This window comes from Grampus griseus, assembly GCF_964374135.1.
Source record: "Grampus griseus genome assembly, chromosome: 14".
Lineage (NCBI taxonomy): Eukaryota > Metazoa > Chordata > Mammalia > Artiodactyla > Delphinidae > Grampus > Grampus griseus.
This window is the reverse complement of record NC_139008.1, coordinates 37,485,166-37,759,817: the sequence shown is the minus strand read 5'-3', so window position 1 is coordinate 37,759,817 and position 274,652 is coordinate 37,485,166. Positions and strand designations below refer to the sequence as shown.

The window sequence follows — 274,652 nt, the reverse complement described above, 5'->3', positions numbered from 1 at the left end:
TACACAGCTTTTTAAATTGTGTTTTAGAGATATCAAATAAAATCATTAAGAATGATTTAAGGCCACACATGTGGCCTTAAATCAAGTACTTTACCATGCAATAGGGAACATGGCTGTTGCTCTTAGGGAGTTAAACAGGCATGAGAAATTTAATCACTTAAATATATTTTGCTGTAGTCATAAGCCACAGTTGATGAAAAATGAAGCAAAGAGTTAAACAGAACTCAGCTTTTTCTGTCTGGAAAGCCTTTGACATCTGTTTTTCCAATAACTATGCCGATTATTTTCTGAAAAACAAAAAGGTTATAGAAGACAAATATTAAACACAGATGGAGATGGTAAATTTAATTTCATGGACTTGTTATATTTTACTGGCTCTAACAAACATTTTTAACTAGGAACCATTTAAATGTATTTATTCCAGACAAACATCTAAAACAACTTCATAAATGTTCAGCTCCACAAGGAGTAGTACAAAGTAATAAGACAGTTAACTGATATTACAAATATAATCATTTAATACTTAGTATGTTTCTACTTTATTTTCAATCATTAGGTGGAGCACAGTAACTGGCCTATGCTATCAGTCCTTACTGAATTCATTCAAAGCACATGTATAATGCAATTTAATTTGCCATGGTCTTCAAAGCTTTCTTTTATATAGGGTTTTCTAACAATCCACATAAAATTGCTTAGCTTCTTAATGCAAACATGATGAGAGTAACATAAATTAGATTGTAACAAAACTTGCATATTGCTGCTAATAAATCTAAGCTCTGAAGTCCTAGATCTTAAACCTTAAAGATATTAACATCTTTAAAAATTTTAAAGTTCTCTTCAGTGACTAACAAAGAAAAATTAAGTATTTTTTAAATGTTTTAAGAAATAAAAATAACTACCTTTTTCTGAAAGGATGAATTTATATCACTAATTCTAGCAACTGATTTTAACCTTGCAATAATCTGTTACATTTAAAATACATTCAAGGACTTCCCTGGTGGTGCAGTGGTTAAGAATCCGCCTGCCAATGCAGGGGACACAGGTTTGAGCCCTGGTCTGGAAAGTTCCCACACGCCAGGGAGCAACTAAGCCATGCACCACAACAAAGTGAGCCTGTGCTCTAGAGCCCGCGTGCCACAACTCCTGAAGCCTGCATGCCTAGAGCCCGTGCTCCGCAACAAAGAGAAGCCACCACGGTGAGAAGCCCACGCACTGCAATGAAGAGTAACCCCCACTTGCTGCAGCTAGAGAAAGCCCGCGCACAGAAACAAAGACCCAACGCAGCCAAAATAAATCTGAAAAAAATATAAATAAAATACATTCAAGCTTTTAAGACTACCACATCCTAGCTGAGCTATTAGCTAGTCTTATTACATTTAGACATATTACTATTATTTCTTTAAATTCCATATGCATGCAGATCTCACTGAATTTTGTTGGGAAAACAACTAATGGAAATATTGAGTAAAATTTTCTAACTAAAGAGGCAATTAGCAAATAGTTTACCTTTCAAGAAAAACTGTAACATCAATAATTATTTTTAACATTAATAAAGTTTAAATTGCAAATTATTGAAGTTATATGTAAATTTATCCCATTTTAAGAAATCTGATTTGCAAATTCTAAATGTAAACAGCAGACTGCTGGGGGTAGGAAAAGTAAGGCAGTATGATAATTGCTTTACAATGAATTCTTCACCTTATAAGATGATTCCACCTAGATTTCTTTTAAATAAATAACAATCTAGGCATACTTGACATGACTGATTCCCCCACAATCCCTTCCCCCAAAATGAATTTTCACATAATGATTTCAGAAATATATCTTTTGTGTGCCTTTATGTCATAAAAGCAGCATAATAGCAAGTATTTCAGTATATAACTTGGGCAATTTGACTAGAGAATAGATACTGCTGAACGACAATGTTTTAATTTTATAATGCTAAATTTGAGTACTCATTAAATATTTAATTAAAATATAGTACAAGGACTTCCCTGGTGGCGCAGTGGTTAAGAATCTGCCTGCCAGTGCAGTGGACACAGGTTTGATCCCTGGTCTGGGAAGATCCCACATGCCGCAGAGCAACTAAGCCCATGCACCGCAACTACTGAGCCTGCGCTCTAGAGCCTGCGAGCTACAACTTCTGAAGCCCATGTACCTAGAGCCCGTGCTCTGCAACAACAGAAGTCACCACAATGAGAAGCCCACGCACCACAACAAAGAGTAGCCCCAGCTCACAGCAAGTAGAGAAAGCCCGTGCAGCAAAGAAGACCCAATGCAGCCCAAAATAAATAAATAAAATAAAATATAATACAAGTAAACTTTTGATAATTTTTAACAATCGCTAGTCATATCTACAATCTCCTAATCCGTAGACAAAAGAAAGACTAATTTTCATTTAGCTGGCATAAATACAAAGAAGTTTAGGAGTGTTTAATATCTAACAATCACTAATGCAGTATCTGTATACTTGTCAATTATACAAGCACGTGTTGAAACGAATCAATAATGTTGACATAATGTAATATTACCACCTAAAGTTTCAACAGAGATCAAATGAACCACTACCACCGCTGAAACCTACCAGATTAGCCATATTTGGATGCAGGTCTGAAAGTGCAGTAAAGTTCTTTGATGCAATGGAGTTAGCCATTCTTTTATCTGCATATTAGAAAATATAACTTAGATGCATAAATTAAACAACTGAAATAAACCTTGAAAAATTCCAAGACTGAACAAAGAATTTATTAGGAAAGTACTGGATATTCTACTCATTCTTTGGGAAAACTTTATGTTACAACAATGAAATGCAAGTTAGATTCAACCTGTAAAAAGCATGTTTCAAAATGTCCACTTAAAGTTTTGAATGATAGAGTTAGGTTTAAATTTTTAACTTTCACTTTTCAAAAAAATAATTTAGCAATATTTGAGCCCCCTGCAAATTTAGTTTCAGATGAGAAATGATTCAATGGGACATTTGCAGATTTAAATATTTATTACCATAAAGCCTACTTTAAAAAAACATAGCAAAACTCTATTGTAACCACCTTGAATCATGCATTTAGTTACACTGTGTAAGGGTAGTACTTTATCCTCACCTCTGGATGGTAAGTAAGCTCCATCAGGGCAGAGGTAGGATCTTACAAATTTTTTGTATGTGCATTTCAATGCTACCTTGCACGTAAAAAGCACTCAATAAATAAATGAAATGGTGGCTTGTCCCTCAATATCATCACTAGAAAAGGTTTTAGTGTAGTAACAACTGTCAGCTACACCAAACTAGCAGATTTACTCCATTTCACTTCATATTACGTGGGCTCTTTAACAGTGAATGCCCTCAGCTACAGGCTGCACTTTCAGGACATGTTGCATAATACGTTTCAGGAAGACTGTGGAGTTAGTCAAATATGATTATGAATTCCAGCGCCACTAGTTTGTAGTCAAATGTTTTGAATTACTGAGCTTTAATTTCTTCATCCACAAAATATGGATAACATCTACCCTACAGGGTTGTTGTGAGAATTCAAAATAATGTACGTAAGGTGCCTAGATGTTCACAGGCTCTTGACAGATGAGAACACTGCTTTTCATTCTTATCCAATGTAGCAGCTTCTGCATTCAAGCCAGAATAAACAATGGGGAATTAAGCAGCTTTAAGGTCCTACTTATTCTTCGGCCTAGTCTGATCTGGCTTACTATGCAATTTCAGTCTCTGAAATTCTTGACAAACCCTGATGGATTCATTCATTCATCCATCCACTCAACAAACATTTATTGAGAGCCTGTCAAGTGCTACACACTTGAGGTTAGAGAGGAAGAACTATTCAGTAGCCAGATTTTGTGTAAAAACACTATCCATCTACATATTGAGTTCTCCAAATTTTTACCCCTTAATATCTCTTGGTGGTTATTGACTTACAAGTAATATCACATGAACTCTTTGAAGTTCCTTCACTTTCTACTATTATTCAAAATATATGGTGATATACCTTAGTGTCTGTCTACCAAAAAAATGACAACTTGCTTCTCTACACGGACATTTTGAGAAATACAAAATTACCATGAAATAAAGAGCTCAATATGGTGATACAGAGATTATACGATTCAACAGCAACTACTGTCCCTTCTACTTTCCAAATATATTTTAAATGTCTCCTTTTCTCCATCTCCGATGCCATCTCCTCAGCCCAAGGCTCAGTCATTCCTCATCTAGAGTACTGCAATTACCTGGTTTTTATACATAGTTTATTCATTCAACATGCGTCGGTTGAGTGTCTGATATGTATCAGGCCCTGAATCAGGATGGGGGATGGCTCAGAGAGCAGCAACGAAAACAGAGGGCCAGATGTGGGACTAGTGGCCTCAAGGCCACTGACTCAGATACTTGATAAGGGTAAAAGGAAAGAAGAGGTGGTGGTGAACCTAGTCTGGTTAAGGTAACATGATGGCAATGTAACAGGTAATAGTTGTGGCGTGTCTACTATGAGGCTGACCCTATACCACAGACTAGATACACCATGACCATCTCTGACAGCCCCCCAGCCCAGGTCTCCCAAATTCCCTTCCCTGTGTTCTGTGCCCTCCTCCTACTTTTGAAGGGCAACCTCCCGCCTGGACCGGAGCCCAGCCTGACCTGGCCAATTCCTCCCAGGGCCTTCCTGGTCCCTTGCTTTAGGTTTCATGAGGGCATGGTAGGGCCCAAGCCCCTCATGCTCCTACTTGCTACAGCTTTCCTCCAGAGGACAAAGCTGCACTGCTTGGTCCTTACTCTCGTTGTGGCTCTGGAAAAAGAGAAGGGGACTCTGGACCCAGACAAGGAAGAGGCATTGCTAGCTGCTGGCTCTGAGAAGGTGTCTGACCCACAGGTCAGCTGAGGCTGTCAGTCAGACCCTCAGGGCAAACCCCACCAACTTTCTGATTTTGATGCCATTGTCTCAAATTCTGAGCAGGCCAGAGTGAGCAGACCTGGGGCCTTGGTATACACAGTTTCCTCTTCCTTGAGCCTCCTCTCCAATCCCACCCTCACATCTTCCCAAGACAGGATCTTCAGCATTCTTTGGATCTCAAGGAGAAGACTTTCCTACTACCCTCCTTCAAGTATCCCCCAGCCTCTATTCCCTCTCTTAGCATTCCTAATTCATAATTGTTGCTTGTGTGCTGTCTTTCTCCCTCATCACAGAGTGGGGTCTATGATGATAGGCTGTAATGTGAAATTATTGCTATAATTAACTTTTTGGATAAATAGAATTTTAGTTAACAGCTAATTTTACATTTATATCCAGCATTTAAATTATAGAAACAAGTACAGTTTATATCCTGCTATTCTAGATAAATAGAGCTTTCAAACAGCTCAGCAATGATGGTCCTATAATTTGCTATTTTACTCTGTGCTGGGGCTACTACAGAGAAGTCCTCTTTATGTGGTTATTTCTATACATGGAAATCCCCCCAAACTTTCATCACAAACCAAAGATTTTCTAACAAACTTTGACAAAATTGGTCACCTCTCACAGAGGGGAACAGTCGCTCAATTATCTTTATAAATCCATTTCAAAAAAGTAGATTTTACTCCTCTTACTGCTTCAATGGGAACTCAGCAAGTTTTGCACTTTTTTTAAGTTTTTTTTTTTTTTTTCCCGGCCTCATCGTGTGGCTTGTGGGATTTTAGTTCCCCAACCAGGGAATGAACCAGGCCACGGCAGTGAAAGGGCCAAGTCCTAACCACTAGACCACCCACCAGGGCACTCCCTGTATTTTGAAATTCTAGAAGAACGCTTGTTAATAACCTTTCAAGGTAGTTTCAAATTTTCTAACTAAAAGCTGTTTTGAAAAAAAGAAGAAGAGAAAGAGAGAGAAAGAAAGAGGGAGGGAGGAAGGAAGGAAGGAGAGAAAAAGAAAGGAAGGAATGAATGAAGGAAGGAAGGGAGGGAGGAAGGAAGGGAGGAAGGAAGGGAGGGAGGAAAGAAAGAGGAAACATGCATGACTTGCATTCAAATACCATTTCCCAAAGTTTATCATTTCACGCCCTCCTCACACTTTTGCACCTTACAGATGATAAGTCCAGCGCTTGGCAAACAGGGATTGAAAGCGGTCCCTTTGAAACCCTGAGGTGAAATGCGACTCTTCTCCCTATTCACTCTGTTTTAAAATGTATTCTGAAGATTCCAACTCTATGACATTCCGGAAAAGGCAAAACTGTAGAGACAGCACACCACCTAAAGTTGCGGGAGGGAGGGGTGAGTCGTGGGTAGGGAGTTTCCGAGGCAGTGAAACTGCTCTGAAGGATCCTGTAACCCTGTGTGTCCTTAGGCATCTGTCAAACCCACAGAATGTCCAACACCAAGCGCGAACCCTAACGTAAGCCAGTCTCTGGGGGGAACTCATTTTTGAGTCACTGCAGGACGTGGGTATATATCTCGCATAATTACACCCCCGCGTCTGCACTCGCCGCGCTCTACGCGGACGTCCACACTCTAAGGTGTTCTGCGTGTTTCTACGTGACTGTGTCCCCGCGTGTTTGGACTAGAAGCCGAGGTCACCTGCCCGCTTCGCATCCGGGCGTGTTCTACGAACCCTAACCCGCCGGCTTCCACCGCGCGGGGAGACGGGGGTGGCCCGAGGGCCGGCCAGGACTCGGGGCCGGGGGCTCGGCGCAGGCCTCGCCTTCGTCACCACCCGCCAAGTGCGCGGGCAGCTGGGAGGGGAGGCCGCTCCCACCGCGGACGCCGCAGCCCTGAGATCCGCCCTCAGGAGCGGACGAGAGCCAGCCATCCGCCGCCCACAGCCGCGCGGGACCCGCCGCCCGCCGCCACCGGGCTTCACCTCAGGCGTCCGCGCCGGCTTCTCCCGGGAGCGCTCGCTTAGCCGCTCCTCGCACCTGGACAGCGGTCCGCCACACACAGGCCCCACCCGGCCGCTTCTCCACAGCGCGTTCGGCCCACAACCCAACAGCTCGACTACGGTCGCGCGAGGAATGCCGCGCGACCGTTAGCGCAGGCCCCGCCCCGCCTCGCGCTGGCCCCGCCCGTCCCGAGAGCCGACTCCACCCACGCCGACTCTGCCCCGACTCCGCCGACCTCAGACTTCGCCCCCGAATCCGCCCCGAATCCGCCCTCCCCGCCCCACGAGCTCCGACTCCACCCACGCCCGGGCTCTGCTCCGACCCCCCAGCTCCGACCCCACCCCCGCCCCGCCCCCGAACTCCGATTCCACACACGCCCTGACACCCCCAGAGTTCTAACTCCTATCCCGCCCCGCCCCTGCGTCCTGACTCCGCCCTCGACCCTGCCCTGTTCCCTCGGGCTGCATTGAGGGCCTCCGTCCTTCTGGAGTGCGGGTCATGAGGAGCGAGACTCCGGGAGGCTGGGCGCGAGTGGTTCCCGTTTCTTTCCTTTCCCGGGGCCCCAAGCCTGTCCTCCAGACTCGAGGACCCTCCGGGGCGGGAGTCCGGGGTGCTAAGAACCAGGCGCCCAGGAAGATGCTGGGGATCTTTTCTGCTGAAACACGGCAGAAATGCAGGAGGCGTTGCTATAGAAAGTGCAGCAGCTGAATGCACACCTACAAACAAGTGCTAGTGAAACCGGGGAAATCTGGAAAAGACTGGGTGTGTCTACTTCAGTAACCTAGTTGTGAGCTTGCAGGATGTTCTGATTGGGGAGAAGTGGATCAAGTGTAGCAGGGATCTCTATTTTTTCTTATACTGCGTGTGACTCTATCTCAAAAGAAGAGTGCATGGAAGAAAAGGGTGCATGATTGCTCATAAGGCTTTTAGAAGGGGAGTGGGTGCTGGATGCAGACCCTGTCACCTGATGGGGGAGTGTGAAGGAAGACCAGGCTGCTAGAACAATAACGATAAATACTGATGACGCTATTTATATCATTTCAGATATATACATATAGATATACACTATAAGTATAATTTGATGTGCTAAATATTGAGCTTAGGTGAACCTGATAAAACATCGCTAGATTTTTAGTTAGTACCATTTGGAAATCTTTTTAGTCTGACTTATAAACTAATTTTTGTTAATAGAGTACTAATCAGGGGCAAATAAGTTAAGATCCAATAACAAAATCCTTTAAATTTGTCACCAACGACTGTCCACATGTAGCATTACTTAAATTATTGAGCTTCTTTCTTTAAAAGGAAAAACAACTTTGATACTTATTAAACAACCATATACGACAAAAGAAAAATACAACATCAGGGGCAAGTCTTATGTAGTTATCAAAACATAGTGGTTTTTTGTTCGTGTGTGTGTGTGTGTGTGTGTGTGTGTGTGGTTTTTTGTGGGGGTTTTTTGGCAGTGCTGTACGGTTTCCAGGATCTTAGTTTCCTGACCAGGGATTGAACTCAAGCCCCAGCAGTGAGAGCACCGAGTCCTAACCACTGGACAGCCAGGGAATTCCTTCCTTTGTTAGTTTTTAATTTCCTAAATAATAGTGGAAAGGAAAATGAAGTACCTGCATTCCCACCACTTAAGATTTAATAGAGGGCTTCCCTGGTGGCGCAGTGGTTGAGAGTCCGCCTGCCGATGCAGGGGACACGGGTTCGTGCCCCGGTCTGGGAAGATCCCACATGCCGCGGAGCGGCTGGGCCCGTGAGCCATGGCCGCTGAGCCTGCGCGTCCGGAGCCTGTGCTCCGCAGCGGGAGAGGCCACAACGGTGAGAGGCCCAAGTACCGCAAAAAAAAAAAAAAAAAATTTAATAGAGAAAGCTTTAAAATTTTTTCCATATTCCTTTCTAGTCTTTGTCTTCACAAGAACTTGCGTTGATCTTCCCTAAAGATTTTAAGTCAATTCTAAAGAAAAAAAAAAAGGTATAGAAATAGTTTGCATGCACTTTTCATTTGAGCCTCAGTGGGGGAATAATATTTTAAATTTTTGTTTTTATTTTTTCATATTTTAGCAAATTAATTTTTGCTGAAAGCTATCTAAGATTAAGCAAGCATAGTCAGCCTCACCAGGATACAACAGGTTTTTCATAAGACATGCTGCTTCGAAACACAAGCCTGAAAGAGTGGGATTGTTTGATGTTAATAATAAAATTGGGACCCCCCCCCTCGTTGAGTAAAGCATTCATTTCTTCCATTTTTTATAGCAATTCTGTGAACTTGCTTTTTTCTTCACAATAGAATTAACTTAATACATTTTGGATGGATGTGAACAGAAGCAAGGACAGGGAATGCCTAGCCTTGCCACTTGATGTAGAAGTCGAGGGTGAGTGAACAAAGGTCAGCACTGAAAAATACTTGTGTGTCTGGCTAAAGAAATGGCGTGAGGCTACACTCGTCACCTCCCGGGAGCATGCCAGCCGTCAGACCATCAAGGAGCATGTCACAAAGGCGTGACAGGGAAAACATGTAGTAATCAACTTCACACGTACTAATTGGTGGGGAAAAAATGGACAATTCTTTTAATGAATTACAAGACCACCTTTTATTTATTCAACAACAAAATAACTTTTCTAAAGTTGGTCCAGTGATTACAATATCCCTCCCAGGAGCTGAAATGCAGGCAACTTAATTATTAGTCTCACTCTCCACTCTTCCGTCTGTAATGGGACCAGCCAACATTTAAACAGATTGTACAACAAGGACCTACTGTATAGCATGGGGAAATGTACTCAGTATTTTGTAATAACCTATAAGGGAAAAGAACCTGAAAAATATATATATGTATATATATAACTGAATCACTTTGCTGTACACCTGAAACTAACACAACATTGTAAATTAACTATACTTCAACTAAAAAAAAAAAGAAAATCAATTAACCATAAAAAAAAACAGATGTAGATGCACTAGCATTTACAGATACTTGTGTAAATTTTTGCAAAATTTTTCTGAAGAGAAGCAAAGTAACCCGTGAATGAGGTTGGAAAAACTAAATGTGGAAATCGGGTTTAGAGGCAAAATGGAGCAATTGAAGAGCTACTGGAGCACATGAGAGGCATTTGGGTGGAGCCAGATTCAGGAAAATTTGAAGTTGCATCGGAAAAGAGAGCATTCATAAAAACACAAAGCAGTAGCAGCTCCGGAGTAACCTGAGGACCACGAGCCCAGGAATGTTCCCTGCAAACTGCTGAGTCAGGATTCAGGAGCTGTGGGAAGAACAGATTACTTCTCAAGTCCGAGGGACTCAAACAACAACAACAAAAACTTGATTTGTTCCCCGAGCACAGTAACTGAGAGGGGAAACTGTAAACGTTGGCGAATGAATGGAATTAGTAAGGATCAGGGTTTAACTACAAAGTGAAACGGAAAAACCTACTAAGAGCCTGAAATACGAGCTGATCTACAGTAAATAAACTAAACTGAGTCAGGAGCAGGGTCTGGAACACAGTCACACCTCGTTTTATTATGATTTTCTCTCTCTTTTTTTTTAATACATTTATTTTATTTATTTTGGCTGGGTTGGGTCTTCGTTTGCTGCGCAAGGGCTTTCACTAGTTGTGGCGAGGGGGGGCTACTCTTCATTGCAGTGCACGGGCTTTTCATTGCGGTTGCTTGTCTTGTTGTGGAGCACAGGCTCTAGGCGCAGGGGCTTCAGTAGATGCGGCACGTGGACTCAGTAGCTGTGGCTCACGGGCTTAGTTGCTCCGTGGAATGTGAGATCTTCCCGGATCAGGGCTTGAACCCATGTAGCTTGCATTGGCAGGCAGATTCTTAACCACTGCACCACTAGGGAAGTCCCCCAATAAAGTACTCTTAAATTATGTACATTGTTTTTTTTAGACATAATGCTATTGCACACTTAATAGACTAAGCATAGTATAAATAGAACTTTTATATGCACTAGGAAACCAAAACACTTGTGCGACTCAGTTTTATTGCGGTGGTCTGGAATCGAGCCATGGTGCCTGTCATTTGGTGTCTGTGGTCCATGCTATGTATTGCAGTGTGTCCTTTCTGTGCCCTACATGCCTGCTGTGCACTGTACCAAAGAGAACGTGTTGAGGGAAGGAGAGCTGGAGGAGAAGGAGGTCATGAGCACACAAAACACAGGCTTCCATTTGGGGAAAAGAACCCGGCTGCCCCCAGCCCACCCCACTGGAGGGTTACTCCTGTGACAACATTAGGAAGGCCCACCTCTCTGGAGGGCTGTCCTGGGCCAGTTTCACCACAGTTTATGTTAGACATATACAATTTTTTAAACCTTCTGAAATTATTGCAAACAACTTTACCAGCTACATTGCAATGAACCACATCACTGACCTCTCAGCTTCCAGCTCCATAGTGCCACCTGGCTGCAGGCATCTCTGCCCACTAGACAGACCAGGTGGAGCTAAGCTCAGGGCACCTAAAACTAAACTCAGAAGCTCAGGCCGGCCCTTCTTCTTCCCGTTCTGTCATAAACGTGTACTAGTAACCCAAGCTCAGAGCCTGAAATGTAGCCTTGCATCTTCCACTCTACCTTCACCTAATCAGCTGTTGGGTTCTATTTTTCTTTGGAAAATCTTTCTTTCTTTCTTTCTTTCTTTCTTTCCTTCAACTTTTTAATTAAATTTTTATTGGAGTGTAGTTGATTTACAATGTTGTGTTAGTTTCAGTTGTACAGCAAAGTGAATCAGTTATAACATACATATACATATATCCACTCTTTTTTATTTTAGATTCTTTTCCCATATAGGCCATTACAGAGTATTGAGTAGAGTTCCCTGTTCTATATAGCAGGTTCTTATTAGTTATCTATTTTATATATAGTAATGTGTATACGTCAGTCCCAATCTCCCAATTCATCCCACCTCGCCCCCCATCACCTGGTAACCATAATTTTGTTTTCTACATCCTTGACTCTACTTCTGTTTTGTAAATAAGTTCATTTGTACCCTTGTTTCTTTAGATTCCAGATATAAGCAATTAATTTTTTAAATTAATTTTTATTGGAGTATAGTTGGTTTACAATGTTGTGCTAGTTTCTGCTGAACAGCAAAATGAATCAGTTACACATATACATATACCCACTCTTTTCTAGATCCTATTCCCACATATTTAGAAAACCTCTTGAACCTGCCCTGGTCTTCCCATTTCTGTTGCTTCATTTTGCCCAATGGCGTCACCTTGGAAGCTTACCTCTGCCTGGTCCAGCCCCCCTACACCCTACTGCTGCATTAAGCTCCCAGCTCCCATCCCAGCATTCCCCTGCTGTGAAATCTTCAATCCTGCCTATCTTACGGGGCCCAGCTTTTTCTGTAAGGGGTCATCATATAAAGGGCACTGTGGGCCAGATGGTCTTGTCAAAATGACTCAACTCTACCTGCATAGTGTAAAAGGTACCCATAGGCAATACCTGAACAAACGAGCATGTCTGTGTCCAATAAAATTTTATTTACAAAACAGGCAGTGGGCCAGATTTGGCCTGTGAGCCACTGTTTACAGATCCCAGGATTAAAATAACAATTCCTTAGTTTGGAATTCATCACTTTCTAGAATTTGGACTCAAATTATAACTCTAGCCCTCTTTCCCACCATTTCTCTAAAATATGCCTTTTCTCCCCAAGACTTTTAGAGAGGTAATGAATTTCCCGCACTGCAAATATACAAATACTTTTACAGATACAGAACAGCTACTGGTCCTGAGACAACAGTCTTTATTCCCATGTTTTTCATTGTCAGTGAAGCTGACACTCAGCACTTCATTGTTACTTCTAGAAGACATTTTTAAGAGCTACCCCGCATGAAGCCACCACACCATCGTGAATGACGACTGCCCAGTTAGGTGACTTTATAGTCCAAATTACTCCAAGCTAAGAGTATGGGTGCTTGGGAAAAGCCGATTTCCACATGCAGCCCTACGCTTTCCTTCCTCTGGGTCCAAATCCCAGATTTTGTTCTATGTTCGGTTTATTTTGCATGTTTAGGAATCTGCTCAGAGCTCGAGAGCCTGTCTGTGTTGTCCACACATTGGGCAAATGTTAAAGGAAGCAAGAGGAAACCTCAATTACGAAAGACATTTTTGTTTTTAATGATCACTCTGGGATAAGTACCATGGATATTTCTCAACATGCTTAATTTCAGTGCACATTAGTCAGAGTTCTCTCATCTTAGCTGTTTTATTGCACAGTTGTCTAAAATGAGAAAATAAATGAATCCTAGAAACTAAAAGTCAGGCTGTGCGGTCAAAATTTCAGTTTTGCCACTAATTAGCTGTGTCGGTCAAGACTCTCTGAGCTTCATTTTCCTTATGTGTCAAATAAAAGGTTTGGACAGATCCAGTGGGACAGAGATGAATACAAAAGTCCAAACCCTGTGGGAAAATGCTGTCTATTTATTTGTATATATGTTTGTCTCTCCTAGACTGAAGCTTTTGAAAGCTTGTTCATGTCAGAATCCTCTCATTGCTAATGTGGCAACTTGCACAGAATCATTCGATAATCATGAATAATATCAACCTCTAAAATGTGGCAATGCTGAAAAGGGGGAGGGGCATCTTGCTCACTTGGGGTGTATAGAGGTTGCTGCATGTGATGAGGGGAGATCAATTAGATTTGTATTTTAGGGCTTCTTCAAGTTCTTTCTAGTTCTAACTTAGTCTGCTGTAACAATCTTAGAAGAGTTATTCTACTCGATGTAAAATGTAAATAAACATGACTCCTCCCCCACCCCCTTTTATTTTAAACTCATAAGAGTCATGGTTAGTGTACTTATTCCTATGAAATAATGGATGGGAAATCATAGAAGGTTACATTCCATTGATAACCATCACTAAAATGGGTTGCAAAATACCATAACAGGTATTCCTGGCTGATAGTATTTTGCGGCCAGGCAGCCTATGAAAACAAGTTGAAATGGCTCTACCATTCTCCTTTTCAACTCAACTTTCCCTAAATTAACCAGATTCTAGTACACAAAAGAAGCAGAGAACCCTCACAAGTTTCCTGGGAATGTCAATGTGTCTGTCCTTCCTTGGTAGAGCTCAGATGGAAACGGCCACGCAGGGTCCTGCAGCCTCAGCATCATTCTACTGGTGTCACCAAGTTCCACTCAGGGGACACCCACAGGTCATCAACTGAGAAATTCTTTCCCTCGAATTGGTTTTCTACACTTTTAAGATCACTTTTTTTGTGGGGGGAGTGGGTCTCAATTGAATTGTTAAATGTGGTAGGAGGCATGGAAATGCCACCAAGTAATGAATGTTCCAACCTGGTGCCACAATCAGAGTGAAAGTTGTGAAGGAATTGTGACGGCCTTCGAAGTGGCTTAGGAAACAGGGTGTGATGAGGGAAATAGGGCTTTATGAGGTATTAAAATAGGCATAATCCTAAAATTAACAATGGGAGTTATGGGAAGGGCTGGGCAGTAGGATGGGGAATGGAGGAGAAACATCTAGTCCACAGGCAATGGAATCATGCAAACTGAAAAATGAGCCTCAACAATGAGATGCAACTTCACATCCACAAGGATGGCTATTATTAAAAAGACAGACAATAACAAGTGTTGGCAGAGATGCAGAGAAAACAGAACCTTCCTATGTGGCTTTTGGGAATGAAAAAGGCACAGCTGCTGGGAAAAAGAGTCTGGCAGTTCCTCGAACGATTTATCATAGAGTTACTGTCTGGGACTTCCCTGATGGTGCAGTGGTTAAGAATCCGCCTGCCAATGCAGGGGACACAGGTTTGATCCCTTGTCTGGGAAGATCCCACAACCTGCAGAGCAATTAAGCCCTCATGCCACAACTACTGAAGCCTGCACGTCTAAAGCCTGTGCTCCACAACAAGAGAAGCCACTGCAATGAGAAGGCTGAGCACCGTAACAAAGAGTAGCCCCCCATCGTCACAACTAGAGAAAGCCCGCACACAGCAACGAAGACCCAATACAACCAAAATAAATTAATTAATTAATTTTTAAAAAAAGAACTGGAAACATATGTCCACACAAAAAGTTGTACATGAGTGTTCATAATTCATAATAACCCCAAATGGAAACAATCCAAATGTCCCTAAACTGACAGATGGATGGATGTACTTAGAAATAGTGAAAATGGTCTATCCATACAATGGAATATTATTTGGTCATAAAAAGGAATGAAGTACTGATACCTGTTACAGCAAGGAGGGGCTTGAAACCATTATACTAAGTGAAAGAAGCCAGTCACAAACTGACACACATTATATGATTGCGCTTATGTGAAATGACCATAATAGGCAAATCCGTAGAGACGGAAAGTATATTAATGTTTGCTTAGGGTTAGGGGGAGGGAGAGAAAGGGGCAAATTACTGTTTCGTGGGTATCAGATTTCTTTAAGGGGTGAGGAAAATGTTCTGGAACCAGATAGTTGCACAACTCTAACTATACGAAAAACGGTTCAATTGTATACTTTAAGAGGGTGAACTGTGTGATATGTGAATTATATCTCATAAAGCCATTATTTTTTTTAATTGAACTTCAAATTTCCTCATTGTTCTTGTCGAAACTATGATCCAGGCAACTGTGAACTTCTCGGCATTGGAAAACCCAACACTTCAAGTCTGCAGAGAACTTCCAGAAATTTCTATACCATCCTAAAAGTTCTGGTTTATGGAAGAGGAGGAGAAAAAAGGTACCCCTTATAACACATATTATTATCTGTTGTTTAAATTTGAGTTTTCCCAGCATAAATCACCTTTAAAGACACACCAAAGTTTTCTTTGCCATCTGTCATTTAATTCTTACCACAGCTAAGACGGAGAGGCAATGAATAGAAGGCACAAAGTTCTGTTCCAATTCATTGATCGAAAGCAGTCAGCATTTTTTTTAAAAAAAAGATCCTTGGTTACACCTGAAACTAATACAACATTGTAAATCAACTGTAGTCCAATATAAAGTAAAAATTTTTTTTAAATCCTTGGAATTTGCACAACTTTTTATGTTTTGCCCTTAAATTAAATGTTCTTTTGATATTTACATTTTGAGTTGTATGAGAAAAAGTTATCTGTATGTGGCCTCATGTACTGTTTCAAAGAAAATCACCGATGTGTTTTCTTCATGTCTTAGTGTTTGTGCACACTGATGTCAGCTTAAAAGGGCTACCTAGTATAGTAGAATTCCAGGACTCTTGGCTTTTTTTCAGCATTCTTGAAATAGAGGTTGACCATATTTTATTATTTAATAATAGCTTATGACGTCAGACAATATTTGTATAGGTTTTCCTACTCAGCTTTAGAACAGATGGTGGTGGAAAGCAGTTCATTCTCTCCACCAGCCTCACGGCTAAGAATAAAATAAGTCACTATAGTCACTTCTATATCATAAAAATTTTTTCCTCTTGATCAGTCATTTTCTGACCCCAAGGTCACAGCTATTGCAAAATTTTATTGTGGCTTGACAAATTCTCCATGTCAACTCCATATTACAAGATCTTTCATTTCTTCAATTAAACAGATGGAAATGGATACCACCTGTGCTCTCACATTTATTATGTCAATAAAGCCCGCCATAATTACTCGGTGCTGTTGAAAAATGGCATGCCAGCGAACTGAAAGGCATTTGGGGGTCACCATTTCACACAATACCAACCACTGATCAAATTATTTCAAAGGCTTCAAGCCACGGATTAATAGGAAAAAAGACTGTCATATCCTTTTATTTATGTTTTGCCAACCCCTCCACTAAGCAAAACATTTATTGTATCAGTCTCTTTACAATTGTAAGGGGAAAAACTTGAAAACATGTTGAAACATGATGTTCTTTGAACTATAACTAGAGAGAAAAGATGTTAAAGTTTACAACAGTGATTCTATACAGATTCCCCTTTAAATAATTATTTTATGAGGGGAGATGTTAATACAGGGTACGTCTTGGATTTATAAGTCTTAATACAATTTTTAATTTATTAACCCACTGGGCAAGACAGTAAAATGTTATAAGGAGTAAGAAATTAGGAATGACAGAGACTTCCCTGGTGGTGCAGAGGTTAAGAATCTGCCTGCCAATGCAGGGGACACGGGTTTGAGCCCTGATCCGGGAAGATCCCACATGCCGCAGAGCAACTAAGCCCCTGCGCCACAACTACTGAGCCTGTGCTCTAGAGCCCATAAACCACACTACTGAGCCCGCTCGCCTAGAGCCTGTGATCCGCAACAAGAGAAGCCACCGCAATGAGATACCCACGCACTGCGACGAAGAGTAGCCCCTGCTCGCCACAACTAGAGAAAGCCTGCGTGCAGCAACAAAGACCCAACACAGCCAAAAATAAATAATAAATTAATTAATTTAAAAAAGAAAAGAAATTAGGAATGACAGATTCAAATTCTAGCTCTAAGACGCATCTTCAATTATTAACATCTGAAAACCCTTTACCTACTTTATGTGAATGCTCCCAGAGTTCTGGCATGAATATAGGTTTGCTATTACAGTGTTTAGGAAGGAGTCAACCTATTAAAATAGAAAAGTTTCCCAGTTGGATCAAGTTTGTCTTGTATCAGTGTTCTTTGTTGTAATTTTAAAATATTAGAGTATAAAGACTGAGTTCTGTTTAGGATAATGATAAAGTTCTGGAAATAGATAATGGTGATGGTTATAGATGCTGTGACAGTATTTAGTGTCACTGAATTGTACACTTAAAAATGGTTAAAATGGTAAATTTTATGTTATGTATACTTTATCACAGACACAAAAAAGAGTGAATTTTACTGGCTCTATGAATTATATCAACTTGAGACTAAACATTTTAGAGAAGTCAAAATTGTGATATTTTCCAGTTTTCTATCCTCTTGAGGATGGCAGAAATGGTTGTTTAATAAAATTGATAGACAATTTTTATGCTGTTCATTGTACTTATCTTTTACCTGGTGTACCTCTGAGTATCCTTCTTAAAGATCTAAAAGTACACTCTAGGTAAACAGACTCTTTATTCCACTGTGATATGGAGGCAGGAGAGTCTAGACAGACTCTTAACTGCCCGGGTCCTAAAAGGCATCTTGATCACTTTCCCAAACATGATTTGCTGTGTTAAAGTGGCTGAGAAACAAAACAAAACATCAAAACCCTGCAAAACTTATAGTCCTGTTAATATTTTCATTAAGACATTAGCGTGAAAGTTTCCCTCTGTGAAAATTTTCTGAGTTAATTGGGACTTTTGCCATTGCAAGTGACAGAAAATACAATTTAAATGGCTTTAAAGAAAAAGATAGTGGTGGTAGTGGTGGATGTGGAGTTTATTCGTTCTAGTAACTGGGAAGTCAGGGTCGGGGACCAGGTGGAGAGAAAACTTCATCCAGGGGCTTAAACGGTGTCCTCAGGTTTCAGCTTCTCTGCATCCCTGTTGGAGATCCTTTTCTCTACAGATGAAACGAAAGGTCTGGGTCTACCCATGTGCCCCAATGTTCATAGCAGCATTATTTATAACAGCCAAGACATGGAAGCAACCTAAGTGTCCATCAGCAGATGAATGGATAAAGAAGAGGTGGTATGTATATACAATGCAATACTACTCAGCCATAAAAAAGAATGAAATTTTGCCATTTGCAGCAACATCGATGGACTTGGAGGGCATTATGCTAAGTGAAATGAGTCAGAAAGAGAAAGACAAATACTTTCGATACAAGACAAATAGAATATCATTTACATGAGGAATCTAAAAAATACAACAAACTAGTGAATATAACAAAAAAGAAGCAGACAGATATAGAGAACAAACTAGTGGTTATCAGTGGGGAGAAGGACAGGGAAGGGGTGATATAAGTGTAGGGGATTAAGAGATACAAATTATTAGGAATAAAATAAGCTACAAGGGTATATTGTATGACACAGGGAATATAACCAATATTTTATAATAATTATAAATGGGGTATAACATTTAAAAATTGTGAATCACTATATTGTACAGCTATAAATTATATAACATTGTACAGCAACTATACTTCAATTAAAAAAAAGTTCTAGGTCTGCCTGTCATTGGCTGCAAGTGGGTCACTGTCCCCATCCTGAATCAACCTTATGACCAGGGGATGGAAAACATTGATTGTCTTGGGCCTACTTCAGATTCCCAGCCCTGGAGTTGGGGTGAGGTCATCCCTCCCAAACCCACAAATACAAAGGAAATTGGGGTTCCTTCTAATGGAAAGGCCAATGGACACTAAGAGGCAAAAAAACCCATGTTCTCTACACTTCAGACACAGAAGGTTGATTTTAGACCTGGGTAACCCAGAGGACAGTTGTCCAGGTAGCAGCAAGAGTATGAGCTTCAGAGTCAGACTGTATCGTTTAGGATTCGGTTCAGCTGCAAACAGAACCGGCTACAGAATGTTCAGGGCCCTGTTCAAAATGAAAACACAGAACCCCTTGTTCAAATATCATTAAGAATTTCAAGATGGCAACAGCAGAGCAGTCAACCAAGGGGAGGGGCCCCTTCTAAGTGGGGGAGCCTGGGCCACTGCAAAGTGGTGCACCCATGAAGCCCACCCTGACTGCAAAGGAGAGTTAAAAATATATATAACAGAGGCTAAAACAAGATGGACGTTTCTTTCTTTCTCACATTGACGTTCAAAGCAGACACTCTAGGGCTACTTGGCAAAGCTGTTGGGGACCCAAGCTTTTTCCAGCTCTTGCTCTACCACCTCTAGAGTGTGGTCCCATCCTCATGGTCCAGGCTATCCAGGCTGTGTTCCAAGTGGCAAGATGAAAGAAGAGGCATGGGGAGAGGGCAGGCCCCCATCCTTTGCAGGAGATTTCCTGGAAGAACTACACACACTTTGATTTGTGTCTCATATACCCAGGGCTTAGGGAGCTACACAGCCACACAAGGTTTCCAGGGAAGCAGGTGGCAGTGTGCCCAGATAAAGCTCAAACTTCTGTTATCAAAGAAGAGGGGAATGATATTGGGGTGGGTCAGGGGGTGTTGTTAACCAACCTTTTCCGCCCCACAGATGGCCTGAGTTTCAATCCCTCTTCAGTATCCCTCAGGTGAGTTATTTGAGGTGCATTATGTAACCCCTCTGGGTTTCAATTAATCTATAAAATTAAAACAATGTTTTCTCTTACCTCCATCACTTGGCATATGTTCAAGGAACTGAGGAAAGGCAAGGGGCTAGGAACGAGGGGTGCATGGAACACCGCTGGGGCCGAAGGCAGGGGCAGCTAAGAGATTTAATCCAGAGTGTGAGCTGGGAGTGACTGGTTTACTTTCTATTCTTTTTTTTTTTTTTTTTTTTTTTGCGGTACGCGGGCCTCTCGCTGTTGTGACCTCTCCCGTTGCAGAGCACAGGCTCCGGACGCGCAGGCTCAGCGGCCATGGCTCACGGGCCCAGCCGCTCCGCGGCATGTGGGATCTTCCCGGACTGGGGCACGAACCCGTGTCCCCTGCATCGGCAGGCGGACTCTCAACCACTGCGCCACCAGGGAAGCCCTACTTTCTATTCTTGAAACGTGTTCCTGGCTCCCTCACCAGGCTGTGGGCAACCTGAAGGCTGGCATATCTTGTATTTTTACCTCGTATATATCCAGTGACTGGCACAGGACCTGGTACAGAGAAAATGCCCAACAACAATAAAATATATATATGATGGGTGGGTGGGATTATTTAGACCAAGATGTAGCATTAGCACAGCAGTGGCTCCCTCCCCTGATCAACCCTGGAAGAGCTGGAGAGGCAAAAGGGACAACCTGTGAGCACACCTGGGTGACAGGAGCTCCTGGGTGACAGGGTTGTTTGAATCTTCTGGCACAGAAGCAGCCCGTGGGCTTGGAGGTAAGAACAGGGGAGCGGTGAGCTCCTCTTTGGCCTCTGCCCACCACCACCTTTGGACCAGCAGTGCCTGCCTGCTCCCTGCGCCTGAGGGGCCCCACACTTCTGGTCCAGGTGTCCCCAGGTAGAATCAGGAGGGCCCCAAAGCCCAGCGCTTGTGAAACATGAGCAGAGCAGCTGCTCTCCCGCCACTCGCCGCCAGGACCCTGCTGGAGGAGGACAGTCTGAGAAAGGTCTCCTGTCCTGTGGCTGCATAACCAAAAAACTGAGTTGCTAAACCAACAGAAATGTACTGTCTCACAGTTCCGGAAGCCAGAAATCAAGATCAAGGTACCACAGGGCCGTGCTTCCTCTGAGGGCTCCAGGGCTCCTTGCCTCTTCCAGCTTCTTGGGTTTGCTGCAATCTTTGGTGTTTCTCGGCTCGTAGATTCCAGTCACAAGGCCATCTTCACCCTGCATCTTAACATCGTCTTCCCTCTGTGTGTGACTAACTGTACCCAAATCCCCCCTTTTTATAAGGACACCAGTCATATTGGATTAGGGCCCAATCTGCAACGACCCTATTTCCAAATAAGGTCACATTCCGAGGTGCTGGGGCTTAGGACTGAGACACAGTACAACCCCTAAGAGGAAAAGATGATAAAGACTTGATCTGAGAGGTCGTTTAATGGGGTGGAGAATGAGCATGGTTTTCTGGATATGGAATGTCCAGATAGGCAAAAACATAGTCTTTCTTTTTTAAGATTTTAAAATTATTTTATTTACTTATTAATTTATTTTTAGCTGCGCCGGGTCTTAGTTGTGGCACGCGGGATCATCGTTGAGGTATGCGGGAACTTTTTTTTTTTTTTTTTGCCGTACTCAGGCCTCTCACTGCCGCGGCCTCTCCCGCCACGGAGCACAGGCTCCAGTTGCACAGGCCCAGCGGCCACGGCTCGCGGCATGAATCCGCGTCCCCAGCATCAGCAGGCGGACTCCCAACCACTGCGCCACCAGGGAAGCCCATGCGGGAACTTTTTATTGCGGCACGCGGGCTTCTCTCTAGTTGTGGCCTGTGGCGTGCGGGTTCCGCAGCACGTGGGCTCTGTAGTTTGCAGCATGCAGGCTCTCTAGTTTAAGGCATGTGAGCTCAGTACTTGTGACGCTCGGGCTTAGTTGCCCCGTGGCGTGTGGGATCTTAGTTCCCTGACCAGGGATGGAACCCATGTCCCCTGCGTTGTAAGGCGGATTCTTTACCACTGGACCACCAGGGAAGTCCCAACATAGTCGCTTTGAAATTAGATTAGTGGTTGCTGGAGGCTGGGGGTAGGAGGAAGCAGGGATTGGCTGCTAATAAGTACAAGGTTTCTTTTTTGCATGATAAAAATGTTCTGGAATTAGAGAGTGGTGATAGTTGCATAATTTTGTGAACATGTTAGAAATCACTGAATTGTGGTTTGAAAGGGTGAATTTTATGGTATATGAATCATATCTCAATATTAATAATTTTAAAAGATCACTACCAAGACCTTGTACTAAATGTTGCAACAGTGAAACTGCAAGCCTAAAAAAGGAAAGGACAATGGAATAGTATTTTCAAAATATTAAAGGAAAATAACTTAGAACTTTGTATCCAGTCAAACTGCTTTCAAAAAATGAGGATGTGATAAAAATATTCTAAAGACATACAGGCCTCAGAAGCTTTCAGACACAAGACCCAAGCAAAATTGTTTGGGATGAAGTAGTTAAAAAAGAGGAAAGAAACCACAAGAGAAACTACAAAGATATAGGAAGTACAGATGCTAAAATTCCTTGAAAAATATTATTGTTGTTCTTTAGACATCTCTAAGTTTAGATAAAAAGAGAAAATATATCCACAGTAAGACAGAATTAAAAGTCACCAACATTATGGGATGGGAGAAGACCAAGGAATGAGGGTGTGCTAAGTCATATTATTGTGGGGGAAATATAGACATCCATTTTTTAAGTAAGGAAGGAGTAAAGGAAATGGAGAAGATAAACTGAAATGATAGTAGGAACAAGTCCAAGTATGTCAGTAATGACAATTAATGTAAATGGACTAAATTCACCAGTAAAAAAACAAAGGACAGGTGGGATTTCCTTTTTTAAGTCCAGGTTAATGAATGGGAAAAAATAATCTTTTACATGTTTGCACCTTCTGCAAATATGTAACTGTGCAATCCAACTCTAAAAGACATTGAAAATATCCAGACCCAGAAGAAAGAGTTTTAGGAGCTGGGAGAACAAAATATGCCATCTAGTTCAGGGGTTGACAAACTCTATCCCATGGACTAAATCTGGCCACCATGTTTTGGTTTTTTTTTGACTAGCGAGCCATACGATAGTTTTTACATTTTTTAATGGTTGAAAAAAATCAAAAGAAGAATAATATTTCATGACATGTGGGAATTATATGAAATTCAAATTTAAGTGTCCGTAAAGTTTTTTTGCAGAGCACAGGCTCCGGACGCGCAGGCTCAGCGGCCACGGCCCATGGGCCCAGCCGCTCCGCGGCATGTGGGATCTTCCTAGATCGGTGCATGAACCCGTGTCCCCTGCATCGGCAGGCAGACTCTCAACCACTGTGCCACCAGGGAAGCCCTAAGTTTTTTTTTAATAGATCTTTATTGGAGTATCATTGCTTCACAATACTGTGTTAGTTTCTGTTGTACAACAAAGTGAATCAACCATATGCATACATATATCCCCATATCCCCTTCCTCTTGAGCCTCCCTCCCACCCTACCTATCCCACCTCTCTAGATCGTCGCAAAGCACTGAGCTGATCTCCCTGTGTTATGCTGCTGCTTCCCACTAGCTAACTATTTTACATTCGGTAGTGTATATATGTCGATGCTACTCTCACTTTGCCTCAACTTCCCCCTCCCCCTCCCCATGTACTCAAGTCCATTCTCTATGTCCACATCTTTATTCCTGCCCTGCCACTAGGGTCATCAGTACCATTTTTTTTTTTTTTAGATTCCATATATATGTGTTAGTGTATGGTATTTGTTTTTCTCTTTCTGACTTACTTCACTCTGTATGACAGACTCTAGGTCCATCCACCTCACTACACATAACTCAGTTTAGTTTCTTTTTATGGCTGAGTAATATTCCATTGTATATATGTGCCACATAACAAAAATAAACAAATGGACCTAATTAAACTTGAAGCCTTTGCAGAGCAAAGGAAACCATAAACAAGACAAAAAGACAACCCTCAGAATAGGAGAAAATATGTGCAAATGAAACAACAGACAAAGGATTAATCTCCAAAATATATAAACAGCTCATGGAGCTCAATAACAAAAAAACCCCAAACAATTCAATTAAAAAATGGGCAGAAGACCTAAATAGACATTTCACCAAAGAAGACATACAGATGGCCAAGAGACACATGAGAAGATGTTCAACATCACTAATTATTAGAGAAATGCAAATCAAAACTACAATGAGGTATCACCTCACACCGGTCAGAATGGCCATTATTAAAAAGTATAGAAACAATAAATGCTGGAAAGGGTGTGATGAAAAGGGAACCCTCCTGCACTGTTGGTGGGAATGTAAATTGATACAACCAATATGGAGGTTCCTTAAAAAATTAAAAATAGAACTACCATATGAGCCAGCAATCCCACTACTGGACATATACCCTGAGAAAACCGTAATTCATAAAAAAAATTCATAAAAACCAATGGTTTCTGTAAAGGAATTGCTTTACGGTCAACATGGCTGAAATGCATCGATTATACAAAGTGGAGAGTAATTGCATTTGAAGCGCTTGAGTGGCAACCAGTGTGTTTTAGAAACACATTGCTGGTTTGTAAGACAGAAACAAATTGAGCTATGTTTTTTTTTAATAAATTTATTTATTTATTTATTTTTGGCTGCATGGGGTCTTCATTGCTGCGTGCAGGCTTTCTCCAGATGTGTCGAGCGGGGGCTACTCTTCATTGCAGTGCGCAGGCTTCTCATTGCAGTGGCTTCTCTTGTTGTGGAGCACAGGCTCTAGGCACGTGAGCGTCAGTAGTTGTGGCATGTGGGCTCAGTAGTCGTGGCTCGTGGGCTCTAGAGCTCAGGCTCAGCAGTTGTGGCTCACGGGCTTAGTTGCTCCGCGGCATGTGGGATCCTCCCAGAGCTATGATGTTTTGAAGGGCTTGGTTTCTCTCCATAAATTAAAACTCTGTGTTACTAGCAAAAGCAGGGTTAGGATAGGCTGAAACTCAGGTTTAAAGGCTCGGCTCTTGCTGTTCTGACATTTTGCCAGGAAACTGTGACAGTGGGCACTTTGAGAACCCCTGTAAAAGTGCTCTTTAAAAATCTTGAGATCAGGCTTCCCTGGTGGCACAGTGGTTGAGAGTCCGCCTGCCGATGCAGGGAACACGGGTTCGTGCCCCGGTCCGGGAAGATCCCACATGCCGCTGAGCGGCTGGGCCCGTGAGCCATGGCCGCGTCCAGAGCCTGTGCTCCGCAACTGGAGAGGCCACAACAGTGAGAGGCCCATGTACCGCCAAAAAAAAAAATCTTGAGATCATTATATCAAAAAACCTGTAGTAAAAATGTCAATAAAACAGAGGAAGTTATTCCATATTTAAAGTTATTGACACCTAGATATTTGTGATGTTTCATTTTACTCAGACACGTGACCCCAAGTGTTAGCTGCTGCAATAATGGTTCCATAGAAGTACTAAGTAACCCACAACAAGCGAAGCTCACAGAAATCTTTATCATTCCCAGGTTTCTGACTCAGTGCTGAAAGGTCTTGCTTTGGGCCCTTCTCTGGTTTTAATTGCCTTTTTGCACTTATTCCTAAATGTTAGGTTGTAACTTGATACTCACTTCATATCTCCCCACACCTTCAGGGCAACAAGTTATTGTTTCATAAAAAAGTGCAGTTAAACAAGGGCACTGCTGTGTACCCCATCCATCCCTGATACCACAGCTGGACTGTGATACTTAGTGATCAAGAAACCATCAACTTTGACTCCTTACTCCTTGTTCTGGTGCTTCTCCTTTTAGACCAGCTCTTGTTCCTTATTTCTCAGAGCAGTCAAAACAGCTTGGAGGGTCAGATCCCATTTGTGTAAAAGGAAGGTTACCTAGCAACCAGTTACTTATTGCTACGTGACTAACTACCACAAAACTTAGCAGCTTAAGACAACCTGCATTTATCATCACAGTTTCTGTGGGTCAGGAATCTGGGCATTCCTTAGCAGGGTTCTCCACTTGGGGTCTTGCAGAAGATTGCAATCAAGGTGTCATCCAGGACTTCCCTGGTGGCACAGTGGTTAAGAATCTGCCTGCCAATGCAGGGGACACAGGTTCGATCCTTGGTCTGGGAAGACCCCACATGCCGCGGAGCAACTAAGCCCATGCGCCACAACTACTGAGCCTGCTCTCTAGAGCCCATGAGTCACAACTACTGAAGCTTGTGTGCTTAGAGCCCACGCTGTGCAACAAGAGAAGCCACTGCAATGAGAAGCATGTGCACCGCAACGAAGAGTAGCCCCCACTCGCCGCAATTAGAGACTAGAGAAAGCCCTCGCAGCAGCAAAGACCCAACGCAGCCAAAAATAAATACATAAAATTAAAAGAAAAAAAAAGTGTCATCCAGGGCTAAGGTCTCATCTGAAGTCTCAACTGGGAAAGAATCCACTTCCAGACTCACATGGTGGTTGGCAGAATTCGGTCCCTCCAGGGCTGTTGGATTGAGGGACTGAGCTCCGTGCCAGGGAAACCTCCCCAACAGGGCAGCTTGCTTCATCAAATATTAAACACTGAGAGGAATGGAGTCTGCTAATTAGACGCAAGTCACAGTCTTTTGTAGTCTAATCATGGAAGCATATCCCTCAACTTGGCTGCATTCTATAGAGCAGAATCTTGCCCACACTCAAGGGACGAGGATGACCCTGGCACGAATACCAGGACTCGGGGTCATTGGGAACCATCTGAAAGGCTGCCCACCACAGAAGGGCAGGTGTGTTTATTTGCTTGATTATGTATAGAAAATTTCTGGTAGAACACAATAATTTATCAGAAATTGTTGATAGTGGTTACCTCCAGAAATAGGACTAGGGCATCAGAGATAGTGGGAGAGGGGACTTTCACTTTTCACTTTATACATTTCTATATTGTTTTATTTTTTTTAAAACCATAAACAGTTTGCTATGTTTTATTTTTATTTTAAAAAGAAAAAAGTCACCCAGGCTATTTTCCAATAACTGTATCTTTTTTTTTTTTTTTTTTTTCGGTACGCGGGCCTCTCACTCTTGTGACCTCTCCCGTTGCAGAGCACAGGCTCCGAACACGCAGGCTCAGCGACCATGGCTCACGGGCCCAGCCGCTCTGCGGCATGTGAGATCTTCCCGGACCGGGGCACGAATCCGTGTCCCCTGCATCGGCAGGCGGACTCTCAACCACTGCGCCACCAGGAAAGCCCCAATAACTGTATCTTTTTAAAAGTAGTCTGGACTCAAAGAATAAAAATCAGTGAACCCAATTCACTTGTGTGCACAAAAAAGTAAAACGTGTAGACATGTAAGTAAATATTTAGCAGTAGTGGTTTTATAAAATCATAAAATTGTATTATCTTTTCAAACTACCTAAAAAGGGAACACATCTTAACGACACTTTCAGTTCCATCATAAACATTTTATTGCATTCTGTCCTAACACAGGAGCTAAGAGATGGAAATTAGCTTCTGGAAATTACCTTGGATTTAATCTAATCTTTGGATTGTTTCAGAATCGATGACTACTTTGGCTCCGTAACGGGGCTCATTTCAGTGTCCTATTTCTCCCCCAGTCCACCTAGCATTGTCAGATAAAATACAGGATGCCTAGGCTGGCCCATGTAATATTTGGGACATACACTAAAAAATTATTCAATGTTTATCTGAAACTCAATTTTAACCAGGTGACCTGTAGTTTTATTTGCTCATATGTCACATGCCCACAAAGTTGGCCTGATTGAGTTAGCACAGTGGCTTTCAAGGAAAGGATGGCAATTCTGTCCCCCAGGGGACATTTGGAGACGTCTGGAGACTTTTGGTTGTCACAGTTGGGGGGTTCCGGTGCTACTGGCATCTAGTGGGTAGAGGACAGGGATGCTTCTAAACATCCTACAGGGCCCAGGACAGCCTCCATGATAAAGAATCCAACCTCAAATGTCAATAATGCCGAGATTGAGACACCCTCCATCCTCCCTCCCACAAACTCCTGCTCGACTCACCACTGGCTTCAGTGAGGAGCTGTGGACGCTCAGGTAGCTTTGGAAAACAATCACCAGGTGGGAGTAGGGTGGGGGGTGAGGGGCATGGTCTGGGGGTGTTTCAGCCGATTCTCTCCATAAAGTAACAGCTCTTCAACCCTCCAGCAGGTACACTCTGAATTGTTTACTGCTGGCTCACACTTGTTTGTCTGCAACTAGTTCTCCCAAAGATCTGAGCAGATCTCAAGCAGCTGCAAGAATCTGCAGGTAGCAAGTGATTTAAGAGACCTGGCAGAGAATACAATTACCTTTTTTCCTTTTTTAATTAATAAAGAGATTTTACTAATACCCTTTGTCCAGACCATTTTTACTGTGGTTAATGTTCCCAAAGAGAGACAATTCAAAATTTGCTGATAACACAAATGGGGTGTGTGTGTGGGGGGGGTCCCTGTACCATCTAATAACTCACAAAGTAATTTGTTCAAGATTAACACCATTTTCCTATGAGAGCTCATATTGTTTTCATCCATTCTAGATGCATTGTAGGCATGAATTTTATTCAATTATTTATTTTGCCTCTTAAAAATCTATTACAATTGGGCTTCCCTGGTGGCGCAGTGGTTGAGAGTCCGCCTGCGGATGCAGGGGACACAGGTTCGTGCCCCGGTCCGGGAAGATCCCACATGCCCCGGAGCGGCTGGGCCCGTGAGCCATGGCCGTTGAGCCTGCGCGTCCGGAGCCTGTGATCCGCAACGGGAGAGGCCACAGCAGTGAGAGGCCCGCGTACCGCAAAAAAAAAAAAAAATGCCACGTGTGTTTGTACCCCTCGATCAAGTAACTTCCACCATCAGCATGAGTCTGACCTGCTTAGTGATACCTGGGGGACAGGTACCCTGGGAAGTTCTGATGTCTGTCCTTTAAGACTATATTTGTCTCATAGGTGCTGCTACTTGGGAATCTTTTGCACTGGTTGCCTTTATCACAGCTGGTAAAAACATCTGCAGTAAATGCTTTTTAATTACCCTGATTTTCCAGGTCTTTGCTAGAAAGAAATCTTGCTGAGTCTTCCTGAAAAATAAATTCAGTTTTTTGTGACAGGTAGATGGAACTGAATTCTGGAGGAAAAGCTCAACCCAACCATTGATGTTCCTCATAATCATCGATTCCTGCGTGGGAAGCTGCACCCTCTCTTACGGTCCCAGTGGGTTGCCATTCTCGGCTCTCCCAGCTGCAGGGGAGAGGCGTAATGTGCGGAGTTCCCACCTGTGTCCCTTGGATTTGACAAGTGCCTGAAGGAGTGCCTGCATTTATTCCTGGTCTTGTTGCTGATGCCTTTGAGAGGAGCAACAGAATGACTGAGACTGGGAGTGATTATAAATATACATCCGAAGGACAGAAAATCTTCGGCTGTCTTACCCCATCACTCTTCAAAAACATTACTGTCTCCTTAAGATAACAAAATAATTCCGGCGTATCTTGGGAACATCTGGCTTGTGTCTCCTTCCAAGGCTGTGCACATAACTGAACTGTTTTGAATATTAGATTCTTTATCAGATTTTAGGATAACCGACCTTCCGCTCCCTCAGACACTGGGTTTCAGAGAAAGGGCTGGTGAGACTCAGTGTGTTCCTTTCTACTCGAGGGATGCAGTCAAGGAGGCAAGGTTCTGTAAGAGGTTTCTTCTTTCTTCCTTTTGTCCTAGTCTTTTAAAAAATTCTTTTGTTGGGTTTTTTTCCAATAGTAGGAAAACCGACACCCGTGTGGACAGGTTATCTGCACTCATTCATAAGTACATTCACGTGTCACATGCTTTTTGGAGCCTTCCCACTGCCCGGCATTGTCCTGATCTCTGAGCGTCTCTCGATGTGGTGGGCAGTGTCGGGGGGGAGGTCCATCCAGTGGGGGTGGCGGACTGAGCTGCCCCTGGTTAGGGAGCAGCAGTGGCAATAGAGCAAAAACGGGGCTTGTGCTGGCACTGTTCCCCATTGGCTGGCATTTATTTTCCCAAATCAGCCATTTAAAAAAAAGGAATCAGCCTTCCAAAATTATTCAGACTTCAACTTCCAGACTTCTCAGCTGGAATTCATGATGGTAAAAACAGTTTTTCCTCCAAGTATGGGCGGTCAGTTCTCATTATTGGCAGATTCCATATTTGCGAACTCACCTACTTGCTAAAATTTATTTATAACCACAAAAGCAATATTGGATGCTTTTTTTTTTTGGCCTCACCACGTGACTTGTGGAAGCTCAGTTCCCCAACCAGAAGATTGAACCCGGGTTGAACCTAGACTGAAACCATGCACCTCAGATTGGGACTTGAACCCATGTGCCTGTGCGGGACTCGAACCCCTCCTAGACCAAGGTTGGGACTTGAACCCACGCAGCCGGGACTCATACCCAGCCAAAACCCTGATTGGGACTTGAACCCACGCCTCCAGGACTTGAACCCAGCCAAAACCTACAGTCTTCCAACTGAGATCACACATCTGGTTTCAGGACTTAATGAAACTCAGGTTCTTGATGTCTCATCGCAGAAAGAATTCAGTGAGAGACAAAGTGATAGGTAAGAAGTGGATTTATTTAGAGAAAAACACACTCCACAGAGTATGGGCCATCTCAGTTGGTGAGAAAGGGACCAGGGTATGGGGTTGTCAGTTTTTATAGGGGTGGGTAATTTCGTAAGCTAATGAGTAGGAGGAGTATTCCAGCTATTTTGCAAAGGGGTGGGGATTTCCAGGAATTGGGCCACTGCTCACTTTTTGATCCTTATGGTCACCTTAGAACAGTCATAGAGGCTGTGGGTGTGTCATTTAGCTTGCTGATGTGTTACAGTGAGCGTATACTGAGGCTCAAGGTCTAGTGGAAGTTGACTTGTCCGCCATCTTGGACCCATTTGGTTTTAATCAGTTTATGTCATGTCTTCAGGCTATATCATTCTTTCAAAGGTTGTACCCTGACCGCTTCCCTCCTATTTCAAGGCCACGGCAGTGAAAGTGCCAAATCCTAACCACTAGACCACCAGGGAACTCCCTAATATTGGACATTTTTGAGGTCATTCACAGACAAGCAGAGCAGCAAAAAATGTGTCTCCTGATCACAGTGAGTTTTCAGCTCTCATACTGCGAGTAGGTGTGCCTTCCAGGTCTCTTTCATGCCACCCTTTTGCTAATTTTTGAGTATTTGTTGATAGTTGCACCATTTAAAATGGCACGAAAATGCAGAAGTGATGGCTTAGTGTCCTAAGCATGTGAAGGCTGTGATGGGCCCCACAGAGAAAATACCCGTGTTACGTAAGCTTCATTCAGGTGGGAGTTATAGTGCTGTGGGCCTTGAGTTCAATGATAATGACCCAACAATATATGGAAAATAAGGTGCCTTTAAACAGAGACTCTCACAAAACAAGGTTATGTATTGATCAGTTGACAAAATTTTGTGACCAGAGGCTCGCAGGAACCTGACCCTGTATTTCCCCAGGACTGATTCCCTAACTCAGTGTTCACAGTGAGTTTAGAGACTTAACTACTGTGAACAACAAGAATCGGCTGACTCTTTTAACACACGTGGAATGGATAATTCATTACTTCTTATCCTGTAGGATATGAGCACAGAGGCCAATGATCAGAGCCAGGTATGGAAATAAACAATTCCAAATGATCAATTAAAAATTGATTTTCTTCTTATACTGATTAGCTCAGCTTCTCCCAGGAGCCAAACACTCATGCAGCACAATATGCTGAGATCCGAGACAACTAAGTCTTGTTCCTATAGGAGGATGAACCTAAGAAAATCCAGGTGTCAGCCCAGGTCCCCTCGGATTCCCAGGGGCCCACATGTGACGATGCGCCATGTGCCTGCTCCTTGCTTGGAGCCAAATAAGTAACATTCCTGGGATTTGTATGCAAAGGCTTGAAAATCTGCAGACAAGATCTGCAGGTACAATTACTGTGTCAGCTTGTAGAAAAACCCCTGGTTAGCCAGAATATTTTGTTCTAAGTTTCAGTTTTCCATCTTCTAAAGCCATGCTTCTCAAACCTTGAGGTGCAGAGACACCACGACCTGGGTGATGATGTTAACATGAAGATTCTGATCTAGGGAGACCTGGGTGGGGCTGAGGTCCTGTGTTTCCAACAGCTTCCAGCTGAGGCCTATGCCGACACCAGTAAACTCCCTTTGCACGCATGACTGTTTGGACTGCATTTTTCTCTTGTTTGCACCCAAAAGATACCAACTGGCATCCAGGGGTGTCAGGCCTGTTCCTCCCTCCATGGGTGTCAGGGGTGTCAGCCCTCCATGTGGCTCTTTATCCCATGCCTTCCCTGAGGCTTCCTCTCTGCTTGGATACTGCCTCCTCCAGGGAGCCTTCCCTGACTCCTGCTCCCTTGCCCTCAGAGACTCTCAGGAGCAGGCCCCAGGGCTGCAGTTCTCAACCTTGACTGCAAAATAGAATCACCTGGGAGCTTGGAACCCACGACTCTCCAGGCCACACCCCAGACCAATCAGCCCCAAAAGTCTATGGGTGGGGCCAATCCATGTCTTAAGAACTAGGCCCCAGGTGTGTGTTATGTCCAACATATAGGTTTTTTTTAATATTTATTTTTATTTACTTATTTATTTTGGCAGCACAGGGTCTTAGTTGCAGCACGTGGGATCTTTGCTGTGGCATGCAGAATCTTTTACTTTCAGCATGTGGACTTCTTAGTTGCGGCATGCAACCTCTTAGTTGCGGCATGCGTGTGGGATCAAGTTCCCCAACCAGGGAGTGAACCCAGGCCCCCTTCATCGGGAGCACAGACTCTTACTCACTGGACCACCAGGGAAGTCCCAACTTATAAAGTTTTGACAGCATCTGACTGGCTGTCCAAACTGTGGGGAAAGTTCCATATGAAAGTTCACCACACTGAAGATTATTCAGCCTTACAAAGGAATGAAGCTCTGACACATGCTTCAACATGGGTGAGCCTGAAGACTAGTCTTCAAGAGTTGGTTTCCCGCAGGGAATTCCCTGGTGGTCCAGTGGTTAGGACTCGGGGCTTTCACTGTGGTGGCCGGGGTCCAAAGATTCTGAAAGCCTCACAGCCAAAAAAAATAATATTTTCTACTTCAAAAAATTTCTGGTCAAAGGACTTCCCTGGTGGTGCAGTGGTTAAGACTCTGTGCTCCCAATGCAGGGGGCCTGAGTTCAATCCCTGGTAAGGGAACTAGATCCCACATGCATGCTGCAACTAAGAGTTCACATGCCACAACTAAGGAGCCTGCCTGCCACAACTAAGAGCCAGGGCAACCAAATAAATAAATATATATTTTTAAATTTCTGGTCAGAATGTGCCTCACCATTATTTAACAAATGTTTGTATTTTTCAATATACCGAGAGCCAATGTACCAGCTCTCTGATATTTAGCAGTTTTCCAAAATAAACTTTCTATTTTGGAATAATTTTTGAATTAAAGAGAAGTTGCAAAGATAGTACAGCATGTGCCCCCATACCCTCTCTCAGTTTCCCCTACTGATAGCATCTTACATAACTGTGGTGTATTTGTCACTAAGAAACTCACAGTGAGACATTACTACTAACTGAACTCCAGGTTTGGTTTGGATTTCATCAGTGTTCCCATTAATGTCCTCTCTCTGTCCCTGGATTCCATCTCCTTGTTTTTCACGACCTTGACAGTCTTAAGAAGTACAGTGTTAAGAAGTACAGATCAGGAATCATGTAGAATGTCCCCCAGGCTGGGTTTCTCTGATGTTTTTTGTGTGTCTGTGATTAGAGTGGGGCTATAGGTTTGGGGAATAACCCCACAGAAGTGAGGTGCTCTTCTTACCACATCATTTCGAGGTGCCTGACCTCCTCATGACTCATCATGGATAACATTCACCTTGATCACCCAGTCAAGGTGTGTCTGCCAGTTTTCTCCACTGTAAAGCTACTATTTTTCTCCTTCCAGACTCTTTACTTTGGAAGTAAGTCACTAAGCCTAGCCCACCCTCAAGAGGGAAGAAGGTGGGAATTGCTCCCCATCTCCCGGGATGGGAGCATACATTATCAATTCTTTTGTCAGTAGTTTTTTAGGTGAAAGGATAACACACTATGAGTTTTCTGCACATAGTTAAGATAGTAACTCCCCAGCTAGACACAGCAGACTATACAGCTCAGTACAATTGCTCACTTTTTGCATTTCTTACTGTTCAACCCAATTCAAATAGGTGAAGAGTTCATTTTTAAGAGGAACAGAAGATGGAACGTTATTCAGCCTTAAAAAGGAAGGAAATTCTGACACATGCTACAACATGGATGGAACTTGAGGGCATTATGCTGAGTGAAATAAACCAGACACAAAAGGACCCATATTGTTTGATTCCATTTGCACAAGGTACCTAGAGTTGTCAAATTCATAGAGACAAAAAGTAGAGTGGTGGCTGCCTGGGGTTGGGGATGGGAGAATGGGGAGTTATGGTTTCATGGGGACAGAGTTTTAGTTTTGTAAGATTAAAAGAGTTCTGGAGATGATGGTGATGGTGGTTGCACAACAATGTGAATGTACTTCATGCCACTGAATTCTACACTTAAAAATGGTTAATGATAATTTTTATGTTATGTGTATTTTATCACAATTTTTTAAAAAGACACAGATGGGGCAAATGAAATTGTCACTGATTACCAATCAATCATAGGAGATTGGTTGAATTAACTATTGTTTATCTCCACAACGGAGTACACTACAGATGCCAAAAAGAATGAGGAAGCTCTCTGTGAACAGCTATGGAGTCATTTCCAAGCTATATTATTAAGTGATAAAAGCAAAGTTCAAAAGAGCATATATAGTATGCTACCTTTTGCCTAAGGAAAAAAAGATAAGAAAACGTGTGTGTGTGTGTGTGTGTGTGTGTGTGTGTGTGTGTGTGTGTACGCCCACATGCTTATCCTTACAAAGAGAAACTCAAAGAGATAAACCAGAAAACAATGAAGATGTTTGTCTACAAGAGGTGGGAGGAAACAGGGTAAGAGGGAGACTGGGATGCGTGACAGTCCTCTGAATATACCTGTTTATATAGTTTCAAGTTTTGAAGCACCTTCTACATACTCAAAAAATAAAAGCAAATTAACGATGATGGAAAGATAAAAACCCTAAAACTGAAGAAAACAGACAAATGAACCCAACTGTACTGCTGATGGATATCATGACCCCACAGAAGAGACTGAGAAGTACCCCCAGCATTTGTGAATCCAGGATTTCACTATATACTCTCAGTCTTTGTGGGGGGAGCGGGGAGGTCAGCAGAACAGGGAAAACTCTGGAACTCTTTACCAGATTTGTTGTTTGTAGTGGACATTGTGCAGCAATTCTAATGCTATTTTAGGATATATTATAGGATTGAGCAAATGCATAAAGGTGTTGCTGGTATTGGGAGAAGGAAAATACAAATATGGACAGGAGGATGGGTTGGAAGTGGGGGTATTGGTGTGGACACATGGTCTCTAAAACAAGCACACGCGTGAATACAAGCATTTGTGTATGTGTATATACCTGTAGGTACATGAATGTGCGCGGGCGTATACGTGTATTTGTTTTCTAGCTCTGTCCTTTGAAAAAGTCTCAAAGCAAAGACACGACAGCAAAAATGAGCACACCTACTGCCCAGATCTTGGTGCTTAACACCATTCCTCACTAACAGGAACCAGGGCTCCTTGGAAAAATGGCTGATTCCAGGACGGGGGCAGGAAAGGCCAAGATGAGCCTGAAATACCTTGTTATACCAGAAAGTAAGGAAGTATTCAAAAAAAAAAATAATGATGGTGCATGGCTAAAGGACCCAGGAGCCAGCTTGACAGGGCTCCCACTGATCACACCTGGGACAATTTGAGCACCGAGATAATTAAGAAGTTGTAATAAATTTAGTTTGAAAAAATCATGAAGGCATACCAAAAATAAATACATAAATAAATAAGTGGGGGAGAAAGGAGGGCTCTTGCTTATAGTAGAAAGTCAACTGCAGACTGGTATGTGTGAAGGGATGCTGAATTGGAAAATTTCCATTTTGCCACCATCATTGTAAAGGTTGGTAAAGACAAGAATCGTTAATGGGTGTCAAATCCAGGAGGCACACTTCATGAGGACCATGACATTCGTACGGTGTCTGCCCACAGATTGCTTATTTGAGAGCACAGGGAAAACAGTAAACTACAGAGCTTCTCACACAGACATCTTGACATGAGCAACCAAAAATCACATCCCCGGACCTCCCTGGTGGCACAGTGGTTAAGAATCCGCCTACCAATGCAGGGTACACGGGTTCAATCCCTGGTCCAGGAAGATCCCACATGCTGTGGAGCAAATAAGCCCAGGTGCCACAACTACTGAGCCTGTGCTCTAGAGCCAGTGAGCCACAACTACTGAAGCCCACAAGCCTAGAGCCCGTGCTCCACAACAAGAGAAGCCACTCAATGAGAAGCCCGTGTACTGCAACGAAGAGTAGCCCCCACTTGCCGCAACTAGAGAAAGCCCGCGCACAGCAACGAAGACCCAACACAGCCATAAATTAATTAATTAATTAATTTTAAAAAAAACAAAAAAACGAAAAACTCTGTAGGGGAACTGAGATCCCGCAAGCCACGGGTCATGGCCAAAAAAAAAAAACCCCAAAACACAACTCTGTAAGTTGTAGAAACTGATAACGATGCAAATTAGCGATGCTGATAGGATGCAATTACTGCCCAGTGGACAGACACAGCTGTCCATCTGTTTGTTAATTCCTTTCAGCCTTCCTCACTTGCCCAGGGCTCCGGATATTTGGGCCCTTCTGCCGGGAGGTCCTCCCTCTGTGGAGAGCCGGAGATATCTTGGAGTCCTGGGGACACAGGCTCTGTCGACTCCCCATACAGTGGAAACTTCCAGAATTTTCCTGGGTTCCCTAAACACCAAGCCTTGATTTTCCACATACTCACACAGGCTTACAGAACTCGACCCAAATCCAGAAGAGTTTCTGATTCACTGCCACTTACCTCACAGAGAACCGCAAGTGTGCATCTGATCGTTACACTGCCCCACAATTTTATTTTCCAAAATGTGTCCCCTCCCATCCCTTAAGGAGCAAGTAGGTGATGCAGAGCAGTGAAGAAAAGCCACAAAGAGCAGGGACTCTCCCACCTCTGATGAACTTGAGAAGAGCACACAGCCCTTCCAGGACTGGTTAATCACCATGCATCACAAGGCCCCTTTGCCGTCCAGCAGAAAAACATAAAAGCAGCAGAGTCCAGAATTCCTGGGGCTGGTACAGGACTCTTCCAAGGTGCCTGTCACTGTCCTGCAGTGGGTGTCAAATCGTCAGAACAAGGGCTGGGACCTCGTGACTGAGTGCCAGGATGCCTCTGTTTATCCTTGCAACCTACCGACCCACTCAGGAGGTCTTTTCCCTGCCCCACTTGCTCCTGGAGATGAAACCAGGCCCTTGAGACACACAGCAACCCAACCACAGAGGAATTACAGGCACACCTTGTTTTACTGATCTCCACTATGCTGCGTTTTTTACAAATTGAAGGTTTGTGCACCCTGCATCAAGCATCTATTGGCACCATTTTTCCAACAGCAGCTACTCCATGTCTCTGTGTCACATTTTGGTAATTCTCACAATATTTCAAACTTTGTCATTATTATTATATTTGTCATGGTGATCCGTGATCTTTGAATATACTACCGACTCACTGAAGGCTCAGATGATGGTTAGCATTTTTTAGCAATAAAGAATTTTTAAATTAAAGTATGTACATTGTTCTTTTGGACATAAGGCAATTGCACAGTTAATAGACTACAGCATAGTGTAAACATAACTTTTATATGCACTGGGAGACAAAAAAAATCCACGTGACTCGCTTTATTGTGATATTTGCTTTATTTTGGTGGTTTGGAACTGAACTTGCCGTATCTCCAAGGGGTGCCCGTAAAGTAATTCACTCCAGTGGGACAGCTGAGGAGAACTGGCTGCGCTGATGCAGGACAGGTGCCTGAGCACAAGATTTTGTCCTGCTATCAGGCTCAGAGTCCCAGAGGCCCTGTGTAGGGTTCTCATCTCCTTCGTGTCCCTGGGTTATATTTCTGACTTTAGGGAATTCTCTGGCAGTCCAGTGGTTACGACTCCGCGCTTTCGCTGCCAAGGGCCCAGGTTTGATCTCTGGTCGGGGAACTAAGATCCCGTAAGCCACATGTTGCTGTCAAATATATATATATATATATATATATATATATATATATATATATATATATATATATATTTCTGACTTTAGCCCACTGAAGCTTTACCATTGGCCTTACAGTATTTTCTAGTTATAATACAGTCTTTTCCCCTTCTGCCTCTCCAGCTAGAGGGGAGCTCCTGGCAACTGCCCTCAGTGCGGGGCCACTGAGGGTCTGAGCCTGATGGTGCAGAGGACAGGAGTGTCCACAGAGGCCAGGGCCAGGAACGTGCTGTTTGGTCCTTTTGACTATCAGCGAGTAAGGATTACCATCTCCATTTTACAGATGAATAAACGGAAGCTTCAAAGGGTGAGTGACTCAGGCAAGGTCCCCCGTCAGTAAGGAGAAGAGCTGAAATTAAACTCACAGCCCAGTCGCCAGAAGGCTGATGGAGGAAAGAAGAAGTAGAGGGAGGGAGAGGGAATAAGAATTACAGTGACTGGGGCTTCCCTGGTGGCGCAGTGGTTGAGAGTCCGCCTGCCGATGCAGGGGACAGGGGTTCGTGCCCCGGTCTGGGAAGATCCCACATGTCGCGGAGCGGCTGCCCCGTGAGCCATGGCCATTGAGCCTGCGCGTCCGGAGCCTGCGCTCCGCAACGGGAGAGGCCACAACAGTGAGAGGCCCGCATACCGCAAAAAAAAAAAAAAAAAAAAGAATTACAGTGACTGTAACTTACTAAGTGGGTCTGTCCTGGCCTGGAGTACGTAGTGTTACTTCTAAATTACCAAACCTTCTCTGTGAATGCCTAGTGATTTAGATGTTCACTGCCCAATGCAGTGGCCACCAGCCACATGTGGTTCTTAAAGCCCTTGAACTGTGGCCAGTCTGATCTGAGATGTGCTTTAAGTGCAAAATGCATATCAGATTTCAAAGGCTTCGAATGAAAAACAAGAATGTAAAATATCTCATTAGTAATATATATTAATCACTTAATGGTAATATTTTGCATATATTGGGTTAAATAAAATCTATTTTTAACCTTTCTCTCCCGTTTCTTTTTTTTTTTTTTTCGTGTGCCTATAGGTCATTCTAAGAGGCATGAGTGGGCAGGGCTGCTCCAGAGACCAGAGCGAGGCCTGTTTTTTTTTGTTTGTTTGTTTTTTTAAACATCTTTATTGGAGTATAATTGCTTTACAATGGTGTGTTAGTTTCTGCTTTATAAAAAAGTGAATCAGTTATACATATACATATATTCCCATATCTCTTCCCTCTTTCATCTCCCTCCCACCCTCCCTATCCCACCCCTCTAAGTGGTCACAAAACACTAGATGATCTCCCTGTGCTATGCACCTGCTTCCCACTAGCTATCTATTTTACGTTTGGTAGTGTATATATGTCCATGCCACTCTCTCACTTTGTGACAACTTACCCTTCCCCCTCCCCATATCCTCAAGTCCATGCTCTAGTAGGTCTGTGTCTCAAGGTCTTGCTAATGCCCGGAGGAGGGGACGTCCCAGGTACTGGGTGCAGCTCTGTCCTCCCACACCTGTCAACCACTGTCCACCCAGCCGGTAACAAATACACCGAGAGCCTCCTCTGAGTACCAGCCTCTGGGACACAGAGAGGAGCCAGATGGCCCCCCAAAATATCTACATCCTAACCCCCAAACCTGTGAATATGTTGGGTTTTCTGGCAAGGGGGAAAAAAGGTTGCTAATCAGTGACCTTAAAATAAGATGATCCTAAATTATGCAGGTAGGCCCAGTGTCACCGCAGGGGTCTGTATAAGTAGAAGTGTTTGGGTCTGAGAAGATGTCACAGTGGAAGCAGCCCCCTTACTTGCAAGACCCCAGACTTGGCCCGTGAGCTTCCACAAGCACCAAGGTTTGGGGTGAGCCTCTGGATGCTTGAGGAGACTCTTCTTGGAGCCCACTTGGCCGCCCGTTTCCCGCTCACCCAACTTGCCTGGGTAGATTAGGAAGCCTGCTCTTCCTTGGACCCTGTCAGTCATGGGGGCCAGGGACACAACTGTGGCCCATCCCCACCCCAGAAAACACAACTAATTAAAAAAAAAAAAACCGTTCTGGCCCCTCACCTGAAAGCCCCAGGAAGAGGGTTTGGGATTTGCTCTAATGAGACGCAAGCACCCTCATCCCCGAAATAAAGACTTGCTGTTGAAGTCTGCAGAGGAGAATCCACACACACTCAGCCCGTCCTCCTGCCCACAGTTTCCATCCCCAGGGCTTGCGCCCAGGCTTCCCTGAGCCCCGTGGGATCACCGCCCTCCTGTCCCTCCCAGGGGCAGCACTGAACCAAACACTTAATTGACACAGAACGTGATTAAGCACCATTGCCGACTCCCCCCACCCATCAGCCGCCGAGCAAGCAGGACGATCTGCTGGAGAATATCCCAGAGGTTCCAGAGGCTTCGGGCTGGGGTGAGTTTCTCTGCCAAATCTCTCCAGTGACTCAGCTCCACAAAGGTTTCCTGAGCACAGACTCTGGGTCAGGCTCTGGGCTGGGCTCTAGGATGAAAGATGGGCACGTGGTCTCTGCCCTCAAGTCACTGCCATTGTCCTGTGAGGACTCAGGGGACAGAACCCAGCTGTGGGGAGGGAAGAATTTCAGGAACCAGGCTCAGTCCGTCCAGCAGCAGAATGGGCCACCTTGGAAAGGTCTGGAGTGAGGAGCCCATCTCTTTTGGTGGGCTAGCAGCCAGCAGACCTTCGCCCACCAGGCCCAAGAGGCAAGAAGAGCATTTCCACCCAGGAGATAGGTGAAGGCCATCACTTCAACAGGCTCTGCCTTTTGGGTTTTCTTTCTTTATAAGCTTTTTTTTTTTAAGCCTTACATGACATACCAGGGAAGAGTCAGAACAAAGCAGACGTTAGCAGCAAGAAATATACTCTTGGTTCCCTGCATACATAACCCAGGTTTTGGCAAAAGCACACACTGTGTGAGTACGCTTGGAAACGCATGGAAACTGACATTTTACAATGGTCCCCAAAGGTGTAAAAAACGGGCTGAAAGGCCAGGTGCCGAGGGTGATTGGCATCAATCAATGGGATCTGTGGTTGTGTCTCCCTATCGACACCTGATGTGTTTGTTGTAATTGGTTTCCCAGCCAGCCCCGCCGCCTTTATTAATTGCACACATTCCTTGACAAAAATGACACGCTGGTGGCAGCGACGTGGGCTTGAAGACGCGGGTGCCTTTTGATCTAAACCTAAAGTCACATGTGTGACCAGAACCGAAGATGGGGAGAGCCCACAGGTCATTTCTCTCATGGCAACACCTGGACAGAGTGGCCTGTTGGAACCATTCATGTAATTGTGTCACCTTGACCTGCACACTTGGTGACAGTTTTCCTGTGTCCTCTAACTCACAACGGACTTCAGAAAGACTTTGCCTGCAGACCTTTGGCAGCTTGAGTTTAATTCTGCAATGGAGGGAAAAAGGGCTGCTCAGAGAATTTCTGGAATTCAAACCAAATGCTCAATGCATCGAGGATGCTAAAATGAGTGGGAGAAAGTTTAGGGAGAAACAGAATATGTGCATGATTCCAAAGTACCTCTAAATGTTTATTAATTACCAAGGGAAAAATAGTCACTTTAGGTGGCAGACACCACCTTAACCAGGGGACGAAGGTTCATAGCGCCAGGACTGAGACTCATGGACAGCATGAGCCCCTGATGGGATACACTGAAGGGCACCTCACTTCTGAGGGATTCATCCCCAAAATCCATCGCCTCGATCCAATCATGAGAATGCATTGGACAAAACCAATTTGAGGGACTTGCTACAAAAACACATGAACACTGTTCTTCAAAAGGATCAAGGTCACAAAGGGATAGGAGAGATTGAAAAACTGTCACAGATGAGAGACGAAGAAGACATGACAATTAAATGCAATGTGGAGCCCTGGGACAGAGAAAGGACATTAGATTCAGAGCTGATGACATTCGAACGCAGTCTGTGGTCAGTTAACAGTGTGGTGCCAGTGATGATTTCTTGGTTTTGGTCATCGTACTTGGTTATGTACGACGTTGACATTAGGAGGAAAAAGCTGTGTGACAGGTGACATGGGAACTCCCTGAATGATCTCTGCAACTCTTCTATAAGTCTAAAATTATTTCATGATAAAAAGTTTTTCAAATGTGAAAAAAAGAAAGAGCTCATCTCTCCCCATACCTAAGCTGTCACACTCTAGGGGGACCGTTTCTGGGGAAAAGACTGCTACCCCCAGCTGTCACTCGTTTTCCTGCATTTCATTCATATAACTGTTAAATCAATAGCTACATCTTCAGAGTAAATAATTGTGTCAGTGGTATTTTAATGGTCTCCTGCATTTGAGTTGCCAGGAGCCTTTTTGTCAGCAGAGCAAAACCATGGATTTTCTGCCCATCCATCCGAGGCACACATAGATGAGCTGCCTGCAGCCTGGGATCAGAGCTAGAGGGGCAAATCCCAGAACCTGGAACTCTCCTCCCAGCACTGGCACCTACAAGCAGCAGATAAAATATTTCATCTCCGCTGAATCACATTCCATTGCAGTTAACTTCCAGGGCAGAAAGTGTTAAACGCCTTCAGTCCAGGAGAACTTGGGAAATCCCAGTATGGTGTACTCTGCCATTTTTCTTTTTCTGAGGTCTGAGCCTTGGAAGCAAGAGAGCAACGTCACAGAGAGAACACGGGGTCAACCAGCAGGTGACTGAGGTGCCGGGAGCTCTTGGCTGACAAACGCAAGCGTTCTCATGACTGACCGTGAATTGCTGTGGTAGTTCCATAATTGCACAGTGGTATTGTTCTTAATGCTTTTAAAATAGGACCTGTGTGTGCATGCTATGTAGGTGAAAATAAATGGTGCGTGTCCCCGGGAAAGGAAAAAAACTGAACAGGCAGTGTTTGTGAGACATGTTGTTCTCTGAGGTGCAGCTCAATACCAGCAGAACCCCATGCAGCAAGAGAGGACTGGGCAGCGGGCTGGGCCAACCACAGATATTTGCACAGGTGAATACAGTTTAGTAAAGGAAGTCAATCGAAGCATTCAGATGAGAAGGGAGGAGAGAAGTGGTCCCACTGAGCTCCACACCCCAGGCATCTGAAGGGAAGCTGCTGTAGCCCACGTTCATGCATTAGTCCAGCAGGTGACTCCAGGCCTGCCCCCAGGAACTGACCGTAGACAGGCTTTGACCGCCCCCCCATGCAGGTCCCCAGTGGTCTTAGGTGTAAGGCCCCAAATTAAGACCCAACATTATATACCACTTTGACATCTGAAACCAGGAGGCCTTTGAATGTCCTAGCTGCAAGTTCTCCACCCCACTCAGCTTCCACAGATAGGGTCCCCTAGCCAAACAGCCCCCCTTATCAAATGGAACACAGACCCTGATGGGCCATGAGCAGTGGGCTTCAGCTCCCCGCCAGCCCACGGATTACTCAAGCAAGCACATCACATTCTCCTGTGGGAACCAGGAGGCACCTGCCTTCTTATTACTACAAAGCCTCCTCCCACAGCCCCTGCTGGTTCACTCTGTTCCTGAGTGCAACCCCATGTGGCCCTGAGTGGTGTACAGCACCACTCCTTCCCTGGGCTGTGAGTGTAAGTGGCTCATACACTGCTGTTTCTGATAAAACACTCACCAGCTAGAAAGGAATGTTCTCAACATAGTAAAGAGCATCTATGAAAAACCCACAGCCAATATCATACTCAAGGGTGAAAAAACTGAATTCTTTCCCCCTAATATCAGGAACAAGACAAAAATGTCCACTCTTGCCATTCAGCATACTATTCAGTGTTGCAGTGGAGTTTCTAGCCAGTGTACATAGGCAAGAAAGTGAAATAAAAGGTATCCAACTTGGAAAGGAAGAAGTAAGAACTACCCCTATTTGCAGATGGCATGATCTTGTATGTAGAAAATCCTAAGGAATATACTAAAAAAACTGTTAGAACTAATAAATGAATTCATCAAGATTGCAGGATATAAAATCAATAGACAAAAATCTGTCATGTTTCTATACATTTTCAATGAATAACCCAAAAATGAAATTAAGAAAGCAATTCCATTTACATTAACATCAAAAAGAACAAATTACTTAAAAAAAAAGTTAACAAAAGTACAAAACTCGTACTCTAAAAGCTATAGAAAAAAATAAAAGCTATAGAACATTGTTGAAATAAATCAAAGAAATAGAAAGACATGTTCATGGACTGAAAGATTAAATATTGCTAAGATGGCAATACTCCCCAAATTGATCTACAGAGTGAAATGCAATCCCTTTTAAAAATCCCAACTGGCTTCTTTGCAGAAATTGACAAGCTGGTTCTAAAATTCACATGGGGGACTTCCCTGGTGGCACAGTGGTTAAGAATCCACCTGTCATTGCAGGGAACACTGGTTTGAGCCCTGGTCTGGGGAGATCCCACATGCCGTGGAGCAACTAAGCCATGAGCCACAACTACTGAGCCCTCGAGCCACAACTATGAAGCCTGCATGCCTAGGGCCTGTGCTCTGCAACAAGAGAAGCCACTGCAATGAAAAGCCCTCACACTGCAACGAAGAGTAGCCCCCGCTCGCTGCAACCAGAGAAAGCCTGCACGCAGCAACGAAGACCCAACACAGCCAAAAATAAATAAATAAATAAATTATTTATTTATTTTAAAATAATAATTTAAAAAAATTTTTTTAAAGCTATAGAACATTGTTGAAAGAAATCAATGAAATAGAAAGACATGTTAATGCATTGAAAGATTAAATATTGCTAAGATGGCAACACTCCCCAAACTGATCTACAGAGTCAATGCAATCCCTTTTAAAATCCCAACTGGCTTCTTTGCAGAACTTGACAAGCTGGTTCTAAAATTCACATGGGGGACTTCCCTGGTGGTGCAGTGGTTAAGAATCCACCTGCCATTGCAGGGGACACAGGTTTGAGCCCTGGTCTGGGAAGGTCCCATATGCTGCGGAGCAACTAAGCCCGTGCACCACAACTACTGAGCCCACACACCACAACTACTGAAGCCTGCGCACCTAGAGCCCATGCTCCGCAACAGGAGAAGCCACCGCAATGAGAAGCCCACGCACCGCAACGAAGAATAGCCCCCGCTCACCACAACCAGAGAAAAAGCCCGCGCGCAGCAACAAAGACCCAATGCAACCAGATAAATAAATAAATTTTAAAAAATAAAATTCACATGGAATTGTAAGGACCCAGAATAGCCAAAACACTCTTGTAAAAGAACAAAGTTGAAGGAGTCACACTTTCTGACTTCAAAACTTACTTCAAAACTACAGTAATCAAAATAGTGTGGTACTGGTGTAGGCTAGACACAGAGATCAATGGAATAGAATGGAGAGTCCAGAATAAATTCATCCATATACAGTCGATTGATTTTTTGACAGAAGTATGGGGAAAGAATAGTCCTTTTAAGAAATGGTGCTGGGAAAATCAGATGTGCAGATGCAAAAGAATGAAATTGGGCCCCTACCTCACACCATATGCAAAAATTAACTCAAAATGGAACCTAAATGTAAATGTAAGAGCTAAATATAAGAATTAAAACTATAAAACTCTTGGAAGAAAACTTAGGCATAAGTCTAATCCAACCAACACCTGCTACAACATGGATGAACCTTGAAAACATGATGATAGGTAGGTAAAAGAAGCTAGACAAAAAAGGTCACATATTGTATGAATCCATTTATATAAAATATTCAGAATAGGCAAATCCATAGAGATAGAAAGTAGATTGGTGGCCACCAGGGCCTGGGAAGCAGAAAATGGCGAGTGATTGCTAATGGGGATAAGGACTTTTTTTGTGGGGGGGAGATGATGAAATGTTCTAAAACTGATCCTGATGATGGATGCACAGCTCTCTGAATACACTAAAATCACTGAAACACACACTTTGAAGGGGTGAACACAAAAGCAGATATGAGAACCTGGCTGTCTTCTAGAGACTTCTATGAGGCCAAATAGTAAAAAGATTTGCCAAAATGTAAAACAAAACCACTCTTCTTGCTAACTTTTCTTGTTTATTTTGGAAACTACATTTATTTTTCATAAAACATGTTATTTATGTAAACATCTAATGGATTTATTACTGTTATTTTTAGCCGAGTTAATAAATTTTTAATTTTTTCTCAAGTTTAATTTCTAGTATAATAAGTGTCAACGGATATACCCAGGATTGGCTGATGAGTGTGTAACCTGCATTATCACACAGGGCCCCAGGCTCAGAAGGACCCCATACTTGGCTTCGTGCTCTGCTGTCTTAAACTTCTTATAATTTTATCTTTGAACTTGTGTTTTATAAATGAAGTCGATGGGGCAATAGAGCATGTGCTGGAACGTGGGTATCAGCACACAGTGTTCCCCCCGCCGCAAATCACCGCCTACCTCAGACACCCATTCCTCAGCCTTCTGGTGCCTTGGGTCTGCCCACAGGGTTGCCAGATAAATACAAGACACACAAATTCAAATTTCAGATAAACAAAGAATACATCTTAAACTTAAATACAGTTGGTCCTCAGTATCTGCAGCTTCCACATCTGCAGATTCAACCAACCGTGAACTGAAAATATTTTTTTAAAAATCCAGAAAGTTCCAAAAAGCAAAACTTGAATTTACTGTACTGGCAGCTGTTTACATAGCATTTACGTTGTATTAGGTATTATAAGTAATCTAGAGATGATTCAAAGTATACGGAAGATGTGCAGAGGTTATATGCAAATACTACTCCACTTTATAAAAGGGACTTGAGCATCTGCAGATTTTGGTATGCTGGGGGTCCTGGAACCAACCCCCCCCCACAGATAGGAGAGGCACTATATGTCCCCAAAATTGCATGGGACATACTTATGTTAAAGAATTATTCATTGTTTATTCAAAATTCAAATTTAACTGGGCATCCTGTATTTTCATTTGCTAAATAAAAATCCTCCCCACCCAGCACCTTCCTTCTCAACCTGCAACTTCAGTGCCCAGAGACAGTGGGGTGGGGTGGGGAAGGGGAAGCTGTGTTCTGCATCGCTCCACCCCAGAGTGGGAGCCTGGATGCAAATGAGGGAAGAGTCAGGGTCAGGCTAAGTTTCTCACATTGGGGCAAAGCAGCCCCACCCAAGACACCCTCCTCCTGGCAGGTGTGAGCCTCTTGCCTACCCCCATCCAGGTACCTGTGTGGCCAGGCATGGCAGTTTATCCTTAGAGGTTGCCCATCCACCATCCGCCATGGCTTGGAACAGGCCCACGAGAAAGAGCTGCCTGGCTTCAAGCACCCAGCCAGGCCATGGTGCATCACTCCTGGGACTGGCAGGAGGGGGCTGTCAGGCTGGGGTGTGTGAGTCACCCGGCCCTGGGAGCCTGTGAGGGTCCTTGGCCCAGGAAGCATGCCTGGGGCCAGCCCTGCACCTCTTCCTGCTTCCTCACTTCCTGACTCTGCCTCCCGTTTGTGCCTGCCCTGCTCCAGGGACCCTCCGGGGACAAGCTAAACAATACAAATAGAGTAATTTCAGTGATTCTCTATACCAGTTAAATTCTCTCAGGCTGCATTGAAACAGGCATTGCAGGATATAAAGATAGATGGTAAAAGTCATCCTAATATTTAAATTTTTTGTTTTCTTAGAATGACGTTAAATAGCTAATAAAATCACCATGACACTTTGAGTGCATGCACGCGAGCCAGAGAGAGAGGGAGGAGAGATTGTGGGAAAAAAAGGAAAGCTGCTATTTTAGTACCTTTCACAGCACTTGCTTCCTGCTTTTTAAAAATGGGATCTCACATTTTCATTTTGCACCAGGCCCTAAGAAGTATGTAGCTGGCCCGGGATTTACTCCACACATAAACAAAAGCCCTTTGGGGTCTTCAATAATTCTTAAGAGTGTAAAAGGAGTCCTGAAACCAAAAAGTTTGAGAACTGCTGTCCTAAGAGACTAAGAGCCTCCTAGCTCAGGACCTTTGCACACACTGTTCCCTCTGCCAAAAAAACACTGTCTGCTTTCTACCTGTTCCTCCTCCTATTTCTTAGGTTTCAACCCAAAAATCACTTCTCAGGGGAATGTCGATGAGTCCTTGTATTTGTTTCCTGTCGCTGCTGTAACAAATGTAATCTCTTATGATTCTGGAAGTGTAACATCAAGAAGTCTAAAATCAAGGTGTCCACAGGGCTGGTTCCTTCTGGAGACCCTAGAGGAGAAGCCATTTCCTTGACCTTTCTGGCTTCTCGAGGCACCCACATTACTTGGCTTGTGGCCCCTTCCTTGCATCATTCAGATCTTGGCTTCCATCCTCACATCTCCTCTGACTCTGGCTGAAGACTCTGGCTCCTTCTCATAAAGACCTTGTGATGACACTGGGCCACCAGGATAATCCAGGGTCATCTCCCGCCTCCTTAACTAAATCTCATCTGCAAAGCCCCTTTTACCTTGTAAGGCAGCAGTCCCCAACCTTTTTGGCGCCAGGGACCTGTTTTGTGGAAGACAATTTTTCCACGGACAGGTGTGCAGAGGGATGGTTCAGGAGGTAATGCAAGTGATGGGGAGCGATGGGGAGCGATGGGGAGTGATGGGGAGTGGCAGATGAAGCTTCTCTCACTCGCCCGCCGCTCAGCTCCTGCTGTGCGGCCGGTTCCTAACAGGCTGCAGACCGCTACCAGTCCACAGCCTGGGGGTTGGGGACCCCTGCTGTAAGGAACATATTCACAGGTTCTAAGGATTAGGACATGGACATCTTTGGGGACCATTATTCAGTCAACCACAGTCCCCCTCCTGATGTCCTCCCCCTTCCTGGCACTTATCAGATTGTGGATACCAGGGGTGACTATTTGTTTATTGTCTGTCTCCCTCCTAGACAGACCCTGTGCTCTTCCAGGCAGGGACCACTTGTGCTCTGTTCAAAAGGCACCTCCAGAGCCTGACACATTGCCTGGTGTATGTGGTGCATGCCTGGCACATATTTGGGGAATGATAGAAATTAAGATTCTCTGTGAAACAGCAGCCAACAAGTCCTCCTCAGGCACATCCGAGTGGCAGATGAAGAAGCTAGGCCAGGGTAGGGATGGTTCCAGGGTCACACGTCCTGTCTGATGGGCCAGCACACCTCCCAGGACAACCACCTTCCCTTTGTTTCCCAGTCCCCACCTCTGTCCTTCCTCTCTACGCACCGGTGACCAAGGGGAGTGATGCTCTGCTGTGTAGGAGCCACGGTCCATCTGCCCTAGGAGATGACAGAAACCCACTCTGCACCGAGACGCAGAGATGCAAACCAGAGGGTGGGCAGGGGTTCTGGGGCATAGGCACAAGTGGGAGAGCTGGCCTTGGCCCTGGTCTACCCTGTAGCTATTGCCACTGTCAAATCAATCGGCTCTCTCCAAGAGCTCTCCCCTGGCAGGGTTAGAGCAGAAGTCCGTCGTGCAAGGAGAGAGAAACCAGGGTCCAGAGGCCCTGAGAGCAGAAACGCATCTGAAACAAGGAGTCAGGAGGCAGGTACAATGTCTCTGCAAGATTAGTGCACAGGGGGGAAGACAGGCATGAATTCCTTCCCTGCAGACAACTCCATCCCTCCTGCATTTGCACCATGACAGAGTATGAGAGGGAGGGGTGCTCGAGCCACCCTCGTTCTCCTGGCTTCCCTCAGCTGGGACAGGGGACACACCAACAAATCATACCAGGATGTGAATGCAGGAGGGGGCAGAGGCGAATTCCAATCCAGGGCCTGTCAGCTGTGCCACCACCCCTACTCCCCACCAGCCACCGCCCCGTCTTACTCCTGCAAAGTCCAGCTCCCAACTCCCCCTGGAGGCCTCTGCCACCCTGATCCGGCAGCACCCCTTTGGGCCCCCACACCCCGTCAGCATCCTGAGAGGTTAAGGGTTTGGGCTCTGGGGCAGACCGATCTGGGCTGAAGTTTTGGTTGGGGCTTTTCTCAGCTGTGTGAGCTTCAGTGAGTCACTTGGCCCCTCAGAGTCTCAGTAAAATGGGAACAATGGTTACACCCACCTCACGAAGCCATTTAAGGCTGCAGAGAGACAATCCACGCATGCCAAGGGAGTGATGGGCATGCAGTAAAAATCCAGTAACTGGAATTCCCTGGTGGCACAGTGATTAAGAATCCGCCTGCCAGTGCAGGGAACACTGGTTCAAGCCCTGGTCTGGGAAGATCCCGCATGCCGCAGAGCAACTGAGCCCATGTGCCACAACTACTGAGCCTGCGTTCTAGAGCCCACGAGCCACAACTACTGAGCCCATGTGCCACAACTACTGAAGCCCGCGCGCCTAGAGCCTGGGCTCTGCAACAAAGAGAAGCCACCGCAATGAAGAGTAGCCCCCACTTGCCACAACTAGAGAAAGCCCACACCAAGCAATGAAGACCCAACACAGCCAAAAATAAATAAATTTATAAAAAAAAAATCCAGTAACCAGCAGCTACAGTTACACCTGTGTCACCAGTACCACAGTGCCAGTCATCACACTGTCAGCCTCACCAGGTGTCTTCCCTGAGTTTCAGGCTGGCAGGAGGCAAACCAGCCCGGCCAGGGAAGCTGGAGTCAACCTTTCCCTGGAGGAGAGAGGAGGGGGCCAGAGGGCAGGCACAGGGAAGGTGGTCGTCAAGGCGTGGACAGACACCAAGACAGAGAGCTGGGCTTCCAACAGCCCCACGAGAGTCTCCCTTTCCTTAGGGCTCCCTTGCAACAGCAGCACTTGGGAGGAAGTTCAGCCCAGGGGGCTGCTCTGAGGGTCCCTGCCCACAGAGCCACAGAGAGGGGGCTTCTGACAGTGACTGCGTTGCCGACCTGCAGCTGTGCCCCTGAGGCCTTATTCTCCAGGGCTTCCTGCCCCACAGCCTTTTCTTCCCTCATTTCAGGAAGGAAACACAGGCTAGAGGTCCACAGGGCATCTACTGAGCCAGCGTCCACGGAGCACTGTCCAGGGGGCCGGGCCCACACGGAGACGGGATGAGACACAGCTCTGCCCTCGAGGACTTACCTTCTGTCAGAACGAGGCACCCAGGTCTCAAAGGCTGTAGGTGAGGGGCCATGACTGAGGCACGTGACCAGGCCTTAACAAGGAGGGGGCGGGGGCAGGGGGTTGGGAGATTCTGGGGGCAGTGAGGCAGCAGCCCCAGCCCAGCATTAGAATCACCTGACAGCTTGTTACACAGAAACCCATGGCCCCGTGGACCTGCTGAATCCCAGAGTGTGGAGGGGCCTGAGATCCCCAGGTGTGTGTGAGGTAGCCAGACTTGGAGAGACTGGGAGATCTAGCCTGACAGCAGCAGGGGACTTGGCCCCCCCAAGGGAGAATGCCCGGTAGGTGGATTCAGGGCCAGCCGAGGGCAGTGAGGTCACTGCTCCCCCCAGACACCAGCCTCTGACAGCTTATCTTGTGCCTCAGAGTCCCCGAGCAAAGGTCAATCCTGGGGTCATTGCTTTGGGGGTCTGTGGTCATCAGAGTGATGGTCCCCCAATGTGTCCACGTCCTAATCCCTAGAACCTGTAAATATGTACCTTACATAGCAAAACAAACTCTGCAGATGAGACTAAGTTAAGGATTTGGGAGAGATCATCCTGGATTAGCCTGGTGGGCAAATGTCATCACAAGAGTCTTTAAAGTGGGGAATCTAGGGCTTCCCTGGTGGCGCAGTGATTGAGAGTCCGCCTGCCAATGCAGGGGACACAGGTTCGTGCCCTGGTCTGGGAAGATCCCACATGCCGCGGAGCGGCTGGGCCCATGAGCCATGGCCGCTGAGCCTGCGCGTCCGGAGCCTGTGCTCCACAACAGGAGAGGACACAACAGTAAGAGGCCCGCATACTGCAAAAAAAAAAAAAAAAGTGGGGACTTTGGGAATTCCTTGGCTGTCCAGTGGTTAAGACTCCAAGCTTCTACTGTAGGGGGCGTGGGTTTGATCCCTGGTCAGGAAACTAAGATCCCACATGCCGTGTGGCACAGCCTAAAAAAAGAAAAAAAAAATTTTTTTTAAGTGAGGACCTTTTCCTGGCTGCAGTTGGAGAGATGTAACCATGCAAGAAAGCTCAGAAAGATCTGAGGCATGAAAAGGACTCGGCCCACTGTTTCTGCCTTTGAAGATGGAGGAAGGGCCAGGAGGCGAGGAATGCAGGTGCCTCCAGAAGCTGGGAATGGCCCTCAGCTGACAGCCAGCGTGGAAATGGGAACCTCAGTCCTACAACCACAAGGAACTGAACTCTGCCAATAGTCTGAGCAGGAAACAGACTCTCCCCTGGATCCTCCAGAAGGAATGCTGCCCTGCCCACCCCATGATTTTACTGGTGAGACCCATGTTGGACTTCTGACTTCCAGAATCATAAGATAACACATTTCTGGGACTTCTCTGGTGGCACAGTGGTTGAGAATCCGCCTGCCAATGCAGTGGACACAGGTTTGATCCCTGGTCCGGGAAGATCCCACATCCCGCAGAGCAATTAAGCCTTCGTGCTACAACTACTGAAGCCCACGCACCTAGAGCCCGTGCTCCGCAACAAGTGAAGCCTCTACAGTGAGAAGCCTGCGTACCGCAACAAAGAATAGCCCCCACTCGCCACAACTAAAAAAAGCCCACGCACAGCAGCTAAGACCCAATGCAGCCAAAAATAAATAAATTAATTAATTTTTTAAAAACCACATTTCTGTTGCTTTAAGACACAAGTGTTACACAACTTTGTAAATCAATTATACGTCGATATAATTTTTTTTAAAAAGCACAAGTGTGTGGTGATTCGCTAAGGCAGCAATCGGAAGTGAATACTAGGTCCTTCTTGCAATGTCACCAAGCTGCTTCAAGTTGGGAGGCCAAACACCATGTCTCTCTCCCCCATTCAGGACACGTGTTTACTGAGGCCCCACTGTGTCCCCCCAACCCAGGCAGACAGCCCCCACCAAGGCCATCCCACTTCCAGGACCCACGCAAGAGAAGGGAAGTGCCAACTGTTTTTCTCCACCCCTGTGCTACTTTCCTGGGGCTGCAGTAACAAAGGACCTCAGACTGGGTGTCTTCAAAGGAGAGATTTGTTCTCTCACAGGTGATGAGCCCAGAAGTCTGAAATCAAGTTGTCGGCAGGGCTGGGCTCCCTCTGGAGGCTGTGGTCAGGGGTGGGGGGATCCTTCCTAACTCTTCCAGCTTCTGGTGTTGCTGGGCATGCTTGGTGTTTCTTGGCCTCACTCTTATCTCTGCCCTGTCATCACATGGCCATCCTTTCTGTGTGTCTCTCTGTGCCCTCACCACTTAAAAGGACACCAGTCAAACGAATGGACACCCAGCGGGGAAAGCTGGGGAGGGAGGGAATGAATTGGGAGATTGAGATTGACATATATATATACACTAATATGTATAAAATAGATAACTAATAAGAACCTGCAGTATAGCACAGGGAACTCCACTTCGTTGTACAGTAGAAACTAACACAACATTGTAAAACAACTATATCCCAATAAAAAATAAATAAATAATTTATATTGATTATTTTTATCACTAACTAATAAAAGTACACACACACACGCACACACACACACAGAAAGGACACCACTCATTGGGTTTAGGGCCCACCCTGACCCAGGATGCTCTCATATCAAGATCCTTAACTAATTGCATCTGCAAAAATCCTATTTCCAAATAAGCTCAAGTCACAGGTTCTGGCTGGACATGAATTTTGGGGGGGATGCTATTCAACCCACCAGAGACCCCTTGGGCAGGTAAACTCCTGTGGCCTCACTTCCTGTCTGCTGAGGCAGGAGCCTCCTGAGAAAAGTCTCAGTTTCCCACTCCTCTCATGTTCAGGGCTCTGAGGGGTCCCTCGGAGAACCTTGGGCCCTGAAGAGTGAGTTCTGCCCGAATCACGCCAAGCGTGTCACAGGACTAGAAATGTCCCCAGAAAAGTTCCTGGTGGCAGCACATACCCTTAACACAACCCCTCCTAACTGCTGCCTGGAGAGGACACAGACTGTTCCCATCACTGTCCACCAGCTCCAGCTTGATGCTGCCGTAGGAAGGAGCCCAGGACGTTGTCATCAGGTTTGGGATTTTTTAGCCCTGGCGTTCCTCCCTTTCCTTGACCTATCCTCCAGACCAGAGGCTCTGCGGGGTGGATGGGGACTTTGGAAGGACTACGCACATCTTCCCCATGACCCAAGGACCTGTGTCTCAAAGCATCTGTGTTTACAGCAGGACAGGGACTAAATGTTTGTTTCTGGCAGGACTTAATATTGAGCTTATGATACTTAATAAAAACCAGACTGTACCCCACAGGGTCTCATCCAGAGTGGCGCCAGGCTTCCCAGTACTTCGGGGGAGGCGTGGTGGGGTAAGTGACCTGGTGCGGGGGGCTGCCCACCCATGAGCACCCACAGGCAGAAACCACTGGTAGAAAACAAACCACTGTCCCGAAGCTTCCAGACTCTCCTCCACACACACCTCATCATCCAGAAAGTGAGTGCGGCATGAACCCTATCTGAGCCCTGCTCCTCTCTTCCAGGACATTCTTCCTGGCTGGCCCACCTTGTTGTGTTTGTTTTCTATGCAGACCAACAAATGACCACAAATTTAGCAACTTAGTTTCTGTGAGTGGGGAATCAGGCACAGCTTAGCTCAGGGTCAGCCAGGATGGGAGGGGGGTCTCTTCTGAGGTCCGGGGACCCCTCCCAAGCTCCATGGTTGTTGGCAGGATTCATTTCCTTGCATTTGTAAGACAGAGGTCCCTGTTTTCTCACTGGCTGTTGGCCAGGACCCTCAAAATTCATGTTGAAATCCTAACCTCCCCAGGTGATGGTATTAGGAGGTGGAGCTTTTGGGGTGATTAGGTCATGAGCGTGTAGCCTCATGAATGGGATTAGTGCCCTTATAAGAAGATACACTAGTGCTTGCTTTCTCCCTCTGCTCTCCACCACATGAGGACACCTAAGAAAACAACCAACTGCAAGCCAGGAAGCAGGCCCCACTAGACAGCAGATCTGTCAACACCTTGATCTTGGACTTCCAGCATCCAGAAAGTTGAGAAATAAATGTTCATTGTTTAAGTCACCCAGCCTGGGGTATTTATTGTAGCAGCCCATGCTAAGACACTCCCTTTTTTAAAATTTCTCATTGAGGTGAAATTCACATAACATAAAAGTAACCATTTTAAAGTGAACAATTCAGTGGCGTTTCGTGTATTCACAATATTGTGCAGCCATGACCTCATCTGGTTCCACAACGTGTTTATCACCCAGATAAACCCCTGTAAGAGCCCACCTGATTAGGTCAGGCCCACCCAGAATGCTCTTCTTTACGATGAACTCAAAGTCAACCGATTAGCAAGTAATGACATCCATCAGGTTCACTCTTAGGGGGAGGGGATTTTACAGGGTGTGTACACCAAGGACTGGAGATGTTCAGGGCCATCTCAGAATTCTGCCTACCATGCCTGTCCACCAAGGACCAGCCCTGAGGGGCTGCTTCCTCTCCCCGCTCTGAGCTAGCATCCACTTGAACCACTCACACCACAACACCAGCGATGACGGCCTGAGCCTCGGGCAGACGAATCTGGGTGTGTGTGCTCTGCCACCTCCTGATAACTCATATCCCTTCTCAGCATCGGTTTACTCATCTGTAAAATGGGGGTAATGACACAGCTACCTGGTAAATAAAACAGCATTGATTGAGCATCTGCCTGATGCCAGCCCTGCACTAAGTACTTTCAATACATTCTTCTGTGCAAACCTCACAACCGCCAATTCCTGGTACAGAGTGAGTGCCCAGGAAATGCTAGCGGTCATTATTACACTGGCGTCTGCCTCCTTTCCTTCTTTCCCATTCTTTCTAATCCCCCAACTTCTGGGCTCTTTCTGAGCCCCCATGAGGCTGGGAGCTCCCTAGGGATAAAGGGAATCCCGGATTTGTTTCTCCTCCTTCCTCCAGGCCTTTCCTGGGATTCTGTGCCCCAGAGATGCTCTCTCTTAGCCTGCGGGCGTCTCCCCACTTCACACCTGACAGGACCAGCCAGTGATGAAGGCATTAAACACCCCTGTGCCCCCCACTCCCCACCAGAGTCCAGACAGTGAGACCAGGGGTCAGACAGTTTCTGGATGCTTCTCCCCCCAAAATCGGTGTGGTTGGCGGAGGGGTCCACCTGCTCCACAGCCGCTCCCTCTTCCTTCTCCTCACGTGGGAGACAAGCTTCCCTGCGGCGGTCAGAGCATTCTTCATCTCCAGATTTGCTCTCCATCAGGTATTCCATCCTCCCTCATGGCAGGTGGAAGGGAGTGATAGGATCTGACCTGCGGGTGGCTGCGGGTCGGTCAGCTCTTCCCCCCGCGCTCGGGGCAGCTCAGAAGGCCTGAGAGTGAGACTCAGGAGAACGAGATCTCTGATTGTTCTCCACTGCCTGACTGCGGGCCCCGCTCTCCCCTCAGTCAGAACCCTCGTGTATGAAATCCTCCTGGCAACAGTTTTGCATTAACTATCTTGGTTGATTGGCTGTTTTGGTACAGCTCTTCCAGAAAAAAGCACAGACAATGTGGCTCAGATTAAGCAGTATAAAGGGAATTCCTCAGCCTCAAAGCCCGGAGCTTGGCTCTGAGCAGGAGGAGGGTCCCCAGCCTCTTGTCTGATGTCCCTGGCAACTTGGGCAGTTCCCATGCTGGTGGTCAAGTTAGAGAAGTCTCATCGTTTCTGAAAGGTGGGGCCGAACGTCTCAGGGCAGCAGGCTCTCGGGCAGCGACATCGCCCAAGGTCGGTGGTCTGCAGTACTTACTTGCCTGGAGGGTATCCTTGGCTTTCATGGGCCACCGTCCATCACGTCTGCCTGGGAACCACCATGGACATTGGCCTCAGTGAGCCAGGCCTTCAGGGCATTCCCGGCCAGGCCCTACCCTCAGCTGTCAGGATATACAGCCCTGGCGCCCTTGTCCAGAGGGTGGGTCCCTGCCTCCAGACCCCAGCACACTGGCCGGCCTCCAGGGAGAGGCCTAGGCCAGCATGCCCACCTTCAACCCCACCCAGGGTTTTGAGCAAATCTCTTCTCCCCAGGCCAGCTTGCCTGGCACAGACTGTGTTCCCAGACACACCACCCTTGCCCTGGCAGCAGACCAAAAGCCTCCAAGGGGAGCAGGGTGGGGTGGGGTGGGATGGGCCGTGAGAGGCTGCTGTACCTGGCCAGTGGACACTGTGTCTCAGACACATGCCCAGCCCAAGGCCCCAGCAGCCCAGGACCCAGAATGTCCCAGAGCACAGTTTATGTCAAAGACAAAACCCCAGTATGATGTGACTTCCCTGGCGGTCCAGTGGATAAGACGCCGCTCTTCCAGCTTCCACTGCAGGGGGCGTGGGTTTGATCCCTGGCTGGGGAACTAAGACCCCACATGCCGCACAGCCAAAAAAAAAAAACAAAACAGTATGAGGGCTGTGGTCCAGGGTTTAGCAAGGGGCCAGGGCTGCAAAGGAACAGCTCTGGCACAAAGGACACAGGGCTGGTGTTCTGACTGTGTTTTCTTAGATTCTGTGCTTATCTATTTCACATCATTAATCTCAGGGCCAACCTACCAGCCACAGCTGTTTACATCTGCCTTGGCTCCAGAGCCCAAACCCCCCACCTCATCCAGCCCCCCACCACCACACCAATATTGCCCCACCTAAGTCACCCAAGCCAGGGACCAGACAAAGACAGACAGCCCCTATGCTGGAACTATTCAAACTAACCCATCTTAGGCTGTCCACCCTGCCCTGCCTTTCCCTCGAAAGCCCTTGGAAGCCCCAGCAAAGGCTCTGGTCTCAGCTTCTCTGGCTTCTTTCTGCCTCCTGGCCAAAACTGGTGCTTCCCCATGTGGCCCTACATGGCGTGGCATGCCCCTTCTCTTCAGAAATGTAAGTAATAAAAATATTCTTTTATGGGACTTCCCTGGAGGTCCAGTGGTTAAGACTCTGCATTTCCACTGCAGTGGTCACAAGTTTGATCCCTGGTCAGGAAACTAAAGATACTCTATGCCAGTGTGGCGCAGCCAAAAAAAATAAAAATAAAAGTTCTTTTAATGGCATTGGCCTCTCTGTGTCGTCACTCAGTCACCTCCATAAATTAAAATCCCAAGGGCATATTTTGAGACAGTTCGCTCACAGTCTGGATCTCTGGACATAATTGCAGGTCCTGGATGTTCACAACCAGGCAAAAGTCATAAGAAAGAATAATCTGTAGGCAGTTTCTGGAGCAGCCAAAGTTGGGGAGAAACCTCTTACCTTCAGAAACACCAAGGACCCCGGAGTTCCAGTGGTTCCTGAGACTCTAGGGAACCGCGCGTGCCCATGAGGCCCAGACGCACCACCTCCAGTGTGTTAGGCCAGGGGTGGTGGGGGCTGCTTCTCCACCCAACACCAGCCCTCTCATCCCCAGTTCTCGCACAAGAAGCCCCAAGACCCTCTTCCCAGAACCTGGAAACCCTCCACCTGACAGCCTTGCTCAGAGCCCACTCTTCCAGGTGGCCCTGGACCCACAAGTCCTTCGGTGGTCCCCTGAGCCCACAGAGCAATTAAACAACCTGGTGTGTGGTTTTCAATCCACCTCCTGTGATACTGGGTTGGTGTGAGTCCATCCCCTGAACTGGATTCTCCACCAGTGAGGCCTGCACATGGTGGCCCCTCAGTGGCACTGTTCCCCAGGTTCAGGCCCAAGGAGCCTAAGTCCCACTTCTCCCTCTCCCCACAGGGGCTGTGTGACCCAAGTGGTCTCGTTCACCTCTGAGATGTCAGGACCCTCCCTACATCTTGGATGGGGGCAGAGCAGACAGGAGGGACGGGAGGGTGACAGTGGGCAATCTGGCCAGCACTCCCCTCTGGCCAGTCCCAGCCTGGGCCAGAGTGGTCAGATTTGCCCAAGGAAGTCCTTTAGGACCCAACCCTGTCAATCTTGGGGGATCCTTGGTGGGTACGTGTCCCATTCCTTGTTGCTAGCAAGGCCAGAGCCCGGCCAGGGCACAAAGCGTTGCCCTGTTCTATGTCTTTCTTTAAGATAACATAGTCATTTCTTTCTCTCTGATGTAAAAGTCTCCACTTCTGGCCGAGATAGAGTAACAGGGGCTGGATTTACCCTTCTGCCTAAAACAAGTGAAAAACAGGACAAAACCTACAAAACTGTGGTTTTCAGACATTGGACAGCGGGCAGCACAGGACAGTGTTGCTGAGAGACAGGAAACAAGGAGGTGAGTCTCACAGTCACCCCCTGGGGCAGGGAGGGTAACCGAGGCAGCCAGGCAACTCCCCAGGAAGAAGAGCCAGACTGAGCCTGCAGGAGACCAGGAGGCTAGAATCTGCAGGAGAAGAGAAAGCCACAAACAGAGCGAGCCCAGAGACCTGTGGAGGGCCCCCCCCAACGTCGGCTGAGGGCTGAGGGGCACAGGTATGGGACACGTGGCTGGGAACAGGGCATGCTCCCAACAGCAGAGCCAGCTCTGTGCGAAAGTTTCCCTTCAGCCCTCTTGTGGAAGAAGGCTCACTTTCCACCCCTGAACCGTGTCTCACTTAACTTCCACCCTGTTCCGTCTGTGGTCTGCATTCCCTAATGATTCCTTTATTTCCTTGGAAAACTAAGAAATATCTCCCACAACCTTCTCTCTCTGGCCCATCCCTGTACTGCTGAGTTTTCTATCAAGTCCTTTTTTAAAAAAATGGAGGTGAAATTCACATAACAAAATAAACGGTTTTACAGTGGACGGTTCAGCGGCTTTTCGTACATTCACAGGGTTGTGCAGCCACCACCTCTACCTGGTTCCACAACATTTCCATCCCCCAAAAGAGAACCCTGTGCTCATTAAGTGCTCACCCCCAGCACCCCTGACCCCGAGCCCTTGGAAACCACTGATCTGTCTCTATGGATTTGCTATTCTGGAAAGTTTGCATACATGGAATCATACAACATGTGACCTTTTGTGTCTGTCTTCTTTCAATCAGCGTTTTTTTCAAGGTGCTAATGTTATAATGTATCACTACTTCGTCCCTTTTTATGGCTGAATAGTATTCCATTGTATGGATGGACCAGAGTCTGCTTTTTCCTTCACTCATTGACGAACACAAGTTGATTCCACCCTTTGCCTCTTGAGAATACTGCTGCCATTAGCAGTGATGTACAAATTTTTACTTGCACACTTGTTTTTAATACTTCTGGGTGTATACACGGAGGGCTTGTTTTATAGTCACAGTTTTCTTAACCAGCCCTCCATCACCTGACCTCTGCCTGTCTGCCTCCCAACTCGAGGCACCTGCTGCACCCTCCCCCTGTGCTTTTCCTGTTACTTTGGAAGGTGATCCTTCTCCTCAGGGAGCATAAGGTGGACATGCAGGAAAGAGAGAAAAAGCGAGTTCAGAACTGGAGAGCCCCAGGGAGGAGCACAAAGAGCTCCAGGCCACCGGAGTGGGGGCTTCCTGCAGGAGAGGGAGGCCCTGGCTATGGCCATGCCTGGGACCAATGGTTCCCAGTGGCCCAAAGGGTGTCCCCAGGGGAAAAGTGGATGAAAAGGATTCTTTGGGTCCCAAGGCCACCCCTGACTCACTCCCCATCCCCCCTCCCTCCCCATCTTTCCACCTCATTCCCCACCTCCTACCCCCAACCCTCCCACCTTCAACCTACTCCCCACTCCCTACCCCTATGGACCCCCCCATCCCCCACCTGGCCTTTGATTCCAAGGAGGGAGTCCTCAGGAGTCAGCACTTGCCAATTTAAGAGGAAACTTCTAGAAAGAGAGAGTCCCACAAAAATGAGCCACAGGGCTCATGGTGTGAGCAAATCCCCAGGGCCCCACTGCACAGCTCCCGGGGCACAGATGGAATCCAGAGTCCCAATGGCTGCCGTGGCCACCAGAGGAAAGCATGGAGGTCTGCACGCTGTCCCTGGCTGTCCTGGAGGCGGTGCAGAGGAACCTGTTCAGTCACCACAGTCCAGCAGCTGCTTGATGGGAACAAGGGACCCCGGTGTGCTGGTGAGTTGGGGGGGGTGTGGCTCAGGCCTAGGAAGCCAGGAAAGAGGTGGGGAGCTCCCAAGAGATTCAGCTCATTGGAAGGCGAAGCTGGCTTTCCCTCCACGCATCACTCAAGCCCTCTCACTGTGGCCTGGCACCCTCCTGGGAACAGGACAGTCTAAATCTGTGAAGGGTCTCTGGATCTGGCTGGAGGGACAGGTCCCAGATGTGTCCACCCTGGGCCTCACAGGGACCAGCCATGGGGACCAGGAGGATCAGGTCTTTCCCCAAAGCACCCCTTATCCTGGGACAAAGCGGGTTCACTGGTGCTGCCCGAGGGTTCCCCCAAGATCCAGACTTCACTCCAGAGCCCATCTCCCTTCCCACACCTGGCCCTGCCCTGCAGCCACTCTTGGGAGCCTGAAAGGGGAGCAAGCAGGGTCAGTCTGCCAGGCCCTTCCAGCCCTGCCTGCTCTGACCACAGGAAGGCTGGCCCAGCCCTGGGAAGAGGGGCCGCCACTGAGGACAGGATTCAGCAGGTCGGTGGCCACAGCTGTGTTCTGAGAATCCCCAGGCTGGTGGGGCCTCCCCCGGGGGAGGGAAGGAGCCAGGCTCCGCGGATGGCAGGAGGAGGACGATCAAGCTACCGGGACTTTCTGGGGCTCCTCCCCAATCTAGAATGAAGATGCACAATAGCAAAGTATCTTGGAGCCAGTGGGAAGGGTGGATCCGGGTCCGATGCCTCCCCTGTCTCCAGCCTGATACAGGGGCCACTCGGGCCCTCAGGGTCTGCTCAAGGTCTCCAGTGCCTGTGTGTGCAACGCTCAGAGTAGAGGACACTGTCCTCACCCTGCTGGACCCCAACCCATACCAACCATGGCTAGAAGGTCTGGAGCTGGGAAAGGACCCCCAAGTTAGAAGCAGCCACCTCCCCAGATGTCTGCAAGCCCCCTCCCAGACACCCAGGGCTGTGAAGAGTTCCCAGCCCCACCCACCCCATCCCAGTCTGTCTGCCCCTTCTCCACTGGGAGGAATAGGAAGAGGGTAATTGGATCAGCATTGCTCACTCCATCTGGAACATTCCACAATGGAAAACCGACTGAACAGCTGGAGAAGCAATTTAGGGATTTTAATTAAAGGCAGTGACTCTCCCATGGAGCCCCACCTCCAGGCACAGCCAGGAGGACCCCCACATCTGCCCTCAGTGTGTTCTGAGACCCAGCTGGGCACCTGGCGCTGGGCATTGGCTCTTAGGCCCAGTTTCCCCTGGGAGGGGGGGTGAACAGAACAAGCCAGTTCACTCTTTCTCCTTGCTGGTTCCAGAGTCTGCCTTCTGAGTTGAGCATGGCCCTCAAACCAGACAAACTAGTGCCCCCCGACCCCACAGCTCTACATCCAAGAAACTTCAGGAAGGGAGAAGTGGGTCATGGTGGCAGGCTCGGGAAAGGAACTCTAAGTCCCTCTAGGGAGGAAATGAGCCAGAGGGAGAGTATAGCTTCCGGTTCTAAGGCTGCCTCCCTCTCAATCTTCACCATCTGCAGGGAAAGGCATTCCCGGCAGAGGGAACTGCATATGCAAAGGCTATGAAGTAAGAAAGACCATGGCAGGTGGAAGGAGCTGATGGGGCAGAAGCTTAGAAGCGAGAGGAGCACACAGGCTAGGGGGCGGGGGGGGGGGCATGCCTCAGAGGGCCTGAACAGCTGCAGTCAGACATCTGGTCTTCATTCTAGAAGCAAAGGGGGTGGGGGAGAAGGTTGGAGTGTTTTGTTTTGTTTTGTTTTCAAAGAATGAATAAATTGCCTTCTTCATTTTTAAAAAAATAAATTTATTTATTTATTTTTGGCTGCATTGGGTCTTCGTTGCTGCGTGTGGGCTTTCTCTAGTTGCGGTGAGCAGGGGCTACTCTTAGCTGCGGTGCGAGAGCTTCTCATTGCAGTGGCTTCTCTTTGTTGCAGAGCACGGGCTCTAGGCGTGCGGGCTTCAGTAGTTGTGGTTCGCGGGCTCTACAGCGCAGGCTCAGTAGTTGTGGCGCATGGACTTAGTTGCTCCGCGGCATGTGGGATCTTCCCAGCCCAGGGCTCTAACCCGTGTCCCCTGCACTGGCAGGCAGATTCCTAACCACTGTGCCACCAGGGAAGCCCCATTGGAGTGTTTTAAAATAATGGGGACTGGTTTACTCTGCAGACACCCCTGTGGCTGCCGTGTGTGCAGCGAGCTCATCGCCAGAGAACAAAAGAGGTGACCTGAAGCCATCCGCTCATGAGATGGTGAAAGTTTGGACACGGTTATGTCCGGGAAGAAGAAGAAACACGTAGGGACCAGGCTGAGAACAAGGCCAGAGATCAGGGGCTGTCCTGCCTCCCCTCCTGTCCCTGCCATCCAGGACAGGCTGCCATTCCATCCCTAAGTGTGTCCCCGGTCCAGGGAGTGGGGACAGAGCTGCCAAGGCCAGTGCTCGCCACCCAGCGGGATTCCGAAGCGGAGCATGACCCCTCCTCACCATCGTTACTGCAGATTGTGCCAGCCTTCCCCCACACCCACATCAGAGGTCCGCAGCAGGGAGGAGGCTGTGGGTACGTCTCCTCGACATCTGCCCACATCTGCCACCACATTCCCACCAGCCCTGCCCCTGGCCTGGCCCATCTGATACAGACCTAAGGCCTGGGGAGCAGGGGTCACGGCCAGGTCCTGCAAGGGCCCAGGGCATGCCAGGCCTGGGCCTAAGGGGCCCTGGAGGTCATTGTCAGGGCATCTGGTGGGCATCTGGCAGACAGCACTGTGGCCAGGAGCCGGTGACAGTCATTACTGAGAGGCCCTGCATTTCTGGGGGGAGATGGATGGACAGGGCACCCCAGCCTGCCTGAGTCTGGCCTAACTTGGTTAAGAGCTGAGCTGGCAGCTGGGCTGCAGCTGGGTGTTCATTCTTGCCCATCCCCAGGGGAGGAAGCTGAATAAACACCACAAAAGTGGGGCATGGAGGGCCTGGGGGAGTGGGCGTGCCCTGCAGTCTGGTGGGTGGGGCCTGTGGTGGGCAGTGCCTGGGTAGGTGACGCATGGTTGTGCAGGGAGCTCCTTGGAGGCTGTTAGAAGAAACACGCTGGGACTTCCCTAGTGGTGCAGTGGATAAGAATCCACCTGCCAATGCAGGGGACACGGGTTCGATCCCTGGGCCAGGAAGATCCCACATGCTGCGGAGCAACTAAGCCCATGCGCCACAACTACTGAGCCTGTGCTGTAGAGCCCATGAGCCACAACTACTGACCATTCGTGCCTAGAGCCTGTGCTCCACAACAAGAGAAGCCACCACAATGAGAAGGCCATGCACCGCAACGAAGAGTAGCCCCCGCTTGATGCAACTTGAGAAAGCCCGCACGCGACAACGAAGACCCAACTCAGTCAAATAATTAACTAATTAATTAATTAAAAAAAAAAAAAAGAAACATCCTGCACACGGGAGTCACCTCATATCCACTGTCCAGAGATTCCACCAGGTTTCCAGGAGGGAGTGTTCAGTGGGCACACGTACACAGAATTAGCTGAGGTCACGGGTGCAGCCTGAAGAACCGGACAGACACAGCTTTAATCCTGCCCCACCACTCAAGCAACCTGGGCCCTCAGTTTCCCCATTTGGAATATGGGACAACCCAGCTTGGCATCCCAGGGCTGAGAAGAGAGCCTGAGGGTGGTCTCCAGAGTCACCAGGGCTGAGCTGTATGTCACTGAGCAGGCCCCAAACCTCTCTGAGCCTAAGTTGCTCACTTGTGACAGGTGGCCAAGTTCACTGCCCACCTCGAGGGATAGACAAGGATTGGGTTTTTAACCACTCCCAGCATGAACAGTGCCCAGTAATGTTAGCTGGTAGGATTATCATCCCCGCAGGAGGTGGCACCTCCAACCCCACCCTCCAACCCTCAAGGGCACGTAGAAGAACACAGATCCAAACTTTATTTTGTAAATATTTCTCTCTGCCCAGCCCTGTGTACAGGGCCTGCTCCGGCTGGGTGACAGGCATAAATTAAGGTCACTGAGCGTCCCCAGGCAGGGCGTGGGTTCCCCAGCCCCATTAGTCCCAGCCGAAGTCCTGGCCGGTCATTTGGTAGAACTTGCGATTAAAGGGTCGGTAGAAGGCCCGCAGGCGCTGGACCATGGCCTCAGGCACACGCGGGTGGGGCCGGCCCTTGGACTTGCCCAGGCAGCGGGGACGGCCGCTGCCCTGGGCCTTCTTGAGGCAGGGGAAGCCCTTGGTGGCGTTGAAGTAGAAGTGCTTGTCTGTGACGACCCGCTTGAGACCCAAGAAGTCCTGCACGTGGCCCAGCTCCCCAGCTGGGTCGCTGACCAGGCGCTCGCCACTAACAAAGAGGAAGCGGGACAGCGGGAAGTAACGCAGCCAGTTGTCCAGGTGCTGGGCGTACAGGCCGATGCGCACGGCACTCCAGGCCGTGTCCACGGGGCCCAGGCCTCGGCGGAAGGCCAGGGTGCCGAAGCTGGGCAGGCCCGGTGTCTTGGAGAGCATCTGCGCATAGTCAGAGATGGCCCGGGTCACGGGGTTCCGCACAACCACGATTAGCTTCGTGGCCGGGGACATGCCGTGGATGCGGCGTGGGGCCTCCCGGGTCACAAAATAGCTGGGGGTCTTCTCCATGGTGATCTGCCCATCCAGGGTGCGGGGCATCAGGCTCCTGTGGGAAGGTGGGTGGAGAGGGGGGCATGAGCAGGTGCTGGTCCTCCTCCAGTCCTCCCATGCTAGACCAGCCCCCAGGGGCCTGAGACTAACCTCCCCTTCCTCCAGGGAAGCCCCATACCTACAAGACAGGCGAGCCTCCCCATTTCCCCTTCCCCACCAGGCCCACCCATCCTAAGTGTCTGGGTGGGCAGCCTGGGGTGTGGGCCATGAGGGCGCCCAGCCTCAGCACAGGCTCACAGTAGGGGCCCATCCTCCAAGGCTATCCACACCCCTCCCAGAGCTTGACTGCACCCCAACCTTGACACTGCTGTGCCTCTCACCCCAGACCCAGCACTCCCCAGACTTGCCACCCACAAGGCTCCACCCACCATCCCCACCCCCACAGGCCCCTGCACTGTAATTACCCCAGTCACACTTTCATTAAGTGGCTGATGGTGTCCCCTGAATTAGGCCATTAGTTACTGACAAGTGTCCCCCAAAATGGGCAGCTGCCCCTCCTATCCCTCCCCTGCATGGCGTCTCCTGCCTTTGGTGGCAGCCCTGCTAATTCTCCCCGACCTGGGCCCCCCAGAATGCTGAAAGCCACAGCGCAGCCCAGGACACTGGAGAGGTCATTGAGGCAGCCTGAGGATCTGTCTCAAGACCCCAGCTGCCTGGGTTGCCCAGACCCGGCTTGGAACCCATGGTGCAAGGCTGCAGCTGCAGCATTTCCGAGCAATCCTCTCATTCTGACCAGGGGTGGGGGTTGGGGGGTGGAGGAACCTTGGAACCATCCCAAGGTTCCGGGGGAGTCGGCTGGTGACAGACCCCTGACAACCCCAAATCTGGGGAAGCCCATCCTAGCACTCCACCCAGGCAGTCCAGGGACCCTGGGTAGCATCCTGAGGCCACCCTGCCAGCCAGGTAGAACAGGGTGGGGAGGGGCAGGGTGCAGCAGCAGGGCCAGCTGAGCAAACAGCTCCAAGGGAGGGCTGGGAACTAGGTCAACAGAGGCAGAGGCTATCAGGCTCTGTGCTAGGGACGGGGTGGGGGGTGTCTCTGTCCCCCATCTCTGAAGGAGCTGCCCCCAATCCCACTGACAGCCCTCAGGACTGGCCCCAGCCAGGAGGGTGACACACAGGACAAAATTCAGGTTTCATCCAGCCTAGTGACCCCCAGACACGAGCTTCTGAGAGACGGTCTCCTCTTCCTGCTCAGGCCAGGTGGACACCCAGGTGTACAGGCACACGAGTTGGCATGCTCAGCTTGGAGGGTGCTGATGTCGGGACTGGAGAACGTGCACACATGAGTCCCAGGCATGCCGCCGGCTCCCCTGACACCACCCTCTTGGCTCGGGGGAGTGGGGTGGGCTGCAGGGTCTGCCGGCTGTGGGAGCTGCCCCTCCCCTCAAACTAAGGCCCTGGGCAGAGCTGGTCTACAGAAGTCATGGGAGACAATTCTGCTCCCGCCATGTCCCAGGAGTGATCTGGGACTCCTTCCACCCCACTCACTGCCCCACTTGAGGCTCAGAGATGGAGTAGGAAGTGTTGGGATGGATGCTGGCTGCAGCTGCTGGGAGGCGGTGTTGGCTTGGCTTCTGCTCCCAGGAATCCAGGTGGGAATTGCACCCAGCCCTCCCTGTGAATAAGTTCAAAGAGAACTTGGGTGGGAACAAGGCCAAGGGCTGAGGTTCAGGACTGCAGCCTGGGGTAGCCAGCTCAGGGAACCCCCCTTCCCACAAGAGGGAGGACAAAAGAAGGTGGATCTCCCCGCACTGGACCTCGATGCTGAGACCCACAGACATAAGCCAGTGCCGACAGACGTCATCAGAAGTCACCGCCCTCCCTTCATCACCCTCCTGAGGGAGGGAACCAGCCCTGACTGCTCTGGGACCCTCCTCACCGACCTCTGACACCCCCTTCCCATCCCTTTCCTCCCCCAGGTGCCCAGTGACCCCAGGAGCACCCTCTTTCCTTCTCCAGGCTGGGCTCACCTGGTTCTGAGTATCCCCACCCCTTCCCGCCTGCCTGGGGGGAGGGGCTGCAAGGAAGCGGACAAAAATTAGAGGGACCTTAGCACCCACTGCTATTTTCTCTCCAAGGAAGTCAGAAGAGAGGAAGTCAGGGAGGTGCCCACAGCCCCACCGTGGAAGGGGGATGGGAACGGGGATGGGGGAGGCTGACTTTCCAGGCCCACTCTTGCCACAAACCAGCTTTGAGATCTGAGATCTTTGGGATCAATTACTCAACCTCCCCAGGCCTCAGAAGCCTGTCCCCAGCCAGCCAGGCACAGAGGAGCGGGGCATGGGGGCTTCTTGGGGGTGGGAGAGACTGGGGAGAGGATGAGAGGACCAGGACTCTGACCCCCACACGGCAAACATCTGACAAGTTGCTCTGTGGACACTCCCTCCCTGCTCATCTGGTCTGCATTTCCCTGCGGCTTCCATCCAGCCCCAGGCAACTCTCCCTCCTCTGTCTCAGCCCCACCCCCACCCCCCTATCCTGCACCTCGCCTGGGCCTCATCCAGCGGGGCCTGGGACTCAGCAGAAACCAGCTATGGTTCCTGTCTGGAACAACACGGTACCAGGAGCCAAGGGGGTGGCCCTACCTGTATCCCTCCTGGTCTCTGTGCTTTTCCAAAATACTAAGGTCAAAGTACAGCCCCCACCTGCCCCCAGACAGGGCGCCCCCTTCTGAACTGAGACCTGGGGGTGTTTGTCTGTGTGACCCCAGCACCTGCCAAACAGAAGGTGCTCAATGAGTCAGTGACTAGATGAACAAATGCTGTGTGAGCTTGGGGACACTTGGGGGTCACGGTCCCCAAGAAGGAGGATCCTCAAGAGCCTGAGGGATGAGCTGAGGCCCAGGGAGGGGGACTGGTTTGGCCAAGGTCAACTTTGAGCAGCCCAGCACCCCTGCCAAGGCCAAGGAAAGGGCCAGAGTCACTGCCTGGTCACAGCCCAGTGGGAACAGGTGTCCCAGAAAGTCAACTGGGGGCACTGGCCACTGCTCCTCTTCTCACCGTCCCACACCCCCACCAAGAACAGGCTCTGGAGGCTGGGCCCAGGGTCCTGAGAGCAGACAAGGCCACCAGACCCTCCCTGCCCGGGGGCTGGGCATCCTCTTTGCAGCTGGGGAAACAGGCAGGGGTGGGCATTTTCAGAGGTTCACTGCACACTCACGGCTGGTTGGAAGGACAGTCAGGTTCAGAGGCACAGGTGCCTGTGAGCAACACCATGCCCACGTGCACACACATCAGCGCACAGCCTCGTCCCTTGGAAGGCACGTGGACACACGCACTCCAGAAGCTCAGCCCTGCACCAGCCAGTGAAGGGTCAGCACTAGCCAGCCCCGAGGGACAGCTCCAGATTAAAGGGGCGGAAGCCACGGACCTGACCCTCTGCCTCCTCTGCAGCACCCCTCCCCCCAGTGTGGTGGCTGGGCCGAGGAAGGAGAAAGTCTCCTCTACCAGACTTAAACAGGCTGCTGAATCATCCCACTCCCATCTCCGGCCTCAGGGACACCAATGTCCCAAGAGCCCCTCCCCTGTGCTGAGGATCTGACCCCGAACCTGGGTCCAGCTGGCTTCCTCTGAGGCCCCTCAGGCTCCCCAGACCAGTCCCCCAGAGCTGAAGCATGTGCCCAGGGAGGGCCTGGATAGGCTCTCAGGATCCCTGGCTGTTTGGGAGCCTTTTTAGGTCTAAACCCAATTCTAGACTCTCCTGCAGCCCCTCATTAGCCCAGCTTATGGGGTCAGTAGTGAGCTCTGAAATTTGTACTATGGTTAACAGTGTGTCCTTCCCCTTCTCCATCCTCCTCCTTTCCCCCTCCTCTTCTTCCTCTGCACAGAAGTGAGGAATTAGGGATGCTTTCAGATGCTGAAGCACTGTCAGAGTGGGGTAGTGGTTTCTCCCTGAGTGTTGAGAATGCAGGGATTCAGACAGTCAGGTCCAGGGATGGACTCACCTCCCCCGTCACCACACAACTTCCCTAGACCTCTGACAGCAGCAACCCTTCAGAGTTCATGAGCCAGAACCCCCTGTTCTCATTGGGAACCCTCCAAACCCATAAGTAATTCTGATGCAAAAAAGCAAAGATAACAAGGGTGGGGGCAGGGTGGAATCTGGGTACAGAAAAACTGGTAAACCTGGAGGTAAAAAGTCTCAGTTCTGCCACTCCCAACTCACCACTAATTCACCAGGTGACCTTGGGCAGGGTCTTCTCTGGCCCTTAGGGGCTTGGCCCAAGCTTGGGGATGAGGCTGGTGCTGTGGGGAGTGGGGTGACTCACCCTCCATCTGTAAGCTCTCATTTCCCCGAAGGAAGGGATAGAGCGCTGAGGCAGGCTTGTGCCCGACTGACAGAGGCAGAGGGCTGGGCCTCACACTCAACCTTCGGTGCTAACCTCGGCAGGGAGGGGCTGGTGTTTGACCAGCCACCAGGACAGGTTACTTCAGCTGCAGCTGGGTGCTCCCCCACATTCCACCACACCCCCCAAGGCCATACTGGGTGGGAGTCAGGGCAGCTACAGAGCCCCATGACATGAGGCTGGGGTCCCAATTCCCATCCCTGGGCATTGACTCAAAGGCATCCTCCTCCTTTCTAAAGATCAGACTTTCTCCAGACACCCAGGACTATGGAGAAGGATTCCTCTCTCCAGGATCAGGGGTCTTAGGTGTGGGGAATGGGTTGACAGATACTTTCTAGGAGGCTGCAGGGAACCCGGAGACTCTTTCTTAAGGTAACTGACCAGAGTTCAGACACGTTCCCCTCAGTGATGCAGGGGAGAGGGCCAACTGAGCATGAAGCATTTCTAAAGCACCTCAGACCCCACAGGCTCCAAACTACTTCTCGCTGGAATCGCACTCTAGCCCCGAACCAGGGCTTTCCCTGGAGTTTTCAAAGTTTCTGGGAGTCCGTGGCCAGTGACCGACCCTCTTTTCCATAAAACCTGCTGCAGGAGGGCCGCGTCCTCCCGGCCAAGCCTCAGCCCCCACGCAGGCTGGTCTCAGCCCCTGAAGATGCCTGGAGTCCTCGCCCCGCGGGGTCCCCAGTGAGACCCCTGGGGCACACCACGCGGTTTCCCGGAAGGCACCCGCCAGGAAGCCGATGGGGCGGACGGGACGAGCGCTCACCGGTACCAGGCGAGGCCGCGCTCGTAGCACCTGTCGAAGAAGTGGGGCTCCGAGCCGAGCGCGCGGACGTCGGGGTGCAGCCGCAGAAACTCCAGCAGGGCGCGCGTGCCGCCCTTCTTCACGCCCACGATAAGCGCCTGCGGGAAGCGCCGGCGGCCCGAGCCACTGGCCACCGGCAGGCCGGACGTTCCGGGGCTGCGGGCTGCGCGGGGCGGCTCGACGGGCGCGGGGGCTGGCACGGGGATGCGGCCGGCCGGCAGGCAGCGTCCGGGGAGAGCGCAAAGGCAGTAGGCTCCGAGCACCAGAGCGGCGAACAGCAGAGGCGCACGGGGCGCCCGAAGCGTGGCCCCAGGCCCGCACCCGGCTCCCTGGCTGTCTCCTGCCCCGCCGCCCAGGCCGCCGCTACCTGCCATGGGGCCACACCGCTCCCAGGCCTGGGAGCGGGGGCTGCAGGAGGGCGCACATCCCCGCCCGCGCCGCGCTCAGTCCGCTTGCGCCCGGCTTCTGCTCTGCGCCCCACTGCCCAGTCTTCTGGGAGCCGGGAGGGACCAGTGCTAGGGCGGGCTGCCCCGCCCAGCCCAGAGGCCCCGCCCCGCTTGAACCACTGCTCCACCCGGGACTCGCCGGCACCTACGGGCGCCGCGGCGCGACTCCGAGCCTCAGTGACTAGCCGGACGCGCCCGCTCGGAGACCCCAGGCCCCAGCCCGCTCAGGATGCGGCGGCGGCAGATTGGGACGCAGGACGGTGACAGGACTGAGCTGCTGGCCAAAAGAACCGCTCTTAGAGGGCCGATCGCTGCCCCTCCCTGACGAGGGCAACGCGGCAGGTGCGCGGGAGGAACAAGCGGGCCAAGAAGTCGCGTGCACCTGGCCCTAGTGAGCAGAGGGGTTCCGGGAAGGTGGAGGGAAGTCTGCGGCGGGAATGGGGCGCATCTTGCTGATAGTTGGCTTGCCATTGCCATGCGTCAGGGTCACGGGCAGGGCGGTTGAAGAGGACTAGCCAAGTTGATTCCCATTTTAAAGTCTGGGAGACAGGCTCAGGGAGGACAGGCGTCTTTCCCAAGGGCCCAGTGAAATTCAGACCTCAGTCTTCTGACCCTTTTTACCATGTCACACGGTCTGTCTGTGCAGCCTAGTCCACCTGGTGTTGCCCTGGGATGTCAGTGACCCATCTCTGGCACTGGCAAAGCGGCTCCTATTGGAGATGTGAAGGATTCAGGAGACCTGTGCTGGGGAAACTAGAAGGAGGAGCCGGGGTCCTGTCCTAGGAGCTTCCTCTGAGGGGCAGGGAGACTCAGGGGCCACTCCCAGTAATGAGACCTGCTGGGCGCTGGACACTCTGCGGGAGTTTTACACACCCCCAGGCTCACTGAACCCCCAGCCCAGCACAAAGAAGGCAGAGGAGAGCTGGCTGGGAGAAGGTGAGCACAGCCCCAGGTAGAGACAGAATGGAACCCATGTCCTGCCTTTGCCTCTACCCCAGGCTTCCTGGCCTCAGGGTTGGTGCAGGTGGGCATGGGCTCCCCGAAGAGGCCAGCCTTCCTCCAGCCAATGCCCAGAGACTACTGCCCTGGCTTCTGCTGGTTAATGGGCTGTTCCTGAGCCTAATGGTATCTGGATCTAAGGGCAACCTGGAGCACTTCCCCAGGGCAGGGGCCTCCATGACCCACCCAGAGGTAGCCTTGGCCGGAAGAGGGCTCTGCAGAGCCAGTGGGGTGAAGACCACTGACCAGGCCCTCAGCCCAGTTCCCAGACGCCATGCCTGCATCTGCTTGTCAGGGCATGACTCAGCCAGGAGCCCTGTCTGTGGGGTGTTGGCACAGCGCTGTCTGGGGTACATGCCGGCACATGCAGGGTCACAGGAAGTTCTTCTTCTGGTCTAGCTTAAAACGGGATTTGTTCCAGACAGTCTGGTTCTCCTTAGAGCCACCCACTCCACCTGCAGCACCCACCCAGAGCCTCAGCAGCCACCACTCAGGGCTCCAAATTCCAGCTTTAAAACCTGATGGCCCCTCTATCTCCCTGCCCAGCACAGGCACTGGCTAGGCACCCCCTAGCCTTTGCTCATGATGTTCTCCCTGCTGGGAATGCCTTTTCCTTAGTCCCGCCCCCCACCACACACACACACACACACACACACACACACACACACACACACACACTCACACACACACAGATACACCTTGAGGACTTTCCAGGAAGAACTTACCAAGAACAGCAGGACACCAAACATGCTGGGGGTGGGGGAGTGAGGTCCAGGGACAAGAGTCAGCTTGGTGTTTGGCATCTGATCCCCTCTCTCCACCCACCATCTTGTTCTCAGGTGAGGGGTGGGTGCAAATCTAAGGACATCCAGGATGGCAGCCTTGGGAAGTTTGTTCACCAGCGTACCTCACAGAGCCTGGTACCTGATAGGCACTCAATAGAGACAAGCCAGTGGAAGGATGGGAGTGGAGAGAGAGGCTGAAGAAGGCTTTCTAGAGTAGGTGATTGTCAGGCAAGGAGCAGGACAGCATCCCAGTCGGCTGGGGAAAGGCCCAGCAGCAGAGAGCATAGTGATGGGATGGGGGTGGTGAGGAGGAGGAATGGGGTAGAGCCGAGGCTCATCCCTGGGGAGTGGGTCCCAGCCTCATCTTTCTCTAGCACATGGCCTCAGGCTCCTACCAGCCTAAACCTCTGGTCCCTAAAATAGAAACCTGACTCTGAAGGAAGAGCTTCATTGAAATGCAATTCCCATAACATGCAATTCGGCCATTTAGTTTCTCAAATTCAATGGTTTTCAGTATATCCACAGTGTTGTACAACCATCACAATAAATTTCAGAACACATTCATCACCCCAAAGAGAAATCCCATACCCGTTAGAAGTCACTCCCTGTTCTCCCCCACCCAGCCCCTGGCAACCACTAAGCTACTTTCTGTCTCTGTGAATTTGTCTCTTCTCCACATTTCATATAAGTGGAATCATACATTATGTGGCCTTTAGCAACTGGCTTCTTTCACTCAGCATAGTGTGTTCAAGGATCATGTATGTTGTAGTGTGTGTGTGTCAATGCTCCATTCCTTTTTAGGGCTGAATAGTATTCCACTGTATGGATGGATCACATTCTGTTTATCTATTCATCAGTCAATGGACACTTCAGTTTTATCCACCTTTTGGTTATTGAGAATCATGCTGCTGTGAATGTTGATTTACAAGTTCTTTTGTGGACATATGTTTCATTTCTCTTGGGTATATACCTAGGAGTGGAATTGCTGGGTAGACAGTAACTACATTTAGCCTTTTATGAAGAGTCCTTTTGAAGGTTAAATCTGGGAATTTCAGAATCTACATCTCCATGATCCTCACCCCCAGAGCTGCTGCCTTCCCTCCTCCCCAGGATGTCTGAGTTGCTCCTCCACTCTGCCTCTGCCCTGCTTTGCCATCAGAGTCCAACCCCAGCTCCCCGCTGTGTGATCTAGGGACAGTGAATCCCCCTCTCTGAGCCACAAGGTGAAAAGTCACTTTGGGGCCCCAAAAGAGACCAGGCCATGGGGGCACAGGGTGGGTGGCTGTCCCTGTGCCCTGAGAGGGTGGCTCAACTCCTGCCCTGTCTGGTCGCACCTCCTATCAAGAGAAAACAGGTGTCAGCCAGGCACTTCTGCCCAGCCTGATCTCCCCTGGGGCCCCTCGGCTTTGAGGGCTCCACATGGCCCAATTTCAATTCCCCTTTCACCTTGTCTGGACCCCCATGCAGGATGGCCAGGCAGAGGTTCCTCCTTAGGCCAGCCATCAGACAAGCAAATAAGTCAGGTTTGATGTGGCGGCCAGGCAGGAACAGGGAGAATGTGGGAGAGGAGATGGGCTGAGCTGCACAGGCTGCTGGGTCACATACACATCATCTCTGGGGGAGATGACAAGGGGGGCCAGAGCAGAGGGGATCAGAGAGGGCAGGTCTAGAAAGGGAGTCCTGAGGAGCAAGGTCATGGTGGGAGGAAGGCCCAGCCTGGCCTCACAAATGCATGACCCAGCTACCCAGCTATGTCTGTGTCTCCTTCACAGACTCTAATTATTTCCCTGTGGGTGATTTTGATCCCCATCTATCTCCTCCACCTACCCATGAGCTCTGCAAGGGCAGGGATGGGGTCAGTCTTGAGCCCTGCTGTGGCTCCATGCCTAAGCATGGTGAGTGCTTATGAATGTTTGTTGAGTGACTGAGTAACTGACTCTGTGTGTATGTCTGAGAGAGTCTAGGTGTGGACCCCTCTCCCACGCCCCTCTCCGTCTCCTTCCCAGCCTGTCCCCTCCGCAGAGTGGGCACTCCCAGCCTAGGCCCCCACAGCATCGCAGGGTGTGCAAGCAGCTGCCCCACTCTGGAAAATGATTAATAACACCGTGCAGTCCCTCCCTTTGTGGGGGACAGCTGGGGGAGATTTCACACATTCGGGCCTTCCAGAAACTTCCTCCCCTAGAACCACACCCTTACCCCCCAGACCCACTCCCACAGCCTGCTGGGATTCCTCAGCCTGCAAGGGGAGCCGAGGGGAGGGGGCTGCGACCGAGGGCGGGCCCAGCTGTCCTTGATTTGTGTGGGATTTTTCCACTTGAGATACCGGATTTGCCCGAGCACATTGAGGATGCAATTTCCTCCTGGGGAGGGACCCCTAAGAGACGTCTACCCACCTACCCCCAGAGCCCAGTTCAGCCTGGTAGGGAACAAGGGGGCCAAGAGGCCATGGGGAGTGGGGTGGGGGGGGTCGTGCAGCACAGTACAGAGCTGACAGCAAGAACTTTTTAGGCGATGAAGGCTGATTCAATCCCAGCTCTACCCCTCCTAACAGGTGACCTCGGCAGGTATCCAGCCTCTCTGAGCTTCATTTTCCTACTTTATAAAACAAAGATGACACCAGCCCCCACCTCTTTGGGTGCCTGGCTTCTAAGCTCTTTATGATTAGGAGGTAGTGGACATGTGACAGTGACCCTGGCACAAGAAGGGGTGCCCTGAAGCTGCTCCCACCCTGAAAGACCTAAGTACTTCATAATTCATCCTCCTGGGGGTCCAGGCTGGAGAGCAAAGGCCTCCCTAGTCTCAAGGTGTCCAGCCAGCCTGGCTTGCTGGAACCCAGGGTCTTGTTCCTGGTGACCAGCTAGATGTGGGGACACTATGGGACACAAGGGTTTGCCAGGGCAGACAATATTTCCAGCATCAGGAAGGACATATGAAGGGCCCCTTGGCAAGGAGTGGGGAGGAGCGAGGGCTTCCCCAGCCACCCTGAGTGGTCACACACATGCATGGAGCCTGCCTAGGGCTCCAGGGTTTGCCAGAAGGAGCCAGACACCTCTCCTGCACAGGGATGGCCCCCAGCTTGCTTCCAGCCACCCTCACTCCTTTCCCTTGGGTCTTCCTGGAGGGCTCAGCACAGACAGAGGGCCGTTTGCCACAGGCCCCTGCTTCTCCAGGAGAGGGCAGGGCTCCGGGTTCTCAGGATGCACAACTGGGCCTGCAAATTGCTTCCCACCCGCCAGCCTGGCCCAGCTCAATTTACAACAATCCTTCTTGGCTGGCAGTCCCAGCCCTGCAAAGAGGAGGGCTGGTAACAGCCTTTATACCCAAGGTGAGTCTAAAGGGGGAAGAAAGGAGGGTCAGACAGAAACAGGACTCCCTCTGTCCCCACCCCATCCCCACCTCCTCCAGCTTCACAGCCCCACGCCAGGCCTCTGGGCGTAGGAGCCTCTTGGCATCATGGGGAAGGCTGGGAATCATCTAAGAGGCCCCACATTAAGACACTGGGGCTCTGTGGCCAGGTCTGTCCGCCTGTGCCCTGGTGAGGGTCCCCATGGACTGGAAGCTGACTGTGAGCACGTTCTGTCAGAAGCAAGGGACCCGGCGCAGGCTCAGGAACCCCACGCTCCGCAGAGGGCACACGACCATGGGTGTACACACACACACACACACACACACACACACACACACACACACACACACACACACACACACACACACACACACACACACACACACACACACACAGAGGCAGGAGTGGGGTTCAGAGACCTGCTGCCCGGCCCCAGCCACTGTCCCCCACCCAGTGTGGAGAGCCCCAAGTTTGAACCTCCCTGACACGAGTGACCTACTCACAGGTGCACAGCCAGCACAGCCAGTGAACAGTACCCCCACGGAGGGCCACACTCCATCCCCCCGCAATTCCAGGAGAAACACCCCATGCCCACAGTTGGCAAGACAGACATACAGACAGGTATGCAGCCAGTCTTGTTCAGCTGGGGCTCAGGAAGACCCAGAACCCAGAGCCCAGGGCCGAGCATCTTGGGGCAGGTGCCTGGCACTCTGCCCTGCTCCCCGCCAGACCCCTCCCTAAGCGGCAGGCTTCCTGCTCTGACAACAGGACCTTCAAAATTGACTCCCACCCCCTTCTCAGAGAACAATGACTCCTATACCAGTCAGCGCTGTCCTTCCTCTGACTCTAGCTTCCCTGTCCTCCCCCAACTTCCAGACACACCCCAGGGGCTCCGGTCTCAGAGATGGGGTACAAAAAACCTCACACTCTTGAGACTACGGGACCAAAAAGCCACTGCAGTCGGAGATGGGAGGGGGAGCCCAGGGCCACAGGCAGACTGCATCTCGGGGTGAGGTGGGGCAGAGCCCACAGGGCCCGCCTCGTCTCTGCTCCAGCCTCCGGCAGTGCAGCCACCACGCCTTTTGCAGCCAAGAAGAGCTTGTAAATGTCCTAGTTGGAGATGAAACATGATAAGACATGAAACCAGGGGCTGAACCATGGATAATCTCCACGGTTTTACAAGGAACAAATCACACCTAGAGACAGGTGCTGGGGGTGCTGAGGGCCTGGGGTGGAAGGAGCTTATAGACAGGTAACCCTCAGTCCCCTCCCCAGCAGCCTCCCCTCCTGTCTGCTTGGGAGGCCCACCAACTGTCTTCCCTGGGCTTCTTGCCCCTAAGCTCCTTAAGCAGAGCCCTAGTGCCCAGGGCCAGGGGAGAGTGACAGGTGGTCCCGGGGTTCCTGCATCCACCAGGGCACAGATTCACTCATGCAGATGTGTGGTTTGCTCATCCTGAGACTGTGCAGCCCCTGCAGAGGGAGCAAGCAGAAGGCAGTGCAGTTTGATTCACATTCACCTGATTCTACCTCGGGCAGCACCCCTTCAGGGCTTCGTGTTTGGGGTAGGGAACAAGATTACCCCATTCTAGAATGGACTCTGGCTGGCCTAGAGGCCCAGGTGCAGGGGTTTGGGTGCGGGGGCTGTGGGTAATAAAAACAACATAGTTATGATTAAAACAAAACAAAACAAAACACTGCTATCATTTGTGGAGTGGGAAATCAAGACAGTGGAGGGGTTCTGTGGAGCCTCAGCAAGCAGAGCCAGTGGGAACCCCTGAGGGAAGTTACCTGGTCTGATGATTATTTTGCAAAGACCACACCGGTTGGGACAGCTGAGAGCTGTCACTATTGTGGGGGAGAGAAATGGGCAAAGATGCATGGGAAGTGGAACTCCAGGACGTGGTGCTCCCGGGGTGGGCCAGGGTGGCAGCAGGTACAATGAAGGCGTGGAAGGGCCACAGCCAGAGGAGGTTGGGGGCATCAGAGCAGGCGGGTCCCACCCAGCTGCCCTGGAGAAGGGGCTGAGGCTTGGCTGGGGCTGGGAGCGTCCTGTCTCCACCCCCCAGCCCTCAGCTCTGTCCCGCTCCTGCTGACTCCGGAGGGGGCACCCTGGGCCTCGACTGCTCGCCCCGCACTAGTCACCGTCTTGAAGCCCACCGTATGCGGCCCCACCATCACCGGTCGCCGCACCCTCGTACGCCAAGAGGCCTCGGCCTGTGTGCCGGGCACTGGCATGTTGGGCGGGCGCGACCTGGGGGCCAGGTGATGCCGGCGCCGACCACTGGGTGCCGCGGGGAAGCGCTGCCGGGGCGCGGGGCTGGGCTGGGACAGTGCGGGTCGCGGGCGTCACGAGGGGCACCGGGTCGGGCTGGGGCCGGGGCGCAGGACGGCGGAGTAGGGGACGCGGAGCCGGGCTGGGGTGCGAGGCCACTGGGGCACGAGGTGCGGTTAGGGCGCGAGGACCCGGCCCGAGTGGGGGTCACAGGAAGGGGCGCGGCGTGCGGGGAGCTGGGCGCTGGGACCCGCCCAGACCGTCAGAGCTGTCGCCGCAGCGACCCCGGCGGCACCACGGGGAACTGCAGCACCGCTCAGGCCCCAGCGCTCCTGGGGCCTGAGCGGCCCCTGCTGGTCCGTCCTGCACACGGTCCCTAGGCCCACTCCCAGAGGAGGGGGCCTTGAGGAACGGTTGACTCAGAAGGGGGTCATAGCGCTAGGCCCCCTACCAGGGCCTTGTACGGGGGTGGGGGCACGGTGGATGACTTGGCGGTGACCGCAGACTTCTCCGGGCTGCCACTTCCACTTGCCGGCCCTGCCCACGTGCCCGCATGAGGTCAGGGGGTCCTGAGACCTACCCACAGGACCTGCCCTGAGCAGCACTCCCCCCAGGGTCACGGCTTTCCCTGGCAATTGTCACTCAGAAGAAAGGAAAGCCTTGGATGAGCGGAAGTCCCAGTCATTGTCAATTCACTTGTCTGTCCCACGTTTATTGAGCTCCCCTCTGAGCCGGTCCCTGCCTCCAGGCTGGGGATCAGCAGAGTCCCAGACAGATTTCTTCTTTCTCCCACTGGTCCGCTGCCCAAGGTGCCCTGCCCTGCCGTGCTGTGCCTGGGCCTGCTGGCTGCTGTTGGCTGGTGTCGGCAGAGCACTAGGAGCTGTCTGCTCCCAAATGCAACACTTGGCTCCGAAGGTCGTGTCCTAGGGGCTCCACCTGGCAAGGAAGGGGGCACGGGTAGGGAGCAGAGGGGGATGGGCTCTCAAAGAGCCTTTTGTTTCTCAAGAAGCAACTGGGGCTGCAAGCCAGAGGTTATGATGTAACCCAGCAGCGGGGGGAGGGGTGGGTGACATGATTCTACCTAGCCCTTGGCAGAGACACTGCCCGGGGCCATCCATTTCCAGGCTCACGATGTGAGGGGACCTCGGGGTCCTGGGGCTCACCCTCCTCATTCCCCTTCTCCAAGGACACTGCTTGCCAGCTCCCACCCCCCCAGTTAACCACCATGTACAAATGAGCGTGGGGCCCCTGGGGTGCAGGCAGCCAGGCACTGCTGCTCACAGCTCCCCTACCAGTCTCACCAGCCCCAGCCCCAGTCCACCTGGGCACCAGCAGATCTTCCATCCAACCCCGCTACAGGTCTGAGCCCAGAGAGGCACCCCCCGGGGCATGGCCTGGACACATTGGCCCAGTTTGCAGGAGTAGGCCAGCCTACTCTTGGGCCGAGTTCACGCTCAGGGAGCCCCCTGGGCCAGTATGCAGAGCCAGGAGTGCTGGGAGAGGTGAGCAAAGTCCAAGGTCCATCCTGGCCCTGGGGCCGAGATTCCTGCTGACCATTCAGCTGGCTTCCTCCCCACCCCTAGCCACCTTCAACATGCTTGCTGACATCAGACTACAGTCAACAGGTGGTCGCGACCTTCCCAGAGCCACCGTTTGTCATTGGGGGTGAAGAAGAGAGGAAACGGACAGGTGTGGACAGAGAGGACCTGAGGCTGAGCGGTCTCAGGCAAGTCCCGCCCCCTCTCTGAGCCTCCTGTTCCTCCCCTGGAGAATGAGTACCTGCCCCACCAGGGTTAGGGTAGAGCTTCAGCACCGTGATGCCCATGAAAACACACTAAGCACTCAATAACTGCTCACCTACAGTGGGCTTGCCCTGGGCCAAAGCTGGCTGCTAGACTTGGCGTGAGCAGGCCACAGGCTGGGCTGGGACAGTGCCCCAGGGCCGGTAATGACCCCAAGTGACTAGGCTCCACTTCAGCCGGTGACCAGTTTGGGACACAGAGGGGAGTTTGGTCAGAGATACGAGCTGGAAACACAGGGTTCTCTGCAAACCCAGCTGGATTTTCTAGCAGCTGCAATCAGTGCTGGCCCCCAGCAGGGCACAGATGGAGAGGCTTTCTACACAAGGAGGCTGCCGCACTGTGGGGAGGGGATGAGCTGCAGGAAGCCCCTCCTGAATGGGGGTCCTCCGCATTGGCCTCCTTGGTGCTTTGTCAGTGCTGACCCCTCCCACCCGCCACATACCTTCCCCTGCTCAGCGGCTCAGGTCTAACTCACAGAGCAACATGCACTCAGAATCCATGCATCAACGCCACCTTCCTGCCCCACCCCCATGGCTTTCCCGTGCCCTCACCCAACAGGGAGACAGGCTGGGTTCCCCAGACAGGGGAAGGTTATGTGCACCGCCCAAGATCGAGAAGTAAGCCGGAGGCCCACCAAGGCCCAGCAGGTGAGCCAGCAGCCCCTGCACAGTGACCCTGTGCCAGAGCAGAGACCCCTGACCTGTGGCTGGGGGTCAGGGAAAGGGCAGCACTGGCCTCTCCCTCCTCCCTCCCCAGCCACACCAACCTCATCTGACCACCTCTGCCTTCACACCTGCAGGCTCCACTCTGCCCCATGTGGGATGCTCCCAGCTGCTGAGTACGTCTGTTCCAATCATGCACTCAGAACTGGAGGAATAACCGCAAAATGGGTTTGGAGACCCACTAGACCCACTGTGAGATGGACCTGAGCTAAAACTCCATTGACCGCCGGGCCTCCATAAGCCCCTACTTGACACAGTTTGTGTATCCTGGAATTGGTATCAGTCCAGAGCCAGTATCCAGCAGTCCCCAAAATGTCTGATTATTTCCGTTTCCCCAATGCAGAGTGACCCTGGTATAGGTCACTTTGGAGAAGGCTGGGAGAAAGATTAACAATCTAAATTTTTGGTGATATAGCAGGGTCCTTCCTTGAGGGGTCCCACCTCTGGTTCATTCAAGGTGTTCTGGGCATGTAAACTGGCTCAAGCCTGGGAATTGAATGAGGGGTCATGACTGTCTTTATGACTCAAGTTAGACTCTTGCTCACTTGACCTAGAACTCTTCTGCTCATTAAGATCAAGTGAGAATTCAGCAGGCTTCCGATCTATTTCACTTCCAGGAGCACCCCGTCCCACTGGCCGACGCTGTAATTCTGTGGGAATCAGACTATTCTGACAGCCGCTTTGCCTCTGCTGGCCATCACAGTGAGCACCACTCCCTTGCCTTTCATCACTGAGCGCCACCACGTGGTCCTGTCACCCCGGGATCCAGTGATCCCCGTGAATTTCAGTCTTCTGATTCAGTGGCAGCAGGTCTTCTGTAATTCCTGGCCTACAGAGAAGAGTGATCAAAGAGCGCTTCTATGATGCTGGGGCTGCGCGCACAAACTTTCCTCACAATCGTGGTGAGAGGTGTGCTGTCTGGATCCTCCAAGGTGGGAGAGCAGGTCCTAAATGACAGACCCACTCTAACTTTCCTGTCTCCCTAAGCCTTTGGATCCCTCCCTCCATTGAACCAAGGCAGGTCTGGCATTACAGCTCATTCAGTGTTGGCCACTTTTTAGTCCATGTTTCAGCCAACCAACCAACCAAACCATTAGAGCCCTTTCTGATCCCCCAAGCTATATCATTAAACCCAGAATCTCTGCTTAGTGAGCCCCTATCAATAAATTTGACCTGACCCAACGTTATGTTCCTTCCAACCTTATCCCACCCTTAGTATTCATTCCAACACATTCCCTGGATTTCTGTCAAGATAAATTGGGGGGAAGCCACCACAATGAGAAGCCTGCACACTGCAACGAAGAGTAGCCCCCTCTCGCCACAACTAGAGAAAGCCCACACGCAGCAATGAAGACTCAATGCAGCCAAAAATAAATTAATTAAATAATTTTTTTAAAAAAGATAAATTGGGAAAATAGTGTAGTTCTCCTGGAGTACACCACACCTCCTCACGGGGCCCATTGTGCACATCCTCCTGCAGGGCCTGGGGCAGGCCAAGTCCGTGGCCTTCTCAGGGCCTCTGCATATACTGTGGGAAGCTCTTCTCCTTGCTTCTGTCACCTTCGCTGCTGACCTGGCATGACTCCTCTTGGCATACCCCTCCCTGACCACTGGGCCCAAAGCACCAGCCCCCTAATTGCTCCCCCGCCCCCATATTCTAGCGTCTCTCTCTGCTGTAATTATACACAGCCCTTCTCTTCATCTGGCGTGAACTTACTGTCTCAACTATGCCTTAAGACCTTGAGGGCAGGCCCTGAACCAAGATGGCGGAGTAGAAGGACGTGCTCTCACTCCCTCTTGTGAGAATCACAACTAGTTGCTGAACAATCATCAGCAGGAAGACACTGGAACTCACCAAAAAAGATACCCCACATCCAAAGACAAAGGAGAAGCCACAGTGAGACGGTAGGAGGGGCACAATCACAGTAAAATCAAATCCCATAACTGCTCGGTGGGTGACTCACAGACTGGAGAACACTTATACCACAGAAATCCACCCAATGGAGTGAAGGTTCTGAGCCCCACATCAGGCTTCCCAACCTGGGGGTCCGGCAACAGGAGGAGGAATTCCTAGAGAATCAGACTTTGAAGGCTAGTGGGATTTGATTGCAGGACTTTGACAGGACTGGGGGAAACAGACTCCACTCTTGGAGGACACACAGAGTAATGTGCACATCGGGACCCGGGGAAAGGAGCAGTGACCCCAGGGGAGACTGAAGCAGACCTACCTGCTAGTGTTGGAGGGTCTCCTACAGAGGTGGGGGGTGGCTGTGGCTCACCGTGGGGACAAGGACACTGGGAGCAGGAAGTACTCCTTGGCGTGAGCCCTCCCAGAGTCTGCCATTAGCCCCACCAAAGAGCCCAGGTAGTCTCCAGTGTTGGGTTGCCTCAGGCCAAACAACCAACAGGGAGGGAACCTAGCCCCACCCATCAACAGTCAAGCGGATTAAAGTTTTACTAAGCTCTGCCCACCAGAGTAACAGTCAGCTCTACCCACCACCAGTCCCTCCCATCAGGAAACTTGCACAAGACTCTTAGATAGCCTCATCCACCAGAGGGCAGACAGCAGAAGCAAGAACTACAACCCTGCAGCCTGTGGAACAAAAACCACATTCACAGAAAGACAGACAAGATGAAAAGGCAGAGGGCTATGTACCAGATGAAGGAACAAGATAAAACCCCAGAACAACAACTAAATGAAGTGGAGATAGGCAACCTTCCAGAAAAAGAATTCAGAATAATGATAGTGAAGATGATCCAGGACCTCGGAAGAAGAATGGAGGCAGGGGCTTCCCTGGTGGCGCAGTGGTTGAGAGTCCGCCTGCCGATGCAGGGGACACAGGTTTGTGCCCTGGTCCGGGAAGATCCCACATGCCGCGGGGCGGCTGGGCCCGTGAGCCATGGCCGCTGAGCCTGCGCGTCTGGAGCCTGTGCTCCACAACGGGAGAGGCCACAACAGTGAGAGGCCCGCGTACCGCAAAAAAAAAAAAAAAAAAAAAAACCAAAACAATTAAGAAAGTGGTCATAGGAACATACATATCGATAATTACCTTAAACATGAATGGATTAAATGCTCCAACCACAAGACACAGGGTTGCTAAATGAATACAAAAACAAGACCCAGGGCTTCCCTGGTGGCGCAGTGGTTGAGAGTCCGCCTGCCGATGCAGGGGACATGGGTTCGTGCGGGTCCGGGAAGATCCCACATGCCGCGGAGCGGCTGGGCCCGTGAGCCATGGCCGCTGAGCCTGCGCGTCCGGAGCCTGTGCTCCGCAATGGGAGAGGCCACAACAGTGAGAGGCCCACATACCGCAAAAAAAAACAAGACCCATCTACATGCTGTCTACAAGAGACCCACTTCAGACCTAGGGACACATACAGACTGAAAGTGAGGGGATGGAAAAAGATATTCCATGCAAATGGAAATCAAAAGAAAGCTGGAGTAGCAATACTCATACCAGATAAAATAGACTTTAAAATAAAGAATGTTACAAGAGACAAGGAAGGACACTACATAATGATCAAGGGATCAATCCAATAAGAAGATATAACAATTATAAATATATATGCACCCAACACAGGAGCACCTCAATACATAAGGCAACTGCTAACCGCTATAAAAGAGGAAACGACAGTAACACAATAATAGTGGGGGACTTTAACACCTCACTTACGCCAATGGAAAGATCATCCAAAATGAAAATAAATAAGGAAACAGAAGCTTTAAATGACACAATAGACCAGATAGATTTAATTGATATTTATAGGACATTCCATCCAAAAACAGCAGATTACACTTTCTTCTCAAGTGCGCATGGAACATTCTCCAGGATAGATCACATCTTGGGTCACAAATCAAGCCTCAGTATATTTAAGAAAATTGAAATCATATCAAGCATCTTTTCTGACCACAACACTATGAGATTAGAAATGAATTACAGGGAAAAAAACATAAAAAACACAAACACATGGAGGCTAAACAATACATTACTAAATAACCAAGAGATCACTGAAGAAATCAAAGAGGAAATCAGAAAATACCTAGAGACAAATGACAATGAAAACACGACGATCCAAAACCTATGGGCTGCAGCAAAAGCAGTTCTAAGAGGGAAGTTTATAGCTATACAAGCCTACCTCAAGAAACAAGAAAAATCTCAAATAAACAATCTAACCTTACTCCTAAAGGAACTAGAGAAAGAAGAACAAACAAAACCCAAAGTTAGCAGAAGGAAAAAAATCATAAAGATCAGAGCAAAAATAAATGAAATAGAAACAAAAAAAATAATAGCAAAGATCAATAAAACTAAAAGCTGGTTCTTTGAGAAGATAAACAAAATTGATAAACCATTAGCCAGACTCATCAAGAAAAAGGGAGGACTCAAATCAATAAAATTAGAAATGAAAAAGGAGAAGTTACAACAGACACCGCAGAAATATAAAGCATCCTAAGAGACTACTACAAGCAGCTCTATGCCAATAAAATGGACAACCTGGAAGAAATGGACAAATTCTTAGAAAAGTATAACTTTCCAAGACTGAACCAGGAAGAAATAGAAAATATGAACAGACCAATCACAAGTAATGAAATTGAAACTGTGATTAAAAATCTTCCAACAAACAAAAGTCCAGGACCAGATGGCTTCACAGGTGAATTCTATCAAACATTTAGAGACGAGCTAACACCCATCCTTCTCAAACTCTTTCAAAAAATTGCAGAGTAAGGAACACTCCCAAACTCATTCTATGAGGCCACCATCACCCTGATACCAAAACCAGACAAAGATACTACAAAAAAAGAAAATTACAGACCAATATCATTGATGAATATAGATGCAAAAATCCTCAACAGGGGCTTCCCTGGTGGCGCAGTGGTTGAGAGTCCGCCTGCCGATGCAGGGGACACAGGTTCGTGCCCCGGTCCGGGAAGATCCCACATGCCGCGGAGCGGCTGGGCCCGTGACCCATGGCCACTGAGCCTGCGTGTCTGGAGCCTGTGCTCCACAGCGGGAGAGGCCACAACAGTGAGAGGCCTGCGTACCGGAAAAAAAAAAAAAGAGAAATCCTCAACAAAATACTAGCAAACAGAATCCAACAACACATTAAAAGGATCATACACCATGATCAAGTGGGATTTATCCCAGGGATGCAAGGATTCTTCAATATACGCAAATCAATCAATGTGATACACCATATTAACAAATTGAAGAATGAAAACCATATGATCATCTCAATAGATGCAGAAAAAGCTTTTGGCAAAATTCAACACCCATTTATGATAAAAACTCTCCAGAAAGTGGGCATAGAGGGAAACTACCTCAACAAAATAAAGGCCATATATGACAAACCCACAGCCAACATCATTCTCAATGGTGAAAAACTGAAAGCATTTCCTCTAAGATCAGGAACAAGACAAGGATGTCCACTCTCACCACTATTATTCAACATAGTTTTGGAAGTCCTAGCCACAGCAATCGGAGAAGAAAAAGAAATAAAAGGAATACAAATTGGAAAAGAAAAAGTAAAACTGTCATTGTTTGCAGATGACATGATACTACACATACAGAATCCTAAAGATGCCGCCAGAAAACTACTAGAGCTAATCAATGAATTTGGTAAAGTTGCAGGATACAAAATTAATGCACAGAAATCTCTTGCATTCCTATACACTAATGATGAAAAATCTGAAAGAGAAATTAAGGAAACACTCCCATTTACCAAGGCAACAAAAAGAATAAAATACCTAGGAATAAACCTACCTAGGGGAGACAGAAGATCTGTATGCAGAAAACTATAAGACACTGATGAAAGAAATTAAAGATGATACAAACAGATGGAGAGATATACCATGTTCTTGGATTGGAAGAATCAATATTGTTAAAATGACTATACTACCCAAAGCAATCTACAGATTCAATGCAATCCCTATCAAATTACCAATGGCATTTTTTACAGAACTAGAACAAAAAATCTTAAAATTTGTATGGAGACGCAAAAGACCCCGAATAGCCAAAGCAGTCTTGAGGGAAAAAAACAGACCTGGAGGAATCAGACTCCCTGACTTCAGACTATACTACAAAGGCTACAGTAATCAAGACAATATGGTACTGGCACAAAAACAGAAATATAGATCAATGGTACAGGATAGAAAGCCAAGAGATAAACCCACGTACCTATGGCCAACTAATCTATGACAAAGGAGGCAAGGATATACAATGGAGAAAAGACAGTCTCTTCAATAAGTGGTGCTGGGAAAACCGGACAGCTACATGTAAAAGAATGAAATTAGAACACTCTCTAACACCATACACAAAAATAAACTCAAAATGGATTCAAGACCTAAATGTAAGACTGGACACTATAAAACTCTTAGAGGAAAACATAGGAAGAACACTCTTTGACATAAATCACACTTTTGATCCACCTCCTAGAGTAATGGAAATAAAAACAAAAATAAACAAATGGGACCTAATGAAACGTCAAAGCTTTTGCACAGCAAAGGAAACCATAAAGATGACGAAAAGACAACCCTCAGAATGGGAGAAAATATTTGCAAATGAATCAACGGACAAAGGATTAATCTCCAAAATATATAAACAGCTCATGAAGCTCAATATTAAAAAAACAAACAACCCAATCCAAAAATGGGCAGAAGACCTAAATAGACATTTCTCCTAAGAAGACATACAGATGGCCAAGAAGCACATGAAAAGCTGCTCAACATCACTAATTATCAGAGAAATGCAAATCAAAACTACAATGAGGTATCACCTCACAGCAGTTAGAATGGGCATCATCAGAAAATCTACAAACAACAAATGCTGGTGAGGGTGTGGAGAAAAGGGAACCCTCTTGCACTGTTGGTGGGAATGTAAATTGATACAGCCACTATGGAGAACAGTACAGAGGTTCCTTAAAAAACTAAAAATAGAATTACCATATGATCCAGCAATCCCACTATTGGGCATATACCCAGATAAAACCGTAATTCAAAAAGACACATGCACCCCAATGTTCATTGTAGCACTATTTATAATAGCCAGGTCATGGAAGCAACCTAAATGCCCATCGACAGATGAATGGATAAAGAAGATGTGGTACATATATACAATGGAATATTACTCAGCCATAAAAAGGAACGAAATTGGGTCATTTGTTGAGATGTAGATGGATCTAGAGACTGTCATACAGAGTGAAGTAAGTCAGAAAGAGAAAAACAAATATCGTATATTAACGCATATATGTGGAACCTAGAAAAATGGTACAGATGAACCAGTTTGCAGAACAGAAACAGACACAGATACAGGGAACAAACGTATGGACACCAAGGGGGGAAGCGGCAGGGGGTGGTGGTGGTGGCGTGATGAATTGGGTGATTGGGATTGACATGAATACACTGATGTGTATAAAATTGATGACTAATAAGAACCTGCTGTATAAAAAAATAAATTTAATTTAATTTAAAAATTAAAAAAAAAAAAAAAGACCTTAAGGGCAGGCCCCGTCTGCCTTTCTCATGGCTGCATCCCCAGCACTGAAGCTAGAGCCTGACACTGAGCTCAATAACTATTTGTGGAACAAGTGAAACAGCTATGCAAAGCCTGACCCTGGGTCCTGGAGTCCCTGATGTTGTTAATAAAGACAGCAAGCCTGGGTTCTGTTTGTTTATTGATCTCTTTCTGATTACTCCAAAGAGGATTCAAGATGGAAGGGACTTCGCCCACCCTCCCTGATGGCAGGACCCTCAGAGCATGTGCAGTGAGGCACAGTCACTGTGTCCCCGGAAACGGTGAACTGTAGGCTGTGAGCTCCGGTGTCCCCAGCCTTGCACAGTCAAGGTGATGGAGCAATAGCTGCTTTCCTAAGCCTGAGTGGGGCAAGCAGCATCCACACAGATGGTGCAACAGGGTTCGGGATTTCTCCTTTCATAACCGAGAGGCCAGAGATCTGACCCCTCTGCCTGCTCCCCCAGCAGGTCACAGATCATCACCACTCTGGCTGCCTGGAAGGGTTTAGTCAGAGAGAATCATAGAGTGACCAGGGCTGGAGCAGCCAACTGGAGCCGCCCCTGTTTGCGTTCTCTCTCCTAGCACAGCCTGCTGGAGACAGGCAAGAGCTTCGGCGAGGGCCAGAGCCCATCTCAGAACTGGGCCTCACCGGGGTGAGTCCAAACAGGCAGGGAGGGGGCAGCGGGCTGAGGAGAGAAGGTAGAGGCTGCACCATCACTCTAAGATGAGCCAGGCCTAGAGCCCCCTCCCTGAGACTCCTGTGAGAGCCGACAGTGGGGCCTCCAGGCACCCCCTGGCAGCCTAGTGTAGACTTCTCCTTTTCCCAGCCTCTTCCCTTCTCCTAGCCTGTTCGGAGGCAAGGCCTCGGGAACCTTCCTGATGTTTCAGCTACCCCTCTCCACCCCCCCCCCCCCGCTCCCCTGTCCAAATGTCTGAGGTTCCACTTCTAAGGTGGGATGTCCAGAGTGTGGCCACAAAGCAGTGTCCATCTGGGTTGGGTGTGGGCTGCCCACCTACTGTCCCTGGGAGGCAGAAGTTTCTTTGCCTGGAAGAAATGAGGGAGGGGAGAGAAAAACAAGTCGCTGCTAACTTAGGTTTCAGACACCGTTCCCTGGCCCAGCCCACTCCCACTGCAGCCTGCAGACCAAGAGAGCTGGGAGGACCCAGACCCGCAGCCTGGGGGTGTCTCTGTGCCCAGTTCTTTCCCTGAGATCTGCAGGAGAACCCAGAGTCTGTCTTTCCTCCACACGTACCGGAGGACAAATAGCTACAAAAGGACAAAAGTATTATCAAAACTTTATCACGCACCGGCCCTCACAGACAGCCTCACTTAACCCCACAGTGAGGGCAGCGAGCAGGTGCTGTTAGCAACCCCATTTTACAGAGGATAAAACTGAGACTAGGGACTGGCCGCAGTCTTGCGGGCAGCAAATGAGGAGAGGGATTTGAGGTACAAAGAGTGCGAAGGAGTCCAGAGGGCGGCTGGGGATGCAGACAGAGAGAAATGGGTCAGAGAGGAGGCTGAGCTCAGATAAAACACACACAAATGAAAAACGGCTCCCAAACAATCTACCAGTGATAAGAATATTGCCAACAGGAGCACATATTTACTGAGCCCCTACTACACTCCAGACCCCAGTGCACTTTCATGCAGCCAGTCTTAACGGGCCTGTAAAGGAGGGTCTGCCATCACGCCCACTACACAGAAGATGAGGAGGCTCAGAGAGGTTGACGAGCAAGCCTGCAGCTGCACAGCCCCAGAACTCAACCTCCGCACCACCCTGCACACAATCAACCAGATGCAGGAGGCAGGACATCTGCCCTTTGTCCCTGTCCCGCAGCCACCTTCCAGTGGCCCTGGGCAGCGCGCTTTGGTGCTCCCATGCTCTGTCACTGTAAGTGCATGAGAACAGTGTGCCCCTGGGCCTCTAAAGGCCTGTACATAGGCCTGTGCCCAGCTGCCGGCAGGCAAGCTCACCTTTAGGGATGAACTTCAGTGAGCTGCTGAATATTCAGAAGCGGGACTGTCCACGCTTGGGGCCATCGTTCAGGAACTCATGGCCCAGCCCATTGCCACACCTGCCACAGGACACCTGGGAAGACCACAAAACAGCCATGAAAACAGCTGCAGCCATGGCCCCTGCTGCCACCAGCACATGGGGTCCTCCCCATGCCTATTTCCCAAGGTAACTTCTGGCATGAGAGGTTGGCCTTGGCCCAGAACCTGCCCCGGAAAACCATCTTGTTTCCCTGTTCCCACCAGGACCCCAGGCTCTCCCAATAGTTTGGGGTGTCACTCCCCTGGCTGAAGCCAGAGGTCTGGAATAGACAGACCCTAGGCCCCTACAGCTGTAGGGGGAACAGCAGGAAGGGGTGGGGGGCTCTCAGGACCCCCCTGGCTGACACCTCCTCACCGCCCCCCAGTTGCTACCACCCACCTTTAAGGCTCCAGGCTGATTGTGCTCTGGACGCTTGGCCACACTGTCAGCATGGATGGTCTCGGTGAAGGCCGGCCATGGGGATGAGTGTGCGTACTTTGAGCGGCTGGAAAACAGCTCATAGCCACATTGGGCACACACGTAGATGCCTGGGGCGGAAGGGGAGGTAAAAGCAGAGATGCTGGCTCCAGCGCCTCGGGGGTGAGCACCTAAATCCTTGAACCCAGGAGAGGACAGCAGCACTCCGGTTACAGGGTGGGCTGCACACCCTCCCCACTCACCCACCCACCACCCATAAGCCTGGGTATCGGCTCTGTGGGGGAGACACAGCATGGAGCTCACATTTAGCAGTTCTGAGCCTGTGCCAGAGGCCAGGAGAGCCACTTTTCACAATTATTTCTTTCACTCTTCTTAACAGCCCTGTAATGCAGATGTTCCCATTTTACAGATGAGGAAGCTGAGGCTCAGGGATGCAAAATGCTCAGCTACAGGGTGTGCAGCCAGGAAGGAACCCAGGCAGTCTGATGAGGACACAGCTCTGCCCCTCACACACAAGCAGGCCCCACACGGTGGGGGCTGTGGCATGGCCAGCACCACCACTAGCCCCCCGCCCTTCCCACGTGGACCTCCCTCTGCCCAAAGAAGCCGTAAGGTGGATGCCCAGACACCAGCCTGCTCTCCAAGCAGGAAAAGACTGATCCCAGCAAAAGACCTCCAGTCAGACAGAGGGCCAGGAAGACAGAGCACCGGGGAGAAGGATGAGTTTTAACCTACCGCCAAAAGATCACCCTGAGAGGGGAAAAAGAAAGGTTGCAAAACTGACTCGCAGAACAGGAAACTGCTTGGGGGTCACTCGAGGGGTACTGAGTCACCCTTCGCCCCCTGCCTGGCCTGGAGACAGCCTGCCCTGGAGTCTGTGACCTACTCAGCCTTTACCAGTAACTTGAGGAAGAAAAGAGGAAACGGGAGCTGCTGTGGGAGTGGAGTTTCCAGCTTGGCAGAGTAGCCTGAGGACAACCCGGAGTCCCACAGCCAGAGAGTCTGAAGGGAGGACTTTGCCCAGAGGGTCCTATGTCACAGCTGGCTCACAGAGACCAGGGTGTCACATCCCAGCTCCCTCGAGGGCTGACACCCAACAAATCCCACCCAGGGGTAGGTCGCTGCCCTAGTCTTGCCTGTGGACATATTTTTACCAAATTAGTCCATGACCAGGCAGCACAGCCCAGAAGGGGATTCATCTGGGCCTCTCAAAGCCTGGGCCCAGGGCTGACTGCCGGCCATGCCCCCAAACCAACCACTCACCCCCTACCTTCCACCCCTCCTACCTGACCCAGGCTGTCCAGTCAAACTTCACTGGCCATTGGCAGCCTGGCAGCACTCCTGGTTACCCAAATCTGGGGCCCTGGGCAGGTGGGGTAGGCACCCAGGCGGTCACATTTGGATCCCAACAAGACGTGCTTTCCAGCTTACCCCGCAGGTCTGGGGCACCGCGGAGAAGAAAGGGCTGGAGTAATATCAGGAGGATGCCCCAAGGAGAGGCAGGCCAGTCACAGGAGCTGCCCCTGGACAAGACCTTCCACCGCCTCCCCCTAAAGTTCCGATCCTGACCCGGATACCCGCAACGGCGTCACCACCCCCATACCTTGACCCCGCAGATTTCCTCGGAAAAGGCCACGCTCACACTCAAGTTCTGTTGTCCTGGAGGACAGCGACACCCTCTCTCCAATGTCCCTCTCCCCTCAAGTACCCCTACTCTCCGGAACCCCCAACTCCTCCCTTCTCTGTATCCCCTTTATCCACATGCGTTCCTCCCCGCGCGGTCACACTCGGCCCCCGTTCCCGGGACTCCGGGGCTCCATCGCCACCCGGAGGGCTGCGACGCCCCCTCTAATACGCGTCCCCGCCCCCGCTGTCCTCCAGGAGGTCACAGGTCGTACCCGGCTCAAAGTGGTTCTGGAAAACCTCGCCCCCGAAGAAGCTACAGAACGACATGGCGCCGGCGGGACCGCTGCACGATCGCCGCCTCCAACAGATCCGAGGCCACAGACCTACGACCTGGTGCTTGTGCCCGCCTCCTGCCCCGCCTCCCGAGAACCAATCCCACTCGGATTCCGGACCTGCCCCGGCGCCCTAGGCCCCGCCCCCCAAGGGGACCAATCACGTCCAGAGGTGCGAGACACCCTCGCAGGGCCCGCCTCCCGTTGACCCGCCCTTTCCACGGACCAATCCCACCCCGGGACTAGGGTTCCGGCTTCCGCCTCCAGGAGGCCCCGCCCCCTCCCGAGGACCTGCCCCCTCCGTCTTCCAGCAGGCCCCGCCCACCACTAAGGACCACTCCTGAGCGGTCCCCGCGGCCCCGCCCCTGCCCCCTGCCCCTCCCCCCCAGCCCCTAGCAGCAGGGCGGGGCGCTGAGCTGCGCTGGGTTTGGGGTGGCTGTCGCGGTGCACTACACTGAGCCGCGTACGCTCTCGTCGTTTCCCGGCGCTTAAGCCCCGGGCTGCCGGCCGTTGACCAGCCTTTCCGCGCCCCCCAACTCTGAGACACCGCGGGAAGAGTTGTCTCTGGCTTTTATTAGACAAGGGGACAGGCGGGGGTTGCGCCGCGCTTTTTTCAGGCTCCCTCCATCCCATCCTGCCTACAAGTCTCCCGAGGTTTCCGGCTTTTCCTTCTCAAGATGCTTCTTCTGGGGACCCTGGTGGGAGAGGGACAGGAGGAGCGTTAGTCACAGGGGTCTAACCAGCCGCCTGGGTTACGCGGAGTCGGCCCTGTGCCCTCTCCCACTTGCTCCTCCCCTACTTCCTTTCTGGCAAGAATCAGTGCCCAGGACTGGACCCCTAAAAGCCCCCTCCTGTGGATGAGTGCAGGGACATGCGTGCCACCCCCATCTGCTCAGCTTCCCCGCTCTGGGGCAGGTAGGATGTGGTGTCAGAGCCCCAGAGAGCAAGGCTGGTGGGCTCACCATGAAGACCCTCTTCTCTTGGGCTGTCTGGAAGCGGCCATGGCCAAACTTGGAGGTGGTGTCAATGAACTTGAGCTCGATGTTCTCCAGGGCCCTGCGGCTGTGGTGCACCAGGAGGGACTGTGGCCGGTGGGAGAGGGGAGCCGTCACCGTGGGAGGTCCCCACTCAGCCCCTCCCATTACCCCCAGTCAGGAAGGTCTTGCTCACCCAGATTCTGTTAGAACCTCTCCCTCTTTGCTTTCGCCATCCCCACCCCTCCTGAAGCAGGCTGGAGGACAGGGCAGGCCAGCCGCCCAACTCCCCCAAGGCCCATGGGGCTCCCACTCCCCAGCTCACCACCTGGCACTGACCTTCCTCAGCGTGATGACCCTCTTCTTGGTGCCCGCGATGCAACCTTTCAGCATGATGAAGTCATTGTTGACTTCCCCGTAGTGGGGGAAGCCACCCTGTGGGAAGGTGAGTCCAGGAAAGGGGCTGCTGGGTTAGGAGGCAGCTGGAGGCCCTAGGAGAATTCCCCTGGCCTAGGGTGACATTCTCAATCACTAATCAGGGCAGCATCTGAGCCACACCCTAAGTCCTTCCCGTGATTATCTTATTTAAAAATCTGCATTTTACAGAGGAGGAAACTGAGGCTCAGAGGGGTGAAGTCACTTGCTCCAGGCCCCGCAGCTGCTACCCACTGCAGCTGGAGTTTGAGCCCAGGCAGCCTGACTCCAAGGCCACAGTCAGAGCTGTTGCACTCCGCACCCTGTGACAGCAGCTGGAGGATGAGCTGTCTGCAGTGGTGGCTCTGAGGATGCAGAAACAGCAGGGGTTTGGTCCACCAGGTGGTCCACCCTGTAGCCTGAGCTCTTGGGAGAGGGCAGCACCCCACAGGCCTGCCCCACAGCCAAACTGGCGGCCCACCCTCACCAGTGGTGTGATGGATTTGTCGGTCACATCGTAGCTGGTGGATGCGTTGTTCTTAACCACCTTCCCGTCCTCCGTGTGCAGCCCCCGACCAATGCGGTAGATCTGCTAGGAGCACAGGGCACATTGGGGACAGCAGGTAGCCTCTGGGGCTGGCAAGATGCCCACACCCATCAGAATGTGGGCTTAGACCCAGGCGCTGGTGGGGGCATTTCAGAGCCTTAGGGGGCCAGGCAGCATCTGGGTCATGCACCCCACTCACTGGGGTGTGGTCACGGGCATCCCCCCTCAAACCAGGCCTGCGGACACACCTTCTTGTTGAGCTCTGTGCGGTGATGGTAGCCCTTCTGCCCAGCCCGGGCGATGGAGCAGCCCACGCGGGCAGGGTGCCAGGCACCAATGCAGGCCACCTTGCGCAGCCCCTTATGGGTCTTCCTCGGCAGCTTCTTGGTATGCCAGCGGCTCGTGACCCCTGCAGGTGGGAGGGGCAGGGTGGGTGGCTTAGAGGCCAGTTTGGCCCCCACCTCCTCCAGGTAGCCTTCCTGGAGCCGCCATCCCCACCCGGCCCTACCTTTGACGCCCCTGCCCTTGGTGACGGCAATGACATCAATGACCTCACTCTGGCTGAACACACTGTGCACTGGCACCTGCTTCTCCAGCCGGGCCTGGGCCCAGGCCACCTTCTCAGCCACCGTGCCGCCATTCAGCTGGATCTCCATGATATGGGCCTTCTTCTGCCGGAAGGGCAGCAGCTTCATCTGTAAGACATGGCACGGCCAGTCGGTTCCCAGAAAGTCACACACACACCCATTTGCCGATACGACATGGCCAGCTGGTGATCCCTGGCAGACTTTCACGCATGCATTCATTCAACAGATGATCCCATGCTCTGGTGTGCCTATATGCCACGTTCTGTGCGAGGCACTGGGGATGCAGCATGGAATGAGGCAGACAGCGTCCTGGCCCCCATGGAGCCACCATCTAGTTGGGCGGCAGAAACCAAGTAAACTCTTGGATAGGCCTAAGTGTTGTGATGAAATATTGAGGGTGGAGGGGACAGTTATTGCACATGACAGTGGTGAAGGAGGGCCTCTCTGAGGAGGTGACATCAATGGCAAGAAGGAACCACTAGGTGAAGATCTGAGAGCTTTTGGGGCAGAGGGAACCGCATATGCAAAGGCCTTGTGGCAGGGAAGATGGGGGGGCAGTGGTTGGTGGGACAGAAACGAGACCAGTGTGTCTGGACTGTGGTGAACAGGGAGGAGGGTTCAGGATGGTGATAGGTGAGCAGGGGCCTGGCCAGGCAGGTCTCATAGGGAGTAGCTTGGGCTTTATTCCAAGTGCAGGGTGTGACATGATCTGTTGCACATTTTTAAACATCTCTGGCTGCTGCTGTGTGAGGTGGAAGCAGGGACACGGTTAGGTCACAGCATAGGGCTCAACCTGTACTGATGGAGGACCTGTTGCATATAAGCCTCCTGGGGGGTGTGGTACAGCAGTGAGCAGGAAGCTGTGACCCCTGCCCCCATGGAGCTCAAGTCTATGGAGGGAGATGGATGTTAACCAATGACACACATAACCAGGAACTACAAGTGGGAGAGTAACTCAGGCAGGTGGGGAGGGTCATTGCTCCGGGCCTGGGAAGGCTTCCCTGAACGTTCCAGAAAAAGCCAGAGGGTATAGGTAACCTGTCAACCCACACGAAGCCAGACCCCACTCACGAATGTTGATTCACACCCACATGTGCCAGACCCCAAACAGAGGCTGCCGGACCCCCACACCCAACACTGGGCAGGTGATCCTGGACCTTTGGGGCATTTCAGGGCCTTGGTTGACTGCTGGGTGTGGCCAGTACCCCGTAGCCCTCAGAGTGCACTGATGCCCAACACCCCATCCCCGGGGCTGCAGGCGGCTGGCTGGTCAGCCGACACTTTGGGCCCATGCCCGAGGCTCACAGTATTTTTAGGCTGACATTTGCCAGGGCTCAGGGAAGCCAGGCTGAGGGAGGTTGGGCCCAGGTGGTGGACTGGCTGACCAGTGTGGACCAGGGGGTAGGGGCTGACCTGGGTGTGGACGATGACCCGGATGACCTTGCAGTACTTTTTCATGGCAGCAAAGTCCCTCTGCAGCTGCTTCTTGCCGTCGGCATCGCGCCACCTCTTGCAGGCCTTGGTGAAGGCTTTTTTCTTGCTCTTGTGCCTGAGCCGTGCACAGAGGGTGCTCAGCACAACCAGAATGGCAGCCTCTACTGCATCCTACCAAGCATGGGCTTAGATGTCCCCCTCCTCCCTCCTCCCCTTCCCAGGGGAGGCATTGCTGGGCCCCTGGGGTCCCTGGGCTGGTTCCGGGCGCCCTCCTTAAGCACAGACTGTCTTTCCCTCTCTAGGCCTCAGTTTCCTCCTCCGTAAAGTGGGTACCCTCCCTGCCTCCTGGGGCTGAGAGTGAGCAGATGTGCAGGAGCCCAGGGAAGGGGCGTGCCAGCCAGCCATGGCCACGTGCCCACTTTGCCATGGCCGCTGAACCCACTTCTAAAGTGAACAGTCAGGACTGGCCAGGCCCCACACCCCATCGTTCCTAACCCTTGCCAGGATGCTGGAAGGTGGACATCATTATCCCCATCCTACAGATGAAGAAACCGAGGTTCACAGAGGTCAGATGAGGGGCAAGTTGATCACAATTGCAGCAGCAAAAACAAGACCAGCTGGCGTTCGCTGAGCTCTTTCCCTGTGCTGAGCACTTGACACACTCTGCTCAGCTCATCCTCAGGGCTGCCCCAAGATGCGGAGACCTCTCCTGTTCCCATTTGATGGTGTTTGTGGGGAGTGTGTGTGTGGGGGGTGAGGTGAGGTTCTAAAAGGTCAGTCAGCTTGCCTGTGGTCACACAACCTGCTCTGACACTGGGGCCCAAGGTCCTCGCCTCCCATGGAGGCTACACGTGCCTCTGCCTCCATATGGAAGGGGATGTCTGTGAGGTTCCTCAGGCAGGGGTGCCTTCCCTTTCTGGACTTAATGCCAGGGAAGATTTGAGGCCTAAGGATGCCCTTCTTTCTGATGAAAAGAGCTTGTCAGTTGGCTATTTCCCTTTTCACCCTGGCTACTAGGAAGCTTGGAACCAACTCTGACATTCCATCAAATCAGTTCTTAGTTCACCCTGAGGATGAGAATGTTTGCTTTCCTTTTTCCTCTAACTAATTTCCTCTCCAGCCCTCTAGTCCTTGTCTTTTATTGGAGGGAAGGCATCACACACTCACACGCATACACACACACACACACACACACACACACACACACACACACACTTTTCTGCCTTCCACACGCTGCTGACACTCCTCCTCCTGCCCAACCACCCAGCATCCCTCACCAGTCCTTGTAGAAGCGGCGGCGGCACTCGTCGCTGAGATGTTCCGCAAAGATGGTCTTGAAGCTCCGCAGGCCTCGTGGGGTGGCCACGTAGCCCACCACGCCCACCACCACCACAGGCGGCGTCTCCACAATTGTCACCGCCTCCACCTCCTCCCGCTTGGAAATTTCTGAACGAAACCCAGAGACAGAGGCGTGGAGGGGGGCCTCCGAGTCCCATGGGGAGTTCCATGGAGAGGGGACAGGGGTGGAAGTGCTGACCACAGCCCCACCTGCCCGCGGGAGGACCCAGCACCAGAGCCCCAGGGCTGTTGCGGACAGAGGCCCCTGTGAGCAGGCCCCTGACCTCCAGCCCTGAGCCTCCCCACTCCCAGCCCTTCTCTCCCTGCTCTGCCCTGCGTGTGGAGCCACTGCTGGGCAAGACCCCACAGGTGTCCATAGTAGCTCTGACTCAGCTCAGGTAAGGCCTGACCTGCTACTGCCTTGGTTTCCCCACCAGACCGCCCAGGAGAGCCACAGCCAGAGCAGCGTCCCCCAAAGGGTAGGGTTGGTCATCCTCTAGGGGAGTACAAATGGGCACTATGAATGTATATGGATGAGTTCTAGAACAAAACCTAAGACTTGTCCTAAACCCATGATTTTATAGATGTTATTAATGAGGCTGATCTGAAGTCAAAGAAGTATATGCTTAAAATATATATTAGGGGAATTCCCTGGCGGTCCAGAGGTTAGGACTTGGCACTTTCACTGCCGAGGGCCCGGGTTCGATCCCTGGCCAGGGAACTAAGATCCTGCAAGCCTCGTGGCGCAGCCAAAAAATATATACTTTAGGAGAGATGGAGAACAGATGAGTGGTTGCCAGAAGGTTGGGGGGTGGCGGCTGTGGCTATAATAGGGCAACAGGACGGACTGTTGTGGGAATGGAACGTTCCAAGGTGGTGGGTACACGCATTTACACATGACAGAAACTGTCATTTACACGTGACAGAACCAGAGAACTAAATAAACACACATCTTATTCAGGAGAATCCAGCATAAGATGAGTAGGGTGTATCCATGTCATTATCCAGCTGTGACATATTACAATGGTTTTAAGAGATGTTTCCATTGGGGAAACTGGGTAAAGGGTGCGTGGAATCCCTCTGTATTATTTCTTATAACCACACTACGATGATCTCAAAACCGGAAGTGTGTAGGGGCACCTGCCCTTGAATCTTAGCTCTTACAAGTTTCATAACTGCTCTATTTCCTCATCTGTAAACTGGGGCAATGACAGATCGGTTCTTGAGGCACGGCCAGCAGTCAACGTTCTGACTGAGGTGCCCATGGGCGGGGCCTGGCCCCTTCTGGGGCTGTTTCCCCTCTGGAAGCCCAGTTGTGGCTCCTAGCCTCTGGAAGAACCTCCAGATCTTCTGGCGGTCGGGGGTGCTCGGCCCGCCCCCCAGGGGCCCCTAGAGGCCACTCACTGAGCCCTGGCCGGTGCACCTCCCGCAGAGTGTGTGTCATGCCAGCCTTGTAGCCCAGGAAGGCCGTGAGGTGCACGGGCCGGCTGGGGTCGTCCCGAGGCCACGTCTTCACCTTGCCCCGGTGCCGGCGGCTCCTCTTGTGTGGCAGGAAGCCCAGTTGTCCATGCCGAGGGGCAGAGAACTTCCGGTGGGACTGGGGACAGAAGGGAAGGGAGATCAGAGCTGGGGTCTCCCTGCTGGGTGCAGCTGGGCAGTCCCAGAGACCAGACCAGAAGTGAGCTAGAGACCCCAGGCTGAGACCTGGTGGCCCTCAGGGCCTGCATCTGTCCACAAGAAAGGAGGGAAACTTCTCCAAGGGCAGTGTCTTAGGGACAGAGCCAGCGGCAGCCCCCCTTACCCGTGGGCTTCCTGTCTCAGTGGCCTGGTCCTGCCTGTCTGGGCCCAGAAGAGGCAGATCCACACTGCAGCCAAGGCCACAGAGGCAGGGGGCCACTGCCATCTGTCCCTCTGTTTGCCTGTCCTAGGCCTGGAAGCCAGTGCTTGGGCCCCCTGCTGTCCCCTGTAATCACCTACTCTGTCACAGGCCCAAGGACCTTCTCTGCTGGGATAGATCCCAGAAGCCCACCTGCCCCTCGCCAGGAAGCTGGCGTGCTTCCCCCCAACCCCCCTCCCGCCAGCCCACTGACCATGGAGGCCTGTCCCTGCAGGTTAGGAAGGGAAGGGGCCACCTCACCAGGCGTCGGAGGTCAAGTGGCAGGGCCAGGACGCACAGCAGCCAGATCCCAGATTTAGCCCCTGGCAGGGGAGCTCTGTCATCTCCTGTGGCGGATGTGGGCTCTGGTGTCAGAAGCGGGCCTGGCCCAGGGCAGGGCGAAGGGGGGCAGCCTGGGCAGCCTGGGGGGGTGCACCTGGAGCTAGGGCTGGCACTCGTTTCCTCAAATGTCCTGGGACTGGGTCACACACTTTGTTTTCTGCTTTGTGTGACCCTCCAAAACGGGAACAACTTGGCCTGGTAGGGGGTTTAGGAACTCGGGTTTGGGAGTTTCCCTTGGGCAGCTGCCATTAGGAGTGTCTGAGTCCAGTTTGCTGGCCTTGAAGCAGAGCAGATTCCTGTGCTGTCCTGAGGCTGTGAACCTGAACTGGAAAAACGGTGGGAAGATGGGGAAGTTTGGCTGTGTGCCCAGAGGATCACTAGAGCTGTGATTCAATCAAGGTCCCTTGACTCTAGTAGCTGTGAGCCAAGAACACTTAGGATACTTTTTTTTTTTAATATTTATTTATTTGGTTGCACCAAGTCTTAGTTGCAGCAGGCGGGCTCCTTAGTTTCGGCATGCATGTGGGATCTAGTTCCCTGACCAGGTATTGAACCCAGGCCCCCTGCATTGGGAGCACAGAGTCTTAACCACTGCACCACCAGGGAAGTCCCTTAAGATAATTTTTATGAACTTAAATTTTTTTTTATACTTTTTAAAAATAAATTTATTTATTTATATTTTATTTTTGGCTGCGTTAGGTCTTCGTTGATGCCTGCAGGCTTCCTCTAGTTGTGGCCAGCAGGAGCTACTCTTTTTTTTTTTTTTTAATTTATTAATTTGTTTATTTTTGGCTGTGTTGGGTCTTCATTTCTGTGCGAGGGCTTTCTCTAGTTGTGGCGAGCAGGGGCCACTCTTCATCACGGTGCGCAGGCCTCTCACTATCGCGGCCTCTCTTGTTGTGGAGCACAAGCTCCAGACGCGCAGGCTCAGTAGTTGTGGCTCACGGGCCTAGTTGCTCCGCAGCATGTGGGATCTTCCCAGACCAGGGCTCAAACCTGTGTCCCCTGCATTGGCAGGCAGATTCTCAACCACTGTGCCACCAGGGAAGCCCAGGAGCTACTCTTCATTGCAGTGTGCAGGCTTCTCATTACAGTAGCTTCTCTTGTTGCGGAGCACGGGCTCTAGGTGCACGGCCTTCAGTAGTTGTGGCTTGTGGGCTCTAGAGTGCAGGATCAGTAGTTGTGGCACACGGGCTTAGTTGCTCCACGGCATGTGGGATCTTCCCAGACCAGGGCTCAAACCCGTGTCCCCTGCATTGGCAGGCAGATTCTTAACCACTACGCCACAAGGGAAGTCCCTGAAATCTCTTATTTTTTAATTCAAAGATTTTATGGTTATAAAGTTCTGTAATTGTAGAATCAGAGTTTTACAGGCCTAAGATATCTCTGCAGGTCTGTGGATTTTGCATCCCTGGTTGCTAAAATTCTATGCTACCAAAATCTACAATTCTTTGTTTTTGTCGTTGTTTTTGAATGACAAAGCTACTTTTAATACTTTGGGCTGAGTCTGGCAGGAAAAAAATCACTGGGAAGGGGTAAACCCCTCAGCCCAGAAATGGCCCTGGGGGAGAGGGGCTCCCTGAAGGAAGGAAGCACAGGAGTGACATGTTGCAGACTCAGGGCCAAAGGGAACACCCTCGGTGCTGGGCCTGGGAGCACACAGTGGGGGCTCCAGCCACACAGGCCAAGGGCCAGAGGGTCGGCCATGGAGCCACAAAGCTGCTTGGGTCCCTCCCTCTCATTTGCCTTTTTCTGCTTCTGCTGCGTGATCTCTGAGTCCGTCTGCTGCTGGGTGGCAGCAGAAAGCCATCATCTGGGTGCTTTCCCTTAACTGAGTACTACTCTGCTTTCTCATATTCCTCTGGTGGGCGAGCTCGTGCTGGTTACTGCGGGTCATGCGATGACTCCGGCCCACCTCCATTGGGTCCCCTCGTTCAGCCCGACATTGCAGGCCAATGTTATGATTAGTTGAGTGTGACAGTTTCTAAGAGTTCATGATTTGAAGATTTAAGGTTACTATGATTCTGGATTCTGTGCGTCCATAGAGTTAATGACTGACCCCAGCCTCTGGGCAGGAAGTGACCAGCACCCATCCTCCCTGGTGCTAGCCAGAGGGTATGCCAGGTATGGAGATCACAGAGGGTGGCCAGTAGGGCCCTGGTCAGTGGAGCTGCCTCAAGGGCACAACAGTGCTCAGGGCCAGGATGGAACCCTCAGAACCAAAACAGAGTGCCCTGTGCCCAGGGTAGGAGCCACTTCTCCCTAGTCGTGGGGTGGGGAGGGGTGAGGGTGGAGAGGGGAAACCCTACCTCCTGTGCTGTCCCAGGCAGCCCCCTCTCCAAGCTCAGTGGCATCAGCCAGTCCATGAGGGGCCCTGGCAGACACAGTGGAGCTCAGAGAGGGATGTAGGGAATGGACAATCCAAGAAGGCTTCCTGGAAGGGTACAGCTTTTGGCAGTTTGTGTTATCTGTTGACTTTGTTATTTGCTCTACCGGCCTGAGTTCTCCAGAAGAGCCCAGCTGTGTTCATCATTCTGCTCCCTGCTGCACTTGGCACGTGCCTACACGCCCTCCGAACTGAATGGTTTCCTTACTCCTGTGTCTGTCTCCCCTTAGAATGTAAATAGGGATCTGTTTCCTTCACCGCTGATACCAGCGCCCAGCACACAGTAGGCGCTCGTCGCGAGTGCAATGGCGCGGCGGTCCCATGCGAGGGCGCTCGCACTGCGAAGCATCTCCCGAGGCCACACTTGGGCAGGCGGGGTGAACTACAAGTCCCATGGTGCCTCGCGGGCGCCGTCGTTGTCCTGCGCAGGCGCGGCCGCTCTCCAGTTGTCCTCTGTGCGGGCGAACTAGGCCGCGGGACCGAGGCGGAGGCAGCGGGAGCGCGTCCGAGAGTCGAGCCCGCCGCGCGTCGCTGCCATGCCGGACAGCTGGGACAACAACGTGTACCCCGAGCCCCCGCGCCGCACGCCGGCGCCCTCGCCGCAGACCACTCTGACCAACCCTATCACCTATTTTACGAAGGCTTTCGACCTCCTCGTGGATCGGCCAGTGACCCTCGCGAGAGGTACGAGCCCCAGCCGGGCCTTGCGCCCCGGGGCCCCCCACCGCTCCCGGGCCCCCCGCACCCGTCACTCAGCCTGGATCCCCACTGCACCCCAGGCCTCACCTCTTGGGACGACCCCGCCACACACACACCAAGAGCCCTCACTGCTGTATGGCCCCTGCCGCCGTCCACGGACCCCTGGTCTCCGTCCTCGCTCAAATGTTAGGGGCTGTTTGCTGATCGAAGTCATCTGCGTCCTGAGGCTTGTTAGATCCCACTCTCCCTAAACGCTTTGCATCCTGCGTTTTGCACAGAAGGCGGTCACAGAGGGCTGTTGAGGTACAGGGGTTCTCCCAACCCTTTGCATGCCTGCAAAATGGCCCGGGTGGTCATTGATGGCCGAGGCCCCTTCCACCTACGTGTGCTGTAACTTGCCCTCCGTGTGTGCCCACGCTTGAGAGCTGCCCAAATTCCGCCATCTCTGGTCCAAACTAGGTGAACGTTTTAAACCATCGTTGCCCAGTTTGTGGTTCAGCCATCTTGGTGGTGCAGCAGGCAGAGCATAATGCCCTTAGTCACTAGTGCCAGGCGATTCATCAATCGCCTAATTAATCAATCCATTCATTCAACAACAGAACGTTTGGGGTGCATAGTATGCTCTGGTGGCTCTTTGTGGGGGGAGGAACCACCCTCACCCCACCCCACCCCGCCCCAAGGTCTGGAAAAAACAAGTAGTGGATCTGCTCCCTCTTTTGTATAGCAGTTTTTTAGAAAGTGTTTTATACGTCTGGATGGATGAGATCTCACTAGGTCCAACTTGTTCATTTACCCATGGGGAAGTTGAGGCCAGAAGGTCAGCAGTAGCAGAACTGGGACTGGAATCCCTGCTGGTGGCTCCCTGTTGGGGCCTGTTTGCCTCCACAGTGGAATCCCCGTGCTCTGGGGGAGCTGGGCCGGCAGGAGGGACTGTAGCAGGGTGTGGGCTTGCAGAGAACAGGCTCTGAATCCTGCCATCTCTCAGAGCCTGGGTCTCCTCTCTGTAAATGAAAAGGACCTGCCCCGCATAGGGTTATCGTGGGGACAAAGTGAGTTAATGTATTATGCAACACAGGGTGGTTCCTGGCTTACAAGAAACTCTCCATAAACCGTAGACATTGCCATTTGTAGCCCAGTCCTTTCCAGGACTGTGTGCCAGCCCACACCTCTTCTTTGGGAGTCCAGTTGCCAGTCTTTGTAAAAGCTGGGAACATTTGGGAAACCTGCCTCTTCCACGGCTTATGAGAAATACAAAGCTAAGAGCCCTTTCAAACTGTAGCTTCTCCAAACCAATAAGGCCTTTGGACCTGGGGTTTTCTCTTTGCAGAGTTTATAGAGCGGCAGCATGCCAAGAACAGGTATTACTACTACCACCGTGAGTTCCGCCGCGTGCCGGACATCACTGAGTGCGAGGAAAAGGACATATTGTGCATGTTTGAAGCAGAAATGCAATGGAGAAGAGACTAGTAAGTCCTCCCCCTTGGGCTTCTGCTCTTAGTCAGTGAATACTACTGAGCCCTGTGCAATGAGCATATTCCCTCCGGATGCCATGAGATGGTGGCCAACCCAGATCTAGGGGTGGAGGGGCCAGACCACAGGGCTCCCAGGCCCTGCCTTCATTTTACTTTCCCTGAGTACAGGGAATCCTTATAGACCTTAAGACCAGCGGTCCCCAACCTTTTTGGCACCAGGGACCAGTTTCATGGAAGAGTTTTTCCACGGGGTGGCGGTGGGGGGACGGTTCAGGCAGTAATGCGAGCCATGGGGAGTGGCAGATGAAGCTTCGGTAGCGGTCCACGGCCCTGGGGGTTGGGGACCCCTGTTGTTCATCACCTTTCTCATTTTCCTTTCAGCAAAGTTGATCAGGAAATCGTCAACATTATCCAGGAAAGGCTAAAGGCCTGTCAGCAGAGGGAAGGTGAGAGCTACAGGCAGAACTGTACCAAGGAGCTGGAGCAGTTCACCCAGGTGGCCAAGGCCTACCAGGACCGCTGTGAGTCAGCTCCACCCCAGCCTGCCTCCAGCTACTCCTGCTTCTGCCACCCCACTTCCCAGTCCTCCTTCCAGTCTCTACAGAGCTGGGTACTAGACGTTTTGCTAATTAGCCCAATCTCTGGTGGTTGTAAAAGAAAACCACCTCACCTCATCCCTTATCTGCTCAATAACTTGTCTTAGCTGCCCAAGCCCTCCCTGCATGGAGAAAAGACCACAAATTCCCATCATGGCCTATGACTCCCCTCCCCATCTCTTTCCCAGATCATGACCTGGGGGCCCATTATTCTGCCAGGAAGTGCCTGGCAAAACAGAAGCAGAGGATGCTGGCAGAGAGAAAAGCCACCAAAGAGACTGCTGCTGCCTGAGGCAGCTCGAGCCACCTCATGTGTCTGTCGCTGTTGCTAAAATAAAGAGTAATGGAATCCCTGTGGTGTCATCTTTAGCTCCCAACCTTGACACATTGATAAACCTTATTCAGATTTCTCATCTTATTGGCCCCATTTCCCTTCCAAATTCAGCCACCACTAAACTTGAGAATAGGGAGTTCCCTGATGGTCCAGTGGTTAGGAACTCTGCACTTTCACTGCTGGGGGCCCAGGTTCAACCCCTGGTCGGGAAACTAAGATCCCACAAGCTTCATGGTACGGCCCCCCCCCCAAAAAAAAACAAGAGACAACTATAAACTAGCTTCATTCACTTTATTTTTCTTATAGAAAACTATGTGGTGGCTACAGCTGGAGCCTGGGTCCTCTGCACAGAAACTCTGGTGTGGGTCTTTACAAGATGGTCAGTGAATTCCTAGAAAAACAAAAGAGGCTTCAGTTGTAACCAAACAGACTGCTACCCTTTGTTTTGCGCGGCCTATGCCTAACAGGGTGGCGGGGCAGGAAGTACCTGATATGGAGACTTGGTGAACACCGTCTCTTTCCAGAGATCAGGAGTGAGATAACTGTAGGTCTTGGAAATGGCATCAAAAGTGGCCTTGGCTGAAAAAGGGAAAATAGCAGAGGATTAGTGAACTGACCTGAGATGAACCCCCAGTTACAGCAAGAAGCTGTCGCACTCCTAGGAACAGAGAGGCCACTGTGGGCCAATCTGTCGTGCATTAGGAGAGCCTTCCTCTCTCTCTCAAAATACACCAACCACACAAAGAATGTGACTGAGCAGAGCTGAGAGAAGCCAGAGTCTACATGTGGGCCACCTACCGAAGTTGCCCAGCGTGGCAGTGCAGCCCCTGGCAGAGGTGTAGCAGTCGTCAATTCCAGCCATCATCAGTAGCTTCTTGGGCACAGGGGCTGAGACGATGCCAGTGCCCCTGGGGGCAGGGATGAGGCGCACCAGCACAGAGCCACAGCGGCCAGTCACCTGGGAAGGAGTAGAGTCAGGAGATGGGCTGGAGAGTCTGCACCACTGCAGGCCCTGCCACGCACCACCATCCAGCCTACCTTGCAAGGGACGGTATGGGGCTTGCCGATCTTGTTCCCCCAGTAGCCTCGTCGCACGGGGACGATGGAGAGCTTGGCCAGAATGATGGCCCCACGGATGGCAGTGGCTACCTCCTTAGAGCACTTCACGCCCAAACCAACATGTCCGTTGTAATCCCCGATGGCGACAAACGCCTGCAAAGAGACTGACGTGGCTGGTGGTCCACTGCCCTTCATAACGTCAGTAGCCACCCACCGCACAGGGTCTGTTGTGCCCCTCAAGGAAAGACTGGCCACCAGGAGACCTATCTGAGATCCTGAGGAGATCCTTTCTCTCTCTCCCCATTACGAAAGTCACACGCATGAACACAAGTGCAACCATGCAGAGCTGAGAGAGTCTCACAAAAGCCTTTGATAGAAACAGCCTAGGAAAATAAGATTGCTGGGGTACCTTGAACCTGGTCCGCTGGCCAGCACGGGTCTGCTTTTGCACAGGCATGATCTTCAAAACCTCGTCCTTGAGAGATGCCCCCAAGAAAAAGTCAATGATCTCAGATTCCTACAAGAAAAAAATTTGTGACAAAACTTTAATAAAACCAAAGGTGGAGCCTAGGACCCCTCAATGTCCAACCAGTGACAAAGCTCCCTCGACCCCAGCCAGGCCAAGGCCCCACCCAAGAAAAAGAGAACCTATGTTTACCTTGATAGGCAAAGAAAAGAGATAGATCTCCTCCAAGGACTTGATCTTCATGTCCTTAACCAAGCGGCCCAGCTTGGTGACGGGGAGCCACTGGAAGAAGAAAAGGCGCAGCAGGTGCCCAGGACCGCCTTCCCGGTGCCGTCCAAGTGCCCGCCTCACGCGCATAGCGCAGACCTACCTCCTTGTCCTCGGCCTTGCCTCCGCGAGCTCCGCGGCCTCGGCCCCGGCCCCGACCGCGACCCCGGCCCCGGCCCCGGACGCCGCTGCCGAAGCCTCCGCGGAAGCCACCACGGCTTCCCATGCCAGGGCCCCCGGGGCCTCCGGGGCCTCCGGGGCCTCCCGCAGCACCGGCGTCATCCGCCATTTGCTAAAAAGAGTAACAAGAACCAGCCGGTCAGTGAGGCCCTGGCATCTACGGACACCTCGGACGCCCAGGCCGGGCTTCAGCCCCACAGCGTGGGCGCACCAGCCCGGACCCCGCCCGATGGCGGCGGATTCCCACCGCCCAGGCCCACCGGCCGCAGCTACTAACGTGAATACTCACGTGTTTTTACGGAAAAAAAGAAGGAAGCTTTCCCCAAGGGAGTCTTTATATAGCGCCAAGCGCCGCGAGATCTCGGCTGCCCCACCCCAATCGCTCTTGCGCCAAGGGCCTATAAAACGGCCTGTGATTGGCTCCGAGGGGCCCCGCCCCCGCCGAGCTCGGCGAGTGCCTGCGTGTCCGCGGCCCCGGAATCTGCGCGACTGGGACGCTGCTATAAGGGACAGCTCGGTCTCTACCTCGTCTTCTTCGGCTGCAGGTAGGTCTGTTCATTAAGTACTTCTGCCTGGCACTTTGCGGCGCTGTGGGGTGGTTGGGAGATCGGCGTTGGCTGAAAATCACCCGCGGCTTTGGCCGTGGCCGCAGGTGAGACTCGGCGCCCAGAGCCACCGGGGGCCTCAGCTCACCGCCCGCTCTTCCGTGTGGGGAGGTGAAACCCAGGCCCCGACACGCGCCGCCGCTCCGGGCCCGGTTGCGGCTGCTCTCATGTTCCGGACTCTGGTACCTGATCCCTGATCTCGTCTTCTACCCTTAGGATGCCTGGATGCTCAGAGCCTGAGGCCGACGCCGCCGTGACCGGGGGGGGAAGGGGGGGCTCTGCTTTCGTTTTTCAATAAAGCTGTTGATCTGATTCATCCGTGTGTGGGTGTTCTTGAACCCCCGACTACCATCCTGGAAAACGCATCTGCTGACGTGGGAACCGAGGTGTGCTGTGGAGGGAGACCTTTGTGGGACACCTTCCTGGCCAGCTCAACTCTGCTTTGGATGCCACGCAGGGGTAGAACCCGGTCTTGAAGGTTGGCAAGTGATTTCTAAGATCCCACCCTCTAAAAGCGGCAGAGCCAGGTTTGAAACCATATTATTTCTACCCATACCCCGTATCTTCTACATCAGCCTGTAAAGTACCTTGAGCTTGAGGTGAGTCAGGCTGGATCAGCAAAACACTAACAAGGGTGGAAGTGTAAGACTTGCAGCTCAGAGGCTTGCAGTGGCTCCCTATTGCTCTCAGGAAAGGGTTAGGGTCGTTAGGATTTGATGAGCTCAACACTCAGTGGTATTGAAACTGCAGTTCTCTGTTCTGTGCCTCACACATGGAAATTGGTTTCCCCACACCTTTCCTCATAGGCCTACCCAGGTGGTCAGCCTACCTGCTCTGGGAGGCTCTCCCACATGCTAGGCTCCTGCTGCAGTACCACGGAAATCTGGTCCTCACTCCTGGTTTGTACCCTGGAGCTAGCTCCATAGGTCTCTGATCCTAAGAGACCTGATGATGAGTCAATGTCTGAAGCCCCCTGAACTCTTGGGGATCTGGCCACCTGGGCAGCCTATTTGAGGAAGGAGAGGGGAACAGTCCCTGCGCTCCTGCTGGAGCCTCAGCTTTGAGGAAATAGCCCCTGGAAGCTTGGTTCCAGCCTTAGTGCTATTTGAAGATGGCTGTCAGCCACCCCCAAGGCAGAGGCGAGGCAGGGGCTCCAGAGACCTATCCCGGCTCTGGGGTGCCCTGTGACTCTTGAGAGGGGAGCAAGAGCCAGGTGGTGCCCTGGGCCAGGGCTGTGATTGGCCTGAGCTGGACAATGCCACTGTGATGTCGGCCTGCTCCTGCTATGAAATGGAGGCTCCTGAGCCCCAGCGGTCAGTGGAGCTGCCATCCAGAGATCATGGTGAGCATTTAGACCTGTCCAGAGCTGGACCCCATTCCTCACTAAGATGATGTGCACAGTGGGGTACAAGCTCCCAAATAGGACACGGAAACCTTTCAGAGGGCTCTGGCCAAGTCTTTTTTTTAAAAAAATAGTATTTATTTATTTGGTTGCACTGGGTCTTAGTTGCAGCTCACGGGCTTCTTAGTTGAGGCTTGAGAACTCTTAGTTGCAGTATGCATGTGAGATCTAGTTCCCTGACCAGGGATCGAACCCGGGCCCCCTACATTGGGAGCACAGATTCTTATTCACTGCGCCATCAGGGAAGTCCCTCTGGGCAGGTGTTAACTCCAGGCCAAGGCCAGCTTCTACAGCTGGAGGTTGGTAGTCATGGGGGGTCTTGACCCTCCCCACTGTCGCCTCATAGTGGGTGCTAACCCAGCCCTCCACTTGGGGCTCTCATGTGGCCCACCTCCCACCCAAAGCTTCCTGGGGTCCTTCTCTGGGCATGTGGAGTGGGGAGCCAGATCCTGGTCCCAGCCAGGCCCTAATGCTGTCCTGGCCTTTGCAGAGTGGCGGGTATGATCTCAACCTCTTCACCAGCCCTCCCGACTGCAACTTCCTGTGCTCTGTCTGCCATGGAGTTCTCAAGAGGCCGATGAGGTTGCCATGCAGCCACATCTTCTGCAAGAGGTGCATCCTCCCGTGGCTAGCCAGGTGCTACTGGGCACCCAAAAGGCTGGGAGGGCAGGGGTGGGGCTGGGAGCCATTCCTGGGGCCCAGAACAGAGAGGAAGGTCAGCCAAGCACTGGGTCATGACGGCCATAAAGTTCAGCTGCCAAATCTCCTGGGACACTAATTTATGTGAGTCTGGTCACCCTGTGGTATCTGCAACCCTTAGCCCCAGCCTCAGAGCTGAGAGCTCCCTATAATGCCCTCTTATGTCTCTTCCAGCTAAAGAGAAGGAGGGACCACCAGGGGAGGCATGTTGCTGCCACTTGCTCTCCTCCCACTCCCAATAATCACCCCCACTCATGTCTCCTAGGCAGAAGACCTGTCCATGCTGCAGGAAAGAGGTGAAACAGAAAAAGATGGTCCATGTGAATAAACTCCGGAAGCTCATTGGCCGCCTGGAAGTCAAGGTAGCTCAAAACACCCACTCCCACCACCCTACCCTCCTCACCCCTGTAGGGGTGGGGAGCAGAGCCAGGAGAGAGGTTGAAAAGAATCCCATCCTCAGAACTGAGGGTTTCTACACCAACAGACTGCCCTCCTTGAGGTCATCAGACTTGGCTGAATTTGAGTCACTTCTCTACCACTTACTTGCTGTGTGACTTTGGGCATGTTACCTAACCTTTCTGAGCCCCAGGAGCCCCAGCTGTAAAATGGGGATTATAGAGAATGGAGTGTCTGTTGTGCTGCCCATTACTCTCCAGCCCCATAGTTTTATAGATGGGGAAATTTAGATTTTTTTTTTAAAAACCTGACTGGGCAGTTCCCTCATGGTCTAGTGGTTAGGATTCAGTGCTTTCACTGCCATGGCTCAGGTTCAATCCCTGGTCAGGGAACTAAGATCCCACAAGCCACACAGTGGAACCAAAAAAAAAAAAAAAAAAACCTGGCATACAAACAATCCACCCGACCAACCCAACCATGTAACTCCCTGTTCTCTAAACCTCAGGTCCTGTCCCCCTCCTCTCAGAGATTTAGATTTTTCCCACCTCCAAGCATTTGCTCCACCGTTTCCCTCTCTCCACCAAGCCAGTGGTACATAAGAGCTTGGGAGGCTCCCAGTTCAGTGGTTCCTGCTCAGTGGAATGCCATGGATGGGGGATTCTATGGGGGGCAGCCGGCTCATGGCTGGCAGTGCCTCACCTGGTTTGGCTCACACGATGCTCTCCTCCACCCCCAGTGCAAGAACGCCGAAGCTGGCTGCCTGGTGACGTGCCCCCTGGCCCATCGGAAGGGGCACCAGGACTCATGCCCTTTCGAGCTGATGGCCTGTCCCAATGAGGGGTGCACGTCGCGGGTGCCTCGTGGGAACCTGGCTGAGCACCGGCAGAATTGCCAGCATGGTGCCCATCAGCGCTGCCCCCTGGGCTGCGGGGCCACCCTGGGCCCGGCCGAACGCGCAAGCCACAACTGCTACCGTGAGCTGCGCAAGGCCTGGTGCCAGCGCCAGGAGCGCAGCCGGACCCTGGTGCTGTGCCTGCTACGGCGCATGCGCAAGGTGTACCGGTCTGCCAACCACATCCGCCGGCAGCTGGCCCAGCTCGGAGAGTTACTGGAGGAAGATGACGCCCTGCTCTTGGGCGCCCCGCAAGAGGAGGCTGAGGCCCCCCCCCAGAAGGCAGCATTGGGGCTGAGACGTGGGGGGCCCAGGGCCAAGCTACCTTGTAAATAGGAGAGTAAATAAACGCAGAGCCCCGGCCTGGCCGCCTCACCACCGCTGTGCTTGCTGGCCTCACGCCTTCCCCTCCAGGCATTACTCACCTCATCTGAAAGGGACATCTTGGCCTGTTTACCTGAACCTTTCCAAGGTCTTTCCCACTAGTTCTTCACACTGGCTCACCGGCTTCTGTGGTGTCTCCCAAGTGCCTAGAACACTGCTTTGCACGTGGAATGTGCTCAATCAATATTTGAACGACTCTGAAATCACCCGACTTATTAATTTACCTGCGTTATTTCTCATACTATACCGGAAGCCCTAAGGCAGCGCCCGGTTCACAGGCTGTATCTGCTAACTCACCACACCTGACCACTCTTGCCCCAAATCCCAGAATGCCAAGGGGGCAGGAGTCTTGGGATTACTTTAGTAAACATTTCCTACGAATACCTTTTTTGCTTTTTTTTTAATACATTTATTTATTTATAAATAAAGATGCGCACGGCCTTTTGCTGCGGCGAGCCGGGTCTACTCTTCTTGCGGTAAGTGGGCGCCTCATTGCAGTGTCTTCTCTTGTTGGAGAGCACGGGCTCTAGACGCACGGGCTCTAGACGCACAGGTTTCCGTAGTTGTGGCTTGCGGGCTCTAGAGCGCAGGCTCAGTAGTTGAGGCGCAGGGGTTTAACTTTAGTTGGTCTGCAGCATGTGGGATCTTCCTGGACCCTGGTTCGAACTCATATCCCCTGCAGTAGTAGGCGGATTCTTAACCACTGAGCCACCAGGTACGTTCCCGAATACCTTTTTAAATGTCCAGTAAGGGCTTCCCTGGTGGCGCAGTGGTTGAGAGTCCGCCTGCCGATGCAGGGGACACGGTTCGTGTCCCGGAGGAAGATCCCACGTGCCGCGGAACGGCTGGGCCCGTGAGCCATGGCCGCTGAGCCTGCGCGTCCGGAGCCTGTGCCCCGCAACGTGAGAAGCCCGCGTACCGCAAAAAAAAAAAAAAAAAAAAAAAGTCCAGGAAAACGACAGGCAGCTAGAGACCCCAGCACACTGCCAGTCGACCCCAGCCGCTTCCACGTTGTTCTACAGCCCGCCCTCAAGGCCGGAAACACCTCTGCCATCTTCCGCTTCCTGACGCCGCTCCGCTGCCCTCAGCAAAGATGTCGCCGAGGCCGCAGCGCTGGTGACGTCACATTAGTTGCCGGCGGTGACGCCATCCCCCGGCGCCGACAGTGTGGTGTCGCGCCCAGGTCTCCCTCACGCGGCGGCGGCGGCAGCGGCGACATGGCGGAGGCGGCAGCCGGAGTGGGCCGCTTCAAGTCCAAGTGAGCCGGGGCTCCGCCGGGGAGGGAGCCGGCTTCGCTGCCGGAGTAGCGAAGGCGCCTGGCGTGGGTCCTGCACCCATTTGGGGAGGGGGTGAGGGCTGGATACGGACAGGCCCGCGGAGTCCTCGCGGGAGAGCCGGCACTGACTGCTCTCGGAGGGCGGGCACTGGAGTCCCACCGGGTGCAGCTGGCTTCCGCTACTTAAACTTGGAGCCGGTTTGGGGAGGGGGAGGGGGACAAGAAATCCGAGAGAGGGAGGAAGGGGCGAACTGAGCACAGGTCGAGGCTGGTCCTGGACGGGAGCGGGACTCCCCAGCGCTCAGGTAGCAGGAGAAGAACCACCTCTGGGGCAGGCGGCCTGGGGGGTTTCATCTGCTGTTCCTCTTCTCCGGGGAGCAGCAGGAAGAGAGGTCAGGAGATGGGCTGGTCCTCCGTGGCCAGGAAGCTCTCAATCCCGTGCTTTTTCAACCCCCAAACTTATGCTGAACATCTAAGTGCTCAGTGCCCGGGACCAGACACACTCAGCCTCGCCCTGTGCAGCAGTCTGGTGGGATAAACATATTAAGCAAATCGTTTCTATCAGGACCTGTGACACGCATTAGCAAGGGGTAGCCCTGATGCCGAGACCATCTGTTGGATGGTCGAGTGGGTTCAGGGGGGCTCCGTTTCATCTTGGCTGTCAGGCTTCCTCCAGCGGAGTCATCCAGGCACCTTTGAAATTCGGGAAGAGAGACCCGGGCCACATACAGGGAACAGCCCATGTGAACACAAAGAGTCAGGAGACACCCCTCGAGGCAGGGTCTCGTAAACGTGTAAGGAGAGCAGAGGACTTTAAGGCAGGGTGATGACATGAACAGAGTTATGTTCTAGAAGGCCTCTCTGGGAGCAGGGTTTGAGAGAGTGATAGGGACCAAATGAAGAGGCTGGAGCAGCTCCCCGGAGAGGAGAGTGCAGTGGCTTGGACCAGCATGGAAGTAGCCAAGAGGGAGGGGAGAGGACAGCCTGACACTTTTGCTGAAATAAGAATCTGCTCAGAGAGTGAGATGGAGGAAGGAGCCGGGCTTGGGGAAGGGGCAGGCTGGACCTCAGGAATGAAAGTGTTGAGGATGTTGAAGAGGATGTTGCTCTGGGCTGGTACCCAAGCCTTGTTTCTCATGGCCAGCAGGGGGCCCCCAAGGCCTGTCTTCCTCCATACCGGGGAGTCTGGGAAGACTTGGACTGCCCTGGGACCCGTGTGGATCACGGACCAGCCCAGGGTCCCAAATCTTCTGTAACATGGGGGTACCCATCTCACAGTACAGCTGAGAGTTAAAGAAAGGAACAGTAGAAGAGCTCATCACTCTTCCTCTCTCATGCCTCCTGCATCCCTGCTGCTACCCAGGAACTCCTCAAGGGCAGGGCCCTATTGGGTTGATCTCTAGGGGAACATCTAGCGCAGGGCTGGGCACTGAGGATCAAGGGGTGGGTGGTTCACTCTCTCCCCGTCTCTCCTCCAGCTATGCTGTCGAGCGCAAGATCGAGCCTTTCTACAAGGGCGGGAAGGTGCAGGTACTGGCCTAGGGGAGCAGAGTGGTGGGGCAGGCAGGGGCTGAAAAGTGTTACCTTGACTAAGACTCCTTTGTCACTAGCTGGATCAGACTGGGCAGCACCTCTTCTGTGTCTGTGGCACCAGAGTCAACATCCTGGATGTGGCCTCGGGGACTATGCTGCAGAGCCTGGAGCAGGTGAGGGCGGGGGAGGGTCAGGGTAAGGGGCTGGTGTGGGGGGCAGCCTATTCTCATGGCACCCTGTGCATTCACTCTCGCCCCAGGAGGACCAGGAGGACATCACTGCCTTTGATCTCAGCCCCGATGACAAGGTATATGGGACCGGGACAAGAGGTGGGCTCCGGTACCTCCCAACCAGAGTTGATGAGGATGGCGTCCATGCCTCTGCCCCCAGCTGAACTGCGTGCTCCCCCAGGTGCTGGTGACAGCCAGCCGGGCACTGCTGCTGGCTCAGTGGGCCTGGCAAGAGGGCAGCATCACCCGCCTGTGGAAGGCAATACACACAGCCCCTGTGGCCACCATGGCCTTTGACCCCACCTCCACGCTGTTAGCCACAGGTAGGACCCCGGCTGGGTAGAGGGAGCAGCTAGAGCCAGGCAGGGGGCTTTGGGCATACAGCCCCTGCACCTCGAATACATTCCCACAGGCGGCTGTGATGGGGCTGTGCGTGTCTGGGATGTCGTGCAGCACTATGGGACACACCACTTTCGGGGCTCACCGGGTGTCATACAGTGAGTAGGGGTGGCGGAGGGCGGGTGGGTGGGGCGTCACAGTCAGGGTGGCATAGCTCACCAGCCCCACTCCACCTGCCTGCAGTTTGGTGGCCTTCCACCCGGACCCCGCACGCCTGCTCCTATTCTCCTCAGCCGCAGACACCAGCATCCGCGTGTGGTCGCTGCAGGACCGGTCGTGCCTGGCCATGCTGACTGCCCACTACAGCGCTGTCACTTCTCTGACTTTCAGTGCCGATGGTCACACCATGCTCAGGTCAGTAGCCAGCTACCCAGGCCTTGGCAGGAAAGGGACGGCCACAGCTGAGACTTGGGAACTGAGGTGGCTGTTTCCCCCCAGCTCAGGCCGTGACAAGATCTGCATTGTTTGGGACCTGCAGAGCCTCCAGGCCACAAGGACCGTGCCGGTGTTTGAGGTGGGGCGCCAGGGCCATTGAGTGGGGCGGGGTGGGGTGCGGGGCTGCCACCTCTGACCTGCTCGTCCTCAGAGTGTGGAGGCTGCAGTTCTGTTGCCAGAGGAGCCGGCGCCGGAGCTGGGTGTGAAGTCTGCGGGCCTGCACTTCCTGACAGCTGGCGACCAAGGTGGGTGGGGCCAGGCCAGGGCGGGCAGCAGGGGTAATGGAGGCCTGTGGACCCGTGAGTCCCAGCGGCCCTTGTCCCCACACAGGCACACTGCGCGTGTGGGAGGCGGCTTCTGGGCAGTGTGTCCATGCACAACGGCAGCTGCCAGGTCCCGGGCGGGAGCTGACCCACTGCACCCTGGCCCGAGCCGCTGGCCTGCTCCTCAGCGTCACTGCTGACCATAACCTGCTTCTCTATGAGGCCCGCTCCCTGCAGCTGCAGAAACAGGTGAGCAAGCACTGCCCCTGCTCGGCCCACAGCCCAGGATGCCAGCTCTCCACTCACACAGGCCCTGGCCTGTGTCCCTCCTGCCCCTACAGTTTGCCGGCTACAGTGAGGAGGTGTTGGACGTCCGGTTCCTTGGGCCCAAGGACTCCCACGTTGTGGTGGCCTCTAACAGCCCCTGCCTGAAAGTGTTTGAGCTGCAGACGTCCGCCTGCCAGATTCTCCACGGCCACACAGGTGAGGGCGCCAGGCCAGCGCCCCCGAACTTCACCCAGGATTGGATTGCCCCGCCTTGCCATAGCTGTTCTCTAGCCATTTCTTCTCCACCTTTTTCTAGATATTGTCTTGGCCCTAGATGTGTTCCAGAAGGGGTGGCTCTTCGTTAGCTGTGCCAAGGTGAAGCACCACGAGAGGTGCGGGGGACAGGGTCCTGGGTCAGGAAGCCCAGCCCAGCCTCTCCTCACCCATCCCATCCCCAGGATCAGAGCATCTGCGTCTGGAGGATGAACAAGGCAGGCGAGGTGGCCTGTGTGGCTCAGGGCTCTGGACACACACACAGCGTGGGCACCATTTGTTGCTCAAGGTAGTGGTTCAGGGCTGGGGTCCGGGGTGTCACGGAGGCAGAGGCGGGTTTTGCCTTGCTCTCTGAGTCTCCAGCCTAGGAATGTGGACTAGAGAACAGGGGCTGGGGCATCCTCAGATGCTACTGTAGGAGGTTCCTAAGAAGTGATCTTAAGGTTGTGTGGATAAAAGAGGAGGGGTGGTAGACCAGGGACAATGACACTAAGCAGCTTCTAGGGGGAGAGGGTGCTCTTTAGGCCTGGGGCTCCCATTGTTGGGACCAAGTCCCTGAGTTTGACAGCACTGAGGGCACACAGTGCAGACTCGAGTGGAAGCAGGTGGTCCCAGAGGTGTTAAGGCGGTGGCACATTAGTTCACATTCCGGGACAGTCTTTCTGGTTTGGACCAAGGTCTGACAGGCCTGAGCTGTGGTGCGCTGCAGACAGGGCTGGCCAGGGCTCAGCAGGTGTCTCCCCCTCCCCCAAATCGGGCCTCAGGCTGAAGGAGACCTTCCTGGTGACGGGCAGCCAGGACTGCACTGTGAAGCTGTGGCCCCTCCCTGAAGCCCTGCCATCCAAGAGCACAGGCCCCGATGGTGGACCTGTCCTCCTACAGGCCCAGGCCACGCAGCACTGCCACGACAAGGTGACCGCACGCAGCACACAGGTGGGGTCGTAGCAGGGCCCTTGCTGGGATGGGGATCTGAGCTGCTGTCTGCTCCCACCACCAGGACATCAACAGTGTGGCCATCGCCCCCAACGACAAGCTGCTGGCCACGGGGTCACAGGACCGCACGGCCAAACTCTGGGCCCTGCCACAGTGCCAGTTGCTGGGCGTCTTCTCGGGCCACCGGCGTGGCCTCTGGTGTGTCCAATTCTCGCCCATGGACCAGGTGTTGGCTACGGCCTCGGCCGATGGCACTGTCAAGCTCTGGGCACTGCAGGATTTCAGCTGCCTCAAGGTAAGCCTCCCTCAGCCCAGGCCTGGCCCCCTACCTGGTGACACCTCACACCTCCCCTCTCCCCACCCTGCAGACGTTCGAGGGACATGATGCTTCTGTGCTGAAGGTGGCATTTGTGAGCCGCGGCACACAGCTGCTGTCCAGGTGAGTGGGTGAGGGCGGGGCAGGGTTAGGGGTGAGCTAGGGGCAGGCCCCAGGGCTGAGCCCCCTCCCAATCCTGAACACAGCGGCTCTGATGGGCTTGTGAAGCTTTGGACCATCAAGAACAATGAGTGTGTGAGGACGCTGGACGCCCACGAGGACAAGGTCTGGGGTCTGCACTGCAGCCGGCTGGATGACCATGCCCTCACCGGCGCCAGCGACTCTTGCGTCATTCTCTGGAAGGTGTGTGGCCTGGGGTGGGGTGGGGGGACAGTGGGCAGGACAGCGTGGGTGTGCCAGTCTGACCCCAGTCTGACCTCAGGATGTGACCGAGGCGGAGCAGGCAGAGGAGCAGGCCAAGAGAGAGGAGCAGATGGTCAAGTGAGTTGGGGGTCTCCACCCAACCCCTCACGGCAAGTCCCATGTGTTAGCACCACCCCTGCCCCTTGGAATAGGGCACATTGGCGTCCCTTCTCTCTATAGCTTGGGGAAACCAAGGCTCGGAGCAGCAACACAGCTCACCCCCAGCAGGTGCTCAGGCCCGGGCTGCAGACTCCTCAGCCAGCCCCGATGGCTCTGCCTTCAGCCCTAGCCAGGTCCCCTAGTGGTCCTGTTCCCTCCTTCCCCCACCAGGCAACAAGAACTGGACAACCTGCTCCACGAGAAGCGGTACCTGCGGGCGCTGGGCCTGGCCATCTCTCTAGACCGGCCCCACACTGTGCTGACTGTCATCCAGGGTCAGTGCTGCCTCGGGCCAGACAGGCGGCAGGGGTAGTCTCTCGGGTCCTTCCCCAGGGCTCAGTCTCCTCTCTCCTCCCATAGCTATCCAAAGGGACCCCGAGGCTTGCGAGAAGCTGGAAGCCACGGTGCTCCAACTGCGGCGAGACCAGAAAGGTCTGGGGCAGGCAGGTCAGGGCTGGATGGTGCCTAGTAAGGCTGGGGTGGCCCAGCAGGCAGGTCTGACGGTCCCCATCACCCACAGAGGCCTTGCTGCGCTTCTGTGTCACGTGGAACACCAACTCACGGCACTGCCACGAAGCCCAGGCCGTGCTGGCCGTGCTCCTGCAGCATGAAGCCCCGGAAGAGCTGCTGGCCTACGACGGTGTGCGGGCCTCACTTGAGGCCCTGCTGCCCTACACTGGTATGTAGACCCAGCCCCAGGTGGGCGCAGGGGGCCGTCCAGCCAGACTCCTCCTACCCTGATCGCCTGCTGTCCTCCCCCAGAGCGGCACTTTCAACGGCTCAGCCGGATGCTGCAGGCAGCCACCTTCCTGGACTTCCTATGGCACAACATGAAGCTGCCCACCCTCCCCGCGGCCCCCGCGGCCCTCTGAAACACACCAAAACATGTACTTTGCTATCTCAGCTGCCTGTGTCTGTCTGGGCTTTGTCTCACCCCAGGTCCTGGACCACTGCCTGGGCCAGCCCGAGGCTGGGCCCACCAGCCAGCCCCGCCCCCACACTTTGGCCCAAGATCCCCCAGTCCCTGCCCCTCAGCACAGACACTGGGTGGGGGTCAGTCAGGAGAACTTTACTCAGAAGACAAGGGAGAGTGTAGTCTCCTTGCCCCACCAGCCAGGGAGTCCCACCCTCAACTGCGCATCCCACAGCCCTGAGGCTGATGTGGCTGGCAGCCACCATCCTTGGGGTCTGGAGCCTCTGGCCTGCCGCTCCAGCTGTGGGGTGCACAGCGCAGCCCTCCACAACATGCCACACACTCTCAAGGGGGTCCGTGACACCCTGGGTCCTGCTCCAGTGCCTCACAGGTGATGGTGCAGCAGCAGCTCTGAATGGCACTCCGAGATGGTCGGGCAGGCACGGTAGGCGGCAGGGTCGTGGCCTGGGGGGACTTGGGGGAGCTTTGGGCCTCGCCCTCCCTGTCCTCACCACCATCTACCCTGAGGTGGAGCCATGGTCCACTGAGGAGTGTGCCCAGCCCGTCAGGCTGCAGTATTGCAGCTGGGAGAAGACCAGTACGGCCTTGGAACCTGTGGGGGAGGGCGGGGTTTGGTTAGCACTGGGCCCTGCCTCTGTTAGACTGGGCCCACCAGAGCCCCACCCCACGTACCTGCACAGCCACCAACCACAGTCTGATGTTTCCAGCACACGCACGCGTGCCCCTGTGGTCACAGACAGCTCATCGGCTTGGCTGCTCTCGTAGGAATGGGAAGCACAGAACTGGTACCCTGGGAACGGATCCTTGGTGGTCACCACAGAGGCCAGGGCCCCACCTCTTAGTCCCTGCATCATCTCCTGCTGAATCACCACCTCCGGGCTCCCCTCTGGATCTCTGCTGACACCAGGGACCGCTTTAAAACCCAGTGCGGGGCTTCCCTGGTATCGCAGTGGTTAAGAATCTGCCTGCCAATGCAGGGGACATTGGTCCAGGAAGATCCCACATGCCGTGGAACTAAACCCACGTGCCACAGCTCCTGAGCCTGCACTCTAGAGCCCATGAGCCACAACTACTGAGGCCCGCGCACCTAGAGCCCGTACTCCACGACAAGAGAAGCCACTGCAATGAGAAACCTCTGCACCGCAAGGAAGAGTAGCCCCTGCTCGCTGCAACTAGAGAGCCTGTGCACAGCAACGAAGACCCAATGCAGCCAAAAATAATAAATAAGTAAATTAAATTAAAAAAAAAACCCAGTGGGGCTCCGCCTCACTGTGGGGACCAAGCACACACTACAGGGCCACTGGTACCCCCTGGTTGTCCCAAGGCCTCATTCCTCTGGCTTGCGTGCTGCTTGTGACTCAGCTTTGCCGAACACAGCCCCGTGGTGGTGGGTGTGGGGAGGAGGGTTAGTCTCACCACTGCTCCCTAGGGACCATTCCCCATCTCGTCCCTGGCCCAGGGCCACCTCTTCCAAGTAGGGAGCAGGAAACCATGCCATCTGCTGGTTCTCATTCGCCACCAGCCACCAGCCTGTGCCCAAGATAAGGGCAGGGGGTGTTTTGGTTCCTGAGGCCCACTGGCATCCCAGGGGGCAGAAGGATGTGTCCCCAGATTCCCACCCAGGCCCACCTGAGGGGTGTTGCAGCAGCACATCTAGGGCCTCCTGGGCCCGAGCATGGAAGGGCTGGCCCCATGTGTCCTGGGTGCTGAAGGGCTGCAGACAGTGCAGGCTCTGAGCCTCCTGGCTGCGGATGGCAGGGCTGCCCGTGGGGCCTGGCAGGGGCTCTTGTGGGGCAGGCAGGATCACCAGGCTGGTGAGGGTGCAGGTGAGAGGTGGGATGTCCACCTGTCCATTCAGCCTCTAAGCCTCCCCTCATTGGCCCTTCCTCCACCCCGCCTCCCCCATATTCCAGATGTTTCTGCTGGCAGAGAGTTGGGGGTGGGTCAGGCACCTGCCAGCTGGCAGCACAGGCTCCAAGTCCATGGGTTGTGGTGCAAAGAAGCCAGTGAGTACCGGGCTGTGGGTCACACGCTCCCCTGTCGCCAGCAGCGCCCTTGAGTAGGTCTCCAGCAGCTGCAGGCGTGCCAGGCCTCTGCCAGTGCGGCCCCAGTGCACCAACAACGATGCATCTGTGGCCAGGATAGGGACTGACCGTGAGACACACACCCCAGGGCTCCCCACATCAGACTGCTGCCTCCCCCGCCCCTCCTGGGATCCTTGCTGGCCTGACCTGTAAGCTTGGGGAGAATGCGGTCAGATCTCCGCAGCAGACCCGCCTCCACTGGAAAAGTCTCCTTGAGGGTTTTCTGAAGGCGAGAAGGGGCGTGTCAGTCTCCGAGGGCCCACTGTTCCCCTGGGAGGGCGGGGGTCCCTTTCCAGGATCTTAGGGGCTGGAAGCCCGAGTGGGCACAAGGGCAGGCAATGCGGGGTGGTCACGGGTGGGTCATGCAGTTGGGGGAAGTCAGGGTGGCTCCAAACTCACTCACATGGAGTCTCCTGAACTCCTCCCAGCTTCTTCGTGCAAAGGTGTCGCTGTCATCCGACCAGCACACGGAAAAGGCGAACGTCTGTTAGATGAAATAGGTTGGGGGCCTCTTGGAGGCGCTAGGCCAGGAACTCCCTCCCTCCCCCTTGGGGCTGGCAGGGGTCCCATCAGTCCCGACCTGGAGCCTGTCTGTCTGTACCAGAGCTGCCCCGCTCACAGACACCGGGTGCCGGGGGCCTGCCATCGCTGTGGCTTCCCCAGATCTCCGTCACAGGTTTCTGGAGTCTGTCGGGTGTGGTCAAGCGTCCCACTGCCTCCCTGCCTACTTGGGGAGGAGGGGAGGCCTCGGGTACCCAGAAGACGGTTTGGAATTCCCCGGCGATGCCCCAGACCTGCCACGTCCTTGCTGCACTTCCCTGCCTGTGACTGGGTCCTTCACAGCTTCCTCACCGCACCCCTAGCCTGTAGAGGGGCAGGAGCACAGGGCTCCGTGGATGGGAGGAGAAGCAAAGAAAGAGTAGAAGGGCTGGGGCTGGGACTGCGGCCTGAGGCCCTCCTGCTGGAGTCTGGCGGTGGGTGGAGGAGGAGGAGAAGGAAGAGCCATCAAAGTGCCGCCAGGCCTGGCCACACCTCCCGGCTCTCCCACACCCTGTGTAGTGCTGAGATCGGTCAGAGCCACCTGCCGGGTGTGCCCTTTGGCTCTTTGAACTCCCTGGGGAGCTAACAGCAGTCGTCATCAGGAACCAGTGACCCAGTGTTAAAGGCTTTAAGTGCTTTGTTTGGCTTAATCCTCACATTGGAGGAAAGGTCTCTATAATGTCCCCAAATCACAGAGGAGGAAATTTGTGTTAAATGGATATTAACTGTCAGGGTTTCTTTCTTTATGTGTTGGGGAGAGGCGGACGTCACAGTTTTACCCCATAGGTTCCCCTGTGGTGGAGAGACTTGGGGCAGGATGAAGAGGGTCACCAGCGCTTGGGGGATGGGGGAAGTGGCGACTAGGACTGTTTTGAGAGCCATCTCTGAATTCATGATTTATCATAGTTTGCTGTAAACACAGCCTCTGAGATCAAGAGTGACCATCCCCCCACTAACTGGGGTGGTGAAGGGAAGGCCCTAGAATCCCCAGACAGGTGGTGTGCCCAGGTGCCCCACATCTCTGGACTGCTTCCTTATAGGGGAGATTTTTGGAGCCCCATCCAACCCTGGCACACAGTGGTTCTTCCCCCTGTTGGAGCCACCGGCTCTGTGTTGAGACTCCCTCTACCCCAAGCCCTCGAGGGAGGCGTCAGCCTCTATGGCATCCCTCCAGGAAACCACTCTGGCCTTGACAAAAGGCCTTTGTGTATCTGTCCAACCAGTGGCTCTCTCTGAAACCTTCAAACCTTCCCTAGTCTTGGCCCAGGCAATGAACACCTGTGGACATAGGCCTAATTTTTGCAAAGTGCCTTCAGCCCAGCTGTCACCTTGCCAATCTCAGTGGGGGCCACTGGCCTGGTAGGGTACAGGGTGGAACAGATCCTGCTCCCTTGGAAGACAGAGGAGAGAAGTGGGAGAAGGGCCAGCTTACTCACAGCCAGGGACCTAGAAAGATGCTGAGGCCTCTCCCTATGCCAGCTGAGAGCCCCTGCTCTACACCCCCAACAACCTAGATCCTTTCCACTCTTTCTTTCTTGACACCCCCTACCTTCATCTCTCACCTGGACAACTACCAACAGCCCCATCCTCCCCCAAAGCCTGTGCTCCTCACACGCTCCCATGAAATCCACTCTTCAGAGGAATCTTTGCAAAACAGAAATGGGATCAGGCCAGGGTACCCTGCCCAAAATTTCCCAGCACCTTCCCAGGGTCCTCAGAATAAATTCCCAGCTGCCACGGCAGTTGATGATGTCCTTGGTGGGTCCCTGGCCACCTCTGGATCTCTCCTCCCACCACCCTTCCCAGGTCCTGTCCCACTGGCCTTTCTGCCCATGCAAGTAGCCAAGATCCTCCTCCCTCCTGCGTTGGCCTTGACTGCCCTCCTCAGTTGATTCCTCATCCTTCAGGCCACTGCCTAAGTGTCACCTCCTCAAGGAGGCCTCCCAGATTTACCATGCCCTGTTCATGGCCCCCATCACAGTTTGTACCTGAACATTTATTAGTGTGACTCTTTTTTGTTTGTTTGGTTTTGTTTTTTCCGTCTTGACCACTGGACTATGAGCTGAGGAGGTCACGGACGGACAAATCTTGCTCCTTGCACAGACCAGTGCCTAGAACAGTGCTTAGAACAGATTAGGCACTACACAAATATTTGCAGAATGAATTAATGTACATATGGAAGCAGAGGTATCCCTGAGGCCACTCCCGACGTGGGTTTAACCTCTTCAAGTAGGCTGTAGGATTCGGGGCGGGGTGCGGGGGAGAGAGGCTGCTCGGTACTCTCGGGAGCCCAGAGACGCACCTCCTCCTTTGCAGGCACGGCCCTGCCCCGCGTTGCCAGGCGCCCGTTGCCATGGCGCCGGTCGCCAAAGTGGAACCCGTGGACCCCCAGCACCAACAGCACGCCCTCTGTGCGCTCACGGCCCAGCTGGGCGCTCCCCCAACTGAGGGCACAGAGCCGCGGGCACGCGGGACGGTCAGAGCGGAGCAATGGGGGCATCGAAGACCGTAACACGGACGTGGCCGAGGCCGCAGCCCGAGGCCGCGGCACGGCCAGGGCGCGTCTTCCACAGCACGCTGCTCTTCTACTGGAGGAGGCTGGAGCGCAGACACGGACGACGCAGGTCGGGCACAGGCCGTGGAACGAGGCCCAGGGGCGCGGCCAGGACTCGGGCCTCCGGTTCCGCGCACACCCCGACCCGGGTCTCCGACGCGTCCTTAGCCCGGACCCCTGTCTCTGCCGCTTCCCGGGCGCAGACCAATGCCCCCAGCCCCGCCTCCATGCCGGATACCGCCCCGGGCCCCGCCCCCACCCCCAGCCCCGGCTCAGCCCCAGCGCCCGCGCCCGCGGCGCGCGCGCCCGGCTCCTGTGGCCGCGCCCTGGCGGCGGCGCGCGCGCTGGCCTGGAGGCCGACTTGGAAGCCCAGCTGGAGGCCGACCTGGCCCGGCAGGCATTGCGCGGGCAACATGGCGGCGCCCGGCGAGCGGGGGAGTTTCGGCGGTGGGAACCTATTCTCCTTCCTACCCGGCGGCGCGCGCTCCGAGGTGATGGACGACCTGGTGACGGACGCGCGCGGCCGGGGCGCGGGGCGGAGAGATTCCGCCTCTTTGGCCCGGACGCCATCCCAGGCGCCGGCCTCCGATTCTCAGGTCGCCGAGGACGCCTCCCGGAGGCTGCCCTGCCGGGCCTGCGTGGACTTCAAGTCGTGGATGCGGACACAGCAGAAGGTGCAGATGCGGGGGGGCGCCACCTCCCCTCAGAGGCCCGCGAGCCCTGCTGACTCCTAGCCCCGGCCCCCACACCTTGTTCTCAAGCACCCCGGGCCGACTTCCCAAGGCCCAGGCCGAGCGTTCCCACAGGCCCTAAGCCTGAGAGACTTTGCCTCCCGGGTTTGGCTGTTCCTAAACCTTGCCCCCAAGGTAGCCCAGGCCTTTCGGCTCTTAGCCACATGTGGGCTGGATCGGCCTCAGGACTTGTGTCTCCAGTCAGCGGGCCTGCGGCTGGTGGGGGAAAAAGGGGAGCTTTGTAGGTTTCTGGTTGGGGAAAACCGAACTGACCCTTATCGGCCTCCTTCCGCAGCGGGACAGCAAGTTTAGGGAAGATTGTCCTCCGGATCGCGAGGAACTGGGCCGCCACAGCTGGTCTGTCCTCCATACCCTGGCGGCCTACTATCCCGACCTGCCCACCCCAGAACAGCAGCAAGATATGGCTCAGTTCATACATTTATTTTCCAAGTTTTACCCGTGTGAGGAGTGTGCTGAAGACATAAGGAAAAGGTAAGTTGTGTCTGCACAGTCTGCAGGCAGCAGAGCATCCCGCCTGGGCCTGGGGCCCCTGGCTGATGTCATAAAGGGGAGCCTAGAGAAATAAGATGCAGAGGTGGCAGAGGGTTGCTGAGAGCAGGGACCACCAACAGAGAAGGGATTGGATCATCTGAGCCATCTTCTTCCTCCTCAAAGGCCAAGCTGTTTGGGGCTGCTGCTGGGTACTGCTTCTTTCTGCAGCCACAAGGCTCCCAGGGAGGGCTTCCCTCATGAGATCCCTTGCTTAGCACTGATGGAGGCTCTGGCAGGTTTCGGAGGACTCCACTTTGCCTAACTTCTGGAGCAGAACTGCCAATTTCAAGACCTTGGGAACTCATTGCTGTTGCTTCCAGGAGCCACCTTTTCTTCACTGGGGAGCCCAAGAACTGTTGTTTGGCACCCATGGCATTTCTGGGCTGGATGTGGGGGGCAGGGCAGCCCTTGCTGTTTGAAGCCTGGGCATTTAGAACAAGGTCTCTTGCTGAGCTGATGTAGCAGGGCCACAGGTGCTAAGAAACAGATCTGTTTTTCAGTTTTGCCTTTATGCCAACCCCACCCCTTCCACACACTGCCTGGGGCCAGGGACGCTGGGGTGAGGATTCCTGATTGTTACCAGGTTGTAAAGTTGAGGCCTCTGCCTCAATGTCTTGCCCAGGGCTTTTGCCAGGGTTTGCAAAGCTCCCGAGGTGAGGGTTTGAACAGGCCTAGGAGTCCACCAGGCCTTGCTGCTGCAGGGTCTGCCCCCTTCTGGGAATTCAGAGCATGAGGGCACTTCCGGGTGTAGCTCACAGCAGTGCCCCAGCTCTCCTCCCTGAATTGAGCAGGCAAGGATCTGGTGGGGCGGGGACAGTGGGAGCACTGCCTGCCATCCTTCTCCTTGTGCTCCCCCACACGCAGGATATGCAGGAACCAGCCAGACACTCGCACTCGGGCCTGCTTCACCCAGTGGCTATGCCGCCTGCACAACGAGGTGAACCGCAAGCTAGGCAAGCCGGACTTCAACTGCTCGCTGGTGGACGAGCGTTGGCGCGACGGCTGGAAGGACGGCTCCTGTGACTAGAGGGCAGCCAGAGCCTGTAGGCGGCCTGGCCAGAGAGAGTTGGGCTTATTAAAGTGCGTGTCAGAGCCAAAGCCTGCCTTGTCTCAGTTGGGTGGTCCCCAGACGCTACCCGTGGAGCCCTTTCCCTCTCAGGTTCTGAGTGTAAGTGGGGGTACCCGTTGCAGGCACCCCGATGGCCTCCTGCTCAACCCGCGCCCCGTGGTGCTGCAGGTGAAGGAGGCAGGAGCAGCCTAGGCTGTCCCTTCCTTAGGATTTGGCCTCCCGCCCACTTGACACCCTGCTGCCTACTTCCCTGCACAGGAAGGTGACAGGCCTGGCTGGGCTCCCCTGTCTCGCCCCTCCGGACCAGGCAACTGTCTCCCCATCTTGTAGCTAGGGACAGCTAGGGGTACAACAGGGACGGTAGCTGCAGAGGCTGTGTGCCATTTGCACTTCAGGAAAGAGGCCTGGGGGCTGAGCTCTGCTGTGCGCCTTCTGTCTGGCTCATGGTCTCACAGAGCCGTCCCAGGCCTGTCAGAGGAGGCTCCGTGGAGCTTGAGACCAAAAATAAAATGCTGGAGAAGTGACTGAAGACCTGGCCTCAGTGTGTTTTGTGCTGGGATTTGCAACGATGGACAGGGCCTGCCCTCGTCCCTCTGTGGTCTCCTGCTTCCTCCTATCTGGGTTCTGGCTCCTTAGGAAGAGGGAGCAGTTCCAAGGCAAGGGTGGGCCAGGATGTTCCAGGAACACCAAGGAGGCTGAGTTGCTGGAGCCAAGGGAGGATCAGAGAGGTGAGGGGAGGTCACATGGCAGGAGGTCCTCAAGGCCCCAGCAAGGATGTGGTTTTAACACCCAGCTCCCATGGAACATAGTGGAGGATTTGAAGCAGAGGAACGGCAAAATGTGACTTTTGAAAGGTCCCTCTGGCTGTTGAGCTGGAATGAGGCAGGTGTGGGCGAGAGGAGGGGGGGCAGATAACCCTGTGGCAGCCGAGAAGGAAGCTCGCCCCAGGATGAGTGGGAGGCCTCACTGGCTACACTCTGAAGGTGGAGCCCAAGGTGGCTGTGGGGTTCTGGCCGCTGGAAGGAGGGAGTTGCCCAGTGTATCAGTGAGATGCAGAAGGCTGTGAGTGGAGCAGGTTTGGGGGTGACCTGGACCCAGGTTTTGGGCCTTCACACACCCTCTCAGCCACACCTGCTCCCAGGCACTGGCTCCCAGCTGGAATGGCCCAGCAACAGTGCACCGTACCCCTGTGGTTGTACAGCTCTCACCTCTCCCCATAGTGTCTCAGCTCCTCCCTGGGCAGGGGCCAACCTTTGGCACAGCCTCCTTGGCATCTTTACCCCACTGGCCCCACGGGGGTGCTGGCTTCCTCAGGGGCTGCCCAAGGGGCCAGGTTACATAAAGAAATAGGAGGCAGGGAGCAACCAGCAGAGAAGTCACTGCTCTTTCCTCCTACAGATGGACGTCCCCAGCACAGGGCTTGTCTCTGGCCTTTCCCGAGTCACCTGTGCGCTGGGAGCCAGCAAAGCTGTGGTCAGCTCAGGAGCACGCCGTCCATGTTTGCTCTCCCTCCTTCCCTGCCTCACTTAACTTTTTCCCTAACTCTGGCTTCCCCAAAGTTTCACCTCCCAATAAAACTCTTTAACTTTGCCACAGATTCTGTTTTCCAGGGTATCCAGGCTAAGATGAGTGGGACTGTAGTTCAAGGGAAAATTCTGGCTCAAGTTGTTAGCATGGAGACCAAGACAGTGAGCATAGAGCAGGGAGAAGAGCCCCAGGACCATGCCCTGGGACCCCTAAGGCTCAAAGGTCACAGATGGAACAAGAGATAACAAGAAAGAGATAACAAGAAAGGGCCCATGAAGTAGGTGGAACACGAGGAGAGGGTGACATCACAAGTATTCCTAGGAGGATGGGGACAGGATGGCAGTGGCTGCATTGCCCCTGGGACTAAAGGGAGCAGTGATAGCTGGAGGGGAAGTGGGCTCAGGAATGGAGCAGGTTTAGGCACTGATGTAAATGATCAAGTAAAAGGGGGAAATGAATGATGCATGAGACAGAGAGGAAACTGTCACTGACAGGGGAGAGGTGATAGGATTGGATGCAGTGTCATGGAGTCAACTAGTGGGTGGCACTTCTGACCACACCTGCCCTGGCTCAGTAGGGATCTGGATTTGAATCCCAGCTCTTCACTTTCTAAGTGTGATGAAGGAACTCAACCAGTCTGCCTTTTGTTTGTTCGTTTAAATTTATTTATTTATTTATTTATTTATTTATTATTTATCTACGGCTGCGTTGGGTCCTCGCTGTGCACAGGCTTTCTTTTAGTTGTGGTGAGCGGGGGCTATTCTTCATTGCAGTGCGTGGGCTTCTCATTGCAGTGGCTTCTCTTGTGGAGCACGGGCTCCAGGCACACGGGCTTCAGTAGTTGTGGCTCGCGGGCTTAGTTGCTCCGTGGCATGTGGGATCTTCCCAGACCAGGGCTCGAACCCGTGACCCCTGCATTGGCAGGCGGATTCTTAACCATTGCGCCACCGGGGAGCCCTTTTTTTTTTTTTTTTTTAATTTGGCCAACTGTGCAGCTTGCAAGATCCTAGTTACCCGACCATGGATCAAACCCGGGCCCTCCGCAGTGAAAGCGTGAGTCCTAACCACTGGACCACCAGGGAATTCCCACTTGCCTATTTACCATCTGAAGAATGGCAGTAAAACAGTCCCTGCCTCCACAGGTCGTGGTGAAACACCTGGCACTGTAAATGCTCAACAAATGCAGACTTTCCTCAATGTCCTAGACAGAAACAGGAGTCATCTGGGCCCCTGCCAGGCTGGCCTGGAAGGAACATGCAGGAAGGGACCTTGTCTAACCTGGAGCTGGGCCATCTGTGGCGAAGACCCAGCGGGGGTGCTGGGAAGCTAGGTACCCACTCTTCCAACTCCCCATCTCTGATGCTTCTCCCCACTCCTCGGCCCAAAACTAAATATGTCAGCAGAAAGTCAGTTGGGGAGACCCAGGAGTGTGCAGGGCTCAGTGAGCACCCTCGGAATGACAACATCCAACCACAGGAAAAGAACAGAGATGCCCCAACTCCCACCCATGTGTGCCTCTGGGCTCTGCCTGCCTGGACAAGTGCCCCTGAGGGCAGAGGCCATCCTCCCTCCCTGTTAGGGAGGATAGAATGTGAAGGAGAAGCTAGGGTGCAGTGGGAAGTCATGGGAAAGGCCCCAGTAACCTCCCTCTGGTCTATGGGGACCAGAGGCAGGAAGCTGGGTTCCCTTTCCCTGAGGGCTGGGGGAGACGCTGGAGCCCTTGGACCTGTTACCTCCTTAGGCACTCAGGAAAGGGCCCTGTACAGAGGAGTGGGGTCATGTCGGTCTGTCCACCCACGTGGCTACGGCAAAGGCTGAGCCCAGTGTCCACCTGCCCTGCTGACTCCTGACTACTTGTGAGTGGCCGTGGGGGACTCAGCCCCTTGACCCCGCCTCCTGATGGGGACCTGGCGGATGGTCTCCATCTCGGACCCTGGTCTTGCGGTGAGAGTGGGTGGGGTGGGGTGGAAGGTGGGCAAGGTGGAGCGAGGTGAGTGCTCCAGCCCTGCGCGCGTGGACCAGAGGGAGGGGTGTAGGCTCGGTCCCGCCCCGCGCGCCCCCGCCGCGGCCGGCGCGCACTCCCGGAAGGCGGCGACGGCAGCGGCAGCACTGGCAGCATCGGCAGCAGCCCCGGGCGGCCTCGGGTGGGGTCGGCCCGACGGACAGAAGGACAGAGGGCGCCGGGGACACGCGGCCCGCCCGGGCTGGCCATGGAGGGAGCCTCGTTCGGCGCGGGACGCGCAGGGGCCACCCTGGACCCTGTGAGCTTCGCGCGGCGGCCCCAGACCCTGCTGCGGATCGCGTCCTGGGTGAGTGGCCCCGGCCCAAGCCCCGCCCCGATACCCCGTCCCACTTCGCCTCGCCTCCCTCATCCCTATCACCTGCCTCTAGCCCCCTTCCTCATCCTTGCCGGCCCCTCCCCCGCCGGCCGCAGGTTGGGGTGACGTCACCGGGCAGGGCGCGCCCACCTGCGGGCGGGGGAGGGGCCGGCGGCGACAGCCGGGTACCTTGAGAGGTCACTGCCCGCCGCACCCACCTCTCAATTCTTCCTTAGGTCTAACTCAATCCCCTTCCTCAGCCCTCGCTCGGTTTTTCATGTGCTTACACCCTGGAAGCGGGCACAGGGGTGGGGGCGGGATTCGCGGAGGGGCTTGAGCGCTCAGCCTCAGCACGAGTAAGGGCTACCGGAGCCAAGAGAATCAGGCAGAGCCTACCCCCTACTTCTGCACGCACATCCTCCTGGCTCCTTCGAAGGGAGCTGGCCATTCCCAGGCCCCCCAGTTGCAGTTGTGAGTTGGGGGGTGTGCTCTGGGAATCCTCTGAGTGGGGCAGCTGGAAGGGGCTCTACACTGAGAAGGCTTCCTGGAGGTGGTGTGGGAGGGGCAGATTTAGAGGCAGCCTAGCCTACTGGGGCAACCTTAGGCCCAGTGGCCTGCTCCTCCTTCCCATCCCTCCAGGCAGGAGAGATGGAAGGTGGAATGCTGAGTTCTGGGTTTTGTCCACCTGGTGGTGGCTGGTGGTGGCACATACTCACCTGTGTTCCAGGAGGGCGGTGCCCAGAGTGGGGCAGGGGCCCTTGGGTGGAGTGACTGGCCAGACCAGGAAGTAGGGACCCTACGTTCTGGTCCCAGCTTTGACCTGATTTGTGGACCAACCTGTGGGTACGTGTCCATATCTTGCACCTTGGTTTCACTCTTGACTAAGTCTCTAGGAGCTGGGGCTGGAAAGGAGAGAAATGAAGTTGAAATTAGAGGTCTTTTTTTTAGAAATATAGGGCTGCCCAGAGCTCAAAGAGCAGCTTCTGGTTTAAAAGGACTGTGGTCCACACTCCTTTGCCTTCCAGCCCTCGTGGGCACAGGGCACTGAGGTTTGACTGAACCCCAGAGGTCAACAGTGTCGCCTTTTAAGCCCAACCATGTATGGATGGTGTTAATTAGCCACAGTCATGTGGGGCCATCATCCCTGGAGTGCCCACAAAGTGCAGGATGGTGGGTGGGTATTATTCCTGTCCCCAGCACCCCATGAGTTGTGCCTGCTACATTTGGCATGCTAAGAAATGAGGCTGTACAGCTCCCAAATGCTGAGGGTAGGTTCCACTCAGGTCCTGGCTGACAGCTCTGTGCAGCTGACCTTCTGCTGCCTGCCCCCCCCCCATACTCCCACCCTTCTTGCCTGACTCCACATCTACTTCCCCTAGCCCTGCTGACTCAGGCCTGGGGATCACTGGTCCAGGTGAAAGCTCCTGTTCCCACACTCTGGAGTGGGCCATGGGGGACACTACGGGCTCCACAAGATACAGAGGACCCAGCTTGAATGTCAGCCCTGGCTTTTATCAACCATGCAACCCTCCACAAGGCACTTCACTTGTTGGAGCCCCGATTTCCCCATCTACAAAGAGGATAAGAGCAGTGGCACTCTTGTGGTTGTTTGGGAGGATTCCATGAGCAAACACATGTAGCCATTTTACACACAGTGCCTGGGCACAGTTGATGCTCACTAAATGGTATGTTTTGTCCATACTTACTAAACTTGAGGTAGATATTAAGGGAGGGGGTCCCCGAAGACCCCCACCCAGAGATAGATCCTGTGCTGCAGGGGAACGCAGGGACACTCCCGAGGGCATGGGCACTCACGGTGGGCTAGGAGACCTCGGGCCTCGACCAGGAAGGGGCCATCGCAGGGCCTTGAGCTCTCCCACCGCCCACAGGTGTTCTCCATCGCCGTCTTCGGGCCCATAGTCAACGAGGGCTACGTGAACGCCGACAGCGGCCCGGAGCTGCGCTGCGTCTTCAACGGCAACGCGGGTGCCTGCCGCTTCGGCGTCGCGCTCGGCCTTGGGGCCTTCTTCGCCTGCGCCGCGTTCCTGCTGCTCGACGTGCGCTTCCAGCAGATCAGCAGCGTCCGCGACCGTCGCCGCGCGGTGCTGCTGGACCTGGGCTTCTCAGGTAGGCGGGGCCGTGAGGGGCAGGGCCTGGGGGAGCGCGCGGGGCTTCTCGGGTGGGCGGAGTCGGAAGGGCGGGCTTCGGGGCGGGGCCAGAGGGAGCGCGTAGATTCTCAGCCGATTGGGGCGGGGACAGGTCCGGGCGGGGCGGGAGTGGGCGGGACGGGTCGGGTTCTCGGTCTGCGGATTCTCCTTCCCGGCAGAGCTGGGCCGGGCGTCTCGGTGCAGCATCCCTTGACCCGCCCGCCCACCTGCCCGCAGGGCTCTGGTCCTTCCTGTGGTTCGTGGGCTTTTGTTTCCTCACCAACCAGTGGCAGCGCACGGCGCCCGGGCCGGGCACGACGCAGGCGGCAGACGCGGCGCGGGCCGCCATTGCCTTCAGCTTCTTCTCCATCCTCAGCTGGGTGAGTGCGGCCGGCGGCCTGCGGCCGGCAGGGACTGGGGCCAGGTAAGGGTCGGGGCAGGGTCGGCCCTGGCTGACCCCGGACTCCCCCTCAGGCGGCGCTTACCGTGAAGGCCCTGCAGCGGTTCCGTCTGGGCACCGACATGTCGCTCTTTGCCACCGAACAGCTGGGTGCTGGGGCGGGCCAGACCTACCCAGGCTACCCAGTGGGCAGCGGTGTGGAGGGCACCGAGACCTACCAGAGCCCGCCCTTCACCGAGACTCTGGACACCAGCCCCAGAGGGTACCAGGTTCCTGCCTACTAGTGGCCAGCAGGCCCAGACCAAGGCACAAAGGCTGCCCCACCAATGCAGGATCCAAGGCTTCCTGGGACCTCCCTCAGGTCCTCCTGGCCCAGCAGCAACGTGTGGATGCTGTGGTCCATCTGGGGCCAAGAGAGGGTAGCCTCCAGGGTGCCTGGGCCGTTCCCCCCAAGTTCCTCCAGTCCCTTTAGTCCCCAGCCCAGGGCCAGAGGTCCTGAGGAGAGAACAGCACAGCCCTGGGCACGTGTCCTTCAGCCTCCAGTGGACCAGCCTAGGCAGCGGGCCATTCCCCTCATGAGCCAGCCAGGCAGGGCTCACCTGTACACTCTGGTGTCAGGGGTCCAGCTGCCCTCCATAGCCAGATGCAGGGGCTGCCCTGGACTGGGGGTGACTGGGGGAAGGGACACCACTCTCACCCCGTGGCCACTGTTCCCCATCCCCTGTCCCTGTGGGTAGTGGTGGTCCTTGCTCTGTCCTGGTGGTTCACCCTGTAGGGCCATGTGCTCTGTCTGGAGCCTCCCTCCATTTCCTCTTACAGGCTCACTAGAGTAGCCCAGCCCTGTCGATGTTGTGATTGTGGTCAAGTCTTCAGGTTTCACCTCGTAGTTCCCCACAAGCAGCCCCTCTTTTCTGTGGCCCCAGCTCCGGCCCTTACCTGCCTTGGCCCAGGCCCTTGCTGGGGTGCGGGCAGCTCTGGCCAGGAAAGCACAACATGGCTGTAGGCCTGGGCATCAGCCCTCTCCCAGCCCTTCAGTAAGACCTTGCCCAAGGGAGGCTCCAGACATCTGGGTGCCCAGCAGGACACACCCCTCACGAGGAGAGAGGCCTAGAGGCTTCACCTTCCCACCATGCCCTGGAGACAGCCATTCCCCGCAAACCCCTTTACCTCGGCTCCCTGGACTAGTCCCTCAGCTCCCCACACTGCACCCCATTTTAAGGCCCAGCCCAAGGTTGGGGGTCCCTTTGCATAGCTGAGTACTCATGCATTGCTCAAAGCTGGCTTTTCACATTAAGTCAATACCAAATGTGGTTGCCACATTACATTTTTACAGACAGTCGCCTCCCTCTGGAGTTGCAGTTGAGTGACAACCCTGTACATTGTAGCATAGACCAATTATTTGTGGATATTTAAGTGAACATGTTTACAATTTTTGTATATATGAGTCTCTCCCTCCCTCTTCTGAAAGAACAATCTGTGATTGTGTATTTTCAGTGTCCCATGTTCCAACTGCAGCTTCTTTACAATAAAGACTGTAAATGAGTTTACTGTGGTCCAGACACTCTTGGAATCCTTTCTACTCCTGCCCCTCCAGTGCCAGAGGTTGGGACCTGAGGGGCACCAGGGCCAAGAATCCAGAAAGGGGCACAGGGAGGTGGAGACCAGGCTGATGCCCATGTTCTGGAGAGTGCTGGGGAAAGCAGTTGTGATTTCTCCAGATGTCTGCTTCTTACCGCCTTCTGCTCCTGGGAGACCACCATGTGTACCATGCAGCATCCAGAGCCACATTCCCTGGCCAACTCCCCTTTGGAGATTTCCCCAGCTTGGTCTTGTTTACTTTTGAATTTGTCTATTGGGATTCTTATCTCAGTTACTTTTTCATTTCTGACTGATTGGTTAATAACATTCTGGTTGAATGAAGCAGGTAAGAGCTGGAGCTGGAATGCTGGCTTGGCCGTGTTCAGGCTTGGTCTTTCTGGGCAAGTCTCTCAGCTTGTCTGTGCCTCAGGCTCCCCTTCCGGAAAAGGAAAATAGTAGTTGCCATCATCAAAGGAGGAAAATAGTAGTTGCCATCATCAAAGGTGCGGGAGGGGTTAACGTAAACGTGTGTGTGTGTGTGTGTGTGTGTGTGTGTGTGTGTGTGTCTTTAAGAATCGGTATTTTCAGTATTGTTAATGAGATAGCTCATCTTCCAGGTTACTCTTTGGGGGTGCTGCTTGTGCTCAGGTCTGCAAAGAGGGCATCAGCTATGAGGGGCTTCTCCGGTGTGGTGGGGAATGCAGGTGGCCTCTAGGCAGTCCCATGGAGAGTGAAGAGCGTGAAGTCTCTGTCTCCTAGTGGGCTCCGAGCATGGCCATCACCCAGGAACTTGCTCCAGTCTCAGCCACAGGCAGGCAGGCAGGCCCTCGGCTTCAGATAGGCAGTACACATGCAGCCGTGTGGCTCTGGCCTGGCCCCACTGCAGGCCACGTCCCCTTCATCACCTGGGGTACCCCCTTCTGCTTCTTTTAGAAAGACATCTCTTTCTTTTCATCTAAGGATGTTGCCTTATTTGGATGTAGCTATGTGTTTAGACCTTTTTTCCTACTATTTATATGTGTTTGTGGCAGAAAGGAGAGAGTTCACTGGGTGTCTGGTTCCTTTTCAAAATACTGGATCCAAATAATTAAGTACAAATTATTTTCTTTCAGTATTTCAGATATGCCCTGCACTGTTTCTAAATTGTTCTTGTTGATCTTTAGTAGCTCCTTCTCTGGTCTATGGATTGAAACCTCAAGTCTGTGTTACTCCCAGGTTCTGGAAGAATAGTTTTACTGGGTACACAGTGTAGGTCAAGCATGGCTGTCTCTACTCCTGGAAGGCTTGGGCGGTGCTCGACCTCCAGGACTGGAGCCCAGGGTTGGCTGCTTCTTCCTGTGAGCAAGCCCAGCTCTCCCCACAGGTCTTCCCCGCCCCAGCACTCACTGGTGACCACCTGAGCTGTAGTGTCTGACAACTATGAGTGGGGTGACCCCGGAAGGCAGAGAAGCTCAGCTATGTGCATTATTGCAAAATAAATTTATTTGAAGATAAACTGTCTTATAAAAGGTCAGAGGCAATTTGAGATCCCAGTTTCAGCTAGTCTCGTAAAAAGATTCAACTTCAAGTAGCACGATTTCGTGTCTGCTTTTAATCCTGAACGTTTTTGAATAATGAAACAGCCAACTGTTTACACAACACACTCAACATCTGACTCCAGCATCCCTGGCCCCACAGCTCAGGGACCACGGTGCCGCAGCCCTCAGGCTCAGGCGGTCCCAGATTGGGCCACCGTGGCCACCAGCTCTGACAGCACACACAGGTCCTGGCATCCCAGCCCTTCCCTCCCCAGCACCTTCCAGAAGCATGAGAATGTAAACCCAGACCAGCCTGCTGCTGAGGCAGGGGTCTTTCTCCAGTTCCCAGGAGAAATCCAGATGGACTCCTGCATGACGGTGTGCTGACAGGGTGGTGCGGGCCTTCCTGGTGATCCCTGGCAGGCCGGCCAGCTGAGGGGCCTGAGCGGGTGGCCTCACCAGGGCCTCACCTGGCTGCCTGGCAGCCCAGAGGGAGGAGGAGGGAGAAAGGAGGCTCATGGGTGTGGCGGCTCCTGCCTGCGCTGGCAGGAGCTACGTCCGGAGCTACGTGAGGATCCTGGCGATGGCCTGCAGGGAGGGGAAGTCGTCGTCCCGGGCAGCGTGCAGCGCCTGGTGGCTGTTGACATCACCGTGCGCGAGCACCTGCTGGCAGGTGGGGCACACGCAGCAGTCCAGGCCCGCCTGCTGGGTGCTGGCCTGCCATGCACTCTTCTTGCTCTTCTTGGCCTTGGTGCCGGGAGGCCTCTCACGGCCTCGAAAGCCTGTGTGTGCAGACAGCAGCTCCTGCTGCTTGGCCGTGTCAGGCAGGAGCACCAGCAGCTCGTTGAAGATCTTCTGGAAGTTTTCCCCCAGCAGGTCCCGGCAGCTTTTGTAATACTGGGCTGCGGAGATCACGCCCTGCCACCCAGAGCCAGACCCAGTCACACCTGGCCCAGGCCTGGGCCCCAGGTGGCCGGGCTGGCCCCCACACCCCCGCCTGCCTGACCTGTCTGAACTGCCCCGAGTGGCTCTTGAACTTGCTGAAGCAGGCCTCGTCGCTCTGCAGAAAGTCCTTGATGGACTGGATGAGCTGCAGGTTCCTTTCCCGGAAGTTCTCGGGGATCAGGTAGGCCCGTGGCACGGGTGTTGGCCTGGGTTTGGAATCGGGACATGGGGAGGAGGTGGAGGCTTCAGCCTTTGGAGTGGCCCAAGGTGAGGGCACTCCCCCCACAGGGGCATGAGGCCAGGTGGCCCACCCACACTTACGCTTTCGTGGTGGTCGTAGTGCTGGGGACACAGGCCAGGTGGGGGCTAGGCAGAAGGCCAGAGAAGCCAGGGGGTGGCTTGCTGACAGGGGGCACCAGACCCGGTGGAGGTGGAGGCGGAGCGCCCTTCAGGAGCACCACGGTGTTGAAGCCTGTGGAGGATGGGGGGGCACACAGGAAGATCTCAGGACGTGACCCTCGCTGGCCAGGCAGACAAGCCTTGGTCCCCCACTTCCCATAAGCTGCCCATCTCACCAGGGTCAGGGTCAGGCTTTGTCCACAACCGCACCTCCCCCACAAAGCAGGCCCAGGGCCTGATGATGCCAAGAGCCAACATGCATGCTGTGCTCCCTCATGGCAAATGCTGGCCTAAGTTAACTCATTTTTGCCTTCATCTCAAGAGAGTGCTAGGGGCTTCCCTGGTGGTGCAGTGGCTGAGAATCTGCCTGCCAGTGCAGGGGTCACGGGTTCGAGCCCTGGTCTGGGAAGATCCCACATGCCGCGGAGCAACTAGGCCCGTGAGCCACAACTACTGAGCCTGCGCGTCTGGAGCCTGTGCTCCACAACAAGAGAGGCCGCGACAGTGAGAGGCCCGCACACCGCGATGAGGAGAGGCCCCCGCTCGCCGCAACCAGAGAAAGCCAGCGCACAGAAACGAAGACCCAACACAGCCAAAAATAAATAAATAAAAGGATGCAGAGAAGTTATGTGGCAGACCAAAGTCACGCCGCTCACAGACATGGAGCCTGCATCCAGACTTGGCCGTCAGGTTTCCAAGGAAGCTGGAAACCACCACACAGGCTCATCTCTCCCCACCTGCACCTGCACAACCTCAGGCTATGCTCCTCTTGGGCCCAGGGGCTCCAGCCTGACTCAAAAACCTGGCCCCTTCCCAGATGCCCAAAAGCAGGCCTGAGCCAGGCACACATACCTGGGGGCGGGGGCATCCTGGGTGGGCAGGGGCCGCAGAGCGCTGGGAAGTCTTCCTGGGGCGTGGGGCAGGGAAGGGGCCCCAGGGGCCTCGGGAGCCCAGGGGGTTCCTTGGGGATGCTCCGAGCTGGGACCAGCCCCTCTGTGTGTCCGTTGACGATGACAGCAGCTGACCCCTCAGCTCTGCCAGTGGGGGCCGCGGGGGCCTGCTCAGCCCCGGGGGGCCCATCTTTGTCAGGGGGCAGTGGCGGGGGAGATGAGGCACCCGACTTCTCGGAGCCCACCTTCTTCTTCTTGCCGACCTTGGTGAAGGTCTGGGTGGAGGCCACAGCCAGCAGGGAAGAAACGGCGACTGTCGTGGGCACGCCCCGCACCTCCTGAGTGGTGAGGCTGGAGCGGCCATCCTCCTCCTCCTCCTCCTCTGCGCGGGGCAGTCCGCTCTTTTTACCACCCTTACCCCCCTTCCCAGCCTTCCTGGGGGGCTGGCTTCCCCCGCTGGCAGACTGGGCCCCTGGGGCGGGATGCGCCACCTTCTTGCTACCACTGCTGTTCCAGGCAGAGATGAGACTGGTGGGGGCAGTGCTGGGCTTGGAGGCAGAGGACACCAGGGCAGGAAAGTCCTCCTCCTGGAAGGTGCTCCTGCCCCTGGCGGGGACAGAGTAGGCCAGCGCCAGCCCCACGGGGCCCAGGGCAGCTGCTGCGGAGCAGGGGGAAGAAGTGGAGGAACAGAGACTGGGGAAGTCTTCGTCCTTGAGCTTCGAAGTGGGGGGCGGGAGAGCACTGTGCCGAGAAGAGGAGAGGGGTCAGTGGCCTGCCAGGCCCTGGCCTGCCCGGCGGCCACCCTCCACCCACCTTACATAGGAGCCCCGGTTCGTGCACACATGTACCTTGGAAATGTGGCTCCTGCAGCCGAGCCAGTTGCTGGCAAGGCCTCTTGGCTCACAGGACCATTTATTGAGGCTTCCTTGGAGCCTACAAGACACAAAAGAACCCTAGGTCAGGGCTGACCAATGCTGAAGGGCAGGATCAGACCCTGTGGGGTGACTGGCAAGCACACGGGTTCTCACTGGCCTTGTGGGTGGAGGCCCTGCGAGTCCGGGCACCGCCACGCTGGTCAGGAGCCCACCTCCCACCTCCTGCACCAGAGTAGAGTTGCCTACAGGGAAGGCCCACTCACCTGGGCCTTCGCCCTGAGTCCGGGGCGGGCGCCAGGGGCCCCGGGGCTCCTCAGGACCCCGCGCACCTGCCTCCTCCTTCCTGGGCCTGCTGCCCTCCTCCTGGTCCTCACTCCTGCGTGTGTCCTGCTGCTGCTGCTGCTGCTGCTGTTGCTGCTGCGCGGCCACCGAGGCCCGGATGGCAGCTGCCACTTCTCGGTCTTCTTCTTCCCTGGGATGGGGATGACTTCAGGCTGGGCAAGGCCCAGGACTACAGTGACATGCAGGATGAGGGGCTGGGGAGGGGCCTTGCCCCTGGGAAGCCTGGACACCAGGAGGCTGCCTGCCAGGAGCCAGCGGGACCGGTGCCAGCCCAGCCTCCCTGTCCAGGAGAGGGCGCTGTGGAGGGAGCTGGACCATCCACCTGCCAGCCTCAAGCTTCGGCTCCCTGGGCAACACCCGGCCCTGTTCTCTGGGGTAGCATTTGGGGTCCACAGATGCCTCGATCCAGCCCGGCCATCGGGGGCAGCCCAGCCTGAGTGCGTGCCTGCCACGCTGGGGCTTCATGGCACAACTGCACTGAACCCCCAATGACCCAGGACCCCCCTTACCACCCCAATCTGCAGGGTCCCAGTGTCTCTGGCTAAAACTAGGGGAAAGTGAAGGAATCCTGACTGAGGACACCTAGCAGACCTGTTGCCATGCCCAGGACACCAGAGGCCAGAAAGCCAAAGTCCCCTGACAGCGGTGCCTATCCCCAGCCCAGCTGTTGGCTGCTGCCACCGCCTCAGGGGTGGTGCCAGGAGAACGTTAAGTCCTGGCGGCACGCAAATCCTCCCACCTCTTGTACCTCCAGCTTCCTCGGCGGCTCTGCTGGGCTCCACGACCACTGGCCCGGCCCGTGCGGCCCTGGCGGTTGTACCTGTCCAACTCCTCGTAGTCCTCGCCACCAACAACCCCTGCGGCCAGCACACAGCCCGTCACGGGCCCAGGCCAGACCGAGGCCAGTGCTCTGGCTTAGACAGCAGAGGCCTCCCCACCCACCATAGCACCTGAACCTGGGGTATGGGCGCAGACACCTCTCAGGGTTCACAGTGGTCCTGGGCCTCTAGCCTAGGCACCAGGTCAGAGCAAGAACTGGGCTGGGGGAGGGGCCTGGGCCTGCTGGCCCCACAGTCCCAGGAGGGACCTACACACAGTGGGCACTCAGTCATCCTCCTGACCGGGGGAAGAGTCCCAGGGACCCCAGAACAGCAGATCTGAGAACCTTCAGGAGCCAGTGAAGAGCTCCCTGTCCCAACATGCTCAGGTGCTTGGGGCTCCTCAATGGGCTGGGGGGACACAGGCTCAACAGGCTTGTCCCTTGTCCCCGCTCACACGTGAGGGGTCAGATCAGGACCTGGGTCTGAGGCCTCCAGAGCAGGGCTCCGCAACGTGAGCCCTGCCTTGGGGCCCCCGCTCGGCGGGCCCCACTCACCCTCGTTCCGGCGCGAGTGCCGCGGCGTGTAGCTGAACTGCAGGTCGATCTGGCGGTTCTGGCGGGCCTCGGCACGGCTCCGGCTGTGGCAGGCCATCTTGTGGGCCTTGAGGTCGATCTCCGTACGGAATGCGTGGGTGAACTGCTCGGTGCTGCAGCGACCCTCCTCGCACAGAAAGTGCTTTTCTCGGAAGTGCTCACGCAGATACGCGTAGTCGCTGCCGGAAACCGGGTGTCAGCAGGGGCCCTCGCCCAGCCCGCTTGGGTGTCCCAAGGTTGCCGTGCGCCCACTCCCACCTGTAGTAGTCCTGGGCCCCGTCTGAGTCGCAGAAGTGGCAGAAGTAGTGGTCGCGACGCAGGTGCTTGAGCAGCTCGTCGTTGTCCAGGTAGCGCTCGTCACAGAACTTGCAGAGCGGGTGCCCACGGTGCGACGTGTCGTCAGGGTCCCCCTGCATGCGGTGCCGAGCCAGGTCCTTGCGCGAGTACCACTTGCGCTCATATGTGAAGATCTGCAGGGAATGGGGGGCTGGGAATGGGGTGGGGGCTCCCAGGCCTCCTGCCCCTTCCCACGGCCCGACAATGCAGGGGACCCTGTGGCATCAGTTCTGCCCCAGAGCCCCAGACACCAGCAGCCTGGCAGGCTCTGTGAGGCAGGAGAGCTGGGGATGCTGGGAAACCCTGGGGATCTGGCCTGTCCAGGGCCAGAGGCAGCAACAAGCCGCTCACAGCTGTCTGGCTGAGCACCCTGTGCCAGCCTCTACTGGGCCTGGCCTCCACCCACCTCCACCAGGTGCTCCCTGAATGCCCGATCCCCAGGCAGGTGCCATGGGGTAGGGTTCACCTTGAGGTGTTTGAGGCACAGCTTGCAGCAGAATAGCTCATGTTGCTTCCGCATATGCTGCTCCAGGTCCCCAAAGAGGCCAAAAGGTGGCAGCTCAGGACACCGTGGGCACTCGTGCTGCAGCAGCTGCCTAGGGAGACATCGAGAGCCACCAGTGCCCCCGAAGGCACTCAGCATCACTGTCCAGAGGGGCACTAGAACCACCCCACGGCCCCTCACCCAACGCCCCTGCAGATGCCCTGGAAGCAGGAGCCAGGAGGATGGGCACTCCTGCCCCACCGTGCATTTCAGCACTCTGACCACTGAGCCAGATGGTGCTGGGCCCAGAGCCTGAGCTGAACAAGGCCACGGGGTGGGGCTGGGTCCACGATCCAGGAGACTGACCCCTGCATCAGATGGACATGAGGACTGAGCCCACACAGGTGCCTGCCCCCTCACCTGGAAGATGAGGACCACCCCCAGAACAACTGTATCCCTTTATGAGGTTTTTCCGCCATAGGCTAAGAGCTTGATTTGCAGGAGCTCCTGACCACCTCAAAGAGCCCCAGAAAGCAGGGCTGTGTGCCTTCCCTGAATTCACCCCTTGTCGCCCACTGCCCCCTCTTTACCACCACCCCAGGAGGGGGACTGTGAGCATCCCCCGTTACAGTAGAGAAAACCAATGATAGAAACCAGCCACCTAGCCTTGACATCTGCACCACACCAGTGCCCCCTCCCCGCTGAGGGATGTGAGGAGCAGAGGAGGTGACAGTCCGTCCCCACCACAAAGCATCCCACAGACCCTCAGAAACCCAGGCCGAGAATTCCCCTCTCACCTGTACAAGGCAAACACTTTTCCATCGGCAAAGTAGATGTCATACTTCTTCTCATGCTGAAGCTGATGGATAGGGATTGTGGCAAAGGTAGGAAGCTTCTTCCCAAAGACCACCTGAAACCAAAAGCAAAAGGGACTGGTGAGCCGGACCATGGACGCGTCAGGCTGAGGAGAAAGGGAGGCACTCAGGGCCCCTCCTGGGAGGCTTGAGGCAGGTCCCAGCAGGAAGCACCCTCTGCCAGCCTGGGCCAGCCTTGTCTCCTCTCCCCACCCGCAGCCCACCCACCTAGCGTTGCCAGGACAGAGACGCAGCGGCTGGCCTTGCCACCAGGGGGCAGCCGGCTCCACACTCATCCACAGACAAACTGGCACCTGCCAGAGAGACAGAGGCCGCCCCAGGGGCAGAGACAGGGATCAGACAGCCAGGCAAACCGGGGCTTAATCACATGGGTATTGGGCACAGGATGACTTTCACCAGGAGAAAGGAGAGACACAGTCCAAGGAGCAGCTAAGGAAACAGTGAATGCTACCAGGCCAGATTGCATGCGTCAAGGCCTGGCTACCCTCCACGCACCCATGATGCTTCCATGATGGCAAAGGGGGAGAAGGGCTCCCCCACAGGACTCGGTCATGGCCCCCGCCTGTTCTTGGCCAGCTTCCTGCCTGTTAACTGGGCTGTCTGGGGGTGCCAAACAGAGGAGCTAGTGTGCTGGTTGTGGACACCTCTGCAGCCTGGCCACTTCTCAGGGGTCTCCAGCACTCTCAGGTAAAGCCTGCTGAGCCTGGCCCAGCAGCCTGCTCTGCCTCTCCACAGACCCTGGCACTGGACGATGACCAGACCCCTGTCCCAATGCCCCCAGCCTGGCTCCCAGGGCCCCCGCACAGGCTCAGGCCTACCCTCTGAGTCAACAAGGGCACTGCTCCCTCCAGGGCTCCCTCATCCTCCAGTTCCCCTTTCTCTCTGTCCCCTCCCCCTTGCATCAAGACCACACTGGCCCATCTCCTCCTCTCCGTGCCCCTTTCCGATCCACCACTGTCCCCCAGCCTGGAGCTGGCCACTCGCCTCAGCTCAGAGTCCTTACCAGCACACCCAGGGGGACAGCCTTTCCTTGGTAAAGGCCACATCAAGATCACCCCTGTTAGGTTTAGGCCCAGTCAGGGAGGATGTCTGGGGCCAGGGTGGCCATAAACTTGGGAAAGCGTAGGACTGGCTGGGGAGAGTGGGTGGTTACACCATCCCCAACAGCAGGGTGGTTAAAACTGATTCCCTGGAGAAGGAGATGGGGAGCTCAGCCTCTACTTGTGAGGACATGCTTGGGGGTGTGGAGAGCAGGCTGACAACCAAGCCTGCCCCCCACCCGCCCCCACAGGAGCCCAATGGAAGCATCATGGTCCAGCCACAGCCATTCTGGAGGGTCAGAGCAGGGTGGGGGGGATGGGCAGCGCCCCAACAGGCTTTTCTTCCCCTTGTCACCATGTCTGGCAAAGCTGGGCAGGATGAATGTGGCTGCCCACCCCTGCCCCCGCCACACGCTGAGCGCACCTCATCCCAGCTGCACCCTGTGACCCATCTTCACAGGGAGGTCTTGGCTCTGCCTCCAAAGGGTCACCCTCCGCACCCTCTGCCCCAGTTTTCTCCGTAGTCCCGAAGGGACATGGGAAAGGTCCCCGAGCCTTCCACTGGCCTCTTCTCATGGGATCTGCCCTCCTAGAGCAAGCCCACATCCAGCCCTGCCTTCCAACCACTCCCAAGGGTACCTTTCCAGCACAGACCCCAGTTCCTGCCTGGGGATCGGCGCCTGCAGGTGCAGGGCCATGAACCACTCAGGATGCCGCTGGAGGAGCACAGAGCACAAGGAATTAACCACCGGGACTCGGTGCCCATAACCCCAGCCTCGAGGGGAGCCCCAAAACTGCCAACAAGCATCCAAGCTCGACAGACTCAGCAGAGGAACAACTTCCCTCCCAGAGAAACCTGTGCCGGGAGGGCCCGCGCCCCACCCTCACCCCGTCACCCTGGCACCCTCCTTTCAGAGGTCTGCTCTGATCCACCACAGGTGGTATCTCTCCTTGGGCTGTGAGCACCCTTGCCGTGGACTGAGTGACAGTCAGCTTGGGTGGGGTGTCTGTCCCTCCCGAGCAGTCTGGTAGGGCAGCCCAGGTTGGGCACACCTGAGCCAGGCCAGAAGGGGGACACTGGGTTGGCTCAGGAAGAGATTGGAACCACAGAAGAGGCTTGGGAAAGGAAAGTGTTCATTTGAGAATGAGGGTGAGCAGGTTTGGAGCTGGGGGGTGGGATGGGGAAATGCTAACTGCCCCTCACAGACAGGCTGGGACCAGGACTGGGCCCCCCGGGCCTGCACCAGACGATGGGATGGCAGTGCAGCCTGGAATGGCCAGTGTCCCTGCCCTCAGCAGAGGGTGAGGTGAGACACAAAACTGCATGGATGGAGAAGGATGAGGGTATGGTGGCCTGGCCAGGGATGGGCAGGAACCCATTAGGGATCCAACCAGTGTGGCCCAAGACCCACCCACCCTGGTGATCACCCTGATGGGAGGGGATCATGGGTCCAAGGACAGAGGTACAGGCCAGGCCTAGATACTTGAGGAGGGACCGCCCTGGGCAGCCCCTGGGTGGGCCAGGTAGTAAATGACTAACGGGGCAAGGGTGCCTCTGGGTGGGCCCCAAGATCAGGTCCTGAGGAGAGGCAGATGGGGGCGAAAGTCCCCTCAGACTCCCCCACCACAGGGGTTTCTGCCTGGGGCCTTGCTGCTCCCCACTCCCAGCGTGCAGCGAGCACTCACGGAGAATGAGTGCGTGAGAGGACAGGGATGGGTGTCAGCAACGACCAGTGTGAGAGCGGCTGGACGGGGAGAGTACAGGGACCCAAGGAGCCAGACGTGGACAAGCAGGTCCTCTCAGAGGAGGCGGGCCAGGACCAGGTTGGTGGAGAGGGGGCAGGGACAACAGAAGTACATGGCCTGAGTCAGCAGGTCCTGCCTCCTGACCTGCCTTCAGCTTCCCCTCCCAATTCCTACCTATGAAATGGGGCAGTGGGGCTGTACCAGGTGGCCTGCAGGGCCCCTCCTAGCTCAGACACATCCCACTTTGTACAGCAGCCCCATCAAGCCTCTTCAACATCACCGGGGATCAGAGCAAGGTGGAAAGTAAGACAAGAATTGTCTTTTAGAAGAAAGTGGCCTGGGGGAAAGATACAACCAGGGAAGACAGGAACCCAGGACTTGACAACAGTCTCAGCCAGTGTGCCCTCAAGACCAGCGCTGCTGCTACCCATCAGCTGGGAGCCTGCCTCGGCCTCCACCCTGAGCAAGTGCCGGGCAATCTAACTGATCTGGCTCCTCACCCAGGCCGGCACAGGGAGGCACCAGGTCAAGATGTAGGAATTAACCAGCAAACGGAGCTGGCCTGTCCCAAAAAGCATTTTGGCACACTTTCCTCCCAATTTTTTACAAAGACTTAGTCCCATAAAAGAGACAGAGGAGAGGCAGGGTTCAGGGGTTTGGGGCTGCTGTGGGATTTCCGAGCAGGCATGGGACACAGGACGTATTCAGAGGACAGTGCAGGACTCAGCAAGGGAACAGAAGGGATACAGGGGCGTTCAGAGTTCAAGAGTGAGATGCAAACAGGATGAATGGAGAGGAGCATCATCTTCCCAAACTTCCCAGAACACCCTCCTGCTACCTAGCAACTAGGAGCAGGCCTGAGAGGAAGGCCAGACTTGGCCAGGGCACCTGATGCCAAACCACACCCCAGCTGGAGCCAGCTGAAAGCTCATGTCCACACCCCCTTGCCACAGAGTCCTTGAAGGGTATGGGACCCACAAGGTATGAGAAAGACCAGATGCTAGCTACAACACCCATATATAGGTGTCTGCTTACTTCCTGAGACCTGCAGTGCCCAGGGCCGGGGCCTCCGCTGCACGTGCCTGCCTGCCTGCCTGCCTGCCTGGAAGGAAGCTACAGGTGTGCTGGGAAACCTGGCCATTCAAGAGTTACATCACGTTATGCAAGACTGGAAGGCAAGGCAGGCTCTGGTGAAGTTGGGAGGTGCCTTCTGACTAAGTCACAGACCCAAGGTTTCCCCAACTGCTCCTGCACCCCAGATCCCTCCCAGGTCCGGGTGCATCTCTGTCCACCCCATTACAGACTGACAGCATCTCCAAGTGTCTTTTTCAGATAAGGCACAGAGTAGGTGCCCACAGAGTGCTCATGGAATTACAGCATTTTCTTGGCTCCTTTAACATAAAAGTCTACTTTTAAAAAAGAAAGTGAAGAAAGGATGTCGTTTCCTTTCGTTTCACAACTCTGGAAGCAAACATATCTCAAAGCACAGCAAACCAAGGGAGCTCCAGCTAGGTGCTCCCAGCCAGCAGCGGGCATTGCGGGGAGAGTGGGAGAAAGCTCCGTGGAGCCCTCTGACCTCACTAGGGCTTCCAAGTCTGGACAATCAGAAACTCCCTCTCCTCCACTCTGGAGCTGAGCCCCACCCCGCCCCCCCGCCACGCCACCGCCACCAGGTGGAACCGGCAAGAAGGAGGAAAACTTCGCAACACTTTTATCCCCATCCACCAAGCACCCTGAGGAGACCTCAGTGGTTCTGCCTTCCCCTCTGGTGGTGATGGTGAGTACAACCATCACTTAATAGATAGAAATACCATTCTCAGAAGGAGTTTGCTCAGCGTCACCCAGAAAGGCCCAGAAACACAGCTAGGCTGGAAATGCCCAGATTGACCCTCTGCTTCCAGGACAGATTGCCACTGAAGGTGCCCACTTTCCCTGTTGCCTCCACCGGAATGGAGACCTCTGATGAATAATCTCCCAAGACGAGCAGGTCTAGGAGCTCCTGCTCTGATCATGCCCCTCCTGTGGCCCGGCAGGAATTCCCGGGGCTCAGGAGGAAAGCCCCCAGACTCTGTCCCCACAAGGACCACTGCCTCTTCAAATAAGCTCGGCCACCTCCTGCCTCCCGCCCCCACACGCCCCACAGTCGGCCCCACGATGGGGACCCCGCCCCGGGTGGCCCCGCCAGGCCTCTCTTTTGGAAGTCGGCGCCACTAGGCCTGCAGCCGGACACCAGGAAAGCAAAGTCCCCTTCCGGCCTCCGGGTGACCAGCCGCCCCGCCCGGCCGCGCCCCCGCTCCCGCCCAGTTGCCCCGACATGCGGCCCTGCCAGCGCAGCTCACCTGGCGCAGCTCCTCGCGGCACACGGCGCAGTAGCGCTGCTCGCACAGCACCCGCATCTTGGTGGAGCAGCGGTAGCACACCGGGTGGTCGCAGCGGCCCAGCGCCGTGGCCTCCAGGTCCCCGCAGCACAGCACGCAGCTCCCGCCGCCCCGCTCAGGTGCCGCCACCGCCGCCTCCAGGGCCGCGCGCCTTCCCTCCAGGGCCGCCGCCGCCGCCATGGTCCGGGATCCGGCCCCCTCCCGGCCGGCGCGGCGCGGCGCGGGACAGATTGGCTCCCAGCGGGCCCGCCCCTTCCGGGGCTACGTCACCGCCCCGCCCAGCAACGGCCCCACCTGGCGGAAGTGCGCTCACGACTTCCGCCTCAGCGAGGCGCCGGCTAGAGCGGCGCCACCGGCACCGGGCGCTCTAGGCGGAGTGGGCAGGTTGTAGGTCAGCTGCAGGTCCGGCGCCGGGCTGCGGGCATCAGGCCCTCCTCTCCTCTGACCTTAGTCTTGGGCCAGCTCTGTCCTCCCAGAGCAAAATGTTTAATGCTCCAAATATTGATGGGTCATACTTATACTAAAGTGTTACTCGTTGTTCATCTGAAATTCAAATTTAACTAGAAGTCCTGTATTTTTATTTGCTAAATATTTTGCAACCTTATTAGGAGCCCAAAATCTCTTTCCAACCCAAATCTTTCTTTTGAATTTGGGACACACACGGGCGTGGTCATAGGGCACACACACGCGCTTGCGCACTCACAAACACAATCCCTATCAGAAAAGACAACACGTGGTGACATCAGTCTCTGAACTAGGAGCGGTCTCCCCCAGTCCCGATAGAAGGGCGGGTAGAGAACCTGTCCTCTTCACGGCTGGGCCCACCCAGCTGAGCCCGGAGGCTTGACGCAGAGAAACATCAGGGCAGGTTTGCTGATTGGACGGTTGTGAATCCTGGGGCTTTGGGTCTCTGCAGCTGTTGGGGGGCCTCCTCATTACCCGTGGGGGCCAGGCACACTCAGGACCTCCCTTCTGCTATCACAGGAGGCTACTCCGGATCTGAACCCTTCTAGAAAAGAGGCGGTGTGTTGTGAGCGGATGAGCTTGGACTTTAGAATCAGAAATGGGCTGGAGGACTTCCCTGGCTGACCAGTGGTTAAGACTATGCCCTTGGGCTTCCCTGGTGGCTCAGTGGTTGAGAATTTGCCTGCCAATGCAGGGGACACAGGTTCGAGCCCTGTTCCGGGAAGATCCCACATGCCACGGAGCAACAAAGCCCATGCACCACAACTACTGAGCCTGCGCTCTAGAGCCCGTGAGCCACAACTACTGAGCCCGCGTGCCACAACTACTGAAGCCCGTGCACCTAGAGCCCGTGCTCTGCAACAAGAGAAGCCACCACAATGAGAAGCCCGCACACCGCAACAAAGAGTAGCCCCCGCTCACCACAGCTAGAGAAAGCCTGCGCGCAGCAACGAAGACCCAACACAGACAAAAATAAATAAATTAAATTAATTAATTTAAGAAAAAGACTATGCCCTTCCACTGCAGGGGACAGAGATGTGATGCTGGAGAACTATAGAAACTTGGCTTCACTGAGACATCAACTCAGCAAACCTCCTCTCATCACCCAGATGGAGCAGGAAGATGAAATGGAGACAGTAGAGAGAAGAATTCATCAAGATACCTGTTCAAATGAGCTGATTCTCCTTAAAGCCAAACAACCACAGCAAAAACAAGGTATTTTGGAGAAATATACACTCAATGGCAAGAAGGAACAAACTCTTGGAGGCAATCCCATTCAATGCAGTGAAATTGTTGAAGCCTTGAGTGTGAAATCTAGCATTACTCACAGTAAAATTTACCCTAGCAAGAAACTCCATCGATACCTTGACTCTGCAAAAGTCCTTAGAGATTCTTCACATCTTAAGCCACCTGAGGGAATTCTTCCTCGGGAAAAATCTTATGAATGTAAAAAAGATGAAAATGCCTTCCTCAGGAGTTCTAACTTAGCTGGGCTTAAGAGACAACATACAGAAGAGACATCCTATGAATGCAGTGACTGGGGGAAAGTCTTAAATTCAATCTCACACCTTAAGAAGGATGAAAAAACTCACATTAGAGAGAAACCTTTTGAGTGTAATCAGTGTGGTAAAGTATTACAGAGCCATTCATCCATTAAGTTGCACATGAGAACCTACACTGGAGAAAAACCATTTAAGTGTGATCAGTGTGGGAAAGCCTATAGCTCAAGCTCTTACCTTACACATCACAAGAGAATTCATACTGGAGAGAAGCCCTATGAATGCCATAACTGTGGAAAAACCTTCCGAGATAGCTCACTTCTCAGACAACATTCAGGGACTCATTCAAGAGAAAAAGCCTACAAATGTAATCAATGCAGCAAAACCTTCAGTAGAAGCTGTAGGCTTACCATAACCAGATAACACATACTGGAGAGAAACCGTATACGTGCAGTGATTGTGGGAAAACCTTCAGTATCCTCCCATATTTTAAAAGACATAAGGCAATCCACACTGGAGAGAAATCCATTGAATGTAGCCATTGTGGTAAAGCCCTAAGTAGTAAGTCATCTCTTAAGATACACCTGCGGATACATACTGGAGAGAAACCTTACAAGTGTGATCAATGTGGGAAAGCTTTTAGGCTGAGCTCCAACTTTATCAGGCACAAGAAAATTCATACTGGAGAGAAACCCTGTAAGTACAATGACTGTGGGAAAACCTTCAGGGATAGTTCATGCCTTAAAGAACATGTGAGAATTCACACTGGAGAAAAACCCTTTACATGTAATCGATGTGGAAAAGCCTTCAGAGTGAAATCTTTCCTCGTTTTACACAAGAAAATTCACATGAAAATGAAACATGAATGTAAGGAATGTGGGAAAACATTCCGTGGTCTCTTATCTCATAGGAGGCATATGAAAATCCATACCAGGGACAAGAAACCTTTTAAGTGCAGTGAGCATGGAAAAGCTTTTAGCAGGCATGTGTCCCTTACAATACACATGAGAACTCACATGGAAGAGAAACTCTATGAGTGTAATCAATGTGGAAAATCCGTTAGTGTAAAGTGTAATCTCATTGCACACAAAAGAATACATACTGGAGAAAACCCCTATAAATGCAATGTCTGCAGGCAATGTTTCAGTAAATCCTTACCCCTTTGGTGTCATGAGAGAACTCATGCTCAGTAAACCCCCTTTTAATGATATCCATGTAAAGTAGCTTTCAGTGAACTCTCAATCTTTAAGACATACAACCAAATGCTAAGTGAAAAGAACTGGTTGTGAAGAATGTGAGAAAGCCTCTAAGTAATGCATATATGGAAGAAACCTAAGTTATACAATGATTGTGAGAAATCGTTTATTCATTCATTATCCCTTAGAAGATATGTGATAACGCTGAGGGAAAATGTTTTAATATCTTCAAGACTTGTTACTTGAGAAAAATAAACACCTAATGTTTTAAGTCAAAAAAAAAAAAAAAAAAAGAAAGAAAGAAAGAAAAGCTGTCCTGCTGTCCAGCTGCCCTACAGTGAAGCCCACACTCAGCAAGCCATGCCCCCCCAAAAAGGAGCAGCCAACCAGTGTTGCAGGGTCTCACTCACAACTGTGCACAGGCAACAAATGATCTCCAGACTCATGAGGAAAGCCTGCAGTGTGTGATACAGGGATGAAAACAAGCAGACCCAGAGATCAGAAGGAAATTTTAGACAGATCATAAACATATATATATATATATATTTATATTTATATATATATAAGCCACAGAAGCAATCCCAGAAAAGGAGGGGAAAATCTGAACTTGGATAGTGGCAGTGGAGATTAAAAGGAGGAGAAAGAGGGCTTCCCTGGTGGTGCAGTGGTTGAGAGTCCGCCTGCCGATGCAGGTGACACGGGTTCGTGCCCCGGTCTGGGAAGATCCCACATGCCGCGGAGCGGCTGGGCGCGTGAGCCATGGCCGCTGAGCCTGCGCGTCCGGAGCCTGTGTTCTGCAAGGGGAGAGGCCACAACAGTGAGAGGCCCGCCTACGGCAAAAAAAAAGGAGGAGAAAGATTCAAGAGATGTTCCTCCCTCCAAGGATATATATATATATATATATATATATATATATATATATATATATATATATATATATATATATATATATATAAAATTTATATATATATTATTTATGTATATATTATTTATATACATGTATATTATATATATATATATATATGGTATTCACAAGAAAGATATTCCTTCCATGAAATGAGACTAGGATGCCTTGAACAACCATAACAACCACAAAGCAGAGAACAAGAAAGAGCCCTTAGAAATTAAAAATTAAAAACATAACAACAGGGACTTCCCTGGTGGTCCAGGGGTTAAGACCCTGCACTCCCAATGCAGGGGGCATGGGTTTGATCCCTCATTGGGGAACTAAGACCTCACATGCCACATGGCGCGTCCAACAAAACAAAACTAACAACAACTAAAAGTTCAAGAGCAAAGTGGGAAGATAAAGTTGAGGAAGTCTCTCAGCAAGCAGAACAAGACAACTAGATAGAAAACAGAGAAAATAAGAAGATAGAAGTCTGAATCCAGACAGTGTAGTATCTAACTAATAGGAATTTTAGAGAGAACAGAGAAAATGGAGAGGCGCAAATTATCAAAGAGCCAATAAGGCAAGATATGCCAGAGCTGAAGGACATGAGTCTCCACGTTTAAAGGACCCAATCAAGTAAAAAAGACCCTCAGTGAGGGACATCATCATGGAATACCAGAGTACTACAGATAAAGCAAAGGGCCTGAGAGCTTCAGGAGGGAGGGGGTAAGGAGGGAGAAAAACTTGTATGATGCATTGAGAATCAGACTTACAATCCTGGGACACTGGAAGCTAGAAATTCTCTCCAATTTCTGAAGGAATATGATTTCCATCCACAAATTATACACCTAGAATAACTTTCCATCAACGCATAAAGCCATCAACATAAAAAGGACAAAGTATTTAGCTCCCATGTCCCCATTCAAATGATGCCTGTGCAGAGGCTTAGAGAGTGGATGTCCAGATTGGAGCAGGAGGCCAAGGGCTCCCAGAGGGAGATTTCCAGAGTAAATAAGGAACTGATGGTGGGTGATCTCCTTGTGTGCTTGAGAATCAGGAAAATTTATTGCAAGGAGCTTGGAGCTCCTTGGAGCATTTGGGGGGAAATAACAAACTAAGAATATACAAAAACAAGGAAAGAAAAATAATAAGACAGCTATCAACAAGAAAAAAATGTAATTATAGTAACACTACTTGGCTCAGCAGAGAGTAATATTTACATGGTCAGAATAATATAAATGCTCACTAGTGTCAACCAAAAATTATGATAAAATCATATTGGGAGGATGGAGAGATGAGAAGTGAGGTGACTGGGGTGGGAGAGAGCCAAAGCTTCATCTAAATTAGGAGGAAGCCATGGGACTTCCCTGGTTGCGCATTGGTTAAGAATCCGCCTGCCAGTGCAGGGGACACAGGTTCAAGCCCTGGTCCAGGAAAATACCACATGCTGCGGAGCCCCTGTGCCACAACTACTGAGGCTGTGCTCTACAGCCCGTGAGCCACAACTACTGAGCCCACACGCCTAGAGCCCGTGCTCCACAACAAAGAGAAGCCACCGCAATGAGAAGCCTGCACACCACAATGAAGAGTAGCCCCTGCTCTCTGCAACTAGAGAAAAGCCCGTGCGCAGCAATGAAGACACAACGTAGCCAAAAATAAATAAATAAATTTAATAAATTAGGAGGAAGCCATTTGATGCCTAAAAAAAAGGTAAATTTAAAAGCAGCAGTTTATAATCTCAGTTAGTGTTTCTCAGTTGGAAGTGATTTTGGCCTCAAGGAGACGTGGAAATGTCTGGAGACATTTTTGGTTGTCACAGTGGGGTGGGATTGTTACTGACATCTACTGATGCATTAGTTTCCTATTGTTGCTGTAAAAAAATTACAACAAACACTGGCTTAAAACAACCCAAATTCATTATATTACAGTTCTGGAATTCAGGAATTCAAAATGGGTCTCACTGGGATAAAATCAAGGTGAAGGTGGGCTGCATTCCTCCTGGAGGCTCTAGAGGAGAATCCATTTCCTTGGCTTTTCCAGCTTCTAGGGGGAGCCTGCATCCCATGGCTCGTGGCCCTTCCTCCTTCTGCAAAGCACATCACTTCACCCTCTGTTTCCATTGTCACCATTCCTTCTCTGACTCTTCCTCCCTCCTCCACGCTAAAGAACCCTTGAGATTACATTGGGCTCACCTGGATAATTCAGGGTGCTTTGCTTATATTAAATTCAGTGGATTAGCATCCTCAATTTTATCTGCAACTTTAATTCCCCTATACCATGTAAAGTAAATATTCACAGGTTCCAGGGATTAGGGCATAGATGTCTTTGGGGAGGGGCTATTTTGCTGCCTACACAAATGAGTAAAGGCCAGGGATGCTGCTCAACATCCTACCATGCCAGAACAGCCTCACAAATGCCAACGATGCTGAGGTTGAGAAAATTCCGATCTAAGGTGATAGATGAGTTATTCTGGGGCTTCTGGCTAGGAAGTGGCGTAAAGGAGCCCCCTAGGGAGCTGAAATCTTTTCTACCTTGATCTGGGCTGTGGGCACACAAGTGTAGGCATATGTAACAAATGCAATTGTTAAGATGTGCACACTTTACTCAAAGTATCTTATACCTCCTTAAAAAGACCACCCATTTTTAGAGTAGCAGTTAAGTTTATGATTTCAAAATATGGAGGCAAATACTAGGAAAAATAGCTGAAAGAGTTGGAAGTAGTTGCCCCTGGAGGGCAGGATGGGGATGTGAAAGGGTGGAACAGAGACAGCTTTATTTTGTCCCTTATACTAGCATTTGACTTATAACGTATATGACCTTGATATTATAAAATATAATAATTTTTAAAATGACAAAACGGAGAGATTTCCTCATTTACTGTGTCATTAGGATGGGGTTCCTGTTGGCAGCCAGGCTCTGTGCCTGGGATGGGGGCCGTGAGTATGAGGCAGACATGGTCCCAGTCTCTGGAGGGCTTGGTCCAGTGTCAGGGGAGGTGGTGTGCAAATAGTCAGAAGCCATGATCAGTCAGCTTCTAGAAGGGGCTGTGTGTGGATGAAAGGAATGGTGAGCCCCAGAAAGACAAGGCAACTCTTATGGACCATTAGGGCCACTACCTCCTGTGGCAATAGACTTTGGCTCCAGAGTCCTGGGTGGGGGAGGGCTGGCAGAGACATTTGTCCCTGGGCCCCTGGGGTCAGGGCTAGGTAAAGCACAGAGCCCCTCTTCCTGAGCACCCCAAACTAGGAGCCACCAGGGACCATCAAGTTGTTCTGTGCTTTTCTCCCTTACCCAGCCCTGGGCTCCCTGCCTGCCTGCCTTCCACACACCTCCAGCTGACAGGCAGCCGCCCTGCTCTGTCCTAATGTGGCCTTCATCCTTCACCTGCACCCTGACATTTTCACTCTCTCTTGTTCGCAGTCATAAACAAGCGGGAGGGATTGCCGGTATTTAAACTTCAGACACCAAACGTATCATTGTGCAGAGCATTTTTTTCTTTGCTCAATGTTGCGTTTTCAGATTTACCATGCTGCTAATTGTAGTTCTCTTAAATTTTCCAACTGCGCAGAAACGTCCGTTACAGCATAGGCCATGATTGATCAGATTTCACATCGATGACGTTCTCCCTTCAGAAGCTCCCTGTCTGCCCAGGCTGCAGTCCTCTGCATCCCCTTATTAGGGAGGGGGCAGCAGTGCCAGGGGACCCTGGCAGCCCGCTTGTGCCACACTGCCCGCCCACCAAGCACTCTAGGCAGCTCTCAAGGTGGAGGGGCCCCAGAAGAGTGAGGCAGAGGTGGGAGGGGCAGCTTTCCACTCGGCCCACTGGTCCCTTCGGTCCTCCAGGCCCTTCCAGGTGTGCAGGTGGCTTCCTCTGTACCCCCTCCCTGCCTGGTCCCAGCGCTGTCACCCCTCCATCAAAGGGATTTCTCTGACAATTTAGGGGACTAGGCAGCCGCTAGAACAGCAACAGCAACAGCAATTAGATGGTAGCCACGCCATTTATAGAGCGCCTACTGTGTGCCAGGCACAGTGTCAAGATGTCAAGGCCCAGCCTGGATTTTTTTTTTTTAAATATTTATTTATTTATTTAGGCTGCGCCAGGTCTTAGTTTCGCGTGCGGACTTCTTAGTTGTGGCATGCATGTGGGATCTAGTTCCCTGATCAGAGACTGAACCTAGGCTCCCTGCATTGGGAGCGTGGAGTCTTACCCACTGGACCACCAGGGAAGTCCCCCAGCCTGGATTTCTTTTCTTTTTTTAAAAAAATTATTTTATTATATTTTTATTTTTGGCTGCATTGGATCTTTGTTGCTGAGTGCAGGCTTTCTCTAGTTGGTGAGTGGGGCGTTGTGGTGCGCGGGCTTCTCATTGCGGTGGTTTCTCTCATTGCAGAGCATGGGCTCTAGGCGCCCAGGCTTCAGTAGTTGTGGCTCATGGGCTCAGTAGTTGTGACTCACAGGCTGTAGAGCACAGGCTCAGTAGTTGTGGGGCAGGGGCTCAGTTGCTCTGCAGCATGTGGGATCTTCCCGGACCAGGGATTGAATGCGTGTCCCCTGCATTGGCAGGCAGATTCTTAATCACTGCACCATTAGGGAAGTCCCAGCCTGTATTCTTAATACCCACAGCAAGCTGACCGGGATTATCCCCAGTTTACAAATGAGGAAACTGAGGCAGAAGAGGTTGAGGCACTTACCCCTCCCCCCACACCCACCACCATCAAGCCTGGGTCACTGGGCTCCAGGACACATTTCTCAGCAGCTCTGCAGGGCCTTTGTGGGGAGAGCTGCTGCTGCTGCTGCTGCTTCTAGAGCTCCCCAGGGGATTACCAGAATCTCTCTGCCCCTCATGCCTCAGAAGCAGACACCGTCCTCGGCACCCCTCAGCCCCTCTGTTCCTCTTCCAGCATGCAGGTCTGAGAGGAAGGACAGACTCAGACTGTGTTCCCCCATGCCCCCGGGATCACCCCTCCTTTTTGCTGAAGAGACAGGCGGAGGGGGATGGGAGGTTTCCATTGAGCACTGCAGCTGGGGTCCCCAAACTGGAACTCTCAGGCTGGGGGTCTAGGTTGGGCCCCACTCCCCCTAGTGCTTACCCAACAGGTGACCTGGAACAAGTTAATTTTCCCCATGCCTTAGTTTCTTCATTGGTAGATGGAATCAATAATTGTCCCACGTTGTGGCATTGTTTGGAGATCAAAATAAGATATTTCAGGATCCTTGGTGTCTGGGATCTAGAAGGTGCCCTGTGAGTGGTGTGGTTGCTGGGGGGTGGGGTGAGGTGTGATTATTTTGAGGGCTGCATCCTCCCTGGTTTAGGACTCAGGCAAGAATGGGTCAGGCCCTGTCCTCTGGAAGGGGGCTATTAAGCCCAGGCAGGCACAGAGGGATACTCTGGGAGACTATTCAGAGAAGGGCTATCTAAGCAGGATCCTGAAGGATGAGTAGGAGTTTGCCAGATTGAAAAGGATGGAATGTCCCAGGCACAGAAGCACAGAGGTGGGCAAACTCATGGGTTGTTGGGTATGGCAAGTGAATTGAGACTGCCCTGGCCAGAGAAAGTGGTTTTGGGGGGGATCATAACCAAAGAGGAGGCTGGAAGACTGCAGAGCTTATCCTTCCCAGGCAGTATGAGGGGCTGACTCTTTATTCTGGGAGCCTAACCTAACCACTGTTTCAGAGAGGGTTTGATGTGGCCAAACTTGCAGTTGCAAGCATCCATCCAGCTGCAGCTGGGAAGTGGGTTGTTGGGGAGAAGCTAGGGGTTAGGGAGGAGAGGAATGGGTGTGGGAACAGATTTGATAGCTGTGTTAGGCGAGGACAGGGAACAACCCTCCAGGGGGAACATACACAGAGGGGTCTTGAGTGGTGCAGAGGGCCCCCACCAATCAGCTCTCCTGCTTTACCCCAGTAGGGCTCTGCCGGCCTCCCTGTCTTTGCTCTGCTTGTGCCCCACCTGCAAGAGCTCTGGCTCAGGGAACATCCTGTTCCCCCATCCCTATGCCTGGAAGTTCCTCTCTTTGGGGGGAAGAGGCAGAGGGGGGCTAAGAGAGGGGAGCAGGGGAGCCCCAAGCAGAGCGTCAAGATGAATTCTACATAGAGGCCCACTCAGCGAGGGTGCTTCAGTAACACACGTCCCCGCCTCGCAGCCTGGGCTCCTCCTCTCACTTCATCCCTCCCCCTACCCTTGGGGAGCCCCTCAGGTACCGCGGGGGCGAGCAGGGGCGGGGCCACCGAGCAGTTATAGCTGGACCCACCCGCACCAACTCCTAGCCTGTAGCCTCCCGCACTCCAGCTTCCCGACACTGCGCGCCCAGACACGACTGAGCCAGTTTCTGGTCCGCCCTCCGGGCGGCGGTCAACGTGAGCACCCTGGCGCGGGGCACGGGGGTGCGGAGCCCCGGGCGGGGGCCCACTGCGAGCCGCTGGCTGATCGCATTGCTGTTGCTGCTGTTGCTGCTGCCGCTGCCCGCCGCCGCCTGGTACAAGCACGTGTCGAGTCCCCGTTACCACACGGTGGGCCGCGCCGCGGGCCTGCTAATGGGGCTGCGCCGCTCGCCCTACGTGTGGCGCCGCGCACTGCGCCCGGCTGCCGGGCCCCTTGCCTGGGACGGCTTCGGCCTGGGCGTGTCCCCCCAGGGGCCATCTGCCAGAAGCACCGTCTCTGGGGGGCCCGCCGCCCGCGATGCTCTGTTGCTTCCCCCCGGAGTTCAGAAACTGTGGGAGGTGCGACGCAGAAGCTCCCGCGCAGGGCTCCCGGTGAGTGCGCCTCGCAGCCCGCGCGCCCCGAAGTCCGCGCCCCAACCGGAGCTGCGGCTGGGATCCTACTCCTGGACCTCTGAAGAGCGGGCCAGGTACGCGGGGAGAGGAAGGGGACGGGGACAGCAGTGGACGAGGGTGTCTCGGGAGATCTGAGACCGGAGCGCACGTCTGCCTGCCCACAGGGCACCCTACAACCTTTCCATCCCCGACTCCCAGTAGAGGAAGGCTTTCCTGGGCCAGTCCCTACTCTTCCAGCCTGGGGAGTCGGGGGAGCGGTAGTGGAGGTCGCACAACCCTCTTCCCACGGTCCTCTCTGTTCTTTCCAGAGCCTTCGGAGTGTCTCCTGCTCAGTCATGGTCTGCGCAGGGAACCGCCTTCGCCAGCCCCCGCCTCTCCCCAGAGCCGTCCTGATCGCAGCCCCTGCCCACGCCCCCACGCCTGACGCAGGCGGAATGTCTTCTGCCAGCAGGCCGGCCATCTGGTCAATAAAACCTGCCTAGTTGCCGCGCCCCGGTGTTTGACCCTTTTCCTCCGCGATGTGTACTTTACATCTAGCTTCGGGGCGCAAACAGCCGCGCCCACGCCCTGGCAAATGTCAGGAGCCCTCCAGCTGGCCCGGGCAAGCTCCCCTCAACAGCCGAGATCTGTGTGTCCTTGCGGGGCAGAATGGGGGACGGAGGCTGACTCTGCTGGGGGCTGGGTCCCCTTCTCCCTTCTCTGCCAGTGCTGCCCCTCCTGTTAGGGTGTGAGGTCATTAGACCAGGTCCCAGGGTCCCCCAGGAGGGGAGGGGTATCCCACGGTGGGGGAAGGCAGTCAGACGCTGGGTCCTGCTGCCACTTACCAAGGTGTGCAGGAGGAGGAGAGCAGTAGCTCACACCCTCCGCGCTGAGCTGGAGCCCCCACTCCAGCCTCCTAGGAGGCCCACAGGAGGTCCCCTCACTATGCCCCCTGGCCAGCATGGGGAGAATGTCCTCCCCAAGGGGGTGGGACCTTAAGACCTGGCAGCCCATCCAGTCTTTTCCCCATCTCCCAGAATTCATTTCAAACCCGGATCTCCTTGGAACCCCTCCCTCCCCTCAGCCAAGGGCTTCCAGAGACAAAGTGGGAAACACCTGGCCCCCTTCTTCATCCCTATGGCCGTGATCTCTCCCTAGGGAGGAAGGGTCCCTCCACCTGAGACCCCCTTTCCTCCTCAGGAACCCCTCCACTTCTTATCCCCTTCTGCATTTCCAGTTATTATCTCCAGTCCCCCCATATAAATGTGCTCTGCCATCTTGAATAGCAAGGACCTCCCTCCACCTGGGTCCCCTTCCAGTGCCCCCCTCACTCCACCCTTCTGTTCCCCCTTCAACCCTCTTCAGTGTGGTCTCCGACTCCCACAACTGTCCTGGACCTCGAACTGCCTGGTCACTGTGCCCTGATGCTGTCTGCCCTTCTAGTCCTCCCTTGGCCATGTGGCAAGGCTGCCCTTGGGGCACCCAGCAAGGACAGGGGAGGGGTGGCCTCATGTCTGTCTAGCTCTTGGTTTTGGGGTGCCCACATGGAGCCAGCTCCCACACTAACCTCCTTGGCCTCTGGAAGCACCCTCTGGAGGCCTCTTCCCACTGGCAATTTCCTCTCACCTCCTGGGTGCATCTCTCTTCCACATGGTCTGCTAATATGGGTACTCTGTTTTACTCCACCCTTCCAATTCTTACGGACTCCAGAATTTATTTACTCCGATTCCACTCAGTATTTTTTTCTTCTAGGATCTGCGCTGGGGGAAGTCACAGACCACTGAGGTCAAGCTCCTCTCCCCCAACTCCACCAGTGCTCTCGCCCCTGCTCCTCATTGAACTTGGCCTTTCAAAACATGGGTGTCCTGACCTTGTCACCCCCAGTCCACAACACCTCAAGGGCTCCCACCACCCATGCAATGAAATCCATGCTCTGAGGCCAGGCCCTGTTCCACAGTCTCATTCCTCCCTCCCCTTCCCCACACAGCCTGCAGGAACTCTAGGCAGATTCCAGAACAGCCCTGTGGTTCACCCTGCCTGAGGACTCCAGGGCCCCAGGCCAGGTTAAATGCCCCTCCTGGAGGCTGCCCCAGCCCTGGGCTTCCCCTTGCCAAGGTACACAAATCTGTTTCCCTGGGTCTCAGTGATGTTTCCCCAGTGCTCGCCAGGGCCTGGCACCAAGTGGCCTGCAAATGTTTGGTCACAAGTGCTGGAACACTCGGTGAGGGGCTAGATTTCATGGTGCCTGAAGATACCCCAGTCCAGAGAGGTTGGTGCCAGATTCAAGACGAGAAAGCAGAGCCTGTTAGGAGCTCAGCAGAGGCCCAGCTTCTCTGCTACCACTCCCATGGCGCCCCTATGCTCCTGCAGTGCAAGCAGCCCTAGGGCGCAGGTGTCACTCCAATCCCCCACTCGGCAGGGCTGGACCAGTCAGAGACAGAGAGGTGGAACCTTGGGCAGCTCCCCGGACGATGTAATCCCACTCAGCGCCGGCAGGAAGCGCTGCGCGGCTGCTCTCCCGGGCTACAGTCGCACTCCGCTCCTCTGGCGATGGGAGGAGGTAGGCGGGGCCATCCCTGGGTGGGCGGGGCAGTCCACCTGGGAGTCCTTGACCACGGGCCTTATGCACTTCCGCACTCTTCGATTCTCGAAGCCTCTCCAATTCTCTCTCCCTCTCATCTCTGGGTCTCTTGTTCTCATCTCTCTTCCCGTTGTGCTGGTCCCGCCTGCTCCAATATGGGGCTCTGAAGAGAGGCCTGGCGAAGTCTAAAGGAAAGGGTCGTAAGCGACGCCTGGTCATCGCGCGAGGCCCTTAATGCCTATTAGGGAGGGGGCTCCGGCCCTCCCTCAGGTGACAAGGCCTCTGCTCACGGTCACACCAAAAGAGTCTCTGCCCAGACCCAGGCTCTGCCCCATCTCCGCAGGGAGGTAGGTTCAAAGGTCAGAGGAAACCCCCTCCCCCCAAACAGGAGCACAGGACAATCCTACACCAGGTGGACCTAGGGGAGAGAAGGACTGTAAGATCTGACATACTTCCTCTCCCTCTGTCGCATCCCAGCGGACCAGGATGGCTGGAGTGGGGTGAGCACAGGAGCGTGAGGGGGTGGGGGTCACCCAGACCTCTGCTCACCTGCAACCTGCCCGCCTTCCCGCCTGCTGCTGGCCTCGTGCTCACCTCCCCCAGCCCATCCCCAGCTACCCAAACAGCTTCCAGCCCAAACACCTTTCAGTGCACACTTCCGGGCCACTGCCCAGGCTTCTCCCTTCCCTTTGCTGCCTGGACTCTCTCTTCTTGCACCTCCGCACAGTGCGGCTGAAGGAAGAGGCCTGGGAGAGTTTGGCCAGAGAGCTGCTGGGTCACCTTTCTTCACCTCTGTCACCCCAGGCGCTCCGTACTCACCCTGTTCCCTCTCACTCACTCCTGCTCTCCCTTCGGAGTGGTTCCCTGCTGCCTTTATTCTGTTGCTTTTATCCACTTCCTTTGCTACCTGTCCCCTTTGTTACTATGATGTTGGCTTTGTTACTCTGCTAACCTTTCTTGGTACCTCCTTGGCTTCTCTTTTGCTTTGGGGCCTCCTTTGTTATTCTGGGGCACAGTGTTCCTGGCCCCTGGCTGTGACCACATCCCTTGGTTACCCCACCCTCCAGTGGTGTTCTGTTCCCATCCATCTTCACTCACAGGCTGAGTCCTGGGCTGCAGAAGGCTGATCTGGGAGTGTCTGTTCTACAGAAGGGGAAGAGGTCTCCAAGCCTCCTGACCCAAGGGATCAGGGGTCCCTACCTTCCCTTCCCCTTGGTCTGGGGGTCTCCCCTCTAGCCACCTCCCTCGTCTCTGGTATGGCCTCAAAGCTATAGCATGGCAGGTCCTGGGTGGTCCTGGTTGCTATAGGGTGACCCCTAAACCCCACCGGGGGTGGCATATGGTGGACCCCACTGTCCATACCCACCCTCACTGCCTCCGGGGACAGCAGTACCAGGTTGGGTTCAGGGAGGCCAGTCACAGGCCAGACAGGCAGCCTCTGGAGAGACAGACAGACAGATGGAGGTGGCTAGCCAGGCAGCAGCCTATGGCAGCATCATCCAGGGGATGGGGGAGCAGCCTTGCCGCTTCAGCCTAAGTGGCTTTTAGGGACAGCAGCTGGGGTGTGGACACCCAAGGGGCTGTGGCCCAGGAGGCTGCCTAGAGGCAGGCCCTGTGCTTGGGCCGGGGCTATGAGCCCAGGCTGCAGGCACTGGCAAGGGAAGAAGGAGCAGCAAGGACTGGGCCTGAGCACAGCCTGCTTTTCCCCTCATGGGGAACTGTCTGGGCTGGCTGTGCCTGACCCCTGGGGGCCAGGCATGTGCAGGGTGCTGAGCAGGGCTGGGGAGGGGCAGGTTGAGGGTGAGCCTGCAGCTCAGCTGTCTTCCTGTATGTGTGACTGAGAAAGCTGAAGAGGGTGGACTTGGGATCTCACCACCCTGGGCCCAAGGGGAACTGGGGAAACTTGCATGGGTCTCTTCCCTCTCCAGACCTGTTTCCTGATCTGTAAAATGGCCTGAGACCCCTAGGTTTTTTCCAGGTAAAATGTACTCAGAGAGGTACACAAAGAATAAACGACTTTCCATCGGTTGGGAGAAGGGGGCATTCATGCTGGTGGAGGTGGAGGGAGGGGAGGGGAGGAAGAGCTGGGGTGCAGGAGGGGCCTGCTCAAGGGAGCAGCTCCCGTGAATGCTGACTGGCTAGTGCTCAGAGGCCCAAGCCGTCAGCACATTTCATCCTAGGTCAGGAGGAGGGTAGCAAAGACCCCTTCCTTCCAGCCAGATAAGTGCATGTCATTCCCTCACCCTTTGCAGTCACCCACCAGGCCTGGGATGGGCAGGGATAGGAGTGAGGGGTCCTGGCAAAGGGAGGGGATGGTGGTGGGGAATGCTTAATGGTCCAACGTAGCACAGATAGGCACAATCACTCCTGGGCAGGGCCAGGAAGTCACTCAGTCACTGGCCTACAGGATATAGGAAGGGGCTGCTGCCTTGTCAGTTTCAAACCCCTCTTTTTGCCTCCTGGACCATCCTGGGACTCTGCTGGGTCAGGGAAGCTCTGGGTTGCAGGAGGGATTCTGATACAGGAACGGGCCATGGGAGGGGAGAGGGGGGAGGGGTAGGGGGGTTCCCGAGGAGGGTGGGCAGAGCCATGGCCATTGTTCTTACCCTCGGGCCCCTGTATAGGGGTTCCTCAGTCTAAGGATCCTTTCTCCACCCCCTTCCCGCCTCAGGGGCCTGCCTTGATACCCCTGCTGCTCATACAGTAGGTGCTCAATAAATGTTACTGGCATAGGAGGCAAAGGCGCTGGCGCCAAGAAGGCTGCCCAGAATGGGAGCGAGACAGAGGGGTACTGGTGATTCGGGGGTCCCCTGACGCCTCCCCCGGGGCCTCCCTGGGCTGGCGGAGAGCGGAGGCAAAGGAAATGACCAGGGTGGCTTGGACCCGGGGCGGGGGCGGCAGGGCGGAGGGGGCGGGGAAGGGGCGGGCGCGGGGGCGGTGCCGCAGCCAGAGCCCGAGCCGGAGCCGGAGGCGACGGGAGCCGAGCGGGAGCCGCCGAGGCCACCACCGGGTCTCCAGCGCCGCCGCCGCCTCCGCGCCCCCCCCCCCCAATCCCCGCGAGCCGGCCCCCGCGCCCCTGCCTGCTGGCGGCGGGCGAGAGCGCCGTGGCCAGCCCTTGGCCGGCCGGTGGGCAGCCGGCACCATGGCCGCACCGGAGCCTTTGCGGCCGCGTCTGTGCCGCCTGGTGCGCGGCGAGCACGGCTACGGCTTCCACCTGCACGGCGAGAAGGGCCGCCGCGGGCAGTTCATTCGGCGCGTGGAGCCCGGTTCCCCGGCGGAGGCGGCCGCGCTGCGCGCCGGAGATCGGCTGGTCGAGGTCAACGGCGTCAACGTGGAGGGTGAGACGCACCACCAGGTGGGTGCCTGTGCTCCATCCCCGGCCCACCGCTCCGCCACCCCCCACCGCCCCCATCCCCGGAGCGCGTCCCTGCCCCGCGCGCGCGGAGGGCGCCAATAACCACCGAGCTCGGGGCTGCCTGCGCCCAGGCCTCAGCTCCCTTCTCCGGGCCAGGAGGGGATCGCACAAGGGCCTGCGGTGGGCTCCCGTGGAGAGGTGGGGGACGTGGCCGCTGAGGCAGAGGCAACCGGCCTCCTTCCTAGCCTCCTCCAGCCCGGGTCGGTCCTGCACGGAGCGAGGCGGTGGGGGGTGGAATCCTGGCAGGGAGGGGCCCGCATTGCGGCTCCTCCGTGTCTCAGCCCTCGCTCTTAAGTCTTGTTCCGGCCTCAGCGCAATGTGTGGAGCAGTTGGCCCCTCGGGGGTCTCCCTGTGCCTGGGGATACGGGTGCTTTTCTATCAGCGTGTACACATGTGCGTGTGTACACAACTGGGTATGTCTGTGAATGTACAGGTCCCTCGTGTGTGTACCTGCAGGGGATGTCACAGGGAGGGCACACCTGTGTGTGCCTGCATCAGTTGAGTGAGTGTGTGTGCTGGACTGTATGCACATGAGTATACAGGTCTGCACCCCTAGATATATGTGTGTGCATACAGATCTGCATGCCTGGACGTGTGTGAACTGGGAGATGTGTGTGTGTGTGTGTGTGTACCCTCCTGTGTGTGGCTGTGTATATATGTGTCCCGGCCTCTGTGTCTGTTGGCTATGTGTAGTCGTCAGTGTGTCTGCAGCCAGTGTACTAGTGTGTGTCCTGGCTGATGGTGTCTGGGTCCTGGTGGGAGTCACCGCTGTGGCAGCACATTCTTCTCCAAAGAGGCTGCTGGATGGCCTGGCAGGGGTCACTGATCGCAGCCCCCTGGCCCTTGCAGCTGAAGATAAAGGCCAGAGGGAGGTTCTCTGCAGGTTCTGACCCCTGGGGGGTGTCCGTCTCCCACTGACCAGGGACTCACCTGGCTTGGGTCCAGTCTTCCTCCACCCCTTCTACTCAGGCTCCTCTGTGTCCCCCCAACACCTGTCTGTGTGGCCAGGCCTGGGCCTAGAGATTAGTAAATTGGCTGGGCTGGGAGCTGAACTCTCACTTCTACCCTTCGAGATTTTGTCTGTCCGTCTGTCTGCCGTCCTTCTGTCTTTTACCCAGAGTGTCAGCTGGATAGGCTGTTTGCTGGAGGGTGGGGGTCAAGGCCAGAGAGCTTGGATTGACAGGCCATAGGGAGGGCCTGGTAGAGCTGGCGCCTGGCCTCTGTTTAACAGTTGCTGCCACCCTTGCCCCTAGAGCAATGCTTATCCCAGGCCTCCCGGGGTGCTGGTCTCTAAGAACTTCACACAGGACCACTTGAGACCTTCCCACTGTCTTGGGAGGGAGAAGGTACAGTTACGGCTCCCATTTTACAGATGAGGAAACTGATGCTTGGGGATACTGGGTGACTCGTCTGGGTCCCACAGTCAGGAAGCATGAGGGTCCTGGAGTCCTCCTGTGACTCTGTGGCTCATGGGGAAAGACAGGTACAGAGGAGGGCTGGGGCAAAGATGGGCCTGGTTCAGACCCTCCTATCTTTTGAGAACATCTACTGAGAAGCTGGTGGGGGCCCTGTCTGTCCTTTCCCAGGCCTAGGGGTAGGGGTGGGGTATTGCCCTTCCTTCCCCAATGCCCAGTGGGCACTGCCCCTCCTGCGGGCACACACTAGCATGTATGCGCCGTCACCATGCACATGCTCTAGATACTTCACAGACACCTGTGTAACCACACCTGTCCCACAGGTGGACCTGCCCCTCCCCACCTCTCCCTGCTGTGTCTGAATCCTGCTTTCCGGGTTATGGGTAGGTACCTGAGGAGGTGCCTTGCCACAAGAATCCAGGTGTTCTCTCCGCAGGTCCAGTAGGAATAGGTCCATTGTCATGATCTGGAAGAGAATGGAAGGCCTAGAGGCAGGGGTTTAGACCACTATGTTCCACCACTGGAAAAGACAGAAAAAGGCACAAACACACTGAAACTGGGACCCAGGGAGACAGTTCTCTCCTTCAAACCCAGACCTAGAGACACCCTGAAACAGAAGGCTGCAGGGTGCAGGCCGCACACATGCACACACGCATGCTGAAAACCCGAAGCTCAGCCGAGCCCCGTCTTTGTCACTTCCTGGGCCAAGGTGAGGCCCTGTGAGGCCCCCACAGCCCTTGCAGCCTGGGCGCTTGTGTCCGGAGTCCCAGGAGAAGAGGGAGGGAGCTGCTGGAGTGGGGGTGGGGGGTGGAGCCAGCGGGCCTCTCGATCCAGCCGCCCACCCCTGCCCCTGGTAGGCTCGCAGCCTGCCCACAGCCCTGGGCCAGCCCTGGGTGGTGCCGCTGCCCATGTGCTGCCTGCTGCCTGGAGTGCTGGCCGTGACCTCCCACCACCCACCTGTCCCAGGTGGTGCAGAGGATCAAGGCCGTGGAGGGGCAGACTCGGCTGCTGGTGGTGGACAAGGAGACGGACGAAGAGCTCCGCCGGCGGCAACTGACCTGCACCGAGGAGATGGCCCAGCGAGGGCTGCCCCCTGCCCACGACCCCTGGGAGCCAAAGCCGGACTGGGCACGTGGGAGCAGCCTCAGCTCTGAGGTCGCCCAGAAGGTATGGTGGGCTCTGCCCACAGGGACCACCTGGGCTCTCCCAGAACCACCTTCTTGTCCTCCTGACAGCAGTCTCTGCCTCTGGTCACCTCCAGAAGTATCTGTCTCCGTCTCTGCTGCCCCTCTGGGCCCCTTCTCTGCCCCTGGTGAAAACCCTCTTGGCTACCTGGAGCCATTCTTTCTGCCCTCAGCCTGTGCTCTAAATCAGGTAGTGTCAGGGCAACCTGGCCCTGGTCCACAGCCCCCGTCTCTGGCCCTCTTCCCCAGGACGCTCCTCAGAGCCACTTGTCCTAGGAAGGGTCATTCTGACAAGCCACCCCCTCCCTGGCCTAGGGGCTGAGGAACCTGGGGAGGGGCTGCTGGGATGTTCTGGGACTGAGCGTGCTCAGCTCTGTGCCTGTGTTGGGTGTCTGTCTGTCCGTCTGTCTGAGGAGCCTGCTTGTGCTCTGAAGGCCTCAGAGGGACTGACCCTCCTCCGTGGTGGCAGCTGAGGAGACTCTCTAAGCTGGGTCCTCAGCTCTGGGGTCTGCAGGGGTTGCGGCACCTCCCCCTTCTCCCTGCTCCCCCCTCCAGACAGGAAGAGCTAACTGGGGAAGAGCTGGGGAAGGGGGAGGTGGTGGTGGTGGGGAGTCTAGTTCTGTCTCTTTCTAGGTAGCAGGGGCTGGGCAGTGGCCCTATTGGGGCAGCACCTGGATGCCAGGAGGAAGAGCCTGCTTGTCCTGCCCTCCTGGAAGCCCCGTGCCCTTACTACCTTCTGTATTTTGTGCCCCTACTACCTTCTTCATTTTTTTTTTAAAGAGGAAAATCCCTTAAAGGAAGATTCAAGCCGAGGGGCTCCCCAGAGCCCACTTTGAGAACCACTGGCCTGGGGCTGGTGGAGGTGTGAGATCTGACATTTCTGGGTGTGCAGGGGACCCTGACACCTGCCCTGTCCCTGTCCCGGATGTCTCCCAGGCGAGCTGGCCATGCCTGTGACCTGGATCCTGTGGGGCCTTGTGTTTCTCCTGGAGGGGATGGCATTCCCGGTGGGGAGGCAGCCTGGGCACAGGCATGAGCATGAACCCCTGCCCCACTTTTTTGTTCTTTGTGGCTCTAGGGCAGGCTAGGGGGTGATGGTTAGGGCCACAGTGCCAAGTCCTGGAGTCTGGACTTTGCCCCAGGGCCACTGAAGGCCAGAGTAGGGGGTGTTAGGGTCAGATTTGTGATTTCAGGGGAGCCCTGGGATGGTGCACTGGCTGACCACCCCCCCAGACTGAGAGCTGGAGTCTCCCTCCTTCCCAGGGCATCTCACCCCCAGGAGGAAGCGCCCCTCCCCCTAGGCGTTTGTCCATTGATTTAGACACAAATGGCTGAGTTCACCTTCCTGTGGAAAACTCTGCCCTCAGGCCTTATCTGGAGGGTGGGGAGGCACCTTGTCCTTGGGTGGGACCTTCTCCCTCCACTATTTCAGGCTCTGGGGGCTGCAGGAAGCCGAAGGAGGGGTCTTCCGCTGGTGTATTTTTTTAATTTATTTTTATTCGACTTATTTTATTTTTGGCTGTGTTGGGTCTTCATTGCTGCGCGTGGGCTTTCTCTAGTTGTGGCGAGTGGGGGCTGCTCTTTGTTTCAGTGTGCGGACTTCTCATTGGGGTGGCTTCTCTTGTTGCGGAGCACGGGCTCTAGGTGTGCAAGCTTCAGTAGTTGTGGCTCGCGGGCTCTAGAGTGCAGGCTCAGTAGTTGTGGCGCATGGGCTCAGTAGTTGTGGCTCTCTGGCTTTAGAGCGCAGGCTCAGTAGTTGTGGCGCACGGGCTTAGTTGCCCTGTGGCATGTGGGATCTTCCCAGACCAGGGCTCGAACCTGTGTCCCCTGCATTGGCAGGAGGATTCTTAACCACTGTGCCACCAGGGAAGCCTGCTGCTGGTGTAATTTTAGAGGAAAAGAGTGGGGCCCGTCTGGCAGGTCCCTCCGTGGTTGGGGCTGGCAGGGGGACAGGGACCCCATAAGGTCAGGGGAGTCCCTGAGGGCACGGTCTCTCTTTTCCCTCCCAGCCAGAGACCCGGTATTTAATCGGCTGAGCTCAGAGCATGGGAAGGAAGAGCTGGACCTCCGCTGACCTCCACAAACCAGGCTTAGCTTCCGCCCATCACAGGCTGTGAGGGAGCCTGGGTGAACGATGCTTGTATACAGGGCTATGCCCTGATAGGGCCTCAACAGCAGTGGGTCAGGAGAACTGGGGAGAGATGTGTGTTGTTTGCTTCACGGTGGGGGATGAAGGGGCCCACCCTCCATGCCCTGTGGGGGGAAGGGCTGAGGTGGGAGTCCAGGCCCCAAGGGCCCTTCTGGCTCTCTCAGCCTCAGTGTCCTCCTGTCCTGGGTAGGGAGGAGGGGGTGGGCAGGGGAGGACACTGATGTGGCTGGCCCCTCCCTTCCGGGGGCTGTCAGGGCTGTCAGTGGTGACTCAGCCCCGTTCAGACTGGGCTGGGGTGGCCGCAGCTGCAGTGCAGCTGATCGTGACAGTGATGATGGGGGACCGCCCCGAACAGCGATGGGGCAGCCAGCGGTGCCAGGGCTGCAGGGGTGTGATAGACCCCGGGCCCTCCTCCCCCTCACAGCCAGCCCATGCCTCCACCTCCAGTTCTGGAGGCCTTTGGGGGCTGAGAGTGAGTGAGGTGACAGAGTCCTGCAGAGGGTGACCGCCTGGTACAGGACGTGGTGCCTACAAGAGGGCTTTTGGGGCTCCCTGGTTCCTGCTCCCCATCCCCCCGTGAGCTGCAGCAGGACTGCCTTATGTTCTGAGGTCAGGGTCCCCTCCTTTGCCTCCTTGTCTCCCCAGCCCTGGGTCCTGGGAGCAGGGCAGGGCCTCCCAGCAGTTTCCTTCCTTCCTTTCTTGGGACGGAAACCTGGCCGGTGGGGGACACCCGGCTGGAGCCTGAGAAGGGGAGGGGGGCTCAGCCACCACCCTGCTCCTCAAAGTGACTCAGCCCTATGTCCCCACCCATCCCTGGGGAGCCTGGGCCACAGTGGGAGGTGGATAAATGGGGTGGCAGCCTGTGCTGGCTGGAGAGCTCAGGCCACTCCAGCTGGACGCTCGCCGCTTGCCGCTTCTGTCCCGCCTCCTATGGCCCGCTCTGGGAGTGCCACACCACCCTCCCCGGCCCCAGGAGCCCTTCCACGGAGCCCATCCCGGAGGCTTGTGCAGGTCAGGTGGGGTGGGGGCAGGGTGGGCAATGAGGAAACTGGCAGCCAGCTTAGTCTCTGTCCCCCAGGATTGGGAGAGGGGACGCTGGGGACCCTGGTGACCCTGGTGTGAGCAGGCTGGACCCTGAGCAACAATGGGGGCCTTTTTCTGCCAGGGCTGGTGAGTCACCATCTGGGGGGTGGTACAGCCTGGCTCCAGGGGTACCCCCATGCCAGCCTCTTTGTCTGGTTAGAGGCATGTCCGGGAGACTAGGGCTTGTCCAGCTCTGTGGCTGCCTGGTAGGGAATGGGGCTTGGAAGCCTGTGGAAGCCTGAGGGCCTAGCTGGGAGGCAACAGGAAGTGCTCTGAGCCAGGGCAGGAGGGAGGAATGTGAGCAATGCGGCCAGGCCCAGCCTGCACCCCCTCCTGACCTACTATGGTGCTGGGCCTCCCCGCGGGCTTTCCCCCTGGGTCGCCTTGCTGCCAGCCTTGTCTTCCCACTGTCCCCCATTGCAGCCCCTCAACCTGAGGGGTCTAGTGCCAAGTTTGGCGCTCCTTGGACCCTGATCGTAAGGAGAGGGACTTAGGTCAGATGTTAGGAGAAACCTCTTGGCTGTGCGGTGAGAGGCAGCCGTGCTGGGTTGAGGCAGGGAGATGGCCAGTACGGTCTCGAACCAGAAATGACTGCATTCAGCCTGGCTTCATGGCCCCAGCTGTCCCCCCCGACAGTCCTGCTTCCCATCTGGGGGCCTTGAGAGAACACTCCCTGGAACCATTGTGGAGGGCGTGGGAAGAGGCCACAGGGCCCGGTGCTGAGGGCCGTCCTTTCACACGATGGGTCACCGCACGGGTCCATGAAGCCTGTTTGCGAGCGTACGTTTGGATGTCTGGTCTCTGTGACCATGTGATGCCCCGCTGCCACCCGGGCCCAATTCCACCACCAAGTGTGCTCATGTCACACTTCCACGGCCACACATGGCCCCGGCCAGCCTTGGGACCTGTGCTCTGACAGCCTGGACCTGAGAGGCACGTCAGAGCTGCACACCTGTACTTCCAGGTGTGTCTGGAGAGGGGCTGAGTCTATAAGTGAGCTCCTGGAGCACCCAGGGGTCTCACAGCCCCAAGTTCAGCCCAGGATGCCTGGCTGAGCCCCTGGGGGACTGAGGAGCAGCAGCCCAGTCCCTGGAATTCCTGGGGTTATGGGGCAGATGGTGGCCTGCAGCGGGGGTTCCAAGGGGGCACGCTTTGGGGGGTCGGGGAAGGGGTCATGGAGAAGGGGCACAGGCTGGACCGGAAGAAGGTGTTCCCCAGGGGTGGGAGGGCCTAGAGACTGAGGTAAGGCACCACCCTGTGAGGAGAGACACGCTTGGTCCCACAGCTGGGTGGCCACAGTCCGATTTGGGGTTTGGGGGTGAGCTCGAAGGCCTGGAGGCTGGCCCTCCCTCAGTACAGCCCCCAGCCTGGCCCAGGGTCACTGGCCACACACAGGGAGGTAGAGGGACAGGAAAAGGCCCTGGTGAGCACCCCCTCCCTGCATAGTCTCATCTGCATGCGCACTTGAGCCCCAAGCTCCCAGGAAACCTGAGCTGCTGGCCGCCCGCTCCCTCCGGCCACCGCCATGTTCAACTGAGCACCGGTGGCCGCTGGCCACTCAGCGCTGTGGTCACTACCTCAGGCCCCGGCTGGGTGGGGGCCCTGGGGTCTGGCCTCTGCCTGCACGGCCCTCCCGCACCCCCAGCCCAGAACCTACTGCAGGATGCCAGAGGTAAACGGAGGCAGAGCCCTGGGGTGTTGGTGGGGGGACCCTCAGGGCACCGTGAGCCTTCCATGGAGGGCAGGGAAGATGGGAGGCAGGCCCCATCCTCGGCCCCTCACTCTGCTCCCTCACTGGGGCTCCTGCCCAGGCTCCAGCCGGTGCCTCCCAAGCCTCTGGGCCCTGTGGGGGCGGGGGCGGCTCCAGCTTGATCTGGAATGTGAAAGCAAACACAGCCGCACTGCCATCAGCCCTAGGGAGACCTTTGGGAGCATAAACAAAACAGCCGTCCTACGGCCCTACCCTGCCAGCCCCACACTCCGGATGGGGGTTGGGTAGAGGACAGGCGGGGCCCACAGCCTTCCTGGACGCTGTGACGAGTGGCAGCTCATCGCACTTGTCTCTCCTAGGCCCCTGGTCTGTGCTCAGCCCTAGCCTTGAGCCCATTGATTCTCCCAACACCCCTGTAAGGCCCCTGACCCTATCACAGGTCCTAAGGCTTTGTTCAGGATCCGGAAGCTGGATCATCACAGGCAGCCTAAGCATCACCCCCCCAGCCCCCCCCCCCCGCCAACCCCGTGTTGGTCCCTGAGACTTGGGGATGCTGTCAGGTGGGGGCATGATGCTGAGTGTGGGGCTGGGGCTCCCTCCCACCACCTCCACTCCTGCCTTTGCACACTGGGGACGGGACTGGAAGCCTCAGGGGTGGGGTCAGCGCCTCTAGGGTGGGAGGTCAGAGCTGGAGCCTCACCCTGCATCCCTGTGCCTGCAGGATGTCAATGGGCCCCTGAGGGAGCTGCGCCCGAGGCTCTGCCACCTGCAAAAAGGCCCCCAGGGCTACGGGTTTAACCTGCACAGTGACAAGTCCCGGCCTGGACAGTATATCCGCTCGGTGGACCCAGGCTCTCCTGCTGCCCACTCTGGCCTCCGTGCCCAGGACCGACTCATAGAGGTACCCGCCCTGTGTGTATATGTCTGCTCCTGTGTCCTTTCTGTTTGTGACTGGGCCCGTGTCCCCTGTGTGTGTCCGTATGTTTGTCTATGCCTGTGCCCTCCCACGCGCGCGCGCGTTTGTGTCTGGGCCCCGGGTCCTCACTGGGAGGAGGGAGATGCTGGGAACCTGAGCTGGTGCTCCTCTTGCTGCCGTGGCTGGTGACAGCGTTGATGAATATTTGATGTCACACCTGGCCAAGTGGCTTGGGGGGCTGGTGGGGACCTGCCCTCAGGCAGCACTGATCCCATGCTGGCGGCGGCAGGTGAACGGGCAGAATGTGGAGGGGCTGCGCCACGTGGAGGTGGTTGCCAGCATCAAGGCACGGGAGGACGAGGCCCGGCTGCTTGTGGTGGACCCCGAAACAGATGAGCACTTCAAGCGGCTGCGGGTCACACCCACCGAGGAGCATGTGGAAGGTGGGCGGCTGCCCTGGGGCCCAGTGCTGGGGTAAAGCATTGGGGGCTGAGTGGCCAGTGACACACTGTCCCCACAGGTCCATTGCCATCACCAGTCACCAACGGGACCAGCTCGGCCCAGGTGAGAGGGTGGGAGTGGACAGGGTGCCCCCTTTGGGGGTCCCCAGACCTGACAGAGCCCCTCCGACATTTCTGTCCTTGTCTAGCATGGTTGTGAGATCGAGCTTGGCCCTGTCACTCCCAGCCATGATGCCCCTTGGATCCGTCTTGGGTCAGCCACACCCCAGCGCCATAGGGCACTCGGGCACCTCCAGGGTGTAGTAGAGGCTCAGTGGCCACTGCCAAATAGAGGAATAAAGGCAGCTCTGGCGTGTGCACGCGTGTCTGCACGTGTGCGTGTAAGCCTGTGTGTGCACAGCGGCTCCTGGGTGGGGTCCCTAAAGCCAAGCCTTACCCTTGGTTTCCCAGCTCAATGGTGGCTCCGTGTGCTCATCCCGAAGTGACCTGCCTGGCTTAGACAAGGACACTGAGGTAGCGGGTGCCTATCCACCTCTACTGCTGTTCACACACTGGGGGGCCTGAGGCCTTGGGGGCGGGCATCTGTGGAGCTGTCAGCCTGAGCTGTGAGGCCACCGCCTCTAGGGAGCCCTCCTGGGCCTGCCGCCAGCTGGCCTCTGGTGTGAACTCCCTGGGAAAGGCCACCTGTCTGGGGGCCTGGGTCCAGGGCTCACTCTGGCCACCCACCCACCATATCTGCCCCTAGGATGGCAGCACCTGGAAGCGCGACCCTTTTCAGGAGAGCGGCCTCCACCTGAGCCCCACTGCAGCCGAGGCCAAGGAGAAGGTGAGAGCCACCAGGGTCAACAAGCGGGCACCACAGATGGACTGGAACCGGAAGCGAGAGATCTTCAGCAACTTCTGAGCCCTCCCTGCCTGTTTCCTGCCGGGCTCCTCCTGCATGGACCTTGGGCCTTGCCCCTCGGGCCCGCCCAGAGCTCCCCTCAGTGGACTGGAGGGGACATCCTTACCCCCCAAGCCGTGGTGGTCCCACCACCACCCAAGAACCAACCTGTGCCCCAGTGAGACCCCGTCCTGCCCCCCACCCACTGGGTGCTAGGGGAGTGTGGCAGCAAGATGGGGAGAGAGAGCCCCTGAGATGTGAGATACCCAGAGAGACAGTGATGGGATGTGGGGAGAGGGAGAGGAGGGAGAGGGGGGAGAGGGGGAGAGGGGGAGAGGCAGTGGTAACCCGCGGGGCCCGGCCCTTGCTGCTCTGGCTGGGCCTGCTGACTTAAAGGAATTTGTGTTTTTGCTTTTTTTCCAGAAAGAGCTCTAGCTCCACACATGTTTCCACTTAATATCAGAGCCCTGCCCCCACCCCCCTCAGGACGTGCTCTCTAAATAATTGCAATAAAACAAACCTTTCTCTGCAAACCATTTTCTCCCCACCCCCTCAGCAGCAGCCATCCCAAGCAGGAGTGCCAGGGACGTCCAGGGACAGAGTTGGGGCGCTTGCAGGCCGTGTTCATTCAGGCTTTGGGGGGTGCTGGGGATGCCAGATGTGGCTGTGAGAGCTGCCCCTCTGCCCTGTCCCTGCCCTCCCTGGGGGGGTGGGTCTGGGGTACAGGGCCTGGGCTCTTTGAGGGGCCTGAGGATGGAGGCCCTGTGCCCCTGAGGAGGGCAGACTCTGGACAGGCACCTTGTCCCTGCACGGCAGCCCCCAGACCTTTGGGGTGTGACTGTGTGAGAGCCTGTCTCCAGGAAGGACCCCAGGCTCCGGGCTTGGCCCCTGCTAGGAGCCTCCCCCAGAGGAAACCCCACCGACTCTGCCTTTCCCCTGCCCAGAACCTGACCGACCGACATCGCTGTCTGCCCCATAAGCCATAGCACACGCGCGCCTTCAGAATAAACAGGCCTTCCTTGGACCCTGGCTGTCTCTGTCCTTCCTGAGCCTTCATTTTGGGGGTTGGAGGGATCATGGTCTGGGCAGGGAGGTGGCAGCCTGCAGCTCCCCAAGTCTCAGCTGCTGGAAACAGTCCCATTCCTAAGCCTCCCCTCCCCAAATCCATCCGCTAGCCCCTCTCAGCTCCTGCTCCCTCTTGCTTATCTCTCCAGCGCACTTGGGACCCCTGTGCTTCGGAACCCTGCCCTCTCACCAGCACCTCCCTGTGAAGCCTTCTGGGCCCCTGGCCCTCCAGCAGGTACACGCAGGTCAGGCCCTGTGCCCTGTGTTGCCCTCCCTGGGCCTGCTGGTGTCCCTCTGAGACCAGGTGGCTCTGTAAACACTGAGGGTGGGGCCCTCGTGGCAGAGGCTGGGGCTCTCAGGGTGCACAAGTTCAGGAAGGGGCGTGTGTTTCCAGGTCCCCAGCCAGCTGCTGCGGGAGGCAGCCTGGGCTTCCAACGTCCCCAGCGGGCTTCCAGACAGCTGGCTGCAACTGGCTCCTACAACCCCCCCGCCACCCCTGCCCCCCAGCACTCAGTCCAGATGGTCACGTCCCCATCCTGGCCTCCCAGGCAGCCCTGTTCCAGACACACGTGAGCACGGATGCAAACACAGCTCATGCATGTGCTTTCCAGCATGCCGCCTCCCACCCACCGGGGTAGAAATCAGCCAGACCCTAACTACAAACAGCCCCCAAACTTTATTATAAACAGGCTATGGCTCTCCAGCAAAGGCACAAAGAGGCCAGAGTGGTGCCGGGCAGAGGCCCCAGGCCCTCAGAGTCCGTGTGCAGCTGGGCACAGGGCCCGGTTGAGGCAGGCCTGGCAGCGCGGGTGGAGGGGCAGGCAAGTCTGCTGGCCAAAGCCCACCAGCAGTCCATTGATCTCGCTCCACAGCTCCCTGTGGGGGTGGGAGCCATCAGTGTGGAGGGAGGGTGGGAGGGAGGGGAGCCCGCCCTGCCCCACCCCAACCCTGCACACCTGGGCAGCCACTCTTCCAGTGCCCTGCGGGTCTCCTCCGGGGACTTGGTTGCCTTCCTGGTCCATCTGAGTCGGTTTACGATTCTGTGCACGTGTGTGTCCACTGCTGCTTGGAGACGGGGCAGGGTGAACACGGGGCAGGCTCACCGGGCCAGACTGCCCCATCCCTGCCACGGCTCCCAGTGCGGGTTGGTGGGGGGCTGAGTCTGAAGCCTGAATCCCCCTACACACCTCCCCAACCCCCGCTGGCTTCTGAGGAGGACCCAGAACTGCGCAGGCCTGAGAGAGAGTCACATGGGCCATCCCTGCTGCTAGGCAGGGGCTGGAGTCAGATCCAGAGGACTTGGGCCTTTTTCCTGGGGTGCAGGCAGCAGTGCCTCCTGGCCCAGGCACCGGCCATGGGTGCTAGGCTGGGTGGCAGCAGCTTGACCTAGTGGGCCGGCATGAAGTCACTGCCTGCAGAGCCAGCACCTGCCACTGCACCATCAGGGACGGAGAGGGGAGCGCGGCCAGGCCAGCTGCAGCTGTTGTGCCCCCGGCCGCAGTCCCGGCTCCCCGTGGCCGGCCACCCTGGGGCTTGGCCTGGGCACCTGCTCACCAAGGCCCCCCCCCCGTAGCCAGATGCAGCCCCTGCCTCCTCCTCCTATGTGTCTGCCGAAGAGAAAGCGAGTTCCTGCACTGGCCCACTTCCCCTGCTGCTGGCTGCCTGGAAAAAGGCTCGGGCCTGCCCCAAACAGCGATAACAGGGGCACAGGGAGAGTATGCAGATGGAGAAGCCACACCCCTGGGTCACCACCAAGCCTGTTTCTTTCTCTGTAACACGTAGGTGACCATGCCCTTAAGCTACCCAGAAGCCCAGCCCAGGGCCACACCACACTTGTGGGCCTGTCCAGCAGGGCTCTGCACACCTGGGCCTCTAATGGGAGCAACTACTTCCCCTGCTTTGTGGCCCAGCTCAGAGAAGCCAAGTGCCTTGCCCAGGGTCACCCAGCTGGGAGGGCAGAGCTGGGATCGGCTGCTGTATCCCATGGCTCTGGCTCTCTACTCGAGGGGGCTTCTTCTCTCAGGAAACCCCCTGGGAAGTGGGGCCCACCCTCCCTAGGATCTCCCTGCAGGTGGCCTGGCCCACAGACAACCAGATAGGGCAGCATTCCCACACTCCTGACTGCTGCAACCAGCTGCAGGCAGGGGCCCTTCCCCCACAGACCTGCCAGACCACTCCTAGACACGGGCAGCCGAGGACAGCCACCCAGATAAGCTCAAGTATCTGCTGAGAGGCCGGCAGCCGCAGGAGCCCAGTGAGGGAGGCTCTGCCCGGGCCCCGCCTGGCCTGGCTCCCGCTTTTCAGGGCTTCTGGGCTCCAACCTCATCAGGTAGCCAGAGCCCTCCTCCTCTGGCGGGCACTGCAGGGAAGGGGTCCCTACCCCAGGGGGCAGGCTTCACAAGCCTCGGAAGCCCTGGGGGGATCCCCACCACCTCTCCTGGCTCCTCTGCATGAGTCCCTGAGAAGCACCACGGTGGGAACACACAAGCAGGTCATGGGTCAAGCCCTGGTTTCCGGGCTGGCTGGGCCTGCGCTGTGCAGCCTCAGAAGCCCCCACTCGCTGGGCAAAGATCTGAGGAAGCAGTCCCACCCCAACCCAGGGGTCTGTCTCCACTCGGAGCTCCTCCAATGCCAGAATGCCATACAAGGACCCAGGATAGGGATTCCAGGAAGGGCCCCCCCAGCCGCTTCCTCCTCACCCCGGGTCCCCATGTCTGCACTGCCCCTGCCCCCTCTGCCCACGCTCATTCCAGAGCCTTGTGCTCTGGCCCTCTTCCCCAGCTCACGGCTTTGCAGATGCTGTTCCTTCTGCCCGAAATGCACTTCCTCCTCTTGGCCTGGCCAGCCCACCTCACCCTTCAGCTCTTGGCTGAATTATCACCTCCTCAGGAAGTCCTCCGAAATGCCCCAGACCAGGTCAACTCCAAAGGTGCCCTGCATGCCCCCATCAGTGTTTCTACCCCAGTGTCTCTCTCCCTCATGCAGCATAGACCCGAGTCCATCTAGGGACTCTCCCAGAGGCCAGCATGCTACAGGAGCTCCTCAGCAAACAGGAACTCCTCCTGCTAGTACCCATCTCTGGGTGGGGTGGGCCTAGCTCTGAGCTGGGAACACCTTTCTGACCCTTCGGGCTGAGTTGTGAATGAGGAGACCTGAGCTGGGGTCACTGGTCACAAGGATGGGGGAACCTCAATGGCAGCCAGCAAGCCTGGAGCCGGCCACTCCTGCCTTGTGGGCGCATGCCACTCACCAATGCCTGACACAGTGCCCCAGGCCACTGCCATGGCCAAATGTGCCATCTTGGGCCCGACGCCTGGCAGTGCCACCAGCTCTGCCAAGGAGGCTGGGATGTCCCCATCATAGCGCTGCTGCAGGATAGCACTGGTCTGCTTGATGTACTTCACCTTGTTCTGAAAGATTGCGGGGGTCAGCGCTGGAGGTCAGGAGTATAGCCCGACCTGGGAAGACGAGGCCCAGAGGAAACCCACAGGTGCCCAGAGCTACCCGCCAGCTGTCCAGGACACACTCAGAGGCACCTGCTTGCCTCTGTCCCCCCAGGAGGTGGGAACAAGCCAAGGGCAGGAGAGCCCAAGGAAGGCCCAATGCAGGCCTAGACCCTGCCTCCCACTTGCCTGGGGCCAATGACAAGTGCGTGGGGTCAGGCTTGAGTCTCCCTGCCCCATCATTCCCTACTAGAGACCAGGCAGGCTAAGCAGGACCAGCTAAGCCAGAAGCTGGGCTCAACAGCACCTGGGCCTTCAGGAAGGAAGGCTGGAGCCTGGGGCTCCCCCACCAGCCGCCAGGCCAGCCGGGCGGTTCCCATCCTGTGCCTGAGTGGACAGGGCTATTTAAAACCCATCTGATGAACTGTAGCCCACGCCAGTGCCAAGGGGAAGTAGCCCCACCCACCCGGCTGCCTTCAACAGACCCGCCCACCCACCACCCTGTACTCTGTGGCCTGTTGGGGCCCTAGAGGGGTTGTGCACTCCAGGGAGGCTTGGAGTAAACAAAGGGATAGATGGGTGGGCAGCCTTAGTGAGGAAGAGAAGGGCCAGGCGTCTGGGAAGGGAGGTGGAGGAAGGAAGGGGTGGGCTGCAAACAGGAAAGGCCAAGGAGCTCCAGTGCCTGGACTTGAGGCCCCATGGCCAGGCCCCCTGTGGGCTGGTCAGAGCGGCAGGGGCAGGGCGGTGCTCCAGTGGGAACTCATAGCCAGGCCCCCACGGCCAGGGATGCCCGCCCCGGCCTCCCACACCCCACAGCCCACTCAGTCTGACATCTTTCGCAGGCCAGTGGCACCCGCAGCCCCACTTGCACGGGCTGGGCTCACCCTCCAGAAGCCCACAGGATAGATGAGCGTGCCCAGTGTGCTGTCATCCATCTGCAGGATGCTGTCCACCGTCAGGCCCCGGGCCCGCAGCCGCTGCATGGCGCCTGCTGTCACCTGGTCCTTGGTCTGGCTGGAGAGCATCAGTGACAGCAACACCTGGTACCTCCGCACCTGCTTGCACAGTGACAGGCACCAGGGTGGGGGTGGGTCCTGGGTGCTCAGCCCAGCCAAGCCCTTTACTCATCTGCACGTGTCACCCCAGGCAGTGCATGGGATATCTGCCTCCTATCCGCCCAGGCCAAGGGTGTGTGTGTGGTGTATTTTCCACTTATGTGGAAAATAGCAGCACCTGCTTTGCAAGATCACTGTGAGGCTTAAAGAATTATTACTGCATTCAGAATTGCACCCGGCATGACGTCAGTGCTCAACAGCCCTTGGTTGCTCTTGTTATCGTTATTGCTTTGCAAAGGATGCTGCTGCCCACTTTACAGACAAGCAAACTGAGGCCCGTCACCGGGTAGCAGAGCTGGGATTGGAATCAAGTTAGTCTTAGGACCAGGCTCTGGGCCAGTGAAGTGTAAGGAACTCCCTCTCTCTCTCAGCAAAAGTTACTGAACACCCATGATGTGCCAGCTGTCCCCTGCTAAAGGCCTGAGAGGAAGCAAGTGTCTTGTTCAGAAGGGGGTCACCAGCAGATGGGTGCCCGCCTACCTTCGGGGGTGCGCTGAGGTCATAGCAGTGTTCAACCCCCAGCTGGTCCACAGGCGCGTCCTTTCCACTCCTCATGGTCCGGATGTTCTCCAGCTGCTGCCGCCAGTCCTGAGGCTCCCAGGCTGGTGACTGGAGATGCTCGACCCCCTCTCCTTTCTCACCTTCTGAGGCCTCGTAGGCCACATTCAGTCTTTGAGCCTTCCGCTGACGCTTCACAGGGCTGTAGCTTTTCCTACCTTCTGCAAAAAGTACCACTTGGTCCCTTCAGTGAGGGCTACAGGTAAGGAAAAGGTGTGGGTGCTGCCCTACCTGCTATCTCATCCTACATCATTTATTCAACAACCACCCATCACCTACTACAACTGCGGGTGCTCTGGCCTCTGCAGCATGTGCTCCGGGCCAGGTCAGCCTTCCTCATGCCGTTGGCCCTCTGACCAAATCCACTTTAGCACATGACGACTCTAAGTAACAGCCTCCACCATGGTGCCCCCAATCTAGTCTCGACACTGTCAGAAAGAACTTTCTAAAATCTGAATTGAGGGGCTTCCCTGGTGGCGCAGTGGTTGAGAATCTGCCTGCCAATGCAGGGGACATGGGTTCGAGCCCTGGTCTGGGAAGATCCCACATGCCACGGAGCAACTGGGCCCGTGAGCCACAACTACTGAGCCTGCGTGTCTGGAGCCTGTGCTATGCAACAAGAGTGGCCACAATAGTGAGAGGCCCGCGCACCGCGATGAAAAGGGGCCCCCACTTGCCGCAACTGGAGAAAGCCCTTGCACAGAAACGAAGACACAACACAGCCGAATATAAATAAATAAATAAATAAAAATTAAAAATTAATATCTGCTAAAAAAAAAAATCTGAATTGAGTTGTGTCACTTTCTGTTTAAAACTCCAAACTCTGTCCTGGCATCAGAGCTCCTGCCTACCTGGCTGGCATTATCGCGTGCCTGTCCCCCCCAGCCATGCTTCTGCCCAGTGTGTCATTTTGTCTGGACTACCCCTGGGGTCTTTGGGTGTCCGTAAGAATCCTCCTCTGGACAATCCTGCAGACGTCCAGGCAGGACAAGTGGCAGGGGGCCCTGTCGTTCTCGCCCACCGCTGAATCTCAAATTAGGTCCTTAATAATGACGTAAACGTAAGGAAAGCCACGCCGTTTCCCACTTTCTCTCAGAGGCACCCTCTAGCAGGGGGAGAAAACTTCTGGCTGGGACAGTCCTTGGCACCGGGCCTCTGAGCTGGAAGCAACTATGAGGACAGGGCCGGTTTGCCTCGCAATCAGCCTGGCACAAGTGGAGTACCCTAGGGCATGCTAGTGGGACCGGGAGAACTTTCTTCAACAGGACGAAGGTGGGGGAGGTGGGAACGCCTGAACCCAGCCCCTGTCTCCTGGGGAAGAGCTTAGGGCGGGAACTCAGGCCCCCACCCCGCCTCTCTTCCTGTGACCCCGCGCGGGCGCGGCGCTACCTGCAGCCGCCTCTTCTCTCCGGAGCGGCGCGGGCTTCTCCTTACTTCCTTGCTGACCGGCCCCGGGTCCCCGGCTCCGGCTGCGGGTCACCATCCTCACGCCCACCGCATTCATGCCGGATTCCTGCGGACTACACGTCCCGGCGGCCCCTGGGACCCCGTCACGTGACTAGCACTCGCCCAGCCTTTCCTCCAGAGGGCGGCCCTCGGCGCCCTCCCGCTGCCGGAAGTGCAGGTCGCGCTTCCGGCGGCGGCTTGTGGCCGGGGGTGTGCTCGGTTCTCGGCGCTGGGACTGTCCCGCTCGCTGCGGGCGCGGGGAGTGGTGAGTGGCTCGAGGTGTCCTGACCGCCGACTCCGACGGGGCAGCGGAGGAGGCTGCCTCTCCAGGCCTGCTCGGCACTGAGGCCGTGGGGGCGGACCCCGCAGTGTCAGGCCCGGCTCTCGGGCGCGCCCACCGCAGCCTGATTCTGGAGCTCCAAGCATTCCTTGGTTTTAAGTCATGGCGGGTGCGAGGGGGTCCCTGCTCCCGGCGTCCCCCAACAGTCCTCCTCCACACGGGGAGAAGAGAGATGGCAAACGTCAGGGCTCCCTGGACCCCGCGGCGGCCGCCCCCTGGCCCCAGTTCCCCTCCCTCACTCCATGCACTGAGACGGGCGGACGGCCTGGCGTTTTCCAGGTTTATTTCTGGCCGGAACCGCGCCAGCCTGTGGTGGAGTTTTCTCGGGGGCTGTGGGAGGGAAGAAAGGTCGTGCCCACCGGAGACCTAGGGTTCGCGGGCGGTCCGCGGCGGGGCAGGTGGGTGGAGCCGTCCCTGAGATCTCTGCCTGATTGTCGGCACAGAGGAGTCCTCTGATGCGTCCCTGCCCAGCATGGCCAAGCCAGCAAGCAAAGATTCAGGCTTGAAGGAGAAGTTCAAGATTCTATTGGGACTGGGAACTCCAAGGCCAAATCCCAGGTCTGCAGAGGGCAAACAGACGGAGTTTATCATCACGGCGGAAATCCTGAGAGTGAGTGAGCTGCCTGGGTCTTCTCTGCTAGCTTAGTGGGAGGTGCAGGGAAGGCTGAGTTTGGTCTGTCACCAGGTTCTGTGGGAGATGGGCTGCTGGTGACCGTCTGTGGGGCTGCTGTTCCCAGTACCATGGTGACATATGTGTCTTTTCTCTGGAAATTCAGGAAGTCAGGATCTTGGCGACTTGGTCCAGCACACTTGAGTTAGTATTCAGATGTTGATGCAAGAAAACTTGTTTTACTAGATGACCTAAAGGCCATGGTCTCCACAGGTGATTAGGGTTATGGCCAGGGGTAACTGGTAATGTGTGAGTTTCTGGGAGAAGTAAGGCTTCACTTTTTTGTCTGTGTTGGAATCTCACAGACGTGCCTACTCAGTGCTTTACCCATAAATAATGTTGAATGTTTGCACTTGTAAAGTTTCCCGTTCAGAAACAACCAAAATGCTCATCAGTTGGTGAAGGTTTAAACAAAATGTGATGCCTTCATACGATGGAGTAGTATTTAACAAAAAGAGGAGTGAAGCACTGATAACATGCAACAGCATGGATGAACCTTGAAAACATTATACTAAGTGAAAGAAACCAATCACAAAAGCCCACATAATGTATGATTCCATATATATGAAATGCCCAGAATAAGCAAATCCATAGAGACAAAGTAGATTAGCCTTTGCCAGGGCTTGGGGGGAGGAGGGAATGGGGAGTGAAGCTTCTTTTTGAGGTGATGAAAGTGTTCTGGAATTAGTGGACCTGGTTGCAAGCACTGTGAATATGGTAAAAACTGGATTATACAGTTTAAAGTCATTACAGTGGTGAATTTTATCATATGTGAATTTTATTTTAATAAAGTGCAGCTATGAAAGAAAAAAAAATTGTCTGTTCTTACTCCCCTAAGGTGGACTAGTCAACTCTGGTGATTCTTGGTTCAGAAGATTCTGCTGTGGGTCTCCAGCATGGGAAAGGCAGGGCAGTTCCTAGAGTGCTCTTGATTGGCAGGTAAGGAGACCTGGTGTCTGAGCACTGGCCTTCTTTCATCTCTCCAGGAGCTGAGTGTTGAATGTGGCCTCAACAATCGCATCCGGGTGATAGGGCAGATCTGTGAGGTTGCCAAAACGAAGAAATTTGAAGAGGTAGGTGTGTCTTGGTTGGGTGCCTGGAGAGATTCATGTGAGCTGCATTAAAGCCAGATTTGGCTCTTTTTAGGAGCAGGGTTGACAGCTGACTTCACTAATGAACTGATATGCACCATTTGAGGGAAATTTAGTCTTCATCTTAGCGATGAGGAAGCTTCTGGAAATGTCCTGAGCATAACCCTGAGAGGCCAGTCACATGTGGAGGTGGGGAGCAAGAGGATTAGGCTCTTTTAGCAGATCCAGAAGCGGTTTTGTGGTGCTTACAGAAACGCACGCTCACTTGTCCTCTCACATTACAGATTCGCAGGAAGGAAAAATAGGGGAACGTCAGGAGAGCATGTGGTTTCACAGAGAACAAGCCCAGGCACACCAGTCTCTGTCTTTCTGGGAGAGATGTTTGGGTGGTATTAAGCAGCCTCACAGATGTAAGAGTATTTATTTTGGGCAGATACTTCCAGGCTCTCTCCTGATGTCCTGTGGACAGAGTGGGAAGCTTCCTGCCGTTAGAGTTCCTCAAGGGCTCTGCTCTCGCCTCAACCCACTTTTGTGTGAGTGACACAGGAGGAGACATGGGTCTCATACCTGGCGGGTTCAGATTTGCTCAGTGGGGAGGAATCACTATGTCCTCTGCAGGTCATCTGAAACGTGCAGGCTGCACATGACCAGGGATAAATGTGAGGATAGGCATCTATGTTCTTAAAGTTGTTTGTGTACGATAAGTACGGAAAGGGGAGCCGTGTCAGAGCTGCCGTCAAGTGAATAGACAGATAGGCCTAAGAGGCTGGAGTAGTCCATGGGCTCAGTGTCTGTGTGCTCTTGTGGCTTAGGGTGCATCAATAGGAGTATTGTGAATGGGACAAAGGAAGTAAAACTTCCAGTGTATTCCAGTGTATGCCCGAATAATGTTGGTCAGACAACATTGAAAAGATATTTTAGTTCCCCTCTTAAGAGGAGTGAGCCCGGGAAAGGGTAAGTGGTCTGGAAACTCTAGCTGGAGGGAGTCAGGGATGGTTAACGTGGGAAAGGGAAGCTGACACAAGAGAGACTGATTCTGGGAGCTGAGGGGAAAGCACCCAGCAGCTCCCTTGTGGGCTAGGTGGACTTAGGAGGCAGATTCCAGAAGCCTGGACAGAGTTCTTAGCAAGCCAAGCCAGGCAGCAGAGTCGGGGTTGGGGTGGGGTACTGAGTGGCCCGAAGCTGGTTTGTTTACACAGGGGAGATCCAGAGCATGGGATTCCTGGGTCAGGCTGCAGGCCCGGGCACCGCTGTGGTACTTCTGGTTCTGAGACTCTTCCAGTGGCTTTTCCGATGGAGCCTGAGCAAGCTCTCAGAGACTCGCTGCTGATCTCTGGAGGCAGCCAGGACGGCCTCCCTGGCCTTCCTGCTTTCCTCCCTCCCCTCAGACTATGGCCTGGTGAGGGTTAAAGGGACCTGTGAGGGTTCGAAGTAGCTTGGAGCTGTTCCCCTTGTCAGGCTCGTGGTCGCTGTGGGCTGTGACAGGTACATGAGGGCTTTAGAAGAGTGAGTTCTAAGTCAAAAGACCACGTTGTTCTGCTCTGTCCTTTGCCCATGGAACTGTCCCTCAAGTTGAGGGGCCAGCACACCAATCCCTGTCCCTTCTTTGCCGGGCAGCATGCGGTGGAAGCACTCTGGAAGGCCGTCTCGGACTTGCTGCAGCCAGAGCGGCCGCCAGAGGCCCGGCACGCCGTGCTGGCTCTGCTGAAGGCCATCGTGCAGGGGCAGGTAAGAGGTGGCCGCTCTGTGCCTGGGGGGAGCTGGGGCGGGCCACGTGCTGACTGCTCCTGCGGGCCACACTTGGACCCTCGTCTTTGGTGAGAGCACCAGGCACAGGTTCGCTGGTTCCCAGGGGCCCTGCAGCCGGACTGCCCGAGTGGGCATGCTGGTGTCACCTCTAGTATCTGCGTGACCCTGGGCAAGTCACTGGAGCCCCCTGAGCCTCCACTTTCTCTCCTCTAAAGTGGGGATGCTTGTCATTCCCTTTTTTCTGGTACGTTCTGGGGAGTAAATGAGGCAGTTCACCCAAAATGATGAGAATGGCTCCTCACACGAGTGAGCTGTTGTTTTCTTGCTCTCACTGACCTCCTGCCCCTCACCGTGGGCTCCTGCCCCTCACCGTGGGCTCCTGCCCCTTGCTCACCGTGCTCCTGCCATGCTGGAACACCCAGGCCACCTCTCACCATTCCTGCTTGGAAGGCTTCCTCTCCTCTTGGCCTATTTTCTCTACGCCTTCACACCCCGCTGCTCAGAGAAGTCCCCACTCTCAGCTTCGTTAGATGGCTATCATCATTCCGTGAGCATCCCTCGAGGGTGGGTGCGTTGGCTCCTGCTGTGTGCCCAGACCTGGGCTTATAGTAGGTGCTCCACACACACACTGGTCAAACGATGACCAGTGCGCCTGATCCCCTACCCAGTTAGTCCCTCACAGCCGCTTCCTCGGGGAGGGAGAAAGGGCCCCAGGGCTGGGAGTCTTGGAGCCCACAGCACTTCTTGGACTTCTCATAGCTGCTTGGGAAACCCAGGGGGATCTTGGCGGGACTGCTGACTCGATGGTTTTGTCTTCAGGGAGACCGCTTGGGCGTTCTCAGGGCCCTCTTCTTTAAGGTCATCAAGGATTACCCCTCTAACGAAGACCTCCACGAGAGACTGGAAGTTTTCAAGGCCCTCACGGACAACGGGAGACACATCACCTACTTGGAGGAAGAGCTGGGTGGGTGCCACGTTGGGTGTGAGGTCTCTCTGGCCTTGGTGATCAAATTTAATCTGGGATGCAGGAAGGCCTGTCGGGCCCAGAGGGAGTGCTGCAGTTCACAGGCGTGGCCTGCAGAGGGCGCTGCAACACACTGGTCTGCTTATCTGTGTGCAACCAGGATCAGCCCCCCGAATCTCCCCAGGAGCTTGTTAAAAATGCAGAGTCTGGGCTTTACTCCAGACAGGCTGGCTCTGAATCCCTGGGGAGTGGGGCCTAGATGTGCCTTTTAGGCGGGCAGGAGGTGGTCTGCGTTTTGCTGTTGGGAGAGCATGCTGCTGACCCAGGCCTCAGCCTGGGTCTTATCCAGAGTGCCCTGAGGTTTTTGGGGGGCTGGGGCCACCTCGCTGCGTCTTTCTCCTTGCCCTTTTCATGCCCGGTCTGGCCTCCTAGCGCTTCCCTTTGGTGGCCATCCTCCCTGTTATCCTTATGGTGTGAGGTTTCCATGAGTCTTGAGATTTCATGTCACTGCTGTGGGGAGAAGAGGAAGGCAAAGGAAGAAGTAAATCTGACTTGGGCCTTGCTGTTCTGTCAGAAACGGGCCTCAGTTGTTGGTCCACCTGCAGGACAGGTGCTGACAGTGAGGATGTGGTTAGTTTTTCTGTCCAAGTTTATGTGTCTAGCAACCAAGCGTTGCTTGTGTCTCCTTTGAGAGATTCTCTGTGGGGATGGGGGCCTCCTAGACACTCGCCCCGTGTTTGCACCCCTAGCATCGGGGTCAGGGCTCTGAGCATCAAATGCACAAACGCTGCCCCTGCCTCAGCTCAGACCCCTTCATGCATCCTGGGAGCTGGTGAATTCCAGAGTCCATGACATGCTGACCTGCTCGGTCTCCAGCTGAGCCTCCATCGGTCCCATGCTGGCCTGCTTTTCATTCCATGGGGACCAATGATGCTGTTTCCAGCAGTGAATGGGATGGGGACTCATTTTCCTGGGGAGGAGGTGAGTAGGAAGGACATTGCTCTCCTCTTTTTCTCCCCTAGCTGAATTTGTCCTGCAGTGGATGGACATTGGCCTGTCCTCAGAATTCCTTCTGGTGCTTGTGAATTTGGTCAAATTCAACAGCTGTTACCTCGATGAATACATTGCATCCATGGTCCAGTAAGAAAAACATGTGATCAGTAACATGCACTGATCACAGTGCTGCTGTCTTGTTTCTGCAGTTCAGCTCTGTAGGGTGAATAAAGCTGTTAAAACCATCAAATAAATGGAGATGTTGGCAGTGGCCAAAGCCACCTTCCACATAATGTTTGTAGCAGATGTGTGATATTACTTGATGTTTTGTTTATTGTTACTTGTCATTTGTTCAAAACACTCTGTGAAACCCTGTGGGCAGAGGCTTGGTCTTGGTGCTGTACACTCAGTGCTGAGCAGTGGTTGGGTGAGGGGAGCCCTGAGGGAGGATGAGCCACTTTTTTAACTGACTTGGTAGAGGAACCAGGAAGTAAAATGGAGCCACCCAGCCTCTGGGAAGTGTCCTCTCAGCTGACTTTGTGTTTCTTCCCACAGCATGATCTGCCTGCTGTGCGTCCAGACCGTGTCCTCCGTGGACATAGAGGTCAGTAGCTGCCCCCGTCCAGGGACAGTCCCTTTCACCGTCCTTCTGGGCAGGCCGGGTGGTGTAGCAACTGAGACCCCAGGCCCTGGGGTCAAGCCCTGTGCTGCCCCTCACTGGCTGTGTGGCCTCGGGAAAGCTGCTTGACCTCTCTGAGCCTCAGGACTGTCTCCTGTAAGTAAGGGCGTTGGATGACATCCGTTGTGGGGTCATAGTTCATGATGGGATAACCCACTGTGACTGGGATGTAAAAGTGCCTCCCAGATGCTTGCTCACTCTGTGGTTCCCAGGAAGGCTGCTTTGACAGAGGGGAGGGGCAGTCATTGCTGACCAAAGGATGGTCAGTGGAGGAAGCTGGGGGTGTCACTTCCCTGTGAGCAGGAGGCAGGGCTGGCCTGACTCTTTTCTCCGCCCCACCAGGTCTCTCTGCAGGTGCTGGACGCTGTGGTCTGCTACAACTGCCTGCCGGCCGAGAGCCTCCCCCTGTTCATCGTCACCCTCTGCCGCACCATCAATGTCAAGGAGCTCTGTGAGCCTTGCTGGAAGGTAGGGGTCTAAACTCTCATCTTGCAGAGTTCTTGCCCGGATGAAGTGATAAGCCAGGCTTATGGACAGGACAAGGGCCATCTTGTCCTCAATGAATGGCCATCTTATTCTCGGAGCGGCCAGACAATGGCCTGTTGAGGGGAAGCCAGTGGCATTTTCCCAGTGGCTGAGCTGAGGTCAGGGTTTTGGTGACATTTTGAGAACTTAGCTGCCCCTGTTTGGGAGGAGATGGTGGAGAACAGCTGGACGTGGAGGGCTTCAGAGTGGTGGCCGTGCGAGGCCCCGGGCTCGTGTTTGTGTTTGCCAGTCTAACGACGGTGCGTCTTGCTTCCCAGCTGATGCGCAATCTCCTGGGCACCCACCTGGGCCACAGTGCCATCTACAATATGTGCCGCATCATGGAGGACAGGCGAGTGCGGGTGGCCCAGCCAGCATGGGTGAGGGCGGCTTGGCGGCCGCAGGGCCTCCTCAAGGAGGCTCCCTGTGTGGGCTCTATGCCTCGGCACAGGCTGATGCGGAGCTTCCTGTTCTGGTGGGGTGGCTGCTCCAGAAGCGAGTCCTGATCTAGGGCTCACGTCTTATGCTACTGGTCACCTGTCCTCCCCTCCTCCTGCCAGTAAAGTCAGAACATGCAAAACTGAGCTCTCGACCTCCCTCCCACAGGCGGACCTCCTCCAGTGGGGCTGCCTCACCACCCACTTGTCACGAGGCCCTGCCTCACCTCCCACAGCCAGACCGTCTCAGGTGGTGTTGCTTCTGCCCCTGAGATGGTCGTCTGTCCACTCCCGGGCCCCCCCACCCCCTCAGCTCTCACCTCCTCACTGCTCTCCTGCACTCACTCTTGGCCTCCTGAAGTCCATTCCTCCACACAGCAGCCACACATAGTTTTTCCAGCACAGATCTGACTGTGTCACTTTTTGCTTGAAGCCACAATGGCTCCTAGTGCTCTCAGGATAAAAACCAAATGGCAAGGCCTGGATGGTCCAGCCCTGCTCAGCCTGTGAGCTTCTCGTTCCCGCCTTGTTGCCCTTCTGCCACCCACCCAGGACCTTTGCACGTAACTTTCATCTTGCTGAAATGTCCTTCCACCTGGGTTGAGTTTCCCTGAGTGTCCTTGACATTGTAGTGTTGCGGTTAGATTCCCTGATCACCCTGAGCAGGTCTGCTCTCGTATCCCATGGCTTTCCTTCTTAGCTGTAATCTGAGTTGGAACCTTGGTGTTTATTTACGTGATCCTTTGGTTCACACCTGTGTCTCCTAGGCTGTCAGCACCATGATGCTGAGGGCTGTTGAGCGAATGCGTGAATGAATCACACGGTTGCTGCTGGCCCCTGAGTCCCCTGCCCAGCCTACTTCCCCAGCTTTGCTTCTGCCTCATAAGTGTAGGGACCTCCAGGGAGGCTGCCAGAAGCCTGGGTAGATGCTGGGCTGGGCCCTGCTTATATCCTGTCTTCCCGGGGAACGCTTTCAGAGCCTACATGGAAGATGCCCCACTGCTGAGAGGAGCTGTGTTCTTTGTTGGCATGGCTCTCTGGGGAGCCCACCGGCTCTACTCTCTCAAGAACTCCCCAACATCTGTGTTGCCGTCATTTTATGAGGTAACTTGGCTTCTGTACCGCAGTGAGCTGGTGAGGGCGGGAAAGCTCACCTCAGCCCCACCCAGTGGGGACAGGCCTGTCAAGACGGGGAGTCTGCTGCAGGGGCAGGAGGTGGGGGGTGGGCACGGGGGGAACGTGTGCAGTCATTTGCTTTGCAAGTGGGGTTGCGATGTAGGGCCTTTGAAGGTTTTATCCTCAAGCAAATATATTTTGTGAATTTCATTTTCTACAAATTAGCATCAGGAGTGCTCAGGATTCCCCCTGGGGATAGTGACATACTTGCTTTCGACAGTTTCCTTGGTCAAGTGGCAAACTTGCTCTTGGTCTAGAATGAGGCCAGAGTTAATAGCTTGTGTTTCCACCGTGCCTGGTGGAGTTCGGAGCACTTTGCATGTTTTCATGTAGCTGTCATGGCACCCTGGTGAGCTGGGGCAATCACACCATCCTCATCTTACCTGACAAGCAGATGAGCTGTGTCATGTCCCAGCTGCCCCTAATGGGGTCCTTCTGGCCACACCCTGTCTCCTGGGCAGTGGAGGCCATGTTCTTTGCACGTTGCTTGCATCAGGGTAGCTTTCAGGTTCTTCTAGGCCAGGAAACCAGGGACCCAAAATTTGAAATGAATGGTCTGGCTACGTCAGGCCCTTTGGAGCCAGTATAGAAAACACACTTCTGGGTTCCTGAGATACTACTTTTGTGGCCCACGAGATGTGCGTGGGAGCGAGGCATCTCATGCTAGGTTCCAAGGGCGACGTGCTGGGGCTTCTGTGCGTGAGCGCAAAGGGGCTGATGCTGCGTGCCCCCCCGGGCCGTGTTCCAGGCCATGACCTGTCCGAACGAGGTGGTGTCCTATGAGATCGTGCTCTCCATAACCAGACTTATCAAGAAGTACCGGAGGGAGCTCCAGGCTGTGACATGGGACATCCTGCTGAACATTGTTGAACGCCTGCTTCAGCAGCTCCAGGTGAGGTGGGCACAGGGAGAACCGAGACGGCCGACCCGTTGGCCAGAGGGCCCCTTCCTGGGGGGCGTGGACCCATGGGGGCCTCTCCCCGCCCCTCCAGGGCCCTCCCTCAGAGCTTGCTGGGCCGTGTTCTCTGATGGCTCTTGGGTGGCAACTCACCGTCCACTGAAGACGGCTGTTTTTCCCAAATCCCCTCTATCAGTTGAAGGAGGACTATGTAATAGGTGAGCAAGGTGGGTGGGGGATAGTGTTGATCAAGGTCGACAGAGTAACACGCCAGGTGGCCTCCATGGCCTGCAAGTGGACCCTGAAGACAGTTCCCAAAGTGTCTCGAATGCTGCCCGCAGTTGGTGGAACTTTGGAGGAGGGCTTTGACTGTGGCAGGAAGGAGGACGTGATGGTGCAGGGGCTGCAGATGAGATGAGGCCCCATATAGCATGGGCTCGGGTCTGGGGCACTGGGGCGGGCTTTAGGTGGACGGCCAGGCCCGTGGGAGGAAGGACCGGAACTCAGCAGGGCCTGGGTTCTTGTCCCTCAGGGGTGGCTGCTGGGCCAGATCATTGTCACGACCAGCTGGTCAGGCAGTGCTTCATCTTGGAGTGATGGTCTGGAAGGCCACACCCCTGGGGCCTCCAGAAGATGCGAGAGCCTGAGGGAGGTGTGAACACACTAGTAGTGGAGGCCCGCCATGTGGGCACAGCCAGGACCCCTTGGGCCCCACCGTTCCCCAATGGGCAGGAATAGCACTCGTGCCCCCTGTCCAGTGGGAGGACCTGAGAGGGTGTCTGGATTCAGCTCATTTGAGCTGAGGACTCCAATGCCGAGTCCTTGAAGGGAGCTGAGATCCCTCCTGTGTAACCGTGCCTTCGTGTTGCAGAGCCTGGACAGCCCAGAACTCAAAGCTATCGTCCACGACCTGCTGACCACAGTGGAAGAGCTGTGTGATCAAAATGAGTTCCATGGCTCGCAGGAGAGATACTTTGAGCTCATTGAGAGATGTGCAGACCAGAGGCCTGTAAGACCACCTCTCTCTCCAGCACAGTGGGCCTTTGGTGCTTGGGCAAGCGGGTGGTTTAGGTCAGGCTGCTGGGGGAGAGGAGGGGCTGCTCAGCTCCCGGAGGTCTGGCTGTGTGGGTCTGGAGGCAAGTTTTCCGTGAGTTTGAAGTAAAAACCTTGGCAGGCTTCTGCTCCCCTGGGATTTGTGCTCCAGCAGAGAAGTCTGCCGTGCCGTCAGGAGGCTGAATGCGTGTGGGTCTGTGAGAGCACATCACAGCCTAAGCATCCGTTTCCTCCCACCTGTGCGGAGGGAGGGGCCAGTTGGCTTCATGCTCAGCATGTCTGCTCTCCGAAAGGCAGGCAGTCCTGGTGCCAGAAGGGCTCAGCCTGATGCAAGGCTTTTATGTGGGTTTTATCTTTTATTTCTTTATTTTGGCTGTGTTGGGTCTTCGTTGCTGCACGCAGGCTTTCTCTAGTTTCGGCAAGCGGGGGCTGCTCTTCGTCGTGTCACGCAGGCTTCTCACTGCGGTGGCTTCTCTTGTTGCAGAGCGTGGGCTCTAGGTGGGCTTCAGTAGTTGCAGCAAGTGGGCTCAGTAGTTGTGGGGTGCAGGCTCTAGAGCACAGGCTCGGTAGTTGTGGCACACGGGTTTAGTTGCTCCACGGCATGTGGGATCTTCCTGGACCAGGGCTTGAACCCATGTCCCCTGCATTGGCAAGCGGATTCTTAACCACTGTGCCACCAGGGAAGTCCGTTATGTGGGTTTTAAATGAATCTTCACTGCTGCCAGCAGGGCCTTTATCGTGTGGGCTCCCTACCTGGGCCTCGGAGTGGCTGGTCTCTTGGGCCAGCAGCATGGGGCCGTATTTATCAAAAAATCTCTGGAAGGGCAGAGCGGCTCATTCACTCCAGGTCTTTCTTCCTTTGACAGGAGTCCTCCCTCTTAAACTTAATAACCTACAGGGCTCAGTCAATCCATCCAGCAAAGGATGGCTGGATTCACAACCTGCAGTTACTGATGGAGAGATTTTTCAGGTAGGCAGCCTCTGGAGGCCCACCTGACCCTGTGTCTGCACTGCAGGCAGGACACTGAGAGTTAGCACTTTCCTCTCCGATTCTTGAAAGTGACAGTTCTCACTGAGCAGGAAAGGGTTTGTCTTCCAGAGGACAGAGTTCTCTGAGGCCTCTGTGCTTACTCCCTCCTGTGGAGTGGTCATCTAGAAAGAGGCCATCTCTGAGGGCCAGGTTCTCTGCCCCTTCACCCCATTCTTGGTCTGGATGTTGCCGAGCTGGGCCCCACGCGGGGAGGATCTGGAGTCAGTCTTGCCTGACACGGAGGCGGGTGGGTCTGGGGGCTGGGTCCCCAGGGAAGCCATTGGAGGTTGGGCTACTCGGGCTGGGGGAGGGTGAGGCCGGTGGCTGGTGCACCCGCCCAGCCCCAACAGGTGTGCTCCTCCCCCCAGAAACGAATTGCGCAGTGCTGTGCGTATCAAGGTGCTGGACGTCCTGTCCTTCGTGCTGCTCATCAACAGGCAGTTCTATGAGGTGTGTATCCATGCTGGCGCGGGAGCCCTGGGGCAGCAGGTGTGAGGGCGGCCTCCACAAGCCATGCGGGGTGGTACTCACCCGAGAGGCAGCGCGTGGCCCTTTCAGGGCACTACACGCCTCCTGGGGTTGGCCTGGGACCTGGGGTCTGCCAGCGCCTCTCTGTGGCAGGCTTTGTTTCCTCGTTCATCCCTCCCTCCCTCCCTTCCTTGGTGCCTTCTGCCAGGCTTGTGGCTGAGCGGCCAGGATGGCATAGTCCCTGCCCTCAGGAAAACAGTCTTGCATGGGGACATTTTCTTTTTATAATCACACTCATCCTCCGGGCTCTGGGCTGATCACCAGATGCCAGGGTGGTGGCAGCCCCTACCAACCTCTCTACTGCATTTCTTCCCCTCCAGTCCATCCTTCACTAGGTTTGCAGCCAGGGCCTGTCCTTCTTTCAGAATCGGCAGCGGCCTCTGCCCACTGGGCTCTCTTCTCCGGGAGGTGTGCTCAGGCTCTACATCTCCCCTCGTTTCCCAGCACCTTCCTCACCGAGGCCTCACTGGAATGCCTGGTATCCCTAGGACCTGCCCACCCCTCCTACCCTCTCAGCCTTCCCTTTCCCTGCATCTCTGTCCCTTGGAATTCATTCTTTTTCAGAGTCCAGCTCAGTGCTGCCTCTTTTAGGAAGCCCTCTGGGTTCTTGAGTCCCTCGTGTTGGGGTCGCTCTCGTCCTGCTCTCTGCTCCTGTAGCGCTTTGTACCTGCTTCTGTGAAAGCGCTCGTCCTGCTGCCCCGTTACAGTGGGCTCTGTGATGTCGGGGACGAGGTCTCTCTATCCCCAGGGCAGAGAGCCCTCCACATGGGATCCTTCTTAATTGTGATCTTGAATGACAGAGAGGGAGCAGGGACATTCACTGCTGCATCACGTCTGAGTCTGAGCCTGTGGGCCATGCCCCGGCTGGGCCAACGTGTAGTCGTCATCATTCTCCTGAGCCGAGGGGACGCACAGAGTGCCCTGGAAGAGGCCTGGGCCTCTCAGGCGCTCGCACACCCCGCTGCTGTTGTCCCAAGTCTTTAACGACGTGTTAGGTGAGTTTTGGCCGTCTGGCCAGTGGCTCACCTGGCTTCTCTTGTGCTTGGTGCAGGAGGAGCTGATCAACTCAGTGGTCATCTCACAGCTCTCCCACGTCCCGGAGGATAAAGACCACCAAGTCCGAAAGCTGGCCACCCAGTTGCTGGTAGATCTGGCTGAAGGCTGCCACACCCACCACTTTAATAGCCTGCTGGACATCATTGAGAAAGTGAGAGCCACTCGAGCCTGGGGCTTGGGGCGCCTGGGCTGCCATTGGGACCCCTCTCTGTGGCAGAGCCCAGCGGACAGCAATGTTCTTTGGACCCGCTGTCTCCGTTCTCTGCAGGGAGACTGCCTGGGTCTCTCCGAGATGGGGTTCCCTCCTAACAGAGATGGGGCGGTGTTGGGAGGTCTGGCCGGGCCTGCTGCTGCTTGGCGCTGTCCTGCTGCCGTGCTGCCCAGGGGTCCTGGGACATGGCTCTGTGGCTTCGGGGGAGACTGGCTGGGGGTGGGGTTTGGGCACATTGTCCTTCTGCACAGCCAGCATCCTTTTAATTTCAAAATGCATTGCAGTTTCTGAACCATGCCTTGGATGAGGGGAGTGCATCTTTCCTCTTGAGAAATAAAGGAGAAAGTATTTTTGGGTAGAAAATATCAGATCTGATGGTTGCTGCCTCAGGGAGCCCAGAGTTGGGAATTTAAATAGAGATCTTCTCTCTGTAGGTGATTGCCCGCTCCCTGTCTCCACCCCCTGAGCTGGAGGAAAGGGATGTGGTGGTGTACTCGGCCTCCTTGGAGGATGTGAAGACTGCAGTCCTGGGACTCCTGGTCATCCTTCAGGTGGGCCTCTGCATTTCATTGGAGTGCTGCTCTTTAGCGACCCATCCCCGAGGAGACCTGGGCACTCCCTGGGGTCTCAGAGGGCAGTCCGAGTGTGATCCCAACTCCTCGTTACAGTGGGGGGACCAGGTCAGAGCCCTGACCAGGTCAGGGAAGCGTGGACAAGGCCCAGCCAGAGCCAGTCTGTGAGAAACACTCCCAAGCCAGGGCCAGAACCACCACCTCACGTCTCTCCACAGCCAATGAGGTGGGAAGGGCTGGTGTCCGTTCTGTCCCCACGGTTGTTTGGTCTTTTTTTAATAGCTTTTTGGAGATGTAGCTTATATATCATACAGTTCATCCGTTAGAGTGTATGATTCCGTGGTCTTTGTTGTATTCATAGAGTTGTGCAGCCATCATTAGAGACATTTACCCCAAAGCAGCTCCATACCCATTAGCGGTCACTCCTTATTCTCCCCTCAGCACCTCCAGCCCTTGGCAATCACTAATTCACTTTCTGTCTCTGAATTTGCTTATTTTGGGCATTTCATAGACATGGAATCACACAATATGTGACCTCATGTGTCTGGCATCTTGCATTGAGCATAATGTCTTCAAGGTTCATCCATGTTGTAGCGTGTGTCGGTACTTCATTTCTTTATATGGATGGGTAATAGTTCATTGTACGGATAGACTATATTTTGCTTATCTATTCATCAGTTGATGGACACTTGGGTCACTTCCACTTTTTGGCTGTTGTGAATCGTGCTACAGTGAACACTCACAAGTTTCTATGTGGACATGTGTTTCATTTCTCTAGGGGATCCACCTAGGAGTGGAATTGCTGAGTCAGCCGGTAACTCTGCTTAATCGTTTGAGGAACAGCCAGGCTGTTTTCCACAGGGCCTGCTCCATTTTACATTCCCAGCATCAGTGGATGAGGCTTCCATTCTCTCCACATCCTCACTCACACTCCTTATTTTCTGTTTTTTTGATTAGCACCATCCTAATGGGTATGAAGTGAAATCTTACTGTGGTTTTGATTCGCGTTTTCCTAATGATGTTGAGCATCTTTCCATGTGCTGACGGGTTGTTTGTGTATCCTCTTTGGAGAAATGTCTGTTCAGATCCTTTGCCCATTTTTTTTTTTTTTTTTTTTTTTGCGGTACGCGGGCCTCTCACTGTTGTGGCCTCTCCCGTTGCGGAGCACAGGCTCTGGATGCGCAGGCTCAGCGGCCATGGCTCACGGGCCCAGCCGCTCCGCGGCATGTGGGATCTTCCCGGACCGGGGCACGAACCCGTGTCCCGTGCATCGGCAGGTGGACTCTCAACCACTGCGCCACCAGGGAAGCCCTCTTTACCCATTTTTAAACTGGGTTATTTGTCTTTCTCGAGTTGTAAGGGTTCTTTCCATACCCTGGATACAAGTCCTTCATCAGTCAGACAATTTGCACACATTCTCTGTTCCCAATCATTCTTGCCACGTCGTGCTCACTCTCCTGCGTGGTGGCTGTCCTCACACGCTCCTGGGCACCGCTTGGCTCTTGAGGCTTGATGGAGCTGTGGACTTGTCCCTTTACGTCCCCAGCAGGGCAGCGATCAGGCTCTTCCACTGGCTACCGCCCTCGATCACTGACTTGCAAAGCATTGTGGTGTTATCTATACTCAAGGTCACCTGCCAGTATCAGTATTGTGTAAAATGTAATATTTGAATCAATTGGTTCATAAACTACTTCGTAAAATGTTGATGGTAGAACAGTTTCCGTCATGTTTATACGTGATGGACTTTTATTATCTGGTGTGGAAGTTTAAAATTTGATAAAAAGTGGACGGCACCTCCTTGGTGTCTTGTCCATAGCAGCCCCGTGCTCCCTGTGTCCTGACTTGAGGGGTTGTGGGGAGCCCTGTGGCCTGGATGAACCCAGAAGCCTATACGGAGAATGAAAAAGAGATGGTCTGTTGCCCTCACTTGGAAATCGAGCCCTGGTGACCCGGGGCCGCAGAATTGAGCTGTTTCCTACTTGAGCAAAGTCCTGGGCCAGCCTGTTTTCATTTTTTGTAGTTAAAAAATAATATATATGTCTAGTTAAAACACGCGAACAGCATAAACATAGCAAAAAGTTCTGTTCCCTCCTTTCTTCCCACCAAAATGGGCAGGCAGAGCAGTGGCTGCCCAACTCCATGGGTGTCCTTCCTGAGATGCTTGTGCTTTGTCAAGCGTGGTGTCCAACTCCCTCCCCTCTCCCTTGTGTGTGTGTTTTGTTTTTTGTGGAAGGCAGGGATAATGCTTTTATGTTGTTTTTTTAAAATTAATTATTTTATTTTGGGGGGCTGCGTCAGCTCTTTGTTGCGGCGCGCATGCTTCTCTCTAGTTGCGGCGTGTGGGTTCCAGAGTGCGTGGGCTCTGTAGTTTGCGGCACACAGACTCTCTGGTTGAGGCGCATGAGCTCAGTTGTTGTGGCCCATGGGCTTAGCTGCCCCACAGCATGTGGGATCTTAGTTTCCCGAGCAGGGATTGAACGCGCGTGCCCTGCATTTACCACTGGACCCCCAGGGAAGTCTCTATATTGTTTTTGAACCAAAGAGACACCACTCTGTTAATCATTTTTTTCTTTAAAAAGAATATCAATAAAAAAATAAATAAAATTCAAAATAAATAAGTAAATAAAAGAACATCAGTGATACGTTTTTGAAGCACTGCTCTCCTCCAAGGCTCAGAGTACCACAAAGGGGACCCTTGGCTGTAGCTGGGTCCCTTGGGTCCCTCCTGCCCCAGCACCACCCCATAACCCCTGCCCCCAGAACCAGGTTGCTGGCAGCACCGCGAACTCTCACACCTGGCCTCCCGTAGCCTGGCTTGTCAGGGAGGTGCTCTTGACCTTGCAGAGGTGGGGGAGACGGGCTCACCGTGGGGTTAATAACAGCCCCAGCAGCTAGGGGAATTATCCCCTTTATAACCCCTCACGAAGCACACCTCCCACCTTGCTCTGCCCCTGGTTTCTCCCGCTTTGCCTCGTGGCGTTGAGAAGGTGCTCTGTCGGTGCACGTGGATCCTGTCATGCGTTGCTGTGTTGTGTGCCATTGGGCAGGTTTCTCTGATTCATTAACCAATTCCCTGTTGATAACACAGATATGTGGCTGTTTCTGGTTTTTTGCCTTCACCAAGGGTGGGCGCATGTGGGCGTACCCGTGGGATGAAGCCCTGAAGCAGAGTTGGTGGCTTGAAGTGTTTGTACATTTCAAAGAACGGTGGGTACGGCCAGTTACCTCCAAAGTGCTTGCCTGGCCTCTCCCCCCGGGCATCAAGGTGCTGACTCCCCGGCTGCAGTTTGGCCTCCTGCCCTTGCAGTGACCAGCGCGCTCTCTCTGCAGACCAAGCTGTACGCCCTGCCTGCCAGCCACGCCACACGTGTGTATGAAACGCTTGTCAGCCATATCCAGCTCCACTACAAGCACACCTACACCCTGCCCATTGCCAGCAGCATCCGGCTGCAGGTATGTTCCCTGGGGCACCCAGCAGCTGCATCTGGCCTGGTGAATGCAGGCTGCAGACTGGAGAGGTGGCAGGGGGCCCGGGAGGGGTCTTCAGCAGACTGTTCCTTCCTTAGCACCAGCTGTGGCTGCGTCCTCCCCAGGACCTGCTGCTTTTTCCTTTGCCTGTGGTCTGCATGCCTCTCAGTCACATGGCAGCCTGAGATGGGGGCAGAGAAAGGGAATTGCTCTGGAGCCCCAGACCCCTGGTGCCGCGGAGTCTGTTAGTGACTGGCAGCGGGGGTGCAGGGCAGGGCATACTGGTATGAGCTCCCACCATGGGAGCTGGCACCAGGATGAGCAGAGGGTGCTGGGATGGAAGCCCCGGTCCCTTTCAGAGCGTCTGCCCAATGGGGCAGCCCCCTGTCATTTGGGGACTCCAGTTAAATGACCCACCAATAGCTGGGGGAAGCGACAGTGTCCTGAGCAGAGCTCTGCTGTCTATACCGGGGCCGTGCGATGATGCCTGGGCAGGTGCAATATGTCCACTCCCGCTGTTTCCCCGGGTGTGAGAGGCTGCCATGTCGCCCAGCTTTTGTGGGAATGTCACAGCCTCCATGGGCTCTGAGGGAGGAGGCCATGAGTGCCCGCGCCTCTCCGCCAGCACCACCGTCTGCAATGAAGTCAGGGCGTGGTTGCTGTTAGCGTGGCAGCCTTTCCCGAGAGCTGCGCTGGTCTGCATGGCCAGGTGGCGGCTTTCTCTCTGTTGGACCATGCCTCCTGCTCTCCGCAGGCTTTCGACTTCCTCCTGCAGCTGCGGGCCGACTCGCTGCACCGCTTGGGCCTGCCCAGCAAGGACGGGCTTGTGAGGTTCAGCCCCTACTGCGTCTGCGACTACATGTATGGTCCTGGGTCCTGGGGCGGGTGGGGAGTGGGGAGCTCGCTGCCCTCCGCCCTGGGGTGGTCCTGTGTCTGAGGGAAGGTCCCAGAGGCATCCTGAGCACAGCCCTGGGTTGGGGCTTGGGGCCTGCATCCGTCCTTAGCCTTGTGGAGCGGGAGCTCTGGCCTCAGTGCTTCTCCCACTTGCTTCCACAGGGAGCCGGAGAGGGGCTCTGAGAAGAAGGCTGGTGGCCCCCTGTCACCTCCCACTGGGCCCCCTGGCCCGGCACCTGCAGGCCCCGCCGTGCGGCTCGGCTCGCTGCCCTACTCCTTGCTCTTCCGTGTCCTGCTGCAGTGTTTGAAGCAGGTGAGATGGTCAGACCCTCCGGCTGCATTAGGTCAGACCAAGCAGTGACTGGTGCTGCCCGGGGACCACCGTTCTTCTCCCACATTGGCAACCTTGGGAGGTTCGCTGCCTGTTTCTTGGTTGTCTGCCTCGAGGCCTCACAGCGGTTCCATAGCCATGTGTTGAGCGCCTGCTGTGTGTGGTGCATCACCAGAAGCTGGGTGCGGAGCCGAGGAGACGTTCCTTCCTCCAGGTGGTGGTTTTGGTACAAGAGTGAGGTGTATTGACAAATAACTGGATTGTAGGATGGGGTGTGCCTTGGGAGGAGGCACCAACAGGCTGTGCGGGACTGAAGCGGGGGGTGCCATCACATCTGGTTGGGGGCATGGGGAGGGGCAGGTGAGGGCAGTCTTGAAAGAGGGGGAAGATTCCAGCGGCAGGAGTAAGCAAAGCCTGGAAGTAGGGGAGGTAAATTCCCTGTGGCGGGAGGTGGAGGAGCTTGGGCCTGTTCCCCAATGGGGCAACGAGGGAGGAGGGTTGGTCAGCAGTGTGCCGCAGGCGGGGCTGGGCAGCCCGGAATAGGCTGGGGGGCACTCCTGGGGGCCACGGGTGGGGAAGCAGAGCTGGATGGAGAGGCGGTAGCAGGTTCCCCGGGGGTACCGGGGTTTGGCATTAAAGGGGTTTGTCGGAGATTTCCTGTGAGCGTCTCAAGGTCTCCGTGTCACAGTTGGGATCTGGGGAAAGGCTTTTAGGACTCCTGGCCATTGGTGTAGTTTATGGGCAGTGGTCACCCCAGTGGAGGTTGGGAGGGCTCACCAGGGAAGGTCCGTGCAGGCCACAACCCTGTCCTCGATGCTGTGGTTCTGGGTCAACTTTGGTCCTGTGGCAGGTATGTGGGCTCATGGATCGTTGAGGAACACTTGCTTCTCTTTAAGCTAGTACAGTAGCTTCTTTCCAGATCCATCTTCATTGTGTTCTGGGCGGGCATCGTCAGAGCCCCTTGGGTCCAGTGCCCTTGGTAGGCCGTCCTCGGATCACCGTTGGGAAGGTGGGGAAGATGGGGCCGGTGTGCAGAAGTTCCAGGTCCTGCTGAGAGGAGAGGGGTGGTGCTGCACTGGGCCTCCTGCCCTGCCTGGCGTTTGGAGGCAGCGGCCGCCGTCCAGGGCTGACTTTTTTCTGAGTAGCGTCTGCTCCCCGAGCTGCAGGGACTGAGGGCCCAGGCTTGTGTGGAGAACAGGAGAGCAGGTCTGAGGCCTCGCTGCTGTCCAGATCAAGCTTCCAACCCTGAGACCCCGTCTTCCCTGTTCCTGCAGGAGACTGACTGGAAGGTGCTGAAGCTGGTGCTCAGCAAGCTGCCCGAGTCTCTGCGCTACAAGGTCCTCATCTTCACCTCCCCGTGTAGTGTTGACCAGCTATCTGCCGCCCTCTGCTCCATGGTGCGCCTTCCGCTTCGGGCCTTTCCTGCGTCGTGCACAGCGGGTCCGCGGCCTATGTGGTGGGTGGGGCCACAGCATAGTTCCTCAGCTCTGAAAGACTGAGGCCTGGGAGGCAAACTTGTTTCCCTCAGAGGCTCGGACCCCGGCTGGAGTGCAGATGGTGCCTCTGGGAGCCTGTCCTCCCATCCCAACTCTCGGGCAGAGGATTGGGGGCCTCAGTGAAGGGCTCGAGTGTGCAGGACTGAGCAGGGTCTTAACTCCTTCCCCTCTCCTCCTCCCTGGGGTCTGTCTCCCTGGCGGATCAGTGGGCAGCCTCCCACTTCTCTGAGAAGGTAGGCTGCTGGCTAGAACAGGAAGTAGGAAGGTCCTCGGGCTTTGACCCCTTCTCCCACTGGGCCTACATTCTCAGGGGCCACCCCGTGCCCCCTGGCCACCCAGCTTGACCCAGCTGCCGGGCAGGGCTTCACATCTGGCCCTTGGCTGTTAGCTTTCAGGTCCCAAGACCCTCGAGCGGCTCCGAAGCACCCCAGAAGGGTTCTCCAGAACCGACCTGCATCTCGCTGTGGTTCCCGTGCTGACAGCGTTAATTTCTTATCATAACTACTTGGACAAAACCAGACAGGTACCAGATGGGAGCGGGTTGGTTGAGCTTTGAAAGCCTGGTCCCCAGGATGCTTGCTTCAGCCAAAGGGGCCCAGCGTTTTCCTCCTAACGGGTGGCTATTGGGCCAGGGTGAGGGCATCTGGCTCTGCTTCCCTATGTGGCCAGTGCACCCCTGCCAGCTGGCCCAGCCTGGAACCGCGGACGTTTGAACTCACTGGTGCTCCTGAGTTGTCTCAGGGAGGAGTGGGCTTAATGAAATGCTTGAATATCCCCCCTCCACACATATGCAGTGCTATTTTCTTTCTAAGGAGCTTTGCCTGGCTTGTCCTTGCTACAGTGTTAGGATAGGTGCTGAGACGCTTGGCGGCGCCGAGCCTGTTTTGAGAGGCATAGCAGCCGGGCAGAGGGCCCCCCCTCCGCCTACCTCCAACTCTGTCATGAGGTGCAAAAAGCACACGCAGTAATGCCTGTTTTCTTAATTCTGCACTGCTGGGTGGGAGGCCTGCAATGAGCCATCACCTTTACTTTCTCTTTAAATTCCTGATACTTTTGTTACTCTGCCCTCATCAATCAAGGAACAGAAGTCTTAGGGAGCTCAGGTAGCCCACTCAAGGCCACAGCAAGGCGAGAGGCCTAAACTCAGACTCAGTCCTGTTTGGGTGGTGAGCCCATGCTCTTGATCAAAGTGCTGTTGGAAACTCACACTCGACTTGCCATCCCCCACCTCACTGCCCACCCCAACTCCTGGGGTGAGTGTGAGCTCCAGCTCCTTCTGTGTGGCCTGGCCTGGTTCTCACTGGGGTTCCCCGAGAACCCTCAAGGCCCAAAGTGTTTCTGAGGGGTGGGGCTGGCTGCAGGAAATCACAATCATCCACAGGGCCTTAAGCTACCAGGTGGTTTGCCCGAGGCTGTGGCCTGAGATGGCACTTGTCTCCTGCTGGGCACAGCTGAGCCATCTTCATGGGGGACTCTGTCCAGGGTTGGTGTGGGCCCGGCGGCCTTGCTGTGTTAGGCAGATCCTCCCCTTGCCAAAAGGCCAATCAGTTGGGGATTCCAGAACCAAGGGGGTGATGAGCCTAGCATGTCCTGGCTCCAGGGTGGGCTGGGGACCTGGGACCCCACCTTTGTGGGGGTGTGGGGAGGTGTCAGGAAGACCTTGACCAGACCAGCTTTGCTGTCCCCTTGGCTCAGGTGGGGTCAGCTGCTGGTGGCTCTGCCGCTTAGGTGCCTGAGACCTGGGATAAGGCACTTGGCCTTTCTGAGTCTTGGTCTTCTCCTCTATAGAACATTCTGGAGTGGGAGAGGGGAGACCAGGCCCTGGCTCACCAGAACGGCTCTCTATGGGCAGGGACGGGGCACAGAGGGCCAGCCTGTGGTGGGCCTGGTCTGAGGCATCCGTGTTGTCCCACAGCGGGAGATGGTGTACTGCCTGGAGCAAGGCCTCATCTACCGCTGCGCCAGCCAGTGCGTGGTGGCCCTGGCCATCTGCAGCGTGGAGATGCCTGACATCATCATCAAGGCGCTGCCTGTCCTGGTCGTGAAGCTCACGCACATCTCAGCCACGGCCAGCATGGCCATTCCACTCCTCGAGTTCCTGTCGAGTAAGCATCTGTGGCTTCGCACGTGTGTATCTGGGTGTGTGTGAGTGAGGTGGACCTTGAGTTTGGGGCTGTGCCTTGCCTGAAGTAACTTGTGCTGCCTTCTCAGACCTCACCTTGGCTGCCTGTAGGCACGTTGTGCTCCGTGGGCCACCCTTTGCTGCCTCAGGGCCTTTGTACCTTCTGCCCCTGTGCTTTGAACGCTTTCCTTCTTGGCCTTCGAGTGGCTGGCTTCTTTCCTTCCCTCAGTGTCAGTTTAAATGGCACAGAGCCTCCTGTTGCCTGACCTTGGTCCCTACTCGGCCTGGCTCTTAGAGCCTCCTCTCTGTCCCCCCTCAGCACACACTACAACTTGGAGGGGCTCTACTCACCCCTCAGGTTGTGACGTCCAGGAGCTTGGGGTGCCCCACTCGCCCCTTCCCAGTACCTCATGCATGTCTGGCCCTCAGTCGTGTGGACGACAGGAGCAGGGCAGGGCTTTGTTTCTGTAAAGGACCACGTGTGATATGCCTTGGCTGCCTGTTCTTTTTGCTTACAACTTTTTGAAAAGGTAGAAACCATTCTTAGCTCACAGGTCATAAAGTGAGGCCACTGGCTGGATTGAGCCTGGGGACCATAGTTTGCCAGCCCTTGGAGTAGAGAGCCGAGGCCCAGGGGCAGGGGAAGGTCCTGTTTGGGTGGGTTGTGACCTTCACTGCTTTGCTGCCTTCTTGGGTCGGAGTAGCTGCACTGGCTTTTTAGACACAGAGCACAGGACTCTAGCAACACCTGCCCTGCTGTGGCCGTGGGCCCATCTTTGCCAGGCCCATCTGGGCTCCCTCACTGGCTGTCTCTTGGTGTTGCAGCTCTGGCCAGGCTACCTCAGCTCTACAGGAACTTTGCAGCAGAGCAGTACGCCAGTGTGTTTGCTATCTCCCTGCCGTATACCAACCCCTCCAAGTAAGTGCTGCCTTGTATCCCTATGAGACCCTACCCCTCCTGGTTGTGGCCCAGGCCAGCTGGAGGCCTCTGCTTGCTGGAGGCCAGGCCTCTCGGAGTAGAAAGCCACATAGGCTCCCTGTGGCCATAGCACCTCTGATCTGCACCCCCAGCTCCTGGCTCATTTCCCTCGGGTGCCACGCTGGACCTCCAGCACTTCTCTTTTCTTCTTGTCGCAGGTTCAATCAGTACATTGTGTGCCTGGCCCATCACGTCATAGCCATGTGGTTCATTAGGTGCCGCCTGCCCTTCCGGAAAGATTTTGTTCCTTATATCACTAAGGTAAGCCAGCGGAGGCCGCGTCCTTTGTTAGGGCCGGGACCTGCTTTGCCGCTGGCTCACCATGGCTGGATCAGGGTGACGGGCAGGGGAGAGAGAGGTGGGGCGCCACTGGGACACAATTCTGCCACCCTTGTCCTGGGCCTGTAGCTCATCCCAGGCTCACAGTGTACCTGGGCTGGCAGGTGTGGAGGGAAGGAGCCTGTGGGTGCCTGGAGGGCCAGTACCTTCTGGCCTGCGGCTCAGGTCTGCTCCACTCTGCCAGGGTCTGCGCTCCAACGTTCTCCTGTCTTTTGATGACACCCCCGAAAAGGACAGCTTTAGAGCACGGAGCACCAGTCTCAACGAGAGGCCCAAGAGGTGCGGGGCCTGTGTGGGCGGGCCTGGTGTCAGTGGGGCAGGGCAGGCCCGCAAGCTGTGGCCTGTGGCCGGCATGGTGCGTACGGGCTGGGGCTGAGGGCACGCCCTGCGCAGACCATGCTGGGCTCCAAGGTGCCCTGGGGTTGTGAAGCAGGGCGGGGCCTGAGAAGGCTGCAAACGCCCCACACGTGGCTGGAGAGGCCAGCGCTGCTCCTCAGCAAGCCGGTTGCTGTGGCCTGCGGTGTTGTGGAGCCTGCGTGCTGGGTCGTGGCCAATCCTGCCTGGGTGACGGGCGAGTACAGATTTGCTGAGTTGGAGATTGAGGTGCTAGTTCTAGAGCGTCAGGTTTTGGGACTGACTCCGCTGAATAAGCCCAGGGTTGCATCAGGGCAGCTGACTCCTGAGAAGCCAAACACCTGGCCTGGATGGGAGGATCCAGGGTCCACAGATGCCCAGCCTCGGGCCAGGGTGGCTTGTCCCCCGAGCTCTCGCCCAGCCCATTGCTAATGGGGTCATGCTCTTCTTCATCACAGCCGCTTTCGCCAAATCTGAGAAGAGCCGTGCTAGGCCTTGTGGTTTCGTTTGCATTTCATTTGAACGGCTGCCCCCCTTCCTGTCCCCCACCTTCCTGTCCAAGCTTTTTTGGCTCTCCCTAGGTGGGAATACGGCATTTTCCAGAATGACCACGTCAGTGTGACCTAAGTCAGAAGCTGTTCTCTCAAGGTCCTGGTGGCTGGGGGCCAGGGCCTTGAGCTAAGAACTGACCTCTTTTTGAGCTATGACCTTCGGGGCCTCAGCACCTGGTCCCGAGCGGGTGGGCAGGACGCCTGGTCAGCACAGCCTGGAATCTGCCGTGCGATGCGGTCCACACACATTTAGTTTGCACTAATGTTCTTTGTTTTGGTATCATGCGTGAAACCTTACTTTTTCTGTCATGTTTACAAGATGTATTTTCATGCATTTTTGTTTTCTGTTTCTTCCCCCTGCTAACTGGCCTCTGGCATGGTTTTTTGTTCATCTCACCCGTGGGCTCTCCATCCTGACACTGTGGCCTGTGACCTTTCCTCCTCATCCCTCCAATGGCTTGTTTTCCCCTCCCGGGAGCTGGGCTCTCTGGGGCTTGGGCCTTCCTTCCTCACCTGGTAGTTTGAGGATAGCCAGACCCCCCAAACAAGGCTTGAATAACTCTCCACCCGTGAAAGAATTCAAGGAGAGCTCTGCAGCCGATGCCTTCCGGTGCCGCAGCATCAGTGTGTCTGAACATGTGGTCCGCAGGTAGTGGGCTTTGTTGGGTGGGGGGCTCAGACCCTGGAGCTTGGCCCGTGAAGTGGCGCTGCCAGGCGGGAGCACCCGGGTGGCGGTGCATGGGGCTGCTTGCATGACCTCATCTCCTGCCCACGCCCTCCCTGGCCAGAGCTGGAGGAGAGCCCAAGTGGCAGCCCTCAGGCCGCAGGGGCCCGTCCTGCCAAGCCCTGCCCTTGGGCCCGGGGAGCCTGGTGGAGAGGGGTGGAAAGGTTGCATTCTGTCACCAAGGCTCGTATGGGTGCGGGCTGGCTGCACAGCATACTCAGAGGCCGGCCTGGGAGCCTAAAGCAGGGTGACCACTGTGAGATAGAGGGTGTCCAGTAGCAGCGCCCACAGGCCTCTCCCTGGTGGTCAGGGGCCTTTGCAAATGAAAGCAGCGCCCATGCAGGTCAGGTGGGGACACACTCTCCAGGGTTCGGCTTTTCTTTCATATTCTCTTCAGTGGACTTTCTTCTTAAGCTTTTTTTCTAGAAAAGGTCTGTTTTCTGCTGTAGCTGAGAGGGAATGGGGGCTTTTGTGTAGGTCAGTGGGCTGGGGGCCAGCCTGCGAGAGGCCGGGCAGGGGAGGCCTGGCCTCTCCAGGGGTGCAGTCTCATCACTTCTCCCTGCTGTGTCCGGGTGCAGGTGTGGGCTCTGGTGGGGGGAGGGTTATTGCTTCGTGCCGACAGGCCAGGCTGCACTGTCTCCTCACCTGGAAGCTCCTTCAGGCCTCAGTGTCCCACAGCTCGGAGACCCACCCGCTTGCTGACGCCTGACTGGGGCTCCAGCCTCAGGCTGGCTTCCACCAAGTGGGGTTTGACTTGGTGGGGAGCTGGGGTTGGGGAGTGGTCAGTGAGGCTCTCCTTTTAGCTCTTTTCCAACAAATTCTTTTATCATGAGCAAAACTCGGCAAAGGGAGTATGAAATTTGTATCAGAGTGAAACCTGCACAAGCCCCTCCTCCTGGTCACTGGGGCAGGGCCGGGGCGGCCCAAGTGTGTGGGTGAAGAGCCTCACACAAAGCCCAGACCCTTCCTGTCCTCCATGGGAGGTGGCCCTGTGGGCAGAATGCAATCTTTGTCTGTGTGTCCTGTGGTCTCTGTGTCTCTGCATGACTACACTGTTCTGCCACAAAGCCATCACCTGACTCTTCTGCGCTTCGGTGAGGGGACAGCCTGTCTCTCCCCATCTCCTAAGCCTCTGCTCCGATGAGCGGGCCTGGGTCTCTCCCATGAGCCCCTGTCTGCCCACCCCCTGGGATGATGTGTCCACTCGGTTTGCCAAGCTGTGGCTCGACTGGCCACACGCCCTGGCGGGTCTTTCTGAGTGCAGCCCTCTCAGCACCTGCATGCCTTGAGCTTTGGCCCCGGTGGTAGATGGCTCAGCCCCCACCTGGCACCCTGACCTCGCCGTGACTCCTCCCTCCAGCAGGATCCAGACATCTCTCACGAGCGCCAGCTTGGGGTCTGCAGATGAGAACTCAATGGCCCAGGCTGACGACAACTTGAAAACTCTCCACCTGGAGCTCACAGAGACGTGTCTGGACATGATGGCCAGATACGTGTTCTCCAACTTCACGGCGGTCCCCAAGAGGTGCGAGTCGGGCTCCAGGACTGGGGCAGGGCAGGAGGGCAGGGCCTAGCTTTTCTTCTATGACTGCACTTGGTCAAAGGGGCAGCAGGAGTGGCACGTGGGACTTCTTCTTGCGGGTGAGGTATTGACCAACATTCCTATGCTTTCAGGTCCCCCGTGGGAGAGTTCCTCCTGGCAGGTGGCAGGACGAAAACCTGGCTGGTTGGGAACAAGCTTGTCACCGTGACGACGAGCGTGGGGACTGGGACCCGGTCTCTGCTGGGCCTGGACTCAGGAGAGCTGCAGGGGGGCCCAGAGTTGAGGTGACCACCTTTCTGCCCCTGCCTGCCTGACCTTGATGGTGGCTGTCCTGAGCCCAGGCCTGCATGAGACAGTGTCGTGCTGGCCTGGAGCCCCTGGAATACCTTGGTTACGCTCTGTGGTGACCCTTCTGTCCTCAGCTCTGACCCTAGTGTGCACGTGAGACAGACAAAGGAGGCACCAGCCAAGCTGGAGTCCCAGGCTGGGCAACAGGTGTGCCGTGGAGCCCGGGACCGGGTCCGCTCCATGTCTGGTGAGCCTCTGCCCACCCTGCCTCCCTCCTGGGTGCCTCTGCGAGTCCCTGTGCTCAGGAAGGTCCTGGGAGCTGAGGATCAAGGTGGCTGGCTTTATTTAGGCCTGCTCCAATTTTTGAATAACTAGAGTGCTGTCTGTGAGCCCTTGTCACGGGGTTGGGGTGTGGGGGGACATGACCTTCTGTGCAGCTGTGGCACGAGGCCTACTTGCCGCTGGGGGCCTGTTCTCGTGGTCAGTGTTTCTTATGAGCCCTCAGCAGTCCTGGCCCTCAGCCCAGCTCACCCCTTGAGCTTTTTACTCTACTGTAGCTGAAATGAGCCATGGTCTGACTATGGGACAGGTGATGGGGGCCCTTCCTGCTGCCCTGGGTCCGCCAAGGCCGACACTGACACTGGAAGAGGGCCATGCCTGGGGATGGCTGAGCTGCCTCTGGGCACTAGCTCAGGGCTTGGCCAGCCCAGGCCCCAGGTGGAGCAGCCAGCCCTTGCCAGTGGCTTTTCCACTGGGTGGTGGTGGTCACCAGCCCTCCTGCTCTCCTCCTCAGGGGGCCATGGCCTTCGAGTTGGTGCCTTGGATGCTCCAGCCTCCCACTTTCCTGGCAGCCCCGCTTCCCCGGGCTTACAGACTGCTCCAGCCAGCAAGCCCGAGAAAGCCTCAGCCAGCACCCAGCTACCGGCACAGAAGGAGAAGACAAACCTGGCGGCTTACGTCCCCCTGCTGACCCAGGGCTGGGCAGAGATCTTGGTCCGGAGACCCACAGGTACCCCAGGGGTGGACCTGCGCTCAGCTGTCCTGGGCCGCTGTCAACCCGTAGTGTGGGACAGTTACATAAAGACTCTGGACACACAGAAGCCAGTGGCAGGCAGACTGGGCCACGGGAGCAATTTGGAGGTGACTTTTGAGCCGAGTCCCCAGAGAGGAACAGTGAGGGGAGGTCCCATGGCTAAGTGAGGAGAAGGTCTGTCCTGGTCTGCTCAGGCTGCCATAACGAAGCACCACAGACTGGACAGCTTAAACAACAGAATTTATTTCCTCCCAGCCCTGGAGCCTGGAAGCGCAAGGTTAGGTTGTCGGCAAGGCTTGTTTCTCCTATGGCCTCTCTCCTTGGCTTTTAGATGGCCGTCTCCTCACTGCATCCTCACGCGGTTGTCCCTCTGTGTCTTAATCTTGTTTTAAGGATATCAGTCAGAATGGATTAGGGTCCATCTGTGCGGTCTTATTTTACCTTAATCACCGCTTTAAAGAGCCTGTTTCCAAATGCAGTCGTTTTCTGAGGTCCCAGAGGTTAGGGCTCCAACACGTGAATTTGAGGGGACACAACTCAGTCCACGACAGGGCCATTTCAGCCAAGGCCCAGAGCCTGGGAGGAATCTCAGGTGCAGTGTGGGGCCAGTGGTGACCGAGTGGTGAGGAGAGGGATGGGGTGCTGGCCCCATGGAGGCCTTGCGTGCTGGGCTGTGGGGCCGTGGGGGTCGGGGCAGGGAGAGGCTCCTCGTGTGTGTTAGCCCAGTCCTCCCGGTTCCTGTGAGGGCATGGCCGTGGGGGAGGCAGGAAACCAGGTGGGCTGGGAGGAGGTGGACTGAGGTCAGATGAGATGCTGGGATGTGAGGCTGCTCAGTGAGGAAGGTCAAGTCCAAGCGTGGTCCTCTGGGCCTGGAGGGGAGAGTGGACAGAGCCCAGAAGCCTCTCTGAGCCCCACCCAGAACCCCCCTTTGGGGAGGAGTCTGGTGCGCTGAGTTGCCTTGGCTGCTCGCCCTCTGGCCCTGAGCCTGGCTGAGCCTGTCCTGAGTGTGGGAACTGCCCTGGGGCAGCAGGTGCTGTGAGCTAAGGGCCCCTCGTGCTTGTCACTGAGGCTAGTGACCACTGGTGGCTGCCCTGACCTCAGGGCCGGGGCAGGGGGACTGGGGGTGGGAGCGTCAGGGCAAGGCCAGGGGCGTGCCTTGCCTGGTCCCCCCACCATTACTCCCTGGTGGAGCACGAGTCATGCTCCCTAAAGGCCAGCGTGGCTGGGGCTGCCTGGGGAGGTCCGGGAGGGGATGGCTGTTCGGATGCGCTGGGCCCGAGCCCTGAGCCCTGTGGGGTGCTGGCTGCCCCTCTGCAGGGAACACCAGCTGGCTGATGAGCTTGGAGAACCCACTCAGTCCCTTCTCCTCGGACATCAACAACACGCCCCTGCAGGAGCTGTCCAATGCCCTAATGGCCGCCGAGCGCTTCAAGGAGCGTCGCGACACGGCCCTCTACAAGTCGCTGTCGGTGCCGGCGGCCGGCTCAGCCAAGCCCCCCCCACCCCCACGCTCTAACACAGGTGAGCGCTGGCCTCTCGCCCACCTGGTGTGCCCTGTCTGATGGCAGATGCGCCTGGGGTGGGGTCCTGAGCCTTGGTGCTGCCAGCCTCAGGCATTGGGAGAAGGCTGGCCGTGGGGGGATGCCCATTTCCAGAGAGCGGGGACTGCTCCTGCAGGGGCGACCTTCTTCTTTGGAGGCGCGGTACCATGAATCGGTGGGCTCAAGGCCCTGCTCAGCTGGCCCTACTCATGGGGTGGACACGGGCAGGGCCAAGCGAGGCCTTGGTTGTGCACCTCCTCTGGGTGCCTGGTGCCAAGGGTTCCAGGAGGCTGCCACACTTCTGCTTGGGTTTGGGTTTGGGTTTGGGTTTGGGTTTGGATGCGCCGAGCATACCTGAGCCTGCCTGCGCCTGCCTGCGCTCTCATGGCCCTGCCCAGCTGGGCCCATGCTGTCCTTCAACCCCCGGCCTTCCCTGTGGCCAGATGACACTTAGAGGCTGAGGACCTCTACTCACGAGAAGGAGGGATGCACTCCCGCCAGATGTTCGCTCAAGCAGCTTGGAGAGCTGGGACCCGTGTGTGCCACACCCGCCCCTCCAGCCGATCGCTGGCCCTCCCCTCTCTCTCTCCAGGCTCTGGGTCTGTGCAGGACTAGTGGTGCCTGTGCTCTCTGCTCGACCTGTGCGTAGTCTCTCCTTCTGCTGACTGGCCGCTCACGGTTTCCCTTGCAGTGGCCTCTTTCTCCTCCCTGTACCAGTCCAGTTGCCAAGGAAAGCTGCATAGGAGCATTTCCTGGGCAGGTATTCGTGCGTCTCTTTAAGGAAAGCGGTGTTTGCTGCAGAGCACCACTCTGCCCCCTAGATGCTGACTCATCGTCCCTCATCCGCTCACCCCTCCATGATGGCACCTCAGCCTCTCGTCGCCCTCTGGATGCAGGGCCCTGACTCGCACGAGGACATTGGTGCCGAATGCGTTTGCTTTGCCAGCGGGAACCCCCACTGTCTCGCGCTTTCATGGCTGAGCTCTGTTCCTGAGCCAGACAGGCCCTCCTAGCCCCTTCAGGCCTGAGGAGGTGACCTCGGGCAACTGAACCCCAGAGGCCGACGGAGGATAGCTCTTGGGGTACGAGCCTGGCTCTGGGCCTCGGCCGAGCTGCCCCTGCCCTGGCCTCTGGTGCTCTGACTGGCTTTGTGAACCCACAAATTGGGACGTGTCTACCTTTCACAGTAGGCTGGCCGAGGGCCTTGCAGACCGGCTTCTGGCCCGTGGCTCCCAGGCCCCGGCAGGGAGGGTGTGGCCTGCTCGGGGCTCCAGCCGCCTGGGCCCTACTGCATGGGCAGGAGCCAGCTAGGAGCGTGCAGTGGCAGAGGGGCTCTTATGGGCAGCTAATGGACTGCGCGTGTGCGGGGCTGCGTGTGGGCGGCGCTAACCCGGTTGCTTCTTCTCACCCCCCTCGCCCTGGTGCTGGCACAGGAAACGCGGCTTGGGGGCGTCATGCTCTCTCCTAAGTGCGCCCGGCTCGGAGTCGGCCTGGACTCGGAAGGCGAGCCTCCGCTCTCCAGAATGGCTCCCGAGCCTGTGTTCCCACACAGGGACTTTCCCGCTGCAGTCTTTCGACCGGGGCCAAGCAGGGAGGAGCTCTGGCTTCTCCCCAGTTCCTGAGGGCTGGTGTAGGCATGCCCTCCTCCTGAGCCGAGGCCCCGTCTCAGGCGGGGCGGGGGGTGGGGGGCTTCCTCATGGGAGTCCGGCCTGCCCTTGCCCACCTGCCTTGCTGAAGGAGCAGAGGTGGCTTCTGTGGACACTGGGGTGGATGGGTGGGGACTAGAGGAGGCAGATGTCCTCTCATCCTGACCCCTGGGAGCCCATGTAGGAGACACCCTGTGTCAGGGCTCATACCCAGGGTGCTCAAGAGTGCCCTCCTCCAGCTGGCTCGATGGGAGGGGGTGGACCTGCTGGGGGGCCACTGTGCCCTCTCGTGGGGGAAAAGCTGGTACCCCTGAGGCCACGTGAGCTCCTGGCGGCCGGGCTGGCACCCAGCAGCACCGTGTGTGTCTTTCCAGACTCTGCAGTAGTTCTGGAGGAGGGAAGTCCAGGCGAGGCTAGTTTGCCAGTGGAGCCCCCCGAACTGGAAGACTTTGAGGCAACCCTAGGCACAGACGGGCGCTATCGGCACGCTGAAGCTTTCAGCAGGGTGAGTGCAGCTGGGGACCAGAGCCGGCCTGAGGGTCCGTGTTGGTGCTGCCATCTGGACCTCCATGGCCAGGCAGGCCTCTAGACCTCAAGCCCAGCTACTGGGGGGGGCGGTCAGGTGGGAGGCGGGGGCTGAGGCAGGGGCTGAGTCGGGGGTGGGGGCAGGTGTGGGACCTCCACCTTAAGCTTTGTGGCACATCACTGATTTGCTCTGAACTCTAGAAAGTTTTTCCACTGTTCCGCCCACCCCATCCCCTTGCCTTTTCTTATCTAAAAAAACGGCTAGATGTTCTACCAAGTCCCTGCTGTAAGACAGTGTGGGGTTTTCCAGTGGTCTACCCAGGGATATAGCTTCTCATTGCTGGTATCCTTTCGTCTGCGAGGCTCTTGTCTCCTCTGCTGAGCGTGGGGCACAGGGAGGTGCTTTCAGGGGATGGGGGGACCATCAGTTCGGTGCTGGGCAGCTCCATGGCCCGGGGCTGGAGGATGGGTGGGGCCTTGTTGCCTCCAGGTGGGGTCAGTGGTGCCTCTTTTTTTTTTTTTTTAGTATATTGAATTTTCATTGTTGTTGGTTTTTTTAAATTTATTTTTGGCTGTGTTGGGTCTTCGTTGCTGTGCATGGGTTTTTCTCTAGTTGCAGCGAGCAGGGGCTACTCTTGGTTGAGGTGCGCGGGCTTCTCGATGTGGTAGCTTCTCTTGCTGTGGAGCACAGGCTCTAGGCGCGTGGGCTTCAGTAGTTGTGGCTCGCGGGCTCTAGAGCACAGGCTTAGTAGCTGTGGCGCACGGGCTTAGTTGCTTCGTGGCATGTGGGATCTTCCCAGACCAGGGCTCGAACCTGTGTCCCCTGCATTAGTAGGAGGATTCTTAGCCACTGCGCCACTAGGGAAGTCCCCTCAGTGGTGCCTCTTGATGAAGATTTTCTTTGGATGTACTCTTTGCAGTCATCTTCGACCTCCAGCCAGGAGGAGAAGTCATTCCACGCCGAGGAGTTGGCTGCTGGGGGGATCCCCATCGAGCGGGCCATCTCCTCTGAGGGCTCCCGGCCCTCTGTGGAGCTCGCATTCCAGCCCTCGCAGCCCCTGAGCAAGTCAAGCTCATCGCCTGAACTACAGACGCTGCAGGACATCCTTGGGGACCCTGGGGACAAGGCTGATGTCGGCCGGCTGAGCCCTGAGGCCAAGGCCCGGTCACAGTCAGGGATCCTGGACAGGGAAGGTGCTGCCTGGTCAGCCCCAGGCGAAGAGAGCCAGGGCCAGGGTCCCACCCAGCCTGAGGGTCCCTTGCCTTCCAGCTGTCCCCGCTCCCCCAGTGGGCTGCGGCCTCGAGGCTACACTATCTCTGATTCAGCCCCGTCACGCAGGGGCAAGAGGGTGGAGAGGGACGCCTTCAAGAGCAGAGCTGGGACCTCCAATACCGAGAAGGTGCCGGGTATCAACCCTAGGTGAGCCTCGCCCTCCTGGTGGGAGTGCCCGGATGTTCCCTGTGGGGACGTGGTGCCTGAGGGGCCCAGGACAGAGCAGGCTGGGGTACAGGTCTGCACATCCTCTGCCCCGTGGCTGCTCGGAGCCACAGGAGAGAGTAGCTCCTTGGGTGATGAGGCTCGGGCCCTGCTGCTCTCCACATGGGCTGTGACGGTATTGGCTGAGACCCTGGACCTGGGCTTGTAGCTCCAAGCCCAGCCCCTATCATCTCTCTTCCCCTGCAGCTTTGTGTTCCTGCAGCTCTACCACTCACCTTTCTTCGGTGATGAGTCCAACAAGCCAATCCTTTTACCCAATGAGGTAGGCGGGCCCTCTCTCCCCTCAGGGTCCCCCTGGAGCCTGGCTGGGGGTGCACAGTGGGATGATGCCCCAGGGCTGGGCAGTGGGGGCTATAGCCCAGGCTCGTGGAGGGCTACGGCCTCAGGTCCCCACGGCAGCCTGCGGTAACCTGCCTGCGTGAGGAGAGGCCTCTCCTGGACAGGCATTGGGCTGGGGCTTGCTGGGCAGGGCTGGTGGTAGGGGACAGCCTCTGCCCTGGGCTCAGGCAGGGCTCTGTGGCTACAGTCTTTTGAGCGGTCAGTGCAGCTCCTTGACCAGATCCCATCGTATGACACACACAAGATCGCCGTCCTGTACGTGGGAGAAGGCCAGGTGAGGCTGCCAGGCTGGCAGGGGCCAGCCTGCATGCTGGGCAGAGCTGGGCGTCCACCCCACCGGGGCGGGGGGGTCTGGGCCCTTGTCCTCCGCAGAGCTTGGTCACTGCAGGGCCGCTGGAGTGTCGGGTGCCCATTGAGCTCCGTGCCAGGGATCCAGGAGTGAGAGTGACAGGTAGTGTGTGAGCACGTGGTGCATGGAGTGGCGAGGACTGAGGAGGAGGAGGAGGTGGCGGGTCCAGGGAGCCTGCACAGGTGTGAGCGACACGCTTTTCATGTCGCTGATCCGAGGGAGGTGACATGGAGTGCAGACGTGGAAGAAGTGAGGGAGGCGAGCGCACATGCAGGTGGGGGCGGCATAGTGCGCTCCTGGGCCAGCGCAGAGGGGAGGGGTGCCGGGCGGGGTGGGGGCGGTGGGGGCGGGAAGTAGTGGGGCTGTGGTAGGAACTCAGCACCCAGTGAGATGGGAGGGCCTCAGGTGGTTCCAAGCGAAGGGTTCAAGTTGACTCGACCTGAGTCTCAAAAGCACCCTCCGGCTGAGGCTGAGAACTGGCAGAGGTGCGGCAGTGGGTGGAGTGAGAGGCAGGTTGGAGGAGCAGGGACAGAGGGGTGCCGAGGGCTCTGGGTGTGTTCTGAAGCTGAGCTGGCCCAGTTTAGTGACAGGCTAGTTACGAGAGAGTGGGGGAGCGGGGTGACACACCTGGGCAACGACGGGAATGAAGCTGCCTCACCCTGAATGAAGCTTCCTCGCCAAGTCGGGTCGATGGCAGAAGTGGGGCTGTCTGCCCAGCCACACCAGTCACCCCTCCTCTGGGTCCCCAGCAGCAACAAGCCCTTGGGGTCCTGAGAGCCAGGGAGGGGCAGCATGTGGCTGGGGGGTGGCCTGGGAGCAGGTGCCACCGTGCCCCGCTTGTCTCCCTGCAGAGCAACAGTGAGCTCGCCATCCTGTCCAATGAGCATGGCTCCTACAGGTACACAGAATTCCTGACGGGGCTGGGCAAGCTCATCGAGCTCAAGGACTGCCAGCCGGACAAGGTGTACCTGGGCGGCCTGGACGTGTGCGGCGAGGACGGCCAGTTCACCTACTGCTGGCATGACGACATCATGCAAGGTGTGTGCCCTCCCCCACCTGCTCCTCCCAGCTCCTGCAGGCCCTCAGGAGCCTCCGGAGAAACCTAGCCCTCCTCTCAGGGGCACTGAGGGCTGCACCCACTGCCACCTGTCCTGGCCCCCAGCCTCAGCCTGAGGAGCCCTCACTGGCACCCTGCCTGGGTTGGCGCCACCCCGCTCAGCTCCGCTCCGCCCTGCAGCCGTTTTCCACATCGCCACCCTGATGCCCACCAAGGACGTGGACAAGCATCGCTGTGACAAGAAGCGCCACCTGGGCAACGACTTCGTGTCCATTGTCTACAATGACTCTGGCGAGGACTTCAAGCTCGGCACCATCAAAGTGAGCAAGGGGCCCAAAGGGCAGGTGGGCGTGGATCTGGGCCCCAGGCTGGAAGCCGGATCTCTCTGGGGAAGTGCCCCCTGTTCTGTGTTGAGCAGAGATAGCGAGCTTCGCTGGGTCAGCGTTGGTGACATCACGACCCGCTTGTGTAACCCCCTGAGGTGGCGGGCCCCCACCTGGGCCGTGTCCTCTTCTGTGATGAGGACAATACCCGTTGGTTTCCTCTTGGAGCCGTGCACTGCTGTGGGTTTTGTGCGACTGTGCTTGGCGGGTGCACGGCAGGTGGTGGGTACGCAGCGTTTGCTTGTAACAACCCTGAGCCCTGTCCCCCAGTCCGTCCCTCATGTCGTCGCTCAGCGGTTGGGCTGGGCCTGGTATCACCCGCTTTCCTAGAGGAAGTCGCTGGGGTTCGAGGTCCCATGGGGAGGAGGCGGGCTCAGTGCAGGTGGCTTGTCACAGGGTGGCCATGTGTGGATGAGCTGCAAGGCCGAGTGGGTGCCTGGCGCAGCCCAGGGTCTGAGGTGCCAGTGCTCAGGGGCGTTGGGATTTATTCTGAGTGCATTGAGCAGCCTTGCAGGAGGTCACTGAACACAGATCCCCTGAGGTTTGGGGCAGAGACTCTGGTAGAGGCAGGAGTGTCTGGGGAGGCCGAAGTGGGCCTCCTACATTGTAGAGCTGTTGGGGGGGGGGGGACACACGCACACGCCTGAGGTGTGGATGCTCCGTGTGCCATCCTGGGCGGCCCAGGAGCTCCACATGCTACTCTCAACCAACAGTGAGGCAGGTGTCTCCTGGGCAGTGTGGAGGGATTGGGAGCTGTGTGACCGTCTGGCTTATGCAGGCTGTACGTGAGGCAGTAGAGGGGTAGAGGGGTGACAGGGTGGTGGCCCCCAGGCCAGGTGAGAAGTAAGTGTGGGTGTGCAGGTGGCGGCTACATGTGCTGAGTTAGCGAGCATCTAACCAATGAGCCAGCTGCCCTCCTGGGCTAAGTGTGGGGTGGCAGAAAGTGGCCCTTGGTGCTGGGGTGACCCCTGCTCTTGTCCGGGCAGGGCCAGTTCAACTTTGTCCACGTGATCATCACTCCCCTGGATTATGAGTGCAACCTGGTGTCGCTGCAGTGCAGGAAAGGTGAGGCGCGGGGCCAGGTGGGGAGGCACCCGGGGCTCTGAGCCCCACATGAGTGCTGTGTCTCCCCAGACATGGAGGGCCTCGTGGACACCAGCGTGGCCAAGATCGTGTCCGACCGAAACCTGCCCTTCGTGGCCCGTCAGATGGCCCTGCACGCAAATGTGAGCAGAGGTGGCCCCCGGGAGGTGGGTGGGACAGGCCCACAGGTGCCACCTGTGCAGGGCTCACTGTTCTGCCCTCCCCGCCCCAGATGGCCTCGCAGGTGCACCACAGCCGCTCCAACCCCACCGACACCTATCCCTCCAAGTGGATTGCCAGGCTCCGCCACATCAAGCGGCTCCGCCACCGGGTAGGGAGGTTGGGCCATGGGCATGCTGGGCATTGGGGGTGGGGGCGCTCCCTCAGAGACGTGATGGCTGACTGGGGGTGCTGGTATCCAGCCTGGGGAGCATGTGTCGCCCCTTCTGGACTTGCTGCTGAAGCTCCCTCTCCCTCAGATCCGTGAGGAAGCCCACTACTCAAACGCCAGCCTGCCCCTGATGCAGACTCACCCTCCTGGCCACGCCAAGGCCCCCACGCAGGCCCCAGCTGAGTCCACGCCCACCTACGAGACAGGCCAGCGGAAGCGCCTCGTCTCCTCCGTGGATGACTTCACTGAGTTTGTGTGAGGCTGCACGGGGGCTGGTGCCTGGTCCTGTTGGGGCTTCCCTGAGATGCTGAGCACGTGCCTGGGCTCCCCCAGCTGTCACCTGAGCAGCCGTGCTGCCGGACTCTCCCTGCCCCCATGAGGCACGCTGGGTGGTATTTATTTGTGCAAATAAAGTGCTGGTGTGGCCCAGGCCTGTGTACGTGGACACAGACACTGGAGTGGACACGGACACTGGAACGGTCAGTCAACTCATTTATTTGACTTCGTCTGTTGGGTGGGGTGGGATCAAGGCTGTAGCTTTGGCCATGCCCACTGGAGTGGGGAGGGGGCCTGTCAGGCTGCTGTTGGGGCCTTGCCCTCAGGAAAGCCTCACATGTGCACTGTCATGCTCACCTCCCCTGGCCCGGGAGCCAGCCCCCGGGGAGGGATCTTTCCCCTTACCCACCCTAGGGCCCCGTGCCATGCACTGGTGCTGCCCCTCACCCAGACCCACCAGCAGGCCTGGGCAGGGGAGGAGAATAAGGCCATGGTGGTGACAAGAAGGGCCCGGGGTGGTTGCACCCTTCCAACCGTCCTCTCTGCCCAGCACCTGCCCAAGGCCAGACTTGGAGCCAAGAAGTGGCTGTTGCTTCCCTAGCCGTGTGGGCAGGTGTCTGGGGAGGGAGGCCAGCTCTGCAGTCCCAGCTCCCCCTTAAGGTGGGTGACAGTGGGCACAGGCTGTTTCAGCCACCAGGCCCCTTGGCCCTATTGAAAAATAAAAGCGACGTACAAAAATATATACATTTTAACCCCACATAAATTACTGACAGACAATAGACACACAGCGGCAGCTGGAGGTGAATGCACTCAGCAGGGGGACAGAGGAGGTAATAATTTAGGGAGGAGGATGACAGGAGGTGCAGGTTCCATCCCCCATAGCCTGGATCCTTAGCAAGGGGGAGATGTCTGCCCAGGAGATGGGGCCGGGCACAGCCCGCTGTACCTGAGGACTTGGGAAATAAATTAGCATCTCAGAGGCCGGGCACTCAGTCCAATACTGTTGTGTCCTCCCACAGGGAACTGGGGAGGGGACCCTGGGTCCTAGCTGGCCACGCGGCCTCTTTAAAGTGCTGAAGCCCACAGAGAGACACAAGTGCTGCCTGCTCTCTGGGGGACCTGCGTGCAGCTGTTCTGCCTGGCCTGAAACCTGGAGGGTGGCAGAAGGTAATAATACTGAGCGGTGTCTGCTCTGGCTCTGAGGGGCCAGAGTGAAGCCACAGGCCCACCCCAGAGAAGAGGCATGAGCCCAGATCCTCTGGGACTAAGTGCTGCTGGGGTGGATCTTGTTCTTGGCCCGCAGGGATGCCCTGCTGGGGCCTATAGCCAAGCCAACGCCTCCACTGACCCGGACAAGGCGGCTGGGCAGGACTGGCCTCAGGCCTGGGGAGGGGCTAGGGGGAGGTGAGGCTGTGGGCCCGCTGCTCCTACGGCCATGCAGGCTCTGCAGCCGCTGCTCCAGCTGGTAGACATCCTCCGTGGCCTGGTTGAGTCGGTCAAACTGGGCGAGTAGGGCCTCAAACACGGCTTGGAGACGGGAGGGCTCAGGTTCGGGCTCCCCTCGGGGCCCTGGCCGGCCCAAGCCCACGCTCAGCGCATCCAGCTGGCTGGAGGAGGTGGAGGGGCGGGAGGCGTCGGAGCCTCCGCTGGGTGGGGGCACATCCGGAGAAGACTTGGAGCCCCTGGATGAGCGGGAGGGCAGGGGCTCCATCCCTTCAAAGCGGACTTTGTGGCGAAACTGGGGGCGGCACAGGGGCTCGGTCAGTCCGGCTGCGCCCTGGGCTCAGCTGGGCCCAGGGTGCGTCCCTCTCCCCCCCACTGGGCCGTACCCACCTCCTTGACTTTGCTGAAGCCCATCCAGAGGCGCAGCCGGCGCAAGAACAGTTCCACCATCTCGTAGTCCTGCGGCTCCCAAGCTGGGCGGTACAGCTCCCCACGCAGAGCGTGGTACCGCCACCGCAGGAGGACTGCCCCCAGCCTCAGGGCACCCCACAGCCGCAGGGCCCAGAGCCCCGTGCATAGCACAGGGGACAGGCGCCAGGACTCTGCAGGGCACAGGACAGGACCCCCAGCCTCGGGACACAGCACCAGGAGGGCCCGGGCAGCGCTCCGAAGTGAGTCCACGCAGGAGGAGACCAACTGTGGGGAAGGCGGTATGAGTGAGGCGCGGCCTGGGCTAAACCACCCTCTCCGATGGCCCCACTGGCACCTACCAGGACAGCCAGTTGCGCGTAGGCCACGGCGAGCACCACCAGGCCTAAGGCCGCCCCCACGAGCTCTGGCAGGGCCCGGCACAGCGTCTTGCCGAAAACCGACCACTGGCGCACAAAGCGCAGCTGCTGGGCAGCCTGTGGACAGAGGGCGTCAGCCGACCGACCCCGCCAACGCCGGCTCGCCCCGGGCACACCGGCCCAACACTCACCTTGACCAAAAGCAAGAAGAGCAGCGAGGCGGTCAGGCCGCGGGCCACGGCGCTCAGCTGTGCCACCTGCTCGAAGCTGGTAAAGCGGCGCGGGCGGCCGCGCAGGAAGCGGGTCCACTGGCGGTCAGCGGCGCCCAGCTGGGCCAGGCGCACCAGCGCTGCAGCCGCCGTCAGCGCCACCAGCAGCCACCGCGCCCAGGTCCCAGGCCGCGTGGCGCGCGCACGCCCCTCCCTGCGCCAGGCGCCCACCTCAGCCGCGGAGAAGTACACAGCGAACAGCAGCAGGCTCACCTGTGGGGGCGGGGGCGGGGAGGGGTCAGGACAGGGGCGGGGCCATCCGGGGCCGGGGCGGGGCCGGGGCGGGGCCTACCGAGGTGAGCAGCGGCAGCGAGAGGCCGGCGCTAAGGCGCCGCAGCGCGAACGGGCGGACGCTGAGCGCCGCTACGGCGTGTCCGACCGCCGGGAACTCCAGGCGCAGCGTGACGGCGGCGTGCAGCCCCACCGCCGGGCTGTAGTGCGTGAGCTCCACGAACACTGCACGGCTCCTGCGCGGAGGGCCCGGAGTCAGACGGGGTGGGAAGGAAGGGGACGCGCCAGGAGAAGCCGATGCGCTCGCAGAAGAGGCTTGGGGTCAGGTTGTTGGGAGGGTGAGGCGTGCACTGGGGAGGCCGCGGGGCTGCAGGCGGGCTCGCTGGGCTCTTTCAGGGGATGATAAGAAGGAGCGAAGCTGGGCGCAGGAGTGAGCCAGCCCGCAGATGTGACCGATGTGCACAGTGGGCGGGGTTCGGGAGGGGCTGAGGGCAGGGCGCCCACCTGTTGTCGATCCAGTTGTGCAGCTGCAGGAAGCCCAGCTGCGCGCGGCTCTCTTCCAGGCTGGGCCCCAGCTCCTGCACGTAGCCCCCGCTGTCATACACGGCACAGGAGCCCCAGTACCAGACGCTGCCAGGGAGGAGGACAGTGTCAGAGCCGGCGCCATGCAGAACGTGGGAGTGGGCTGGAACGAGGGGCTCCTCTGGGGAACTCCCCCTGCCCCCTGGGCACCCTGACCTGCCCTCCGTGCTCACCCCAGCAGGTCTGGCGCCGAGTAGGCCCACATCTCAGAGCCGTTGTGGGCAGCACTCCCCCAGCCAATGCCGTAGTCGCTGGTGCTGAAGCCCCCTGAGGCTGCTAAGCACGTAGGGGCCCCTGAGCCAGGCGGGTCCAGGCAGAGCGCTGAAAGCAGAGGGCTGGGGAATGAGCCCGGCCAAACCAGGAGCATTGACTGTTCACCAGCCTCCTAGGCTGAGCTCTATGGGATCTCACCGAACCCTCCCAGCAGCCCAGAAGATAGATGTCACTGTCTCACCTACACATCGAGAAACTGAGGCAGGGAGGTCACCCAGCTAAGGGAGTTGGAACCAGACCCTGGCCAAAGGCTTCTCTTTGGAGAAAAGGATGGGTAAGTGGCAGGGTGCCCCACCCCAGCTCACCTTCCTGTAGCCGCACCTGCCGCAGTCGTGGGGGCCCCAGCTCTGGTCTCGACGGGTTCCCGTGGATGTAGGGGAGCAGCACGTGGGACATCCACGGCCAGAACTCATCAGACCTGACCACACCAGACAGAGTCACATGCTCCATCCTTCAGCTTCCAGTGCCCACCAGAGGTCAGAGGCCCAGACAGCATTGCTACTGCAGCCCCGGCCCAGCCAGGGGGAGGCGGCCAGTGCTACCCCAGGGGACGAGGCACAACCTGGTTCCTCAGCCAGGGTGTTGAGCAGTATCTGTGGTCTCTACCCATTGTCAGCAACACCCACTCCAGTTCTGACAACCAAAAATGTATTGAGGTACTTCCCGATATCCCCTAGGGGCTGGGTTGGACCAAGGGCGGGATCAAGGTGGACCCTGGTCAGCATCAGCACCACCCTGGCCAAAAAGACAGACCTGTGCCTGCATATCGGGGCGTCCATACCGGGTGATGGCCAGGAAGGCCTGGCTGTCCAGCTCCTGCTTGATGGCGCTCTGCAGGCGGTAGGCATGGTCGTGGCACGAGGTGTCCCCATAGTTGGCCAGCAGCGTCACCAGCAGGAAGAACATGTATACCAGAAGGCCCTGGGGGGCAGGGATGACCCGGAGTCAGCCGAATCCTGCCTGCCCCCACCCCACCCGTGACAGAGCAGGGCTTCCGGATGCTGGGCAGCAAAGTGCCCACAGCCAGGGGGCCTTGTGCTGAGAGCCAGGCCTGGGGGCAGACGTGGTCCGTGAAGGCCAAGGAGCCGCACCAGGGCCCAGTGAGGCCAGGAAGGAGCAGGCATTTGAGTTGGGCAGGAGGATGGGCCAGGAGGTGATAAGAGGGAGTTGGGGCGGGGGCTGCAGAGCCCTACACCACCTGCTAAAGGGCCTTTGGTGGTCAGAAAGAGGGTGCAGGTGAGACTTTTGAGAAAGGCAGGACCTCCTGGAAGATGCTGCCCTGGCCAGGAGGCCAGAGAGGGAGGGCAGGCGCTGGCTGCGTGGCCTGAGCTCACCCTCAGCATCCTGTGCAGCCTCTTGACCTTTCGGGCTTCCTCCTTTGCCAGGAAGAGCGCAAAGCCATGGGGCGGCCGCACGCGGGGCACACGCTCGCTCACGGGCGTCACGGCCGGGCTTTCCACCAGCGTATCATCCTCATCAGGGTGCAGCCGCTTGGCCACCAGTGAGAAATACAGAGCTTCCAGCAGGACCTGGACCAGGGCTAGCATCAGAGGGGCCCATGGGTGCCAGAGGCTGGCAGCCTGGCCCCCCTGCATCCCACTTACCTTGAGTGGCTCCCAGCAGAGGAACGAAGCCAGGAAGCTGGAGCTGCTTGAGAGGAGCCACATGACAGACACGCTGGGGGGGAAGCCAGCGCCGACCCACCCTGACACCCCCACGGCCACGGCCACCAGGAGCAGGCTGAGCCCGTGGGCCAGGGGCGCACACCAGGCCGGCAGCAGTCGTTTCCGCAGACCCTCCACCAGCCCTGGGGAGGCAGACACAGACAGGTCACCAGCAGCACAGAGGAAGGGGTGGGGAGGGCCAACCTGGGGATTCGGGAGCGCACCTGTCCTGGACAGCTCTGCCGGCTGGGGCTGCTCCCACGTCAGGCTTGGGCTGGGCAGCCCCCTCTCCCCTGGCAGTATCAGCGTCTGATTCCTCTCACCAGGGGCACTGCACCTGAGGCACAGGCACAGCAGCCAGCACTCACCTGTCGGCCCACACGCCACCCAAGGCGCGGCCAGCCCACCTCTCTGGGCCCGTCCATTCCCTTCTCCTGGTCCATGGAGAGAGAGGACACTGCCCCAAGCCAGGTGGAGATGGTGCTGAAGGCCAGAACACCACTGGTCACTCTGGGGAGGGGCCAGGTCACCTCCTCCGGGACCCGGTCCTCGCCTCACATCACTGTGACCTGTTGCCCCTCCGTCCTGCCACCGCTCCAGCAGCCATCGCCCCCCACAGCGCCACCATCCGGCCTCCAGCCTGGTCCCCCAGCCTGATCTCTGTGCCAGCACACCAGGCCTCGCTGCACGCGAAACCAAAGACCGGCTTCTGGACAAGGAAACGTACGTGTGTCTTTCACATGCCGAGCTGCCTGTCTCTCCCGGCGCCACCCGACCTGACCTTCCGGGCTCCAGAGCTGCTACAGAGACAGGGCAGCTACAGGAGCCAGAGCAGAGAGGAGAGAAGAGGGAGAAAGAAAAGAGGGAAGATGGTGACAGCCATGAACTGGGGACAAAGTGCACACACTTAGCAGCGGGTCTGCACCACTGTGCCCTGAAGAGAATGGACCTCCAGACACGCCTGCCGCTGAGTGGCGGCAAACCTTTCTGGTTTTGTGCGTCTCCCAGGGAATAAAAGGCATTATGGCTTCTGGAGGTGGGACAGCACAGAGAGAACAGACATGAATATACAGGACACACTTTTCTCTTGAAATGGATTTTTCTGATTATAAAAGTAGCATAAACTATTTGTAGAAAATAGATTTCCATCATGCAAGGAACAGCAGTGTTAATAGTTATTTCTAGTCCTTTTTCTCTATGTGTGTTTACATTTTACATGCAGATAGAAACAAGTCGTATCGGGATCAGTGGTTCAGCTAGAATACATAGAGTTTGACATTTGACTCTAAGCTGCAGGAGAGCAAAGGCTATGTCTGATTGGGTTCACTGATTCCTTCGGTCACAACCAGCATGACGTCCCCTAACTAGATGCCAGGCCCTGCTCTACACACTGAGACGAGCACAGTCCATGTGCATGTCATGTGCACGTGCTGGTGGGGGAAGCAGACAGAAAGCATAAGCGAAGCAGGGGAGGACACGGAGACAGAAGCCTGTTTCTGCCCTGCATGAGCACGCGCCCACATTCCCGTGCCTTTTACATTATTTACACGGGGCAGGAAGGAAGGCTCTGATCAGGAAGTATCTGAGAGGAGACCTGAAGGAAGTAGAAGGTGAGGCTCCTGTCTTGGGAAGAACCCTCCAGGCAGAGGGAGCAGCAAATATAAAAGATGAGGACAGAAGAGCAACGGAAGCCACAGCCAAAGGAAGTGGGTGACGGAGGTGGCAAGAGAGGGACAGGGAGGGGGTGGGGCCAGATCAGGTGTGGTTGGGGGAGCATTGTGAGGACTGTGCCCAGTTGCAGCAGGTCACCTGCGGGATGGCCCCAGTGATGCTTTCCTCCTAACCAAGAGGATACTGTGGAAATGATTGTGTGTGAATAAGGGGCTGGGCCACAAAGGACACTATGGCTTCCACCTCGTTCTCCTGGACCACTCACTTTGGTCGCCACGTTGTGAGGACGCTCAAGCAGCCTAGTGCTGAGGTCCAGATGGCGAAGAGCTGAGGCCTCCCACCAACAGCCCATACCAATGTGCCCCCCTCCCCACCCCAGGAGGGCAGTGGCAGGGTCTGCTGCAGGGAGAAGGAAGGTGAGCTGTAAGGAAGGAACAGGACTCTGCTGAGTCAGCCCTGGAATGGTCCAGGCAGAGGATGATGTTTGGATGGTAGGTGCAAGGGCAGGTGAAGAGAAGGTCAGATTCCGAATCTGGAAAGTAGCAGACAGAATCTGTTAAAGGCTCGTGTGAGGAAGTACTTGAAAAGAGAGGAGTCAAGAATGAATCTAAGAGTTTTGTCTTGGTCGGTCCAAGAGTGCACCTGCCCTTTCCTGAGACATCTCGTGTTGCTGTGCGAGTCTGTGCTGCCCTGGACACTCATGTGGAGAAGTTGCTTACTGGCAGGTGGATGTCTGGACCTGGGTGTGAGGGAGGGCTCTGGGCTGGAGATGGTGGGGTGGTCAGCTGCTAATTACTACCAGGGCTTCCTCATAGCATAGGTTTCCAAATTGATTGGCAATTCCTTCATTAAAATTCTATCACGGCATGGTTATCTGTCTTCGTTAAACAAATTGAGAAGCTTTACCTTTTTCTCTGTGTTCTGGGAAAGTTCGTATATCTCAGTAATTTTTGGTTGCTTGAAAATTAGAATAGTTAGAAGGAATGGAAATACGGATATTAAAGTAGATACACATGAGAAAAGAGGTATGAGGTAATTCTATGTGAATCTTTGTTATTAAATTGGAAACCAGCCAAGAAGTTGAGACATTCTTAAAAACATAAAACTGAAGGGAATTCCCTGGTGGTCCAGTGGTTAGGACTCGGCACTTTCACTGCCAGGGCCCAGGTTCAATCCCTGGTCAGAGAACTAAGCCCCACCGTGCGGCCAAAAAAAAAGAAAAGAAAAACCATGAAATTGAAATAGAGTCAAAAGGAAAAACATTAGCTATTTAAAAGGCTGCAACGACCCCGCATCATGGCAGGTTCTGCCATCCTCACACTGGTGGCCTTTTGTTACTCAAACATCCCTCCCTCCTGCCACCCTAAAGGGAACACTGGCTGGGCCCTGGTGACCCCACGAGGTCTTTCAACAGATGAGGGACTCTGAGGCCTAACAACTTCGCCCCAGCCCCACACTGGCTGGACAGCACGAGGGCAGGCCCAGACAGGGAGCAGGGTTACTTGGCTGGGCTCCCTGCTGCCCCCCACCCCCAGGAGCTGGGCACTCACAGGCCAGCGAGCAGATCTGTTTCTCCTTGAGTGTCCTGGGTGGGGGCCAGGCTGCCAGCCCCTTCAGCCAGGATCTGCCGGATCAGGTCTTCATCTGGAGGGAGCAAAATGTGTCAGCCCTGGAGCCTTCCCTCCTCCTGGGGGGAGCTGGGGGACACCACCCTCCCCACCCCTGCTCACCCACCTGAAGCTGAGAAGTATTTGGCAGGTGAGGAGGGGCTGACCAGGGAGAGACTGTCATCCTCCGGGCCCGGCGTGCGGCCCATCCGGCCCTGGGCCAGCCGCTGCAGGGTGCTGCCCATGACGGATGGGTCACTCAGCAAGTCTGGCCAACTGAGGGTGCCTTCGCTGGATGGCCAGCACACCAGGCTGCAGGCGACAGGTCAGCAAGGGGAGCCTAGAGGACGCGTCTGCACACATACCCAACCCAAGTCCCATCACACATGGACATGCGGTGCTGCTGAGCAAACACTCCCGGGACAGCCCCACGACACACGGACGAGGACACGTGACGTGGCACATGCGAGGCGCAGCTGACCTACAGGAGAAATGGCTCACGTTTCCTCTAGAGACCCCCACCTTTTAGAATCCTCCACAAATAAGTCATGTTTCATTTGTCCAGCAAAGGCCTGTTGAGAAGCACAGAGGAAACCTGATTCCAGGCTGCCCAGAACACGACCCCATCCGGGCAGGCCCTGGGGAGCCCGCACCTCAGCACCGAGTCCTGGGAAGGCAAGTACGGAGCTGTCCAGCACAGATGAGTCCAGGCAGCTGTCCATGTCCAGCGCCTGCGGCCCTGCTGGTGTGGGGCTCGGGCCCCCGGCCACCTGCAGGAGAGGCAGGCGGTCAGTGGGAGGCAGCTTGGGCCCCTGCTGTGGGGAGGCATGCTCGCTCCTGGCAGGCAGAGTCTAGAGCAGTGCTCTCCTGGAGAATGTTCTAGATGCACACATTCTACACCTTCATTGTCCATCACAGGAACTACTTGCCACATGCCAATACAGAACACCTGAAGTGTGGCTGGTGTAATGGAGAAGCTGAAGTTTTAATTTTATCTAATTTTAATCAATTTAAATATAAACAGCCAGGGACTTCCCTGGTGGCACAGTGGTTAAGAATCCGCCTGCCAATGCAGGGGACACAGGTTCGATTCCTGGTCCGGGAAGATACCACATGCCGCAGAGCAACTAAGCCCGTGTGCCACAACTACTGAGCCTGTGCTCTAGAGCCCGTGAGCCACAACTACTAAGCCCGTGTGCCACAACTACTGAAGCTTGTGTGCCTAGAGCCCACGCTGTGCAACAAGAGAAGCCACTGCAATGAGAAGCCCGTGGACCAAAACAAAGAGTAGCCCCCACTCGCCGCAACTAGAGAAAGTCTGCACGCAGCAATGAAAACCCAACGCAGCCAAAAAAAAAAAAAAATATATATATATATATATATATATAAAAACATACACACACACACAGATATATATAAAAACAGCCACATACGAGAAATTCCCTGGCAGTCTACTGGTTAGGACTCCGTGCTTCCACTGCAGAGGGCGTGGGTTCGATCCCTATTTGGGGAACTAAGATCCTGCATGCCCCATGGCATGACCAAAAATTTAAAAAAAAACAAAAAAAAAACCCCTGCCCCCCCCCCCAAAAAAAACCCAGCCACATACAGCTAAGGATGTCCATTCTGGGTTCCTGGGGGAAATGCCACTTGTCATGGTATATGACCCTTTCTTATGAGACATGGGCATCAGCCAGTTCCCCAGCCAGTCCTGTTTGCTTCAGTGGTGTCAGCAGTGACCCCTGTTCACTCCTGATTCTGACACCCTGCATCTCTCCCCTGGCTCCTGACCCCTCTCTGGCTGCTATACTGAACAGCACAGCCCTTGGCAGGGGCAGCCGTGCCCATGCTCCAGGAGCCCCACCCACCTTGCTCCGGGACATCCGGAAGAGGAACAGGATGGCCAGGTAGACGGGGTAGACAACCAGGCTGGACACCAGGCCGACGGCGATGGTGTCGATGCTCAGTGGGATCAGACTGGACGCGGGCCTCACACTGTGGCAGGAGAGGAGAGACGGGCCGGCTTGGGGGGTGGGGCAGAGGGGTTGGGGGTTGGGCAGAGAGAGGGCGTGCCGACCCCACAGCACCCACCTGTAGGTAGCATCTCCCACAGCACCGTACCACACGGCGTTGGCACCCAGGAAGAGGCAGATGAGGAGGACGCAGCACGTGGCTCGCTGGACACGTGTAAAGCGGCTCCGAGGTGGCCGGTCCCACATGGAGAGCCAGACATGTTTGTCAAAGAAGCCGCGCTGCAGTTCGGCCACCAGGAGGCGCTGGAACCGCTGCAGGGCCACATCACCTGGGCGGGGACAGGAGGGCTTCAGGAGATCCCAGGGCCAGGCGCCCGAGCCCCCCACCCCCACCCCATGGCCCCGCCACCGGGGCAGGGCCTTACTTGCCGCCAGCACCTCCTTCTCCACCAGGCCCCCGTTGGCCTCCGTCTCCACTGACAGCCAGTCGTTGACCAGGAAGAAGGTGCTGCGGGCGTTCTGCAGGTCCCTGACGATGATGTGCTGCAGGAACCAGGCGGGGCTCAGCCCTGCAGAGGAGAGGGGCAGGGTGGTCAGAGCTGGGTGGGGCAGCAGGGGGGTGGGGGCGGCAGCAGCGGGGCCCCCAGACCTTTGTTGTCATGCCACACGCGGATCTTCCACACGCTGCCCAGGCTGTGTGGGGTGGCGATCTGGAAAATGTCCAGGCTGTTGCGGTGGAAGGCTCCGTCCCCATCCAGGTGCCGGTGGCCGCTGCGGCTGTCCGCCCCGTACAGCATGATGCCCACATGAGCTGTGGTCCCTGAAGGACGTAAGAACAGGGGGCAGGACTCTGGGTTTGCCGCCCACCAGACATTGACCCCGGGCGGGTCTGCCCTGACAACCTTCCTTCGACAGGCACAGGCAGCCCCCACCCTGTGGCTCTGATACAAATGGATCTCAGTCGCCTCAAACCATTAAATGAACGGCCCCCAGTGACACAATTCAAATACCAGTTGTGGTGGTGCCTTAACTACGAGTAACAGCGTGGAACGTGAAGGTGGCTGCCAGCCTTCAGTCCGCTACACGAGATGCATGTCCTGATGGGTGACATCACCTCTCCCAGAGGCTGCTGGTGACCAGTCACCATACACCTCTCAGTCCCCACACGGACCACCAAGTGCACAGCAGTGTTGCCCCATGTCCCCAGTGATGAACCTACACGACGTTTTATAAAAGTGGGTCATCAACACAGAGGACCAAAAAAAATTTAAAAACTAAAAATAAGGGGCTTCCCTGGTGGCGCAGTGGTTGAGAGTCCACCTGCCGATGCAGGGGACACGGGTTCGTGCCCCGGTCCGGGAAGATCCCACATGCCGCGGAGCAACTAAGCCCGTGTGCCACAACTACTGAGCCTGCGCTCTAGAGCCTGCAAGCCACAACTACTGAGCCCACGTGCTGCTACTGAAGCCTGCACACCTAGAGCCCGTGCTCCACAAGAGAAGCCACCACAGTGAGAAAGAAGCCCACGCACTGCAATGAAGAGTAGACCCCCACTCACCTCAGCTAGAGAAAGCCTGTGCAAGCAGCAATGAAGACACAACGCAGCCAAAAAAAATTTTAAAGATAAAAGAGAGAACCAAGTGACAAAGATGAAAGCACAGCATAGAAATGAAAAATGGTACCAAGGAAGCGAAATTTGCATCAAAGGCAAACACACGACTGAAGAAACAGCCGACCACGGGGCCACTGTCGCTGCCGCTGCCCCAGGGGCTCTGGAGAGGCCGTCGCTGACAGCAAACTCACCAACATGAGTGAGAGCAATCGTTGAGACAAAAAGGATGAAGACGTCACATAGCAATGGATGCCGGCAAAAACTTCACGTGGAAAGAACTCTCAGAGGTACTTCACAGAGAGGAGAGCATGACAAGAGGTCGGCAGCAAAGTGTCCGCTGGCCGAGGCACAAAGATGCCCCCTCGGGTGGCAATTACAGATGAGAAGGCAAGTGCTGCTCAAACTACTCTTGGTAAGTTTCCCACAAAGAAATAAGGCACTTTAGTTCTCAGCGTCTAACGCTTTATGTTACACTGTACTAACTCCACATCATCAAGTTACTTTCCACATTTTTAACCAAAATTCAAGAGCTTTTGATGTCTTGAAAACAATCTTTTCACCAAGACGACTTATTACCATTTAATAATCATTTCCCACACCAATCGTCAGGCTGTTCCACCCGGCTGCACACGTCAGCGGCTGCCCACAGGGACTACGAGCCCACTGCATGCCCACAGGTGCAGATGAACGAGCTGCTGCTTGGCACAGCCATGGTGACCCAAACCCCTGCTGGAAGCCACCCCTCTATTACAAGAGTCCCCATCAGGAAGGCAGCCCCCCTCACCTGAGCCCCGGCCCCAGCCGGTCTTGACCAGGATCTCATACTTGAAGCGACCCCCCTTCCCGCAGAACGGGATGACGCGGACCCGGCTGATGTCCAGCTGGTCCAGCTTACGCAGGATCACAGCCGTGACCGCGTAGGTCACCAGGCACACAGTGCACGTCAGCAGGACGATGTAGTTCACGCTTGAGGCTGGCTCCTAGGGAGACAGAGCCATCAGGCCCCAGGGGCGCAGCCCAGCCCTCGCCTGCTCAGGGCGGAGCTGGGGCTCCCCAGAAGTCCAAGGATGCAGCACCACTCACGGGGAAGATGAAGTGGACGTGGCTGGGAGGCACAAAGAGACTGGCACCGAAGGCGGTGAGGTGGCGGGTGAGGCAGACAGCCTGGCTGGGCGAGGTCTCCTCTAGGGGCACGAGGCCCTCTGTCCGCCATGCCATCTCCTTCTCGCTGAAGTACTGGCAGAGGGACGTGTACAGACCCACGGACACCTCCAGTGCTGACCATCGGAAGTGGCTGGTCAGGTTCAGGTAGTAGCTAGCGCCCAGATCTCTGGTCCTGGGAGAATTGGGGGTGTCATGGCCAGACCTGGCCTGGCCCGCTCCCCAAACCCCACAGGGAGCCCCTGGGCCCTGGCACATACGGATCCGACCATGTCCACCTGCCCTCAGAGATCAGCCCCACCCCGCCAACAAGTCCCACTGCTCCCAGGTCCAGGGCAGGACGTGCTCACCCCGGGGCGATGAAGAAGGTGTAAGGCCTGTGGTCGTCGCCTGCCAGGACCTCCAGGCTGATCCTCCTGCTGGCTGAGCAGTTGTGCTCGTTGGGCCAGGGCATAGCGTGCAGGTAGGCGGCCAGGTAGGGCTCAGGCTCCTCTGGCAGGTAGTGCTCTGCGGGTGGCATGTGCAGGCTCAGACCCCTGCTCGGGCAGCTCACACACCCCAGGGGACAACCCCAGAAGCCCTCCCCAGCCACCCCACTGTCCTCCAGCCAGGCCCCCAGGGCTCCACGAAGCAGGAGACAGACTTTACCAAAGGCCACGAGTTGGGGGTGCCCGCAAGAAACACCTGTTCACCTGGCCACCCCACTGCCCCACACAGGCTGGGCCACAGGAGGGAAGAGGAGGCCGCCCACCGAGGGCCCTGCCATGCCACGCACCATTCAGCACCATGAAAGTAAGCTGCAGGTGAAGCCCGGCCTCAGGGTTGCTGTTCTCGGGGGTGACCACGACACTGACTGAGGCCTGGGGCTGGACGATAGCGGAGCCAGCAGGGATGCGGTGACCCTGGGCAGCCTGGTCTGAGTTGTTGGGCACCTTCACGGTGATGGCGCGCTCTGAGGCCAGCTGCCCAATGGGGATCTGGGTGCCGGCCTGTGTCTGGAAAGCCATGGACGCCACCTTGGTGGAGACAGTGTAGTTGCTGATGTAGCCAAAGGGGAAGGGGTTGGAGTCGACGAGGAGGATGAGTTGCACCACATCACTGAGGTTGGACAGGGCCCCGCTGAAGGCTGTGGGGATGGAGAAGTGGCAGCCGGGGCCCGAGGCGTCGCCCTGGCACAGCAGACTCAGTGGATCCGAGCGCTTGCCCTGTGCCACGATCTCTTCACCCGCCAGGGTCAGGGGCTCCTCGTTGAGCACACGGGAGCGCATGAGAATACCCATGAGGGCCGATGAGAGCTGGTAGGCCCTGGATGCCACCAGTAGTGACGGCGGCTCTGCCCCCAGCTCTGAGGGCTGTGGGCCCTGCACATCCGAGCTGGCCAGGTGGATGAGGTCACCTACGGATAGGAGAGATTAGGCGGAGAAGTGGGGAGAGGGATCATGGGGAAAGGTTGGGGGGAGAGGTCCGGTTTGGGGAGAGGTCTGGTGGGGGGAGAGGTGGCAGAGAGGTTGGGGGAGAGGTTGGAGGGAGAGATCCGGTGGGGGGCAGAGATTGGAAGGGGGGTAGAGGTGGGGGAGAGGTGGGGGAAGGTCCGGGGAGCAGCAGGCGCCCACACCTGTGATGTTGAGGATGCTGTCAGCAATGGCAGTGGGCGTCCCAGTGCCCGCAGCGGTCTCAGCCTGCAGGATGCGCATCATGCCCTCTAGCTTGTGCAGTGTCTTCTTCAGGCACGAGCGGCACACGAATTCCCAGCTGGACACCTGCAGGGAGCCCATCACCATGTCCAGCCCCACTCCAGCCCAGCTGACCCAGGCCAGGTAGGGGCCACTCAGCAGCAGCTCCCCCCACTTCTGTCCCTCCGCCCAGCTTGGCTCCGCCATGCTCGCTGTGATCCTGGAGCAGCCTCTGTGACAGCGGCCTCCCCACCTCCGTGGAGCCGTTCCAAACCACCTTTCATGTTGCAGCTGGAAAATCCATGCCAAACACGGCTACACCCATGGGCATCTCTGCCAGGAGCCCTTCAGTGGCTCTTCCCCACACACAGGCAGAGTTCAAGGTAATGTGGCCCCAATGGCCACCCCGGCCACACACACAGCCAAGTAAGCCATGTCACAGACAGGGCGACCCCCACCCAGAAAACCTTCCCCTCCCTTCTCCTCCACAAGGCCTCGGCAGCAATCCCTTGCCACCCTGAGCACAGTCCCCTCCCCGCCGTCAAGACAGAGCCCAGCCCAGCCCGGCTGCTGAGTCCTAGGCGAGGGTGGCGGAGTCAGGTGTAACCACAGGCCCACAGGCGAGAGTACAAAACAGCCTCACCCCTCCCCACACCTGGGCCTTGTACCCTGGACCCCCGCAGGGTCACCCTGGGGGGCACCCGTGGCTCATGCTGGGACAGCTGAGAATGGGCACGTGGCCACACAGACTTGGCTAGGAAAGGAGCTCTCAGGTCGTCAGGGTTGGGGGCTCAGGGCTGCCACAGGGCCTGTATCTCGTCCTACCGTGCACTGGGCCAGGGCGGCTGCAACCTGCTGGATATCGTCCACGGTGTTAACCCGCAGGGAGACCAGGGTCTCGGTGACATTCTTGCGTATCTGGGCGCGCAGCTGCCGCCTGGGGTCTGGCTCTGCCACCATGGCCAGGGCCTGCTCGTACTGCAGGCACAGGGGAGCCGTCAGCAGGAGATGGGCAGCCCCGCCTACAGTGCAGGCTGACCAAGGGCAGGCATCTCGGCCGCTGCCTAACACCAGCGGCAACTCGAGCCCTGTGTCAAGGGCAAAAGGGGTATTCCCCAGGACCCCACGTGGGGGCTAGGGGCACAAGGAGAGGAGGAGGCAGCCTGGCACTGGGGAGGGCCCCGCAAGTGGGTGCTGCTGGGAGCAGGAGTGGTGCCGAGGCCCTGGTCAGGAGAGGGGGTCTGGGCCACCCCCAGCACAGAGGCCAGCGCAGGAGGGGCTCCTCAGCCGCACTGACCTCATTGAGCACAGCGATGAGGGCCAGCGAGTACTCGATGACGTGCTGGGGGTCGGCCTGGCGCAGCAGCCCAGGCAGTGTGCTCTCTGTGAGGCTGTACAGCCAGGGCGTGAGATCTGGGGGGCCGTCGGGGGACTCTCCGGGGGGCTCTGGCAGGGTGATGGCCAGAGACCTGTGGGCAGAGGCTGTGGATGAACAGGTGGCGGGTCCCCCTCCCACCCCCAGCCAGGCCCTGTTCCACGGGCACAGGCTCACCTGTTGAGGGCGACCACGGCGGCACCCAGCTGGTCCTGCACAACCACAGCCAGGCCCACCACAAAGTGGGGCGCAAAGCCAGGTGGCAGCACGGCCCCATAGGTGGAGAGGCTGCCCTTGTAGACACAGAACTCCTCGCAGTGGCCCTGGTGACAGCGCCGCAGCAGCAGGGCATACACCAGTGGAGCACCCGCGTCCTCCTCATCCTGCCAGCCTGTGGGACCCCAGGGCATCAGCGGGGTCCCAATGTGCCCCCCATCACCAGGGCCTGTGGGCCGTACTCACCCACACACTTGAAGTGCACCTTGGTGGTGAGGGCGCGCACGGCCTCGAGCGGGAAAAGGCGGCAGGAGCCCCCCAGTGGAGGGCGGTTCGGGGCAAGATGGATGGAGGCGCAGCCCTGCTCCTGGCCCGAGTGGCCCAGCACCGTGAGCGTGAATGTGTAGCCCTCGCCGTCCCGTAGCACGCCGCGCCGCACCACCAGCCGCATGCCCGCACTGCCCGTGGACGTGGTTGTCTCATCCAGCACCAGTGTCTCATTGCTAAAGCTGCGCGCGGCCCAGCGCTGAGAGGGCACCCAGATCACAGGTGCTCAGGGGCGGGTCTCCCCCAGGCCCACCAACTTTGGTCCCCACCTGGGGCCCCCTGCTCACCCCGCGCTCGGAGCCCCCGCCGCAGTTGTCACAGCGGCCCTCCAGGTACACGTAGGAGCTGCGGCTCACTGCGTACACCGCCTGCGCCTTGCAGGACACACACTCCAAGGACACGATGGGCACCCGGCCACTCCGGATCAGCACCTGGAGGCCGGGCAGGATTAGAGAGAGGCATGCCCACGCTGGCCAGGAGCCTCCGGATTGGGGCTCTGCTCCTGAGGCCCAGACCCTTGGGTCTGCCCCGTGTGGTGGGTGGTAGCGAAACCCATGAAAGAGCAGGGCCCCTGCCCCTGCCATTCTCCCACTTGCAGAAACTCCTCTCAGACCCAGCCAACTCCTAAGTCAGCCCGAAGCCCAGGTTCTGTGGGGCCATGAGCTCAGCCCTCACCCAGGATGTTTGTATCGTTTTGTGACTCCTAGGATTGGCGAGGGACAGGGGAGGAGGATGGGGGAGGAGGGAATTTAATGAAGTGCAGACCATGATGGGCTTATTTTCTGCAGCACCCCAGGCCGGTCTTGGGCCTGGCACACAGCAGGCACTCAACAGGTGCTCAGCTACAAACAGATAAACAGAGGCGTGAAGGTACAGATGGACTAGTGTCCACGTGGGGACAAGCATAGCTCAGCTCAGCCCCGTCTGAGCCTCCCACTGCTCTCTGCACTGGGGGCGGGGCCCACATCAGACAGCCCCAGACAGCCACTCCGGGCAGAAACCTGGCACGAGGGATGGACACCCCATCCCAGGCACCAGCAGGGCCTGATGCACCCACTCCTGTTACAGCAGCAGGAGTGGTGCCATGGGGCCAAGCATACGTGGTCCTGACCGCCTGGCAGCTTAGGGAGGGAGAGAGAGCATGCTCCACACACAGGCAAGAACAGGCCCTCCTCATTCAGGGAGGGGACACCATGCTCTGGGGAAGGGACGTGTCTCCTCGCTGGTGGCCTTCAGTGCTGCGGGGACAGTGAATTTCTCACAAACCACTAGGGCCTGTGCTGTGCCTCTAAGCTTTGTGCACAGCTATGGCCTTTTTGGAAGAAAGCAATGCCAGAGGAGCATCTTGTTAAGTAGAATTAACATCAAGGGTAATAATGACTTAAAACCAATAGCTTCTAGAAGTACTAAAACAAAAAACCAAAAAACCAAAAAAACCCTGAAAAATGGGTGCTCGGGGACTTCCCTGGTGGCACAGTGGTTAAGAATCTGCCTGCCAATGCAGGCGACACGGGTTCGGGCCCTGGCCCGGGAAGATCCCACATGCCGCGGAGCAGCTAAGCCCACGTGCCACAACTACTGAGCCTGTGCTCTAGAGCCCGTGAGCCACAACTACTGAGCCCGTGTGCCACAACTACTGAGCCCGTGTGCCACAACTACTGAAGCCCACATGTCTAGAGCCCGTGCTCCACAACAAGAGAAGCCACCACAATGAGAAGCCTGCACACCCCAACAAAGAGTAGCTCCCACTCACCGCAACTAGAGAAAGCCCACACGCAGCAACAAAGACCCAACGCAGCCAAAGATAATTAAAAAAAAAAAAAAAGGGTACTCGGTACTATGTGCAGGCAGGGGCCCTGTGCACTCAGCCTCTCCGGTAGTTCCCCCCACCCTGGGGGCCGGTAGCTCCACCCAGGGCTGGGCCAGGGCAGCACCCACCGTCTGGTTGGTGACCTCCTCCTTGCGGCCTGCCTTCCATACGGTCAGGTTGAAGGTGTACTCCACACCGGCTTGCAGACGCTCCCGGGGGATGGTGACCACGCTGCTCCCACGGGGCCCGAAGTTCAGTGCACACCCGCCAGTCTCACTCTGCAGTCCGTAACGGGACCAGGGAGGGGGTGCGCACGGGGGTGAGATCCTAGGCCTGCCTCCAATTAGATCCTGGCCCGGGGATGGCTGGGAAGACCCCTCCCCCTGCTGGGATCAAGCCCACCAGGCACTCAGACATATCAAGCAGACCCAAGAGCCTGCCAGCCTCATGCACACAAACGACCTAAGGGGGATTAGGAGAACGATTGCCCCGCCATGTGACTGACCTGCGTCGAGGCCACGCAGGCCCAGTGGAAGCTGAGTGGCGTCTGGTCACCGTCCTCCAGGTTGGGGTCATAGGACTTACTCCCATCCAGCACCAGGTCCTGAGAGTCCGACCACACACGGTAGGAGCCACCCTCGACAATGGGCACCAGGCGCTCAGGGGCCACTGTCACATTGGCCTGGATGCTCTGTGCCAGCGGTGTGTCCCCAAACGACACCACGAACACAAAGCAGTAGTGGCCCACAGGCAGCACCATCCGTGGCACCACCAGCTGGGGCCGGCTCACATCCACACTGGGCAGGGTCACCCGGGCCATGCGCCCAGGCCGCTGGCAGCTGGTGGCACGGTACACCTCCCAGCGGTACTCAGTCTGGTACGTGACGCAGTCACGCAGGTCGACGTGGGCCTCCAGGTAGTTGCGCTGGGAGCGCCGCATAAGTACCTGTGGGGGCAGGGCCACATCCACCTCGGGCTCCCTGCAGGCCAGCACATGGACGGTGACCGTGGTCTGCGCCACAAAGAAGCTCACCAGGTTGGAGGCGTTCACCTCCACACGGTAGTCCCCAGGCTGCAGGTAGGAGTGAGCCACCCAGGGAACCTCCGTGTCCTCTGCCAGGGCCCCGTCCCCAAAGTCCCAGTGGTAGGCCACTCGCCGGGGGCTGGGGCTCGTGGCAGCCTCGAAGCGGGCCGAGCGGTTGGTGAAGCAGCGGCCGCTGCGCAGCGCCACGTGCTGAATGACGTCCTGGACATCAATCATGAGTGTGTGGTTTACGCCGCCCAGCTCATTGAAGGCTCGCACGTGGATCTCCAGCAGCCCTGCAGCCACGGGAGTATAGGTGACGTCGCGACCCGACAGGATGACCAGTGAGTCTCCCTGAACCTTCTGCAGCGAGAAGTACCACGCGTAGGCAACACGGGAACCCCGCTGCACCCGGGCCGTGAAGTTCCTCTCGGAGCCCGTGGCGATGGCCGGCTCGCAGCAGTCGGGCACCTGGAGCCCACCCACGGCCTCCAGCACTGAGACACGCACCTGCGCCTGCACCCGGCTTACGTGGTTCTCGGCCTGGATGCTCACCGTGTAGTCCCCGAGCCGGGGGAAGCTGCGGGAGAAGTGGGGCCCAGGGAGCACCTCGAGGCCAGCCCCACTGACCTGTAGGTGGAAGCTGACGGCCGAGCCGGCAGCCAGCAGGATCTGAAAGTGAACCAGCTGCCCGGGCTCCACCACCTTCCTGCTGGCCCATAGCACCAGGCCCACGATGGGCTCCTCCACCGTGAGGTTGTGTGTGGCCACGACCCAGCTGACCGCGTTGGAGGCGTTGAGCTGAATGGAAAAGGTGCCGGCGTCGGGGAGGACCACGGCGATGTGTTGGCCATGCCTGCTGCCACCCGGCACGGCCCAGCACCAGCTCACATTGGTGCCCGAGGCCAGCTGCCCCCAGAAAGGCACGGTGGAACTGGCCACCACAAAGCTGCAGTCCAGTTCACCGGCCCTGATGCTGAGGCCACTGACAGGCACTTGCACAGCCACCTCAATGCTGGCATTGGCTGAGCCCAGTTGGTTCTTGGCCATGACTGTGACCAGGTGCATGCCGGGGCTGGGAAAGGTGTGGGTGGTGGATGGCTCTGGGGTCTCCCAGCCCAGCCCTTCCTCCAGGGACCAGGTGTAAGTGACGCCACTGCCACCAGCCAGCTCAGCGCGGAGGGTGACACTTGCATTGACAGCCACTGGGTTCGGGGAGGCGGCGGCGGCCAGCCACCCCACAGGCTCCACAAAGTTCACGGTGTGGTTGGCCGAGGCGCTGCCCAGCATGTTGGTGGCCCGCAGCTGGACGTGGTAGGTGCCAGCCTCGAGCACGGTGAGTGAGAAGGCTTTGCCGCTGCCAGCCAGGGCCAGGCCACTGTCCCGCTGAGCGGTCCAGCTGTAGGAGATGTTGGTACCATCCCTGACTGAGGCCTGCAGCTGCAGCGTGCGGTTGGTGGGGAAGCAGCAGCTACTGCCGCCGCCCACCACCTGCAGCCCCTCGATGTGCTGCAGGACATAGATGAAGATACTGTCCTGGGCGGCGCCCACCTCATTCTCAGCCGTGACAATGATGTTGAAGGTGCCGACAGACCGGAAGGTGTAGGAGATGGTGGGGCCCCCAGGGATGGGCGTGCAGCGGTCACAGAGGACCCAGGAGTAATGCACGTCACTGCCCGCCTCCAGGGAGGTGCTGAAGCTCACGCTGCCGTTCAGGGGTACCACCGTGCGGCTGGCGTTGACGCTGAGCCCCCGCACACGCTGCTGCACGGTGACATTCAGCTGGGCCTCCCCACGGCTTACCTCGTTCCAGCCAGACACCCTGACGGGGAAGCAGCCCGTGCTGCTGTAGGCGTGGGTGACCGCAGGGCCCTGGAGCCGCCCGCCATCCCCCAGCTCCCACAGGTAGGTGGCGGGGTGCCCGCGTCCCACAGCAGAGAACAGGTAGGGCTGCTGCAGCTCCAGCACATGGGAGCCATTGACCCTGATGCCTGTGAGATCCACAGGCTCCTGCACCTCCACGAGTGCCGAGTCGTTGGCAGCTGAGATGTTGTTGGACACGGTGACGGTCACCAGGTAGGAACCTGAGTCCCAGTAGGTGAACGTGGCCTCAGGGCCCCCAACGCGGGCAGCAGCATCCTCAGTGCCAAAGTCCCAGGTGTAGCGGTAGGGGAATGGGGGCCAGACACAGGCAACTAGCCGGGCTGTGTCCCCGACCCGCACAAACTGCCTCTCGGGCCACATGGTGATGTTGCCCACCTCGGGCTCCACGCAGATGCTGCTGAAGTAATGCGCCTTATTCACGTGGCTCGACAGGACCAGGGCCAGGGGGAATGTACCACTACGTGTGAAATTGTGCATCACTGTCGGGTCCCCCCGGACGGTCGTGTTGGATGATCCGTCCCCGAAGGTCCAGTCGAAGATGTAGTTGGTAGGGTTCCCAGTGACGTGGGCTGTGAGCTGGGCGTGGGGCTGGGTGGGAATGCAGGCTGTAGGGTCGATCCACAGCACCTCCAGGACAAAGACCTGTATGGGCAGGCTCCGGGCCAGGTTTCCAGTGGGGCTGGACGCGCCCACGGTAACCGTGCAGTTCTGCGCCCGCAGGTACACGTGCTCTACTGTGGCCTCAGGGCCCATGAGCACTGTGCCGTCCCCCATGTCGAAAGTCCATGTGACGTTGTCACCCGAATCCAGGGTGGCGCTGACCACCACGGGTGCACCCTGCTCCACGGCCGGGCTCAGGCTCACGGTCAGCCCACGGAGCTCCTCGAAGACACGGACGCTGATGCTCGCCACTGTACTACTCACCGTGTTGTTGACCTCCAGTTGGATGTGGTATGCGCCCCTCGAGGCGAACGTGTGGTTGATCTCTGGCTGGGGCTGTGTTACATCTGGGGAGCCATCCCCGAAATCCCACGTGTACAGGACACCCCCAGGCGAGGGAAGCGGGTGCGGGAAGAAGGTGACAGGCCAGCCAGCCACCAAGACCCGGCTGCCCGTGGCCACGGCCACGGCGGGCAGGGTGGCGCGCACACTCACAGGCACCTGCTGCGTCAGGTTCTCGAAGGTACTGGACACGAGCAGGGTCAGGTTGTATTCACCTGGCAGACAGGCCCAGAATGGGGACGGGGATGGGGCCGGGGCCGCTGCCACCACCTACTCAGCAGAACCCCTCCTAACCCCGTGCTGTGGGCAGGGGCCTGGGGTGGGGGTGAGGCGCAAAGCAGGGCCCCAGTTATAACGTGAACAGAGAACGCCCTTGGACCCAGGCCCGGGTGCTCTCAGCACAGGGCAAGTCGCAGGGCTGAGGCAGAAAGATGAAGAGCAACCGTCTCCAGGTACGACTGCCCTTGGGGTGACAGGGCAGGCATAGGCGCAGGGCTGAGATCACAGGAACAGGGCTGGGATCATAGGGGCACCACTGTTTACTCTGCATTTCTTGTGTGTGAGGCTTCTGGAATTTCAAAAATGACTAAAAGGAACCTTCCCTTCTCCCCCAAAAAAGGCTCAGGGAAGGAGTCAGGAGGGGATAGAAGGGTCCGGTTTCTGGCCGGCAGACTTGAATCATGGGTCTCAGAGACCTAGTCCACCCCTCAACCCTGTACATCCCTTCTTCACCCCAGTGAGGGCCCTGCGCCAACAGCCCAGGCTGGATCCCGGGAGGCAGGACCAAGGGGGGCTGTCCCCCAGGGAGGGGCTGTCCCCGGGGCAGGGCTCACCCAAGCTGGAGGCTGGCAGGGCAGCAGGCCTGCCCCTTACCTGGGACAGTGTAGGTATGTGTGATGTTGTGCTCCACCAGCACCTGGGCCACTGTGGGGTCTGGGACCTGGAAGGACTCGTTGTATGGAGGCTTGAACTGGCCGATCACCTGCTCCCCATCCCCGAAGGTCCACCTGCCAGGGCAGCGAGCAGGCAAGTGAGCAGGCAAGTGAGCAGGCTAGGAGGGGTGGGGTAGGAGGGAGGGGTGGGGAGGGCCCAGCTGTAGCCCCTTTCCTTGCACCTCCTTTCAGGGTACCACCCGCCCTGCTGCAGCCCTCCAGCCGGTCCCAATGTCCTATGTACCCAGCACGTCCTGACAGATGAGGAGGTGGAGGCTGGGGCCCCACCCAGGGCCCAGCACACTCACAGAAAGGCCACCTCCATGGCCGAGTCCACCAGCACGTCAGCCGCCAGCGCCAGCGTGGCATTGGGGGGCAGCACGGGCGGCACCGCAGACACCCGCAGGCCCCGCATCCTGTGCATCCGCTCGACGGTGACGTTGTAGTTCACGGTGACGTTGCTCACGTGGTTGGAGGCCGTCAGCTGTGGGGACAGGCGGCAGTGAGCAGGCCACCAGCCGGCCACAGGGCAGCGTGGACAGAGCCCCTCCCCGCACTCACCCACAGCTGCCACGGGGTCCTCGGGAGCAAAGCAGAACAGAAGGCAAAGGTGAGCAGCGGACAGCCCAGCCCCCGCCCCACCCACCCCCACCCTACTCTCCACCCTGTGCCCACGCCCCCCGCCCACCGAGAGCTTGAAGACGGCGGCGCTCTGGTAGATGACGTTGAAGACCACATTGTGGAAGGTCAGGGACTGCTTGTCATCAATGGTCCAGCGGAAGACCACATCCGAGCCAGCCTCCACCACGGGGCTGTACCTCTGCGGAAGGGCACAGCGTCAGCTGGCCATGGCCCTGCCCCAGCCCAGGGTCTTTGGGGGACCAACTGTGCCCTCAACCCACGTCTATCCGCCTGGACATAGCTCCCTATGGGGCTTCCCTCTAGGCTAAGGAGGCCACATAGTGCGGGGCTGAGCCTGGGCTTGGTTACATCCTGATCTCTCTGTACCTCAGTTTCTTCATCTGTAAAATAAACCCAACACCCGTTGGGTTGGGCCAACCCACCTCAGTCTGTGCACCCCCACCCCAGGGCTCCTGCTCAGGCCCCCGTAGCTGGACAGCACAGTGCCGTTTGGGAAGGCACGTGAGTCTCAATGGGCCTCATGGTTCTGGATGTTTACCTGAGTCACCTGATAGAACAGGTGTGAACAGGGAAGCCAGGGGAAGGGGACACAACCACCCAACAGCTCCTGTGCTAAGGCTGCAGAACTGGTGGCTGCCTTGTGTGAGGTGGGTACTCCCAGGACAGGGACAGGGACAGCCGCTCCCGGAGTGGCAACAACAGTGGCCGGGTGGCATCAGATCCCAACCTCAAAAAGCGCTCACTTTAGCCAGGTGGGAACACAGCAGGACCCCGAAAACACACCCAGGATCAACAAGGTCAGAGGTGGGTGGAGAGTTCGACAATTCGTGCAGGAAATGTGAGAGCAAAAAGAAGCATTTTCAGAGCAACTGTTTCACAGGTGACTTCCCCAGTAACTTAGGAATTAACGAACCATCTGAGGAACCACTGAACAGGACCTGCCCAGAAACCGACACTGAGCCCACTGTCCCGGGCAGCCAAGTGCTCTCCTCGCTGGGGAGAGGCCACCCTCAGCATAGGCACCTTGTCTCAGGGCGGGGCCCACACTCACCACCAGGACGCCCTGCAGCACTCGGGCCTCAGGGCTGGGCGTGGCGCGGAGACCTCGGATGGGTTCCTCAGCCTTCACCCGCAGGCTGAGGTTGGCCCGGCCAGCACCGTTCTCCACCACAACCTCCACATCGTGCTCGCCCTCGCTGAGCCCGGGCAGTGCCAGCACCGAGAACAGGGTGCTATTGGCCTCGTGGGCACAGCCAGGCACCAGGGCAGCCACAGTGGCAGGGCAGGCAGCCTCGAAGGGCGCACTGACGTTGCCCCCAGGCCAGCGTGCAGTGGCCGTGGCGTTGGTGCCGGAGTCCACCTGGAGCACCAAGGCCGAGCCGTTGGTGGGCATGTAGAGGCGGCCGTCGTAGGGGGCCGGGTAGATGGCCCGAAGCCCTGCCACCGGGGAGAAGACGTTGAAGCTGCAGGACAGGTTGTGCCTGGACACGCTGTTGCCCACTGTGGCCCTGACCTCATAGCGCCCTGGCCGCCGCAGCCCTGGGTTGGGGCTCAGGCCCAGCAGAGGGGTGAGCCGCTCTGTGGCAACAAGCAGCCGCAGGGCACAGGCAGGGCCAGCCGGGGCCGCCTCCAGCTTGGCAGGCAGGTGGGCCAGCCAGGCTGAGACGTTGGTGGAGAAGTACGGGGCCTCGGAGCCAGGGACGCTGAGTGCTGGGGGGCAGCGCAGGAGGGCGCCCGGTCCGGCATCGTGCTGCAAGCTGATGAGGTCACCAGGGAGCAGGGGGCTGCCCTGGTCGTGGAAGGTGACCTACAGGAGAGGGGGTTGGGCCTGTGTCAGGTCCTCACAGTGGGTCAGGGGCCTGTAGGCAGCACTGGGCCAGGGGCTCCAGCGGGCTGCAGAACCCCCCTGGGGTAACCCAGAGTCACCCCCTACAGGGGTCTCAACACTCCTCATTCACTCACACACCACCAGGCTTCACAGGGGCCTCCAAGGCACTCAAGATGGGGACAGACAAAACACACAGGGCAGAGAGGATGCAGGCAGGGGTGGGGCTTCCCCAGACAGGGGAGGGACTTCTGGACACTGGCCAGCCTTGCCCAGAGAGGGGAAGAGTCCTCCTTAAAAGGCAAGTGCAAAGGCCCTGGGGCGGGAGCTTCTCACGGTTGGCAGAGGAGGAGAGCATTGCCGAGGCAGGAGGCGAGTGGGTTAGGGGACCTGGAGGGCTGTGCAGAACAATCTGCATTTTATTTGTGTTTGATGGGGAGGCAGAAGGCACCTAGGCCAGTGATACACACCGAGTACTGGGCAGGGGGGCCCGCAGGCACAGAGAAGAGGAACTCTTTCCACAATGCATAGGAGACCCCAGGGAGCCCCAGCCCTGATGTGGATCCGTTGGCACAGGCCCGAAGGTGGCAGGGGGTGTCCAGAGGCAGGCAGATGTTGGATCTGGGGCACGGGTGTCCTTCTAGTGTGCATGTAGGGATGGGCTCAGTCCTGTTTTCCAGGGACCTACTCTGGGGCTCGCTGCTGTTTCCTGGGGCCCCTGCAAGGAAAGGAGGGGTGTCAGGTACCCCAATTTGCTAACAGATCATAAGGACGCCCTGCTACAACATGAGGTCTCGCCAGGCAGTGTACCCGGCCCCCACCATCACTCCTCTAACCCTCCCCACACCAGGCCAGCTGACTGACCCCAGTGAGTCCCCAGCCCCAGCAAGTTCCCCACCAAACCCATCCTTGGGATCCCCAGCATGAGTTGGCATCTCTGTGGACCCCACTGTCCACCTTGAGGCTGGAGACCAGTCCAGTGGGCAAGGGACCAGCAGACACCACAGTGCAGAGAGGCTGCTCGAGCCTCCCAGGTCCCACTGCCAGGATGGAGTCCCACCTGTTCCTCGCATGGCTCGATACACCTGCAGCCGCAGCTGGGCAGGCCCGCCGAGCTCCGGGGTCCCGAACTCGGCAGCAGTGAGGAAGGCTTCACGGCTCGGGCTCAAGCCAGGAAACACCATCACCTGCCAGGGCAGGGGGGCCACTCAGCTCCACCGACCCCGGCCCTCAGCCGGCCCCACCCCGATGCCCAAACACCCACCAGGTCAGAGGGGAGGAGCCACCAGATGGGCCTTCAAGAGGCCCCCACTGGCCTCATTTCACACAGTGGGAGACAATGTCACTCAGGAGAAAAAAATCAGGTCAAAACCATCTGTGAGCAACAGGAATTGTACCTTCATTTCTAAAAAATCCCCAAGCACCAAGAGAAAAGGCTCAGGAGCGTTCAGAGCTCTCCCGATGCCAGGCCTGGGTGCTACTCACCTCTGCACTGACTCTACTAGACGCAGAATGTTAATAAGGCCCAGAAAAAGGCTTCTTGTTTTTTAAAGGGAACTGCAACAGCCAGGGCAAGAAACCTGGAAGGCCAGCCTACCTCAACGGGCTCCCGGGGGGCTGTGAGGGCCTCCTGCTGCACCAGGGGGCTCAGGGGCCCCTGCAGGTCCCCACTGGGTGCTCCCACGAGGAAGTTCTCTGCGTCCCACACAGGGCCTGTGGTGCAAGTGTGCAATGAGGTGCTGTTCCCAGGCCAAGGAGGAGTGTGTTGGGGGCCCAGGGTGGGACCAGACCTGGGACTGAGCCACCTGGCAGTAGCCCCTGGCTCCCTCCACCTGTTTTGTCCAGTGTGGGCTCAGTCCGGGACAGTAGACACTCAGCAAACACCTAACAAACACTGAACAGCTAAGGAATGAACTGGGGTGCCAGGGGCAGCTGTCCTGGCCAGGATGGGAGGAGCTCCCAGGGTGGCCAAGGGACCCTGTATGCTTTGGAGGAGGGGTGTCCTGGGCCAGGGCAGCAGGTGCTCCCCAGCCTCCCAGGGGCCCCAGCGCACCTCCGGGCCGCAGCTCACAGACGTAACTGTGCGGTGCCGAGCACAGGTCCGTGTTGCACTGCCCAGCAGGCCCGAGCCGCACGCAGCGCTCAGCTGTGGCAGGGTGCGGCTCCCCAGGCAGCCAGTTCTGGCAGCTCTCCAGGCTGAAGGCCTCACCCTGCGGCGCTGGGCCCACCTCTACCCCCTCCACAGCTGAGAAGCCGATCCACACGTCCAGGCTCCTGCAGGCAGACAGAGGGAAGAGCAGGTGCTCAGGGGCTCCCCAGAGACAAGCACCCCTCCCTCTGCCCTCTCTCTGGGGGCACCCTCCTCAGAGCAGCCTGTCAGGCAGGCTCTGCCTGTCCCCACTTTCCAAATGGGGAAACTGAGGCTCATACATGACTTGGCAAGCAAGGCCCACACCAGTGCCCACCCAATCACCTATCCCATGGGGCCAGGGGCCCAGCTGAGACCCTCATGGAGCTCCATCTCACTCTGGCCCAGGGCCACGTAGACCTGTGTGTGCCCAGAGGTGAGGCTCCAGGTGTGGCATTTGGGGACAAAGACACCCATATATCAGCCCCCAAACAGGCTACTTCCCACAGCTCTGCCAGGGCAGAGAGACCCTCCTGGAGGCAGGGCTTGTAGATACAAGGACAGGGGCAAATATTGGGACAGGGTCAGACAGAGGGACAGGCAGCAGGGGTGGCTGAGGTGCTGTGGTCAGAGCTGGGTGCTGGGGCTGCATTACTACCTGGGAACCAAGTGACCTTGGGCAAGGGCTATGACTGCTTTGGGCCTCGATTTCCCCTCGGGAAGTCCAGGGTGACCCACAGTCCAATCAGTCCCTTCCCACACAGGGACCCTGGGAGAGGAGGGGGGCCAGCCTCCATCCCATCCCGCCCCCTAGCCACTGCAGGTGCTAAGGGCTGAGTAGAGACCAGGCGGGGCCACCTATGGTGACCACTACAGAGCGCATGCCCCCACAGGCCTGGGCAGCCAGAGCGTCCAAGAGGCTCCTCGTGCATGGGCAGCACTTGGCAGCAGTGACCACCCAGGGGGGAGCAGCAGGAGGAAGTGCAGCCTCCGTGGTCACACCAGAACCTCCCCAGTCCCTGCCAGGAGGGGCCCAGAATGGGACAGTGGGGGCAGGATACAGGGCAGGGGGTGCACCTCCCACAGTGGGCACCCCCGTGTCCACATCTGTGCCGAGAGAGCTGATAGGAACGGCCACACGTGGGCACAACATGGTTCCTTATCCCCAGAGCCAGGCTGGCTGGCTACAGCACCTCCAGACACCCCAATGTGCTCATGCTCCATCCCCACCCCAGCATTCTGGGGACCTCCCCCGACCTCCCAGCCTCTCCGAGGACCAGAGGCATTTGGGCAGGCACCTGGTGACGCGGGAGACCAGGAAGTGCTGGACGGCAGGACTGTCCACCATAGCCAGGGCGGCCCCGGCCCAGGCCCGGCACTGCTCCTGTGCCTGCAGCCAGGCCGCCTTCTCCACCACCAGGCGGTAGCAGCGCCCGTTACCAGGGAAGATCTCAGTGTCCGAGGGGCAGAGCGGATGCACCACTGGGGGGTCAGAGAGCAGAGAGATAAGGCATCGATGTGTGCCCAACCAGGGCTGCCCCACCCACCCCGACTCAGGCCTAGGGGCGGGGCGGCCCCACCTCGGGCTGGCTCCTCGCCCAGGGCCACAATGCTGTAGGTGGCCTCGAGGCCAGAGCCGCCACGGTTTCGGACGCCAAGCTTCAGGGTCTCGTCGCTATGCACAGAGGCCAGACACATGAGCTCCAGGGCTACGGGAGCCGCCTCCACCCACACCTCTGCCCAGAGCCGAGCAGAGCCGACCCCCAGGGCCAGCACGGCCGTCACGGGATAGCGCCCAGGCAGCACATAGTGGTGAGTGGCATCCGCGCCAGCAATGTCCACCTCAGGGGAGCCGTCGCCGAAGTCCCAGCGCGTGGAGCTGACTGGCAGTGAGGCAGTGACGTGGAAGGCTGCGGGCTGGCCAGAGGCCAGAGGTCCTTGGGGCCCCACCAGGGCAGCCCCTGGGGAGGCAGGGAAGATGTTCTGGAGGAGGGTGGGCCCCCGGCAGGTGGGGGCGGGGGGCAGTGGGGGGCTGGAGCAGGAGGGTAGGCAGGCCGAAGAGGCATTGGGAGGCCGGGCCAACCCGCACAGGCACCTGCCCTGCTCTGAGAGGGCCGCGAGGCCCCGGCCAGCCGCGAAGCAGAAGGCACTGCAGGCCTCAGGGGCCAGCGGGCCCTCATGGGCAGCTGAGAAAGCCACCAGCGCCACGGCGCCCGAGCTGTCGTCAGGGACACAGGCAACGTACTCCTCACCTGGAAGGGGCAGGCAGGCTGGTCCCGAGGGTGCACCCCACCCCATTCTACACCCCAGATCACATCATCTCCGACCCTCCAACAGCTGCGTGGCGCTCACCCCCACCCCCAAACTGGTTTCCCCGCCTCACACCTACGTGGTCCCCTGGTCCAGAGGGCCTCTGCGACCCCTCCCCCAGTCAGTCTGTCCTAGCCCCTGTAATTATTTCTCTCGTGCAGCTGTTCCCCAATCCCCATCTGCCACCATAGGCTGGAGACCCCTGAAAACCGGCAGGGTTCCCGCCGGCTTCTTGGCCAAGCTGTCCGGCAGGGAGGGACCAAGTGTGTCCCGCCCACCCGCACTCACCACAGCTGCTGTCCAACAGGGGGCCGCTGAGGAGGGGCCGGCCGGCCAGAGGGCCGGGCCCAGCACACGTGGCCGCCTCAGGCCGCACCACACGGACCTGCTGCTCCTCTGCCCAACGCGGCAGCCAGGCCAGACCACAGTCACACTCCAGCGGGTTCCCGCTCAGGTTTCTGCAGGGGGCGGGGCAGGCTCAGAGGGCAGGTGTGGGGGCCACGGGCCCAGCTGCCGACAGCCACCAAAACCAACAAAACTTACATTTCACTTAAATTAAATAAATTAGCAAATATTCCTTCTTCTAATGTAGAAATCTTGTTGTTGCTTATGTCCCTAAAAGAAAGGAGAGATTCGACATGGTCTGACGCGAGCCCCCTCAACCGCAACAATGACAGGCAGCCGCCACCTGCCCAGTGCGTGGAATCCCGCAGCAGCCCTGGAGGGGACACTCACAGCTCCGTCAGCGCCGAGAGGTTCGCCAGGAGCCCGATGTCCAGCGCTCGGAGCAGGTTGTGGGAGACATCTCTAGAGAGCAAAGCAGCTGCAGGTCAGTGCTGGGGCCCAAGGCATGGCACAGAGTCCACCCGGGCCCACCTCAGATGCTCTCCAGCTGCAGCCTCCCACCTTCTGAGCTCCCTCTTCCCAGGGCCAGAGGTGGAAGACCTGAATGAACTCTCATCTGGAGAGCCCAAGGCAGGAGAGAGCTGGCCCCTCAGCACTCCATCCATGCCCTGCCCCTTCCCCTCCCACCCCCTGCCCCCTGCCCCCTCCCCCAGCAGGACTGCACCATGTAGGGCAGGCTTCACCCCTCCACACAGGGTTCAGAACACACAAGGAAGCCCAGGGGTTTCCAGGGCCAGGGGCCCAGCTGCTACCAGCTGGAGGGTGGGGGGAATGTGGCACAGACCACACAAACGGGAAGGGGGCTCTGGTGGACGACCCCATAGCAGAGCAGTACTGACAGCCCGTGCTAAGTCTCTGGGGTCTGGGCACCAGAGTTAGAGCTGGATCTCCATAATCCCAGGCCCTCAAGGTCAACAGAACCATATCAGAGAACCGAACATGGTGCAAGACACGGGAGAAGAGTCACGGGTTCTCAAAGCATGAAACTATGAGCAGAAATAAAACATCAAAAGTCGAAAGATCCAACTGCACAAAAACATGCAACTTACACACAAAATATCATAAAATCAAAAAACAAACTACAAGCTGGGAAAAGCACTAGCAATTTAGATGATGGATTAAAGGCCCATAATCCCCTTTCCACATATGCTGTTAACAAACCATAAAGAAAGCAAGTTACTCCAAGGGGAAAAAAAAGGCTAAAGATGAAAATAGGCAAGATTAACGAAAGATATACAAATGTCACAGATACACAGAAAAACACCCGGTCTCATAACTGGAGAAACACCATGAAAACAGAACAACAGCACTTTTTGTCTACCATCACCCCCAGTGCAGGTGACGTGGTGGTGACACACCAGTGACTACACTCCAATGACTACATGACCCCAGCCCCTCGCGAGTCTTTCCGAGGATACACTCTCTAGGCAACAATTCCACCTCCCCGCCCGGCATAGAGGTGGAGGCCAGTCACCCGGCCGTCCACCTCCTGGGCAGGGACCCTGGACCAGCCTGACTCAGTGGACACCTCCAGTCGCCACTCCTCCCAGGCCTCCCTGTGCTCCCACAGGTCTATACCTCCCACCATAGTCTCCAAACTGACGAGGCCTGGGCCTCCCACCCTTGGGGCCTCTGCCCTTCCAGGTGTCACTCTGGCCCTCTGATGTCCCCAGAATGCCTCTCACCAGGTCTGCCCTTCCCTGGCCTGTCAATGCCTCCTCCAGGCCTATCTGTCTCCAGGTCCTGTCAACCCAGCTCCTAAAACATTCAGACTCCCCCACCCTACCCGAGCCACAGCTTGGTCCAGACCCCCATCCCTGGGCACCCGCCCAGACTTCACAGTCCCTCTAATCCGAGCTCCCGTGGCAGCCTGAGGGGTGTCCTGAAGCCCAGCTCCATCAGCCACCCTCTGGAATGGGTTTTGCTCTCTCCAGCTGCCCCACATACAACAAGAACTTAATAAGAACTGGCTGGTGTGAAGACAAGGCCCTCCTGGAAGCCAGGGGCCTGAGTGCCAGCCCAGACCCCAAGACCATGCCCAGGGGTGGTGCTGGGATGCCTGGTATGATACCTCTGCCTGGCTCACAATGTCCAGGACCACTTCTGGAATGAGGCTCAGGAAATGGCCCCCACCCCAGCCCCTGACCACTGCTCCTTCCTGGGGACCTGCTATCCACATGGGGCCTCATGGCCACCTATACCCAAATACTGGCTGGGGGCCAGTTCTCAGTCAGGCTGCTCACGTGATCCTGGCTTCCAACACAGCCAGGTGGCCACCTGGGGGACTTCTGGAGGGGTACCACCTGCCTGCAGGTGATACGAGGGAAGCCAGGCCCAAAGGGGCTCCTGTCCCCCTCTGGCCCCCACCAAGGGAGTGAGGAAAGGGGGACTGGACGCACTCAGCTAACCCCTGGGAGCCTGGTCTCTCCCTCTGCATAGGGGGCAGCCATCGGGAGACTTGGCACTGAGTGGACGGCATGTGGACATGACATGCTCAGCCGATGCTGGCTGTAGCCTGCCTGGGGAGGCAGCAGGCCACAGGGAGCCTCCAAATCATAAGGCCTCAGGCAGGAGGGTACAGGCAGTAGGTGGGCAAAGGTGGGCAAGACCAAAGTTCTCCCCTGAATCGGGGGCTTCCTCAAGAAGGGCTGTGAGTAGAACCTCGGGCACAGTCAAAAGAGCTACATAGCTGCAAGGGGCAGGGTCCTCCCAGCAGCGGGACCTATGAGACTGGACAGGGGTCCCACAGGGTCAGGGCTGGGGCTGCAGCTCCTGCTGGGACCACATGGGGACGGAGGTTTCAGCCCAGAGGACCTGCAGCCCCATCGCTGCTCTGACCAGTGGCCTGACTGTGCAGGCTGGGGGGACACCTGATTTGGCAAAGGCTCTATCCCGGCAACAAGCGCAAAACGGCAGTGTGGGTGCCACCCAGTAACGCCGCATGCCCTGAGAGTTCAACTGCTTTGGGCACCAGCACAGCCACATGCACGCCCCGAGGCACAGACGTCTTTCCCCTCACCCATGAGATGTGACAGGAGCTGGTGAGCAGGTGTGGCTCACACCCCCGCTTAGCCACAGAGGCAGGAGAAACGCAGCTGCAAGATGCAGTCCCCCCGCTCCCCGTGACTGTTCAAACTCTAAAGAAAGCGCTGGAGGGGTGCACGGTAATAACCCCACTCCTGAGAGCAGGCAGGCCCCTCCATTTCCCACACTTTCATTCTGCTCTTCAAGCAGGAGAAAGTCGGTGCAGGAGGGGACAGACAGGATGCCCAGCAGGACCTAGAGCGGGGGCTTCAGAGGGGAGCAGACGGCGATGGGCTGGGCAAGGGGGGCCAGCAGCCACACCAACCGGGGAGGTCAAGGCAAGGCCTCCTCCACTCCAAGAAGCGGCACGGTCCACTGACAGTGGGCTCAAGGCTGGAGCTCCACCCGACTCACCCGAGCCAGGGGTCCCAGACAACCCCACTGAACAGCTGGGTTTCCCATCTGGATACTGGCGGGTGTGTGCGCGCGCACGCAGGTCCCTTCCCCCAAAGGCTGCGTGACAGGGAGCCCATGCCCAGAGCGTGGGTCCCAGGAACTCCAGAAGCAGAGACGCCCTTGGGGGCCAGGGGACATAGTGACAGGACCCTCTGGCAGGGTCACCTCTGCCCCTCACAACGGAGCCTAGCTTCCCCCTTCCATCTGGCAGTGCCACTGGGTAAGCCAAGCTGGGCGCTCACAAGCAAGCCAAGAGCAGTGGGGGAGGCAGCAGTCGGCCTTCCTCCGGGGTGCTCCGTGCCCTCCACAGCAGCCCCGCCCAACCCCGGCCGGCCGATCCAGCGCACAGACTGGGAGACCAGGCCCAGCAGGATATAGGAGACACAGGATTTGCGTGTGTCATGGCAGCTGCAGCCGCCCAGGCCTAAGGGAGCCCATGGCGCCTGCGCATCACTGTGTTAAGCCACTGAAGTTCGCTCAAAGCCTTTAGTCTGTTGCTGAGGAGTGAGCACGATGCCAATGCACGGCCGCAGAGCCCTGGATTCTTAATGGTTGGCGAAGATTCCACATACAAATTCTTTGAGTTTATCCTCACTGATCCGTTCCATAAAGCTACAAGAAGAAATCCTGACACCCAGCGGATCACCAAAGCACGGTGAGGCTCTCGCGGTGCAGCCTGGAGAAGGCATAACGCTCTCCAGCACTGCTGTTACTGCTAACGGAAGCAATGCTTGTAAAACTGCTACCTAATAAACAATTTGGGACAGTCTCATCTGCTTTAAAAAAAAAAAAGAGACACACACATGGTGTCTCCCAGTACAGGCCAAGGCCCTCTACCACTGCACATGAGCATGTGTGCCCAGAGGTGGGCTGCTGGGGCATCCACACCATCCCCGCGATGGGTTGAGGCAGGCCAGGAGACCAGGGAAAGGCAGACAGACTCCACCCAATGTCAAGTACAACGCACCAAGTGGGGACGGCTGTGCCATGAGAAATTTCAGTGAGACTCAAGCAGGGGCTCCTCTGAGGCTAAAGGGAGGACAGCTGTGGAATCCGTGCCTCTGAGAAGTAGAGCTGCAGGGGCCCAGAAGCAAAAGCCCTAGGCAGTCAGATGATCCAGAGACGGGGACTGGGGGACAGTGGGACACAAGGGTGAGTGCAAGCATGAGACACCCACCAGGGGCACCAGGGACAGCTCCCCAGCCAGGGCCTCAAGCAGAAGAGGAAAGAAGGAAAATCCCTACAATGTTTTTCCACATCCCATTTTCTGGAAAATCCATCATTAGCGGCAGCTGCGGGGAGCCATCTGCAGTGCCAGAAAAACCAGGGCAGGAGGAGGGAGCCGGGTCTACCTCAGTGTCCCAGCCAACGCCCACCCTGGCAGGACACCATCATCCCTGGCCTTACTGGCCCATGGCTCTTGGCCATCCTGGGCCCAGCTAAGTTTTCTATCCAGCTTGGCCTGGCCCAGCTGCCCCCGGGAGGCTTTCCCCCCGACTGACGAAGACAGCCTCACCCCGTCATGAGTGCTGGCCACGTGCTCCCCATGCTCCCAGCTCCAGGGAGCCCCTTCTCCCCAGGACTCACCTGGGTCTGGTCAGGGCCCACAGTGCAGAGAAAGACCCTGCCCGGCAAAGCTCCTGCAGCCTGAAGGCAGAACCAGGACAAAAGCCAGGTGCATCACCACAGGCCAGGGCTGCCTCGGAACATCCGTAAGGGGCGTGCCACGGGTAACAGTGTGGTGGGGGTGCAGAGAGGACACTGGAGGAGGGCCTCTGGAGGCAGACACTGGTGGAGTCCTCACCTGGCCTCAAGGCCCTGAACAGCCACTTTTCCACATCTCCATCTGCTTTTTTATAAAAATAAATTTATCTTTGGCTGTGTTGGGTCTTCGTTGCTGCGCGTGGGCTTTCTCTAGTTGCGGTGAGTGGGGCTACTCTTTGTTGCAGCGCGCAGGCTTCCCATCGTGGTGGCTTCTCTTATTGCAGAGCACGGGCTCTAGGCGCGCAGGCTTCAGTAGTTGTGGCAGATGAGCTCAGTAGTGGTGGCTCGCAGGCTCAGTAGTTGTGGCACACGGGCTTAGCTGCTCCACAGCATGTGGGATCTTCCCGGACCAGGGATCAAACCCGTGTCCCCTGCATTAGCAGGTGGATTCTTTTTTTTTTATAAATTTATTTTTTTAAATTTATTTATTTTTGTCTGCGTTGGGTCTTCATTGCTGTGCACGGGCTTTCTCTAGTTGCAGCGAGCGGGGGTTACTCCTTGTTTCGGTGCACGGGCATCTCACTGCGGTGGCTTCTCCTGTTGCGGAGCACGGGCTCTAGGCACGCTGCCTTCAGTAGTTGTGGCTCACGGGCTCTAGAGCGCAGGCTCAATAGTTGTGGCACACGGGCTTAGTTGCTCTGCAGCATGTGGGATCTTCCCGGACCAGGGCTTCCCGGACCAATCCCCTGCATTGGCAGGCAGATTCTTAACCTCTGCGCCACCAGGGAAGTCCCTCCATCTGCTTTTGCCGTCACTGTTCTGGGGGAATGCCAAGGCTGCTGTGGGCCAGCCCCATCCCACCCCCAGCCCCTCGGGTTTCCACTGCACCCCCCCGTGACATCATCATAGTCACTGACGCCCTGCCCCCCACTCAGGTTCTCTCTGTCTTACAAAGCGGGGCGGTGGGGAACACAGCAAGCCCAGGGAGCCACCTAAAGGAGCGCAAGGAGCCCAGCAGAGCTGGCAGAAGCAGCAGAGGCTGGCTAAGCACCACAGCAGCCAGCCCCCACTAGGAAGACAGCCAGCACCCAAGAGGTCCTAGGCCAAGCAGGGTCCACCCTCTGGCCATGTGGACCCTCCCAGACCCCTCCAAGGCCCAAGCCAGCAACTTCCAGGGACCCCAAGTCTGGAGGGGTCAGGCCAGCTCAGGGGGAGGGGTGACCTGGGGACCACACACACCACCTGGGGACAGGCACACACCCACAACAGCACAAGACACGTGTCACCTCCCTGGGCACCAGGGACCAGGCTAGCCCACAGCACTGGATGGAGATGGGGGCTTTCTCATACCTGGCTCGTCCCCTCCTGTTCCCCCTCCTGACCCGAGACAGTTAAGTGTGTTGGGGGAGGAGTGAAGACCCCTGTTCTACCCCCACACCTGGGCCTTCCTTCTCCTCTTCCCACAGTGCCCAGCTGTCACTGGAGAGCCCAGTCTGCCCCCAGCACTGGGCTGCCCCAACTCCCCCTGCCTTCCAAATCAGACATCCAGCCTCCCGGGGGAGTGTGTCCTTCTGGCTCCGATCTTTCCTATTCCGAGCAGGAGCTGGGGGTGGGGGAGAACCCCTGCTTCCACCACCAAGCTGGAGGTGTCCAGCGGAAGGTGCTGAGGGGCCCCCATCCTGTGGACAATGGTGGCTCCCCCGACCTCCCCACACAGGGCTCAGCCCCTGGTCACATCCTAGTTCTCGCAGAGGGGCAGGGAAGGGTGTCTCAGGGCCCAACAGGGAGAGATGGGGAAGGGGCTGTTAGATAAAGTCGAGTGGGAAGACGTGTGTGAGGTGGAGGCCAAGGAGAGGTCGTTTTTGAGCCCTGGGTGGCTCCAAGTGCAGTGCCTCCTAGAGCTGAGGAAACGGAGGCTGCAGATAAGCCAGGACCCTGCCCTGCAGCCCCAAGCAGCCTCAGTCTCCTTCTCTGTCAAGGCGGGGGAGTGGCCAGGGTGCCTGCTCCCCAGTCCAGATGCCAGGCGGGGTCTGGGGGCCAGCCGGAGCCCCCAAGGAAACATCTGCACATTCCAGACGCATGTGGTCAGCAGTGGAGGCGAGCACCAGGCCCCAGCCCAGCACCCCACCCGGCGCTGGCCGCCACGCTGGAAACAGGGCTTGGGGGGGAATGGGCTCCGGAGAGGCCGCCTGCAGATGTTACGTAACCACTCTGCCCGAGCCAGCAGCTGCCTCCTCCCTCTGGCAGGACAGGACAGAGCTGCGGCAGAAGGCCCCCCACTCCCCATCCGAGGCCTAGGGCTCCTGCTTCCCGCTCTCGCTGGGCTTCCAGAAATGCAGCCTCAGCTGCCCTGTCCTCTCCATGGAGGCCCCAGGGCTCCAGGGAAACAGGCTTCCCTCAGCCCAGCCACGGGGGACCCCCAACACATCCCCTCAGGAGCCAGGTTGAGGCAGAAGGGATGAGAGGCCACAGGCTGGTCCCGGTGCCCTGGGACCCCACAGGCTGGTCCAGACCCCACCCACATGCTCGGCTCCCAGTGCCCCCACTCGACGCCGCGGTAACGGCTCCTTTTGGCAGTGGGACGGGGTGGGTCAGTTTGAGTCTAGTAACCTCACTCTGTCTTCATTCCCTTCTATTTATGGTGAGAGAGGCTGGCTTCCAGGGGCGGAAATGATGATGTTTAAATTAATGAATTCAAGTTTTGGAGAGAGAGCCGATCTGAAGAAAAACATGCGGAGAGGGTGAGCTGCAGGGGTGGGCAGGGGGCAGGCTCTTGGCGCAAGGGCATGGAGGGGCCAGCCCGAGCCACCCACCCCCATCTGGCGCCAAACTAGGGCCCAGAAGGGGGGTCTGGACCTCAAAGACAGGGAAAGGCCTGCGAGAGCCCCCTGGCGCCTTGTCCCAGGGCGTCGGAATAGGAGGTGGCCTGTGTTTCCCTGAGCATGTTATGGGCTCCCTCACCGGGCGTGGCCATCCCACGACTGAACCATCACCAGGATGAGACACAGGCGTCTGGTGTGGTGACATCCCCTGCCCAGGAAACCCCTGGAACTACAGGCCAGGACAAGGAAGGGAGCCCCGAAGAGGGGCCTTCCCAGATCAGCCTACAAAGAGGCAGCCACCGTCAGGGCATTAATAAGACTGGGGGCAGGGGGTGGCGAAGGGCTAAGAGGGGACCCTCCCAGGAGAGGGCCCAGCTTGCCCCTCCACCTGCAGCTGGGGATTTGGGGCCACTCTTCAGGGCAAGGGGAGGAAAAGGACCAGTACCCATGGACACTGGCGCCCATGTGCTGCCTTCAGCTGGGATGTCCCTCTGCACTCTGGCCCGTCACAGTCAGCCAGGGCAGGGGCTGCGCCGACCCCTTCTACAGATGGAAACGCTGAGGCTCCAGGAGGCTGCCCTCCTCACCCTGTGGTCGCTCCCAAGAGTCCGAACAGTGAGGGACAAAGGTAGCTGGGGCTCTCCCCATCCGGCCTGGGAGCCGGCACATGGCCTCCAGAATGCCAGGGGCAGAAGCATCATCCAGCGTGGCCAGCAATCCCGTCACCCAGTCAGCCGCTGGGCACGGCCACTGGGCTATAGGGCTCAGTTTAGAGGTGCAGGATCTGGAGGCCCCGGGTGCTTTTAGCCTTGCCCAGAGCACTGGCCCTCATTCCTCGCCTCAGCCAAAAGGCAAGGCTGGCTTCTGCCCCGCCTCAGGACAGAGCCCTTTCCAGGGCAGCCCCATAGGATCCAAGAGTGGACTCCAGGCCTGCTAGAACTGGGGACACACTTTGCCAGGCCTGGGCCCATGGGCACCTCAGAGGGAGAAAGAGCCCTGCCCACTGTGGTCCCCAAACGTAGCCCCCTCCCTGGCATGGGCGACTGGGTACCACTGGGCCCTTCGGCAGAGACAGCTGCCAAGCCATAAAGAACGAGGTGTTCCGGGAAGAAAGGACGTGAGCCGCATTTTCCAGCTGCGATTGCCCGACAGCGAGACTGCAGGCACGTGGCCTGGCCGGCCAGCACGGAGGGTGAGCCCCAGCGCACCCATCCCAGGCGGCGGCCGCCACCCCAGACAGCGCGGCTGGAGCAGGGTGTTTTCATTCCAGCACTCGGTGGGCTGGGCCCGGCTGGGTTCCCGTTGTGGCGCTGGCCGCCGCAGAGTGTTCCGGAAAGGAAAATGTGTGTCTCATCCAAAATGGCTTCCTCACTTGAAACCAAACCCCAGCCGGGGTCCCCCTCGGGAGCCAGGGTCCCCACACACCCACCTACATGGCACAGGCCCCCCAGGTGGGGGGCGAAGGTGGCGGCACCGCCACCCGGCCAGCTGTCACAAGATGGCAGAGCAGCCGGAGAGGAGCCCGAACCTAACCTCTGAGGCAGAAGCCACAGGACGGGCCTGCAGAGATCTGGGAAAGGGAGACCGAGTCTGTGCACGCTGGGCACACCTGACCCGAAAGCGCCTGCACCAGTCAGCTCCTCAAGGGACAACTCGAGGGCTGCAGTGAGCGGGGCAGCCACGGGGAGCACTGAGCAGCTCGAGTGTGCGCAGATTCCAATGGTGCCTCATCAGCTCAGGGCACAGAACAAGGTGAACACGAGAGCTCACAGTGCGGTTTATGCCTCATAACTTCACCATGTTACACATCCATACATGAAGGCATCGAACACACAAATGCATAAAACAGATAAAAACACAAGAGAAACATGCGAGGCATGATACATCCCAACAGCCACCTGGCTTTGCATTGAAGTCACCTCTGAGGCCAGACCAGAGGAGGCAGGAAGGCTTCTGAACATGGGGCCTCCTGGACTGGGTGCCAAGGGGTGTGTAGGAGCCTGCCTGCCCAAGGCTAATCTGTGCGTTTCCCATCTGCTGCAGCATTTGGTCTGAGCAACACAGTCACGGGCACATGTGCACCAGCTCAGGGGCACCTCTCCTCAGGCTTTTTGTCTGCTCTGTGGCAGGGCAGGTCCTAGGGGCCCAACTCCTGCCAATGCTTGGGTATAAGGTAATGGGCTCTGAGAACACAGAGAAGGGACAGGGGGGCCACTCTGACAACAGTTATGATTATCGTGGCCACCATCAACTGAGTCCCGTGGGTGCACCATACACCCTCACCTCTGACGCCCCACAACCACATAAGGTTCATCCACTCATGGTACCCATTTTGCAGGTGAGGCAACTGAAACTCAGAGAGGCCGAGTGACTCAGCCAAGGTCATACAGGAAGTGGAGGAGCTGGGATGTGAACCAGGTCTGACCCAGAGCCTAAGTCCCCTACTCCTGTGTTCCTTGCCTCCCTCCTGGAACCAAATAGAAAGTCAGTGGGGAGGACCAGAGCAGGGACAGCCAAGGGAATTTCAAGGAGGGAGCTTGTGGGAAGGGCTGGGGAGGGCAGGCCCAGGCAAGCAGCTGGGGCCTGAGTCCAGAGCCCACCTGGTCCCATTCAAACATAACCCAGCCCCACTCAGGGATGCCCCCACCGCCACCTCTGTCTGCTGACGAAGCAGGTCACTGGTGCTGTACCCCAGGCCCCCGAATGCAGTTCCAGGGATATGTCCCAGAGCGTGCTGATGAAATCACCTCTCTGCCACAACCTACCAGCCACGTGACCCTAGGAAGTGACTCAACCTCTGGGAGCCTCAGTTTCCTGGTCTGTAAAATGGAACCAAGTGTGGTTCTAACCCAACTGCATTGGGGCAACACATCACAAGAAAAGGGCTCAGCAGAGTCCCCACTCATGGCAACCGTGGAGAAGACAAGGCGGCTGCAGAAGTGGGGTGCACCCCTGGGATATTTTCTTCAGAGATTTGTTTTATAATTCACATACTATAAAGCTCACCCTTCTAAAGTTTACAATTCAGTGGTTTTTAGTATATTTTCAAGGTTGTGCAACCACCACCACCATCTAATTCCAGAACATTTTCATCCCCCAAAACAGAAACCCCACAATGCTTGGCCACCATTCCCCACCCCCATCCCCCATCCCAGCTGTAGACACTAGTCTGCTTGTGCCTACATGGATTGGCCTGTTCTGGACATTTTTTATCAGTGCAATCATGCAACATGTGGCTTTTTGTGTCTGGCTTCCTTCACTGAACATGTTTTCAAGGCTCATCCACCCTGTAGCATGTATCAGTACTGCATTCTTTTTCATGGCTGAATAATATTTCATGAACAGACCACATTCTGTGTATCTATTCCTCTCTTGATAGACACTTGAGTTGTTTCCACCTTACAGGTACTATGAATAATGCTGCTACGGGCACTTGTGTACAAGTTTTTGTGTGGACGTAGGTTTCGTGTCTCTTGGGTGTACATACACCTGAGAGGAGAATGGCTGGGCCCTATGCTAACTCTATGCTTAGCTTAATCTTCTGAGGAGCTGCCATACTGTTTTCCAAAATGCTGCCCCATCCTACATCCCCACCAGCCGTGCACGAGGATTCCAATTTCCCCACGTTCTCACCAACACTCCTTAATGTCTGTCTTTTGGTGACAGCCATCCCAGTGGGTATGAAATGGTATCTCACTGTAATTTTGATTTGCGTTTCCCTGAAAGCTAGACACTGAGCATCTCTTCATGTGCTTATTGGTCATTTGTGTATCTCCTTTGGAGATTGATCTGTTCAGATCCTTTGCCCATTTTTTTAGCATTGAGTCATAAAGGTTTTTATGTATTCTAGCTACAAGTCCTTCATCAGATAGATAGTTTGCATGTTTTCCCCACCCTGCAGTCGTTTTGCAGGTGTGTTCACCCTCCTGGATGGTGGCTGTCCTCACTGCTCCCAGCTACTGCCTGGCTCCTGAGGGTTACTGGCACTGGAAATGCTCTGGTGTTGGTCCCTTCGTGTCCCCAGGTGTCACAGATGAAGCTGAAGCCTTCCCATTCACCTGCCTGACCTGCCAGGGGACCTTACAGAAGGCAGTGTGTGCCCTCTTGTCCACAGTTCAGACAAATCTGCAGTCTGTGTCTTACCACAAAACTAATGTTACATGTGCACTTAGTCTGCATTTCCAAGTGCCAGCTATCATATGCAGCTCAGGTAATGTGAGGGTGAGACCAGCTGAGTACGCAGGACACCCAGGGCCTCCTGAAACCCACTGTCTCCACGCCCCAGCTAGTGTTCTTTCTAGAAGATGCCAATCATGACGCTTCTCTCCTGGGTCCCTCAATGCTGCCCCCCTGCTCTCTCGATAGAGGCCCCACCTCCCGCCCCTCCATCACCTGGCACCTCTGAGACTCTACCAGGCTGTCCCCTCTATCTGGGACGCTCTCTCCCAGCCCCTGCATGACTCCTGCGTGAGCACTGAGTCTTGGCTTCAATGTCACCTACACTGGCGATCCTTCCAGGGAGCCCCTCCAAAACGGCCTCCTCTTTATCATCTGTCTTTTGGTTTAACACTAGCTCTGCTGTCATAAAAGCCTCAGAGACGTGGGCCTTGAAGACCCCTGGCACAGGGCCAGGAACACAGCAGCCAGGCCCTCCCTCTGGTGAGGGCCCAGAGACAGGGCCCTCCGCTGCCCCGCCAGCCCTCAAGGCAGCCACGTGCATGACACCTGCAATCTAACACGTTACACACACGCCAGGCCCACGCCAAGCCCAGGGGTCTACTCCCTGATGTCCATCTTCCCTCACACCCATGTCCTGTGCAGGCCCTGGGGGCTGAGTCGCCCAGAGATTCCCCTATTATTTAGGGGCACAGGTGAGGAAGGGCGAGGCCCTGGGTGCCCCCAGCCAATGGAAGACCCTAAGGCCCCAATATTTTAATCAGCAAACCAAGTGCCTATTGAGTCCCTGCTCTGAGCCTAGTCCTAGACCCAAACATTCACAAGACAGTACGAGGCCCACTTTGGGCCCCTGGCCAAAATTAGCAGCTCACATCACCTGAAAAGCTGTCAGCCAAAAGCAACCACACCTGAAAATGACTGACAGCACCTGGAGCAGTGCTGTCACATCTAGAACTCTCTATGCCGTCCCGTCCAACATGGTAGCCCGCTGGCTCTGTGGCTCGAGCACTTGAAATGTGGTTCACCATACAACACAGCTCTGGACCCGACCATCAATGTACAGGAAGAACACCAAGGGCAGAGGGACACACAGAGACACAATCCAAAAGAAGGTGCCGTCGGAGCCGGTTTCTTCAATAAATCGCACAAGAGGAAACAGATGGAAGGAAAGCCTACACATCCACAGAGATTTAAAGGACATCAACTAACCGCACTGCCACTGCGTGGACCTTATTTGGGTCCTAATTCAATCTACTAAAAAAACTGAGGCAACCACAAATTTGAACACACTGGACATGCAAAGTGATCAGGGTATTATGCACTGTTTTAGGTGTGATCGAGGTGTCACCATACATTCCAAAATGCTTACAGATCAAAAGTAGGATGGCTGGAATTTGCTTCCAAAATGGGTTGGGGTGGGGTGGAGGTGTGGAGGGGTAGGCCAGGCCACAGGGCAGTGGGTCCATGAGGTTCATCACACTATTCCTCCCACTTTTGTGTATGTTCAAACTCTCCAGGATAAAAGCTTTAAAAATAGGAGAGCAACAACATTTTACTGAGTAACGTCATCTTTTTCAGGCTGTCATCTCCCAGCAGCATCACTTAACCCAAGAAAGGCTGCGGTCTCAGACTCCTGGGCTATCCTGCATGCCGAGGCCCAGGGGCCCCGAATCCCCCACCAGCCAGCCCCTGTCCTCCCACCCAAGTCTGGACACAGCTGTCCTGCCACACCTCAGGCTGGCCAAGGAGTCTCAAATGGAGGCGTGGCTGCGAGACACTGATGACAGAGACGCCAGGCCTGAGCCCGCTAGAGGAGGCTGCTGGTGACACCCAGGAGGCAGGGGTACTGGGGCCCCTGGACACGCACACCCTCACCCGGGAGGCTCCCTGGCATCTCTGAGCTCAGCCCTGCTCCCTTGGAGAAGAGAAGCCTCACCCACCTCCTGCTCCCTGAGGAGGGGGTTTGCAGGGTGGACAGGCAGAATGGCTGGGGCAGCCCACAGAGCACAGATGGTGGCCTGAGGGACCGGGGTGAGGGGGCCTTAACATTTGCACCCAAGGGCCCAGTTTACCATTTTGCACCCAGTCCTCTGGAAATCTCCCAGAGGCAGCTTCAGAGTGTCAACAAGAACATGAAGTCTCCTCTATTCCCCATCCCCCTCCTCCCAGAGTCCCATCATCACATGCTGCAGGGTCAGCAACCCTGGGAATCCTGCTGACTCAGGCCAGGCCACCAGCTCCCTGGACCTCCAAAACCCAAGACCAGAGCCTAAGGGGACACATGCAAGGCAACAGGCTCAGGCTCCGTTGCTATGCCTGGGAGCCTGCACCCTGCTGCGGGCCCCTGGCCAAGCTACCAGTGCCGTTTATTTCCTGGACAGCTCCTGGACGCCAAAACGCAGCCAGGTGATGAGGAAGCGGGAATAACCAGCAGGAGCTGGGGCCTGACCCCCCAGCAGCTCTCAGCCCACGAGAGATGTATGTAACCTTACTCACAGCATTGAGAAACAAGGAGTGGCGTGGATCCAAAACGACTGTGTGGGCACTGGCTCCAGGCCAGAAGCCCACCTCCACAGAGACAGCCGTGATGGCAAACACTTAAGCTGGCAGGGAGCAAGATGACAGCGTGGCCCCATGGCTCCCAGCCGCTGCCCCTGGAGAACCTGGTTGCCCCCAGCCCCCAGCCCCAACCCCCAGCAAAGCCCCAAGGAGGACCCATCCAGGAAAAGCACCCACCCCTGCCCCACCCGCCAACATCCAAACTCGTCTGAACACTGACCATGAGGGTCCTCCTCATAAAAGGTGGCCACACACTGGAGTCACCCAGGGAACATTACAAAACCAAATCCCAGGTTTAATAAGCCTGGGGATGTTAAACCCCCACCAAGGGATTCCAGCATGCAGCCAGGGAGTGATGGAGTCCTGGCTTAGGTGTCTGCAAGTACCCAAACGGGGCCGGAGGGATGTGGATAAGCAGGCCCTGAGCCTGTCCCCATCTCTGGGGACAACCATCTGAAAATCTCAGTCCCCTGAATCCCTTTCAATCCAACCCTCAGCTCCTCACAGTCAAACCCTGCCTCTGCCATGTACTGGCTGTTACTTGCTACTTGTGCTTGGACAAATCACATCACCATCACCTCTGGGCTGTTTTCTCATCTGTAAAATGGGCATCTTCACTGTACCTCACCTCAGAGGGTTAGGATGAGGGTTATGTGTGACAGTTCACAACCAGAGCTTGGCACAGGCCCGGGCTGGAGGCAAGCTCTCCATAAAGACTGCCTGTTATTATTTCTGCCAAAATGCAAACCTGACAATTGCTTTTCAGCGTTTTAAACCCCTTCATGGGCATGCTACCCCCCTACTGTTCCCAGGATAACATCAGAACGATAAACTGCACAAATGAGGCCCTTCATGACGCCAGTCCACCACCCATCCTGCTCCCACTCCCTCACACTACCCCTTCCCCCCACAGCTGCCACACTGGAGGTGTACCCCTACACCCACGTTCGACCAAGTCCAGCCTCCAGTCCTTTGCACACATGGTTCTCTCCTCCCTTCCCCTAAACCCACCTTCCTACCCCTCAAATAACAGGCCAATTCTTACACATCCATCAAATTCTTGTCCACCCCCTCCGGAGAGCCTTCCCTGTCATCCCAGATAGAGCTCTCCACCTCCTAGCTTCCTACTCCTGGGCTCCCAAGTGCTGGGTATGCCCCCAGGCCAAGCTGCATCCTATTAAGCTCTAATTAGAGTTTAAGTGTTTTTCAGAGACCTTCCCGCCCCGCCTCCGCACGATGCTACAGGCCCCCAGTCAGCTGGCGTTAGCGGAGCCCCACCGGGTTGTGCGATGTCTCTGCCTGCACAGAATCCGGTATTTTCCTATTTCCCTCTGGCTGAGGCCAGGCGGGCTGAGAGCCGGCCCCGGTCCCAGGTTTTCCTTATTTAGTCGGGCCGACCTCACTGCGCTGGAGCCTCGCCCTGGGAGAGGCCTGGCCCGCACTCCGTTTCCCCTTCTAGAGGCCGGGGACGCGCCCACGCCCTGTGAGGCCCGCCAGGCCGGCGGCCTGCCCGGCCGGCCTCTCCCCGAAGGGTGCAGGCGCCCCGCGCCCCGCCGGGCCCCGGCAGCCGCCAGTCCTTGCGCCCGCCGGGCGCCATGGCAACCGCCCGGCCCGCGTTGCGGGCGGCGGGTTACTCACAGCGCTGTGGCGTCCGCGGGGATGCGCAGCGCGGGCCCGAGCGTCCGCAGTCCGCGGCCGGAGCAGTTGACGCGGCAGGCGGCGCCGGGCGCCGGGCCGCAGAGGCAGGGGGGCGCGCACGGTCCGCAGCCGCGCCCGGGGACCCCCGCCAGCGCCCCGAGCCACAGGCCCAGGCCCAAGGCGAGCGCCAGGCGGGCGGGCGCGGCGGGCGGCATCGTCAGGGCAGTGCAAGCATGGCCCCGGCCCGGTCCCGAGGCCCCGAGCCCGCCCGGCCTCGGAGGCCTCGGCTCAGGGTGGGCCCGCGCACGGCATGGCTGGGCGCGGGAGGGGGATCTGGCGGCGGCGCGGCCGCGGCCTGTCTGCCTGCGCGACGCCCGCTCGGCACTCTGGCCCGGTTCTGAGTCCACAGCCGTCCGCTCGCGCGCTGGCGCTGCAGTGCGGGCCGGCCGCCGGCTCCTCCTCCTCCCGGCGCGGCGCGGGGCGGGGCTCCCTTAGGCACCGCCCCCTGCTCCGCCCTGTTGGGCGCGGCGAGGGGCGAGCGCCAGGGCGGGTCGCCCCAAGGCTCCGCCCTTCGCTCTGCCGCTTGGGGGCCTGTGGGGCGGGGCTAGATGGGCGGGGCGCCTGGAGCTCCTCCCTTCGCACAAGCAGTGGGCCGGGCCTCGGGCTCTGCTCCCCAGGGAGCGCCGGTCTAGGTCTGCGCTCTTCCCCCTCCCCGTCGCGTGCGCCCCTCCCAGACCTCACTCAGCGCCCGAGCAGTCACAACGCTGAAAACACCAGCCGGGACCTCCGAGCGCCCGTTACGCGCGCTCATCCACTCCCAGCGCCTCTGTCCCTCTCCGCCACCGCGGTTTCCAGAACGCCTGGCACACAGTAGGCACTCAATAAATGCGCATCGCCTCCTCTCGTGGAGTTACCAGGGCGCCGGCGAGGAGTGGCGGCTAGCTCTCGCTGTCACGGTGGTGACGCCCAAGTTGGGCCTCACCTGGGCGGTGAAGTTCAGCCTCCCGGCCTCCCGCCGGCCGCTGGGCATAGGCTGCGCTCTGCGAGCCAGGAAGCCCACGTCCTCCCGCTCCGGCCGCAGTTTGCCCGCGCTTTCTGTTCACGGCGCAATGTACTCTGTGCTGTGACTCTGCCAAGGGAGATTTTGTTTCTCTGTGTGCGCAGGATTTAATTACGAAACTAACGCAGGTGGTGGGAAGAATCCAAGCCGAACAACATGGATGAACCCTGAAAACATGCTAGAAGCTAGACAAAAAGGACCACATATTATATGATTCCCTTTATTTAAAAATGTCCAAAACAGGGGCTTCACTGGTGGCGCAGTGGTTGAGAGTCCGCCTGCCGATGCAGGGGACACGGGTTCGTGCCCCAGTCCGGGAAGATCCCACATGCCGCGGAGCTGCTGGGCCCGTGAGCTATGGCCGCTGAGCCTGCGCGTCCGGAGACTGTGCTCCGCAACGGGAGAGGCCACAACAGCGAGAGGCCCGCGTACCAAAAAAAAAAAAAGTCCAAAACAGGCAAATCCATAAAGACAAGAAGTAGATTAGTGGCTCCTGGGGCTGGAGGGAGGGGGAATGGGTAGTGACTGCTAATGGGTGTGGGGTTCCTTTTGGGGATGATGAGAACCTTCTGGAATTAGATAGTGGTGATGACTGCACAGCCTTGTGCAGTGTACAGGCTAAATCACTGTGCAGTGTACTAAAATCACTGAATTGTGCTTCCTAAAAGGGTGAATTTTACGGTATGTGAATTATATCTCAACTTTTAAAATAATGAAGAAATAATAAAATTGTTTGACCATTGGGCCACGAGTGGATACCTGACCCACCCTGGTCAGATGAGTCCCTCCTCCAGAGCCTGGACAGAGTGGTCACAGGGAGGAGGTCCCCAGGCCCCCATGTGAGCAAGGCCTCTGTACCACTGTCTGAAGACTTGGTGTCAGGCCTCATCCTGAGACTTCCCAGCTTCCTCTCTGTGCTCTGTCTCTGCTTAAGCTAGCTGGAAACCTCAACTAAACCCACAGGTGCTGGGCCCATGTCCTGCTGCCACTTGCTGGGGGAGTCCAGGCAGGACCACTGTGGGGCACACTGAAGCTCTGCTATTCACCTGGGCATGAAGCAGCACCCAGATGCCTGCCTTTCTCATCTGGGTAATGAGAATAGTAAACCTACGTTTTAGGGCTGGGGGAAAATCACAACAGCTCAGAGCCAGCTCCCAGGAAAGACCCAAAGAAGAAAAGGTCCCCAGCACAGGCACAGGCCAGGGATGAACAGGGAATAGCCTGCCATGTCTCACAGGTCAAACAACCCAGGAGCAGACAGAGGATCTCCAGCCTGTGGCCTGGATTAGGGGAAGGGGATGGTCCTGCTCCAGCAGCTGTGGTCCATTCTCAAGACTCAGTTCTCACAACCCCCTTTGTCTCCAAATCAGTATCTTGGAGCAGTTTGGGGGAGTGACTTAAGTTAGACATGAGGAGGAACTTCCATCCTAACAGGGAGGGATTGTGAAATCTGCAAACCTTTTGGGACTCATGAACCTTTTTACACAGAATCACAGAGGGAGTGCTTGGGAACCCAGTTTGGAAACACTGGCATGGGGGCTAAGCCAAGGTGGAGTTGATGGGATGAGACAAGGGGAGGGGGAAGGAGCAGGAGGCCCAAGTGGGAAACAGTCTCAGGACTGGTTGTGGGAGAAGTGGGAGGAGGAGGAGGCTCAAATGATGCCCTGCCTGGAGGTTGGGAGCCAGAATGGGTGGAGAAACTGTTTGCTGGGGGAAAATGGGGGATGGGAGGATGTCCCAGGGAAGGAGAGATGTGGAGGGAAAGGTGAGGATGGGGTTCTGGACAGATGGTGCTGGGGCCACTTGAGAAGGTACCCAGAGCGTAGCTGGAAGTGGGGTGTGAAGCTGGAAGGGGGTTGGTGAGCGCACCTAGGACAGGTGGAAAAATCCAGAGGCAGGGAACCCCAACCTAGAGTTGGGGAGGAGGGAGACCTTAAGGGGAGTCTAAGTGAGACAGCCAGAGAAGTAGAAGGAAACTGAGGCACAGTGTATGGAAGTTGAGGGAACAGCTACAGGGGAGAAGTCAACAGGGGCTTGGGCTACAGGAACAGAGCAGGGCTGGGCAGGCGCAGCTGAGAGTCCCTCCCTGATCCCCCCACATACTGCACAGGCCCACATGTACCTCCACTTGGGGCTTCCAGAACTCTCTACAGCCTCACACCACCTGGACTTTCCCCATGTTCTTTCCTTTGCTTGGAATGCTTTTCCATCCCACCCCATGCAGACTCAGCTGAGGTGCCTCCTCCTCCAGGAAGCCTCCCCAGCCCCCATCTCATGCTCATTCACATCACACAGCCATTCAGGGGACACATTTTTGAGCTATCTACTGCAAACCAAACATTTGTCCCCCAGTTTGTCAATACCCCTACTGGACAGCACTCCTCAGGGTCAACCTGTGCCTCCACCCTGCCATGTTGCTGCACGAAACTGAAGGCATGGTGTTCACCAGTGACCTTTACTGAGGGCACGTTGAGTGGAGGGGCTGGTAGGAAGACATATGCCAGCAGGTTGGTAGTAAGTGAGGGGGTGTAGACATGGCTTGTTTCACTGTTTCTAGAAGATTAGACATGAAAGAAAAGAGTCAAGGGACAAGAGAGGGACACAGAGCAATGGCAAAAGTTTTTTATTTTTTTAAATATATTTTTAAAAATATTTTTATTTATGTATTTATTTGGCTGCGCCGGGTCTTAGCTGTGGCATGCGAACTCTTAGTTGCAGCATGTGGGAGCTAGTTCCCTGACCAGGGATTGAACCCAGAGCCCGCTGCATTGGGAGCGTGGAGTCTTAGCCACTGGACCACCAGGGAAGTCCCGAAAGTTTTTTAACATGGGAGAGACTTGAACCACTTTCCAGGCTAAGGGAAGAGCGTCAACAGAGAGGGAGAAGCAGACCACAGAGAAAGAAAAAGACTGTGTGCACAGGAAGTGAAAGGATTAGTGGTGAGAACTTCTTGAGAGATTGGAGGGAGGAAACCCACATCCTTCAATTCTACACCCATTCATTCATTGCCTTATTCCATTGTCTCTTCACAACTCTGGGAGGTGGATTCTATTATTATTCCCTCTATTAAATGAGGTAACTAAGGCACAGAGAGGTTAAGAAATTTGCCTGGTCACACAGCAGGTAAATGAAAGGACAGAGATTACTTTCCAAACCCAAGCTTTTAGTTCCAGTCAATGACAAACTGATAAGATTCAAGGACTCAGGATGAGAGAAGGTAAACCCATAAGAGGCAGTGATGTAGGGGCTTCCCTGGTGGTCCAGTGGTTAAGAATCTGCCTTCCCATGCAAGGGACACAGGTTTGATCCCTGGTCAGGGAGCTAAGATCCCACATGCTGTGGGGCAACTAAGCCCACGCACCACAACTACTGAGCCCCCACACTCTAGAGCCTGTGTGCTGCAACTACAGAAGCCCACGCACCTGCACGCTGCAATGAAAGATCCCGCATATCACAGCCAAATAAATAAATAAATTTATTTTTTTAAAAAAAGAGAGACAGTGATGCAAAATGAGCAAAACAGATTAATTATCTAAATGATGGTTTGAAGGTGGTTGTGGAGTAAATGCAATTGTTTGGAAAGGATTTCTAAAATAGAACAGACATATATATATACCTTTTTTTTTGCCACATGGCATGTGGTACCTTAGTTCCCTGACTGGGGATTGAAACTGCACCTCCTGCATTGGAAGCACACAGTCTTAACCACTGGACCACCAAGGAAGTCCCCAGGAAAGACATATGTTTAAAGAAGAAAATTAATTATCTTGGACTTTCCTGGTGGCGCAGTGGTTAAGAATTCACCTGCCAATGCAGGGGACATGGGCTCGATCCCTGGTCCAGGAAGATCCCACATGCCGTGGAGCAACTAAGCCCCTGCACCACAACTACTGAGCCCGCACTCTGCCACAACTACTGAAGCCCATATGCTCTAGGGCCTGTGTGCCGCAACTACTGAGCTTGTGTGCTACAACTACTGAAGCCCGCGCACCTAGAGCCTGTGCTCTGCAACAAGAGAAGCCACCAGTGCAGCCAAAAAAAAAAAAAATTAATTATCTGGAAATCAAATTCTGTAGACTATTTCAGCAAACCACCTGGTGAGTCAGAGGAAATAAAATGTGCCAAAGATCTTGTCTGATTCAGAGAGTGGGACATGAGAGAGATGTTTAATTCTTGATAAAATGTAGATTTAAAAATTTTTATTAATAGTTAATGATAACTATTAACATAAAATAAAGGGGAAAACTAGAGGTGGGGGGAAAGAACCAAGAAAACTTGATCAGCCCAAGCAGGAAAGAATTTAAAAAGGAAATAGTGGATCAGTGTATTAATCAGAACACAAACTAAGACCAAGCATGTGGGTGATCATTATAAATATAAATGAGTTAAATTCCCCTGTTAAAGAGCAAGGATTCTCATAATAAGAAGACACACTAAATCCAGGTAAATGTGGTTTACAGGAACACAGCTAAGACAAATAACCCAGAAGGCTGAGAGTAAAGAAATAGAAAAATAAAGACACAAGAGGGTGGGGTGGCAGTATTAATACTAGAAAAATAGAACCTAAAGCAAAAGATAGTAAATGGGGAAAGAGTCCAATTTTTTTAAACTAATTAAAGGTATAATCTGTGTAGAACATATAATGCTCAAAAAATAGAACATCAGAGCTTCCCTGGTGGCGCAGTGGTTGAGAGTCCGCCTGCTGATGCAGGGGACACGGGTTTGTGCCCCGGTCCGGAAAAATCCCACATGCCGCGGAGTGGTTGGTACCATGAGCCATGGCCGCTGAGCCTGCGCGTCCGGAGCCTGTGCTCCGCAACGGGAGAGGCCACAACAGTGAGAGGCCTGCGTACTGCAAAAAAAAAAAAAAAAAAAATAGAACATCAGCACACACAACTAAACTGTGGAAAACTCACAAAATCATTGTGGAGGCTTTCTTACACCTTCCTTGGAATTTTACAAATCAAGTAGACAATTTTTTAAAAAATTCAGTAAAGATATGGAGAGTTTGAACAGCACAGTTAACAAGTTCTAGTTTATGTAACAGTACTTTGTCAAGTATCTGGAAATGAATAGGCAATAAAATGGCCTTAGGAAACACTGCCCCCTAGAGGTGCTCTGGGTCCTTTCACCTGCTAACTCCACCACATCATAAGTCTAGCCCACAGCTGGGGCTCCCCCAAACCCACCCTAACCCAGGGATGCTCACCTGAGTAGAAGCCTGAAGAGCAATTCGCAGAGAATCTTCAGACAAGGCTGGACATCCAGACGACTCAGATAATTGAAAGGTAAATGTGGAAGTGATGGATATTGTCATTATCTTAATTGTAGTGATGGTTTCATGGGTGTATACTTATGTCAAAACTTATCAAATTGTACACTTTAAAAATCTGCAGTTGGGACTTCCCTGGTGGTCTAGTGGGTAAGACTCCACACTCCCAATGCAGGGGGCCCGGGTTCGATCCCTGATCAGGGAACTAGATCCCACATGCATGTCGCAACTAAGAAGTCTGTATGCTGCAACTAAGAGTCCGCATGCTGGAACGAAGATCCCTCATGGCGCAACTAAGACCCAGCGCAGCCAAATTAAAAACAAATAAATATATTTTTTTAAATGTGCAGTTATTGGATGTCAACTAGACCTCAATAAAGTTGTTTCTTAAATATCTAACCACTTACAGTGACAAAAAGCATATCAGTGGTAGCCAGGGGCTGGGGTTGGGGTAGGGAATTACTGCAAAGGGGCATAAGAAATTTTGGGTGACAAAAATGTTTTATAGCATGAGTATGGTGATGATTAAATAAATACATTTGTCAAATCTCACCAAATTGTTTAGTTAAAAATGGTGAATGTTGGGCTTCCCTGGTGGTGCAGTGGTTGAGAGTCCGCCTGCCGATGCAGGGGATGCGGGTTCGTGCCCGGGCGCGGGAAGATCCCACATGCCGTGGAGCGGCTGGGCCCATGAGCCATGGCCGCTGAGCCTGCGCGTCCGGAGCCTGTGCTCCGCAACGGGAGAGGCCACAACAGTGAGAGGCCCGCGTACCGCAAAAAAAAATGGTGAATGTTAGTGTACATAAATTATGCTCCAGTAAAGCTGATTTTTAAAAATCTAACCCTGTAGAAATTGAAATACCCTCTTTTAAATCTTTTAACTTTTAGAATTTAACTTTAATAATTTTAAATCAAAATTAAAATCAGATTATTAGAAGTGACTAGTAATGAGCATACATCTTATCAAATCTCTGGGATGCAAAGTTATATTGATACATGGAGAGAAACTGATAACATTACTTAAAAAAAATTTTTTTTTGGTATTTATTTATTTAAT

At 55.5% G+C, this 274,652-nt stretch overlaps 16 protein-coding genes and 1 long non-coding RNA gene across 34 annotated transcripts; 8 read left to right on the top strand and 9 right to left on the bottom strand.

Annotated features, from left to right (window-relative positions):
- Positions 1-64,931: 64,931 nt before the first annotated feature.
- HS3ST6 (heparan sulfate-glucosamine 3-sulfotransferase 6) lies at positions 64,932-71,172 on the bottom strand (the record flags this gene model as incomplete). Its single annotated transcript, XM_082671445.1, has 2 exons — positions 64,932-65,641; positions 70,760-71,172. 2 exons carry the CDS (start codon positions 71,170-71,172, stop codon positions 65,026-65,028), a joined length of 1,029 nt encoding a protein of 342 aa, XP_082527571.1. The 3' UTR covers positions 64,932-65,025.
- MSRB1 (methionine sulfoxide reductase B1) lies at positions 65,548-93,181 on the bottom strand. 3 transcript variants are annotated; one of them, XM_082670131.1, is made up of 4 exons: positions 93,054-93,181; positions 91,117-91,265; positions 90,657-90,771; positions 65,548-65,641 (listed from the first exon to the last, which is right to left on the bottom strand). In XM_082670131.1, exons 1-4 carry the CDS (start codon positions 93,106-93,108, stop codon positions 65,634-65,636), a joined length of 327 nt encoding a protein of 108 aa, XP_082526257.1. In that variant the 5' UTR covers positions 93,109-93,181; the 3' UTR covers positions 65,548-65,633. The 3 variants fall into 3 exon arrangements, with proteins under 3 accessions (XP_082526257.1, XP_082526256.1, XP_082526258.1); XM_082670130.1 differs by lacking the exon at positions 65,548-65,641 and adding an exon at positions 88,822-89,723; XM_082670132.1 differs by lacking the exons at positions 65,548-65,641; positions 90,657-90,771 and adding an exon at positions 88,822-89,723.
- A 485-nt stretch (positions 93,182-93,666) lies between these two features.
- On the bottom strand, positions 93,667-100,568 carry RPL3L (ribosomal protein L3 like). 3 transcript variants are annotated; one of them, XM_082669589.1, is made up of 10 exons: positions 100,498-100,568; positions 99,812-100,004; positions 98,347-98,515; positions 97,049-97,184; positions 95,557-95,743; positions 95,297-95,457; positions 94,989-95,093; positions 94,427-94,522; positions 94,076-94,195; positions 93,667-93,808 (listed from the first exon to the last, which is right to left on the bottom strand). In XM_082669589.1, exons 1-10 carry the CDS (start codon positions 100,498-100,500, stop codon positions 93,752-93,754), a joined length of 1,227 nt encoding a protein of 408 aa, XP_082525715.1. In that variant the 5' UTR covers positions 100,501-100,568; the 3' UTR covers positions 93,667-93,751. The 3 variants fall into 3 exon arrangements, with proteins under 3 accessions (XP_082525715.1, XP_082525716.1, XP_082525717.1); XM_082669590.1 differs by having other exon boundaries at positions 94,989-95,090; XM_082669591.1 differs by lacking the exon at positions 94,989-95,093.
- Positions 100,569-103,454: 2,886 nt separating this feature from the next.
- Positions 103,455-106,127, top strand: NDUFB10 (NADH:ubiquinone oxidoreductase subunit B10). Its single transcript, XM_082669835.1, has 4 exons — positions 103,455-103,695; positions 105,038-105,176; positions 105,564-105,703; positions 105,967-106,127. The coding sequence occupies exons 1-4, from the start codon at positions 103,548-103,550 to the stop codon at positions 106,068-106,070; spliced, it is 531 nt and encodes a 176-aa protein (XP_082525961.1). The 5' UTR covers positions 103,455-103,547; the 3' UTR covers positions 106,071-106,127.
- A 262-nt stretch (positions 106,128-106,389) lies between these two features.
- Positions 106,390-108,392, bottom strand: RPS2 (ribosomal protein S2). The gene is made up of 8 exons (XM_082671629.1): positions 108,374-108,392; positions 108,008-108,196; positions 107,830-107,919; positions 107,581-107,688; positions 107,151-107,324; positions 106,911-107,070; positions 106,600-106,691; positions 106,390-106,503 (listed from the first exon to the last, which is right to left on the bottom strand). Exons 2-8 carry the CDS (start codon positions 108,191-108,193, stop codon positions 106,423-106,425), a joined length of 891 nt encoding a protein of 296 aa, XP_082527755.1. The 5' UTR covers positions 108,194-108,196; positions 108,374-108,392; the 3' UTR covers positions 106,390-106,422.
- A 2,126-nt stretch (positions 108,393-110,518) lies between these two features.
- RNF151 (ring finger protein 151) lies at positions 110,519-112,410 on the top strand (the record flags this gene model as incomplete). The annotated part of the gene is given in 4 exon segments (XM_082671630.1): positions 110,519-110,727; positions 111,056-111,152; positions 111,923-112,357; positions 112,360-112,410. Coding segments are annotated over 4 exon segments (792 nt in total).
- Positions 112,411-113,600: 1,190 nt separating this feature from the next.
- TBL3 (transducin beta like 3) lies at positions 113,601-119,872 on the top strand. Its single transcript, XM_082671543.1, has 22 exons — positions 113,601-113,720; positions 115,217-115,268; positions 115,349-115,444; positions 115,531-115,578; positions 115,683-115,824; positions 115,914-115,998; positions 116,084-116,254; positions 116,339-116,414; positions 116,487-116,580; positions 116,666-116,847; positions 116,940-117,081; positions 117,182-117,240; positions 117,324-117,427; positions 117,903-118,050; positions 118,136-118,366; positions 118,440-118,510; positions 118,594-118,750; positions 118,830-118,888; positions 119,141-119,244; positions 119,330-119,401; positions 119,490-119,648; positions 119,732-119,872. The coding sequence occupies exons 1-22, from the start codon at positions 113,680-113,682 to the stop codon at positions 119,839-119,841; spliced, it is 2,403 nt and encodes an 800-aa protein (XP_082527669.1). The 5' UTR covers positions 113,601-113,679; the 3' UTR covers positions 119,842-119,872.
- Positions 119,873-120,227: 355 nt separating this feature from the next.
- NOXO1 (NADPH oxidase organizer 1) lies at positions 120,228-122,633 on the bottom strand (the record flags this gene model as incomplete). Its single annotated transcript, XM_082670696.1, has 8 exons — positions 120,228-120,495; positions 120,576-120,693; positions 121,320-121,433; positions 121,533-121,714; positions 121,856-122,033; positions 122,135-122,210; positions 122,391-122,471; positions 122,568-122,633. The coding sequence occupies 8 exons, from the start codon at positions 122,631-122,633 to the stop codon at positions 120,228-120,230; spliced, it is 1,083 nt and encodes a 360-aa protein (XP_082526822.1).
- Positions 122,634-125,494: 2,861 nt separating this feature from the next.
- On the top strand, positions 125,495-127,957 carry GFER (growth factor, augmenter of liver regeneration; the record flags this gene model as incomplete). The annotated part of the gene is made up of 3 exons (XM_082671204.1): positions 125,495-125,755; positions 126,108-126,304; positions 127,229-127,957. The coding sequence occupies 3 exons, from the start codon at positions 125,495-125,497 to the stop codon at positions 127,389-127,391; spliced, it is 621 nt and encodes a 206-aa protein (XP_082527330.1). The 3' UTR covers positions 127,392-127,957.
- A 1,754-nt stretch (positions 127,958-129,711) lies between these two features.
- On the bottom strand, positions 129,712-133,115 carry LOC309832919. The gene is made up of 3 exons (XR_014297721.1): positions 133,094-133,115; positions 132,116-132,180; positions 129,712-129,872 (listed from the first exon to the last, which is right to left on the bottom strand). It is a non-coding gene; the product is annotated as an uncharacterized lncRNA (long non-coding RNA).
- On the top strand, positions 131,116-135,329 carry SYNGR3 (synaptogyrin 3). The gene is made up of 4 exons (XM_082670968.1): positions 131,116-131,269; positions 133,168-133,405; positions 133,663-133,805; positions 133,900-135,329. The coding sequence occupies exons 1-4, from the start codon at positions 131,171-131,173 to the stop codon at positions 134,107-134,109; spliced, it is 690 nt and encodes a 229-aa protein (XP_082527094.1). The 5' UTR covers positions 131,116-131,170; the 3' UTR covers positions 134,110-135,329.
- A 1,577-nt stretch (positions 135,330-136,906) lies between these two features.
- On the bottom strand, positions 136,907-148,867 carry ZNF598 (zinc finger protein 598, E3 ubiquitin ligase). 2 transcript variants are annotated; one of them, XM_082670822.1, is made up of 12 exons: positions 148,606-148,867; positions 143,403-143,515; positions 142,588-142,717; positions 142,044-142,255; positions 141,747-141,964; positions 141,111-141,228; positions 140,293-140,501; positions 140,003-140,087; positions 139,117-139,895; positions 138,187-138,337; positions 137,927-138,071; positions 136,907-137,838 (listed from the first exon to the last, which is right to left on the bottom strand). In XM_082670822.1, exons 1-12 carry the CDS (start codon positions 148,822-148,824, stop codon positions 137,485-137,487), a joined length of 2,733 nt encoding a protein of 910 aa, XP_082526948.1. In that variant the 5' UTR covers positions 148,825-148,867; the 3' UTR covers positions 136,907-137,484. The 2 variants fall into 2 exon arrangements, with proteins under 2 accessions (XP_082526948.1, XP_082526947.1); XM_082670821.1 differs by having other exon boundaries at positions 141,120-141,228; positions 148,606-148,847.
- NPW (neuropeptide W) lies at positions 148,823-159,955 on the top strand (the record flags this gene model as incomplete). Its single annotated transcript, XM_082670695.1, has 3 exons — positions 148,823-149,031; positions 159,024-159,545; positions 159,780-159,955. The coding sequence occupies 3 exons, from the start codon at positions 148,823-148,825 to the stop codon at positions 159,862-159,864; spliced, it is 816 nt and encodes a 271-aa protein (XP_082526821.1). The 3' UTR covers positions 159,865-159,955.
- Positions 159,956-165,001: 5,046 nt separating this feature from the next.
- On the top strand, positions 165,002-176,265 carry NHERF2 (NHERF family PDZ scaffold protein 2). Of its 5 annotated transcripts, XM_082669586.1 has the most exons (7): positions 165,002-165,386; positions 167,828-168,028; positions 173,710-173,889; positions 174,194-174,347; positions 174,425-174,468; positions 174,816-174,878; positions 175,111-175,412. In XM_082669586.1, the coding sequence occupies exons 1-7, from the start codon at positions 165,174-165,176 to the stop codon at positions 175,267-175,269; spliced, it is 1,014 nt and encodes a 337-aa protein (XP_082525712.1). In that variant the 5' UTR covers positions 165,002-165,173; the 3' UTR covers positions 175,270-175,412. The 5 variants fall into 5 exon arrangements, with proteins under 5 accessions (XP_082525712.1, XP_082525713.1, XP_082525711.1 ...); XM_082669587.1 differs by lacking the exon at positions 174,816-174,878; XM_082669588.1 differs by lacking the exons at positions 165,002-165,386; positions 167,828-168,028 and adding an exon at positions 171,052-171,205.
- Positions 176,266-176,982: 717 nt separating this feature from the next.
- NTHL1 (nth like DNA glycosylase 1) lies at positions 176,983-182,966 on the bottom strand. Its single transcript, XM_082671374.1, has 6 exons — positions 182,819-182,966; positions 181,352-181,590; positions 180,641-180,811; positions 179,564-179,723; positions 177,270-177,375; positions 176,983-177,189 (listed from the first exon to the last, which is right to left on the bottom strand). Exons 1-6 carry the CDS (start codon positions 182,931-182,933, stop codon positions 177,066-177,068), a joined length of 915 nt encoding a protein of 304 aa, XP_082527500.1. The 5' UTR covers positions 182,934-182,966; the 3' UTR covers positions 176,983-177,065.
- An 89-nt stretch (positions 182,967-183,055) lies between these two features.
- On the top strand, positions 183,056-220,258 carry TSC2 (TSC complex subunit 2). Of its 7 annotated transcripts, none has more exons than XM_082670673.1 (42): positions 183,056-183,140; positions 183,659-183,825; positions 184,872-184,958; positions 186,594-186,704; positions 187,545-187,689; positions 188,712-188,829; positions 189,238-189,286; positions 189,704-189,829; positions 190,165-190,238; positions 191,301-191,427; positions 192,248-192,391; positions 193,269-193,406; positions 194,317-194,420; positions 194,849-194,930; positions 196,060-196,215; positions 196,710-196,826; positions 200,178-200,300; positions 201,070-201,176; positions 201,372-201,522; positions 202,815-202,937; positions 203,425-203,559; positions 204,952-205,141; positions 205,984-206,077; positions 206,296-206,398; positions 206,661-206,755; positions 207,902-208,030; positions 209,469-209,630; positions 209,780-209,932; positions 210,071-210,183; positions 210,730-210,945; positions 212,287-212,490; positions 213,202-213,270; positions 214,531-214,661; positions 215,602-216,101; positions 216,366-216,441; positions 216,706-216,792; positions 217,719-217,905; positions 218,105-218,244; positions 219,294-219,372; positions 219,442-219,533; positions 219,623-219,721; positions 219,870-220,258. In XM_082670673.1, exons 2-42 carry the CDS (start codon positions 183,688-183,690, stop codon positions 220,038-220,040), a joined length of 5,445 nt encoding a protein of 1,814 aa, XP_082526799.1. In that variant the 5' UTR covers positions 183,056-183,140; positions 183,659-183,687; the 3' UTR covers positions 220,041-220,258. The 7 variants fall into 7 exon arrangements, with proteins under 7 accessions (XP_082526799.1, XP_082526798.1, XP_082526802.1 ...); XM_082670672.1 differs by having other exon boundaries at positions 209,466-209,630; XM_082670676.1 differs by lacking the exon at positions 207,902-208,030.
- Positions 220,259-220,282: 24 nt separating this feature from the next.
- On the bottom strand, positions 220,283-267,478 carry PKD1 (polycystin 1, transient receptor potential channel interacting; the record flags this gene model as incomplete). Of its 3 annotated transcripts, none has more annotated exons than XM_082670670.1 (46): positions 220,283-221,795; positions 221,891-222,196; positions 222,271-222,405; positions 222,480-222,770; positions 222,850-223,024; positions 223,293-223,418; positions 223,544-223,691; positions 223,949-224,061; positions 224,425-224,564; positions 224,978-225,172; positions 225,248-225,450; positions 225,532-225,644; positions 226,035-226,124; positions 228,529-228,622; positions 228,713-228,897; positions 229,108-229,355; positions 230,454-230,580; positions 230,677-230,887; positions 230,984-231,127; positions 231,208-231,378; positions 232,955-233,150; positions 233,254-233,506; positions 233,682-233,838; positions 234,107-234,727; positions 234,947-235,091; positions 235,830-235,982; positions 236,302-236,473; positions 236,557-236,770; positions 236,842-237,121; positions 237,210-237,353; positions 238,861-239,010; positions 239,238-242,857; positions 243,516-243,649; positions 243,883-244,058; positions 244,263-244,394; positions 245,268-246,023; positions 246,512-246,759; positions 247,102-247,228; positions 247,639-247,754; positions 248,095-248,315; positions 249,468-249,651; positions 249,750-250,421; positions 250,768-250,937; positions 251,023-251,094; positions 251,215-251,286; positions 267,264-267,478. In XM_082670670.1, 46 exons carry the CDS (start codon positions 267,476-267,478, stop codon positions 221,322-221,324), a joined length of 13,089 nt encoding a protein of 4,362 aa, XP_082526796.1. In that variant the 3' UTR covers positions 220,283-221,321. The 3 variants fall into 3 exon arrangements, with proteins under 3 accessions (XP_082526796.1, XP_082526795.1, XP_082526797.1); XM_082670669.1 differs by having other exon boundaries at positions 225,532-226,124; positions 229,108-229,157; positions 229,239-229,355; XM_082670671.1 differs by lacking the exon at positions 226,035-226,124 and having other exon boundaries at positions 229,108-229,157; positions 229,239-229,355.
- Positions 267,479-274,652: the final 7,174 nt, after the last annotated feature.

Excerpts from the sequence above, each read along its gene's own strand:
- MSRB1 (XM_082670132.1), bottom strand. The coding sequence starts at position 93,108 with ATGTCGTTCTGTAGCTTCTTCGGGGGCGAGGTTTTCCAGAACCACTTT. Across the intron at positions 91,266-93,053 it reads CCAGAACCACTTTGAGCCGG|GCATCTACGTGTGTGCCCAA; the intron begins GTACGACCTGTG and ends CTTCCGCCCCAG. Across the intron at positions 89,724-91,116 it reads ATCAGCCTGGAGCCTTAAAG|GCAAAGAAACTTCTGCCTCC; the intron begins GTGGGTGGTAGC and ends CATTTCTTCCAG.
- RPL3L (XM_082669589.1), bottom strand. Across the intron at positions 95,744-97,048 it reads GGGTCATCGTCCACACCCAG|ATGAAGCTGCTGCCCTTCCG; the intron begins GTCAGCCCCTAC and ends CATGTCTTACAG. Across the intron at positions 93,809-94,075 it reads AAGAGAAGAGGGTCTTCATG|GGTCCCCAGAAGAAGCATCT; the intron begins GTGAGCCCACCA and ends CTCTCCCACCAG.
- NDUFB10 (XM_082669835.1), top strand. The coding sequence starts at position 103,548 with ATGCCGGACAGCTGGGACAACAACGTGTACCCCGAGCCCCCGCGCCGC. Across the intron at positions 103,696-105,037 it reads GCCAGTGACCCTCGCGAGAG|AGTTTATAGAGCGGCAGCAT; the intron begins GTACGAGCCCCA and ends TTCTCTTTGCAG. Across the intron at positions 105,177-105,563 it reads ATGCAATGGAGAAGAGACTA|CAAAGTTGATCAGGAAATCG; the intron begins GTAAGTCCTCCC and ends TTTTCCTTTCAG.
- RPS2 (XM_082671629.1), bottom strand. The coding sequence starts at position 108,193 with ATGGCGGATGACGCCGGTGCTGCGGGAGGCCCCGGAGGCCCCGGAGGC. Across the intron at positions 107,689-107,829 it reads TCTTTTCTTTGCCTATCAAG|GAATCTGAGATCATTGACTT; the intron begins GTAAACATAGGT and ends TTTTTCTTGTAG. Across the intron at positions 107,071-107,150 it reads CCCATACCGTCCCTTGCAAG|GTGACTGGCCGCTGTGGCTC; the intron begins GTAGGCTGGATG and ends ACTCCTTCCCAG.
- TBL3 (XM_082671543.1), top strand. The coding sequence starts at position 113,680 with ATGGCGGAGGCGGCAGCCGGAGTGGGCCGCTTCAAGTCCAA. Across the intron at positions 117,428-117,902 it reads GGCACCATTTGTTGCTCAAG|GCTGAAGGAGACCTTCCTGG; the intron begins GTAGTGGTTCAG and ends ATCGGGCCTCAG. Across the intron at positions 118,051-118,135 it reads CGCAGCACTGCCACGACAAG|GACATCAACAGTGTGGCCAT; the intron begins GTGACCGCACGC and ends TCCCACCACCAG.
- SYNGR3 (XM_082670968.1), top strand. The coding sequence starts at position 131,171 with ATGGAGGGAGCCTCGTTCGGCGCGGGACGCGCAGGGGCCACCCTGGAC. Across the intron at positions 133,406-133,662 it reads GCTGGACCTGGGCTTCTCAG|GGCTCTGGTCCTTCCTGTGG; the intron begins GTAGGCGGGGCC and ends ACCTGCCCGCAG. Across the intron at positions 133,806-133,899 it reads TCTTCTCCATCCTCAGCTGG|GCGGCGCTTACCGTGAAGGC; the intron begins GTGAGTGCGGCC and ends ACTCCCCCTCAG.
- ZNF598 (XM_082670822.1), bottom strand. The coding sequence starts at position 148,824 with ATGGCGGCGGCGGCGGCCCTGGAGGGAAGGCGCGCGGCCCTGGAGGCG. Across the intron at positions 142,256-142,587 it reads TGTGCCTCAAACACCTCAAG|ATCTTCACATATGAGCGCAA; the intron begins GTGAACCCTACC and ends CATTCCCTGCAG. Across the intron at positions 140,088-140,292 it reads GACTCAGGGCGAAGGCCCAG|GCTCCAAGGAAGCCTCAATA; the intron begins GTGAGTGGGCCT and ends TGTGTCTTGTAG.
- NHERF2 (XM_082669584.1), top strand. The coding sequence starts at position 165,174 with ATGGCCGCACCGGAGCCTTTGCGGCCGCGTCTGTGCCGCCTGGTGCGC. Across the intron at positions 165,387-167,827 it reads AGGGTGAGACGCACCACCAG|GTGGTGCAGAGGATCAAGGC; the intron begins GTGGGTGCCTGT and ends CACCTGTCCCAG. Across the intron at positions 168,029-173,709 it reads GCTCTGAGGTCGCCCAGAAG|GATGTCAATGGGCCCCTGAG; the intron begins GTATGGTGGGCT and ends CTGTGCCTGCAG.
- NTHL1 (XM_082671374.1), bottom strand. The coding sequence starts at position 182,933 with ATGAATGCGGTGGGCGTGAGGATGGTGACCCGCAGCCGGAGCCGGGGA. Across the intron at positions 177,376-179,563 it reads GGGCACTGTGTCAGGCATTG|CAGTGGACACACACGTGCAC; the intron begins GTGAGTGGCATG and ends GTCTCCAAGCAG. Across the intron at positions 177,190-177,269 it reads CTGGAAGAGTGGCTGCCCAG|GGAGCTGTGGAGCGAGATCA; the intron begins GTGTGCAGGGTT and ends CCACCCCCACAG.
- TSC2 (XM_082670672.1), top strand. The coding sequence starts at position 183,688 with ATGGCCAAGCCAGCAAGCAAAGATTCAGGCTTGAAGGAGAAGTTCAAG. Across the intron at positions 206,078-206,295 it reads CCGTATACCAACCCCTCCAA|GTTCAATCAGTACATTGTGT; the intron begins GTAAGTGCTGCC and ends TTCTTGTCGCAG. Across the intron at positions 208,031-209,465 it reads TCTGAACATGTGGTCCGCAG|CAGGATCCAGACATCTCTCA; the intron begins GTAGTGGGCTTT and ends TCCTCCCTCCAG.